This window comes from Scleropages formosus, chromosome 4 (genome assembly GCF_900964775.1).
Source record: "Scleropages formosus chromosome 4, fSclFor1.1, whole genome shotgun sequence".
Classification (NCBI taxonomy): domain Eukaryota; kingdom Metazoa; phylum Chordata; class Actinopteri; order Osteoglossiformes; family Osteoglossidae; genus Scleropages; species Scleropages formosus.
Window position 1 is genome coordinate 30,608,543 of NC_041809.1, and position 288,358 is coordinate 30,896,900.

General features: G+C 42.7%; 9 protein-coding genes across 19 annotated transcripts; 3 read left to right on the top strand and 6 right to left on the bottom strand.

The window, feature by feature from the left end:
* Positions 1–10,554: 10,554 nt before the first annotated feature.
* Positions 10,555–15,322, bottom strand: brcc3 (BRCA1/BRCA2-containing complex, subunit 3). The gene is made up of 8 exons (XM_018752297.2): positions 15,035–15,322; positions 14,787–14,906; positions 13,572–13,659; positions 13,109–13,197; positions 12,651–12,706; positions 12,284–12,415; positions 11,913–11,956; positions 10,555–11,606 (listed from the first exon to the last, which is right to left on the bottom strand). Exons 1-8 carry the CDS (start codon positions 15,137–15,139, stop codon positions 11,458–11,460), a joined length of 783 nt encoding a protein of 260 aa, XP_018607813.1. The 5' UTR covers positions 15,140–15,322; the 3' UTR covers positions 10,555–11,457.
* On the top strand, positions 13,654–17,886 carry cmc4 (C-x(9)-C motif containing 4 homolog (S. cerevisiae)). 2 transcript variants are annotated; one of them, XM_018752302.2, is made up of 4 exons: positions 13,654–14,555; positions 14,691–14,776; positions 15,772–15,836; positions 17,059–17,886. In XM_018752302.2, the coding sequence occupies exons 2-4, from the start codon at positions 14,724–14,726 to the stop codon at positions 17,241–17,243; spliced, it is 303 nt and encodes a 100-aa protein (XP_018607818.1). In that variant the 5' UTR covers positions 13,654–14,555; positions 14,691–14,723; the 3' UTR covers positions 17,244–17,886. The 2 variants fall into 2 exon arrangements, with proteins under 2 accessions (XP_018607818.1, XP_018607815.1); XM_018752299.2 differs by lacking the exons at positions 13,654–14,555; positions 14,691–14,776 and adding an exon at positions 15,324–15,616.
* Positions 17,887–17,967: 81 nt separating this feature from the next.
* Positions 17,968–21,450, bottom strand: fundc2 (fun14 domain containing 2). The gene is made up of 5 exons (XM_018752298.2): positions 21,378–21,450; positions 19,151–19,304; positions 18,936–19,011; positions 18,595–18,723; positions 17,968–18,375 (listed from the first exon to the last, which is right to left on the bottom strand). The coding sequence occupies exons 1-5, from the start codon at positions 21,394–21,396 to the stop codon at positions 18,298–18,300; spliced, it is 456 nt and encodes a 151-aa protein (XP_018607814.1). The 5' UTR covers positions 21,397–21,450; the 3' UTR covers positions 17,968–18,297.
* Positions 21,451–38,056: 16,606 nt separating this feature from the next.
* tmem164 (transmembrane protein 164) lies at positions 38,057–58,666 on the top strand. 2 transcript variants are annotated; one of them, XR_001966129.2, is made up of 7 exons: positions 38,057–39,308; positions 47,570–47,619; positions 51,358–51,424; positions 55,388–55,466; positions 57,084–57,184; positions 57,574–57,837; positions 57,947–58,666. XR_001966129.2 is itself a non-coding variant. In XM_018752126.2 (6 exons), the coding sequence occupies exons 1-6, from the start codon at positions 38,853–38,855 to the stop codon at positions 57,778–57,780; spliced, it is 960 nt and encodes a 319-aa protein (XP_018607642.1). In that variant the 5' UTR covers positions 38,057–38,852; the 3' UTR covers positions 57,781–58,666. The 2 variants fall into 2 exon arrangements, 1 of the variants encoding a protein (XP_018607642.1); XM_018752126.2 differs by having other exon boundaries at positions 57,574–58,666.
* Positions 58,667–62,823: 4,157 nt separating this feature from the next.
* ammecr1 (AMMECR nuclear protein 1) lies at positions 62,824–114,272 on the bottom strand. Of its 3 annotated transcripts, XM_018752094.2 has the most exons (8): positions 114,195–114,262; positions 113,995–114,068; positions 103,321–105,095; positions 87,831–87,941; positions 74,626–74,740; positions 70,729–70,819; positions 70,439–70,535; positions 62,824–65,506 (listed from the first exon to the last, which is right to left on the bottom strand). In XM_018752094.2, the coding sequence occupies exons 3-8, from the start codon at positions 103,764–103,766 to the stop codon at positions 65,392–65,394; spliced, it is 975 nt and encodes a 324-aa protein (XP_018607610.1). In that variant the 5' UTR covers positions 103,767–105,095; positions 113,995–114,068; positions 114,195–114,262; the 3' UTR covers positions 62,824–65,391. The 3 variants fall into 3 exon arrangements, with proteins under 3 accessions (XP_018607610.1, XP_018607609.1, XP_018607611.1); XM_018752093.2 differs by having other exon boundaries at positions 113,995–114,272; XM_018752095.2 differs by lacking the exons at positions 113,995–114,068; positions 114,195–114,262 and adding an exon at positions 105,227–105,255.
* A 4,136-nt stretch (positions 114,273–118,408) lies between these two features.
* Positions 118,409–135,998, bottom strand: kif4 (kinesin family member 4). The gene is made up of 31 exons (XM_018751767.2): positions 135,909–135,998; positions 135,140–135,273; positions 134,916–135,030; positions 132,275–132,465; positions 131,970–132,059; positions 131,673–131,839; positions 130,808–130,902; positions 130,604–130,723; positions 130,136–130,311; positions 129,517–129,578; positions 129,226–129,358; positions 128,556–128,614; positions 128,201–128,306; positions 127,794–127,913; positions 127,456–127,635; positions 127,211–127,314; positions 126,617–126,761; positions 125,019–125,129; positions 124,611–124,694; positions 123,052–123,165; positions 122,445–122,600; positions 122,154–122,251; positions 121,908–122,037; positions 121,240–121,410; positions 120,919–121,032; positions 120,707–120,784; positions 120,511–120,612; positions 120,244–120,417; positions 119,990–120,118; positions 119,754–119,873; positions 118,409–118,941 (listed from the first exon to the last, which is right to left on the bottom strand). The coding sequence occupies exons 2-31, from the start codon at positions 135,260–135,262 to the stop codon at positions 118,753–118,755; spliced, it is 3,756 nt and encodes a 1,251-aa protein (XP_018607283.1). The 5' UTR covers positions 135,263–135,273; positions 135,909–135,998; the 3' UTR covers positions 118,409–118,752.
* A 17,168-nt stretch (positions 135,999–153,166) lies between these two features.
* On the top strand, positions 153,167–197,061 carry LOC108934431 (serine/threonine-protein kinase PAK 3). 7 transcript variants are annotated; one of them, XM_029251265.1, is made up of 18 exons: positions 153,167–153,353; positions 161,031–161,153; positions 162,525–162,657; positions 173,657–173,850; positions 174,065–174,165; positions 176,627–176,780; positions 177,418–177,455; positions 179,956–180,018; positions 185,053–185,190; positions 185,774–185,945; positions 186,610–186,673; positions 189,000–189,048; positions 189,408–189,520; positions 189,940–190,057; positions 191,103–191,202; positions 191,363–191,559; positions 191,887–192,024; positions 192,800–192,889. In XM_029251265.1, exons 4-18 carry the CDS (start codon positions 173,679–173,681, stop codon positions 192,887–192,889), a joined length of 1,707 nt encoding a protein of 568 aa, XP_029107098.1. In that variant the 5' UTR covers positions 153,167–153,353; positions 161,031–161,153; positions 162,525–162,657; positions 173,657–173,678. The 7 variants fall into 7 exon arrangements, with proteins under 7 accessions (XP_029107098.1, XP_029107100.1, XP_029107097.1 ...); XM_029251267.1 differs by lacking the exon at positions 161,031–161,153; XM_029251264.1 differs by lacking the exons at positions 161,031–161,153; positions 162,525–162,657 and having other exon boundaries at positions 192,800–197,061.
* A 395-nt stretch (positions 197,062–197,456) lies between these two features.
* Positions 197,457–207,923, bottom strand: LOC108934214 (calpain-5-like). Its single transcript, XM_018751774.2, has 13 exons — positions 207,794–207,923; positions 206,425–206,627; positions 205,529–205,660; positions 205,140–205,348; positions 204,610–204,802; positions 203,988–204,178; positions 203,767–203,844; positions 203,247–203,442; positions 202,137–202,259; positions 201,469–201,671; positions 200,035–200,156; positions 199,393–199,529; positions 197,457–198,554 (listed from the first exon to the last, which is right to left on the bottom strand). Exons 2-13 carry the CDS (start codon positions 206,584–206,586, stop codon positions 198,372–198,374), a joined length of 1,929 nt encoding a protein of 642 aa, XP_018607290.1. The 5' UTR covers positions 206,587–206,627; positions 207,794–207,923; the 3' UTR covers positions 197,457–198,371.
* An 8,212-nt stretch (positions 207,924–216,135) lies between these two features.
* LOC108934176 (neuronal migration protein doublecortin-like) lies at positions 216,136–271,737 on the bottom strand. Its single transcript, XM_029250761.1, has 7 exons — positions 271,676–271,737; positions 265,528–265,923; positions 254,902–255,245; positions 226,575–226,677; positions 222,001–222,099; positions 219,646–219,743; positions 216,136–218,359 (listed from the first exon to the last, which is right to left on the bottom strand). The coding sequence occupies exons 2-7, from the start codon at positions 265,889–265,891 to the stop codon at positions 218,303–218,305; spliced, it is 1,065 nt and encodes a 354-aa protein (XP_029106594.1). The 5' UTR covers positions 265,892–265,923; positions 271,676–271,737; the 3' UTR covers positions 216,136–218,302.
* Positions 271,738–288,358: the final 16,621 nt, after the last annotated feature.

The window sequence follows — 288,358 nt, forward strand, 5'->3', positions numbered from 1 at the left end:
GCCCTTCCAAGCAGCAGTAGAAATTCAGCAAAGGGACTAGGCATCAAAATCATTTCTGTGATAACCTTGACATGGGAGGGTTTGTGTGAAGCTTCTGATATAAGGATCTTTCTCATGTAACTGGAAAGGGAGTTGCGCTGAGTAAGGTGTGCTGTAATAAGCATACCGTAAGTACGCAAGTGACTGTAATGTCAGAGCATGTCTCGCTAGTGTAGGAGGAGGTGTTCTTTCAGTTTTTGTATTTGTCAGAGAATCCAGGTCTGACCAGCACTGACGTGGTCATGCTCTTATGAGGTAAACTTAATTTAAACATTTTTTTACTGGAGAATTTACCTTGAAGGCCCTCTCCACATATCACTGTCCATGTGGGCACAGCTAACGCTGGACTCTGTTCAGTTTTGCTCCCAACTATTCTCAGTGACAGATCAGGTCATGTCCTTTAACAGCTAAGGTGGTAGACCTACATGAAGACCAAAAATGTGTCAATCATAATTATACTCTGAAAAATACAAATGAGAGGTTCTCAGTTTTTTACTCAATGTGGCGTTCAGTCATGTATCTTGAACCTTGAGTAATTCATTGTTCTTGGTTATAGGATGTATCCTCTAGCTGTCTCAAAGAGTACATGGCCTGGTAAGAAACCCTCATGTTTCACCAGCTCTATTTCGGTAGTAAATCTCTAATTTTCTGGAAAAAAAAAAAAGAAAAATTCTTTATTTGAATCAATCATGAAGTGGTGAAATCAGGTGAAAGGAGAAGAGGAGACACCAGAGATGGAGATGTGGATGCACTGCGCTATATTATTGTAACGAACCTAGGGGCACATGGTGAGTAAGCAGAGTGTTATTCATATTTATCTGTATCGTGAATGAGCTGTTTTGATGATGAGCAGACCTTTTTTCTCAGCCGGGGCTGGCGTCACAAGCGATCCAAATATATGTGTTTGCAACCCTTGCAAACAGATGTGAAGTGCTAAACACTCTCCCAATAAGCAGCCAAGACAGGAGGAATACATTTTAACAACAGGATAATATACAGTATTAGGAGTACTTTTCGCATAAAAAGCAGGAAAGCAATGTAATACAGCTAAGTACCTTATTTAAACCCATTCTTTCATTTATTTATTAATTACGCTAAACCACTTGTCCTACTGCAGGATCACATTGGTCCGGAGCCTATCCCAGCAGCACAGGGTTCAATGCAGGGTACACCAAACACGGGGTACCAGACCATTGCAGGGCATAAATGACCCTAAATGTGTGTGTTGAAAATACTTCCACTCTTACAGGGAATTTAAGGTAAGATCCCAGTAGAGGTATTGTATTACTATAGTTCAACAGCACGAGACAGAACGCAAAGTTTTTCCCAGAAAAATCAAAACCAGATTAAACCTTTAAGAATATCATATCCCGATCAGACATATATTTGCTTTTTGAAAAGGACAAATGAAAGGTGACGGAAGACGTGGCTATTCCGAATGTTCTGCGTAAAAGTAGAGGATTGTTTACAATGAAAAGTATAGTTAATTAAATAGCATTAAAACATCCCTTGGGGACTTCAGATTAAACACTAAAATAAAAAGCCACTTAACATATAACAGACTGAAAATCGTTGAAACCGCTTCGTTTGGGTAGTGTTAACATTTAACCTGTCTGCACTGAGGATAGGAGATCCATCTTTACTTTGTTTATTCCGGATTTAAATTGTGCCACGGCCTATATATTTATATCGTGCTTCCTGTCATTTCTAAGAGCACAGTTTTGACTTCTGTAAAATGGCCAGTGGCTAACCTGCCATGACATTTAGTCACTGTGCCACAAGTTCTGCTCGACAGACGCAGGGCTTTCAGCGTAACAGTGCTCAAAAACAAAATTGGATTGCGTGTCGTGAATTTGGGACAGCGTGGCTCTGTTTCGCTGGGGAGTGAGTGATCTAATGGGATTTGACGCTTCATTGTTCCAGTAATGTCTGCGTTTTCAGTGCACCGGGGTGCTTCTTGTATTTGGGTGTCTCATTACTCGACTCCTGGAGGCAGAGAGGGTATAAAAGAGCTTCATAACAATAAGGGATGCTATAAGGGAATGCAATTCAGAAGGCAAGCGTTATGAGAACCCATTTTTATTATTAACACCTGTTGTTCTGATGTACGGGGGGTGCGGTGGCTCGGCGGGTTGGACCGGGTCCTGCTCTCCGGTGGGTCTGGGGTTCGAGTCCCGCTTGGGGTGCCTTGTGACAGACTGGCGTCCTGTCCTGGGTGTGTCCCCTCCCCCTCTGGCCTTACGCCCTGTGTTGCCGGGTTGGGCTCCGGTTCCCCGTGACCCCGTATGGGACAAGTGGGTCAGAAAGTGTGTGTGTTCTGATGTATAAGTATGTATATATATATATATGTCCTGTATACATGTAAGTATATCGTATGCAAGGTGTCGAGTCAGAGTCCACCCATAGCGACCACTTATGTGGTTTCCAAGGCAAGTCAAGGAACAGAGGTGGGTTGCCAAGTCCTTCCTCTGCATGGCAGGGGATGGCAAACACAGGGGGAAAGACAGAGCTGCTGCATGCTCCAAGCAGGATTTGAACCCCAGACCCACCACACAGCAAGGCATGGGCCAAATCTGCTGCACCACCACACCCCCTGTATACAGTACCTATGTATATAGAGTAAGTTTGATGCTCATGCTCTGGAAACTTGGAAAATGAAAAGAACTTGGGAAAAACTGAACATTATTTAGGTTTTGGTAAGTTCCTCCTAGGTTTTTGAACGTTTAAAGGTTTCGTCAATGTAGTGCACCCAAGAGCACAGTCATGCACCTTCATTTTTGGCTGAAAGGGGCAACGTGCTGCATTCTGCATGGTGGCTGCAACAAACTACGGAGCGCCAGTGTTACCTGGGTAGCGAATTTCCACCTGTTTTCTCCTTGGCGAGTGAACACCGGACATACAGTCTGCATAAAAGACGAGGAGAGGAAAATCCAAGTACAGCAAGCGGGGCTTCGACGGGCATTTCTGAAATGACTATGAGGAGAGAGCAGGGCGTGCGCCGTTGTTGCCAGCGTCGCTGCTGCGCTCACGCTCATTTATCAGAAGAAGCATGGGCTGCAGGAGTTTGTAATTGCAACATTCTGAAAAAAATAATTAGAGCATGATAATTCCCCTGCAAACACTTGTCCGGTTGCTGCCTGAGAGAACCTGAGACGAAAGCACATGGAGGGGAGATTATTGCATGCGCACACTTTTTTAGATGGCATGACTCAGTTGCTGCGATGACGCATAGAGAGACCGATCGCCCAATCAAATTGCAGGTGTTGCCAAGGGTTTTCAACCTGCCTGCCCCCCACTCCAATTTGCTCTCCTACTAGTGATGCAGTTCTTTGTTTCAAGCAGTGATCAATTTCTGACTGCTTCCATTTCTCCCTCTGCTTCTGGAGAGTTCCGCATAAAATATGACAGAGGGTCAAATTAATTGCTATTGATTAAGTGAAGGAGCTCCTCTTCCGAGAGTTCACCTTGAGAATATGGATCATTGTTCACGTCTGACTCACCGTCACGTATATGGGTTTGACCGGAAGTCGAAGAGTTCCGGAACGCAGCCGGGAACTGGTGGAGTGAGTGTTGTGTAATGTCTAACGGACCCTCGGTGCAGATGACCGAGAAGGATTTTCTGCCCATGTTGCACAATGTACCTTTGAGACAATGGGATCTTTTTCACTGCAGTAAACAAAGCGCATCCCCACAGCATGCAGCATCCCCTGCCGTGATCCTGTCCAAAGACTCTCTTATAATTACATAAAGTGTAGGGCATCTCCCTTACTTTACAGCAGCCTCAGTCAATGTACATTCAACCGATGAGTATGTGGTTTCCGTGCTATTGTGGACTCACTAGACCAGGATCTTTGAGACCTTCAGACTTTTTTTTGCACTAGACATCCTGTAACACCAGGATTTTTGAAATTGCAATTTCTTTTCCTCGTTGGCCAGAACACACACATCATCTGAAACCGCTTGTCCCATGCAGGGTCACGGGAAGCTGGAGCCTAACTCGGCAGCACAGGGCATAAGGCTGGAGGAGGAGGGGACACACCCAAGATGGGACACCAGTCCGTCGCAAGGCGCCCCAAGGAGGACTCGAACCTCAGACCCAACAGAGAAGAGGACCCGAGCCAACCTACCGCACCACCGCACCCCCTCTTGACCAGAACTACTTACTTTAAATGATTTGGCTACCCAAAGTCAATCAATTGGAGACATTGGTGTTTAATGCTGTTTATGCATATGATCCATCAGTGAAGCGTTCTAGCAGAGCAGTTTCAGCTAGGTTTGTACGGATGGATACATATCTCACTGGAACAATGTACCGTAAGTTCTTGCTCCAGCGTACGAGAGCAGGGACTGTGATCAGCGACACTCATATTTGAAACCTAGGCCCTTAACCGACATGCTCCTGCCTGATGTCCTACGACAGGTGAGCATTCGACAGGTGAACAGGATGCCGTTCCACCTGTCGTCGCCTCCTCACGCTCTCACAGCCCCACACGTTCTGCACCCAGCTCTGTCCCCAGAAGAACCTCAACAGAACCTCACACTCAGACATGGCAACGTACGCAGACCTCCGAAACTCTCTTTGCTTCGCCGTCACCGGCTGTCACAAGCAATACTGAAGAGGTGTAACTAGGTGCGAATCATCACTTGCTCATCGCAGTCAATATATCGATAAACATTTGGTTTGTAGTCAATATTACCTTCGCTTTTTATCCGAAAATCCGGATCAATTACAGCTAATGCCATTGTCATAGACCTAATGCCTCATCAGTTTCTCATAGACCAGAAATCATCGGTCCAATGAACGCGAAGCTTGTGAAATATGTAGTATCTAATTAATCCTATAAAGGCGATGGTATGAATGTGGAAGTAGCAAGGTTGAAATTCTCAGTGTAATGAGGAAAAACATTTATTGTTCAGAGGCACACTGTTTCAGCGGAAACGTTCAGAGCTCTGAATTAGAATAATTTTTCAGTCCTTCCCATAGTCTTTCTTTACCTATACAACTGCTGCAGTTGGCTGTAAGTGCCACATTCATCTTTTTTTATTCTCATGCATTATATGATTTATGGTATCACGCTATGTTATTAAATTTAAATAAGTAACTAATAAAGGGCGCCAGTGACTGCTGGCAATTGCCTACAGTAAGCAAGAACTGGATCTGCACTTAAAGGCAAATGGAGAACTTTTTTAATGACACAATAAATCAGAAGAAAAGCGAAACGCATAAATACATTTCGGCCGAGCGCTCCGGAATCACGGCGTTGCGAGGTTTTGAAGGATGAAGGCCTTCGATGTAAGAGAGGTGCCAGGTGGAGCTCTTGGAGAGATTTTGCGGACAATTGTCCCGGCAGCTGGGCGAGAGCCTGACAAGTGATACAGTTAAACGCGGTGAGCTGGCTGAGGGTCAGAACGCGCACAGCAAGGTGACATCAGGCCTACATGACGGCACGACGCCCCCCGGGACACGCGTCGCAGCAAGGGGGCTCGAAGGTCCCCCTCCGTCCTCTGATGCATTGCTCTCACAGATGTGATTCTTGTTATTTGCATTAGATCTTAAAATAGCAGCATTGTCTAGACATCGCGCTCGTGCGAGAGAACCGAGAACGTTTTATGACCAATAAAAAGGAGAATTTGCATACACCACCACCCTCCCAGCACCCCCCCGACAACTCAATTCATCCTCCTGTCATCGCTGGCTCCTGTCATCTGCTTTCAGCGGAGGTGCTGAGAAGCAAGCAATGTCCACGCCGTCCACGTCATCCTCGTCCGTGACTTTTGCTCGGAGCAGCACTTTCAATTCGCGATTCTCCGACCGGAGTCCATTGATTGCGGTTGGAATTATTTGATCCATTCCGTCAAAATCCCCATAAGGCTAAATAATCCAGAGGTCCGCGTGAAAGAAAACTGGTGTAGTCTGCCATGGGGTACTTTAGGAGCCCGTATTAAAGATACAATAGCAAACTCTAACAGCCTTTTTGACCCACTATTGCAAACTCAGTTTTGTAATGCGGAAAATTTCATTGCTTTCCCCCCCCCCGCCTCCAGTGACCCAGCCGACCCCTTTTCGCTCAGTTTTTGGAGCACCGGTACTTAGGGTTCTGATCATTCCACATCCGATTTTCAAGTGAGGCGTGCATCCTGGGATGTTCTGTAAATCCACCACCCCGCCAAAAAAAAAAATTGCAACTTTACCGCTTTACCACAGTCTCCACAGCCCACGCATTGCACCGCCTCTCAGGAAGACCTTTCATTTATAGGTGGTTGTGGAGTGCGGAGAGCTTCTTCCCCCGGTCCGGAAAAGTCACTCTTCCATAATAGGTGATGTGCAGCAGACCATCGTGAGAGCAGGGTGCCCTGGACCCCACGCACATCTCCCCCTGTTCTTTTCCCACACACAGGCGCCGATTATTTGTATCTTAAGCAACATTATTACATGCCGCCGAGTGGACGGCGCAGTCTTCCCACGCGCACCGCGTTTCACACCGGCAGATTACTAGAACCCAAACTGTGAACCATTACAAGCTCCCTGGAGCTTCAGTGGAGTTCCTGCCAAACTGTAAGGATGGTCTCACTGAGGGGCCTAAGAGAGGTATCTATTTTGTTGAATTCACTAGAATTTTTTGTATTTTGTTCAATTGCTTTTTTTCTCTTTTGTAATTAAGCTATAAATCTTGCCCACTTTGTATCCTGTGGGATTTGTACAGTTAGAAAATAAGCGCAGGAAATTGTGAAAGTTTTCCTTCTCTCATTAGAGCTTTATTCCTGGTTAAATAAGTAATTTGGTGTGTGAGGAGCAGCATTCGTGTATCATACTGATTCTGCATAGGCCAATGCAGAATACACACACACACACACACACACACATTTTGTGAACCGCTAGTCCCATACAGGGTCGCATGGAACCAGAGCCTAACCCAGCAACACAGGGCATAAGGCCAGAGGGGACACACCCAGGACAGGACGCCAGTCCATTGCAAGGCACCCCAAGCAGGATTCGAACCCCAGACCCACCAGAGAGAGGGACCTGGTCCAACCCACTGCGCCACCACATCCCCCATCCAATGCAGAATATTACACACACACATTTTCTGAACTGCTTGGCTCATACAAGGTCGCGGGGAACCGGAGCCTACCCGGTAACACAGGGCGTAAGGCCGGAAGGGGAGGGGACACACCCAGGACGGGACACCAGTCCATCACAAGGCACCCCAAGCGGGACTTGAACCCCAGACCCACCAGAGAGTAGGACTGTGGTCCAACCCACTGCGCCACCACACCCGTTGCAGAATATTACATTTGAATATTATTTTTCTCTGCTTAACATTATTTAAAAACTCTGTTGCACAGTAAATTAGCCGCACACTCTTGAGCTTCAGTTAAATTAATGAATGGTGTGATTTGTATTTTTAAAAAACCATAATGTGTCTTTAAAAAAAATTAAATGATGAAAAGATGATGTTTTACCGCCCCCTTCTGGGCAAGAATCATATTACACTTTAAAGCCCTTCAGGGTACAACGCACCTTGAACAAGAACTTTTTAACCCTATGTATGTTACACAGGTACCAGGAATTGTCACTTATGATTAAAACATTCTTACAAACAAAAAAACCAAAACAAACTACAGTATAATGTAGATTTTTTAAACCTAGATCAAAACTATGAAGGTTTAGGTTCATGTAAACTCTGCACTGTTTGCCTTCAACCAGCACAATTTCCTTTAATAATTAAGGCATCTCATCTGTATGTCTCTGCCTCACAGCTCATGCTGTTAAATAATTTAAAAGACCCGTTGTATATGTTATATTAATCCGGATATCATAAGACTTGCAATTTTCTTGAATTCCATAAACAGATTCGATAGTTTTTGTTGTTTCTTATATTATCCATCCATGGATGGACGGATGGATGGATGGATGGATGGATGCAACAATCTACTTTGGCTACATAAATGTACTTATAGAAGCGTTCAAAGCACCAAGAGTGTGCTGCTCGCTTTAGGTGGACTATTTGATCAACCCAAAAGTGTATGACACTAAAACATAACAGTTGTGTACTGCATATAAGCCTTGGGGTCTCAGCACTTTCAGCAACATGTGGCTCGACTGTGGGCCGTGGCTACTTCGTTATTTCATCCCTCATGGAATTTTTCTATGCGCTTAAGTCGGAAAACACTTTCAGAGTCCGACAAGCACGATGTGGATTAATTGTGTCCCCCAAGTCTGTTACCTGGTTCATTTAGACTATTTCATCTATTTAAGTGGACAGCGCAGCACAGCACAGTGTGCATTTTGTTCTTAAATTGTCTTTTGCATGTAAGCAATTGCATTTCATATACAAGACTAAAACTAGAGGACAGCTGGTAGCATAGTGGTTAGAGTAATTGCCTTTAACTTGCAAGATTTCAGGTTTGATTCCCCACCTCTGGCTGTAATACCCTTAAGCAAGGTACCTACCCTAAAATTTCTCTAGTAGAATAAGACTAGACCCTTGGGAGAAAATTGTCTGCTAATGTAAAAATTAATGTGTCATTTCCATTGAGAGTGGTAAAACAACCACTCTCCATGACACAAGAAATACAGAAAATACCTGGATGGGTATTAGAATCAAAAGAATAACAATGAAGAGTAATATAGTGGGGCCCTTGGCAAGATCACTTGTGTTCATTTGTACAGTGTGGCTGTTGTTAGAAACACACACGCAATGTCTACAGCCGCGGGGCTGAGGCACACACTGGACAGGACGCTGGTTCACTGCAGGGCACCCCAAGCAGAACCGGAACCCCAGACCCTCCATATAGCCGGTCCCAGACAAGACCGATGCGCTGCCACACCCCCCATTAGAAACAAGCATGTAAAAAAGTTAGGAGGTATGTTGAGAAAACAGTAAAAGGGTAAGTGTTTCATTTGTTTCGCATCACCTAACTGTGCCAAAAACAAAGCCACATTTATGATTGCGTTGTTCTGGTGTGCGACACTAGCACACCGTTCTTTTTCTTTTGTCTAAATAGTGGCCACCGCTTTATGCTTTACATATCTCTCTGGTCTGTCATCTCGAACGTGGTTTTTTTTTTTTTGTATTATTTATCACTCAGTAAATCAGCGACAACATCTTCTGTTTGGTTGTTTAGTATGAAGGAATGAGAAGCCAAGGACAGAACTGCTGCTTCCAGGAGGACGCTGGACCAAAGTTCTGGAGCCCCGTCTCACTTCCATGTCTCGTTTCCGACAATTTCAGCATTCTGGGGTGTAATTCAATAAGGCCCTAATAAGGATCCCTCCCTCACAGGAAACAGCTCCGAATCCCCAGCAATTAAAAGCCGTCCAGTGACTCATACACTTTGAACACAGACTCGAGGGTGAGAGAGCCGCTGTTCCCATGGCAACTGGGAGGCAGACAGCTAGGGATATAATCGTTTTACGGCATAGCCTTTCTTGACCATGCCAAGTGGCTCCGCTCCAGCCGAGCCCAGGTAGGTTCCCCTTCCACACACTTGCTCTTTGCAGATGTTTCTGCAGACATGCTGCATCCTCCAGCCTGACTACCAGCTTTCTGCACCATTTTTCCCCAACATTTAATGCACGTGGTGTTGATCCAAATTTAAAATCAACAGATGCATGAAAAATAACAGAATATTAAAGCTGGCTTAGTGCATTCCTGTTCAAACAGCAGGACACAGCAGCCAGAAAAATCGTTTTACTTTGGTATAAAGCCCTTTTACCTTAGTGCAGGCCACCTCAGTGCTGACCACCACTGCTCCTACCGGGGACATGAACCCACAAGCTTCCAGTACAAAATCCATTTTCTGTTCAAATTCCCAGTTATGGAACCACTTGGGTTTTTTTGCACCACAGCCAATAAAATTATGCAAAAACAGCCCTCATTTCAACTACTAAAGAGATTAACATTTTATTATTTCATGCATAATCCTTCTCTAACACCGACCTGTTGTGTTTTATGGCTCAAAGGTGTCCTTAAACAGGACACTTAGTTGCTTCTCTGTTGAATTAAGGGCCTCTATACTTGTATCTGTTATCAGTTTTAGAGCATTTGTGTACTTTTGAGATCATCTGCGCTTGAATAAAAACAATCCAGTTTGCTCTATAGTAAATACTAAAGTGTTCTTTTAAGCTTTTTGAGCAAAACAGTGTAGTCCACATCTTTATCTGTGACAGTATGACTGAAAGGACAGAATAGTCTGAAAACCTACCTCTGTAAATGCTCTGCGGGTATTAAAAATACAAATTATATGTACCCATCTGCAAAAAGAGGGGGCGTGGTAGCGCAGCAGGTTTGACCAATCCTTGCTCTCTGGTGGGTCTAGGGTTCGAGTCCCGCTTGGGGTGCCTTGCAATGGACTGGCGTCCCATCCAGGGTGTGTCCCCTCCCCCTCCGGCCGTACGCCCTGTGTTGTCGGGTTAGGCTCTGGCTCGCCGCCACCCTGCTTGGGACAAGCAGTTTCAGTCAATATATGTGTGTATTTGCAAAAAGTGATTCAGAAATACGTATTGCCAGATTAGTCACAACATCAGCTGAAGAGTTTTATTTCCTCAGACATCAAGTTATTCAGGAAAACAAGCATTCCCAATGACAAAGTCCTAGCCCATACAAAATAGCTATTATACAGCATCATAAATACCCCATTTCACATCTCCTCTACGTGCAGCAATGTACTGCATGCATGATAGGAACTGACCTGCCACCATTTTGGCAAGTTTGGAACTCCTGTCAAAGTAAGCAAAATACACAGTCCATTTTACATGAAAAAACACACAAAACGCTGACCAACAGGCCATTTGGAGAAAGAGAAAAAAAAACTGCTGTAAATTTTAAGTACTGTGAAGTACAGACTATCTAAATATTATGAGTGTCTGCATATATACACAGGTTTGCCACTTCATTGTCAAGTGAAACTATACACTTGTGCAACGTCAGGACAATCTCAGCTTACGTTTGTCTTCCTATTCTTCTCCAAGCTAGTAAATAAACATAGCCATTCTTAGAAGTATAAAAAGGCCACCAAAGTTTTAATCACACAGGATGGTAAAAGCAGCCAGAGCCTGACTGATCTCACACAAAGTACCTTAGAGACTATGCTAATTTTCAATTGGCCTACTTCACTTAAGATATACTACAGCTGTCCCCTATTCTCTAGGCTGGGAGGAGATATCCAGCTGGGACAGTGTGTACACAGGGGTGGGAAGATGAATGAAGGCTAAACCTTGAGGCAAGCTGGAGTATCCCCATGTGGGGACACAAAGGAAATTCTGCGAAATACAGTTTAGAGGAAAACACAGGTCTCTCCTGAGGAAGACAGGTTCCGAGAGAGGTGAAAACCAACGCTTCTGATCCATGAGACCTTCTTGGCTTATATAAGCGAGTGGCACCAAGTGCACATTTGGAGAAGGCGCAGTCCCCTTCAGAGGGCAGCCAGCTCCTGCATCAGTCGCTCCTTCTCCTGCTGCAGCTCGCTGATGCTCTGCTTGTTCTGCTCCAGCCTGTCCTCCAGCCACTGCAGCAGCGGCCCGCTGACAGCTGACATCTGGCTGCACAGGTTCTTAGTGAACACTGCATCCAGGGGATTAACAAAAACAATGCAGGAAAAACATTGTCAGCACAGCCACCTTCATTTGGAAATATGGACAAAAAGCAAGTGTGCTTTAAGAATCAGTTCTGTATGGCCTTTTTATTGCTGGTTCATTCACTGTCCTACCAACTCATTACTACTGTAAGAAACTAAGTATGGGGAAAATATATTTTCAATCTCTCTGTATATACAACTTGGCAATTACATGAATAAGTATACAGTATTCAATATGTAACAGTCAGTATTATTAAAAATTACAACAATTAAAACTATAAAATGGATGATACCTGAACCATTATGTATTTTTGTTATTGGATCCAGATGAGTTAGACTGTAAAATTAAAAAAAGAAAAAATATGAATTACAGTAATGTCCTTTATAGTTCCATACTGTAATAACCACTCCTGGATTCACAAGCAATGTAATAAAATCTAAGCACTGGACAGAGTTACAAAACCCTCAAAATGACTACCATCCATAATAAAAATACATTGCTTAGTATTTTTCTGTGTTGATAATTTCCTGATTTTCATTTGTCTTTATGGAAGTTAATTGTATTGTATAACATGAAACATGAATACAATATGATGTACACTATTAACACTGGAATCAAACTAAATATTAAATGAGGGAACATAAAGAAAAGCAGGAATGGTACCTATGAATCCTTCTGTATGTGTCCTGCTCCTCCTGGCACAGAATCCTGGGAAGTTCCACTGCAGACTCAAGGCACACTTTGCCAATGGCTTCATGTGGAACCACATGAATGGGGATCTCAATTCTCTCGTACCTTAGCATTGGAGGAAAGCAGTATTATTACCTCAGGCCTGTAACTTTCAGTGCCCAGCTGACTTGAGATATGACACTTTGGGTTTACTTTAAAAACGTGTAACCACTGTAAAACCACCACGTAAAACTACTGTGAAACCAACTATTACCATATTATACAAATAACTGTCAGTATTGAGATACCTCATAAATCATACAGAGATCAAGCTCTAAAAATGTAAACATAGTACACTTACTCAGAGCCCTTCTGAGCTTGTACAGACTGGAAACAAGTGTACAGGACTCGGCCCGTCTGGAAGAGATCATATTAATCCATTTTTAGGGCAACAGGCTACACCTCATACCGCTTTGTAATTGTATTAATAAACAAAGAGAACTTCCTTGGAAAATATCCAGCTATTCTATCATTGTGTTAAAATTTTATCAAATTTCATGAATTTGCCTCACCTACAAAATAAGTTAAAACTACGATGGGTGGAATCAGAGTACATGATCAAGGGTACAACAGCAGAAGCAGAGATTCAAACCCACAACCTTCTAACAGCGTAACAGTCTTATCAACCACAAACTTAGATGGGGGATGTTTAGCTATACTCTTTTTTATCTTCAGAACTTCAATAGCATGCACAGAAAAAAAATGTGTGCTATAAATTCATACTTTTTCCTTTTATCATCTCAGAAGTATAAGACTCACCTTTGTGTTTTTATCTTCAATGAAGCACGAGAATATGAGTCCAACAAAACCCTGGTCCATCATTTGGTACATTGCCTGAGTTCTTACATCTGTGATGAGAAAGTAGATTATAAAAAAGCCACAAACACATTTTTGAGACAAAATCCATAAAATCTATTTTGCTGCCTAGCCAACTATTTTATGCACGTAAGCTCAAAATTTTCTTGTTAGGCAGCTGGATATTCTCATGGGTACAAAATACTGCCAGCCATCAAAATGTATTATTCTTTCTCCATTGCCCTACCTGCTGCTCAAGTATTTTTATACTTGAATTGACAAATTAAGACTAGAACTTCTTCCATGACTTCAGAATTTTTCAACAAGGGTCATGAAATGCACTGAGAGTGCCCTGCATTGAAGCCAGGTCAGAATAATCGTAATCATCAAGTTTTAGCTATTGGAAAACAACAAGGGCAGAACTCACCAACATGGGAGGGCCACACGGTGATGTGGGGATGAGAATGGTACCACCCAACGACTCTCATGGGCCGCCCTGTCATTTCAGCAAGTCTGTGGTTCTAATTAAGGAAACACATCTACAACTACAGTTGGACTTGTATGATTACAGTACTTGAAACACTGCAGTGGATCACACACAGTGAACACCCTCCACTAAGGAACACTGAGCAAAAATGGAAAAAATACCTTGCTGGGTGAGCTTTCCTCACATGGATATAGAATGATTACTCATGGGAATTTGTTGAGAAGTGTAAATACACTGCTCTCAGCTTCTTAGCACAACTGGTACCAAGACACTTTTGTAATCATAACCAATAAAAGCTAATAATACAGATGCCACTTTGTTTATTCAAGGGTTTGATTCAGCAAAAACCTCACATAAGCCTACAATAAAAACAAACACCAACCATGTCTTAGTGATTTTATAAACCTGAAGCAACATTAAAACTAGGACTAATTTAAATTGTGTGAAAATAAAAGTGGGTCTCAATAAACTCATATGCAAGGGATGCTGCTATCCAATTCATCAGACAGTCGCCATTCCTAACAATCTCGCCACTTCCCTTTAGTTCCACTTTGGTTTCCATGGTAACAGCGCGACTCCACTCAATGGCTCTATTTCAATCAGCAAACACCCTACTGCTCAGGTGGGTGGCAGCTGTGATGTCATCATTCCGCGCCAAGTGCAGCCCAGGGCTCCCGACAGGCCTTGCATCTCTGTATTAATCATTAATTTCATGTCTGTTGTTGCTATACCGTATACGTGTCTCTGAATGTTTACCCGTTGGGGATCAGCAGAGCAATAAGTTTTTTTATTATATTTATTAAAGCCAGCTGATTTTTTCTTTAAATCATCAGACACTGCTGTTAATGCAGAAAAGGAGTTGACTTAAGACGGCCCCTCAGTTCGACTCTATTTTGGTACGCTATACTGACACCTATCGGCTTGGTAGGTAACAGGACAAGGTTGCTCCGCTAGACAGAAAAAGAAAGGAATATAATATAACAGAAAGTACGATCTTATGTATAATATTGGGGGGAAGGTAATTTGCATGATCTTGTCAAACCCGTAACTCCACCGTAGGCAGCATGAGGAGCCAGTGTGTGACGTGGGTTCATGGACACAGACGAGCCGAGCCGAGGCAGCAAGCAGCAGGCAGGCGCCGCCAGGTGAGGATATGTCCGCCTCCGTGGAGGCCGCAGACAGCTGCTCCGGCGAGATCTCCACTCGGTCCTTGCGCTTGTCCGAGCGCCGCAGTATGATCACCGAGTGGATGTGCACGATGCGATTCGTGTCCACCTGGCCGCGCGTTCACACACGCACGGCAAAACAATGAATGAATGAATGAACAAGTGTGCCTCTGCCACAGTTACAATTGTCAGATTTAGAGATGTTGTTGGACAGCACAGCAGAGCCACGCAGCTTACCTCTCCGATACAGAGTCCCATCACTTCTTCCTTTTCTGTGCTTAGCGCGTGGTTCATGCAAACGAGGAAGGCGTCCGACTCGAGGTGCACCGCGCTCACCGCCATGTCGCTCTCCGAAGCGCGTGGCCTGGCGCGACGTGGCAAAAACCCGTCACGGAGTACCGGCCGATGAGTAGGGGGGGACTGTGTTGCTGTGCTGATGTTTTATTTTGCTGTGTTGTGAGATCGCTGTTTTCTCCGCGCACTTCCTGGGTACGTAGCACTTCCGGGGGTTACGAGTAAGCAGTTCCGTGTCAAGGTAAACAACTACCTAGTTACCGTAGTTTAGTCGGCAGCTACATGCTTTTTTTGTTGTTTATGTAAAACCTGTGGTGTAGCATGTAAAGACGAGTGTAGGTATCGGTACGTCCAGTAGTGTACGGCAGTCGAGAGCGCGCTTGGGCTCATGCCCGTCGTCACGGTCACCCTGAAACCGGGCTCTCCTCAGCAAATGTCACTCATACTGACTCTCGGGAAAACACGATACTGCCGCTGTAACAGATTGTTTTTGTTTATCGTTCCACTTTTACTGCGGAATTCTGGGTAAGTGACTAGTGCCGCTACCCGGAGATGACGGTTGTAATGCTCGTCTTCGGGTCGTCTCTGTGTTATTGTACGTGCTGCAAGCAGTCTGGCAGATCAGATGCATGTAACGTTCGTGTTTGCAATGGTTTTGCTTTCTTTTCTTCCATCCTCAGACCCGAAATGCCTCAGAAAGACCCGTGTCAGAAACAAGCCTGCGCAATTCAGAAATGTTTGCAAGGTAACAGAATGGTTTTAACGTACAACATAAACTATGCTGTGCTTACTTGATTTTCCGGTACAGTGCTGAGCACATGGTGGTAAGTGCTGTATTTTCTCACGTAGATTATTGAGCCGGCGTTTTACTAAACCGGCGGGATGCGTAAAAACAGGGTGTTAGGACTGGGGGGGTTGACACGGCACCTAAAGATACACGAGCAAACGCTTCTCCGGATCCTCGTGACCCCGGGAAAGTCATTTCCGTCCACTTTAAGCCCAAACAGCGCGTCCTATCGTGCTGAATCTAAGTGCACCTGAGCGCCTAAGAGCTCCGGGTCTCTCCATAGTTCTGTAAGCTTGATGAGCGTTGTGATATTTTGATTGGTTATTCTTACTGTGTCGTCACACGTTCCCTCGCGATGGATTATGGGAAGTTCTTGCGTTATCCTCAACCAGGATGTGGCTTGTATGTTAGGGAATTGCTTTTGCAGGGTTCGAAAGCATTTGTCTTGGTGGGATGGTATGGCTTACTGTGTCTTATTCAAAACTCTTACTATTAGTAGTTGACTGTAGAATGTTAATTTTTGGAGAATTTTTTTTTTTTTTAATTAATTTAGCTGATGACAATTTTTGCAGAATTATTTTATTTGTTTTTATTAATTTAGCTAATGCTTTTGCAAAAGCAACATACAATTATTTACCCATTTTTACAGCTTTATAACTTTTACTCAAGCAAGGGTTAGCACTTGGTACCACAGCTGAAGGTGGGATTCGAACCTACAACCTTTAGTGTGTTTTGTTTGTTTTTGTCTGGTGTTAAATCAAAGATGAGTTTGTATAAAATTTTTTCTGATTATTCATTGTTTTTTAGTCATTCAAGTATAGTGTTAGATACTTTGTGTTAAATACTTTATTTCTTAATAAAGCCATTGAAAATCAACACAAGGAGCGAATATAACTTGAACTGGAATCAGGGTGTGTGAGTCATCCAAGAATGGGATTAATGTTACTGTAGCAAAATTGGCATGTGGAGCATGTGTACAGCTGCTATTCACATGCCAAAAAAAATTGTGTAGGCATGCCCCCCCACGATTTTTTTTACTTTTCGTGTAATCTTCATAAAGCTAAGTCAAAAGGGTGTAAGATGCAGCTGCATGGTAGTTTTTATGTGTCTACTCAGTTGTAAACTTGCTTTTTCCTTAGATGTTCCAAACTGTAAAGTCATTTGTCCTCCATCCACTTAGCTAACAAGTACGTGGAGAGCCAGTGTGAAAAAGAGATCCTGGAAATGCAGCGGTGCTGCGAGGCACTCGCAGGGCGACATTCTGTCTGCTGTTCTGGATTCACAAAAGCACAGAAACCTACTGAGCCACTGAAGAACCAGAGCCACCTGATCACCATCATACCCTCCATTATCCACTTACAGTAAACTAAGTTAAACAGAAAATGTTGTTGAAATTGAAGGCAGCAGTCAAGTAGATGTGTATACCTTTATTTGAAATAAATGGCATACTGTAACAAAATTGTATTGTGATGAAGACCAAATATTTCAATTTTGTATTTGTTTTGCATTTTAAGTCACCCCTCCCCCGGCCAGTATCAGTGACTGAAACTGGAAAAATTGAGTAGTTCTCAGAAGCCTGGAAATATATTAAAATGCTTGACTTTAACATCTAGTGCAAAATGCCGTACGAGGGTCAGATATCTTTTATACCCCACTTAAAGCAGTATCAGTTCACCTCGTCCATGATTTCAAAGGAGATATTTAGGACAGTGTTCTGCTACTTGCAATTGATGTAGATGTACTGCTTTGTGGTACCAGATTAAAAACAGAGATTTTTAGAACCAGGGTGCATTAAAAAATGGTGGATAAGTAGTCCCATAAATTTATCTTTTTTACTTAATTCCAGCATAGTAGAAAAATTGTAATCAGTTCAGAGAGAGTATGAAAATCTGCTGAAATTTCTTTAGATTTAAATAAAGAAAAAATTCATAGTGCTTTGGGAGTAATTTTTTTTTTTTTTTAGGCTCTATCCATTTAATGTATACATGTGAGCCTTAAAGAGTCTTATTTTAATAATTCATGGAGCTTCACTATCCTTTGGTTCCTAGCCCAAACTAATGAAAACAGAATAAAAGCATTGAGGTACATATTTACTTTTTGAAGAGTGCTTTATAAGGAGATGATTCTGTACTACAACAACAGGACCAGTGGCATCCTGAAAAGTATGATACTGTGCAGGGCATATTATGCCACTCACTCCCAATGATTAATACATGTCTACATACAATACTCTGCAATCTTATACCATCATACAACTTTACACCATAGCATAACAAACATTTTAAAATGCCAAAGTCTTACATTAAGCTTTTAAATTACAATTAAATACATGATAGACTGATACTTGTTTTGAACCCTAGTTTTGGCTGAAAAAACAATGCAGCTTTAATATTGGGAGAAGGCGAAAACAGGAATCTTCCTAAGATGCCAAGCCAAGCAGAAAGCCTCCAGCAAAGCCACCAGTAAGGACAATGTTGTTCTTCACAAATGTTTGTACCTATTCAACAGAGAGGACAACCTGGTCAATGTAAGTGGTTAAAAAAAAGAACATAAAGTACAAGGAATAACTTGAAAGATTAGTATCACTCACTGACAAGTGAATACATTTTGTGGTCATCTTTAAATGAGAAAATTACAAATGTATGTAACTATTAATAGTATATAGTAAATGTGTTTTCTATAAATATAATTTTTTAAGCAAAAAACTACCACTTGCCTCATCTATTTTAGTTCGCACTTCTTGAGGGGGTTTCTCTGTGTTTAGCTTCAGCTGTTTCTTAGCTTTATTCACATCTCTCTCCACTCTCTTCCAGTCCACTTTGATGTAACCTGTGTGATTGGCAATCTGAAAAGTGAGGGGGGGAAGAAAAAAAAAAAAAAAAATATGCATTTGGTTCACATTAGCCATTGCAATTTTCTACCAAGACAAAAGTTTATGCCTATAGTAATAATAAGGAAATCATTCATGGTGACATGTAGAAAAATACAGAAAATCACTATGTAATATGAACATGAAAGCATAGGAAACTTGTCTCCCTGGAGGAAGCGGGTTGTTACCTGAAGCAAAAAGAAGCCTCCACCAACTGCTGATGCAGCCAGTTTCCCTACCTTCTGGAACAGGTACCCTGCACACCTGCATCAGGTAGACACAAAGGCACTATCCAGCTGAGACTGCCTTTCTCACACTTGTCACTGTTCATAAAGCACTTCACATTTTTCTGTTCAGTCTATATGCTTAAGGAGTTTCTAGACTTCAGAAGGGATTAACTTACCAGCCTGTCACACCACCAATTGCAAGCTGCGTTGCCACCGAGTACTTTTCTGCAATGGGTCCAGAGTTCTTTTTTCCAAAAACTTTGTTCCACCACCTCTGTTTCTTGGCATACTCTGCCAGGTCCATTACATCAAATGTTTCCTCATTCTTCTCTGGAAAAGAAACCACAATTTTTTTTTTTTTTTTTTTTTTAACAAAACTGTTCACATGATTTACATGAATTCAGCACTGACTCCTCTGGGACACAACACTGTAGTTAAATATGTGAATACAACCGATTTAGTGTGGACCTAAATAATTTTCTCTTTAAAGCATAAAACTAATTCCTTGAGATCTGCACAAGTTGTCTCTTCAATCGACAGGCAAGTGTACTGAACGCCTACGTTTTATGAACAAAATAATACTGAAAAATAATGGAATAATCTCTTTTTTTAATCATTATAATGAATTTAAGTACAGTAGTTAGGTTTTGTGGCTACTGGTTTTCACAGTTACAGAAGTCCTTGACTTAGAACGTGCGACAGGACAATCCAGATTTATGATGTCCGTCCCTTGAACCTTATATTTTTGAGTCCCTACATTTGATCTAATGGCAGCTTCTCCATCTGTTGTACAGTAAAATTGCCTAGTCGCGCTGCCACAAGGCACTCATATCTGTTACTGTTTGGGCATTACAGTGTGTTGACGACTGCAATTCATTTACAAAACTTTTCGTTTGTGATTCCTTTTAAGTTACATTTACATGTATTCATTTAGCTAACGCTTTTCTGCAAAGCAACTTACAAAGCTATGCTAATTACAACTATTTATGCAAAACAGCTGGATAATTTTACTGAAGCAATTTAGGGTAAGTACCTTGCTAAAGGGTTCTACAGCTGGAGGTGGGATTTAAACCTGAAACCTTTAGGTCTAAAAGCAGTAGTTCTAATAACTACGCTACCAGTTGCCCCCAGTTATTTTATTTAAAATGGCTACCAAGCAAAAAAGTGAGTGGTCTGGTGATGCTGAAAAGGAAAAAAGACAATATTTAGAAATAAAAGTGAAAATAATAATGAAGCATGAAATACTGAAATACTGTACTGTAATAAAATACTGTATATTAGTATTAGTATTGTAACAGGAATAAAGTATGAAATTTGTGAAAAATATAACAAAGCCCTATTACACAATTGTATCTGTGCCTGTTAATTGTTTATATATCCTTATGGTTCCTATAATCTGGTATAAGGGGGTTTTCAAGTTACAACAGCATTGGAACAAAATCCTGTCTTAATTTGAAGGCCACCTGTACTGAAGTGGATTAACTTGTACCGCACATTTTCTTTGAATTACAGCACTCGATACAGTCTAGACGATTACGTAACACAATAAAGGGACTAATGAGATTTCCAGAAGGACTTCCACACAGACTCACGCACACCTGAAATGTGACACTGTTAGCTGCTGTGCTTCCAGATTACAGTGAGCATTTGCTCACAGTGGAATGGAGTCCACAGCACCTGGAACACACTTCTGCAATGGAATAAAGCCATTCTGTGCACAAGTCAATGACTGTTGTCAGGAAACTGGTTTCCCACATGAAGGGGAAACAGTGCAGAAGTGTCGCTTACAGACCTTCCCTGCCGTCAGAAGCACATGATATGGAATTTTAATCATGCATACTGTGTTTTGCTCCCTGAAGCTCGCTGTGGACGTACTGACCTTGACTACATGACTTTGTTGTCACTGGACGATTACGAAGAGAGCCAGAATAACTGTCCACACTAAAGCACTGCTAACCAGATTAGGAGCTGGATTGACTGATCTCTTTTACTCTTACCGTGATAACAGACTGCTACTGTTCTCAAACTTTTCGTTAACAAACCCGAGGAGCGTTTGTTTGGTGCCGACGGGGCTGCTGGATCATAAAATCAGTGCAAACGAAACGTCTGCATTGTAATTAAAACAGCATTAACGTTTACAAGATGTTAAAAACATCGCAAGTTGTTTTCGTTCTAACGCAACGACGTGTGCGGCCGCCCGCTGGCAGTGGCTGGCTTGCCTTGTGTTTACGTCCCGCCCGGCTGAGACGTTAGATAAACCTCACAAACTGTCTCCAGCTGTCAGGTAAATAAAGTAATATATCGACATGTAACTACCTGCAAACAGCCCCGTTATGATCTAGTAACTCTGCCCTGTAAAATAATGCGGCAAGGGTAAGTAATAAGTTACAGGAAAGAACTCACCTTTCTTTTTCTCAGCCATTTTTCTTGCGTTGACCCGGACGTGAATCGGAGGTGCACGAGGCTCTACTTCCTGTACGAGTTCTTGTCTTTTAAATTTAACCGTGTGCGCGAGGCTACTGAAATATATCTACCTCCACCTAGCGTTGTGGAATGAGCGGTATCCACTGGTAGTGCTCTATATAAAATCACATGACCGGGGAAAAAAAAAAACAGCTCAAATGAGATTTACACTTTCAGTCTTTTAGCCACAGTTTCAGTGCTTTAGTCATATATCAGTTGAAGAATAATCTGAACCTAACAGTTTTTGTGATCTGAAGACACAGCATAATAAATTTAATCTCAGATAAAGTAGGGTGTAGGCCTATCACCATTTGCTTGTGTTAGGTCCATTACATTTTCCTCTGTAGCTACATACTCCCTTTGGGCCATTTATGTGAAGATATACATTTACATTTCTATGCCAAAGAGGCACCGTTGTAGGTGTCCATGAAACCCAGCAGCACAGTCCCCTTAAATCACCTTTCGCTTTGTTTTTTTGTTTCTGGGACAGTGTAGTGGTTAGAGCTGCTGCCTTTAGCTCCGAACAAAGGTTGTAGATTCACATCTCATCTTCTCTGACTGTAGTGTCCTTGAGCAAGGTACAAATCCTAAATTGCGACAGTAAAATTACCCAGCTGGTTAAACAGGTAAATGACTGTAACCTTAACATTGTAAGTCACTTTGGAGAAAAGCTTCAGTTAAATGAATAAATGTAATGTAAATGTTTTAAGGGCAGTAGGGAGCAATGAGTAGTGCAAAGGATTTTATCTCTAGAATACAATCTACCTGATGCCATATTGCTTAAGCTGATACTGCAGGGCCTAAATTACAGTTCTGCAACATCTGCTAAAAATCTAGGTGTTATTTTTTTTTTTTTAACTTTGGCCTATCATTGAGGCCTCAAATGAACTCAGTCTTGATTATTTGTTTTTACAATTAAAAACAAATATTTCTCAGTCAAACCGCTTCCCCTTTACATCTGACACTGAAAAGTTAGTACACACCTTCATCTCCAACAGGCTTGGACATTGCAAATCAGCGTTATCCAGAAGCCCAACATGTATCATCTCCTCTTTTCAACTTACCCAAAATACAGTAGCTACGATAATCACTGGCTTTAAAAAGTACGGTCATATTACTCCTATCGTTTCTTTTCACTGGCTACCAATCAGTTACAGAAGATGATTTTCATATACTTCTAATAACCTATAAAGTGTTCAGGAAATTAGGAGAGGTTTACATCACCAAGCTAGGAATTATAGTATAGTAGTTGTATTATAATAATAGTTGTATTCATCTCCACTTTATTCTGTCCTCATATTTCTGAGGTGCCATGGCCCACTTGTAGATCACTACCTGAGTCATCTGAGAAGCTTCTGGATGCACCCGCACACTCATTCCTACCAGATCAAGGTACCCAAGATCGCTGGACTATGACTTCTCTTTGCACCATCTCTATTTCTACAGCAACCACTTCTTATTGATTGAAGCACTCCACACAAGCCCTTTGTAACAAAGCAGAATGCCAAGGAGGGCTGAGATTGCACTGCTACTTGGATCCCTAGTGGTTTATTTGTCTCCTATTTCCTTTGCCTGTGTTTTTTTTTTTTTTGTTTTCCTCTCTTCAGTTGCAAGATGTCTTAATTCTGAATAGTACACAAGTTATCTGCCTACTGTCTTTGATTTGTTTTCTTTTATTGACACTTTATACATTTTAGAAACAATGTATTCTCTTGCCAGCACTCTGTGTCATCTTCTTGGGATGATCATTACTTAAAAATAAAGTATATTAAATTTAACTTATGTCACTTCTGGTTGAATAGCCATAAACATCAACCTTTTAATATAGTTAATTTTGTGACTTTAATCATGTATACCAAAATTCATTTAAACTGATTACCTTTATTAAAAGTAATTGAAATTTGTGAAGGACTTCTTCATCGTGACATTAGAAAAAATAAACAGGGCTTTTTATGGATTTAGCTTTTACAGTAAACTCAGACCTCATATAATGGGTCTAGTACAATGATAACCAATGTAACAGCATTTTGCATGTATAAAGTCATTTTACTTCACAGTGGGTATTCTGTTTTTTATAATGGCATGTCTACTTGTATCAGACATTTTGGGAGAGAGATTCATGCTTTGTGTCTCAAACCAAAAAGGTTTTTGTCTCTCAGTGGTGTCAACCTGGCTATTTTCTTGTGTAACCTGTAAATTACCCTACGAACAATGGCTTCTAGTGTACAAGTACGCTTTGAATGGTGGTGGTTGCATTGTCTTTAACTAGAAGTACTGGGTGGGGACAGAAATTCCTTCATGCACTTTATTAGCACGATGACACTGCTTCCACAGCAGATCATAAAACTATGCTGCTTTCTCTCTATCACACTGGCAATCTCATTCATTTACAACCATTTAGTAAGGTACATGTAAATCACAGCTGAAACAGCAGATTCAATACCTTAATTAATTCTTTTATCATTTCTTACTATTTTTTCCATAAGTAATTACCCCCCCCAAGATCAGCAATTTGCCTGGTGACTTCAGGTAATGAATTATGTGAGGGTGTAATTCATGTGTCATTTTGAAATGCTCCGAAATCTTGTGGTATGTATAAATGCTTTGAAATAAAACATGTTCATTGTGGCAGGAGACCATATCTGAAACATGAAATGGCAAACGTGATAAAGTATTTCTTCATATTCTTGGGAGACACTGTCATCCAGAATGATGTGTTCATTTGTCTATTTTTAAGGAGTCATTGTGATATCTTTCAAAGGAGAACAGCAATAAATTAAATGATTTTAACTGCAGTCTGCTGTTTACGTGTTAATTGCATTAACAACGGTGTCACCTGTAGTTGTGTTATTATGTGAGGGTAAGGTTTTTGTATATGGTCTGTTTGCTCCTAATTTTATAAATCAATGTGTGTCCATAATTCATAAAAAAGACACATTTACAGTTAGAGAGACAGACACATTTAAGGTTCAATTTAGGTTTACTTTACTGCACAAAATAAGGTCCATAATCTCAATTCCTTGATTTTTTTCTGTCTTTTAATTCCAAGGGGATTGCTTTTGCAGCTAATGATACCACTACTGACCCAGTAATCAGATGTAGCTGTATATTATTGTCACACAGACCCTACACTGAGTACTGGGTCAACAGCAGGCATCTGAAACACACAGCCAGGTCCACCCCAACCGTAAAATGGAAACTCCTCACATGATTTTTTTTTTTCTAAACAGAATCAGGTCTCAGAAAACTTGTATTACAAAAAAGTATGGGAATTTCCATCTAAGGCATAACCTACTTTCATTACATTCTTGGAAATTTCGCTAAATCCTTAAAAAGCCTTTTTATTTCCCCAGCATGATCTATGGTCACATCAATGTCATATTAACCTCTGCATATGGCAGCCTTCCTGGAAAGTCAGAAAAAGAAAAGAAAACGAAATAACAAATGAAATTCGGAGTCTTCGGAGCTGCTTTGCCCGCGTGGTTGGCACGCTGTATTTTTCTGCTCCACACTGCTGCTGTAGTGTTCTGACAATGAAGGGACTCATTGTGGTAAAAAGTGAAACTGTTCATGTTTCCGTATGTGTAGAAGGGGAATGCCAGCCTCTCATCATCATTCATGCTGCTGAAAGTCTTATTTCTGCAAAAGATCCAAAATGTTGTGGAACAAAAGGCACCATACCTGTCTAACTGTCTGTTTTTCGCTCCTCGGTCTCTCAGTTTAGAAAATGGAAAATGGAGAAGTGTTACACTGTGAAATTGCATTGCACGTTGTTCTTTCCTCTGAATTTATTTGACAGTTAACTGCTCATCATCAACTTCCTTTCTCTCTGGATATTCCTCCATCTTGTTTCACTTTTTAAATTACTCCACTATGAAGATGAACACAAAATTTCTTCACGATTTAAGACTCGGAGGTAATTTATTCATCTATATCTGCTTCATTTAGCCATTAGGTCTTTTTGTGCTCTGCGCAAACGATCCCAACATTAAATATTTACATATATATATATATATATATATATATATATATATTTTAACATCACTATCATTTTACATTAATTCTAATATTTGATATTTTAACTGTTGCTATATAAGCCATTGAAAAGCCAGAATAGAATATTACATTGATAATGGCACATATTGCCAGTATGTTCTACATTAAATCACTTTAATGCAACATGCTTTTTTTTTCTTTTTTTTTTTTTTTTTTTTTAACAAAAACAACTTTTTTGGACAGATTGTTTACATATAGTTAACTTTGCATTAAATAATTGTGCTCATAATATGCTACCCTGACAGAGCTCTATTGCCCTGATGTGAAATAGTTATAGTGAAGAAAAATCTAATTGAAACTATTAAATACTTAGAAATATTGGTTAAAACGTACCTACACATTTGTACCTGTCTTCACTGAAGTTCTTAATGCCGGCTCCACATCCTTCCTGCTACAGTCGAACCCTGAATTCTAAGAATCTGTAGAAGCAACTTCCTCGCTGTGCAAGCCCTGTGTGCGAAAGAGTTGAATTCAAGCTCTCGGGCAGAGGAGACGAGCTCTTCTGGGTCGGTTCTGAGAGTGAGACGCACGAGGACCCGGGCTCGCCATTTAGTACTCTCGAGCTCTCCAAATTCCCCCTGGGCTTCTCCCTACACCTGGATGGGAGTTATGAATGTTAGTCACCTTAGTTAGGGACTGTCCCTCAAGCCCAGCACCCTGCTGCAATACACACAAACAATTCATTCGAATTAGTGTGCCCATTTTCTAACACATTACAGTGTTTCATAGTAACTATTACAGTGCCTTCCCTCAACATTTACTGTCAGTAGAGGCATAATGATAAGACACAATGACAGCAGCGCTGTAATGCAGTAATTAAACGAGTGATGTATGCCAGGTTTAGAAACTGTGTCACACCATAGCCTCACTCAGTAAAAGTAAACTAAAGATTTAAATAGAACGCTACGAAACTCTTCAGTGACTTTTTGTTATTTAACAATTTCTGGTGCACTTTCTCTTTTCTCTGAAAAACTGAGCATCTTTGGTTTCATTAACATTTAACTGATTTGAACTAAATGTTATTTCAGATTATTATAGTCTCAAGCTCTTTTATAATTATTATTCCTATTCTTTCTGCTGCACACAGTTACTTTTCAAATGAGCACAAAATATGAAGCATCAGACAGATAGATGCCCAGCTACTACAAAGGTACAGTTTCTGTCTTTTTTAATTCCATCATCCATATATCATGACAGTTTTTATGTTCAAAAATATCTTCTCTGTTTTACAGTCTTTTCATTTTTTTGAAATGATGCGTCCACTGTAATGTAGAGGGAAAGGATGTCATTACTGAAAAGTGTTACTTCATTCACACCTTATCCAAAGGAATCAACAATAATTAACAAGTTAAAAAAAAACCTGTCCAAATAAACATTCAAAAACTTAAACCCAATCGGTAATTGGTTCGATGGCTTCTTATATTATTATAGTATAAATAATATGGACATGGGGGTGCGGTGGCGCAGTGGGTTGGACTGCAGTCCTACTCTCCGGTGGGTCTGGGGTTCGAGTCCCGCTTGGGGTGCCTTGCGACAGACTGGCGTCCCGTCCTGGGTGTGTCCCCTCTCCCTCCGGCCTTGCGCCCTGTGTTACCGGGTAGGCTCCGGTTCCCCGCAACCCCGTATGGGACAAGCGGTTCTGAAAATGTGTGGGTAATATGGACATTATTTTTAATTATTTCATTAGTTATTATTAGCCTTTAGCTGATGTTTTCAGCAGTTAAGAATGTTAGATAATCAATGATTTACACATTTAGGCAGCAGAGTATTCTTAGTGGAGCAATTCAAGGTACGGACCTTGATCTGGGCACTACAGCAAGAGCAGGGATTTGAAAGAGGACTTTCAGATTGTAAGACTACAGCCCTAACCATTATGCCACCTGCTGCCCTGTATATTTAAATCCCATTTAACATGACAAATAAACAGAGATTGATGAAATCAGAACCAAAATTTTTCATGCTGCTGTGCGCTTGAACGAGGTACTTATCCTTAGCCATGTAAAATTTCCAGACATGAGGTGGTGAAAGTATGATTAAACACTAAAATGTAAGCAAGATGATTTGGATAAAAATTCTCGGTAAGCACCTAAATAATAACAGTAACAAAAGTAATTGCTGTAATAACATCATGTATGCCTTTTCCCCGGAAGTACCAAACCCCGTGTCAGTGCCGGTGCATCCCAGTAACTGAGTGTATTGAGAGGAGGTAGCTACACACCCTCATATGTCTTTATGACCTTTCCTTCCTGTCATATCACCGGTTTCTTCAAAAACACCCAATTTTATCTTGTGTCAGCTTAGATTCTCCCATGTAGCAGTTGTGTGTACGTGTGTGCTTATGTGAGCGCTTGCTCTCGCATGTGTTTTAAGAAAAGAGGTGGGGCATCTTTGGTATTACAAGCATACCACCTTCACACCCTTTGATGCAGCTGACCTTCTCTGCGCAACTTCAGTGATCTCATTTACAGCGGAATTTAAAGACCTGACTTAATTCGAAGCTCCCCATAAGCCATTAATTTGAATAAAAAATTTTAGTGAATCATAGCAATGATGACATCCACAGGAGGGAAAGTTTGCGAAGCCTGCATACAGGAAGCGGGCCGCCTGCCCGTCAGCCCCTAAAGTGGGTGGAGCCTTTTCGGTTCTTACTGGTGTCCTTTTTGATGTTCCTGTCAGGAGAATGAAAAATCTTATTCTACAGATCTGTGTAGACCTCAGTTTCGGTACCTGGAATGTCCTGCCCGTCGACCTCCTTGACACAGAAAAATCTCTCTCCCCACCTGTGGCAAGGTTCTGCCAGTAAAGCTCTCAGTTCAGCGTCTGCCCACTCAGCCAGTCACCGCAAACGCACGTCTGAGGTCATCACACAGCGATGAGGAGATAGTTTGCTCTGTACTCAGCACCCTTACCGATAGAGCATGTCAAACAGCCTAGCATATTATTTCAACGTTAGTGACGGAATTGGGACATCCATGAAAAAATAGAAATAAACCGCACAAAAAAGGGATTGTATCTAAATATTACACGCTAGCATCTTTAATGATGGATGCTAAATTCACTTTTTCCCCCACACTGGACACACACTGTCTGAAACCGCTTGTCCCAAGCAGGGGTTGTGGCGAACCAGAGCTTAACCCGGCAACACAGGGAGAAAGTCGACCCACCACGGACGGGATGCCAGGATGCCCAGGATATACCCTGCCTCACTTGCTGGGTTTTCAGGATGGACTCTGTACCACCACAGCACAATACTGTACAAGTAGTTACTTATAGTGGATGGAGAGGTATTTCCATCACTTTTTGCACTGAAATGAATGAATGAGACACCACATTAAGTGCCAGTCATACTGGGCACAACAATGTCCTCTGGCTGTCCTTGTGTATCCATAGCCATTATACTTCAGCTCAATAAAAATGGAGTCATTCATCACAGATCATTATGATTGCCTAGCTTTCAGTTTCAAGACTTTCAACGTCCTTGAATACAAATGCAGTGCGGTGGGTCAAGCAACAGTGCTTATTTAAAATTCAGAATTGGTGGGAACGAGACACTTAAAAGCACAGCTTAATCCTATAACTTGGGCCCATGGGTGTGTAATTGTTTCTTGTTGCATAAATCATGAGATTGACTCATCTCCCCTCCAGTTTCTGACAGTTTCATTCAAAACTTATAGTACCTAACTCAATTATATAGCTTCATATTCTACTGTAACAGCAGTAACAAAGAAGCAGGAAAGCTGCAGAAAGATATGAGTCCAAGTTCTTAACCACTTCACTACCTGCTACCCTACGAATAATGGGGCTGTGATGGTTTCTAGATGACATAAAAAGATTTAACATCTGACGTTTTCCAGAAAGAATGATAGTGACCAAGCTGTGATGTAGTAAAAAGTTTTGAGGTCAGATGAGACAGAGATCAAGCTTTTTAGCCCAATTTCAAAGTGATATGCACACATATGTGCTGTGAAAACCTAAAAGCAGAATATCTATTCCTTAAGAAACACAATCCCTACAGTATGGTGGTGGCAGCATCATACTATGGGGCTGCTTTTCATCAACAGGGATGGATAATAAAGGAGGGTGAATGGAAGAAAAATACAAGGAAATATTTCTAAAGAAATTGCTTTAGTCTGCTAAAAACCAAAACTTTAATTTAACCAAACTTTAACCAAAACAAAAGTTTAATTTTCAGCAAGACAAGGATCCCAAGCAAAAACCCAATGCAATATTTCAGTGGCTTAAGAACAAAAAAGATAAATATCCTGCTGTGGCTCAGTCAAAGTCCTGATCTCAGTTTCACTGAGAATCTGTGGCACTATTTGAAAATTGTGGTTTATAAGGATCATCCAATCAACAAGAACAACATGAAGCAAAAGAGCCACAGTCACTCCCAAACAGTTCACAAAGTTGGTACATACTTCACCCAACAGACTTAAAGCTGTTATTGTTGCAGTAAAAGGTGGCTCTACCATGCATTAATGTGTGGGATTTGAATGTTTACAGCAGCATTTTACATTTTTCCCTTAAAAATATAACATGAAAGTAACGCCACTTAATTTTGAATTTCAATGTTTTGTTCACATATAAAATGTCAAATTCAACACAACATTTCTGATTTAATCCGAGTAGAGAACTAGTTAAGGGTTTCAGTACCTTTTGCTAGGTACTGAGTATGTTAAGCTGATATGGGGAAAAAAGTATATTGTAAGCAGATGTGCCATAATTATACCAACAAAACAACCACCCACCAACCGCTTGTCCTGAGCAGGGTCACACTGAGCCGGAGCCTATCTGGAAGCACAGGGCCAAAGGAGGAGGGGACATAACCTGAATGGGACGTCAGTCCATGTCAAGGCCTCCTAAGCAGGGCTTGAACCCCAGACCTGCCACACAGCGGGCACTGGCCCGCGCCAATGCACCCCCTTGCCATAATTATACATGGGAAATTATTGTGATGAAACCCAACTGCTTTTTTCCATTTCTGGCAAAAAGTCTGATAATATTTTTTGCACCAATTATTTTGTCACAATAATAAATAGAGTACATACAGTATATATATATATATATATATATATATATATATATTTTTTATGTTTCCATTTCAATTTTGTATATTCCATTTAAAAAATGCCACAAATCTATTATTTCTGCTCAAATATTTGACCCAGATCATGTCACAAAACATTAATGAGGGAAACAATACGAAGAAGACTTTGCGGTGCTACAATCACAGCAAATTAGTAGAAATAAATTTGTATAAGATGAGACCTTTAAAAAAATTGGAAATTTAAAGTTGGTAAAGCTGCTTACTGTCAATAATCCTTGGAAATATTTAATAATATTTCCGCTCAGCTTCCCTTCTATTAGGTGGTAGAAGTGTGACATTTAGCCGGTGTTCCAGGCATCTTTCAGAAGTACCAGTTAAGTTTTATTTATATTTTTTAAACTGTAAACTCCAGGCTGCCACAGACAACATTCGTTTCAGCATTGCCATTTTGTGTGTAGAACAAATGCATCATGTAAGCATTAATGAGTGTCTGATTCCTTTTGCTTGAATATTCTAAGTTGACAGGAGTTTAGTGGCTTCATGGCTTTTCACTGGCTAAACAAATACAGCATTTATGTGCACAAGTAGAGTAGCTTCATGTCAGTGAAAAAGTGACATAAATCAACAAAACTATTTTGTCATCCTACAACAGAGCATTATGTGTCAGGGTTACTGTTATCCACATTTGAAATGCATCAGCGGTTTTAATGCCTGCTGCTGGCTTAGACAGCTTTGGGCTGTGATAACATCCATGGGGACTGCTGTGACCTTTCCTGTCTCGCCATCACCCACCTATGCAAAAGGACGAGCTGCCCAGCCATTTAACCAAGTGTGCTTTTACAGTTAAGCTAGAATCACTTTGACTATCCAGACTATCTGTATCCAGGCGTCTCGTATATATGCAGATTCTGGATTCATCTTCACACCTCACATCTTTTTCAGTGTATCTGACATCAGTACAATTACTGTTTTCTCTCATTAATAAGTTCCAGGAAACACTGAAATTGCTAAAACACTTTTATGCTTTTTTTTAGTTCAGCCAAAGCTTTTATCCAAAACATCTCAGTTTTGGTCATTTAAGTGGTGCACTTAATAAGTGCTAAGACTTGCTGCCTTGCAACCCTGATGGCTTACAACCACAGGACTGCCACACAGTGGCCAATCTTGAAACATAATGACTGTACCATGCATATATTCACCAATGGTTTACATTATTTCCTTTTTGGTCACTGTTTCATGATATAATGACATGGTTGCCATTTCTTTATGGTTTTCCAATTTACTAACATTATTCAGTAAAAAAGCACATTCCAAGAAAAACAGCATTTTGCAGGGTTTTTCCAAAGAATAATCAACTATTTTGCCAGAACTATTATCATAAAGTAATAAGCAGATCTCTGTTTTAAATAATATACACACACACACACACATTTTCAGAACCGCTTGTCCCATACGGGGTCACGGAGCCTACCCGGGAACACAGGGGCGCAAGGCCAGAGGGGGAGGGAACACACCCAGGACGGGACGCCAGTCCGTCGCAAGGCACCCCAAGTAGGACTTGAACCCCAGACCCACCGGACAGCAGGACTGCGGTCCAACCCACTGCGCCACCGCACCCCCGCTAAATAATATACAGTACTTATAATTAGTCAAATAAATGTCAATTTATTATAATACTTCTATATTTTTCCTTCAGTAAACACATCATTTTGTGTCAGCATCAATAACATTATTAACTTAAAAATCTAGTGCTCATTCCATGGGAAATGGTAAACTGACATTATTAATAACCGTTTTTTGGCCGTCACCTTTGTTCTACTTGACTTACAATGTTGGATAACCAGTTTTACACTTATCTAGGTGTTTGTATATCTGTTACTGAATTCAGAGAACCTTAACCAAGAGCACTAGAGGAGTGGGATTCAAACCAAGCACCTTCAGGTAATAAGAGAAAGGTTCTAACCCCTACACTACCTGCTACCCCCTAAGATTGCTTTTGACACTGAAAGTGTAAAACCCGAAACCCCCTGTAAGTGCCTACAAAAAATATCAAAGATGAAAGAACAGTTACTTTGTAGCACATCACTGCCCCCTGCCTCTAGAGGGCCCTCTTACCAAAGCAGCAGCAACGCATGGTTACGCCGTATCAGTCACAGCCATCAGGCTAAGGTTCTTCTAGAAATGTGGTGACAGGTCAACTTGAGCGAAAAATCAATCACCGGCTGGAACAATTGATGCCCTGTCCAAATTAATCTCTTGACAAAAGAGGCTGGCTCAAGCCAGTCCTTTCAGAGCAAACATCCTATTTTGAGAGATTTGATGATATAATGCAATCCTACACCACAGCAACATTTTTCACTGATGACAGCATCCCAGCTAAAATCTAACCATTTCTCATGTACTTTACCTTTACTCATTTTTAGTGTTCACTTCTACAACATGCGGGGGGCTGGGGTGCGAGTCCCACGTGGGGTGCCTTGTGACAGACTGGCGTCCTGTCCAGGGTGTGTCCCCTCCCCCCCAGCCTTGCACCCTGTGTTGTCGGGTTAGGCTTCGGCTCCCCACGACCGTGTATGGGACAAGCGGTTCAGACTTCTACGACATTAAATGTTATGATGGCCTGCCAGAATCACTACCTTTACCCAATGTTTAGTGTATTTTCAATAGAATTACTTTGCACTTGTCATCGTTTCATTGTACTTTCAATTATAATGTATCATCCACTAACATTTTTTTTAATATTTCAAACAATAAAAGAGCTGTCTGAGCTTCAAGTATAAAATTATAAGCAACAGAATAACTACATTTACATTAATTCACTTAGCAGAGACTTTTCTCCAAAGCAACTTACAATGGATACTATGTAGCGTTATCCACCCACACACCTTATTCAGCAAGGTGACTTACACTGCTAGATACACTACTTACAATGGGTCACTCATCCATACATCAGTGAAACACACTCTCTCTGTGTGACACTCACACACTATGGGGGAACCTTGAACAGCATGTCTTTCAACTATGGGAGAAAACCAGAGCACCCAGAGGAAACCCATGCAGACACAGGGAGAACATGCAAACTCCACACAGACTGCACAGGAATCAAACCCATGTCCTCTCATACCACCAAGGCACTGTGAGACAGCAGCTCTACTTGCTGTGCCACCTTGCCACCCAACTAATAAATAATGATTAACATACCATTCAGTGAAAGGAAAAATGTTTCCAATATTTACATAATAAAATTATACAATTTCGCAATTACTGTAGACACCATCGATAGGCAGCTATTTCTGTCTGCTGTATTATTGCCCTTTGCACAGTGTTTGTGTATTAGTGCAGAAACAGAAGCCTACAACCTCAGTGCACATCTGTGTTTTTATTCCTGTCAGTAAACACCTATATGGCACATGCAGGATGTACAGTAGTAACCCTAGCAGTCTCACTGAGAGGCTCTAGTCTGATGGTGATGTCGTCTGGGTCACTGGATGCGGTCTCTGACAACTGGGTTTGTGTATTAATACAAATTGTCCTCAGAAGAATTACAGTGATATACCTGGTCATGAAACACAGTGAAGAAATTTCACATTTTGAATTTTCTATTGTAGGTGGCATAGTGATACAGTAGGGTTGAGTCCAAGCTGGGTTTGAATCTTGCTCAGTTTGTGTTGTTTTTGCACCTCCTCCCTCTGTGTTCACCTGTGTCTGTTGCGGGTGCTCTGGTTTCCTCCTACATTCTAAAGAGAGGTATTTCTGGTGAGCTAGTGCTCAAATTGCCCATTGTGTGTACGTGAGTGTGCTGTGTGTGGAGGTGCTGTAATAGGGGCAGCTGACAGTGTAGTAGTTAGAGATGCTGCTTTTGGATCTGAAGGTTGCTGGTTCAAATCTCACCTACAACTGATCTCAGTGTGTTGTATTACACAGAGATACCTGGTTTATGCATGTTAGCTGTAGCTACCATCGCTGAGCAGTGATCATAGTTTTCATATTATAGAAAGGCAGCTTGTTTTTTCTGTTAGTGGATACTGGAAAGGTGAGGCTATTTAAGGAACAAAGAAGCAATCACAAAGCCTGACTAAATATACACAGGCACTATTTCCAGTCATGGATGATTTAAATCTCTAATTAAAACAGCACAATAAATAAAATGTTCTTTCACTAGAGGACATATAAAAGAAGTGCTTTGTGTTTTGCCTCCTTCCATTTGTCCAGGCTTTCTGAAAATAATTAAGGCAAAGCAATAGTTATTCCTAGTTTGGTGTGCTAAGCACATGTGAAAAACAATATTAATTTAAATTGTGATGATGTGATTTTCTACTGCCAGAAGCAATAGGCACAACTGCACTGCTCTGTGTCAAAGCTTCCCCATGAGTACGTAGATTTTCTGTGAGGTGCAGTAAAATCTAACCCTGGTGGACTCTGGGTCAAGGTTACTGGAAAACTCCATGGGCTTATTCACACCTGTCAAAGAGATGTACATTTTCAGCTGAGAAGCTTCTATCGAGTGACTGTTGCTGCCTTGCACTGCAGCCGGATGGAAAGATCACACTCCGCCTGGCTAAGCTGTGGGTTTTGCCCCACACATACAACACAAAATTAAATGCATTCAATCTCCATGCATGAAGATAGCCTCCCAGACGCAAACATAACATATGACGTCGCTCAGAAAGTAGCACAAGAGTTTATTTCTGTTGGTGACGAGATGACCATCAGGGAGCATTTCATCATGACCACATCTTGTGCAGGAGCTTTGAGGGATTTGTGCAGAAGGGAGTGCAAGCTGGTAAAAACAAGCTTACAGCCTTCTCAGAAAATCATCACTGTATGCTTCTTCCAAAAATGAAGCTATAGGCTGTCCTGGAGAAGGCTGAAAAATTGTTACATCATGATCAGTAGAGGTGACTGCCATGGTTGCAGGTAATTTGTTCAAATTCCAGGAGGTGTCGTGCTGCAAGAAAGTACTTACCAGTTTATATCCATAAATTTGGATTTCTTGCAGCTACATGAGAGAGGCATGTAGAGTTTAACTGTTACCCTCTTCTATCTGGATTGTCTATTTTTGCACCATGTCCTCTTAGTTCCTCCCTTGGCTTCCAAATCTTAGTGTTGAGTGTAGTCTGATATTATGGCATTTACCATTGCTAAACTAAAAATATGTGATGGTTAATGTGAGCTGAGATTTATCAGCAATTTATCCATTTCCAGTAACCACTTATACAGTTGTACAGGCATAAGTTCTCATCTAATTTACCACATCCCATGGAAACATAATACTTAAATCGCAATATTCTGTCAAAATGCTATTTGCTGTCTGATGTTCAATTATCATCTTCCATCCATCCATTGCAAATTCATCTTGGAAAATAGTCATCCATCCATTCATCTTCCTCCGCTTCTGGAAAATAGTCATTTCCAATATAATAACTGAGGTATAATTCTATAAGCATAAGAAGACTATCTCCACACATGACGTTTCTGCTACATGTAAGATGGAAAATATAAATCAGACAACCTTACAGTATATGGTAATTTAATTTTGTAATTAATGTTATCTCATGTTATTTTTTTTGTGTCTATAGTCAGGAATGTACAGAACTTACAACCATCACATTGTAATACAGGCTAGAATACACATATCCTCAAAGATTCTGCAAACATCTACGAGAAATCTTTTGCCCTCCTGAGCTCAAGTCTACATTAGTCTTCCGTTTCTATTTCTAAAGGACTACATTAAAGGATTAATAAAAATGCAACTGACTGAAAAATGCCACTAATTTGCAGCCATTCATTAACTGAACATGTTACAACATCTAAGACACATGTGAGTCACAGTTCAGGAATTCCCTCAGGCTTGTACCTTCTGTGGTGCCTCTTATAGCACTGGCCCCCATTCCTACAGAACAATCATCAACGTGATCTAGAAAGAATAAGCACCTTTCTTCTGTCTTGAAGCCTAACCAAGTTGCTTTGAGGATTATAGGTGCTACTGCTTAATGACAAATGCTTTCAAGTCATTTGTAGTTACTTAATTTACATTTTACTGGTGCTTTCCTCGTGACTCAGAGCGTTGGTCAGCTATTGGCCACTTTCAAATTGCTTTATTATCTTAGAGTCTATAAAAACGTAGAAAACCAAGACATCTCTGGATTCTTTCGCAGGATGTGTTTTCTAAAACTCTTGGATATCACTACAAACACACTGTAAGACCTAAAAAAACCTTTAAGCGGCATCCATCCATCCATCCAATTTCAATAACCACTTGTCCTGGGCAGGGTGGCAGTGAAGTGGACCCTATCCTGGAAGCACTGGGCACAAGGCTGAGGGGTACAACCTGGACAGGACTCCAGTCATTCAAATTCATATCAAAATTTATCAGAAAATTAATTAATTTTATTTAAAAAACTGACAACAAAATTACATTCTCTCTGCAAACTCCTATTCAGTGCTGATTATTGACGGTTTTATACGATAAACACGTGCAGTGTTCTGTGTCTGGTTATTGATCACCATTACAGAGAGACACCAGCCACGAGCTGTGAAATAAACACCATAGAAACCAGTTGAATCAGTCGGGCCCCACATTCCTACCTTGCCTGCGTGAAAACTAAAGGCTGTAGGCCTATGTGTGTGGAAAAGCGGGCCTGGTTTGCTCCACAACAACCAGAAAATTTTGAAAAGTGATTCAAATGAAAATCACAAACATCTTCGGAAACAGCGGTCGTAACACGAGGACCCAGTTCAACGTCATTTCCGTTCAATGATCTGTTCCGAAACACCTCACAAAAAGACAAAATTATGAGGCAAGTACAAAGGAGTCGTTATTGTGCTGTGATGCGACGTAATGAATTTGTACAAATTAATTAGTGTGGGATGAAAACGTTGTCATTTTGATTAATTTCGAGAAAGAATTATACACCCGAGGCTGGAGACCAGTCCAGCCCGACACCGAACAATCACACGCGGGCGTGCGCGCGCACGGACGTCGTGTACCGTTTAAAAATGAACTGAACTGAAATTAATCAAAATTCAGGAGTCCTTTGCCATGCCTAGTCTCCTAAAATAAGCAGAACCTTCTCAGCTGTAAAGACCGACTAAATACGCGTCTATAATATGCTGAAATGCATTTGTTTTACGTGTAAGTCTCGTCAGGTCTGCTACATGCTCTACATAATTATTACATCGCTTACATTATGATACAGCATCGTAAACATGATTGCGCTGTGAAATCATCAAAAATGTTTAAAAATTATATTAGTGTATTATTTTCTTTTTTTGTACCAACTATGGCGATGCTCAGCAGCAGACCCGAGAGAGACTCAATTAATCCACACTGACTGATGCTTTTCATTACTTTGACTGGGGAAAAATACCGCGTCGTTTAGCTATAAAACGCACTTTTCGGTCCAGATTGTCATTGTATGGTCGTATAGCTACGGGGAGAGCCCCGGCCGTAGCACTTTGGTTGCTCTGGGGGAAAAAAAAAAAAAAAAAATTACTCAACAGATACGTAGCGTAAGCGCATGCGTGCACGTGAATAAGTATTTTATATTTGACTTTCCACCATTTTCAGGGGGGGAAGCTTTTTTTGCTCGCCGCACTCTTCGCCAGGACCTGAACTAGAGTTACGCTCCCGTTCTGCTTCAGTGTCGGCGAACCGGCGCGCACCGGGTTAAACGCTGCACCTCGCGGGCTTCTCGCGCGCACCACCCCACCCTCTTCTTCTCCACGACGCCCCGCCCCCGGTGCAGTCCAGCCCGCGTCGCTGCTCCCACGGGGATGCTACTGACGGTGGGCTCGAGAGAAGAAGCGGCTGCGTGAGGAAGCTGCCAGAAGAAAATCGAGGTGTGGACGGACCGGGCCATCGATCGCACTCCCTCTTGTTTCCGAGGGTCTCCACTTCCGGCCGCCGAGCGCGCGAGCTTCTGCGTGGCTGCGAGGCGGTTCGTTCGTCCACGTTTGCGTGCAACCCGCGCGCTCGTCGCTGTGGCTGTCGGCTGGCGTCCGCGGTGCCCCTCCCGCAGAAGAGGAAGGTCCACCATCTCCATCATCATCATCAGCAGCAGCAGCAGCAGCAGCAGCGCATGCATCTCATCACCTGAAGGAGCGAGCTCAGCGAGCCGTTTCCATTTGGTCGGCGATGATGGAGGCGTACCCGTGAGCGAACGAACGCGTTGGATGCTGCGCGCTCTCGCACCGCACCGCGCCGCACCGCTCGGCTGCTCCTTTAGCGCGCGTGCTAACGCGAGCAGCTTCGCCCTCTCTCCCCCTCATTTAAAATACGCGTTGGGCCTTTCCTGAAAACTCCGCAGTTGATGTTTCGCCAGGAAATCAGTGTACTGTCCTTCATCCCGTCGTGTTCGTACCTTTTTCAATACGAGAAGCGGAACATGTCTCGATACAACATATACAGCCTGCTGGACTGGGTGTACGGAGGGGTGGACCCCAAATTCGAGGGCAACGGGGGGCCCGAGTGCGCCGCCTTCATCAGCCCGCGCCAGCGCCTGGGCGAGAGCCTCGTCATGGTGCTCGTGTCCGTGCTGGAGATCGCGCTCGCCTTCAGGAAGATCCGCGTCTCCAAGGAGATGAGGGAGACGCCCAGCAGCAGCAGCAGCGAGGCGGGCAGGAGCAGGAGCAAGCAGGACAGCGTGGGCAAGAACCTGTTGCTCGTGGCCCTGTGCATGACGTTCGGCGTGGAGGTGGGCTTCAAGTTCGCCACCAGGACGGTGATCTACTTGCTGAACCCGTGCCACGTCGTCACCATGGTGCAGGTAACACACCTCCGTGCCCGGCGGTGGCACGCACGACTGCTGGCGCGACTGCTGACGCGACGCCGCGCGGGCGCGCGCCTGTGTGTGTGGAGCGTCCTCAAGTTTCCCTGCGTTGAAATCGTTCCCATTGCTTTTCTGGTCAGACATGGAGCTTAGATTACTTAAAATTAATTACTATTAGATATCATTTACTAGATTATGTTATGGTATGTATGGTAGCGTAGTGGTTAGAGCTGCTGCCTTTTGACCTAAAGGTTGTAGGTTCGAATCCCAGCTGTAGCACCTTAAGCAAGATTCTTACCCTAACTGCTGCTCTAGTAAAATTGTGCAGTCCTCTGAATTAATTGTGAGTAGCCTAATACTATAAGTCACTTTGGAGAACAGCCTCAGCGAAATTAATAGATGCAGTTGTAATGTTAGTATATTGGGCTTGGTTTGTTTGGCTTCCCCACTCGCTAATGCAGCGCAAACTCGTGCGAAACTGTGTGTACAGCAGGGCAGTTTTTCCCCCCCTGAATATAATGTAAAACATGAATGTGTACTGACTGTAAACAACTGATATATAGATACTTTCTTCCTGGGCTGCATTCTGTATATTATGTATTGATTCTGTATAATGTAATATAATAGGAACAGCTGCTGCCTTTGGACCCAAAAGATCGCAGGTTCAAGTCTCACCTCCAGGTGTAGTACCCTTGAGCAAGCTACTTACTATAAAAAAAACTTATTCAGTAAAATTACCCAGCTGTATAACTGGAAATAGCTTAACATGTATTTATAGTGTGTGAGTGAGAGAGAGTGTGTTCCACTGATGTATGGATGAGTGGTCCATTGTAAGTAGTGTATCTAGCAGTGTAAGTCACCGCGGTGAATAAGGTGTGTGGGCTGATAACACTACATAGTATCCATTGTAAGTCGCTTTGGAGAAAAGCGTCTAAGTGAATAAATGGAAATGTAATGTTTAAACAGTATTTGCAAGAAATAAACAGGGACTAGACAAAGCTGGGCTGTATTATTTCAATCTGCACTTTGTAAGCAAAAAAAAAAAAAAAAACCTCCCTGAAAAAAGTAAGATACTGGCAAGAAAGTGTATTGATTCAGTTTTAATTGTGTTAATTTGAACTTCAGGTCCAGCAAAGAATCTACAGGGACAAAGTGTTCTCTTAGTTTTTTGGGCCTCTGTGACAGTGTGTGTCTGTCTTGCTGTAGATTGGCGTCCTGTCCATGGTGTGCTGTACCTCACGTCCTATTCTTCTGGGATAGGGTCCACAGTACAGTGACCCTGCACGGGAGAGATGAGTATTAATAAGGGATGAATGAAATATCCCCCTTGTTGAGCTCATATTGCTTTGAGGGGCCCGTGCTGGTGCATCTTTAGTGACAGCCAGAGAGTACTATGGTAATGTGTGCACATCACGCTACCAAGGTGCTCCCAGGAAGCCAGCAGCCCGCTGGTTGTACAATGGGCTGCTTGTTGCTCAATGGCCTGGCTGCAAGGTGTTGGAACTGCATGCGGAACTGCGGCCAGCCGGGCCGGTCCTCCCCCACGGTGGTGGGGGCAGTGGGATGGGATAGCCGGGGCTGTGCGGTTCCGTGTCTCACTACACCCCAAATAAAGGGAACATTTGTGAAATATTTTCAATAATGTGTTACTTTTTTTTAAAATTTAAAACTAGTGGCAAGGTGGCGCAGCGGGTACCGTAGCTGCCTCACAGCGTCTGGGTGGTGTGAGAGAATGTAGATTCGATCCCTGCTCGGTGCGTGTGCAGTTTTCGTGTTCTCCCCGTGTCTCCATGGGCTTTCTCCTGGTGCTCTGCTTTCCTCCCCCAATCAAAAGACATGTTTCAAGTGGATTACACACACACACACACACACACACACACACACATTTTCAGAACCGCTTGTCCCATACGGGGTCACGGGGAACCGGAGCCTACCCGGCAACACAGGGCGTAAGGCCGGAGGGGGAGGGGACACACCCAGGATGGGACGCCAGTCCGTCGCAAAGCACCCCAAGCAGGACTTGAACCCAAGAGCAGGACTGTGGTCCAACCCACTGCACCACCGCACCCCTCAAGTGGATTAGTGACTCTCAATTTGAGAGAGAGAGAGAGAGAGAGAGAGAGAGAGAGAGAGAGAGAGAGAGAGAGAGAGAGAGAGAGAGAGAGAGAGAGAGAGAGAGAGAGAGAGAGAGAGAGAGAGAGAGAGAGAGAGAGAGAGAGAGAGAGAGAGAGAGAGAGACCAATCCAGGAGGTACCCTGCTTCACGCCCTGTGCTACTAGGATAGACTCTAGACGGCTTCGTCCCTGTGGTGGACGTCTAGTTATTGCTAATTTACATTTATTCATTTAGCAGACGCTTTTGTCCAAAGCGACGTACATCTCGGAAAAAAATACAATTTGTACATTACATTAAGAGAAAGAGACATGGCTGCAGACGTGATTATTAAGTAAACCTAGTTTGTTACTTTCCACTTGATGCACCAATGTTCATCGCTTATAGGTGCATAAAACGCAGGATAGATGAATCCTGATAACCTTCCTACAATTTTTTTAAAATTTTTTTTAAAAAGGTACACAGACATTTACATACAGTACAGGAGGAGCGGCTGCGTAAAGGGTTATCCGGCCACGATCATAAAGTTACGGTGCATGAACGTTTACACCGTACATGAGCTGGAGAGATCTTGGGCGAAGCGAGTCCGGAAAAGGTGAGTTTTCGGACCCCTCTTGAATGTCGACGGAGTTTCAGCAGTTCTGAGCGAGAGGGGAAGGTCATTCCACCAACACAGAGCCAGAACCGAGAACCTCCGTGCTTCATCTTTCGTGCGCTGGACCGCCAATCGAGCAGAAGTAGATGAGCGAAGGGGCCTGGCTGAGCTGTAGCGGTCGATCAAGTCCTGTAAATAGCCGGGAGCAGTTCTATTGATGCACTTGTAGACAGTAACCAGGGTCTCGAATTTGATTCTGGCAGCTATAGGGATAGATAGCCAGAAATGAGTAGAGGAGGTACTTGGGAACGCTTTGGCAAATCAAACACAACTCGTGCAGCATCAGCATTCTGTATCAGCTGTAGAGGTTTGATGGCAGTAGCAGGAAGGCCACACAGGAGAGAGCTGCGGTAGTCCAGACGGGAAGTCACCATGGCCTGGACAAGTATTGGGCGGAGTCAGTTGTGAGGTAAGGACGGATCCTGCGGATATTAATGATAATATAGTAATATTAATAAGGACTGAATCGTCTTTTCGGTTGCTGTCCTTGTTATTGACTTTATGAATCCCTGTAGGTAAATCCACGGAGTTCTACAAACCCGTCCTCCAGTTCCTCGAGCAGAAACCTGGATTTCAATGTGTTTCTGATCAGCCATTAAAGGTTTTTTTTTTTTGGCGCATCCTTTAATATATACACTCTGAGATGCTGAGCTCAGGAGCAGTTTTCTCTATTCCAGCCAGGTCCTAATTTATATCCTGAGTTTAGTGTTGCATGGCAAGATACCTGCTGTCCTCTGATACAGGGAGGCTGCAGGTGATTTTCATTTAACAATATAAAAGTTTTTTTCTAAGGGAAAAAAAAAAATCACTGGTGAGTTGTGTTCAGCTGAACCAGGGAACTGTTGGAGTCATGAGAAGAATACCAAGTGTCTTCGCTGTGGCTTGGTGGTGAGAATCCTGCTTGATCCATGGCTGAGGAGTACTTTCACTGACGGAGGGATGCTTTTACCACATGAGGCACAGAGAAGTAGCTCTCATTTCCCATGTGTGGGGAAAAAAGCCTTTTTTTTTTTTTTTTTTAAAAAAAGAAAAAATTATATATTTTTTTATTCCAGCAGCATCCTGTCCCTAATTCCTTCATTAGGAGATGCATTTGGAAGAAGAGTGGACAGATTAGATCCGTTCTGGAGTCATTGGGATCTGTCATTAATATGTTTCTTCAGAATTTCCCAGTTAGAGGGGTGCTTTGTATTTGTACCATCTACACGTAGTTATGCAAACAGCTGTTGCTCAGTTTTTGTTGTGTGAATTTATCCGACACTTTTCTCTTGCGTTGTTCGCCTACCTGCAGTTACGTACCCATTTATACAGCCGGGTAGTTTTTCCTGCAGCAATTCAGAATCGGTGCCTCGCTCAAAGTTGCTCCAGCAAGAGGTGGGATTCGAGCCTATGCCCTTCTGGGGCTAGGCGACAGCTCCGACCGGAGCTCCGCCTGCTTGCGTCGAGGTCTCCGGCGAAAGGAACAGTCGGCCGCACATTTCGTTGGAGACGGAGCCCGTGAAGCGAGTCGTAGATCTGCAGTTACTCGATTTTACTGGACGTCTGCTGCTGCGTTGCAAACATATTAAATAAGTTATTTTAGCCAGGTAAGTTTGGCAGGGTCGTACTTCTGCTTTGAATATGAGCGTGTGCCCTGTTAATAATAAAGCTGTTATTCAGCATCATCCTTGGTTCCTTTCTGCACATTCTGTGCTGTTCTTGTTAATATTTAGCATCACGATGGCACTTCGACCCTATTTGGTGGTGGAAGACGGAAGGTGCCGCAGAAGGTGGTGAAACGCATAATTGGAACGAGCACTTTGAGTCATCAAAAATATCGGGAAATAAAATGTAGAGTGTTTGTCGCATGAGTTAGCGGGGCCGACGAGTACGTTTCTTTATTTTATATTTCACTTACTTTAAGACGGGAAGCTCCCGTTTCTCACCCTGAAGTTATGGAAAACGAACCTCATTTATAGCTTTTCAGCTCTTGGCGTTTCCATGATTTGTCTCATGACCAAAGGATCTTTATCTTTCTGAAAAAATAATTTGCATGCAACACAAGGAAGTGTCTTTAGCTTCCGGAAAGTTCTTTGGTAAATCCAAAGGTGGCGTCCTGCCGAATTGTTCTGTAGGACCCAAACTCCGCTACCTGACAGAACCTCTCAGTATTACTATTTCGTACACATGCTGGACGTTATTTATTATACACTGAATCTCTAGAGTTGCTCTTGCTAACCCGACTGGGTTCATATACCTCAACAGAAGTGATGCAACATATGGTTAGAAGAATTTATTTGATTCGAGCAGATGTTTTGGAGGAAAGTCGGTTGATCGATGGGGCACATGTCCTGTAGATGTATGCACTGTACACGTAAAGTATGAATTGTATCAGCTTTCACCATTATTTGGCTGATGTCCTGTTTAAGCGACTTACCGTATTATATTACGTTAATTCATTTACCTACAATTATTTACCCATTTATACAGCTGGGTAATTTTACTAGAGCAGTTTATGGTAAATACCTTGCTCAAGGGTACTGCAAAAGGAGTGGAATTCGAACCTGCGACCTTCGGGTCTAAAGGCAGCAGCTGTAACCACTACACTACCAGCTGCCCACGTATTACATTTGTACGTTAAGATACTGACACCGCTGTACCCATTTATACAGCGTGGTCATTTGTGCTGTATCATTTGAGTCTAAGTACTTTGCTCAGGGGGGTGGATTTGAACCCGAGTCTTTCACTAGAAGATGATGGGTCCGTCTGCTATGCCGCTCGCTGCTGCGGGTGGTCAGGGGAACTTGGTTGTGTTATTGCGTGTGGTCGGGGGCCGTCGAGAGCGCGTGACACGCTGCCTCGAGTACCACCGTTGGAAAGGAGCAGACGGTCGAGCGTTAGACAGCTGGTAACGTTGTGGTTAGAGTTACACACTTTGGATCCAGGTACCATTGAGCAAGGTATTTAGCCTAAATTGCTCCAGTAGAAATTACCCTGCTATATAAATGGGCGGGGCGGGGTGGGGTGGCACAGTGGGTTGGACCGGGTCCTGCTCTTCAGTGGGTCTGGGGTTCGAGTCCTGCTTGGGGTGCCTTGCGATGGACTGGCGTCCCGTCCTGGGTGTGTCCCCCTCCGGCCTTACGCCCTCTGTTGCCGGGTAGGTTCCGGTTCCCCGTGACCCTGTATGGGATGAGTGGTTCCGAAAGTGTGTGTGTGTGTAAATGGGTAAAACATTGTAAGCAGCTTTACGTTGTACGTCGCTTTGGACAAAACAAAAAGCATCAGCTAAATGAATAAATGCGATGCAAATGCAAGACGCGCTTGCGATCACGTCGCTCATCGCCGCACACTCGGAACCTCGAAGCGCTTCGGCTCCACGACGTTCCGAACGTCCTGAAGCATCCGGGCTTTTAAGAGTAAAACCGTAACCTGGGTTACGCTGGATGGATCGGGGTTCGTTTCTCGGAGCGTTCGAGGCAAACGCGCCGTCTTTAACGCGTGAGGGTCGGCACGCGGATTGGTATCGCCGGCGGAGGAACCGTATCTGATGAGCGGCAGGAAGCGTAAGCGCCTGCGGTGCTATTTATTACCGTTTCTCTGTCGCAATGAAGACGCTGCGCTGCCACGACATGTGGGTGTCCTCATAATGCCTGCGGGGATCATTCCTCTTTCTGTCTTTCCTTCACGCTGCTATCGTTTTGCCCATCAAATTTATCATTTGTGTGTTTTTTTTTTTTTTTTTCCCCCCTCCCCCGCCAGCACAATCTTTAAAGTCTTTCATTCTCCCCATGTTGGCATCATTTTTATTCTCTCTTTCTGAAGCCCTGCTCTCATCTGCTGCTGTCCAGGAAGGAAGTGGCCCTTTCTCAACATCCTGGAGGAAGCTACTGCTCAGCGGCGGGGTAGCAGGGGAAGTGGCTTTCCTCAGAGTTTTCACACCCTTGTTTACACTTATTCCTTTAGCTGATGCTTTTCTCCAAAACGACAGTCTCCCTACAATTTTTTTTTACCCATTGATACAGCTGGGTAACTTTACTGGAGCAATTTAGAGTAAGTACCTTGCTCAAGGGTACCGCAGCTGGAGGTGAGATTCGAACCTGTGACTTTTGGATCCGAAGGCCGTCGGTCTAACCGTTACGCTACCGGCTGTGGCGGCAGCGGAGATGTTGCTTCGGTTTGTCAGCGTTTGCCGGAACGTGCTCTCCGTACATTGTGAGAGCGGAACCCAAATTGTTCGCCGCCGCCGGGGAGAGATGCGGCACACGATGCAGCGGAGGGAGGTGTCGTGTCAGGCGGAAGAGCGCAGCCCCCTTTGGAGGACGGCCCCTTTCTTTGGCAGACAGCCCGAGAGGTCGGAAAGGTCACTCGGGGAACCCGCCTGGGCCCCCGCATCGTTCTGTCGAGCAAACGCGTCGCTCGTTTGTATCGTTGGCTGGAACCGAGTCCGTGTCCGAGCCCCGAAAGGCCGACCTCTTCCCCTCCGTTTCGCCGTACGCCTTTTAACGCCGCGCTTACGCTTGTGACGAAGCTCTCCGGCTTCGTTAAACTCGCTCGACCGCTGATCTGCGTCGATGCCTTCGATAAACAGCGCGGGTATAAGAAATGAACAGAAAGTTCCTTGCCGCCAATTCTGAGTCGCCCGTCCGAGCGCCACGAGGTTCCGCCGAGTCGAGAAGGAGCCGCTGGCCGTCGGAACACCGAAGTCTCCTTCCCTGAAACTTTTTAATTGCCGCATTTTTGGAGACGGGCCGTCTTAAGAGATGAGCGGAGCGAAGCGGCGAAGCGAAGACCCGAGGCGGAGCCAAAGCCAAAGCGAGGGACCCCCCGCGGGCCTCGGGGCAGCATTCTTGGACCCGGGCCTCTCTGCGGCCTGCTGTCTGCGGCCCCTCGTCACCTCCCTTTCCAGCTGAGCCGCAGCTGTCTCCTTACCCTTGGGTTTTATTTGTTAATATAGAAATAAGAGCTGGCCGTGCGTACGGTATTAAGTATTCTGCCGAAATGCCACGATCGATCTCTGTTTTGAACTTGTAACAAGGTCATAAATAGTTTTTTGCACTTTAATCTATGCTTAGGGATTTTAATCATTGCAGTAAAAAAAAAAGTTACCCTGAGCAACATTACATTTACCTGATGCTTTTTTTTTTCCCCCCCAAAGGGACTTAGAGCGTCAAGCATCTTATTTATGTAGCCATTTGTACAGATGGGTCATTTTACCGGAGCGATTCAGGGTAAGTACCTTCCTCAAGGGGGCTGCAGCCGGAGGTGCGAATCGAGCCTGCGACCTTCGGGTCCGACTACCAACGCTTTCAGCCGATGACACTTTCGAGTTTAGGACTGGACCGAGATGCTGGTGACAGCTGGAACTAAAACGCCCGGTGAACAGACCTTACTGGAGTCGCACAGTATTGAAGCTCTGTGTGTGTGTGAGAGAACCGTTGTGGTGCATTTTCTCCTTTGCCATTGTGTACAAACTGCAGACTTTGCCTAAGAAAGTTCTCCTCTCCTTCTGTAGATCTTCCTCTTGGCCTGCCCACCGTCCAAGACGGCCATGGTCATCTTCAGGTGAGCGGTTCCGCCGCACGGGCCTCCCGCGGCGCGCGGGCCGTCCGGCGCATCTGCCGGCATCTGCTCGCGCCACGACGATATATTTGTCGGCCGACCATCCGGTAACGGCACGGGGGGGTCCGCGATGCGTCCCCGGCTTATGGTGTAAAATATTCAGAGGCTGTCAGATTAGCGACTAAAAATAGACGTTCGTCCTGCCGACGCTTCCGCGGTCCGAGATTCCATACATTTCCGAGTCGTCGACGAGCAAGATAAACGCATGCTGTTCCCTTGATGTAGAGAATTTTTATCACGGCAAATGTACGCGGGCTATAAATAAGTGTCAGCTGGGCTGTGGGCGGGTAATTGCTGACTGAAAGAGTTGCAAAGGAAGCCGCAAACAGGTGGCACTGCAGTAAATTCATGTGCTGCATGTTACGCACATCAGATAAGATTTCTTAATTGTAGATATTTCAGTTAAGTATTTCTTTTTTTAATTACAATAAATTAATTAAGGGGGAGTGCGGTGGCGCGGCGGGTTGGACTGGGTCCTGCTCTCCGGTGGGTCTGGGGTTCAAGTCTCGCTTGGGGTGCCTTGCGATGGACTGGCGTCCCGTCCTGGGTGCGTCCCCTTCAGCCTTACGCCCCGAGTTGCCGGGTTAGGCTCCGGCTCCCCACGACCCCCGAATGGGACAAGCGGTTCAGACAGTGTGTGTGTGAGTGTAAATTAATTAAATTTCAAATTTGAGAGTGTTGGCGCCGGCAACTTTTCTGCGTTCGGAGTCGAAACGCTGTCGGCGTCACACTAAGTAGATGGAGAAATTTCTGTAATGTGTAGTACAGTGATACGCACCTCAGGTGGACCATGGTAACGGAAAGCTTATAGTCCTTCTGCCGGGTCCACTTTCACTAACTAAATGACTGCAGTTCCAAGGCATCTACATTTATTCATTTACCAGATACTTTTCTCTAAAGCGACTTCCGACGAACTCTATGTAGTGTTATGAGCCCACGCACCTTATTCACCACGGTGACTTACACTGCTAGATACACTACTTACACTGGGTCACTCAGCCATACATCAGTGGAACACACACACACACACACACTCTCTGTAACTCGCACACTATGAGCAGCACATCTTTGGACATTGTGTGATCACAGTAGTACCAAAGAAATGCTTATATATATGTACATCCATATTCATAAGAATTGGAGAATAAATAGATTGATGAGTCTGTGTGGGGTGACTCCTAGTGTTAGTCGAGTTTCGTATTTTTAAAGATGCAAACGTTAGTCCAGTTTCTTTATTATGCTTTCTTGTCTGTTGTAGTTTTCATTTATGATTTAATTTTTTTTTGTTTGAAATTTCATTTTATGCTGGAGTTAAGGCAGCCTGTGTTTACGTGCCCTACCAGTAGGTATCGGTAAAAATCACCCTACCAGGAGTGTGGGTTCACCTTGATTCAACTCATGTCTGGTGTCTCTGAGCGATGGCGATCAGTAGCACGTTGCATGTTTATGAGATGAATCGGACAAAAATCTCGACTGAGTAGGTGTTTTGAGGAATGAAGATTTTTTTTATATATATTTAGTCATCTTCCGTAATAAATATTAGGTTATGAAGTCTTACAGTATTTAATTGATTATATCCAGCATGCAGCTTTTAACTCGTTGCGGCTTAATGGTAAAATTGACATTGGATTTACAAATAAATAGAACTATGAATGAACTTGTGCATAAGCTGAGGAGCCAGTGTGTACATTTTTGTTTTCTTACGATGTGTTATTTAGTGGAATGCAAACTGGAGAAGATTTCGGGGTGCGTTCGTGTGAAATGTCAGTTTGGTTCAAGCGCCGAACGACGGATCGAGAGACGGAATAGATAAGCAACGATTAGCTGTGCATTGCATTGCTGCAAGAACTGCAGTGGGTATCAAAGAGGGAAGAAAGGAAAATAAAGTTACAAACCGAGTCCCGAGCAAAAGGCAGATGAGGGAAATGAACCTCATGGGGCCCAAGTGCCCGTGGCTTTGGCTGCAAATATCAAACATGTAGATGAATACACAGCCTGACAGTCGTTCTCACATTTTCTCATTAACGCTGAACTGGAAGAAGAATTATTTTAAAAAAAATTTCTTTATATATATATATATATATATATACAGTTGAAACGCCTCTTGGGCTTTAAAGCAGCCGTGCTAATTCCCCATACAGTCACGCGCACCGAGGAGCTCCTCGCCGGGGCCGTAGACGTCGCTCAAGCGGTGGCCGGAGACTTCCGCTGCGGCGATGGCGCCGTCGCTTAGCGCTCCCGAAGTGCCTCCCTCCGGCCACCCTCGTGGGGGGTACCGCCAAAAACGTCCCTCGTTTCAATACGACGTTCTCGCCGTCTAGGTTCGCGTCGCTTACCTGTAAGAACGGACGGTTAACGGCAAACGCGACGAAACAGGAAATTAGTGAAAGGACTTGGAAGGAAGGACCAGGAAAAACTTTTCCACCACTTATACCAATAAATCCCTTCTGTGTTGCCCTGGAATTAGTGTCTAACAGCAAGAAAAAATGAGAAAAATGTGAGGGGCCCTGTCGACTTAGGAGTGCGGCTGGCTTTTAAAACGAGCGCCCCGCGCCAACTCTTCGTATGGATTAAATCCTCCAAATGCTGACGGTTTCCCGCTTAGGGGGCAGCTTGTAACGGGGGGCTTTGTGCCGCCGGATGGTTTGCTGGTGACGGCGCGTCCTGGTCGTAAATCCATTCAGCGTCGAGATAACGAAGCATGATGAGAAATGCCGATGCGGACGCAAGGCGGAGTAAAGGATGCCTAAGCTGTCCGGCCTCATGAATCACAGCAGGGTCAGCCTGTGTCGGAGTGCCTGGCATCAGGGGTGTTGCCATGGCGATGAGACAGCCTCCCCCCCCCCCCGTGCCCGCAGCCAAGAAAATGCAGCAACCGCATCGGAGCGCAGTCGCATCTCGCGGTGCGGAACGCCAATCACCGGCGGGTTGACGCCAGGACAGCTGCGCCCCACGCGCGTTCGCGGCGTGTCCTTCCAAGCAGGGCGCCGCTCACGTCGGGAAAGATCTGTGTCACCGCTTTGCCGCGACCGGGCCCAGAACCACGTCCGCTCACTTAAGAAGCAAAGTGAGAGTCCTGCTGCGCTGCTGCCTCATTGCGCTGGGTTGCAACCTTGTACCCGGAGTTCTCCCGGGACACGCAGGTGTGTTACTCGACGGGATTCCGGTGGCGTATCGGTGCGTAAAAAGGGCTCCCGATGAGCGCGTCTGCCCTCTGTATGTCCAGTGCAAAAGTCCAAACCTAAAGTCGTGCCTCTGTATGATTTGTCTGAATTTTTCTCACTTTTACAGCTGCGGCTTTTTATTTAAGGAATTGAGTCGCTTTCTCAGGAGCGATGCGGTGGCAAAGCAGGTGTCGTCGGGTTTCAATCCGACTCGATCGTAAACTTCCCGTGGTCCCCCTGTGTTCGTGCGGGCTTTCTACAGGATAGGCTTCGGACCGCGGGCACCCCGTACCGGGCGGTAACGGACGGACGGGCGGGCGCCTTTCTTAAGGGTCGTCTCCCTTGCTCTCCATCAACCTTGCGGTCTTGTCTGCGGAACCCGAATTGCTTCGGCATATCCGGTGCCCCGCTGTGCGTATTCGGAGAGCTCTCGTTAGCATGACCGCCGTGGAGGTGGGATGACCGGTTCTGGCCGCTTTCAAACCAACGCGATGTCCGTCGTGTCTCCGTTGTACAGGCTTCAGGTGCACATGCTCAACGGGGCGCTCCTGGCTCTCCTCTTCCCCGTCGTCAACACGAGGCTGGTAAGTGTGTCTCGGACTCCGCTCGTCGCAACGCGGCAGCTGGGTGCCAGATGTCATGCTGGACATCTGGGCGCGGCTGCGCGTAACACTGCGCAGAATACAGTACGCATTTGTACCGTATATAGAGCACCGGTGGGACGTTGGAGGTGCCCTCATCATTTGGACGCATTTGGGTGACCGGTTTGATCAGGAGATGAGCTGCTATGACTCCTGGCTCTTGTGGAGCACGTCCTGGACACACACACACACACACACACACACACACACACCCCCCCCGCTGCTCTGCGGTCGCTCTTCGATCCACGTTGTCCTGCACAGGTGTCACACAGGTGTCGCACTCCCGCTTTCCACCGGTGCTCTATATAGAGCGAAAGTGGCCTGATGGTCTCGGAAATGTAGGTAAATGAGGAAAAAAACATCAAAGTAGAAATCACTCTGTGTGTGTGTGTGCGCGTGTGCGCGTGTGTGTGTGTGTGTGCGCACTTGTAGCGCAGGACTTCTCATGGCCTATCTGTCGCAGCCCAGGTAACCGCCCAACCCCCCCCCCCCCCCGCATCCTCCGCGAGCATCTAGGTCACTGCAGATCTGCAGGTTCTTGCGGACCCATCTCTCGAGTGCCGATCCAGGGGCTTTTGTTGTTGTAGATGCAGCCGCACATGGAGGATTTCAGCCGGTGCGGGAAAACGAACCGAGTCGTGACTCGGATAACGGCGCGGCCGTACGTCACCCCAAATACCACGTTTCCCCTTCCTCGGTATTTTTACGCCGTCATGTTGTGCTGCTCGTACGGAGCCTCGCTGTTCTCGTGCTTCGTTTACGCACCGTAATGCCGAAAGGCTACGGCGGGACTCCGGTGCCCGCTTCCCCCCCGATCGCCACGGAGACGCCGCCATTCCGGCTCGCCGGCAGCAATGAGGAAACACCGCGGTACCCTTACACTCTGGGGGAGAATGCAGATGTGGAACCTCCTGCTGCGACACGCGGGTTTAAGTGACGAATTTGTTCGAGCAGCGAGAGGAAAACGAGCTCCTTTGCTTTAGACGGAGGCCGGGCCTTTGCGCCACGTCGCCGAACCCGGGTGCGGTAACCATGGCGACAGCGTTTGCGGAAATGAGATCGTTTTTAACCCGTGTTCGTTTGCTGAAGTGTTTGAGCACGACGGTCGAAAAGCCTGACGCGCAACAGCGGTCGGTGACTGAGAACTGAGCTGTGATGAACATCCCGCATCCCCCCCCCCCCACCCCGGCCCTGCGCCCCTCCACCCTCTTACACAACACCCTTTTTGCTAATGTTATGGGCAGGAGCCGTATTTATTTATTTATTTTTCCGCCCCACCTGGGTGCTCAGTGGCAGCTGCAGCAGAAATACCGCGGTCAAGCAAATGAACATCAGTAGGTGTTGGGATGGGGATGGGGATGGGGATGGGGATGGGGATGCGGGGGGGGGGCGGGCTACTCTCGTCCGAGGCGCCGGGCGAAGACGGACTCGTGGGAGCAGAACACGCGCGCGATCCGTGACGCGGATCTGCGGTTCGGGGACCGTGCCGAACACCGTTCCCTCAGCCGCGACCGAGCTCCGGCGTCACCCGGCGCTTCGGACGGCGAACTCGGCCTTTCTTCCCGCCCCTGAGCTGCGAGGCGGACGTGGAAAGACAAGACCGCGGCGTGCTGTCGAGCGCCTGTCGAAAAGCACGCGGCTCAAGTCCCGCTCCGTCCGCGCGGCCCGGACCTGAAAGGGTCGGGTCCGCCGTGTGTGGCAGAGGAGCCTTACAACCCACCTTCGCACTGGTTTCCTTTACTCTCCATCCCGTACCCTGCATTGAACAGAACAGGTTTAAGAAAAGCAGCAGATTGCAGCCTGGAGACTTTTTTTTTTTTTTTTTTTTTTAAACCAGACTAACCAGCCTAAAATAAACGCCCTTGGGGTTTATGTCACTCATACTTTTTGCGTTAGTTCGTGCTATATGTAAGTTTTCAGAAAAACATTCCATATTCTTGAAAATAGCAAATTTTGTTGAGTTTTGGTGCCAGGTTCCAAGCGCTAAATATTCCAGTACCTTTTAGGATGTGATGCTTTCTGGAACTTTCCGGTGCCTTCTCGAATCTTCCGATGGCTGTAAAGTACTAAACTAAAACTTACACCGTAAGAACTAGTGGTATTTTAGTAATCGGTAAAATTTAGCTAATCATGATCAACGCAAAACTCAAACCTTGGAAAATTTTGTTTTGTCGTGTTTTATATAACGTGACAATATCAACAGGTGGCAGGACGGTTAAGGGCACATTCGCGTAAGGTTCGAAGCAAGGCCCTTCCGTTGTACCCTTGGCTCAAGTAAAGTGTCCGCCTTGAGATGAAACTGTCGGCTAACGAACAAAACGTTACGCATTCGTTGCGGAGTCTCATTAATGAAGGTTATCGTTCAACGCTCAAACTGTCGAGTCCCAGGGCAGGTGGTGCACCTTCCTGGCAAGCCGTTACTGCGTTGCTGCCCACGTTTGGTTGCTAGGAGACCGGGGCGAACAGGTGATCGTCGAAGCGGGTATTTTTAAAGCAGTGCACCGATGTGGGACATGGTGCTGCGTCCACAGCCCACAACGGCACAAATAAGGCCGCTCCCCTTTACACGCCGTCCCCTGGGTGGACGAGTCTCCTCCACCTAATTCAGCCCTTCGCCAAATTTCTTCTCCCTGGTCACGAAACACTGTTTGGTCGCCTCCCGAGGCTCGTGTTTCTCTACCGTATTTGAAAGTCGCGCGAGGCCCGGTCGGTGCGGTACAGCGGTACAGCGGTACAGCGGTACAGCGGTACAGCGGTACTGCGGTGAGGTATCGGGGTAGGGGGGGTAGGGGGGCACTATTTTAGAACGGGAATCCCGTGCTGCGGTCGCTACAAACGGTAGGACTTGGGTTCCGGCAAAGGCGCGGAGTCGTGTTTCGAATGCCGACGTCCGCAGTGCGTTCAAGTGAGCGCAAAAGTGCGATTGTACGGAAAGCCTCGAACGGAGACGCCCGGAGGCGGTCGGCGAACGTCACCAATTAACCGACCGGTTCTCCGGTCGGGTTTTTCAACGATCTGCAGCGTAACAATCGCGACGACGGGGAGCGATCGAAGCCGCCGTCCCTGTACGTAGGGGTCTCGGAGCTCACGCGCCGACCTTCTAACCCCGACCCCCGTGCAGCACCGGCAGAACGTCAGTCCGTTCCTATCGCGTGATGGGGGACTGCGAGGCGGCCGCTGTCGGGCCACAGGCGCTCGGTGGGAATGTGGCGTGTGCTGGGACCACGTGGGGACGAGCGCCTTGTGCCGCCCACGTGTTTGGCGTCCGTCGGAAGGAAGAGCGCCCCCTGCAGGCCCAGCAGTGCTCCTGCATTTTCCAGCTCGTTTCTCTCGGAGCTCTTCCTCACGGGTCCGCAGGTTGACGCCCTGCCGCTCATCCGGCGACTGCTGGAATTCGGCGGCGTCGCGCACCGAGCACGGGGGCTCGTCGGCCGTGCGGACGCACCCCTCTAACGCCCCCACCGTTTTTTTTTTTAAAGCACCGCCGATGTGGGCCGTTTGCGAACGTTCGACGTACTCGACCGCATCGGCCGATCAACATAACGACAGCATTAATAACGCATAAGAACAAACGATGTTGGTTTAGTTGAATACAGACAAGCAGGTCACTGAACAGTGTGTACCTCTTGTGAAGTGTGTGTGTGTGTGTGTGTGTGTGTGTGTGTGTGTGTGTGTGTGTGTGTGTGTGTGTGTCTGTGCGCGTCTGTGCGCGGAAAGGGATGTTTCCACACGCAACGGTCACGACATCTTCCTGTGCAGCGAGGGTTCTGTATTAACCATGTCGTACGTTAACCAGCATGAGCTTCATTTCGAACACGATCTTCTAGATATGACGAGAGGAACTGAACTTTAACACGGGGACGCCGTGTGCTCATCGTTTTGTTCGCTCCTCTTCTGTCCCCACAGCTCCCCTTCGAAAAGGAAGTGTATTACATTCAACACTCCATGCTCTACTTAGTCCCCATCTACCTTTTTAGAAAAGGAGGTAAGTCTTGCATCATTTTTCAAGGTAAATTATTTTTGTTGTAGCGTATTGTAGTTAACTTTTCCACAATTAGATAAAAGCCAGACTGACTACTATATTTAGCAGCCTTTGCATAAGACATGTGGTTATTCTGTGCATACCTTGTAGCGACGAGAGGTCCGCAAGGACCCCCCAAGGAGCGAGCGCCTTCCTAATGGCATCCTCTTGAAGATGCTGCCACCTAGTGTTCCAGTTGTGTCATTGTGATGAGTGAAGCCCCTCCCTCACTGATACATATTCATTAATTCATTGAGCTGATTCTTTTCTCCAGAGTGACTTACTGTCAAGCTTGAAATTATTTACCCCTTTATGCAGCTGGGTAATTTTACTGAAGCAATTTAGGGTAAGTACCTTGCTCAAGGGTATTATAGCTAGTGGTGGGATTTGAACCTGTAACCTTTGGGTCAAAAGGCAGTAGTGCCAACCACTACGCTACCAGTTGCCCCATATGTACAGGAGTTACGGATAATTGCTCGTTCATCGTGGGTCACGTGTGAGTTCTCGGTTCTCTCCCCCAATGGGTCTAATGGCGCAAGAGGAACCCTCCGGAAGGTTGTCGTCTCCAGGGACAGAGCAGGGAAGTTTTCGCATTGCAGTGAGGAGGGTGGGATGCTCACGCAGTGTACAGCACAGTATTCATTCCCCACCGGCGTGTGAGTGATCTTGGGTGCCACACATTCCACGGACAAGTGACTGGTGACAACACGTTTCCAGTTTAGCTCATGCAGAAATCCAGATGGCGGCGGCGGGGAAAACCTCGGTTCTCGTGTCAGGAGACTACGGCTGTACCACGTTAACGCCAGCGGGAGGTCACCGCTCTCGATATTCCTTTATTTATTCCCGTGGGGGGTCGAACAGTGGGCCCATGGGCGGGGCATTGGGGCCCCAGGGTTCTGTCCACGGTCTCCCACTGCGCACCGAAAGCAGTTCGCCTATGGAAGCCGCGCTGCGCCGAATGTGTTTGTTCAGAGTGGCTCGGCTCCCCAACCCCCGATTCGGGCCCTCGACCCAAACACCTAATGTAGACACAGTATAAATGAGTTTGACCAAATGTGGCGTCCCAGTGCGAACTCTGCATCGCGAGAAGGACACGGCGCTTCCGAAGTCGGTGGGTATCGACTTCTCACGATGCCGAGCTGCTTCAGATAGCACGTTTACCTCGGTTTTCTCCACAGTGGCGTACGGTGATTTTACCCTTTTGTACGGCAAGCGATTTAGGGAGATGACGTTTCTCGAGGATGAGGTTCAAACCTGCAACCTTGGGTTCAGCTGTACATTGGTGAGCAGCGGTAACCACTTCGCTGCCGGCAGCCCCCGCCGGCTCCTCTGTAAACAAATTGTCGTTACCCGGGAAACGTTAGCTGTGTGAACAGCGTGAACTGGTTTCGCTTGCTAACCTGACCCACCGAAGACGACGGTGTTCGGGGGAACAGTGGAAGCGGTCGTTTCATGGAAGTCTAGATCTGGTTGCTGTGCATGAAATGATTAGCCAGGCTTTGATGTTATATTTCTTAAAAAGTATAAAAAAAAAAAACTTATGCTGTTCTTCCATGGGTGTGTTTCTGCTCACCTCTGTAGGTGTTTATAAGCCAGAGCCACTGACCAACATGTGGTGGGCACTGCTGTCCACCGGGATCCTCTTCCTCTACCACTTTGTCTTCCTGCAAGGCCTGGGCCTGGTGAGTCCCGAGACGAGTGCGCTCGCACACACACTCGCGCACTCACTCTAGTTATGTCCTATATTCCCGCACTCAGTTCTGCATTTGAACGTCATCAAAGGGTGTTAAGGTCACGCTTACGCACACGGCACCTTGTCGCATTAGCATCGTATATTAACTTGCCCATAATGTCTTAGCCATTTGTAAAGCAGGGTCATTTTTACCGAGGGTAAGTGCTGCACTCGAGGGCGCCACGGTGGGAGCGCAGAACCGCTCGGGTTCTTAGGACGGCGGCCAGCGAGATCCTTGCTGAACCGCTGGCCTCGCTCCACGCCGACGCCACGCACGATGCCGGGGTGCGTATCCCAGCGTCCCTCGCAAAAGCGCGTTCCGATTGCAACCCCCTCCAGGTGACCGAGGTGAACCTGAACAACATGCTGTGCCCGGCCGTGTCGGACCCTTTCTACGGACCCTGGTACCGGGTGTGGGCCACGGGCCACCAGACTCTGCTCACGCTGACCCACGGGAAGGTCCTGACGCTGCTCTGCCACAACCTGGGTCCCGCCTGCAGGCACGTAATGGACGCGGCGCGACTGCGCAGCAAGAAGATGGACTGACGGGACGGGACACGACGGGGCTCCGGCCTTTCGCTCCGACGCCTCATGGTTTCTTTGGTATTGTGGTTCTTTGTATGGAATTTGCTCACTTAACAGTGTCATTTGTGACTTACACATTTATTTTAAGAAAAAGGACGGTCGGTAATATTGTTCGTCGTTACGTTAGCGCTCCGGCCAAATGAGACACGCGGGAGAGGCTTCCGATGGGAACCGCGTAGGACCGGCAGTCGGGAAACGACCGGGATGCCTCTTTAGGTTCTTTCCAGACTGCGGCGTGGCGCCCGGAGGAGGCCGTGCAGCGCTGATGTTGCGTGCTATACCGGCGACCCGAATTAAATGTGACCTTTTTGTGATTTTTACCATGGTTTATTACATCTCAGACATGTAAACCACTTTAGGAAACCGTATTAAAGCAGTACTGTTATTTTGGAGAAGAGACTGGACGCAGACAAGTGCTCAGTGGAATTCTTCACCTACGTGTGGCTGTTGGTGGAGGTGGAACCCGAACAGCCCCTTTCGCTGGCTGCACTGGTGGGGGTTGGGGGGGGGGGGAATCGCACATGTCTCCAGCTGCAGTGCCAGCGACTCGGACGAGACTCGGGCATACAGACAGAGCGCCAGCGCGGGGAGGGGGCGACGGCCATCCGGACGCGTGATGCGTGCGGACTGCTGGGTGAAACGGTGACCCTTGAGACCACGGGATAGGTATTTTTAATTTTCTTTTATTATGACTTTGATTTTTGAAAATGTGAAGTAACAACCTATGTCAGATCTGGGATTTTTATAACTGTACTGTGCAGTTTTGAAAATGTTGTCATGCATTTTGTTGTACCCGTTTCCCCCCTATATTAGTACTTTACTGTACTGACAGTATACTGTACTTTCAATAAACGGCTATAATGTGACACATTCTGATCTTTTCACTTGTCCACCCCACCATGAGACCATTCCTGCTATAGTCAGCTCATCTGTTCTATGTGTGTTTGGCACAGCAAGTAGCACTGGTGCCACAGTTCCCGGGCTGTAGATTTTGCACTGTGTTCATATCCAGCTGACATGGGTTTCGGTGACTGATCAGTGTGTGAGTGATACCCTGGAACAGGATAACTTTCGCAATGCAGAGTTAAGAGGAAATGGAATATAAGCCTGATACTGGAAGCTACCACTCAGCATTTGTCCTTTAATGTAATTTGAGTTATATAAATTCATAATTTAAACAAATGACAAAACACAGATAACCTTTCATTTGGACTTTTATTGTTTTGTTGGATAAATGATTTTAAAAGGTAATAACAATAGTGTTTAAAACTACAATATCATTGCCACAGCCATAGCTCACATACCCATTTATAACCCATCTATGTCGTTCCCCCCCCCCCCCCCCCCCCCCCAAAAAAAAAAAAAAACTTTAAAAATTTTTTTTTTCTTGAGGAGCCAAAGTATATTAAATGCCCATTTCAACTTCTCACACTAACAGCAATTAAATGTGGAAAGAAAGAGGATCTAGTTCTAAAGGGGAGGGTTTGGTTTCCCAGGTCTATTTTTGCAATAACATTTTCAAGTTAATAATCAGAGAAAATATAAATGTGAAATAAAAACACGGGGGGGGGGGGCCACACCAGGCAGCCCCACACCACTCATTGTGTCACTGCCATGTAAGCGACCACTTAGTCCTCCGCTGACACAGATCAATTTGATTTTCTCAAACATAGAAAACCACTAAAATAATTTAGAAACTAGATCCAAAATATTTTTTTCTTGAAAAGCATTGATCTTGATGTACAAAACAGTAATTTTTTTTTCTCTTTTTAAAACGTTTTCTTAAAAAAGTTCCACACACAAGTTTATTGTAGTTCTTATTTATTTCATTTCTTATTTATTCTCTGTATAGCTATCAGTGCGATTGTATACCAGTGCAGCTACTGGGTCCAGAGTAAAGAAAAGAGGCTTTTTTAAATTCTTTTTAAACGACAATAAAAAAAGGATAATATGCATCTTTTATATAAAGTATCACTGCTGGTCTTTAGGAAAAACACATTAAGAAACCCATAAATCTAAGAGGCACGCTATGGGGTTTTCTTTAAAAAAATACAGAATAATGAAAAACAACAACAAAAACAAAATGTGCAACCAGTTCCTTGGCCATTTGACACCCAACAAGGTGTACTGGGCGGCCATGAGGAGAATTTGTCGACAAGCGGTTGCCAAACAAAACGAGAATTTAGAAATCGTACAAAATTGCTTCTTACAGGAAAGAAAGAAAGATGGAAACAGAAACCTTCTTTCGCAGGGATGTTTTTTGGAAGGACAGGAAGGTAGGCCTGAAGAGCAGCATCTGGACATGGCTGGAGGCATCTTTGGTTCGGTCGAACACACAAAGGTAATACAAGCCTACACGTTCCAGACACACGGATCACAGGAAAACGAGAAAGGGAACCCCTGTATTTGGGTTGGAACAGAAAGAAATGGGTGTCTTGCATGAACAGTGAAGAACCTTTCTTATAAATGTACACGTTCTCCTTTGAACATTTAAGGTGAGCAAACGCTCAGCAAAACACCTTTCACGTGCCACTGATGATGTAGGGTCACTGCTGTTAAGGAAGCACAGTCAACACGCATCCCTTACTCTTCCAGTTCAGATGTTAAGCCCATCGACATGGTGAACACAACTTCTATTTTGCTTACAAAATAAGAAAAATAGTAAAAAGTCGCTGTATTGGACTTTGTTGAGATGCCAGAAAGTCTTCAGACAAAACAGTGAAAATGCCCAACTGCAACCAGACCACTTGAGTGCAACTGAATGGGGGAAGCTAGAAACCATGCAAGCACAAACCCAAATGTTCCCAAAGTGCATTTGGAGGTGGATTACACCGTGGCTTCCCTAGCGCAATCCTTCAAGTATTAATTACATAAAGATGAGTGGAGAACGAACGAGCGAGGGGGGGGGGGAGGGGGGTGGGGGGTGTCTGCTCTGCAGTAGGAACCTGCAAACCAAACCACGTCGAACACACGCTTCCTCCCAGCAACCACCGCCACGTGTGGGACTGACAGTACTTTATCGTAAGCAGCATTTCCCGTCATTTCTTACGGTGTCTCCCACGGACAAGCTTTTTTTTTTGGTTTGCACATTCCTACTTTAATACTGATTAAGGTCCTTCAAGTGGACATCTCTATATCCTTTTGCATGGCATCTAGCCTGAGAAAACTCCCATTGTTGCAGATTCTTACAGGAATTTCACAAACAGCATTTTAAAGGAAAAAAAAAAAAAGGTGTAACACTTGATTTTCTGTAGGAATAAACCCTTTTAGGATAAGTGAATTCACCTTTTTTGGAAAAAGTATAACATTGCGTACACAGGAAATGAGTAACAAGTTACTATGAAAAGGAAATGGGGGCAAAAAAGCAAACACACACACATCTGTGCTTGGATTAGCACATACAGTCCTGAAGGGCTGGGGACTGAGGCTGGTCTTTGGCCTCGCATCTCACTCACTGCCAAACTCAAAGAGCAGGGTTTGCTGGATACGGGCTTGGCAGTCAGCATCAGTCCAGTATTGCTCATGAGCAAACGTTGCATTTTGAATATAATGCAGGACATTACAGGATTCCTTTGGCTCACTTGTTCAAAGACAGTACACAGGCATCAGTACAAACAAAAACTTATTTTGGGGCACACGTCACTCAGTGAACGTCTCACTTTACGCAGCCCCTCCACTTTTTAAATCAATATTAAAAGGACCATTAACACTAGTTGAGGCCAGTGGACCATGACAGATTTTCCTCCAAAGAAGTTACATGGACTAAAGCAGATCTTGTCAAACCATCATAATAAGTTGTGGGAATCATAAGGGCCATTTCAGGGAAAGTTGGGAAATTAAGAACAGAAAACATACTTAAAAACTACACACCAATATACACACCTTTCATTATTTGCTCGAACTCATCTCAGTTCTCTGATGTATTCACAGGCTGTTAAAGAGGTAAATTAGCATCGCTGCACAAACCACATCTTAGTACTCTTGCAAGTGAGCCAAAAAGAACCGCGACTTTAAGCTTGGGAGATGCTAGAACAAAGACCACAGGGGTGCCCCCTACACTGTGCACTTATACAGTTCCACATAAAGGAGTTCAGCAAGGGAAGGGGAGGACTGGTACCACGGTGTCTGTGTGGCCAGCCGCAGTGTGAATGTGCGCTGTCCGTGCTGCTACCTACTGTACAGCTAGATGGGGTGAAAAACTACTCTCCCTCCTCCAGGCCAGGGGAGGGAGGAATATTCACTGTCCATGTCCTTTCAAACCTGCAGGACTTGAGTTTTCGTTGTTACAATGGTTAAGAAACACCTGTAAAACAGATCTGCATATATCGAAGATAATTCTGATATGGTTGATGTGTCCCGCATGACCAGCCACGTGACTTTGACCGCCCCGACGTGAGGTCCAATAGCACCATTTTATTTTGTCTCATTAATATTTAAAAAAAAAAAAAAAAATGCATGCCAAGGGAAAACGGAAAGTCTAGTTGTTCACATACATGCAAAAAATTAGCTGCATGTACATGTCAAAGAATCATGTATGAAAATCCCACTGACTTATTTTTGCAGCAAAACATCTTCAGCTTGTGCTGTAGTTCAGTTATTACACCAGAAAACGGATGCCAAGACACTCTGCTCTGAAAGATCATTGATTGACATATAAGCAACGGACACATGAGCACCTCATGTGATAAATATTCTGGAGTCTGACCTCCTCCAACTGGGCCAAAGACTCAGTTACAGTGATGGATTTTCTAAATGTTTGCATAATGAACAAAATAAATGCATGCAATATTCCCCTGATTAAATGACACTAATACTTTAAAGTGACACTTCAAAACAAACATTTGAGTATCGTCAGTTGGTCTTATTGGGGACTGAAGATGAGGAGAATCCTACTGAATGTGACTATGACTCATGCTGTGCAAAACTGGCATAACCTCTCCTTGAGATTATATTCATAGTTTTTTATGTAATGACTCCCTAATCATTGCCCTTTGTTAATCTGTATTAATCTCCAATCATAATATTATTTTGATCTAGTGTGCAAGTACATACTAGGAACATCCCTTACAAGGATGATAGGACGATTCTGTCAGACAACCTAAGGCATGCTACGGGTTAAATTTTACCCACCCCACCCTCAGAGGAAAAAAAAAAATGTAGGTCCCAGTGAACATGCTGGTATGAGCTTTTCGCAGCTTTGGGTTTTGTAGCAGCCATAAAGCACTTATTTTTATGTCTTGAATTAAAGCAATGTAGCTGATTTGCCATCCAAACTGACAATCTTTCAATAGCAGAGCACCTGTGGCATTCATCTGCTGGTCCCTGGTTGGTTAAACCACCCAGTAAGGCAACACAACTGAAACAGGTCATTCTCTTTAGGTTCTGGGAACTCTAGGGTTACTGTGGATGGAATCCTAAAGCCCTTCTTGCTTTGCAAAAGGAAACAAAATACTATATATCTACGTATATTCTCTCAGAAGAGTGCATAAGACATCTTAAGACATTCAGTAATGCTCATGATGTTCATGAGATGGAAGTCTTGCAAATGCAAACCAAATACTCCAAAATAAAACCTTCCAAACTTAGGAAACGGTATCCTATAAATGGAGAATGTCATTGTCACTGCTCCCAACACAAAGCATCCATCTCTTACTTGTGAAAATAAAACCCAAATATATCCAAGATGGCTTACTGATCCCTTCCAAGCTCCTCCTGCAGTTATTTCAGACAATCCCAGCTAGGACTCAACACAATACACACAAGTCACCAACCGGAGCAAAACCCTTCCTCTTGACCACATACAAGAAGCATAAAGGTGTCGGTCTGGCAAATGCATGATCAATACGGTCTAGAAGGAAAGACAAGACAGACTTCACCTGAAAGCACCATGTAATGCCACCTACATGCCAACCACTGCTGCTGCTGGTAGCTTACAGTAAACATTTGTGAATGCCTACTTCAAGCATCCCAAAGTGTAACGGAGGCAAAATGCAGCAGTTGCGTAGGCTACATAACGCTTTGTGAGAATACCCGATCAAGTAAAATGTTCATGAAATAACAGTTACCCTCGGTGACATGTGCGAGGCCTAAAAGGTGCCTTGAGGTATTCCCCACCTGCTCAGTGCTAACACCGGGCAAAAGCACAGACCTGAAAATCCTGAAGAACGTGCAGAAAACTACTACGGATCCAAGGTTGCTGGCAGAAGAGATCACTAACACACAGCTCATGCAGCAGAAAGGACCTTGAATCAGCAGGCCAAAAGCAGAACCTGAGCCCTGGCACAATCCTACAATGCCTTATCCAGTTTACTTGGTAAACAGACAAAGACCATGAATAAGGAAGACTACCCGAGCCAGCCAACCACTCTTGACAACAAAGCATCTGAAGAAAATATGGCTTTTAAGAAGGTCGAAGCTTTTTCTTGTCAAACCAACTTAGTCTTCCTAATGTTTCCCTCCAAGCGATGGGGGTTAAGGTCTCAAGAGGAGGTCTTGGAGAAGCACAGTGATCATGCCGTCTTTGAAATTGTTCACTGCCATTCCTGCCCCAGCCACAAGGTCCAGGTGGCAAAGAAGCGTTTGCCCTGAGGACCACACCTAACCACTTGCTGCTAATGAGAAAGTTCCAGGTATAAAATAAGTGAGGTACTGAGAACCTCCACTGAGAAAGAAACTTCCACAAATAATGGCTTGTTCCACCATTTTCTCTAGTGAAAAGAAAGCTGAAAAAGTTACTGTTAACCTGAGCCGATCTAATACAAATCAAAAATTTGCCTATTTTAATTGTAAAACAGTGGACACCAAAGGCACATCAGCCATTTTTGCAACCACAAAAAAATGGTGTTATCCAATCACTAATTTACCTAGTGCTTTTAATTTCAGTCTGGTTGGTCTGCAATTATAACTGTTAGTAAAGAAAGAGTGGGTCTAAGCTGGGGCCTACACGAGAGCACCAAAATCACGCTCTGGGTTATACAAGAACCTACATCAAGATTAATAAAGCTAACTTACAACAATTCACAAAACCGCACCAACCTTCACAAGAGTCAAAAATTCTAGAAAACACACAAAAGCCTTAGGACCGGCGGTTTTCTAACAAGACGCACACCGTTTGGTTAATAGATGATAAAAACAGAAAAAAAAAAAATCTACCTTCCCTATATAAATGCACTGCTAAGCTAAGCATACAGAAACTAAAAATAGCTTTTTGCAAGTTTATCCCATCATCCTTGACATCCTTCCATCCACAGACAAAATAAACCTGATTAAGATTTTTGGGAAAAAATTAAAATCTAGTATTAAAAAATGAACAAGAATTTTATGTATAGGTACATATGCTGCAAAAACTATGTAATAGAAGGATTAAACGAAAAAGTTTTTTTTCCTCTTGTCAGAATCAAATGATGCTCTTGCCACCCGCTGCCATGCTGCCTCTTAAAAGATGGTCAGCATGACAACGGAAACTATCATCATAAAATGGTACAGTAGTAGAGATAGCTAGACCAGGAAGGGGCGGGTTCTCCTGGGAAGAGGTCCGTGGAGAGGTCCAGTGATTGGTCATGCGGCTCGGTGTCAGGAATAATGGTTGTAAGGGGGGAGGGGGTGCCCAATGCCGTTTTGGTAGTGGTGATGCTGGCGGTGGGCGATGTACTCGGCGTAGCTCATCGTCATCTTCTCGCTACGATACCTGCAGAGAAAAAAGGAGTGGTGAATTTTTCATACATCACTGACATCCAAAAGCATAAGCTCCAGAAAATCCTTCTAATGCCACATGTAAATACTTTGTATTAAATTTTTTTGTGTCTGATAAAACCAGTTTTGCACAATTGTCCACTGTGGGCAATTTTGTATTCCTGTGGACTAAAGGCACAGCAAGTGAGGAGCAGATAGAAGCGCTTTAAAACTTATGAGACACTATACGCTGGACGATATATAGTAAGCATGTTCTGTAACAGGGATTCAAACAGATCCCATCCTAATTTTAAAAGGCAATGCCTGAATAAATTAATTTTGCTGCCTAGCATATATAACTGTCTTTTATAAAAAAAATGTTCTCAAAATTAATGTAATACATTTAAACAACTACTTGAAAATAGTGTTTACAACATCACAGTCACCATGAAATTCAAATTTCAAATTCAAAATTCACACTATTTTGAGTCGCTGTTAGAAGCCCTACAGCTAGTCATGCATAAAATCAATTTTCTGTTGCAATATCCTTCCAACAGTGACCTGAATAATAATTTATTACTGTGGCTCAAGTCACAGTTGTCATATAGCCATCCCTGTCTTAGTAGTTTCACCACAAAAAAAGCTATAATGCTAAAGCCAAAACCTGACAAAGTGGTTAACAGAGGACAGTGTTTCCATGTCTCGTAGAGACAGTAACTCTCACGAATTTACCAAAGCTTTCACTGAATTTCTGTACGTTATTTTCGAGTATTGCCCAATATTTATTACGGACATAATATAGAACTATATATACAAAGCCAACTAAGATAGTAAAAGAAAAAAACATTAACATTTAACTTGTTTGTCTTAATGAAACATGAAAAAAAACATTTCAGTGTAAGAAATTCTTAATTCAGATTACCAAATACATTTACATCTATTCACTTAGCAAATGCTGTTCTCCAAAGCAACATGCATTTCAGAGAACACAAAAACTGCATTACATCAACAGAAAAAGAGATCTGGATGGAGAAACGTGATTGAGTACAGTCATTGTCACATACCACCATATGAACCAGTACACATTACACAAGCGTACCAGTGGTAGGAGGTTATGACACGGCTGAGGGTAGACATATATATTGACAAGGGTAGGAGGCCCATTACCAATCCTTGCAGAAGAACAGTTGAGAGAGGCTGAGGGGAGCCCCGACAGACCACTTGGTAGGATATACCTGATAGGTAGAACTAATTCCATTTCAGCACAGTTCCTATGATGCCAAGCTGTCCAAGAGAAGAGAGTAAAATATGGTGGTTGATGGTGTGAAATTCTGAAGACGGGTCAAGGAGGATGAGGACTGAGAAAAAGGAAGCCGCTCTAGTCGACAGGAGAGCTTGCAGCTGTCTTGGTGGAATGTCCAACTCTGAATTCAGATTGGTAGCCCTCAAAGATCATTCTGGATGAGGAATGCAGAGAGCTGACCACAGGGTGCCCATTCAAGAGTTTGGGAGAAAAGGTAAGATGGAGGCTGGCTTGTAGTTCTGGACTGAGTCTGGATCCAGAAATGGTATTTTCAGCAGCAATGGAATGAGGGCAGTTTCGAAGGTGGATGGGAAACAAACAGAGGAGAGCAAGAACTTGATCTTGGAGATAAGAGATCAGGATCATTAGACCAAGGGAGCAGGTGCTGGCTCTGTGTGAAAGCAGGTGGTCAGAGATTTCAGTTTCTGACAGAGGTTGAAATGCAGAGACACTGACTTCGCAGGGAGATCCAGCATGATCGGGGTCACGAGATCATGTGCAGGAAAGATTGGTTTCTCTCTGGATAATGTTTCCCATTTCAATTAACTTTGCACTAAAGGTAGTGCTGTAGGCCTCCTGAGCACTTTGCTAATAACTGTGCCGATATGGATGGTTCTAGGAGTACTATGCATATGGTGGTATCATTTGGGCTGAGCAGCACATTTCCCTTTTTGTTAGTGGACTTAACTGCACTTTGGGAAGGTCCAAATCTTCATCTTTTCAAAGCCTTCTTTCTGCCTGTTAAAATCCATGACTGTCCTGTCTTATCTGCCATTTCAAGCAATTCAACAAAGGCAGAGTACAAATCACAGATTGAAGTCAGTTATGGTTTAAAAAAGGAATACTCCAGACCCAGTTAGGCCTTTAATCCAAAGGTGTGCACAATTTATTAAGTTTGTAATTACACTGAAGTTCTCGTCTTTGGATTTAAACAATTCTGAATACTAAATTTCATTTTAAATTATGAAGATACCATACAGAAGTAAAATATAATTTTGCAGCACAGCCCAATGAGAAGTTCTAATTTGGTGTGCATGCATTCTGGAAACTGTATTTTGTAAAATCTACACAAGTGGGGTGCTTCTATAATTATGTACTGTAATGACTAGCTTGCATTACTGAAAAATTCAAAGTAACAGACTAATTTATAAAGACCAGAGTTTTAAACGAATTTAACCGTTCAAGATTAAGCACTCTTTTAAAGGGTGCAAAACCAAGTTCTTCCCCTGTTATATATCCAACTACCTACTCTAACTGCTGGGAAATAGGAAGCTCCATTTGTTCTCTGTGCTACAAACTGATTCACATTCTTCACATATTCCCCTAATGGAGCAGCACCTGGATTTAACAACAACTGGATTTATTCAATGACAAACAGGCACTAATGACTCTGAAATGATGTCAAAGTAACTTCACGCTATTGTGCTCATAGTCAAGATCCTCACATCTCCAGCATCCTGTGGGTGTGCTTGCTCTGTCCATACCAAAATGGATCATCATTTAACTAATTATCTGCACTCTTACATCAAGGCAGTAAAGTAGCCTAATCACTTAAAGATATAGTGTATGATTTCAAAATGCACCAAGGGACACACGCGAACGAGGACAAGGAACAAAGGACAGAACCTTTGGGTCAGCCTGGTCTACAAATGCTCCACATTGCTTGATTAAGGTACTGCATTGCTTTTCTTCGCTGGCTTTGGTCCACTGCTTCAGCGTCAATGCATAAAACGAACAGGAATCAATAAAAAACCTAATAATTAAAAACAGCCATTTCCTGACAGGATCTTTGATTGTGTTGGCATAGCTGAGCTAACACAAGGTGGATGAATTTGCAAAGCATGGAAAAATCTGCACTTTAAAATAAAAGCTGGTATCCCACCAAAGAGACTCTGTGTTCACACTGAGAACAGGTGGGGGTGCTTTAGCATCCATGCGCCTGCATGCCTCTGACCTCTACCAGTATGGTCCCTCCAGAGAACCCTCTACTTTGCTTGTGGGAATAACCCCACCTGAAGTGGCAGTGGATCGAGACCACATGAGCTTCTTGCAAATGCTCCTGAACAGATGGGAGGATCTCTTGAACGAGATCTTCTGTGTGCCAGCCATCTGTGGAGCTCAGCACGATGCCACAGGCACTAGGAGTCTATTCATCCGTAAGCAACCGTGTTCACAGGCGTTACTCACTCATGAATACTGCCTTTCATTTCCAAGTCTTTATATTCTGTGAGACATAAATGCCTCTGCTGCAAGTGCCTTAAAGTTTTCACTTGTACATAAGTCTTGAAAGATGCAACTCCGGACCAGCAGGCGGCAGTAAGTGTGGCATAGAACTCAAGTTTTTAATTCGTCACTCCAGCTGGAAGCTACACAACAAGAATTATGATTTACAAAGCCTTAATTGGGTGGTCCTGATTCAAGACATGTTGTCATCTCTTATAATAAGTGTTCTCTTAACAGTCAAATTTACAAATACATAAGCACTAACATAAAGAGACATGTCAGAAAACTTCCAGTCCACTAAGTGACATCAGTTCACAACCATGATCGCGTGATAAAATGTAAAAAAGAGCTGTAGATGAGAATGTACCTGTCTGTGCAGTACTGAGTAGGATGAAAACAGAACAGTCTGAGGGGCATTTAATAATTCAAAAGAAGACTATCAACTACATCTCCCTAATGCGGCAATAAATCAGGGTGGCCTTAAAACGCAGCTGCTTGAAGCATATGTTCACTGAGAATTGCAGGGAATATTTTTCATCTTAATATCTCAAAGTTTCATTTTGAGAAGGCAGTTCTAATGACGAAAATGGGTATGGCCCAGATGCTTAAAACTTCTACTCTTGATAGAAATCAGACATGACTTCAGCAGAATGCAAAGCCTTTTCCAAATTGAAAAAGACAAACATTTTTCAAGTCCTCGCCACATGCAAATTCTGGGGGGAGGGGGGGGGGGGATATTAAAATGTGATTTCTGGGACAGGGAGCAATCAAAAACTGTAATGAAGATTCATCTGTGGTGAAGACTGTGGAATAATATCAGGACCCCAGAAAATTTGATGTGTCCTTGTGGAATGGTTTCTGCCAGGGTGAAAAGGGTTGAGAGCATGGCTGAGCAGGAGGAGGGCACTACTGATTCACATCACACTACAAGAGAGAAGATCTGTCCACACACATTACCCATAAGGACCCCCCACTTATCACAACTTTGGTAAGAAAGCCCCCCAAAAACACGACTATATACTGTGTGTGCGTGTAAAATTGGGGACGAGGAGTCAATTTATACCCATTAAATCCGCATACAACAAAAATCGGAGAAGATGGGGAATCCAGCTATTGAAAGCTCAAAAAAAACTACGATAACATTAAAAAAACAAATTCACAAATAAACAAACCTAAAAGATGACAGTTTTGTGGCCGTTCCTAAGGACTGCTGGACCAGAGGAACGTCAGCTGTGTCATTAACAGCGTGAAGGGAGTTTTGTGGCAAGAATGCTGGAGTCCTACCGACTCAAAAACATCTGTAATGAGGCCCTCTGGGCTGCTCCACCAATGCTGAGTTTTCTAACGAAGAAACTACTTCAGACACGACTCAATGGTGCACGCAGGCAAACATTTACGTCACTCAAAAAGTGGCTCGATTACCTGGTCAACTTAATGGTCTTCCTGAAGTCGTTTGTGATGGGGGCTTTATAGCCTCCCTTCCGTAGTAAGGAATCTATGGTCTGAATGTGGTCCCATCCTGTGGACAGAATGCATTGATCAGATCTACCCAACATGGTAAGGCATCAGAGGTTAACACATTAGGTGTTTTTGGGTGTTGTGGGTTAAACTGGTCATTCACTGCGAGCACTGATGTTGTGAACAGAAAATGGAGGGAGAGTTACTTAATGAGTATAAGCAGAACTATGGGATTCTTAGTTCTTAGTACTTGCCTTGCTCCTTTGCAACTTCTGGCAGGTAGGTGGCGGTACGCTTTGATCCTTTTTCATTGAAAAATTCTATCCTAATGCCATGGATGCCCACCTGCAAGAGAGAAGGACATTTAGTTCAGAATGCAGCCTGGACACATCCTTTTATAGCGTAAAGACTGTCTTGTTACCAGGGATTTCAAGGTTTCTCCAATTTCACAATCTGGACATAACCTACTCAATTAAATAGGTATTTCTTTGATAACAAAACATCGCTGCCTTACAAAGAACTGGATATTGTTATATCTGACAGTATACAATAAGAACAGGGGGGCACAACAAAGAGTAAAATATCCTGAATACTGATATGCAACAGCTTGAGTCTGTTGACAGCTGGATTAGAGCCAACTCTGTACCACATGGACTCATTCTCCCCATTACAGAACATTATTTGAACACACGGTGTGGAAATTATCAGCCTTTTGAAGGCACCATTATAAACACCACACTGAAGTCAATACCACTAGAGGATGGACATACAAACAAATCTCTGTAAAGAACAGTTTTAAAAATAAAAAAAAATTAAAAAAAAAAAAAAAAAAAGAGGCTCTTGTCTCAATGTAATGGATCACTTGTGTAATAACACAAGGCCGTTCCACTATCTTCCTTACAATTCTTTCCTGATAAAAACATGTTATCTGCTTTTACTAAAATAGTTAATATGACTTGCTGAATATATAAAAAAAATCTACTTAACAGTATTGCAAAATTCCTAGCAACAAAGAAAAAAAGAGGCAAAAGGGTTAAAGAACAAGCATGTAATATTGGAAATGCTGCAAAAAGGACCCAAACTTTGAACTCACAAAGTCACAGCAGCAGCTACACGGCTCAGTCATAATTTGAACAGAAATCACCAATGTTTCACCTTTAAAAGGGGTGTCACAATCAGTAGTCCATCAGTATGTGAGTTATGAAACCAATATGAGATGGCACAGTTTGAAAGAGGCCAAAGGGCTGGAGCCATAATTAGTTAACATTGGTCATAAAACTCACAAAAGTATTTTGGGTTTCAAGCGAAACAGCAATCAATATAATAGAAAAAATATATATATACCAAAGATGAGAAAATGGCAGTGGAAGAAAAGAAAGGTAGTTTCAAGTAGAAGGCTCAAAGACAAGGATGGATGGATATCTAACAAAACATGAGGGTCTTGAAAATTCCCACTGAATTCATTTGAAACTTCTGCGACCTCAGTCTCTAACAACTCTGCGCAGTGAGAGCTGGTATTTACAGAAAGGCTACCACATTAAATCCACTGTAATTAAAGGCCAAGGAGTAAAAATGAACAGGGAATAATAAGCATAAATCCCAGGGACTGAAGCAAAGGAAGAAAGTCAATGTCTGATGAGTTGTGTCTTACTCTTTTCCCCATACCCCAGTTTATTTGGGAAAACATGCTAGGATGTAGAGAGAGAGAGTAAAACGGGGGTTGTGTCTGGAAGAAGCCCCAAGACTGTCTCAACCCACACTTTCTGTAGCCAGCTACTGTATATCAATGACTGTGTACGCATCCTGTGGGAGTTGTGGGGTCTGAGGACTGTTTTACATAGTCATATCAACAGTCTAGAAGTATGTAATTTTACCTGCAATCCATGTTGTAAACTCTTTCCTCATGACAACCCATCCACAGCACCACACAGACTTCAGCATCATCTCATAAACACCAGGATGAAATCAAATGTTGTTCCATGGCTCACCCGAATCATGTGGAGGTAGAAGGGGACAGTTTGTGACTACAGGTCAGAAGGGGACTAGAGAGGATTTCACAGTGATTCAGACACCATTGCATGTTGTGTATTTTGAAGGGGTGAACATGTCAACAGAAGACCCTGAATTTGTCTTTTACATTTACATTATCCTGATGTTTAATTCACGGTTGGGGGGAACGGAGTATGCCATTCTCTGTCGTTTTAAAAACTGACATATTTGTAGGTATCCTGCTCTGGTTCACTACAACCCGCTTACATTCAAACTGGGGCAGGAGAAATATATTTTGCATTGTCACTGCTGCATACACACATAAAGAAGAAGAGCATGCAGAACTGCAAAGTAAAGAACAGAGATTCTCGGTTCTGGCTCTGTGTTGGTGGAATGACCTTTCCCTCTCACTCAGAACTGCTGAAGCTCTGTCTACATTCAAGAAGGATCTGAAAAGTCACCTTTTCCGGACTCATTTTGCCCAAAGTCTCTCCAGCTCATGTATGGTGTAAATGTCCATGCACCTTAACTTTATGATCATACCCAGATAAGCCATTACGCAGCCGCTACTCCGGCATTGTATGTGATTTTGTGTATCTTATTATTTTTTAAAAAAAAAAAAGATTGGAAGGAGGTTATCAGAATTCATCTATCCTGCATTTTATGCACCTATGAGCGATGAACATCGGTCCATCAAGTGGAAAGTAACAAACTAGGTTTACTTAATAATCACGTCTGCAGCCATGTCTCTTTCTCTTAATGTAATGTACAAATTGTATTTTTTCCGAGATGTACGTCGCTTTGGACAAAAGCGTCTGCTAAATGAATAAAATGTAAATGTAGGAACTGACTGGCTTTGTGAAGCCGGAAGAGAAGATGCAAGAAAGCTGCTCTTTCTAAACATCTGATGAGATGGCAAAGGGAATTTAAGCTCACCACTAAAGAACTTTTGCAACCCTTCATAGTAAACAATATTTACAGCTGCATATATCTGGAAAATCTTTGATGGACAAGCTCGTCTATTCACCCTTTTGTTCACAACACATAGAGAACAATTTACCCAGCTAAATGCCACCAGCTGACAAAACGATTCTTTCTGAGAAACCAGCCTGTTTTCAAGTTACTATTATGGAAATACGGGAGTGTCCAGTGGTTGTCCCAAAAATACAATTTTAGAAAATACCGCCATACTTACTCCAGCTCACGATATGAATTTAGAATTAAATCACTGAAGCTGATCAGCATCTTTAAAATACTCTCTGATCTATTTTTTCTTAAAATCTCTATTAGGTACATAACCTAACTAAACAAAACTGCATGTTGGGATTACTAGTATTGCGCTCGATACACTCTAAAATGATAAATTATAAATTGATCAAATGCAGGGGCAACAGCTGTACTGATTTAATTGTTTTACATGCAACGCCTTGCACACAGCAGCGTTGCTCTAATAGAGTCCCTGCTGAATTTGAGTCACACAAAGCAGCGTCTGGCTCACAGTCGTGGCCCTTGTCTGGGAGGGACTGGACACGTGGCACCTCACATTGGCTGCGTAGCAGGTGCTTTTATCCAAAAATGTCTCATCTAACAGTTTAATTCATTCAGACTGCAAGATGTTTAATACTGAAGCAATTAAAGACTTAGCAATAGAGTTGATCATCAAGGTAAAAAGTTCTATTAAGGGTACAACATCATTACCTATCTCATTTGTACTCTCATTTACAAATTATATTCAATTACTATCATTTGCTGTCCTTGTGATGCTTAATTCAACAATTCATATTTGTTAACAAAAAATACCTTAACTATACAGCACAACAAAGCTTGGTGGGTAGAAGTATTTGGCTGCAAAGTCTTTGTTAATTTACACCATTTCCTATAACTAACAAACACTGAAAACATGGTCCTGAGCCATTCAAACCCTCAGTGACCATCTGGCATTTTTCCTACTGCAGTAAAGTACTAGTACTGATACAGACCATGGAGGAAGATCAGGAAAGACAGCAAATCTGCTTGTTCACCATATAAATCAAAGTGACATACAAGCAAAGCCCAGAGCCAGCATGCTGTAACGTTGTTCTCATGGAGAGTGTGTGTGTGTGTGTGAGAGAGAGAGAGAGAGAGAGACAATCGTCACAATGCGACGACCTCCCCCATCTTACCTCCCAGTCTAGGTAATCACCAACGTCCTCAAAGTTGGTGAGCAGAGACACTGAGCAGAAGAGGCGTGGCAGCTCCTCCCTCGTCATAGGGGGGAAGCGGCTGTCTTTAAGGGCACTGCGGACACAGGGAGACAAGTGTTGCTGAAACATCCCCGCTCCGGCACTGCCTGGCAGATAGCTGTAGCGCGTGGAGGAGCGGAGAGCTGACTACGGCAGCTTTGTAGACGTGCGTTTCAAAAAGCAAACGGGACAAGCCTGTGGGATAGATCTGGCTCTCAGATCACTAAGCCTTAACAGAGTGGCAGCAACTAAAGCTTATCTGATTATCCGTCCCAGGCTGAACCGAGTTAGTCTTTAGAGTCATGTTATGTATTCTGAAGGGGTGAACGTGTCAACAGAAGAGCCTGAATTTGCCGTGACAAGACAGAAGAGCAGGTTAGCAGCCTGAGTAAAGTTACAGCTCAGCGGCACCGAGCAAAAGAACCCGTCTTCCCCATCCCAAAGGGGGATTCTCCAACAGCTCCACACGCTTCTGCTCCGGCAGTTTAATTTTCCTCATCTTGCTGCTGCAACAGCAGGCACTCGTGCACACTAGAAAGCTTGCTATTTTTACCCCTCTGCATTTTAATGACAAATTCCTCAGCTTTGCAGATCTAGTATAATCTCACTGATTTGCAGTGTAAATGGGTAGTGGGGCACTAAGGAGGTGTTCAGGTAGAGCACATTTTCCACATTTCATGAACTGAGGATGACAAAACAGATGCTGCACCGATGTGTTAAAGCAAACAAGCTCTTGAAAGCACTACGTGTAAAAGATGCTGCACAATGCATGCTGAAGTTCAAATGTACGACTGTTATGCCAACTGAACGGAGACAGGCTCTGTTCACCCCATTCAAAAGACACTGCTTTGGAGCAAAACAAAATGAAGTCTGCTGCTCATTACTATGAGGCTCAGCCAACAGTTTTATCCAGAACAGCTCACGATTTTTCCCTTATAAATAGTTGGGAACTGTACTGGAGCAGGGTAGATTAAGGATCTTGCCAGGCCCCTTCTGGGAACAGAACAGCCATACTCAGTTTCAATGTCATGTCCTTAACCGTGTCAGCATGACCATCAACAGTTTTAGCAACAAACAAACAAAAAACTACTCTAAGGCAATGTATGCAGTTAAGGTTTGTTTAAGTTCACATTGCCAATTACAGCACATTTAGCATTTACATACAAAATTTAGCAGGTTGTTCTGAGTAATTTCATCAGTGAATAAATAACATATAAATATGTAAAAACACATCTTATTTATTTACAACACTAATGAGGAAGAACAAGACACAAGATAGAGGCCCCGATCTTGCTGTGGGCCTCATCACATGCCAAAGTGAGCTATGTAGTCATTTTCTCCCATTCTGTTTAAACTGGAATAAGCAGAGCCTGCAGGCCACATTTTAATTGCCTCTGACATTTAGCGTGCAATGACATCACACCCCCACCTGGTCTCGCACCAGCGCTTTGTGGGCTGCCTGGTCTCGCGCCCTGGTCTGGACTGTCCACACGCACTCACACAAACTCAGTAGACACACCGAACCACAAGGGCAGGAGCAAATGCCCTTAAAACAAATGTCATCTTGTTTCCATTAATGAACCTATTCACTGGCTCTTCAACTTAAAAACACAATTAAGCCCATTCATAACTCACTTTGTTCATAAATCAAGTTACTTTTACCTCCAATTTGTACTAAGTTTAGTAATACATATCCTTTGCTTCATTTTTGTTTTTAGTTAATGACAAAACTTGGATATAGATATAAAAAGCATTTTTTTTTTTTTTTTTTTTTTTTTTTTTTTTACAGGCTACAATTTAAAATTACTGCCTAAAGAAACACCTATTCTGGTGCCCATTGATGACCAATTCATCCCATAAACACATGCAGCAGTGATCTTGATCACCACTGCCAAATACATTCTGTAAATGTATGAGACACTAAATCGAGGTGGTCCCAAACTCTCGTTCTGTTTCGATGCACGATACTGCTGCTATCAATTAGATCAGCAGGTATACACCGGCCACATTCGCCCAAACGGAAAAGAAATGTGATTAAACATTTTTAAAAACTAGGAAATGTTCATCTTTTCTAACTCATCTTGTTCCTAAGATAAAGAACCAATGCATCCAAACAAAAGTTTAAAGCATTACAACGAAACATTATTTTATATTGATAGATGTACAAAAATCACTGAATTCACTGAGAAATCCTAACAGAGGCAAGAGTCCCAAGGTGATCATCACATAAGCTTGTTGAATTTTTTTTAAAATTCTTGCTGCCCTTTTAGCATGCCCACATTCACCCCACTGTTACTGGCATCTGTCGGGGCAGCTTTTCCAACTGTGCTGTGGTGCTGTGCCTGTAGTCACCTCTGTCCTTTGCTATCAAATGAAAAAAGCTACACTCCCTCATATTTACAAGAGGAAGAAGAGAAAGAGCAGGAGTACATTTCTGGAACGAAGTGGGGTGGGGAGGAATTACTTGAGAGAACCTGATGACAATGTGCCTGGCATGCTGAAGGATGGGTGGAGGTACAGTTAGTCGTGTGCAGGATTTCATCAACACAGTGTGGGTGACATGATGGCACTGAAGGATCCTATCAATAGCACTAAGATGCATCATTTCTTATTCTTAAATGCACTGGCCCCAACTTATAAACACAAAACTGACCTGAAGTCAGCACCTATTTTTGTTCATAATTCCAAAGTCACTTTTACCAGTCACAGCGAATTTAAAACGAAGATAAAATTCTCCCCACAAACTCCTATTCAATACTACAGCTGTCCTATTTATCCCACAAATGTGCACCAAGCATCTTGGTACTGATCCCCAAAACTCAGACAAAAGATTCAAGCTGTGAACACAGCAGAACACAAGTGAAATAAAAAAGTAAATCCCACACATTACATACTTTACATTTTACTGATTCCATATACTTTTTTCCAACTTTCTGTAGTTGAATCATCAAGCCTGGTGAGAAAACTGAATACCAGTCACCCTCGCTGTAGGGGCTGTCTATCTTGAGAGTCACTACATTGCATTAGACTGAAAATAAGTGCTTTGTGTGTAATGCGACATCATGAGTTTTGGTTGCACACTTTAGAATGTATGCTGCTGTAGTATGACTCTGCATTTTCAAAAAAAACCTCATGTAATTTTCTGCAATGTGTATAACATGGCATGACACAATAATTGTCCTGAAATGAGATAGAATGAAGACATGCTTTGGTTTGATATTGAATAGCTGAGATATGATTTGGCACATGAGGGAAACATTACAGCTATTTATGGGCCTCAAACAGTAATGAACAACGGTGACTAAGCCTGAGAGTAATATATATTCCCAGGTTTGTCTACTACAGGGTTACAATGGACCAGAGCCTCTCTCAGAAACCGTGTACTAGATATGGTACACCCTGTACGAATGGATCTGTTATTAACTTGAAGCAATATTATGTCTACTAAAAAATTACTTAAAATAAAAAGCTTTTATGGCATCTCCATGGCCTGCTAATAAACGCTAAATGACAACACAAAACATGACGTTCATCAGCATCTGGGCACTTTTGGTTTGCTTTATTATCCATACAATTAATAAAAGCTTAAAGTGATATACCCTGATGTATTTGGGGTATAGCTAAAAATCTCAGATACAGCTATACCAAAAATATACTGTAAGACTTATTAATGTTGACCTACATAAAAATTAAAACTAGAATTAAAGGACAAAATTGCACTGTCTCCACAAATCCCTATTTAATGCCACTCGACTAATTTATTCCATAAATATACAACGTTCGTCATCTTCTTAGTGATTACTGACCAAGGAATAAAAACAAGCCACGAACATGGCATGAACAAGCTGAAAGTCCCAAATTCCTACTCTGCCTGAGTGCCTTTCACCACCACCTAACAGCTAGGTGCAGAAATGCAGGTCACGTTTGCTCCACAACAAGCTAATTTGTGAAACAAGACAAGTGAGGAAAAAACACAATTTAAAATAAACTTGTATCTTGAAAATTCATAATCATTTCTGACATGTGGACCCAGTGCATGCAATCAACAATATACAGTGTTTTCCCACTGAGTATCTTCGCATGTTTGTGGTCCCCCATGGGGTCATCCTCTTTTGTCCACGCCTCCTTTACAGTAACATTACTGGTGTGACACTGGACCAGTGGGTCCTCAAATTTATCAGTCCTTACACAGGACTGTATGCTGAAGTCTATTTACTTCTACGCTCCAGCTGAGTCGGAACCTCACAGGAATCCTAATCACTGCACAACTTGCTATGCATCTGGGAAATCCACAGCATCTGGTAGAAGAACAACAAGAGGCAGATATAACCACTATCCATGAACAACTCTGGTGAGCTGACTGGCACCACAAACTGGATGGGAATCCTGCCTTTTTGCTGTTGCAGAATTGAGAGGGGGTTCAAAACAGTGTGCAGCCTATACTTACTGTTCAATTAATCAAAGTTGGTACCGCAACACTGGTTACGATCTTATGCCAAGAATTAAACTTATGGCCTGGTGCAATAAATAACACAATCTGAGCTCTCATTTCTGTCAGCCACATGGCATAGAAAAAACAGGCACCTGTCTGGGAAGCTGTCTGTGGCTCGAACCGCTAAGAGCATGAAACCCCTGTACCTGAAAAACTACAGTGGCCTGAACCCCAGCATCCAGGCTGAGACAACAGACTCGGGCTGTAGTGCCTTGTGACGGCAGAATGTTAAAGGTGGTGGTGACTCACTGTCATCCGCCTTCCACTCTGACTGTGGGGACTATATCGAATGCTTTCCTCTTCTGAACATTTCCATCAGTTCTCATACACACAGCCATTCCCTGCCGTACCATGTGCATGCTGAATGAGAACTAAAGTGTTTATTTTTAACTGTCACAATTAGAGCTTCAAAATTCACATCTTGGAATACAATTTGTATGTAGTGGTTTTGCCAAAATCAGCTCCTAATTAATGTGTTCTTTTCTTCCTTTTTGGAGACAGGAGTACTGGGTTGAAAATAACACCTGTGTAGACACAACCCTCAAGGAATTTGGGGATGATCATGCCATGATGAAATGACAGCTGGAAAGTCTTTAAATATGGCCGTCGCCACCACCACCACCCACTACAGCTGCCTGAAGTGAAATAGAAAAACTTCTGTAATGTGCAGATTGTTCACTTTCTAAAAATATTTTGTTTTTGGCAATGCATGTATAATTATTTCTCTGCATGAGGAGAAACATCTTCTCATTAAGGTGAGTAAATGCACTATCCTATCCCCTAAAAGCTTAGTCTGATCTGCAGAAAATTACACGGCTGATGAACTCGGTAAAACACAATCTCAAAACAAACAAGATGAAGAAACAAACACGCTCCACTCCAAAAGTCCCACATATCAGAATTTCATATATTATGGAAATATGTGTATTTTTGCTCATGTGTCCCACTCACTATTTAGATTTCTGCCGATTTGTGCATCTTTTTTTGTCAGATTCGGTAGAGAAGTGAAAATGTACTGTACATTAGCTGTACTGTGTTAAAATGCAAATAAGTGAGCACGTACTGTGCAACAACTATTCCCTCAAATATGATAAAATACGATGTGATAACTATTTCTTGCTTTGCCTTTTTTGTGCTTCATTTTGGTAAATAACTTCATGGGTCTATGAACACACTTTTTCCAATAAGAAATAATACCACTAATTTATGTGTTTAGCTGCCCCCATCAGATTAGGTTGATGAAACGGATGGAAGGGGGGGCATTAACAATATACAGTCATGCGCCACTTAACGACGTTCCATTTAATGACTCACCGCATATACGACGGTGGTCCCATAAGATTATAATGGAGCTGAAAAATTATCAACTAGCAACGTCGTAGGGTAACGTTACTCACGTGTTCGTGGTGGAGCTGGTGTAAACCTATTGTGCTGCCAATCATATAAAAGTATGGCACATACAATTACTTGATAATGATAAACCCGTGCTACTGTTTGTGTATTTACTATACTGTACTTTATCGTTAGAGTGTACTTTCTATTTAAAAGTTTACTGTAAAACAGTATGCTGTGTTACATTTACATTTATTCATTTAGCAGACGCTTTTCGCCAAAGTGACGTACATTTCATAGAAAATATAGGCAGCAGGCCAGCAGCATCATCAAAAATCTTGTGTTTACCGCGCGTCTTGACTGCATCAAGGCTGTACTACCTAGGTTTGTTTAAGTACACTCTATGATGTTCGCACAACAACGAAATCAGCCAACGACGCATTTCTCAGAACGCATCCCCGTCATTAACTGACACATGTCTGTAATCCTTATGTTTCAATGACAGGCTGGACACCAAATCAAGAACAATTAGAGACCGAGACAACCCTCAGCAGGGCAATCATCAACTCCTCATTGGTCAAAGAGGTGTTTCCAAACAACAGGAGCCAGCAAGACCACTAATAAGACTCCCATTTATGGCTTTTGTTTAAAGAACACCGAGGGCTACACACCGGGTCTTGACATACCCATTTCATAGAACCAGTTGTGAAAAAGGGAAACAACAACAGACAATAAAGCACATGTAGGTCACAATGGAAGAAAGGAGCCTAACAGATTGCAGCAAGAAGGCAGCGGCTGAATGACAGACTCTGTGGACCTACCGTTCTCTGTCACTCACCCAGATTTAGACTCCACTCAACTTCTCTAAAATCTAGGCTCATATTGCCCATTCGCCAATGCCAGGTGACTAGATGTAGTCTCAGTTTCAGTTTCTGACAGGGCACAGACAGTTCGGAGCTTTCAGGCCTCACAGAGGTCACTGAGAACCTGACAAAGGGCAGCCAGGACTGTACCTTGTTTTCCCAGATTAATTCTATATTTTACTTTGCAGCCAGCGAACACACAACCACCTTGTACTTCTCATATAACCAGGGAAATGAAATGATTATTTGACTTCTGCCAATAAAATATCTTGTCTCAAAGTGGAGTATAAAAAATGGCACGTTACAGCAGAGAACTTAAAACTTCTGTTTAAATTAGTACATGTACTATTCATCTAGGACAGTATGACTAACTAGCTCTACCAATTACATTAGCATCCTGTAGAATAATGACAGATCTGTTTAATTACGGTAGGCTTACACCACTGTAACTGACAGAAAAACAGTTGCTGGCAGTAGGAATGAAAAACTACAACCCCAACAAACCATCAATGACAAGCCAATGGCACCAACTACTATGCTCCTGCTGCTCAAGTAATATACACCTGTAACCAAGTACATTATCAGACACCATATTTCATTTTTGTTTTCAGTAATACAGACTGGTAATGTATAAGTGCATTTTTAGTAGCATAATAAAAGGTGTTTTTACTTGTATGCTACACCCAACAGTCTGCAACCATTAAAAAAATCCTTAAATGATTAATAGAGCTGCATAAAAAAATGCCACTGGAAAAAACAGAGGTGTTCCCTGAACGGTAAGTATCATCTGAATTCACTTTCTGAGGAGCGTAACCTTGCCGTTCTTCTCAGGTGTTCCAGTTTACGCAGCAGTCGGTCAGTCAAGCTGGAAATGAAACAGCCCGGCTAAAGCAGAACGATTCTGCTGAGCAAAGAAATATTTTGGAGAAACAAAGAGTTTTCAGGCTGACACACACACACTCCTTAGCAACTGGAGAGGTGATAATGCAACCTTTAATTGGATTTTCTCCTCCTTTTGCTGGCTTGTCTTTCCCACATCTTCTCCCTTTAGAAGCAATTAAGCTGATTAAAGCTCTACTGGATCCCACTTCACTTCTCCACTTGCACACGTTGTGGCCGTTTCACAACACCCTGCAATGAGGGAGCTGATGGAGAGTCAGACTTCAAGTCAAGCCCCATTTCTGGGAGATACTGATGGTAATCCTGGATCGGTGTAGTTTGGTTTCGCCATCTTAAACTGCCTCATCCTTCCCTCCACCAATGAACAACCTTATCAGGGTTACTGGGGAGGAACAAGTGTTGTAGCAGTTAGAAGTGCTGCCTTTGGACTCCCACTACCTTCTGTCATATCCTTGAGCAAAGTACTTACCGTTATTTGCTCCAGTACAAATGTGTCAGCTAAATGAATAAATGGAAATGTTTAGTGCCTTCTGCTGGGCATGAATCTGCACAAATGAGTAAAGTAGGAGAGGGGCTTCCAAACGTTCCAATTTTTGTAAACACTCAGCAGTTCACCGCATTGAGTCACTTGCCGTTTTCTAGTACCACACCAACAATATAACACAGCCCTAAAATCATTCCAGTCAAAAAAATCTGAAACATTACAAAACCAATACGATTGAAGTCTTCTTACGCTCTACATCAGACAACACAGGTGTTTTCTACTATAAATAGTTCTCAGGCAGAAGTACGTAAGTTTAAAAAAGGAAACATACTTTAGAAAAATGAAGTCAAGACCTTGTTCCCTGCATTTTTTGTTTTACAGATACATTTACATTCATTCATTTAGCAGACGCTTTTCTCCAAAGCGACGTACATCTCAAGACGCTATCCAAAAATAGACGGAAAGATTCCTGTCTCATTCTGTTACCAATCTGACCTCAGACCACAATTCCCGAGCAACTCTGATGGCGACACTAAATTCCCCAGCCCCAGTCTCTTATCTCAAAGTAAGAGAAGAAATATTTGCTTTGTGAAAACAGAGGCACTTCTCCAGCCATCTAGCCTGCGAGCCTTGGAAGCTGAGCCTTCACCCTCCCCCACGATCATCATCCTGATTACACTCAGGAATCTCTCTGACAATGAAGACTGCACTGGAAGGAAATGAGAATATTTGAGAATAAAGTACTGCCTGAATTTTCTATAGGCTTATAAAGCCTGCTTTAAAAAGGGAGGGGGGGGGGGGGGGGGGGAACACATTTAAGAAAAGTTTTTTTGAAAATGCTGAAAAGTCAAGCATCAAGAACCTTGACATTCAGTAAATGGTACAACTGGACTCATTCCACAATCACAGTACATTAACTTTAGACACTTTTACACAAGCTTCTCCCTGACAGTATGGAAATAAAACTAAATGGCTGATAAGTGATAGTCAATGAACATAGCCAATGTTCCCCCTGTGGTTACACAACAACCATATACAAACCTGCAGTTCACATGGGGGGAAAAATTCACTCAACAAGCATGGATGTGAGACATGTTTTAAACGGAATGTGTATCTATATCTTTTCACTTCAAACACCAGATGGCAGATCCCTCTCACAGAATTAACCAACCCTCACTAATGAAATTAGTGATTACTGAGAGGATCTGCTAAGTTTGAACGGGTGAACCCTTTTAGACACAGGGTTTCTTTGCTTTACTGGCAAGAACATATAAGAGGTTCAAAGCAGGGTTTCGAAACACCTGAGAAGGCCCTTCAGGTCCATTAAACTGCATAAACTCTTTTAACCTGCATAAGCCATATGTCTGAACAAATGACCAAAGGAAAAGATGACGAAGGCTGATTGATACCAAGCACCAGAATAATAAAACAGAATACCGGGGGACAGGGAGGGGAACTGTGTAAGAAGAATGAGCCAATATTTGAACCACCAATACTGTTCTGAAGTGGTGTTCAAAAGTAATTGAGGAAAATACTCAAATTTGTGCCAGAGCCATAAATGGTTTTTAAACAATACTGTAGTTAACAACATAACATGAGTTGAGCATGTCACTGTCACTTTTTAAGTACACAATGTGCCTGGTAAAAGTCCCGCTGCGTGAACCTATCCTAGCAACAACTTCAGCCAATAGGAAGAGAGCAGGAGTGGAGAGCCAATAGGAAACAGCGCTGGGGAGTGACAGCGCTGGAGAGCTGCACCTCGGATCCTCTCCCGCTCACTTTCTATCCACCTGGGTTGTTGATTATCCTTCGAGAAACAGCCTGGTCCGTTTCTTTCAGTGACCCCCGCTGAACTTCTCTAAAACAAGACGGCACAAACACACAATTCCCAAAAAAAAAAAAAAAAACGCAAACTTATCAGGCGTTGCAGCAAACGACCACAACAACAGATACAACGACAGAGACTTGATAACCATATGGTGGACAAACTGTGGACATTCCTTATTTCGAGATAGAGGGGAACATTAATGTCATTGCTTTCCCGTCCCACTTTCTCCTGGCCCCTCCATCTCAGGCACATTTTTAACAGTGGTTTGACATGTCTCCATGGTGCTCCTTAAAATATGAACCGTCTGACTCTCCAAAATATGAACAAATTCTCTCCGGTGACAGTTGGAGGAGGGCATTTCCAGTGCTTTCTTAGCTTTACTTGTTGCTAAGGCTACGAACAGCAAACTTTGTTAGTTTAAGCACAGTCTGTAGTAATTCCATGAAGATCTGCTCCAGAGTTACTCTTTCACTGTTACACAAGGTTGTTTTTTTTTTTTTAAGCCAAAAAAGTTTAAAAGTTTATGGCCACAACTGTCTTCCTTGGGGAACAACAAGTTTCCAGTATGTGGCCATAAACCACGTTGGGATCAGAATCTGGAATTGTTTCAAGTAATGTGAGTTTTAAAAACTAATTTTTAATAAAACTAAAGAAGCCTAACCATACCTTCAACACACCATGCATCGTTAAGGAGGTATATTGAAATGCACATGGATAACCACAATTTGTAGCTTTCAACCATACGCTGACCGCCCCACTGTAACAATACAGTGCTAGAAATGGCAGTGTCACAAACAAAGTATAATTGCATACTAATTCCTCTTATGAATGCCTGTCTGAAGAGTCAGACAGGACCTGCACGCCAAGTCTGGGTATACTTTCAACTGGGCTCCCATTTAAACCTCTCCACAAAGACATGGCACATTATCATCTCCCCTCAAAGCACCCAGAAGCCCACGTCATGGACATGCACGCTCCTCGTGCCGACTTTGCCTCAGCAATATTAAGCTGTGTTCAGCCACACAGCCACAAAGCTTCCTAGGACTCTGACATTGAAGGCAGCCTGCAGGTTGTAACATTTGCATTTGGCTGATTTTCATCTTGTGTGTTACTATTCGGCCATCTTCATGTCCTGATTATTGCCGGTGCAAAGTGGTATGAAGAACTGATGTCCCCTGTCCTTCCAACAATGCCTTCAAGGCTGACCATTGAAAGAGGGACTCTTCAGTTATCACAGCCAATAACACCTTCTTAGGTGGTGCTGTTGACCATCTAACCATCAGTATAGTCTCCACAGTCTGAGAAATAGAGGTTGGTCAACTACACTGACACCAAAAATATCACTCTCCTGGGGAAAATGCATCTGGCTTCGGAAAAGTTATTAAAAGAGAAAATAAAACTCCCCAAATGCCTTCAACTACACTTTGTTGCATTTTGATAGGCATTTGGCAGTATTCTAACCATAGCGATGGGTGGGGATTTGTTTTCCCACAGAGGAGCTTTGGTTGAGTCCAGTGACATATGAATCCAAGGAGGTAAAACCCCAGCTTCCGAACCCTAATCCACTACCCTTCAAAACCCTCGTAACAGACTCTGCACAACTACTTGTCCAGGCCATAATGATATCCCACTTGGGACTAGTGCAACTCTCTCCTGTCTGGCCTCCCTGTTACTGTCAAACTTCTACAGTTGAAATAGAACGCTGCTGCCTGACTTATGTTTGACTTGTCAAAGGGTTCCCATGCATCTCCTCTACTCATTTCTTTCCATTGGCTTCCTATAGCTGCCCAGATGAAATTTAAGACCCTAGTTATGGCCTACAAATGCATCAACAGAACTGCTCTCAGCTATCTACAAGACTTGATCATTCGCTACACCCCAACCAGACTGCTACACTCTTGTACATCTGCCCGCTTGGTGGTTCCACGCATGAAAGGTAAAGCATGGAGGTTGTCGATTCTGGTTCAGTTGTGGACCTTACCATCTCACTCAGAACTACTGATTCTCTGTCCAGATTTAAGAAGGGTCTTCAAACTCACCTTTTCTAGATTGACTTCACCCATGATCTTTAAAGTTCATTTAAGGTGTAAGTGTTCATGCACTATAACTTTAAGATCATGCCCAGATAAAGCTTTATGCAGCTACTTCTGTAACAAATGTTTATATGCATCTCCAAAAACGTTACTAGGAAGGTGATCAGGAATCATGGATATTCTGATAAAGTCTTATGCAGCTACTCATGCGCTGAACATTGGTTGATATGGTGGAAAGAAACCAACCGTACTTAAGGATTACGCATCTGCATCCAAGTCTCTTCCTGCTAATGTAGTGTACACATATTTTCTTTGAGATGTACGTCGCTTTGGAGAAAAGTGTGAATAAATGTAAAATGAGTAAACCCAGGCCAAATTGAGACAGCAAAAAAAAAAAAAAAAAAAAAAATCAATGATTTTGGCCAGGATGCAAAGCGGTACAACTTACCCAGTAATTGGGGGAAATACTAGCTATCGGTCACCTTGGTAGCGCATGTTCCGTTCAGTGAGAATTGTCAGCTCATGCCAGTGAGGTTTGTCCTCAAACGCAGGAATATTTTATGGCCTAGTCGGGCGCAGAGTAAAGGTCCGTTTTGTCTGGCCTTTCACAAAAGGACATGCAGGACATTCTTTTTGATTTCACACTGAAATTGACCAGTTTCATGACAGCAACAGCTAATGGCATGCAAAAACATCTGCCCGTTTAAGTGGTGCCTGGGTTATCCACACACACACACACACACACACACACACACACACACACACACACACTTTCTGAACCGCTTGTCCCATACGGGGTCACGGGGAACCAGAGCCTACATATTTGGAAAAAATAAAACGGGCCTAAAGTATTCCGCAAAATTAGCGAAATACAGGAAAAATACAAAGCAATGATGACGATCTTGACAAGATTTTTTTTTGAAAAGTACTTTTACAGACACACTCAATAACAGACCAACAATCAGAGACAATAGAGAAGAAAATTTTACTTTTACTATAAAGGGATAACCAAGTGACAAGCCAGACTTTCACTAACATTTTGGCAGACACAAAATTTATAATGCAGAATTTCAGCAAGGTTTAGAAATGATGAACACCCAACCAATTAACATGACATGGTGGTGCACCACCCACGGCAATTTGCAGAGGCAAGCAAGGAGCAGAGCACGAGTGAGAACGTGACTGTTAGGAGGCGATGAAACAGGGGGCTCACCTGGTGAGGGTGTACTCCCTGAGGCCTGAGTGCAGGTTCATGGCAGAAAATGTACCTATACAGCCCCTCAACCGCTTGTCCCGCCCTGTTTTCCAAGTGACGAACAGCGGGCTGGAAACAACAACAAAAAAGAAGTCAAGATACAATTCAAAGCACAAACATTACAAAAAACATCAAAAACAATTCTATATTTAAAAACTACAAACCTCACCACCTTGAAATACCAAATATTTTAATAAAAATTATTTTTTTCCCCCAACGCTAATACCAGCTGGATCTGTGTTCTGCTTGAGTAACTCATAACAGCATCAAAATGTAAGCTTAAATGTAATAACAGACAATAAGTGACCAAGTTTATGGTTAGGAAAACTATAGTTGACCTCCAGTCAGAGATGCAGATCAGTCAGAGGAAAGAAACTGGACAACGGGATCACATAGGGCTGGGTAATGTTTGACCATTAGTCACCATATTGTCATAATTCAGAGTGAAAAATACACCTAACAATAATGACCCTGATTCATGCATGTTTCAGAGGCATTCAGGGCCAATTTTCCCAACCAAAAGAACTAAAGTTTATATTAATGGCATTAGCTGTTCAAAACCCAGAGTGGTTATAAGACATTCCATAATGTTTTTACTTTTATGTGTGCAACCTTTAAAAAAAAATATATTAAAAATAGAGAAGTAAGGCAGACTACACTGTCAGGAGTCTGGGTAAATGTCCAGAGACCAAGCCTTCGCAAGAGACTTTCACAGTATACAGTATGTGACCAAAAAAGTCATAACTTTTTTTTTTTTTTTTTAAGAGAAGGGGGAAAAATCTTAATCCTATGGAACACCACATGGTTATGTGCACAAAAATGTGAACAGACACCTATAGTGCTTTCAGGCCACACAGAAAAACTGTGTGCATCACCAAGATCTGTCTATCTATATTACAAGCAGCATGCCCTTATCGCCACATGGCCTGGAATGGGCCTTAGTGACTCATGGTTACCAAGACGACCAGCCCGGCCTGCTCGGTACTCACTGCTTTAAGGTCTCAGCCAGCAGAAATATCAGGAGTTGACATTAATCACCCCTGTGAGCATTTGGTCAATGGAATTACTGCTCTGCACATCAGAGCAGAATGACCTTACTTCTCCTCAGCTCATGGGATCCATATTTTCAAATTTGTGCATGTACATTTAATAAACATTTACAAACCAATTTCCTGAATGCAACTACCATAACTTCCATTATGCAATCACACAATAATATATCCCTCCTGCTCCAATGGACCGGTCCTACAGAGCTAATGCTAAATCATAGAGATTGACTTTTAGTGAAATGTGCTGATAAAGAAACACTCATGGCCATCTTTGAAAAATATATTAGGACTACAAAATTGACTACTGGATGGCAAGTTTAAATTCTTACATTTTTGTTGCATTTTCAATCAAAGAAAATCACTACTATTTATTTACAATTCAAACAGGCTAAAAAATGCAACACAAAAATCTGTTCAATCAACACATGTGGGGTGCACCTAACATTATATTAATATCCCGGACCTAATAAGGAGTAGGGCCACCCTTTGCCTTCGTAATAGCTTCAGTCCTTCTCGGAATCCTGTTACAGAAATCCTAAATTGTGTGTAGTGGGATATTGTACCATTCTTCAAAAAGGAAAGCCTCTAGTTCCTTTGAGATGTTTTTTTTTCAAAAAATCAATTTCACATTAGTTTTAAAAAAAAAAAAAAAAAACCATTCACATTAACAGGACAAAAATTTAGAATATAGAGTACTGTTTTCAAGCTGTGCTATTAATGTTACTTTAATTTCTTATAGTATTGTAAGGTTAATGCGATAGGTGTCTCAAGCCTGAGCCACAGTAAGTTGTATGTGTTGGAAGCTCAGCACTACCTGTATAAGTTTAATAAGGAATGGAGGATCCCGTAAAAATTAACTGTAATTAATAGCTCTGTACACATCATCAGAAAAGCCTTATTTTGATGTTCTTTAAATGCAAACACCATTCTCCAACCCGGTTCAGCATCTTGTCAGACAAAATGCAGCACTATCCTATTTAGAACACAAACATGTATAATTATAAGGTTAATATGGCATATCTGTTTAATATTTCATATGAGCATATTCCATGAAAGGGGGGAGTGGAACACTGGAGCTGCAGCCAAGGCACACCAGAAGTAGGATATACCTTCACGGGTCAAATCTCAACACCAGTTAAAGAGACAGACTTTGGCCAGAGAACTGTGGCACCCTTTTTTAGGATTAATGGCTTTAAATCTGTTGGTGAGAAACTCATGCAAAAGATGGAGAAAGGAAAAAAAAAAAAAAAAAAAACAGTTTGGGATATATTACACCAGCATTCATAAAAGACAAAGAAGAAGAAATCCTTTTATAAAGAGCTGTCAACAATGCAACTATACTGCTTATGAAAACAAAAGCCAAGGAACCCAGACTGCTTCATCAAACAGTTTAAAAAAACTCATGGAAAAGTGCATACTCATGAGATGGCCAGGCTGGGGTCATGAACGTTGACGAGACAGCGTTGACAAAATGCATACGTAGACATTTTTCATATGGAGGAACTGACACAATGGATTCTGAGGCCTTCAGAAGAATCTAACTGTAGACCATTGTGTCATTCATGAAGTCATGTTTCAAGGCAACAAAAAACTCGAAGGGGGATGTATATCACACACTGTGAGCTTCAAACATTACCTCTAAAAAAACATGAGGCTCACATACATGATTATGTCTACATGTAACCGAGTAACTCCTTCGGACATCATTCATCTCGAGCACTCCATTGACTCTTGCATATTTCGGGTGGAGGCGCTGCAATACCAAGGACTGTATGATGCAAACTCCATAATATCGAAAGAGAAAAAAAGAAAGCTTTCCTCTGAAATATAAATCTTTCACAGGGGATTCCAACATGCAACTCATAACTTCTCTCCTTCATGTTTACTACACTCCAGGGGCATTTAGTGAAAAGGAGGGGGGGGAACTCAAGACACACTAGCTCCTTTGTGGTTGTGCAATTCTTGATATGAAGACAATTTTATTCATTCTCCCATAAGCATGTCAAGACACAGGTTTTGTAGCTTTTATATATAATAAAATTTCTAAAAGTTGTACTCAAATTTCTCTAATGCAACAAATGTCGAAAACATGATTTCACTGCATCACATGCAGACAAACCAGGAGACACACACAATGCAATATTCATTTAATATTTTAAAAAAAGCATTGCAGAGGAAGACAAAACAGCACCTTTTCTAGGTTGATGAGAAGTACGTCAGACACAAAAGTGTGTGTTTTGATGTAGAAGTTCTCAGATTCATCAAGGTTTGGGTGTGACATTAACCCCGACTGACAGGTTTCTCACATCCATATCTCTGCTTTGGTAGATGATGCATGTGTGCACACACCCACCCACCCACCTTTTCCCCTCTGTGAAGGGCAAAAACAAAGTAGATCTATCAGACAAGAAAGAGAAATAGAAAAAGAAGAAAAGATAAAAAGGATTCAGTCAGTTGTGTAAAGTCATGAAGAACCCGTTTTTCAGAAGCCCACCAATGCAGTTGGAAATTCGAACCTCCAGCTTTCTGCATGCTCTGAAACAGCACAGGTCTTTCCAGCTCCTCTCCACAACACTCAAAGACTTCAACAAACCCCCTGCTCAGTGTTGAATTTTAACTTCAGCAATGACATTTTACAGCAATCCGAATTTTACAACTAAGTTTATTCAATTTGCAGATGCTTTTCTCCAAAGGAACTTATGGTTCTGAAAGCACAAAAGTACATTTAACAAGTGAAATGGGTTCAAAAAGACACATGTTCATAGAACAAACACATTCATCTGTACAACTCTTACTTAAATGTAAGCACAAATTTAATTACTAGTCTATGTACAAAAACTCCAGGTAATTGAAGCATGCTCAAAAAGGTGGGTTTCAGGAACTTTGACAACAAAAGTTTTCTGCAGCTTTCAAAAAAAAAATATTTCAACAGCTTCCTTTTATATGAGCAACAAAGCAAATGCTCTGAAAGACCAAAAAAAAAAAAAAAAAAAAAGTGTTCACTCTGGGGAGGGCAGGAATTAGAAATATTAACAGAGAATAACAGCTGGAGAGAGAGCATCACTAAGTAAAATACCAAACCTTTAACCTTGAGACCAACTCTACTACTGACAGTTTCAGAACAAAAGAAAAATGTCTTCCTTTTGAACAAATAAAAAAATTCTATTAAAAAACTGAGGCACAAGCAAACACAAGACACTGGATGTCTGTTCATCAGGTCAGCCAAAGTGACAGCCAGGTGACACTAAAAGCAGACTGCCAGGTACCTGGGAGCTTCTTGTATCTCTAGCTTAAACCTCCTTTTTCTGTTTTTCAGGAGAGGACAGTAAATTCCTCCTGTCAGTTGTTGATGAAAAGGAACATTGGGGGAATCAAAAAAATACTCATTATTAAAAAATTATTTAGCAGAGGTGACGTAAGAGGTGGATTTGTACACTAAGCTACTTACATCAATTTACCTGTTTCCAGATAGAAAATTTATACTGCAGAAATTCAGGATTCGTTCCCTGATCAAGGGTACTGCAGCAGGAATGAGGGACTTGAGCCCACTTTCTTCAATAGAAGGTAACAAGTGTAACCACTACTCTACCTGCCGATTCTGCATATAAATTGACAAGGTCTCTTATTTAGGTTAGACCTGTAATCCCCTGTACCAGGTTAAAGCAAACACCACAACTAAATGTTCAGAATTCAAAGCAAAAAGTGCAATTACCCCCTGGAACATAACTGATGAAAGCCACTGAAAAATAAGAAGACTCAGCCCTTCGTGCACAGGGTCCCATACAGCAAAAAAAAAAAAAAAAAACCTTTACAACACCTTATGAAAATATATACCCTTCTTCATACAATGGGTTTATTATTCAGTACAACATTTTTGACCAGTGATGCAGCAATTTACTTACACAACAGGCACTTTATTTCTTACTATGCTTCTCAAAACTGCAAAACACATGGACAGCATGTTTATTCCATAACAAAACCAACTACTGCGTATACTTTTTACTTTGTATCACAATGATAATTTAAACTAAACGTCAATCCTTGATTAGGTAAATGTAAAATCACAATTGAAAGTGCAGATTTAATATTACGTCTCATTCAGAGGCTTTACAGCAAGGCAACTCACACTGTTATGCTACTAACAATGAGTTTTATTAGGGCAATTAAGGGTAAATACATTGATCAAGGGTACTGCAGCAGGAAAGGGAATTTAAACTTGTCAGTAAAACTACAAAACACCTCTAAAGCCACAGTGTCCATGTGCTTTGAAGAGCGAATGACAGACAGTGATCTTGAGTACATAATTTCTTTATAAACATCCATGATCAAATTATCACAAATAATCACAATGGGTGTCTCACACTATGCATCTTGGAGATTTCATGCATTTCAGAAAAAAGTTCTATAAATAATGCAACGTTCATGTAAATAAAATGCAGTCACTTATAGACACAGAGAGTCAATAAAATCTGGGTCGCTGAGGTCGCCCAGCCAGCCAGCGTCATCGCAGAGTGGATGAAGTGGACATTGTTAGACGTTATGGCCAAACATGAGCACTGAAAAACAACATAATGAAGTGGATGAGACAGCCATCATAAATATTGGTCTCAGTAAGTCGAGGACTACCTGTTAATTGTTTTTTAAATGTGTGCGCCATGACAAATTACAGGACTAAAAAAGAAACTAAGCAAGAACAGTAAGACAAAGGCAGTAAGAATATATACTGGCCTCACAGGAGCTGGTACCCACCCAGCAATTTGAAATGACTGTTACAGTTTTTTTTGATGACTAGATGTGCCGTGAATGTTTTGCTATGTGCACATGGTTAACAAACACTGTACATATATAAAAGTGCAAAGATTATAGACAGAACATTGCTCTAGACCACTTTGACCCTGTACTGGACAAGCGGTTATTAATGAATGAAAATATACTATATATAAAGAGATAAGCAACAAAACTTTTGGTTCAAATATTATAAAATACATCGGTGGTGTTGTCATCCACAAAGACACCTTTTATTTTGGTATTTAAACAAATGTTGGGTGAGTTCTTGTACAGGATTGTGTGTTCTGTAAGGAACAACAATAATTTGAGTGCCTTGCAGGAATTTGCCAAACGGCACAATTTCACAGAAACCAAGCCCAGTATGATAGAAACGGATGTAACTGCTTGTTCATACAAGTTCTTGACATATAACCCTGAGTTATTAATCAAACTTTGATATCAAAATATCAGAGGCAAAATGTCACCGACAAGTGATTTCTGAAACATGTCTCAACACAGCTTGGTTGAATCAGGGTTGACAGTGGAGACTTGGCATGTGGTGGCAATAGAGGACATTGTTGACTACCATATGATTTTTAAAAAAAAAAAACTGGGTGAATTGAGGAAAGGGTCAAGTTATTTAGGTAGATAGGTAGGTAGAACAGGGGGGCACTGATTCAGCCCTGGATCTCCCATCCGCTTCACCACCATGAACCTTCTCCTGACCTCAAACATGGACGGAGTGGTTACATCAAATGGACCGAAGATTAGATTAAACCAAAGCACCGCTGGACTGCCTCTCAGAAGGGTTATCCCCTCCCTGCTGAGGAAAACAAGCGCCAGAGTAAAACCCAAAAGCCAACTTCAGAACTTCAGCTTGCTTTATTAATTTAAAAAAAAAAAAAAATCCTGCACAATCGTGCTGCTCAGCCAACACTTACCAAAAATGATAGTTCTGTTCAAAGCAACAATTTCACCAATTTACACAGCTGGCTATTTGTTTTACTGGACTAAGCCTGGTTATATACACGTTACACAGACGTACAGAAGATCAGCCCTGGAACCTCAACTGACAATAAATAAATCCCCTGCACTCCTTTCATTACCTGCACACAGACTGCAGCTGAAAACACCCAGACGAGGATTTTTAAAAGCTCCCTGAGCAGGACACTGTGTGTGTGAACCTGATTAAAAAACAGGATTCTGAAAGCTAGAGCAGTTTTGGCTTAGACCTCAGGCAGACTAGCATTTCCAGTGGGTAGTAATCTATAAATCGCCTGCTAATTCAAGAAATCCCTATGAGCGGTAAGCCATGAGCCCAGCCCATGTGACTCAGTCTCAGAAATGGACCTCCACCTTTCATCGTTACATGGTATCAAACAGGCCTACAATATATTCACTCATTCCAAAGCCCTTCTATTTACCTCCACTGTTTGTCAGAAGTGAGAATAGAAAGGAGTTTATGGGGCAACATCCACAGCCATTAAACTATTCAGCGATGCCCATGATGGGAGAGTAAAAGTAGTTTTTTTCCCCGTAGCTGAGAAACCTAACACGACCAGCTAATAGGACACTTTAATTAGCTTTTTTAAATAAGGAAAAAAAAAAAAAAAAAAAAGAGCTGCATTCAATGTCTGCAATATCTTTTGGAAAAGGCTGCCATATCTACAATTTAATGATTTTTAAAAATCATGAAAGACCAAAGAAATTGAAGCCCTATCAAAAGACAGAGGTATTTCTGAAATGTAGGCATTTAAGCAGAAAGGGGCAAAATGCCTAATTTTGCTGCACGCCCACATCAGCACACACAACCATTTGGCACACTGGACATTAACCATCCTTAAAAAATTTCAAACAATCCCTTTAAAAATCACTGCTTCAATGCTACTAATCTAAAGATTGCATTCAGTCATTTAAGATGTAAATCTTGCATTACTTAGTTTTTACCAATATATAGTCATTAGTCCATTGTCACTAACTGCCTACCCTAATTAAGGGTTTTGTGGTGATCCAGAGCCTATCCCGGAAGCACAGGGTATGAGGCAGGGTGCAACTTGCAAAGGACCAACAAACACTCAGTGACACAAAACACACAGCCATTTAAAGCAGCCAATTCCCAAAAAAAAAAACTTCTCTGAATTGGGAGAAACGCATGGGGAGAACATGTAAACTCTGCAAAGAACCCATATGCAAACCCACAGCTCAAAAGATGTAGGCCACCAGCATCATCTGCTTGGCCTCTGTGCCAGATCCCCCAATTTTAGCCACACAATAATAATAATAATAATAATAATAATAATAATAATAATAATATTACTCACAACGAAAGCCATTGCCTTTGTGTTTTTAAAAAAAAAAAAAAAAAAAAAAAAAAAAAAAAAAAACCCCAACAGCAACAACATTCTGAAACACTACAGAAATGCCTTCACAAAGAATCCATAGACAAAATAGATGCATAGGCAAATAAAATTTTACATAATTGCACCACTTTGGTTACAAAAGTACATAATCACAAAATTCAGCTCAACTAATGATGCAATGTAGGGCAGAAGTTCAACATTATTCACATTTGGACTCCTAATACTTTGGCAAGTGCAGGAATGATGTGGGTACATATTAAACTACACAACAATCGAAGTTTTACAGACTTATTTCCCCATTTGGAGACCTTTAACAACCCGAAAAGGCCAACTGTATTTTTACATTTAACTTCTTGCTTTATTCAAACAAAAGCAAAACTTTGCTTCTTGGCTCAAAGGACTGGTAGTCTCATAGAAAATGTGCCACTCATTTTGAAACTAGATTTGCCTGAGCAATTTATCCCTGCTTCAAATACAAACGCTCAGATACATACTTTAAACAGGTAGTTAAAAACTGGTTCACCTACACAAAAACCTGAAAAAAGATGATTAATGAAGTGTCCATGTGAATGAACAGCCAACAACGGTAAGAAAAAAAAAAAAAAAAAAAGTTCAACATACACATGGCGGTCAAAACAAGCAAACAAGCACAGATCCGGTGCACAGTTACTTGTTTAAAATCAGCACAGCAAGTCCATTCTTCTGAGCCAAGAGAACTGACTGAAGTTAGGCACAGATGGAGTACACAGATCTCCTGCACCCAATGCGACTGGACTTGCATTTTGGTACGACAGGTTGCTAAAGATCCTTGGACCACCTCCCATCCAATATCCTTAAGGCAAAAACACCACAGAACCAATCCAGTGAACAGAAAACTCCTGTATATCCCCTCAATCCAAAGAATAAGGCTTGATGCTAGAAGTAGCGATGGCAACGTCCCCCTTTCCCTTCAAGATAGAAACATCAGTATCCAGCCTGAGAGAAGACAGAGCACAGACACACCAGACCAGGCGGGCGGGCAGCACGATGCCACAGCAAGCAGCACTGCTGTCTCACAGCGCCTGGATGGTGTGAGAGGATGTGGGTTCGATCCCCGCTCAGTCTGTGTGGAGTTTCCATGTTCTCCATGAGTCTATGTGGATTTCCTCCCACAGTCCAAAGACATGTTAGTCAGAGAGACAATCACTAAGTAAAACTGTTCAGGTTCATCCCTACTGTGTGAGTGATAGTGTGTCCTACTGATGTAGGGATGAGTGATCCGTTGCAAGGAGCATATCTAGCGGTGTAAGTCACCTTGGTGAATAAGGTATGAGCTGATGACACTACCTAGAATACAATGGAAGTCGCTTTGGAGAACAGCATTTGCTGAATAAAGTAAGGCAGTAACAGACAAGAGAGAATATACAAACAAAATACACAAGATGAGATCAGTACTCCCTTGGTCAGACTGATTTCAGTCAGTGTGAAGTCAACAGCCGTGGTCCTCCATCACACTGCCTGTTGAAAGGTGTTGTGCTCCAGCAGACGCTTCCTCTAAAGCCATCTCACTCTGTGAGATTTCAATTTCCCAGCTATCAGGGTGCCATGCACATGAAGAGTCTCTTATCAACCAGTTTTCACCACTGTCCCAGAACCCACCCATACAGAGTGGAACGTGTTGCAAAATGCCAACTTATCTCTCAGCAAAAACTTTTTAGGTGATGCCCCAGTAATGAGCCTCAAAATACTGAGAAATGTGGGTCAAACATTTCCACATTTTATATTAACATTTATTCAGTCATCTGGCACTTTTTGTCAAAGCAACTGACCATGTGACTGTACCGAACGACCAAAAATGAAGTTTATACAGTAGAGCTACACAACACACACAAATACGCAGTACAGACATTGGATTGTAAGAGGAAACTCACTCGAACACAGGAAGAGAGCATCCAAATCCCACGCAGACTGAGCACGGACCAAGCCTAGGTCCAGTTGTGCTGCCCAGGCACTGAGAGGCGCTAGCACTACCCGTGACAACCGTGTATTTAAAGACCTTCCAACAGAAACTTTGTCAATTAACTACTGTGTACAAAGGCTTAGGGTGTGAAACAAAACCAAGATTTATGACTTCAAGGAGTCATCAGGGTCAGAGCAACCAAAAGAGAAGCTTGGCAATAAGACTTTACAGATGCACAGGAAAATGCAAATTGCATCTCTTTAGGCCAACAAACATAGCACCACCTTATTTTTACTTCTGTGCTCAATTCAACTGCAAAAAGCATTTAGATTTTAATTCATTCATTTACCTTATGCTTTTCTCCAAAGCGACTTACAAAGCTACCTACAAGTAGGCAGCAGCTTTAATCACTGTGCTACCAGCTGTCCCTCTATATCTCCCTCCAGCCATCATCCTGTATTTTATTTCAGCAGAGCATAAAAAGTTGTTTACAATCTTTAGTGATTCACCAGGGATTTTTGTACCATGTTCTGATCCATCAATTTTGCATCTTTCAGAAAGGAACAGTTGAACCTTTAAGCTTTTCTGATGGATGCAGAATGGATTGTAACTATCCTTATTTTCTTATTTACTTCTTGAGTATATTGCCGGTGAAGGCGGGGTTGATGGTCAAATAATCCACTTTGCAAGGGAAATGCAGCAGTCAGTCCTGTTCCTCAATTTACCCTTATGATAGGCATTTCCATTTATGAAGATAAAGATCTGTCAGGGAAAATAAATAGCAGTGAAAACCAGGGCAATGCATCATGACTTACAGCTTCTGCAAAACAGATTTTCCCATATCAAGTCAAGCATAATATGGGAGGTCTGGAACTAACAGCCACGAACGGTTTTGCATGACACTGCAAGAAGGAAAGGCTTCTCCAAAGTTATGAAAAAGGCAATGAAGTAATGAATCTTCATTTGCAATGTTCTGAAATCAATTTATAGTGTTCATTTTTAAGGTTTTATTATTGTGTTGAAAAGTTAAGCAAGTCTTGAGGTTGCATAGCATAATCAAGTGAGCGATTTTCCCAAACATTTAAAAAAAAAAAAAAAATCCCATGTCATGGATCACACCATTATAATCAGCAGGTCTTCCAAATGATGAACTTGCTAAAATGACTTCACTTAGCAAATGGCAAATATAAACTGAAATCCAATTGTAATGATGGAAAGAAGTGAAAACTGTTAAAGTAAAAAACATTGCTTGTGCCAGCAACAGGGTGGCACAGCAGATAGGGCTGTAATTTCACAGTACTTGGTCTGTCTGGGTGTAGGTTTGAATCCTCTGTATGGAGTTTGTATGTTCTCCCTCTGTCTGCATGAGCTTCCTGTGGGTGTTCCACTTTCCTCTCACACTCCAGAAACATGCATTTCAGGTGAATTGCAGACACTAAATTGCCTGTTGGTTTTTTTTTTTGTGTGTGTGTGTGTGTGGCTACTCTGCATTGGACTGGCATGCTGTCCACGAGATTGGACAGTCCATGCTGTCCCTTGCCGCGTGCCCAGTGAGAGGTCCTGGACTGACACAACCCTGACCAGAACAAGTGATCAAGTGCCTGTGCACTATCTGTAACTACCTAGATCTTTGTGTTTATATTTAGGGTGGATTTTCCCAAAGCAGAAGAAAATTTTAACTGCTGGCACCAACACTAAGTAACAGATGGGATGTCAGGTAATAGTTTTCATAATGTGAAATTTGAATGTGAAAACCTCTACTAATGATGCACATAGATGTATTTTTAAAGCATTTAATCATGTTGAGATTATTTCAGGAAACAGTTTGGGTGGAAAAGACTTTATAAGCACCCCATCTGGCTACCGTGGACTGTATCTTTCAATAATATACCATTACCCAGCAGCTTCACTTATGATTAGGATGATGGAAAATAATAGCAGTGCTATTAAATCACAACTGTCCAAAAGAACCAAATGAAATTAAGTGGAACCAATAAAGCCATCTTAATGACAGCGAAAGAGGTGGAGATATCCTCTGCCTGTGCCTCTGTGTTTAGTATCCACTGACAGATATTGGGCAGCCATGTGCAACTCACCTAATAAGATGGCCAGTTTTTATCTCATCACTTGAGTACATTTGTCCAATGGAATTTCTACTGTTGTCTAGTATTTTCACACTGTAAGAGTGACTGCTTATCTTGGTAAACTATTTTTTTAAATAAAAAAAGAATCAAAATATTAGTGCAACTATTTGGATTAGCATACAGTGTAACAAGAACTCAGATTCATTAAGATGTTACACTTTCTGCATCAACTAGGAAGCAGCATCTCCTGCTATATCTCCAAACAAACACTTGCATTAATATTGACATGACACTGTACTTCGTAAAGCCAACTATTTACTCTGCTATCCCTTGCTTTTGACATCCATTAACAGAAGAGACACAACTCACCAGTTAGTGAAATATGAACAAAGGGGCATTTGAATAGGTATGTATACATTTATACTGGGTATGTTAATCATATTATTACCTTAAAGACATCAAACCACCCAAATGTGAAGCCTGCCTCTCCCCATATTCATCTGTATGAAAGAAAGTGTACAAGGCCAGACCGCACCAGCTGATGGCACATTTTGGTTTAAAACACAGAAGAAACCACCTCTGTGAAAGGCAGGTACCGATGTGAGTGAACACAATGCATGTAGTTAACACATTTTATCATGGAAGACACTGCACACATTTCAAATGGCAAACTTTCCTTTGTATGCAATTGAAGGGAAGGGGGGGGGGGGGAATCATCGTCATATAGACCATCACTATTTCTACCAAGATATTTAACTTGCACCTAGCAAAATGAAGCAAAAGGAGAGAATGCAACGCTTCATTTCATGTGTGCTGTTTACATTAATTGGAAGGACTATATTTTTGCCACTAGTGCCAAGAAAGCTGTGAAGAAGAGTGCCAGCCAGGGGAATAAATCATACATTTTTACATTTAAATCCCACGCTGATCCCGAGACTGGAACCAAACGTGTGGTTCAGTCACAGCAAAAGGCAAGGCATTTTCTCCGATTTCCTCCAATCGGACCAAACTGGTCATGTCCATTTGCTCACAATAACAAGCCCCACATAATAATTTCAAAAAAGGACTGCTCTTTAAAAAATGACCATATGTCAATTGCGCTTAGAAGTTCATTTGTTTGCCTCTTCTTCAGAACAAAGTTAAGCAAATTTCCCATGATGTGGACACTTGTATCTTGAGACCTGGTGGGGTACCAGATGTGTCAGAGGTCATTATATGTTGGAAAGAGCCCTTTGGTATACGTCTATGTTAAGCAGAACAGTAGAATTGCACAGAAACAGTACAGGCATGACTGCGATCATGAGTGTGTTTCAGCTGTGGAGGGAAAAAAGGCTTTCCAAGGAGCTACAAACCATTGTTATGCAAGTGCATTAAAGGTAGTTTGACAGGAAACACCAGAGTAACGTAGGGCTGTCTAAAGAAATACAAAAATACAAAAACCTGCAAGACACATAACATCTTGCCTACCAGTCGTAAACATTTTTGTAGAACACATGTCCTGTATTCACACTGTTGATGAATGGTAGATAAAACCAGCACAACCAACTGAATTTCCAAAATGTCCTAAGAGTAGTGGCATAACAAAAATGCTGCCTTATTTTTTTTTTTCCCCACAAAGCAAAATTAAAACACCTCATTTAACAAAAATTTGTTCCACATAGCTGGTCATCATAATCTTCAGGTAAATTTGATGGATCCATTCAATTAATATTTCGCAGGGATTAAAATTAAAACGCATATTAAAAACAGAAAGCTGCTGTCCTCCTACAGCTTGATTAAAAAGTGCACATATAACATTAAAACAAAACTTAAACACCACAAATATACTGAACGTGCTGAAAAGAAACAGGAGTCAATTAGGGGGGAAACAAAAATAATTTTTCATTCCCCATAAAAATGAGCGAGAACAGACGTTATTTGCTGAAAGAGCACTAAAGTATTTCTCAACGCACACACGAAGAACCCAACACGTTTCACTTCTAACCGCGTTTACCACGATCTCACCGTGTTCCAGGTATTGTACAAGGTAATGCGGCGCGCGGCAGGAGCGCTCGAGGCGACCCGTCTCGAGAACAATGAACCCGGAGACCCTCCGCCATGAAAGCGCCGTTACGGCGGAGCGAAGACGGCGAACGCGGCATTGTGGGAAACGGCGATACCCGCCACAGCGGCGGGCGTTAAGCGCACAAGTTTCCCGGGCAAGTCCGGCGGAGCGGCGCGAGCCGCATCCACGGCGGGAAGGAGGCTCTTTGTGAGGCCGTGGCGGGAGCGCAGCTGCCGGCCATGTTTACCGGCGGAGAACGGTCACCGCCTTCACGCCGCAACTCGACGACAAGTCAAGAGCCTCCGTCCTTCTACATCCTCTGTCAACCGCTTAACCAAAAATAAAAAACACACTGACCACATGATTCATCAAATCTGACGCTAGAATTTCCGCCCCAACCGATCGGCGACCGTTTCCTCACACAGACACCGTGACTGGAGAAGTTACAAATACAACCGTTTCCTTTCCCCCCCGTTGGTCGCCGATTTACACTCATATCCGCTTTCTGTATCGTATTGTCGCTGCTAAAATAAGTAACAGACGATCGAGTAAAAATCATGGGAAGACGAGTCGAAGGCTGTCTTGCATAGGAATCGAAAGCAGAGAGAAAGTGTCAAGTTTCCAAAAAGTTATTGAGAAAGGTGGAGAAAACGCTACACCGATCATATAAGGACAGAAACACTGACGTTAGACCGTATGTTTCCCACGTTAAGTGAGGATTTCCCTCATTCACTGTCGGGATATTACTTTTGTTAACTGTTACCTCACGCGCCCGTTGGATTGAACACACACTAGCGACATGTCTCTTTTAAAGGGCACTTGTGTTGTTACGCTGCTGCCGAATGGTGGCATTTCACATCTAGAATGAAATGAAACAAAAGCGAACTAGTGTCACCGGTGTCAGTGGCATGATTTTCGTCGATTTGGAGCAGTTTAAGTTTAACAGACGTACTGAGAGAACGGACACGTAGAGCCAACAACTCCGTTCGGCGCTGCTATTTAAATCGGGCAATGAATGTAACACACAGTCAAACTCTCGACGAACAAAACAAATGCAGCGAGACAGAAAAAAACAGAAAAATGCAGCTCAATTATAGACAGGCAGCTTCTAGTGTATATAAGTTGTGCGTTTCACAGGATGTTCCACATGATAAAGGATCGGTTAGTGTAACAGAGACGAGTTTTCTGGTGGTTCTCATACTTACTAAGGGTCGTTTGTAAACCTGGGTGTTCGGGGTGGCTGGTATCCGTACAGATGGCAATAAAGCACGTCGAAACAGAAGCAACACATCTCCGCCGAAACCACCATCTTCCTGCCCCCGCTGCCGGAGCCGGATCCGGGGCTCAGATTCGGGGAGAGGCCGGTGGAGTTGTAGCCTCCGGGAGTTGGGGACAACGCGTTGCTGTTGCTGCTACAACTACCCCCAGGACCCCCAAGGCCATTCACCCGATTCACGCTGCCCGCCGCCGCCACAGTCGACGAAGAACCAATCCCCAAGTCCGAGCCGCAATGTCCCGTCCCGGCTACCCCGCTCCCCACCCCGCCAGGGCCCCCCGACCCAGGGGACCCCGACAGCTTCTGCTTCTTCACCCCACAACACCCCGCCGCCATCTTGGAACAATCTGCACCGACACACCGCTTCCGACCCATCGCCGTCAGCGCGGGAGGGGCGGGGTGAAACGCCGACCAGACGTAGAAATCCCACTGCGTCAGCACGTACGACGTACAGCGCTCCACCTTCTCTCTTTTCCTAAGCCTGACACCCAGCGTACTTTACGTTACTTCCTACACTCCGACCGCCGAGGGCGGGGATGAGAAGAAAAAGACTGCAAAGTCACCCGACCCTCGCCTTTACGCCGAGCGCGTACTTTACGCAATGAGCTTACGCTCTTTTCGCAGAGACTTTGCCAGCTGTGGACTAGCACAAAACGCACTAATTCCAATGGAGCCCAGATTATTCAAAGGTTAGAGAGACCCCCCCCTCACCGAACACGGGTCGCAGCAGGAGCGGCTCGCTCGGCTTTCCCTTGAGTCATTCAGAATCCAAAATAAACTAAGACGAGGACGGCTAAAGTATAGCAAAGCCAAAGGTAACTGGTCTGGCAGACGAGGACCGCGAAGCTAACGCTAACGCTAGCCGCGCTGCGCTGCACTCTTCGACCACGGCAGAGACAGCGATTATTCTGTTGTGTGGGAGTGGGGATCTTGAGCACGCAGGACCCATACGCTTCAGCACGAACCGCACATAAGGTTCCGTGACATGTAGTAGCCCACGCCAGTTGTTTACTTGCATCCGAAACTTCCAGGTCTCCGCGAACGGTCGCTCGCTCGCTCGGTCGCTCCTTCTGTGTTCTGCGCTCCACAGCCGATGCGGAGTCAGATCGGGCGTGAGCAGCAACGCCTCCTATTTTTCTGAGCACATCTGCAGCCTACAACAACAACAAGTCATTTTCCTTCTCAAAATCCGCAGCCGGTTGATTTGCATCTGCCCTTTCCTCCCCCAAAAGTCACCGCTCAGTGCGTAGTTAATGCTTTTTATTGAAACCCCACTGTCTGCAGAAGAGCGGCGAAAGTTTGTTATATATTCGTTTAAATGATGTCATCCGTTTATTTTGAGTCATAATGGCATTTCGTTCTATCCGGCATGAAGGCATTCGCCGGGCGCTCTCTCGCACCTTCTGTCTTCAGCCAAATCGCAGTTAGCCACTCTGCTGCGAAAAAACACCCCCCTCTGCGATCATCCAAATTCGACAGCTCCTTATTCACTTCTTCCACGCAGAGCACGGGATCCAGGACGCACTTTGCGGGCTCCTCTTACGCACAATGCGCTCCTCTCAGCGGCTCCTCCGGCGGGATTCTCGGCGCTGTCTACGCAAAAAGCCGCGTCGGCGACGGAACCGCATGCGTACGCTCCGGGCTTTTTAAGCTCTAAATCGGAGGCATGATGATCGTCTGGCCCCTTTGTCCCCGGTCTCGTTTCTACAAGAGAAAGAAAACAAGAGCGCGTTACAAAACTACATTACAAACGGATTCAGACACATCCCCAGTGAAACCGGCTGCCCGCACTTTTGGAGCCTCGACGGGAGTAGCGGCTCTTCTCTGTCGCTCACCGATTGTACAAACGAAGCACGTTGACGATGCCCGACGTTCATATTCTCGCACAAAAGTTGTTTGGGGAAAAAAAGGGCAAAGCCGGAGCTCCTGGGCAGTGAGCTTCCTTAACAACTGCGCCACATAGCTGTGGGGCGGCACAGAGGCGCTGCTGAAGGAGCGATGGATTTCTGCTGATCTGGGTGATGTTCACCGCTGAGAGTTTGTGACAATGTACCGGAGAGACAGGCGCTCTTATTAAATTGCCTTAACACGTTGAAAGTATCAGTTGTCCCCGTTTGATAGTTTACTGGAACAATATACTGCAGGTTAGGAACCTTAATGAAGAGCCTTCCCCCCAGACTCTGAAACTGATGCACTCTCCTTGTGTCCTTGCCACGTTGCCGCTGCACAAGGATATCTACAATAAAGCAATATTTTTCTTTTCGTTTTGGTACATTACATACACTTCTTTACAAACAACCATTTGTAAATTTGGGAGCTGGATTATATCACAAGTACTTCCACTTACGGTCCAATTCGACACACTTGATTTGGTTTTCATCATAAAGAGAGGAGAACTCTGCCTGCCTGGTGTCAAGATACCAAATGTGGTCGGGAAGACTTGCTTGCTAATGCTCATGTATAAGTTAAATATAAATGTTTGCTCAGATTACATTTATATATTTAGCTGATGCACTTCTCCAAAGCAACTTACAGTGTTAAGGTTAGAATTATTTACCCATTTATACAGCTGGGTAATTTTACTGGAGTAATTGATGGTAAGTACCTGGCTCAAGGGTACTACAGACAGAGGTGGGGATCAAAGCTGCAACCTTTGGATCTAAAGGTAGTAGCTCTAACCACTTTGCTACCAGATTAAAACCAATGGCCACTGAATAGATCAACAGTTCATTTCTGGATCACATGGTGTAACCCTCTGAATGTAATGTATTTGTTTGTCTTCATGAAGTCATAAATGCAGTAAATAAACTAAACAAGGCCCTGAACAAAACTAGGGTTCCCATCACTGATTTATGCTATTCAGATGCGGACAATGTGGACAGGCAGAGAAGACATTATACAGTATATTTGTCAATACTGGAGTTCTTCATAAGAAGAAAAAACCTGGCCCATGTTTACTGTCAAGTCTGTAGATCTAGAGCATACATTCAATGGCACTGATGCACATTTTCTGTAGTATCAAATTCTCTTGTGGTATCATCTGTTGTTCTCACATCAGACTAATAATGTCTCAGTCACCTCATCCTGTTCCATCAAGATCACGACGAAGTCAAGACAGTGTTGGATCTGCTCAGTCATACTTAAAAGTCATATTCTGTACAGCGCTATTGCACAGCAAAATGTCATGTGGAGAAGACAACTACACGGTCGGAGTGATCAGACACAATCACAGCAAAATACTTTTCCTGGACAAAAGTTAGGACCCCTACCTAAAATCCTCAAACAGCAGAATGCGCCGCTCCTCACACCAAAGAAAAAATACTACATAGAAGAAAAGTAAAGAAGTCGTGTCATGGGAAATGATTTAATTGCAATCCTCATGAACATCAAGTGCTTCAAAGTCTTTGCAACTCTTACAAGACTGGAAAAACACACAAATGAGCCCCTTTTAAAGCCAATTAAATACATTTCAAAATGCATGTGTTCAAGTTTTACAGTGGTTATTGCATCTTCAAAGTAAACTGTGGCATGCACAAGGATCTTGCAGCAATCTCTGATGAGTCACCTGGGACTAGAAATTGTTTGCTCTCACTTGTCGCAAGCCATATGGTCTTTCTCATGATTTATAATCTCTTTTTTTCCCTGTCCTGTTCTTGCTCACCATAGTCATATAGGGCTCTCCTCTAAGGAGACCTCAATGATCTCACCACGAAATTGCTGTGCCAAAACCCAGCGGTGTAAAACTGTGTGTAATTTCTCCCAATGCAACCAGCCCCATAAAAGTTAGGCCACAGCATAAGAGCAATTATGAGTTATTTTAACTTTTTTTTAGCTACCCAAGGCATGGAAATTAACCTCACTCACTGTCCTGGCCAGTTTATGGTGGAAGTCACGGTGGCCCTCGGGCACAGAGAGATGCCGCTGTCCTCTGTGCCAGTATACACGACACCAGGTGATGGAGACTCCTTGAAACCTGAAATGGTCCTGAAGTTATTGAGGCCACAAAGTTTTGTCTTCAGTCCCTGTATCAATGTCCTCACTTCATAATACTGTACAGCATTGGTAAACAGACATGGTACCATTCGGAGGTCTATAAAATAAAGACCACAACTATGTCTCATTTTTCTGCCTATTTCATTTTATTGTTGTCACTAGTTTTTAATGTATTGGAATATGTGGTTCACTGGTATTTCCCAAGGGGGTGTGGTGGTGCAGTGGGTTGGACCACAGTCCTGCTCTCCGGTGGGTCTGGGGTTCGAGTCCCGCTTGGGGTGCCTTGCGACGGACTGGCGTCCCGTCCTGGGTGTGTCCCCTCCCCCTCCGGCCTTACGCCCTGTGTTGCCGGGTAGGCTCCGTGACCCCGTATGGGACAAGCGGTTCTGAAAATGTGTGTGTGTGTGTGTGTGGTATTTCCCATATGAAAGGCAACCTACATTTGTGTATAGCATAATAACTGCAAAAAATCTTTACCTAATGTATCCAGCTAACTACCAATGCACCTCACAACAGATCATTGTCAACAGTGTGAATTGTGAAAATTAAAAATTTGAATTTTAATAGAAACATAAGGAGTACTTTTTACAAATATACATGTAAGTACAACGTTTGCTTTAAAAAATCCACATATAATAAAAAGACAACACATTCCCAGTATTGTTCTCTGAACACTAAAGCAGCAGAAGCAATTTACTGGTATAAAAACCTTTTAACTGCGCAGTAAAGCATAGCGATTGGGGACTCGCAACTGTGTGGACTTCATAGTGGTATAAATTAACGACTATGAAAAGAAAAGGCTTCTATGCTGTGTCACCCCACTCTCTAGATATCAGTTTGAGTATTGGTTTCCACCCACTGAAACAGTGTCTATAAGCAGTTAAAGTCATATATAGTCTTTAAATAAAGGTTACTCTGCAACTGTAGTAAACATGAGCAGTATGTCTATATAAAATCTGTGAACTATGGAACTTTAAGGAAAATTCTTCTGAGAAAAGTACAAAAAGCGTACATATGTGTGTATAATGACAAAGAACTGTTTTTCTAACTCTAAATCTGAAATAAGTGCAATGAACTCCGAACTGTATAGGTTTGTTAGAACTTCATTTGTACCGAGGACAAATTCTGTCAAGTCCTCCCCCTCCTCCATCTGTCGTAATGACACATGTATTTTTTGGATATGAACAGGGAATATTTACAGAATTCAACTATTAACTCTTTCTCATACAAAGCGTCAGGTAAAGAAGAAGTGCAGATCACTCTGGATAAGGCTGCTGAATTCAATACAGTAATATAGTGTAAATACAGTATAATGGAAAGTAACACCTTACGCTATTGATTTATTGTAATCACACCGAAAAAAAGATTCAGATGTCCTCCCTAAACATTTTTTCCCACCATGTTATCATACCCTGTGTATCCTTTTCTGTCATTTCCCAATTCTCATCTACAACATAAACAATTTTCAGGTGCATTTGATGTTTCACTTCCATGTTTATTGTGTCACTTTACATTTACATTTTAAAAGCTGGCGCTAAATATATGCCTTGCTATTCCACGTCATCCTTTCACCATCCCTCTTCCCCCATTCACCCACCCCCGGCACCAAAAATGTGACCGATCAGCAGACTTTCCGCATGGTAGGGCCGATTTCCACATAACTTGCTGCATTACAATATCCTGAGAGGACAAGTAAGCAAGAAGTCTCTTTGTGTGTACTTGTGAAATAGGATTGTGCGACATAATATTTGGAATCAAATTCTATTTTCTGTTTTTAAATAACAAGGGTTGTGTAGTGCATTCTAGGAAGTGATTGTGGCTGCGGTGACATCGGCCGAGGACAGGTTTTTTGCCTTTGTGGTAAAGCGTATGGGTATGAACACCGGTGCCTCATATGGGAAAAAATGTAATAACCACCTGGTGTGTCTGCAGGCAACTTAAGGAACAGCAAAGATTTATGGCGCAGAAGCCAGAAAAATTTCAATCTCTTTTCAAGTCATAATCACTGTCATTCATATTGTTTCATTTTTATATACTAAATTTCCATAGCATCAAGGTGTTATGATTATGTTTTGCACTTTTATGTTGATAGTATATTAAATAAAATCAAAGGGTCACAAAAATAGGGCTATACATTGTGCTATGTACAAATGTTCTATAAATCAATACATATGTGATAACACAAGTTAACTTTAATTAAAAAGGGACACCAGAACCTTACATAAAAATGAGCAGTAATTAATATTGTAAATAACCAGAGGTTTACAGCTCTATGTACCCTCTTGCTTATTTTTCCAGCGTGAGGAAGCAGGGGAAATACCCTCACAACACATTTCATCCATTGCAGCCCATGAAATGGGTCAAACACTGAATGTTACTGAGCTGATGTGTAGAACCATGTATCAGGCTGTGTCCCTGATTATACATGTAAACCATTAAAGGAACTCCAATAAAGCCATGTATTTGGGGGGTTCCATGCTTTTGCTGTTGATGGACATGCAGATGTGGTTGAGAATTACAGCAACTATTCCACTTTTGTGTATCACTTGACAACACGGTACCACGTTGTGACATCGGGATCACAGTGTGAACCTTCGTTCCCCACGCCTGATTTCAGAGGCATTCATGTGAACACAGTAGGACCAGCTGCCATTGCTACACATTCTGTCATGGTGAAATCAAGGTACAAAAATGAAGCAGAACCAAGATCCATTAAATATAGGTTTCCACTACCTCTGAAGATCCCTGGGATTGTAGTCAAGTCTCCCCCCACCTCCCACTGAAAACCTGGATTCTTAATCCTTTCTCCTCCATCAGACAGACACCTCCACAAGCATGAGTTACCTCCTGCAACATTAGCAGCACTGGGGCCTGCAATGTACAGTATTCCTGTACCCATGAACGTCATCACCATGTTGACCCACCAGTCACATGAGCTTCATTGTAAAAGGTATGAGAGCATCCAAATGTATTTTGACTACAGAATAGCAAGAGGTGAACCACTATTTAGTCAAGAAAAGATGCAAGCGCCACCTACAACTCTGACAGCCTACAAAACTTGATTTTTTTAGCAAGGCTTTATTCCGACACCATGGTGTTTCACGTTTTTTAAAATTTATTTTTAGATAGCGTGGAAATTGGATTGCTCTATCCTTTTATCCACACAAAATGCTAAAAATATTAATCAAAGCCAGAATGAACCAAAATATTCAACGCTGAATTAAAAAAAGTGTCTAAGGTGATATCTTTCATGCAACAACTACAGCGTATTAAATTACAGCCATTATAGCCATCTGAATGATGGATAATAAATTTAATCATTATCAATTAAATTGTACTGCAAATAAATACAGAATACACAGATGTCAAACAAAAATATAAATACTGAACATGAGGTGACCTTCATTTTTCATACCAGTACCATCGATAAGCATGGTCAGCTTAATTGTAGCAACATAAGCAAGGTAATAACACATATTAATAAACTATGGGAATAAGACAGCCTTCTCTGCTTTTCTAAAAGAAATATACATGCTTAATTTACATGATTCAAATCATTTCCTCCCTGATAAAGGATTACAGAGGCTTCAAGAAGAATGAAAACTGAGAGTGAAATGCTAAAAAAAAAAACCACATTGCATCTGCAATAATTACTTAATCTTCATAAGAGAAGGAAGATAATAATGTAATATGGCTTCAAATATCTTAGTCACTGTATCACTGTGCAGAGCAGTCATGAGGCCTGTTAACTCCCACAACATGACTGCCATAAAGTTTCAGGTCCACCATCATACTTAACAGTTGACAACATTCTGTATGCATGTTAAAGGTATCCTTTGGCTTTCTCACCTGTCAGCATATCAAAACAGTGTAAAGGAAACTCAGTAGAGCACAATAATTTTACTACTCAGGGTTTTAAGGTTTTGTGCTCATTGCTCCAGGTTGAGTTTTTTTTGTCTGCACTATTCCTAAATACAGCTTTGTGAAGCTCACAGTAACATAAGTTCAGATTGTTTTGATTTCTGTGTTGATTTTTTAAGGCTGTTGTTTTGTACTATTTAGCAACTAAGCACCTGTAACTGTCCATCCATCCTGGTCAGTGAGCTCAAACTCTTTACTACTGCTCTTTTCTGAGTTTATTTTTCCTTGTTTGGCATGTGCTGTGATTTTCAACATTTTCCCCTTTTGCCACATTAAATCATTTTACAGATATTGCGACCAATGCATCTAAAAGGGGGCATATTGCCTGCATTCCAGAACAGATTGCAATAAATCCCAGAAAATCCATAGCCAGACTACAATTGTGCAATGAGTCCCTGTGAAGCACTGCTTCTTTGCTGGATAATGCGATGTAGAGAACACATAAAGAACAGCTTCAGATGTGACTAGTCTAGAAACAAAGACCTGCAGGGTGTGTGGTAACAATCTGCATTAATATCAGCCTTTAATGTGCTCTGAATGCGGATCCAATGCACCAGTTGAGTCCCTTTATGAAACAGGTTGATGCGCTTTGAATGCAGGATATTTCTGATGTGTCACACCGATCTGTAAAAAGGTAAAAGCCAGTGTCATATTTTGTAAAATAATGTTGTTCTTCACTATTTAAGTTATACAACTGCTTTTCAATTTCATGTGTATTAAATAATTTTTTATTTTGCTGGGTGGTATTTCATATAACAGTGCAGGTTACTGTCCAATTCCATTATCTGTTAGCAAGATAGTACAATTAGTTATCAAACAATAAAATTAATAGTAAGCTGATTTGTTCTGAATTCATAAATACAAATAGTTTAGTTAATATAATGTAGAAAAACAAACTGCTGTATTTAAAACCATAGGGATCTGGGCAGCTTCAACAGCATATATACTTCAGGTAAATGGAGAACAGCTGTTCAAATTTTTCTAGCAGAAACGTATAGTTACTTAACAGTGGTTTACGCTTACTAGAAATATTTGATTGTGTTTATAAAAACACAGTGGCATTGCGAGTAGCGCTGCCTTTCCACAGCGTCCGACTGAACCCAATTTCTCCGGCTCCGTCTGTGTGGAGTTTGCATGTTCTCCCCGTTTCTGTGTGGGTTTCCTCCAGGTGCTCTGGTTTCCTCCCAGTGCCCAAAGACATGCAGTTCAGGTGGACTGGTGATGCTGAATTGTCCGTACTGTATAACTGTGTGAGTGAGTGTGCGTGTGTGGCAACCCTGCAATGGTCTGGCATGCCACCCAGGGTGTACCCCCCCCTCAGCCTTGCAGCCAGTGGCCCCGGGATAGGCTCTGGACCCCCACGACCCTGACCAGGACAAACAGTTAATGAAAACGGATGGATGGATGTAAAGATGAAGTCTATACCCCTATTTCATTATAGTGGTGAAAGAAAGACTATGATTTTATTACACCTCAATACCAACAATGGTTTTATAACTCTTGCCTCTGTACATCTGTATAAATTATTGGGCTAAAATGACAATAGATTTTAATATTCAACCAAGAGCACACAACATGTGAAGGCACACACTACTGGAATGTAAAGGGAATTTCTCAAAATCTCACTTCAGATTTTGGGATCCAGTTCCTGTATTTCTTGGACCTAATAGGGTCAAGTAAAAATATAATGAATATAAACACAAATGTACCGAGAAAACAAGGCCCTGGTTGAGTAAAAATGTAGTAAATTAAGTAATTAAAGAAATATATATATATATATATATATATACACACACACACACACACACACACACACACACACACACACACACACATAGATATATAGAGATTAAAATTAATTCAACCCAATACAGAATTGTATTAAATTCAACTTTTATGCAGCGTGATCTGGAAACACAACTTGAACTCCACATTTCAAGGAGAAAACTGCCACAGTACCTTCAAATATCAACACTTGTTTTTTACAATATTAAATATAAAGAGACATAGATACATGTGAAAATCATGCTTGATTTTTTTAATAACTTATCTGACACCTTAGGCTTAGTCCAGGTTGACTTACAGTGTTAGATGAACTTTACAATGATTTAAACATTTATACACCATGGTATTTTTACTGTATCAGGGTAAAAGTGTCTGAACTCTAACCTTCGAGAATGTAAGACAACAATCACGAACTCTACAGTAGTACACAATACTGCCGCAGGATGTTCAGTAAGGGATTGTTAACCAACTATTATCATCTTACTATAATTATCTATCATCATCATCATCATTACAGATAATGTAAAGAAACATTCAATCAGAAATGAGAAATAAATACGATGCAAAACCTCTCTGGCACTCCTGTGTGTCAGAAGTTTAAGGCTTAAGAGAAAAACGGTAGGAAATCAGTTATGACACAATAACAGTTACATTTAGTTCAGAAAAAAATGCCAATTTGCCCATGATGAATTTTAAAGAACAAGCTCGTGCTTCATCTGAACGCGCGGGGCACACACGCGCACAGCTCCATATTATTCGCGCCACTTCCCCTCCGACAAGAATCGGAAACGATGGAGCGGGAAGCCGGTGGCTCGCGGCCCCTGTATCCTGTCAGGAGACTTTTACTCTGTTCTAATGGCCTGTGACTCAGTGTGAGGCGAAGGACGCTTAGTCCACTTCTTACCGTGTGACACTGAGTGGACACACAGGCGACACTCCCCCCGTCCAACACTCTTCTCCGGCCGCCCCCGGCCCGGGCTACGGTGAAACGCAGGAATAAAACACTAAATATTTATTGAGCCATTCAAAAAAAAGCGCCATTTTGCGTTTTCGTCAATCCCCATTAGAAGAACACGAACAGTGTCCTAAAAACTGCGCTACAACCTGAGAAAAAAACGTGGACATCAGGCTTTGCCAAAGGTGTCTTAGGGGATAGAATCAGCGGGACGGCACGGCGCGTGGGCTCGAGCGTGGAGCGGAGCCACGTGCCTCAAAGCAAGACGACCCCCCCCACCCCCGAGGTTTACCCGATTAACCCTTTCGTCTCATCTTGAAATACCGCCAAATAATCAGAGGACTGATTGGAGGGGAGGAGGTGCTCCTTTAAATAGATGCGTTCTCATTTAAAAATATTGTGGCGCGCAGCGCCGTGGGTTTGGATGGGGCGAAGGAGGACGCGGAGGCAGCGTTCATAACGAACGGTTTATTTGAACACCAACACAAAGGGAATAATGCTCTCGGTCCGAAGACCCCTTTTCCTCCAAGACCTGCGCTTACAGCCAGTCTGCCTTAGCGCCCCTAAGCTCTCCTTAACACAATGGCAGCCAGTCAACCCACCATTTCCCCCCGACGTAACCCCAGCGGTTACGGACATTATTTACAGATTTCCCATAATGCAACTATTTACATTAAAGCAGTAACGTGGGTCGTTACAATATTTTTAAAAAGTGTCTGTAGGCTGCAACAGTAATACAGCATAGGACTTTCTGAGCTTGTAAAAACTGTTTAAAAGGCATTTACTATTTAAGTAACAAAAAACACTTCCAATTCATGTGGTGAAATTGCAGCCATGCAAACGCCACACATACTCAGTGGGTACCAAACCCACGTCTTCTCACACCACCCACCCAGGCACCGCTGGGAGACAGCAGCGCTACTCACTGTGCCACCATGTTTAAGGGACCCAGCTGTAAAAATAATCTTGCATGGGGACATTAACCACTTTTGAGCATCTCACTACAGCGAACTGGATTCTGATGTGTAAATGCAAACGACCTTGAGGACAGGAGTTATTAATGACCAAACCATTGAGGTCTTTCCACGTCCCCCTGGTTTCTTCTGTGTGCTCCGGTTTTCTCCCACAGATATGCTGTTCAGGTTCCCCCCATAGTGTGTGTGACAGAGAGAGTGTGTTCCACTGATGTATGGATGAGTAACCCAGTGTAAGTAGTGTATCTAGAAGTGTAAGTCCTTGGGTGCTCTGGTTTCCTCCCACAGCTGAAAGCCATGCTGTTCAGGTTCACCCGTAGTGTGTAAGTGACAGAGAGAGTGTGTGTGTTCCACTGATGTAGGGATGAGTGGTCCATTGTAAGTAGTGTATCTAGCAGTGTAAGTCACCACGGTGAATAAGGTGTGTGGGCTGATAACACTACGTAGAGTTCATTGGAAGTCATTTTGGAGAAAAGTGTCTGATAAATGAAGTAACATAAATGTCTTGGACTTGAAATTTTACAAAACAATGTGTGTGTGTGGGGGGGGGGGGGGGGGGATGCCATCCTACACAACATGTCATTGACTTCTAAAGCAGTAATGAGCAAAAGGCCACTTAAAATGCAGGTGCCTAAAACTGGAGAGGCCTCTTGGTCCGATAAGGGAAGAGGCAGAGAAACACGTCATCTGAAAATATCTCTACCTGCCAGGTGCAGCTCTGGCTGTTTGTGTGCGTGTGGATCAGGGATTACGAACAGGTTGCTTTCGCTAGCAGCTCCCTGAAGAGCGAAGGATATAGAGTATATAAACGCAGAGGCTCCGTTAACTCCAAGGCCAGGCCCTGCACTAGCCAGCAAACTTTAGGGGGAAAGAAGGACTAATCGTCTTCAGCGGTGCTTTGAATTTGCGATGACTCAACATCCATTTTTTTTTTCCCGCTCTAATCGTTTCCAAATATAAAGCTACATGTACTGAATGACGCCTGAAATTCGGTTAAGGACATTCGTATAGGAAATGTCAGCATGAAATCAAGCGCTTAAGGAACGCTCCTGAATTAAAATCACTCCAAGGTACAGTACATTCAAGTGTATCCTGAAGGATTTCTTTGAAACGATTCATTTTCTTTCATTAATGTTTCTTTGCTTTACCGTTCGGTACTTAACAGATTAGTCGATTGTACCGAGTCCAGTAATCACTTCATTTCAAATAAACTGTGAGGGGTGCCAACAATGCTCTAGTCTTTTTCTTCTCAGTGTATATGAAAATACAATCAGATTTCCTCTAAAAATTCAGCATGATTGCTCTCCTGGAAAGAGACTTCACATTAATTTATCTAGCAAACACTTTTACATTTACATTTATTCATTTAGCAGATGCTTTTTTCCAAAGCGACTTACATTTCAACGAAAATACAAATTTGTACACTACATTAGGAGAAAGAGACAGTTGCAGACATGTGATTCTTAAGTAAACCTAGTTTATTACTTTCCACTTGATGCACCGATGTTCATCGCTCAAGTAGGTGCATAAAACGCAGGATAGATGAATCCTGATAACCTCCTACCAAAATTTTTAAAAATTTATTTATACATATATATATTTTAATAAGATACACAAACAATGATATACAATGCCAGAGTAGCAGCTGTGTAAAGGCTTATCTGGTGATGCTCATGAAGTTACGGTGCATGAACATTTACACTGTACATGAGCTGGAGAGATCTTGGGCGAAATGAGTCTGGAAAAGGTGACTTTTCAGAACCTTCTTGAATGTAGACAGAGTTTCAGCAGTTCTGAGTGAGAAGGGAAGGTTTCTCCACCACAATGGAGCCATAACCGAGAACCTCCATGCTTTACCTTTCATGCGCAGGACCACCAATCGAGCAGAGGTAGACGAGCGAAGGGGTCTGGCGGTTGTCCAACTCAGCTTATGACATTAATCTACCGACAGTTATTGACGCATTTGTACAGCTGGGTGCTGTTATTAGAGCAATTTAGGTAAGTACCTTACTCAAGGGTACTACAGCTGGATGTGAGACTCAAGCCTGTGACCTTTGGATCTAAAGGCAGCAGCTCCAACCACTACTCTCCCAGCCATCCTCTTTACAACTCACTTTTGGAAAGACAGTCACTTGCTTAGTAATGGTGTGATTTGTATTTTCCATTATGCAAACCACCCTGGGATAGTCATTTGCAATTACAGATCAAGCACCAGTGACCTCCAGCAATATTGGAAGGAGTACTTTCTACCCTGTCAACAAAAATCTGATGGGTGGTTGAAAAGCTCCTTTTTATTCATTTATTCAGAAAGGGCAAAATTAATCACAAATGGCATTGGAAGCTGTCGAACGCGGTGGGGACGGCGAAATCCTCATGGCCTCCTTCAGTTCCACACTTCCCTCCCGAATTTCCTTTTCTTGCATGGGGGGCACACACATATTTACAAAACCGTTGTGTATCAGTAATGCTCAAGGCAAAATTAAGCATTCAATGCAACAGCAGTTATGCTCTGGATATCTTTACTTGCATTCATTAAACTAACAGATCAAGAAGGCTTGATTGAAAAAAGCATTAAAGTTCACAGTAAATTAACTGCTATGGAATATTAATGATCCACTGCATGCTGAAAAAGGTTGTGTATGATCATACCTGTGCTAAAATGGAACAGCAGGAGTAAAGACAACATGAATGGCTAGGTTTGTTACATTTTTCACACTCCAGATGCTGACAAAATATTAAGAAAGTGCCTGCCATACTAAAAGCTGCATCTGAAATCATACTTATCTACAAAAGACTAATTTATAATTTCATTTACAGGGCAGTGTTCTGGCAAACTCTTGGCCGAATTCTAAAAAATAACTCCTCATGATTGAATTTAGCCTTACACATCTGACAAGTAGATATGAAGTCGTAGATTTGTGTTTAAATTTTTAATTGCAATAAAACATGGCCAGGTCCGTTTCCCCAAAGCTGTCAGAATTGGCAAAACAGTTTTAATTTTTTCAAGCCTCAGGTACTGTCTCATCTTGTCCCGACAGCGCAATGCCTCCTCATTCCTGAATTTATACATCTGTTAGTATAATCATCTGTCACCCCCTCACTGTATCCAGTTCAAAACAGTATTATGTTTCGAAGCTAAAATAGTGAGGTCAGTAATAGAAAGCTACTTTCGAGCTAGGAGTAGGGAGGCTCTGCACTCACGCTCAGCTATAAAAGTAGAAGTAATCAAAATATAGAATGTGTTGAATTACAGTAGGCTATGCAGTAAAAGGAAATGAAGGTATGCCAGACTGACACTACAGAGCTACAAGCCAGAAAAACTGATTACAGTATATCCAGCAAAAGTAGCTAAATATCTACACAGATTAATACAGAATGACTGGGGCGCAAAAATCACTTGTTTTTTTATTGAATGGCTTCAAAACCTATCACCATGAATACACATTCTAAATAACTTTTTTAAAAGAAATATTTACTTAATGGATTACATTACAGCTTGTGGGGAAGTAAATTAATGTGCATGCTGGCTAATGTATCCTTCAGTATGTCACAGATTGATAACTGGACCACAATGAAAGAGTAAAAAGGAAAACATCTATCTAATATTTATTCTTTATTGTTACATTGAAATCTAGACACTGACACTTAAAAGATAATTGTACAACATGTAAATTTAAAGGACGGGGGGGAAGACTATTGCCCCTAGGGGACTGAGCAGCTAAAGCCAGCTAGATTATGCCTCCTCGCGAATGGGTGTGCAGCCTGAGAAAAAACTGTTGTGGCTACTGGTGAGAACTCGCTTTTTCTTTTTGAGAAAGCTGGTAGTGCTCCGCTCCTCCTCATCCTCCTCTAGTGCAGACGGCTTCCTCTCCAGTTTCAGATCTGAAGGGAGCTGGCTGATATCTCCAATTTCTTTTAGCACCTGTGGGACAGAACCAACTTCCTCAGCAACTGAACAACATGTGTTACAACACGAGTTTCCTGTCACCCTAATGAAAGCCTCCCATCTCATTTTTGCAGTCTTATCCATACATTTAGGGGACACAACCTACTTTACTCTCTCACACTCCCATGATGTCCGTGTGCCAGCTTGGCCACATTTCACAAACACGAATGAGCAATATTGTGCAAACCAAACATTGATACGAGTGAAAATGTGGCTTAGAATCATTCATTTTCAGGCATTCAATACTTTTATTTGATGCAACTAACGTTAAGATTCCTACAATTATTCACCCATTCATACAGCTTGGTATTTTTTTTTTTTTTACTGAAGTAATTCAGGGAAAGTACCTTTCTGTAAAGTACTACAGCCGGAGGTAGGATTCCAACCTGCGACCACCTAGTTCCAAGGCCAGTGCTCAAACCACTGCGTTTCCTGCCTGATTAGAATGCCAATAAAACTACTGTTCAGTCAACAATTCTGAAGTGAAGTAACAGTAGCATGGCAGTGTGCCCATATGGGGCAGCTGGTAGTGTAGTGGTTAGAAGTGCTTCCTTTGGACTCAAAGGTTCCAGGTTTGAATCCTCCATTTCCAGCTGCAGTACCCTTGAGCAAGGTACTTGCCTTAAATGGCTCCAGTAAAAATTACACACCTAATACACTGGAGGGAGGAAAAGGAAAAAAAAAAAAAAAAAAAATTGTCGGTAGCGTGACATTGTAAGTTGCTTTGGAGAAAAGCATCAGCTAAATGAATACATGTAAATGTAAGTGTGCGCGGCAGTTAATACAACCTTCATGGTGGGAGTGACGCAGGGAGGTTTGAAAAAGGTGGAGTCTCCAGGGCTTACGGCAGTAGGATCTTGAGGTGTGAAGACTAAGTCCCTGGACCCATCATCCATCTCAGTTGTATCCTGTATTTTGATGGGATGGAGAGGCAGAAGCAGTGTTCACTGCATTATAAACTACTACACTGAAAGTGGATGGCTGCAGGCATCTGTATGGCTTTCATGGATTTCGCCTCACTCACCACGCTGGATGACCCTGGAGTTTCCACATTACGGCACTTCTCATGGTCACACTGGCAGTTCTCTCCACAGGTCATTTTGGCTTTGCGGCAGCGGCACAACTTGTTGCTGCAGCGACCCTTACAGCCACACTGCAGCAGTGACAAAGGGACAGAAAAAGCACTGGTTTTAGACTTCTTGTGTTACCTTTCAGCAATACCCATGTTTGCATTATGAAAACAAAGTGATTTTTCCCATTCAGCACTGCTGAACTTACCCCTAGTATTTTATATTTCTTTCGCGAATTTCTCTGACCACCTCTTCCATTCTTCTCAGGGACCCATTCATCTATATCCTCATCTTCTTCCGATGAAGAGGAAGACGCCAATTCGTCAATGTCAATTGTGGTGGCAAGTGTTGCTCTTGCAGTTGTGAAGCGGCGACCTTTGGGCTTCAGGTAAGAAAACAAAGATACAAATGAGAACAGCTCACGGGGGATAGTCTACATCGAAACAATTCTTGCATCGAAACGCAGTGGACTCACCTTCGGAGGAATGTACTCAAAAGAAGAGTCTGGCGACTGGCTAGACGCTGCCAAAAGGCTAGTCATTTTCTTTCCACTTGCCACCTGGAGTAATGTTAATTTCTGTACAAAAAAAGGTTATGGGTAACAACAGTTAAAACACAAAAGAACAAATTGTCTTAAAAACAGAGAATACAATGTGCACTTTAGCATTTACCTGCTTGTACTGTTCATTCTCCTCCATGAGCTTCTGATTCTGTTCACTGAGCTCCCTCATATTTTCTATCTCTTTCTCCTAAAAAGCCAAAGCCAAGATCATACCAGGAAAAGTACGACCAAATTTCTCCAAGGATTCCAAAGCAAGCGTTGTTAGAACAGTTCCTCTGAAATGGAATCCATGAGTAGTCTCACAAAGTACAGTGTACTTACCTGGAACTTCAAACGTTGAAGGAGCTCCCGCTCCCTCTTTGACATTTCCATTTCCTCCTCTTTGCCCTCTGCAGCTACAGGCTTATTCTGTAACTGGCTCAGGAGATACAGGACCTACAGAAACAAACCCAGGACTTCTGAAGCTCAATTACATCACCCTCAAACAGCAAGTAACTGCTGTCAGATGTTCTCAATCTAGAGAAGCAGCTTTTTCCAAGTAAACCCTACAGATTAAATTCAGCTGGTGACTGGGTTATAGGCAACCAGAGCAAATGGCCTACATCATTCCAATAAGGGTTGAAAACAAAGGCAGTGCATCACCTTCTCCTGATGTCTCTGCTCAAGCTCCACCAAGCAGCTCTGGTGCTCCATGTCCATGATGGACATCAGTTTCCTCTCATCACACAGCACCCGCTGCAAATCCATGTAATTGGCCTTCTCCTGCTTCAACTCACTCTCCAACTTGGCATTCCCAACCTTTGCTGCCACAAGCTGCACAAGGGGGGAAAGAAAAAAAAAAAAAAAAAAAAAAAAAAAAAAAAAAATTAATGCATTGGCAAACTATTTGTTAGCATTAATCTTGGTTTTCCTCTCAATACATTTGATAAACTACTGACATTGTTATAGAATCTGACTTCTTCCTCTATAATTTACAGGCAGAAAATAAGCATGATTAGAGTAATTTTGATTTTTTTGGTCAAAAATACCAGTTTTACTATATTCTGTGCGTAGCTCAGTCTTCATCTTCAAATGCCATGTTAATATTTGAGACTTTGATCATAGCGAACAAAGCTAATGGAGTATTTGGTGGAATCAAGATGTTTATATTGCAAAGTGGAAAACTAATATTCTGTAAAAATGGAGCATTGTGTAAATTTGTCTTGTTTTGCCACAGAATATAAATAAATATATATATAAAAACTGACAACTGAAGCAGAAAGGGTGTTAATTTAGCTTCTAATTTAAATTCTTCATTCCTGCACTCTGACCTCTGACATGAGGAACTTGAGGGCACACTTGGCCTCCACGATGGTGGTGATGTTGTCCCAGCGCTGCTTGACCCTCCCTTCATTGTCAGCATCCAGAACTTTCTGCTGCAGGTCAGCAATCTGGGCACTCCTGATAGGAGTTTGCAAAGAAAGAGGGTGGTAAATAAAACTGCAGCATCTTAATAAATTTGTGGAGAGAATGTTCCAGCAAGTTCTTGCAGTCTTCAGAGACAGGAGTAAGCTTACCTGAGGTCCATCTCTGTCTGCAAGTTCTCCACTTGCTTTCCCAAAGAGGCCTCCAGCTCTCCCTGACTTTCCAGCTCTGCAATAGTGAATGTACGGCGCTACAAGTTTCAGTGAAACAGAGAAAAAGTGATCACAGACAAGAAGTCCAAATTGGCAAGGTGCTGCATTAATTGCATAAAATAGACAAACATTGAAATGGTTACCCATGCAGACATTCCTCTCAAAACTGAAAAGATACCCCAAAGTGCAGCAATTTTGATAGACTATGTAGGGGTGTATGTAGAAACTCACTCGAACTTTGGCAGTGGGTTGTTCGCCAGCCTCCATCTTCTGCTTGAGCTGAGATATCTCCTCTGCAAGAAGTTTTCTGTCCTCCAACAGGTCGCTTAGGTGGCGCCGTGCCTCTTCTGTGCTTACCAGCAACTCCACCTCATTCAGCAGCCAGCTCTATGGAGTACAGGAGGGAGTTGCATGAAAAGACCCAGGAAGCTTCATAAAACTGAGATAAGTTTCATATCAAATTTTCTTGATACAAAGCAATGCAAAAAAGTTTCATTGAAGAACTACTATACAAATAATGTAAGAAACAAAGGGGTTTACATACAACTGTACCAAAGGTAACAGCAACAAAGGAAATACATAAAAAAAAAAAAAAAAAAACTTGGGTCAAACTAAAATTGTTAAACTCAGTGAAGATGAGGGTAATCAGAGTATTCAGACATAGGTGTGAAACGTTAACAGATTATCTCATCCAGAACACCACACATCATTAACAGGAAAATGAAAATCCTCAGAAAGAAAAGAATCAGTCGTAAGGGGTGCTATAACCTTTCCATATAGCTGAATGACTGTGTAAGATAACCCAGCAGCAGCGCAAATATTGAAATTTGCACAGCACCTTCACTCTTCCAGCTGCCCCCTCCATCCCACGGTTCTGGGCATCCTTGCGCTTCTCTGCTGCTTCACTCCTTTTCTGCAGAGCATCCTTCAGGCGCTTGTTGGCTGCTGCAGCCTATCACGACATGGTATTTTAACCCATACTCCTCACATATTAGGTACAGAATATGATGCAAAGATGAGGACAGCATCAAATCAAACAGGGTCTTAATCAGACAAACAGATCTTTTCAATAAAATATATACAGCAGTAGCTCAGATTGTCCAAGCTGATGAATTGTGAAAAAAAAAAGTTATGCTTATTTTTCATTTTACTTCCCAAACCCCAGTTTCTCAACATAACGTAATGAGTTATACAGCTTTTAGGAGGTAATCTGTATATCCAAGGACACCATGTAATACCACTGTTAAATGTTTCAGCACAAGCATCTTCAGCTCAAATACACTTCTTTGAACCTAGAAGCATTCATGTTTATTCATAAATTGTTGTAGTATTACTTTAAGAATCTTTTTCAGCTACTCAACTTACTACAGTGGGTCTCCTACTTAAAACAATTGGGACACAAAGTCTTCACTCAAAAAGTAACTGAGGTGCTCATCAGTTCTATATCAAGCTATACATGTAATATAAGGGGACCAATTTACTGAAGTTTTGAGAATCACATGCCTATCTGTATGTCAGATAGTGAAATGCACCTTGTCGACTGGGAGCTGTATTTATGGCACACTACAAATAAGGAAGGACAATAAACTATGGCTAGAGGAAGGTCCTGAAAAACCAAAAGCAGCATTTACTGTCTGCATTGCTATCAGTCAGCACATGAAGTGAAGCTTCGGCAGGCAATTTGTATTGTATTCTATATCTTTATGGAAAAATACTAAAAGTATATAATTGCAACAAACTTATTACTTGAAAAGTTTAAGTCAGGGGACCAAAATGCATTTCCTTTCCATGGAAAACTCAGACAGGTCACAGAATTTTGCTTCTACTTTTCCACCTCCCCATTCAGTCAACATGGGTTACCTCTGGATCCCAAAACATTCCTTTTTTAAAATTCATTTCTCTGTATTCATAGAGAAACAGCCAGTTCAAATTTGCACTAGCTGAAATATAAAAATTCAAACTGCACATTATTTCAGTTGGTGAAATACATTAACAGGCTACAACTTTAAAAACTGGAAGAATTTCAGTCTGAGCTGTAGTTTCTTCATTAAGGAGAAGTTTTGTCACACTACTGGTGAGAAATTAAAATTGTTGACAAAAATTTTTGAGGATTATATGCACTTCTGTTCAGTAGGTCACTTATAGTTTGCTTTGGTACACTTCCCTTTCATACAGATTGATTATACATTCAGCAAACTGCTGTCCAAAAAAATTTTGCCTACATCCAAATGTTACAGATTTAAGCTTACATTACATTTTAATCTTTAAGACTGAGAGCATCACCACCATAGTAACTAACCATGGAAACATTTCTATAGTATTAATTTTGACTAAGCTAGTGAACCAAAAACAACTCACGCCATTTGTAAACGGAAGACAGGGGAACAGGGATCTCACCTCCTCGGTTTTACGGCGCAGGACACTGGCCTGTTTCTGGAAGTCCCTCTCTAGCTTCAGCATCTCATACTGCCGCTTGCGGTCCTGTAGCCAGCAGCAACAAACAGTTTTACAAGTCTTACAGTAGCAACTGGTCTTGCATTTTACACTCCCCAATAATTTAATAACCAGCCCTTAACTTTTATAAAACCAAAAAAAAAAAAATTAAGGCTTAACCAAGTCTATCTTCTGCTCTACAACTTCAGTAAATTGAATAAAATTAAGATCTGCCAATAATCTTAAATTCTTAGTTGCAATATCTTTAATAAATCAGAGGTCTATCAACTAAGTGTGTGTGTGTGTGTGTGTGGGGAGAATTGACAAAATGCTTTTGCACACAGAGCCCAGCAGTGCCTCCATAACACTCACCTTTTCTTTGAGCTGCAGCACTTCCTTGTCCTTCTTCTGCTTCCACTGTCGGAACTTCTCAGAGTCCTCCTTCATCTGCCTCATTAGCTGTACACGCTGCATTTTCATGGCCTATTACACAGTGAAGAAATACACAACTCAGACAGCAAGAGCACGCAAGGGCACATACCACCATGGGTATGTATCTCTCACACACACACACACACACACACACACACACACACACACACACATTTTCTGAACCACTTATCCCATACGGGGTCGCGGGGAACCGGAGCCTAACCTGGCAACGCAGGGCGTAAGGCTGGAGGGGGACACACCCAGGACGGGACGTCAGTCCGTCGCAAGGCACCCAAAGCGGGATTCCAACCCCAGACCCACCAGAGAGCAGTACCCGGTCCAACCCACTGCGCCACCGCGATGTATCTCACAATATAGCCAATTATGTGGTGCCCATTATATAGTTTATCATACAGTATTATGCCATTTTAACCATGAATCCTTGTAAGTGGGTTTATTGCATAAATGTTACAAGTTAAAAGATTTTTATATAATCTAAGCATTAACAAAGCTAGATACTATGTTTCATTGCTTTTTAATTTGCATATGTTAGACATTCTAGCAATAGCAATTTGCGATTGATTTATTCAGTAAATTCTATGAAAGTCTCAATTATAACTAAAAATTCATAATGAACAATCGAAGGATATCATGTATGGCTTTCAGCCTTTCACAGAACCTAACTTGTAAATAAAGCGAATGTCAGTTGATTTAATGTCAATTTCATAGCTTTAATCTTTCAACAGAACCTAACGGGCAAATATATTGAGACATCTGTATTTCTAAGTTTTTGATTGTAAAAAATGAGTGGCAAAATAGACTGGATTTACAATGGATTTCCGAGCTTAACTGTTCAAAAGTCGAGTCAATATATACCTATACATTTACCACGTCGCACAAAAAACGGTAGAAATAGCTGCATTACATGTACTTTTTACAAGATAATGCCACCATAAAATGATTTCATTGTAACTATATGATAAACAGATGCTACATATCTATGCCTTCACTGTACAAATGTTACTTAAGTCACCTATAGTGTAATCAGAATGAGTATTTTGAGCAAAACTTCTTGTTTTGCTCAAAATACACACACACACACACACACACACACACACACACACACACTTTCGGAACCGCTCGTCCCACACGAGGTCACGGGGAACCAGAGCCTACCCGGCAACACAAGGCGTAGGGCCAGAGGGGGAGGGGACACACCCAGGACGGGACGCCAGTCCGTCGCAAGGCACCCCAGGCGGAACTCGAACCCCAGACCTACTGAAGAGCAGGACCTGGTCCAACCCACTGCGCCCCCTGTTTGCTCAAAATACTCATTCTAATTACACTATAGGGGTTCTTTTACTGGGTCAGTCAAATTCAAAACAAATCACTTAAATGTACTTGGAGATGGAGTGTTTTTAGGGGAAAAAACACTGATCTCAAAATGCAGAAAAAGCAGGCTAGCAAGTGAGAGAATAAAGTGTTTAATACCCACATCCTAAATAAAAAGCAGAGATGGTCATCTGGCCCTTGGCTACCTGAATCTCCTGGTTCAGCTTGGCAACATTGCGCAGTGACGTCTCCTTGAGCTTCAACAGCTTTGACTGCTCCATCAGCTTCTTCTTCAGGTCTGTGATTTGGCCCTCCAGCTCCTGCAGTCGCTTCCTGCGCTGCTCACTGAGCCTGGATGTGTGTGGGGGGGTGCCTTTCAGAATAGGAATGAGGCAACACCAGCCTCCATGTTGTGGAAGTTTGGCAAAATCCTTTAACTACCTGGCCTGTGTACTGATGCAATTTGCTACAACATCCAGCTCCAATTTGACAGCTCAAAGGATGGGAATGCAATGTTTTTCTTGGAAAACCTTGTCCAACAAAAAACAGCTTTCACATTCATTTTTTAATGAATTTTAAAAGTATCAGCCTAATCCAATTTAATAGTAACATTATATGGTGAATAGCTAAAGACCTTCCACTTAGTTCTCTTCTCATTAAGACAAACGTCTGTTGAGCTTAAAAAGTGGTCTCAGTCTTCATCTTCCCTCCGAGCTGAGCCTTCTAGAAAACTACTGGAGGAGCATAATGAACTGAATCAATTTTCAAATGCTGACTAAAAATACACCATAAGGGATTACTTGGCCTGATTGGAGTCCTTCTTTGCAGAGTGAAGAGCCAAAATGAGCTCCTCCTTCTCCTTTTGCAGGGAGTTGACAGCTGCTTGCAGGCCTTTCATGTTCTCCTGGTGAGGAGCAGGTGAGACACACATTGTTAACACAGAAATAAGTTTGAGCTTTTTTAGGAAACCAAAACACCACATGGGGTTCAAAACTCCTAGTCTTGATTGCTTTCTAATACCAACCCCCTGACTCAAGCCTCTTACCTGGTGCTCAGTTTGCATGGGCTCCAAGTGACTGTCATTCTGGCACATTTTCCTGACAAAGGCTTCCTTCAGGGCCAGGACTTTGTTTAGTTCAATCAGCTCCTTTGACATCTGAGCTTGGCGCAGGGCATGTTGGGTTGTAAATGCCTCAGCTGAGCATTTTTCTGCAGCTTCATCCGACTGTTGCACAAACGTAACAGCAGCAAGAGAAAAATAACCAATTTAAGATAATCAAAAGGAACAAAAAAAAAGAATAAAAAGGAAAAGGCATGGAATGAGAATACAAAAACAGGAATATATTCAATGCCAGTTCATGCAGAAAGGACTGCAGTACTCACATCTTTGGGACTACCAGCCTCTACCTCACCAGTGGGGCTATTCTCTGCTTCACCCTCCAGGACCCTGTCTTCCTGAGAGGTCAGGGCTTCTATAGAGACAGCTATTCCTGCACTCTCCTCCTGAAGGCAAGTGGTCAAACAAGTTTTGCATAACTACACAAGAAAGATGTGCAAGGTCACAGGTATTTAAAAAAAAAAAAAAAAAAAAGCAAGCTGTTCCAACTTGCAACTAAGATTCAGAAACATCTGAGTAACTTGTAAGTAGCCAGTGAGCTCAAGATCTGATAGTTAATGGGTCACACAGTGTGTGACTAGGATATTTTGTTTCACTTTAAATTTCAGTTCAATCGGTGTGAATGTACAGACATAAGACATGCAAAGACAGAGAGACTAATTCCAGGTTGTACCTGAAGCTGCACAATGACTTGCTGCAGATTACGGATCACCTCCACATTCTCTTTGAGCTCCTGGTCCTCCAAAGATTCCACCAACCTCTGCAGGTCAACCTTACAGCTGCACACATTAATCAGGATATTGGTTACTGCCATCCAGTCTGCACAGCAGGAAAGGTCAAACTGACTCATAATCCAAATGTTCATTGAGCACATTCCATAACCCATTAATAGTGCACAAATGTGTGATTTTTACAATGGCAAGATATAAGACCAGCATATCATGTTAAATCACAATGTAGATAAATATGTGTGTGTTGTTCATGCAGGCATCTAGAATGAGGGCAAGTTACTGAAGAAAAATGCTTACGCTGCATGCTGCTTCAGCTCCTCCAGTTTGCTTTGTAGCTTGTTATTAACCTGCTCTGTCTACAGAGGAAAAAAGTCAAATCACAAAACAGGCCTCCTCCTTGCTTTAAGTGTCTCCATTTTGGTAGGATCAATACAAAGCATATTTTAAAATGGTTTTGTTTAGCTATATTAATTTGAGAATAGTCATTTCTTAATCTTTAACTGGATTAATCACCAAGTAAAATGCTTTATAAACAATACAAATTAAAAAAAAAAGTATTGCATGCAAAACTGATAACATGCACCATTAATATCAGTGGAATATACCAAAGATGCCACATGACATTTAGGCAATCAGCATGCAAAATACATGATACTGCAATCCCCTACTGTACAAGGAGAGACTACAACTGGGAAAAGAAAAAAAATCTACAACTTAAAACAGAATATGTACAGGCAAACTGACAGAAGGAAATTTATTGGACTTGGTCAATCTGTAGTTCACAAGTAGGGCATCATCATGGCAACAAAATATCCAGAGGGAAAGTCCCCCTCCCATGTCATCAGCAACATTTAAGTGCATTTAGGTGCACACTGGAGTAATTTTCACCATAGTGCTACTGGAGAATTAGTGTGCTAAGGAAGGGTGGGAAAGACTTCAGGAACATAAAGTCACCGGCAAGGCTTACCATGATGATCCTCTCAAACATCTGGGCTGTCTGACCTACAGCCTCGCTCAGTTCACGGCTCAGCTTGCTGTTCTCATCCTGCAGGGAGCGATTCTTCTCAAGGATGTCAGACACGTTGCCTGCCGGCTCCAATCTGAGTGAGAGGGGAAACCTTTACCAGGATACATTAACTAACAGCCAAACTGCCTACAATGTTTGCATACCTTGGATACACCTCTAAAATGCAGCAATACTTTGTACAATTACAATTCACAATATCATTTCTTGTTTCAGATTTAAATGTAGACATACCCAGACAGCACAGGGGCCACACCACCACGTGCATGAAGCAACATCACCTGAAGCTCCTGGACCTGCAAAACAAAACATCTATTAGAACTAGAACCTGACATTTAGATCTACAAACACTAAAGCCCAAGACACTCAGATGTTTAAAGCCCGAGGATGAGAGGCCTATCTCTTACAAAGGCTGTATTTGCATCATATCATCCTATGACACTGCCTCTCATAACCCTGTTCTCCTCAGTAAACAGGAGGGGCTAACCAGAGGTTATGCATTCAATTTAAAGCTCAGAAAAGTTTAAAAAAGTTGCAGTGATACACGTGACCCTTACCATACATGCAGGAGGTAAGAACAGCAATAATGCTGTTATTTCTGCAAATACAAGAATACTACTTGCTTTGCTAAAACTGCACTAGCAGAAGTGCTTCACCAACAATGTTCTCCAGACATTCAAATATCATCAGTTATGAAATCATTAGTGTTAAACTGGCATTAAAAAAGGTGATATTATTCAATGGACCATAATAATCCAATCACACCACTGAGACAGAAAATTTACACCTGTGGTGACTTGGCCAGGATCTTGAAGTATATGTTCAGAGTGAGAACATACCAACATTCTCATACCTGTTGTTTCAAGTGTTTTAACTCAGCAGAGCGGGGGTCCACATTCACAACTGGTTTGTTTTTGATTTTGCGGGCACGGTCGGCATAGCGCAGTGTGTTAATGGTTTCTTCAACATTGGAGTCAGCTGGGCTGACACATGCAATCATGAGGGTGTGACTGTTGCCCCCTAAGGAATCTGATCAACACAAGATGAGACAAATATCCATGTTACACATTCCACACCAATTACAGATATAACCTATTTGTAATGGTCAATGTGAATATGACTATTGCATTTGATTCCTGCCTGTAAGGAAGCTGTGCACAGAAACACATTATAAAAGTACAATATGGCCTCAAGGTACAAAGAAAATGAAACTATTTGTGTTGCTCTGTATAGCACTGTAATTCAAGAGAATTAAAAATGATTGACAATTTCCAGTTTGTGTTTTGCTGTAAAAATACAACTCAAGGAAAGATTAACTTACCCTGGAGCAGGCGAGTCAGTTTAGAGTCCCTGTATGGAACAAATGTCCCCTTCTTGCTTTCCTCCCCCAGTGCGCTGATCACATTCCCTAGTGACAGCAAACCTCGATTGATGCTGATACCTGGAAAGGAGACAGTGCAAGGCTTTCTGCCAGGTTTCGCAGTAAGGCAGAACATTGTATCCTTGGTGAAACATGCCAGCTCACCTTCCTTCAAGCGGTCACCCTCTGCCTTTGTTTTCTTTTGCCTCTCTGAGCCAGCAAGATCCACCAAGTGCAATTTTGAGACTACAGAGTCACTCCTTTGTTAGGGGAAAACAACATCAAATACAAAGTTAGGTGAGGGCTGAGGGATTCAGCATCACAAACACAGAGAATTCCTTTTTGTCAAACTGTGCAGGTTTTAAAGTTCAAATATTATGGGTTTCTCAAAATGACTCAAAAAATGTTATTTGAGTGTACTGCTTTTATTAGATGTCTTTTAAGTCATGTGTTCCATATAATACACACCAAACTCATTCAAAGTGAGTTTCAACTCTAAGCGCTACAGTGGACTAACACCAAAAACAAATGAACTTTTATCCACTATGAGTTGTATGCTGCTTTGCAGAAAAACTGTTAGAGGAATACAAATGCAAACCCCTTTATTGTACTTCCCTAATTGCAATACTAATTATGATTTACATGTAATTTACATGTTAACTACATGTGCAATGAAGGCAAGCTGTCCCCCATTTAGCCAGACTACAGATGAGGTAAAGAAAACGATATGGATTTTCCTGCAAGTCATTTTAATGCAATTGCTATTGCTCTCCAACATATATATGTGCTCATATTTAGTAGGAAATTGGACTATAATTTAAAACCTGAAGACAGAGCAATTTGACTAAATAGAAGAGAGATCATACAGACCACCTAAAGACAAGCTGAACAATTAATTATACTACTTCAACTAATTCAGTCTTTCCTCCCAAAACTAAAATGACCAAAGCCCAAATGCTACCAGAACTACAGGAACCAGGTGAAACCATATAGTCCTGTGAAAAGTAGCTGTGAAATGTGAACAGCTTACTTGTCATTACTGCGACGCTGCTCAAGTGTGACAGTGAAGATGGCGTGAGAACGGGATGATGCGGCATTCATGGCAGTGGAGCCCACTGTGCGCGCAGAGTTCCCGAGCTCCAGGCAGCCAACCATCTCCTGAGCAGTTAACACCTCCTTCTCTGTCAGTCCGATGATCTGAAAGGTACCACCAGGAAAAAACCGGAAAAAAAAAGTAAATAGCACTGAAGATGTACACCCAACCAACGTCAGTAGTAATTAACCACAAAATAGACGAAGGTAACCCTTAACATAGATTTCACAATACCTTTATGCCTTCTTTGGGATCTTCACGAATATTGATAGCTGGTTTGTCTTTAGATACACATAAGAGGTCAAGAATATCTTCGTTATATATCTGTTAAAAAAAAAAAAAACCCAAAAAAAAACGACAATCAAAATAGAACAGTGATCTTGATTTTAATAAAGAAATAGATGTTTAAGACAAAATGGAGATTGAAGTTAATCAGAATAACAGCGATGTTCGCCAAAAGAATCTTCATGAATTTTGGGTTCAAAGAAGAAAATATAAGAAATGGATGGGGACACAAAGGGCTCTTCTTTTACACATACCTCCAGGTAAGATACAGCAAGCAAAAACTCGCAGTCTGTCCTCTTAAACTTTTCCTGGAAGATCTTTTTAATAACTCTGGGGATGACTCCAACAGTAGGATCATCCTCCTGGGCTGAACTGTAGGTGCCTCCCATGGAATAAGTCTTACCAGAGCCTGTTTGTCCATATGCCAGGACAGTGGCATTGTAACCTGTGCAGAAAACAAATATATTGCCTGAGTTGAAACTGGGGAAATAAGAATAACAGGTTCATAAGAATATTGGCATTAGGTAAAATAGTTGTCTCTCCATGATTTTCAGTGATTGTACAGCTAAATCAGTCTTTAATCAGAATCAGAACGAGCTTTATTGCCAAGTATGTTCACACATACAAGAAATTTGTATTGGTGACAGGAACTTCCACAGCACAGACAGAATAGAACTTTTAATAGTACTTTCCAACACATTAAATGTGAAAATTACAAGTCACCCATTCTCCATGTTCCCCAAGTTGTCCCATGGTTTTAACCTTTGTTTAAATCTCAAAATGATAAAAGTTCTAAATAGCATCTCAGAATAGCCCTCCAATTTCATTTAAATCAAACAAAATTAAATATTAAAAACAATGACAGGTTATTGCTATTACCTGTGCAAAAAGCTTAAATTAAAAGTATTAGTTCAAATGTAATAGATTAAAAACAAAGCTATGGATGGTGGGTTAACAGATCCATTTAATTCTTAACACTTCAGTTTTCTATCAAAATATACCGCACTACTACTACTACAGCTACTTAAGTGAGCAAGAGTAAGAAAATGTTTTTGTAAAAAACTGACAGCATCATTCTTATACAAGTACAAAACAATTTTGCAGCTATTTTGTAAACTGTATTAACTGTGCATTATGCATCAAAAGTGCACTTAGGCTCACATACAGCAAGCAAGCGGAAAACTCTACAGGATCTTTACAGATGCTTCCTGTAACAACACTAACTCCAGAAGGATATCTGTTCAGTTGAATACCTATGCCTTGAAGCAGTCATTTTAAATAGACAACAAAATGTTATTTTAAACAAAGTTTTTGTTTATTCATTTAGCAGATGATTTTTTCCAAAGCGACTTCCAACACTGTGTAGTGTTATCAGCCCAGACCTTATTCACCCAAGGTGACTGACATTTCTAGATACACTACTTAGAATGAGCCATTTATCCAAACATGGGAGAAACACACTCTCTGCCACTGACAGACATACTATGGGAGACTTCACAGTCACTAATCCACCTGAACAGCACGTCTTCAAACTGTGGGATGAAACCGGAGCATCCGGAGAAAATCCTTGCAGACACAGGAGAACATGCAAACGACACAAACTGAGCAGGGATCGAACCGACATCCTCTCACACCACCCAGGCATGGTGAAACAGCAGCGCTACTCATTGTGCCACTATGCCATCCAATGACCAATTCTTATTAGATGTCATTTGAAGAAGAAGAAGAAAAAAAACCATCCTTATTCATCATTCATCCATTTATACAGTACAGCAATGGAACACACACACACACACACACACACACACACACACACACACACACACACACACACACCAATTTAAAACTCCCCAGTTCACCTGAAACATCTTTGGACTGTGGGTGAAAACTCCAGGACCCAGAGAAAAGCCACATGAACACAAGGACTGCATGCAAACACCGCACAGACTGAGTTGGATTCAAACCCTGAGGGCCTGTAACTTCTGTTCACAGAGAAGTAAGACAGTAACTCGAATAACAGTTGCAATTGTCTAGCGTAGACATCATTTGTAAAAGTCAATATTTCTTATTTATGGATGTGGTTGGGTAGAACTGTTTATCTTGTGTTACATTTATGTGTAAAGCTTGTGTATAAGTTGGGGGGGGGGGGGGGGGGGGGGGGGTGTGTGTCACAGCAGGCTTGGCCGGGTCCTGCTCTCTGCTGGGTGTGGGGTTCGAGTCCTGCTTGGGGTGCCCTGCAACGGAGCGTCCCATCCTGGGTGTGTCCCCTCCCCCTCCAGCCTTGTGCCCTGTGTTGCCAGGTAAGGCTTCGGTTTGCTGCGACCCTACTCGGCACAAGCGGTTTCAGTCAGCGTGTCTGTGGGTGCTTGTGGGTAAGTTTCCTTGCAGAACTTAATAAAGGAGCACCCTATCCCATCCACTGTACCACTTTGATACACAAACATTTTGTATTAAGCCCACGTGGAATGAAACAAAAGACCCTTCTATTTATAGTCCTTCATTTTACAAGTATGTAATGTCAAAAATGCATAGAAAGTAAGTCATGAATTCATTCACTATCAAGAACAGCTTGTCCAATGCAATTTTGTAGTGGTCCAGAGCCTAACCTAGAGAAACAGAGCTCGAAGCAGGGTATGTCCTGGCAATCTCTCTCTCTCTCACTCTCTCTCACACACACACACACACACACACACACACACACACACACACACACGAGTGTTACCAATACACCCAAATCAACTTGGGACGGTGGGAGAAAACCCTCATCATCACAGAAAGAATATGCAAATTCTCAGCTGAATTTAAACCCTCTTCTAAACCCACAGCCTTGCTACTCTGTGGCAAATGCAACACAATATTGTCAATCAGCTGAAAATGTCTGAATATTTGCAATACCTTTGAAAAATCCAGACAGCAGAGGTGAAACTGCAGTGTTGAAGACTTCCTCTTGCTCAGTCAGAGGATCAAAAACATAGTCATATGTGAAGGCCTTATCATTGCCAACAATAACCTGCAACAAGAAAAACCACCACTGTATCCGGGGTACTGTAGGACACAAAGTGTGACGTCTAACATTTATTGCCTTCACAGCAGCTGGAGAAGAAGCCTCCAGTGCATACCTGCGGCTCTCCTGGCACAAAAGTGAGACAGTTCTGGCATCCCTCACTGATCTCCTTGACAACGAGAGGTCGGCACCGCAGGGCAACACGGACGGGAATGACCTTCTCGTCCTCTTTTGTCATGATGGAGGATCCTGTGAAAAGGCAGACACAAGGTCTGGGACTGGTGCATCAAAAACATTAAAAATTGCTCCAGTAAAAATAGCCGGATATAGAAATCAATGGATGAATAATTGCTAGTACTAGCTTAACACTGTAAGACAATCTCTAGGGAGAAAAGTGTCAGCTAACCAAACGTAAATGTAATGCAGAGACTCGAGAAAGAGTATGGGCGTGCGTGTCGTGTGTGTGTAAAACTGTACACGAACGATGCTTGATGATGATGATGATGTCGATGATGATGATCTGACGCCTCTCCTCATAAAATGCCTAAGAGTGGGTGTTAACGCCTTTAAAAGTGGCCTCCGGCGATGCCGAAGGACATACCCAACTAGAGACCCATTGATTAAACTGGAAACAGGAGACATGTCAGTTCTGCAGTTTCAAAAAGTAACGACGCTTAAATGAGTGACGTCACAACCCAACCAGCTAGTCTCATCCGACAACAGGCAAGCTCGTCTCCAGCGAGCAATGAATGAAAAGTTACTTTATTCAGCATTTCATTGTTAAGCTACTTATGCTGTTTAGAGTTCCGTGAGTTAAATTCTTAAAAGCATAAAAGTAACAATGAACAATAAGAACCTTCCTTTTCCAGTACTCGTCGACGTACCTGCTCGTAGTGCCGCGCTTCAGTTTTCCTTCCTGACGTGACGACTCTCTATCTCTAAATAAAACGGAACAGAAAAAAGTCCTGCTGCTCTACCCGTCCCGAGCACTCTCAAGTTTTGATTTAACCAATATATCTTTTCTGGAAGAGAGAGTGGTGGTGATGATTATTTTCAATTATTTTTTTTTTTTTGTTCCGTGTGTTTCTGAATAACGCCTTTGGTCTTCTACCAATGGCGAGCCCGCGACTTTCAAATCGGCCTCAGCTGGAACGTCATTACGTTTACGTGCGCGTAACTGACGCATGAACGCGCCGCCTCCACTTAGCGGAAGTTTAAAAAAAGACAGGTCAGACGTGAACAAAAATCTAAAAGCGCACCGCTAGAAACATTTTGAGGGGAGTTGTGGTTGTACTGGCTGTTTTCGTGGCTTACAAAGAATATATTTTTTAAATGCTCGTTCTGAAATATATTAATAGCAGTTTCAGAGTTACGCACGCGTACACACTTAGAATGGCTTAGTCATTTTGTGTAATTTTTTTATGTGAAAGCTGCAGTTAAACAAAATGAAAATATCCCTTCACCAAACACACAAGTAAGACACAATTATTAGAAGATAGAATATATATTGTTAGTAACTTATACATTTTTAAATTATCTGTAAGAAAACACGTTCAAGATTCAAAAGTGTTACCCTTTATCCCGTCCAGTTAAACAGGGAGATATTAAAAACTAGATACCCTTTGGTTTTAGTGTTATAATTCCAAAAATAAAAAAGAGAACATTCATGAAAATGAATTTTCGAGCAGAACTCAGGACCTTAAGCTTTTTTTGCCAGTATACAGCATAGCAGAACTGGTTGTGGTTCGGTGCCAAAAGTTTAGTGAAACACAAGACAATAAGAGTATACAGAAAAGAAAACGGGCAGAAATGACCTACGTTTGATACTAAATAGTTCTGACTAAAAATTGTGAAAACAGTAAAATAGCGGTAGTTGTTACATGTAATAACCTACGGGGGGCGACATTAACCGGTATGAGGGAACTTTAGTCACTCGGAAGAGAACTAAAGCAGGTTTCCAGTGCAGCTACAAAAAAAAAAGAAACCTCACGTTCTGATTCATTCATTCAAGAGCTGGCAAACTGTGTTTAATTCATCACCAAAACTTGTAATAGGTATATATATATATATATATATATATATATATATATATATATAGCTATTACACACACACACACACACACATATTTCAAGTATACTTGTGTGTAAATATATATATACATACAAGTATACAACTGTCTTTATATATATGGATTGTAATAAACCATATATATGGCTTATTACAATCCATATATACATTCATAAACTTACAGTATACACTTGTATGTATAATATATATATGGTTTAATACAATCCATATCATGTGTGTATATATATATATAGTTTTGGTGATCAGTTAAAAACAGCTTACTGGCTCTTATAATAACTTCTAATAAACTCTTTGTTTAATTTGCAGAATTCTGCAATGAGGCTGATTGTATATTGGTACTGTGAATGGGACCCTGCAATCCTGTACAGTACTTAATGGTATTTGTCACATGTAGGGTATATCTTTTAATACTCTGCACCATACTCTGTGTATGAAAAGTTATAAATATTGAATATAATTAGAAGCATTGCATATATTAGTACCATATTAGTACCTTTGTGACTTGTGTTCATGGACATTACATCACATTTCTGCCAAAGTGGCACCTTGTGTCAAAGTAGCAGTGTCTTTAAACAATATTAAGGTAAAATAAAAAAAAGGAAAAAAACAAAGGAGACAGAATAGACTGTTACAGGGCTATTCCCAAATAAAAAAAGATGTAGCGTTTGAAAAGTTATCTGATGAGACTCATTATTAAATATCGAGCCTGACATTACTGTTCTGTAATTTTGTCCATGATAAATGTGTAAATGTTTTTGTTTAATAATTCTGTGGTTAGAAACTGTTGAATAATGGAGAAATCTTTATGCAGCTATTCAAGTGATGTACACTGGTTCATATGGTGGAATGTGACAAATTATCCGTACTTTAGAATCACGTGTCTGCATCCAAATCTCTTCTTCTGTGGATGTAATGCGTTCTTTGTATTTTTCTTTGAGATGTACGTCGCCCTGGAGAAAAGCATCTGCTAAATGAATAGATATGAATGAAAAATGTAAAATAGTGCAAAACTGCTAGAATTTCAGTTTAATATTTTGGCAGAAAACTAATTAATGTCATATGCCCAGTATATATTATACATATATACCCATGAATACTTGTATACAATATAAATCTACGTAGCTTCTTACAAAGTTTTAAAATGTATTTAAAATAATACATTGTTGAAAGAGAAGGAAAGAATATGTCAAATATCAACAGTACAGTTTTATAAGTTGAAAGGAACAGAAATTTGTAAATTATTGCTACACATATTTTTTTACGTACCCTTGTAAATGCAGCAAGTTCCCTAACTGTTATATTTCAGAACAGATATTTAAAGGGGCCGTTAAAGTCAGCTTGTTCAAGTTTCTGACAGTTTTTTTTTTCCCAATACAGCAGCTAAACAAAAGCTAGGACAGTTTTTTTCTCTTACATTGAGATCGTAAGTTATAGTCTGACTGACATGCCAGGTAATAAACTAAACAAAATTGTACTGTCCGTATATATAATTCTATGATTAAGCAGTACGGGACCCAGACGAATGTTGATATGGTTCTTTGGACATTACTATTAAATATCTTCAGCCATACCTAGACATTCATAAAAATCTTTCGGTCAACAAAATCTCATCACCTTCTTTTTTTGGCCTGAACTGGATAAATTGCTCATCTCTTGTCCGAGCGAACGTATCTGCTTGCTGTGCTTTCAGAAGGTGGGTGGGGTCTTTGGGCTCCTTTGTTGCCTTGTGTTTTCTAAGGAATCATGTGTATGCCACACGTGTCAACAGATTGACACCGTGTCCCTCATTGTGGTTCAATTTACTGCAGGCAACAGATTCTGTTGCGGTAAGAGGGGGCCTCATTTGGTGCGTGGAAGGCAAGATATATAATTGGGGAGAAACGGTACTTATGACCACCACCACCCCGTGCATCCACCCCAGCTCCCTATTCTCATGTTAATGTGGACCTCTCCTCCGGGCGCCATCTGCCCTCCCAAAGGCTCAGGGCTCCAATGCTCCAGACGGCCCTCTTTTGTTGGTGTTATTCCAGGCAGAACTCCCGGACCCACACAGCTTCCTGTGGACCAACAGCCTGGGTCTTCAATTAACAGCATGGATTTGTAAATAATTGGCATGAGCTTCTGGCTCAGAGGCAGGAGACACGAGCGTTGCTCACTGATCCATGTCCCATAGTTGACTCATTTACATTTTTAGAATGTCTTTGGTCCAGAGAAGGACAGGCCTGTTAATCAGTTCGTTTTACTGCGTTTTTCCATTTTTTAAATACATTTAATACCTTTCGCTGTTTCACAATAGCATTTTTATAGTGGGACATAAATGTGACGTTCACCGCCGGGTTCACTACGTTTTATCTTACGGCTTATGAATAAAGAAACGGAGCTCTCCACCTGTACTGTATTGTTAAGCAGGACTTTATAGTGCGGAAATTCTTTGTCTTTTCTGCACAATGGAGAATTAATTGAAAGGAGGCACAACAAATAAAAGAATATGTATTTATGCAATTCCCAGTTCAAGAAGTACAACTGCTCTCAGTTTGATAAAGGCTTAGTCAAACAAAAATTTATGTCGGAAAGCAGGTGGTGTCAAAAAATTTCCTTCGAAAAGTTTAGATAGAAGTCCATTGGTAACGTACTGGAAAATCTGCTTCCAGTACAGTCTTTCTTGATAATGATAATTTTCTCATTGCTATTTCTACTACATCTGCTTTACAGCGACATGTTGCCATTACTTTTCGGTGTTTTTGTAATTTTCTTGTGCATTTTTGCCATCATGGTTGTAGTATCTTATTTATTGTTCGAAAAATGCTGGAAAACAGCTAAAAAGAATATACATGATGCCAGCACTCAAAAAAGGGTGGTTGTGGATATGAGACCAACTTGTCATTAACCTTCATTTTCTCTTAGCTGAACTTTCAGAACAGAAAAAAACTACTTGGTGGAACATTGTCTTTTAAAGTTGACTTCAATCAGTGCTGTTATTGAAAATATATATAAAATAAAATGTCCAGATTTTTTTGTGAACAACTCCTTTCAGAAGGAATAAACATAGGATTAATTGTCTCAGTAATGAATCCTAGAACAAGGATATATCTGTGTGCTTCATATGTTATGTACTTAGTTATTAAGAAGTTGTTTATTGCTTTATTGTGTTTCTTAATTCTTCCCAAATTCGTTTTCAAATAACTAGGGTTTGCTGATGAAAGGCGCATATCCAACAGAAATATCAATAAACAGGTGTAACATAGTGCAGGGTTCCTTAAGAGGACACATTTTACTGTATAATAACTATATACAGTGTTGTTCCTCATCCGGTGGTTATCCTTTATTGTCCATATTCCTGGCTTTTTGTTCATCCTCCTTTCATTGCACAACTAAATCACTAGTTCTTCAAATTAATTTAGGATGCTGCAGTTAATGCAAATACACACACACACACATTTTCAGAACCGCTTGTCCCATACGGGGTCACGGGGAACCGGAGCCTACCCGGCAACACAGGGCGTAAGGCCGGAGGGGGAGGGGACACACCCAGGACGGGACGCCAGTCCGTCGCAAGGCACCCCAAGCGAGACTCGAACCCCAGACCCACCGGACAGCAGGACCGTGGTCCAACCCACTGCGCCACCGCACCCCCTTGTTAATGCAAATACTTTATTAAAACATAACATTAAAATAATAAGCAGCAATATTTGATCAAACTATACATTTCATAGCCCTAACAAAATTTTAAAACATTTCCCATTAATTGAGAGCAACTAAAATAAATCAACACACAATTCTTAGTTGTTTTAATGTTTCGCTCAATTGACAAAGTGTTTAAAGCATTTTTTTTTCTAATGGTTTTCAAAACTGGAAAAAAGTATATGTTATGTTAATTAATTATATAGGCCGTTAAATTTCTGGTAGCACCATGAGAATTAGATGGAGCATCTGGAGTTCAGCCTTAATGCCCTTTTTCTTGTTGTGACATGTTCAGAATAGGGGCTATGAGATGAATTCAGATCAGTTATTGAACTGACTTGGGGAGGAAAATAAGGCGTCTGTGAGACCTATTACAATAGGCCAGCTGTCGGGGGTGGACCTCGCTTGGGTGAGGAGCAGCAAGTAGATTGGCCTTTTGTGTCATCGCTGCCTGTGCTGATTGGTGCATCTTTTGAATCTATGAGCTTTACACTTAACAGACATAACAGATACTGATAAATATTGACAGAGGGTTCGATGGAGTGGGTAGGATGAGAGACACACATGCACATCCAATAAGAAGCAGAGATCTAATAAAGAGCTCCTACAGTTCAGTGTCTTATCGCTGTGTGAAGCGCTGGAGGACAGTAGAAAAAGTTTTTAACTGACACAATATCCTCTGTAGCTGACATGCGTCCATAATTTTTAAAAATCAGAAATCCATAAATCACAGAAAAATCTGAATTGTTTCCAAGCAAGGTGAGTTTGTTACTAAATCCAAGTGTTAGTGTCACATTGTACAGTATATTCTTAGTTTTGCCCTATATGAAATGGAGCTACAAAGTCCTGGTGTATGCAAATGTGCTGAACTGATGGATCTGGCATAATTCGGTATTATTTCGAAAAGGATTTTACTGGCTGATTCCTCAGAGAGCTGCGTCTTTGATTTTCTGTAGAAACATTTAACAAATATCAGCCTGAATGACCGTAGCATCAGTGGTGGAAGAAGACATATGAAATGCTGGTATTTGTTTTCATTCAGAGTGAATTCTCTATATTTGCATTTACGTTTATTTATTTAGCAGACGCTTTTCTCCAAAGTGACTTCCAACAAACTCTATGTAGTGTTATCAGCCCACACACCTTATTCACCGCAGTGACTTACACTGCTAGATACACTACTTACACTGGGTCACTCATCCATACATCAGTGGAACACACACATACTCTCTCTGTCACTTACACACTACTGGTGAACCTAAACAGATTGGCTTTCAACTGTGGGAGGAAACCAGAGCACCCAAAGACTTACACTGCTAGATACACTACATACACTGGGTCACTCATCCATACATCGGTGGAACACACACACTCTTTCTGTCACTCACACACTATGGGGGAACGTGAACAGCATGTCTTTGGACTTATTTAAGTGGACACACCTAAAATATTACCCATTATGTAAGCCATGGAAAATCTTAATGACACTAAAGGGGGTTTAACAGACAAATGCTCAATGCTTTCAGGTCACCAACTGAATAAGAAGTAAATAAGTCATTTTCTTACCTTATCTTTACAATATAAAAATGCATTACATGATAAACATGTACCAGGAATGACGTGCTCAGGGAGCCTGATAATTTTGCGCTCACTTAGGTCCAGTGATGCCATAAAAACCGTGCTATTGACGTGTCTTTCACTGCTTGCTCCCGTTGTTCATATAGGGCCCACCCCCTATTGACACCCCCTGTTCTGCTTAATTAGTATGTATGAGGGGTTGCATCTGCTTTCATTTGCTTTGCAAGTGAGGAGTTTATAGCAATGCACCTGGCAATGTTCTTCACATGTTGATTTTACGTTGAAGTGTTGATGCTTGCAAGTGAGCTTTGGTGGTAAAACGTATATTTTCACCTCGAAGGATGTGGGCACCATCTATGAAATAATGGATGTTATTGCTTTTTTGTTTAGATGTTAAGTGGACTGTCATCATCAGACTTCCCATGGAAGGTTGTACAGCAATCTGAGAGCTTTCTTGTCTCCCACTACTATATTTGCAGTTATCAAGACCTTGTTGTAAATTTGAGCGAATCTCTCAGCGGACTGTTATAATTATGATCATCGGCAACATCAATATTAGGATCCAATGTTTCATACTTCAAAATGACTTTAGATCAAAGCACAAACTCTGGCTTTCATATGAGAAAATATTATGAAAGAAATCAATAATAATTTGTGTGGTTAGTGGTTTGGAAACATTGGATGTAATTTGTCTTTCTATGCCCTTTGTTTTATACCATGTGATGTTGGTTTTACATCACTATAACAATACAGCACTGTGTACTTGTTTTCCTTTATGAGTTTTGATTTTGCTCTCTATACAGTGTAGCTGGTTAATGAATATGTATGATTTCAGTATTGTTAATTAAACCTATAAAAGGTCAATTGTTTTGCGGTGGTTATATTGCTTAAAATCATGCCTTTAACTTAATGCTTTCTCTTTGTTATTTACGTTCAGCTGTCAACAGTTTCCTGCAGACTGATTATTTATTTCTCTGTCAAGCTGCTTTATTTATTTTCACTGTCTGCTTACTTAAATCTGTATGATTAGGCTGAATTTATTTTGTCAGTTAGATTTTTGTTGTTATTATTACTGCACTTTGGAAAAGACTATTGAGTAAAAAATTCACTTAATTTAAAAAAAAGCATATATTTTATTCTGTCATGCAAAGCCAGGCAACTTAATTAAGTTCTATATAGTAAGATATGATAAACACAGTAGTTTATAAACAGGAAAACCCATGGTTTGAAAAAATACAGTATAAATTCAGAGTATGTGATAAGCTTGACTGAGGAGACACTGGAAACACTAAAAAAATATTAAAAGTCCATTTTGGATAAAGCTGTTCATATAAACAGCTGTTCTTACAGTTTACTGATCTGTGTACTTCATAGGAATTGCAATGTAAACCTGAGATTCTTTCCTTCGCAGTTGTTCCTGAAGCCGGCCACAGCCCAGAATTTACCGCGGTTCTTTTTGTTAAGAGCTCATGGTGTCTCCAAATGGAAATTATGTTTCTAGTTCTCATTTATTATGTAAAATATGCTTTCGTGCTTGGTTTCACATATGTTATTAGATATTATTTAAAGAAACTGACAGAGTGGCTGCTGATCACCTACCTTATAGCAATTAATGTGATCACCTCTTTGTAAATTGATCTTTGTGAGCGAGAGCGGCTCAGTGGAGCTCAAAGCCCTCAGTGTCGACGTCCAGATGCTTCTGTACATTTAATAGAGGCCTTCATCTTGAAGGTCTCTCTAAGCTTCATTTGGACTCGTTGGATGGAACAGATAATGAATGAATGCGAGAAAAGTATTAGACCAAACGTCTGGCTATGTGCAGCTGTCAATCATACACAATGCATATAAACGCCCAGAAACCTTCATGCCCCCAGGCACTGTTTTCCGCAAAGTGGTGCTTCCTGCGCAAACTAATGCTTCCACTTCCTCCCTAGTGTTCTCGCCGGTCGTGGTTTGCCCACCCCCTGGTTCAGGCAGCCCTCGCTTGCCCCGGTCTCGGCGCCGTCCTCTCTGCGCTTTTTCCCAAGCGATCCTGCCCCCCGGAGCCTCCCGACCTGGTTTTCTGTTGTGCCGCCAATGACGCTGCCCTGCTAACCCTGCAGGACTTGCCGACCCTGCCTATGGCTTGCCCAATGCTCCGGTCTTGTTCCCCAGAGTCCTACACCAAGGTTCCTTCCCCATGTTTTTGACTTGCCTACTTCCGAGTGCCTATCATGCCCTTTCTTCCACGTTCTTTAGTTGTATTACTTTTATAACTGTGTGAGTGACAGAGAGAGTGTGTTCCACTGATGTATGGATGAGTGACCCAGTGTAAGTAGTGTATCTAGCAGTGTAAGTCACTGCGGTGAATAAGGTGTATGGGCTGGTAACACTACATAGAGTTTGTTGGAAGTCGCTTTGGAGAAAAGTATCTGCTAAATAAATAAATGTAAATCTAATGTAAATGTTTGCAAGGGATGGGAAGCAGTTGGTTCGTGGACCTGTGTGGTTTTATATTGTCCTGGTTCCTCACAATGGTTGCTCTTCTGTCCTCCTTTGCTGAATGGTGTTATTGTGTATTTTATTCCAGCTGCTTCTCCATTATTTTCGCTTTTCTTTTATATGTATGTGCTTACATGAAGGGGTGCGGTGGCGCAGTGGGTTGGACCACAGTCCTGCTCTCGAGTGGGTCTGGGGTTCGAGTCCCGCTTGGGGTGCCTTGCGACGGGCTGGCGTCCCGTCCTGGGTGTGTCCCCTCCCCCTCTGGCCTTACGCCCTGTGTTACCGGGTAGGCTCCGGTTCCCCGTGACCCCGTATGGGACAAGCGGTTCTGAAAATGTGTGTGTATGTGCTTATTTCAGTGCTCTGGTATAGATGGGTGAACAAATGATTGTAGGGAGTTTATTATGGTATTCCTTGCATTGAAAGTTACCTTGGATAAAGGTGTTGGCTAAATACCACACAGTAGTCATTGATATCGCCGAGGAAAAAGCACCTTTGAAACGAAAAAAATAGAAATGTACTGTAGTTACTCACCTGCACCATGGTATTTTGGGTCACTCATTGATATTACTGAGTCACAATTTGTGAGTCAGCATCCTCTAGTTGTGGCATCTCTTTGATTTTGATCAGTTTGTGTGTGGCTTGCTACTGACGTGGCTGTTTCTACCGTTCACCTTGCTCTCCCTTTCAACACTGCTGCATGGCTCCCGTCATCTCTGGTCTCTGAGTGTATTGCCGCTGTTTGCCTCGCAGTGTCTTTCCATGTCTTCATCTGCCTCCTGTCACCATTCTACATGATCATTAATGTCTATACCACTCCCCAGCACCGCTAATTCAACAGTTTTTTGCTGTCTTCATTTTACAACCGCACACAACAACCCACTTGGCCAATTCACTATCCAGCCACCCACCCATCCATCCATCCATCCATCCAGTGTTAACAACCACTTGTCTCGAGTGGGGTCGTGGCAAGCCGGAGCCTTACCTGGCAACACAGGGCGCAAGGCCAAAGCGGGGGGCGGGGGGTGACACACACACACACACACACACACAGGACGGGACGCCAATCCGTCGCAAGGCACCCCAAGCAGGGCTCGAACCCCAGAGCCACCACACAACAGAGTCAAATCATGCCAAGCAACCCATAAACCAAAACACCAAATTAGATCTAGGAGTGAATGCCCACTATATGCCCAAGATCGTCTTTTGACTATAATCACAATGTGTGTCCACTCTTAAAACATCATATTGCCTTCTCATTGTTTTGATGTAACACCTTTGTTGTACCCAAAAAAAACCCCCCAAAAAAAGGCCCTTTTCATTCCCCCAACCTGTACAGATGTATCTGTTGTGTTTTCCTTTCTCAGGTTAAATGAATAAAATTAAGCTGATTCTTTCAGCACATGCCTCAAAGCTCCATGTGTACAAGAGGAATGTTGTTTTGAGGAACACAATATGGATGCAGGACTGAATATTATCCCTTCCAAAGTATTGTCTAGAGCACATGCTTTCCTTTGGGAAACAGAAACATAATAAGCACTTTGCACAGAATGCTTTAATTCTCATTTCGATCCATAAAGCCTTGCTTATTTTCAAGGAACGACTGTTTCATGTCATTGACTTAAAAAAAAATTAGGATTAGTAGTCTAACAGAGTCACTTTTCTCAACTATTTTCATTGCAGAAAAGATAACAATAATAATAATAATAATACTCTTGTTTTGCCCTAATGCAGAGAAAATTTGGTTGTATATTGTATAAAGAAACATTCTGGGGCATATACAAAGGTATTAATTCTGGCAAAAAGGAGAGGATGAATCTATTTCTTATCAGTACTCTCTTGAGCATCATTCACACATTGATCATCAGCCTAGATGCAAAGTACCTGCTACATGGTGCCTACATGCAAATGATGCAAATTTAGCATTTCCGAGTCCCTCGCACAGCTGCCGGACAGAGAGAAGCTTTTCTTTACACTGACCTGCCCTGCTTTCCCATGGAGGGCTTAAACATATCCGAGTGTCACTAATGGAAAATAAACTCATGGTTAAAACATGGTGTACTTGCCTCGGGGCTGCACACTGGAAAGCAGCTGTTTCATGTGAGGGTTTGTAACCTCTTGGTTTTGGGGATCCAGCAGTAATCCACCACCTTGTAAAGGACCTCTCATGTTACAAAGTGTACTGGCAAATGGAAAAACTCAGTAATTTTATTGTTTCATCCTTTATTTAAACTCAAGTTTTATGATGACATTTTGAAGAATTATTTTTCAAAATACCTTATAATTATTAAAGGCCAAACTTAGCAAATTTTTGTAGCTTGCTGTTGCTTTTAGAAGTAATTAATATATTACTCAGGTAAGGAATGCTACCAAAATGATATTTTTAGACAAACAAACTGTGCTTCAGTATTTATGCGTTTGTGTCTAAAGCTTTATGTCTGTTGTCAAAATACAATTTTTTTACTGTGATTTGTACATTTGGAGAAAAATGTCTCCCAAATGCAGAAATGGGAAAAATAAATGTACCGGAAAGACAGCAAATATATTATACAGGGAAATAAGAGATAATGGAACAAATCATGATTGTCTCACAGCATGGAAGACAATCATATGGTTTCCCTTTGCGTTCCCCCAGATTTCTCTGTACTTTTTAGTACATTGTGGATAATCCATGAGTAAGCAATAGGAGTTCTTAATTTTTCAATACCAGTCATGTTCATCCACTAAATAGCTGCCTGATTTCACATCATGGAGAGCTGTTCAATCCGGCTGAATCGAGTGTACAGCTTACCTTCTTAGAACATTGTTACAATCACTCAGAAACTCTGCAAGGAGGTTAGTCCCCCAACAAACCATCGTAATCACCTTCGGTTGCATGCCTCCCTGGGCATGAGCTCGCTCATCTGGCAGAATACAATCTGATGCCGATACGGCCGTCTGGTGGGTGGAAACGGTGGAAGGTTTCCATAGCAACCTGGAGGGATGTCCACACGGCACGGGGGGGACTGGTGGTACCGCCTGCGGGGGTGGAGTATTTGAGGGGTGGGGTGCATTTGTCAGGCAACATCGCGTTAGCTTCAGTTCAAGTTATAGTGCCCCTTTGCATGGAGGACCCCTGTTGATGCTTCCACCGGTCCTCCTGACTGCTACCGCTGTGCTGCACGGCCATCGCCCAGCCCTCTGATCAGGCCTGTGGACCTGCCTTAATGAACAAAGTTCTGCATTAAACATCCACGCAAACTACACTTACACATTCATTCATTCTGCGGACTCTTTTCTCCAAAGCAACGTACATCTCGCAGTAAAATACAATGAGTGCATTACATCAAGAGAAAGAGAGACCGGGATGCAGACGCGTCTTTCTAAAGCACAGTTAATTTGTTTCTTTCCACCATACGCACCAGTGTACATCACAAGTAGCTGCATAAGGGTTTACTGAAATAGTCAACAATTCCTTACGTTTAGATGAAATAATTTGTTTTAGTAACATTACAATCCGATTGCCAAGAGGGAGGCAGGGAATATCTTCAAGAAACAGGAAACCGTGACTGCAGGTTGTTTTATATAAGGATTGTAATTACTCGTACAATATTCCTATAACTCATAAATGAAGTGCAGTGACCAAGTATGGAAAAGCAAAGGTAGTGGAGTTGTAAAAAAACTGCTGCTGCTGAAAGATTATAGTTATTTACCCATTTATACATCTGGGTAATTTTACTGGAGCAAAGCAAGGTAAGCACCTTAGCCAAGGGTACTACAACCAGAGGTGGGGAATTGAACCTGCAACCTTTGGATCAAAAGGCACTGTTACTCACCAGTACACTACCAGCTGTCCTTCGCAATGAGTACATCTAATAGTTGACATTAGTTATAATAGAACAAGGCAGTTGCCCTTCAGTGGTTACTCTATAATATTGCACGGCTGTCTACCTGCCCAGCTTAAGCTCCTTCATTGCTCTTGTGTAACGTACACAATAAACAGATCGTGCTCAGTGTTTATGTTTTCAACTTTTAATGCAAAAATCAGTTCAGGGGAGTGACGTCAATGGGAGCAATGCAAATGAATTTGTACTCATTGAAGAAGCTGAGGGGGTGCGGTGGCGCAGTGGGTTGGACCACAGTCCTGCTGTCCGGTGGGTCTGGGGTTCGAGTCCCGCTTGGGGTACCTTGCGACGGACTGGCGTCCCGTCCTGGGTGTGTCCCCTTCCCCCTCGGGCCTTACGCCCTGTGTTGCCGGGTAGGCTCCGGTTCCCCGTGACCCCGTACGGGACAAGCGGTTCTGAAAATGTGTGTGTGTGTGTGTGTGTGTGTGAAGAAGCTGACATGCTGCCTCGCTGCACTTGGGCTGTACGATTAGGTCTGAGAAGTTTAAGTGTCCTCCTCATATTCGCCTGGGTTTCCTACCACAGTCCAAAGATGTGTTTCAGACGGATCGGTGACTCTAAGCTGAACATAATGTGTCTGTATATAGTACGCGTGTGTGTTGCATTACTGTGTTGTATAGGCATGTGAGTGATAGTAGGGAGTTTGGTTCAGTGTATCTAGAATTCTAAGTCACCGTGGACAAAGGGGTTGTCTAAATACTAGTTAATAATCTTTGTAAAGTCCTTTTAAAAAAAAAAAAAAATTAAAAATGTCATGTGCAGTGCAGCTGTGGAAGGTCATGAGTACAAATAAATGCCAAAGTAGTATTATTAAATGAAACTCCTTGAAAAGTTGAATTTTTGTAACTCGAATGGGGTGATCACTATATATTTTAGCATAGCGGGCTGCCTGGGCAACTTGTGGTTTTACATGTTACACATTATGACTAATATTTCTCATTAATATTTTTTCTGCTGATGTTGAGTTCCGTTCTAAATTGAATTACGCGATGATGTCTTGCCACCAGTGAAAAACACACACACACTGGCCAAAATCACTTGTCCTGAGTGGGGTCACGGCGAGCCGGAGCCTAACCCGGTAACACAGGGCGCAAAGATGGAAGCGGAGGGGACACACCCAGGACGGGATGCCAGTCCATTGCAAGGCACCCCAAGCAGGGCTCGACCCACCAGAGAGCGGTACCCTGCCAAACCGGCTGCGCTGCTGCGCCGCTGCGCCCCCTTGATTTCCACCCGTGAAAAACATACAAACTGAATTCTGGTTATTTCTATAGAAGAGGACTGGACAAATTAGAGTGCGGTTGTGCTCATCAGACTTTGAGAGGGAACTAACATTCTAGTGAAGAAGAGGAATAATATAATGTGCTTATATTTTTTCGATGGTTTTCTCCAAAACCAGGGGGTGTGGTGGCGCAGTGGGTTGGACCGCAGTCCTCCTCTCCGGTGGGTCTGGGGTTCGAGTCCCGCTTGGGGTGCCTTGCGGCGGACTGGCGTCCCGTCCTGGGTGTGTCCCCTTCCCCCTCCGGCCTTACGCCCTGTGTTACCGGGTAGGCTCCGGTTCCCCGTGACCCCGTAAGGGACAAGCGGTTCTGAAGATGTGTGTGTGTGTCTTCTTAAACTTTTTGATACAGTGTTTTCGGAAATGAGACGTGAGAAGATGTGAAAAGACTTTGTATTACTTGTAAAGGTGTTTAAAGCACACTGGGCTACAAATCTCTAACTCTGAGTTTTTCTCAGTTAGTGGAGAGTCGGAAGGGTACCTTTAGGTCCTGCGCAAGAACACGGAAAAGTGACAGCCGGGCATTTGCGGTGCATGAACAACGATTCCTGCGTGTGATATGGCCACTTTATCTCTTTGTCTCTTACAGAAACTCCATTCCTTTGCCCTGGAATAGAGGTTGTGCATTCCTTTTCTTATCTACGGGGCTGTGCTCTCTTGTTGAACTCTTCACCCTGACAGAAAATCACACTTTCTCTGCTTCAGCATACAAAATATAAACATCAGCTGACCAGATTTAAACAGTGTGAGGTATGGTGACACAGCGAGTAGCGCTCTTGTCTCACAGCACCTGCGTGGTGTGAGAGGAAGTGGGTTCGATCCCCACTCAGCCTGTGTGGCGTTTGCATGTTCTCCCTGTGTCTGTGTGGGTTTCCTCAGGATGCTCTGGTTTCCTCCCACACTCCAAAGACATGCTGTTCAGCACCCATAGTGTGTGAATGACAGAGAGAGTGTGTTCCACTGATGTATGGATGAGTGACGCAGTGTAAGTAGTGTATCTAGCAGTGTAAGTCTTTGGGTGCTCTGGTTTCCTCCCACAGTCCAAAGATATGCTGTTCAGGTTCCCCAATAGTGTGTGAGTGACAGAAAGAGTCTGTTCCACTGATGTATGGATGAGTGACCCAGTGGAAGTAGTGTATCTAGCAGTGTAAGTCACCGTGGTGAATAAGGTGTGTGGGCTGATAACACTACATAGAGTTCACTGGAATTGCTTTGCAGAAAAGCACCTGCTTAATAAATAAATTTAAATAAGAACCGCTGGAAGAAATATGTCAGGGATATGAGTATTTAGCATTCCCTTTTATCCTGACGTTGCTCATGTTTGTACAGATCTACAAGATGTATGGCACTCCATTGTGCTCTGTCATGCAAAGTGTGAACTGTAATGCTCCAGAACTTCATAGCGAGATGTGGATATAGGAAACAAATCTGATGTGGAGAAAAACAGGCATACACTCATACACTCACACACACACAATGTTTACAGCTGCCTGTTCCAAGTGGGGTCGCAGCGGGCCGGGGCCTGGCGTGGCAGCGCGGGGTGCAGGGCCGAGGGGGGAGGGGACACACCGGTCCGCCACAGGGCACCCCAAGCAGAGCTCAAACCCTAACCCACCACAGAGGAGGCCCCGGCCGAGCCCCCCCCCCCCCCCCCCCCCTTCCATGTTGTTACTTTAAGCTTAAATATATTATTCATATATTCATAGGGTAGGGATGTGGGTTTGAGATTAGAGAAATACATCAGTTTTTCTGCAGAAAATGTCAGTGTGGACAGCGAAAGGGTAAGAGCAATAGTGACAGTGACACTGATGATGGTGACTCTCCCTGCCACCACCATCACCAGTATTTGGAAAATTTCTTCCGTGATTCAAGTAAGATTCCTCCACAGGGCTCTTCTTCTTTAGGATGGCTGATTTACAAACAAGTAGGCCTCGTTGCTGTGTATTGTGTTTGCGGGATGCTCTTGCTAGGTGTAACACCGATGTGGTTAGTTACCGTAAGGGATGTCAGGCGAACAGGAACATGTGCGAAGATCTGCAGAGTGCCAGCGAAAACAAAGCAAGGATGCTAAGGGTCCGGCGCTCCGCTGAAGTGCACACCACTGCCGAACAAGCAGGTTAGTCTCCGAAGAGGAATTGACATTACATGGGTTGTCACGACAACCGGCCATGATTAAGAGCAGCTCTGATAGGTCTCCACCTCAGGCAAGAAGCACTAGCCTTGAGATGTGAGCAGATGCTGCGTTGTCTGGCCAATCGCAGGTGAGCAGGGGAAAAGATGACATCATAGGCAAATTAGGGCAAGCCGAATCAGAGCTCGGTTTTCCGGTGCCGCCTGCTTCGTTTTCCGTGGGACCTGTGAGGCCTACTGCAGAGGGAGACAGAGGACATTTTCAACATGGGCTCTTTCTCAGTAGACTGGATTCGATCTTAAATAACTGCAATAACTGGTCCAACATAATAGCAATGTATAAAAACGTATGGTTACAGCAACATGAACGTAGGCCTGACATACCTGAAGATATCTTTGTCAAATTACCTCTCTGTCACACGTAGCCTACGCTGTTACTGCATTGTTTTACATGTGGATCATGCGTGCAGTCGGAGAATTATCGCGTTTATTTAATCCTTTACGCTTAGAGGACATAATTCGCGTTAATGGTACTGCAGTCCGATCGCCAAGCGGCAGGGAGGGACTTTCGTCAAGAAACAGGAGAGCTAAAACATTTTTGGAGAGACTGAATTTGGCTACAGCCCGTTCTGTACAAAGGCTGTGATTACTTGTAAAATATTCCCAGAACTCATCAACCAAGTGTGCGAAAGTTAAAGTAGTGGGGCGTTCACGTTTTAAAAATGATTGAAGTTAATATGGCAGTTTTGAGGGACAAAATCTAAAGAAGAGGAAAATTATATAGCAATGATTTATGCTAGTGAAAAGAAGGAGGGGGGAAAAAGTAAAATAAAGAGAGCAAGAGACAGTGGAAATATAATCCGCCCTCCCACGTCGCGTTCCCCCTCAGCAGCTGTGACCGTGAAACAGAAGGACGATTCTGTCTGGCTCTTCCCCCCGAGCCATTGGCAGTATTGTCATGTCTTCTGCGGACCAATGGGCTGCTTCGAGAGGATGACATCACGGGCTAGGGAACAGCGAGCAGCCAGTGAAGCATCCAGCCTGCCGAGCGAGCCAGGGTTCGGGGTCAGGAACCGGTCTGACAACACAATGGCAATCCTGCCCCCGCACTGTCAGTAGGAGTCCGCACTTTCGGGGATGAACCCGCCAGCGCGCTGGATCCGAAAGCTCCGTGCAGAGAGGGAAAGAATGTCAAGGCGATTTTCAGGTAATCCCCCCTCGCTTCTTGCTGGCAAGTTAAATATGGATGGAAATAGAAGATGGGAGGGTGGAGGTGGGGGAGTGAGTGAGTGGAGGGGGGGGGGTGCTACTGTAGCCTTTTCTCCAGCTGCCTGCATTGATGATCCCGTCCTGTTCTGCGAAAAAAGGGGCAGCTGCTCTGACGTGCGCTCCCTCCCCTCGCCCCTGGCAGCCGGGAGATAGACGCTCGCCTCACCACCACCACCACCAGCAGCCTCGCGGAGCTGCCCAAGCGCCGCCTTGGCTTGGGTTCTTCTTCTCGCTCTCCCGTCCCCCGCTCCGCTCCACACACACACGCACACACACACAGCGCATCTTTGTTTATTATGTGCGTGCGGGCTGAATAGGTGCCGTGTGCCGGAGCGGAGCGTCTCCGACTCCGTCCGTCCGTGCGCGAGCCGTCCGAGCGCGCCGCTCAGCTGCAGCTGCAGTGCCGGCGCGCGGACAAAAAGACGCGCTGCTGTCTCGGGAGCCGCCGGGGGCCGAAGCGCCGGCGTTTGTTCCGCGGGCCGCTTTTTCAGCTCCCGATGAATCAATCGAAGCGAAAGGATGCTGGCATGCCGGGATGCTGGGATGCCGGGATGCTGAATGCCCGCTGCGCGCCGAGCCCAGGCGCAGATCTTTGTTTTCCCGGCCACATCTGAGTGGGTGTTAAGGTGAGGATGGTTACTTTGATTTTTTTTTTCTCGACTACATACCTGCAATCTGTGCCATCCATGTCTCCCAGTTCGGAGCCAGGGCTGGTTCTGCTGGAAATTAAAATGGAGCACCTACTCATTTGTGTGCGAGGATGCTGACGGTGGAGGGGGTCGGCGATCGTTCCCCCGTCCCCAACCGGAAGCTTCCGAGGACCCCCCGAGCTATCCGGTTGCCGGGTCACCCGGAGCGGTCCCCGCGCACCCCGTCATCGCAGAACTTCAGGCGTGAGCCACCTTTGGCCAGGCGCCGATGTTATGCGGTGCCGCACGGAGCCGTGGACGCCGGTTCGGTCGGACCCTTGATGGCACACCGCTTCCTGAAAGCGTGGCCCTCTTCATCCGAGCATGTGGGAGCGCCACCGGGGGTCGGGGAATAGGAGGGCATGTTTCGGTGGCCTTTCGGACAGGTGCCGGGCCATCGTTGTCGTCATCGTGCCGATAGAAAGGCCCGAGTGACAATCCGCCAGTGGACGGGAGGTCCCCTCCCCACTCTAGCGTCTTCTTTCCAAACCTGCGACCCCTTCCTTCAGCCGAACGAGGCCCTTCGGTTTAATAACACGGATGTCTCCTGGATATCTCCTGTCCGCGTGCGGCAGCTGATGGGAGAAAAAGAATTTTCTTCTTTTTCTTTCCTTTCTAGAATCACTGTTTTCATATCCTTGAAACAGACAAGTTGGGAAACGGGAAATGATGTTGGAAAATTACACTTGGCTGACTTGCTAGACCTACCTCTGGTTGGCACGAGGGCGATGGCGTTGGGGATTTGTAGCCACATGGGCTATTTGTAGTGATCCACGGCGACTCGATTCACAGTCGCAGTTGCCGATCACATCCCAGGCTGGTAAATCAATGGATCCAAGGTCAAAGGTGGTGGGGGACAATAAAATGTCCTTGTTGGGAGTCGTGCACGTTCTGCTCGAAACGATTAGAAGAATGATGGGCCCTCCAGCTGGCAAACGTATATGGGAGAGAAGTGTAGCTGTCGGTAACTATTTGGACTCAGCTAGTCCCCAGGTAGGCTCAAGTTCTCTTATCAGAGGACATAGTGTAGTAACCCCAGTGCTCTGTTGGCTCACATCATTCAGCTTCTCCCTTCTTAAGTGATGCAGAATAGTCGTAGCAGAAGACGCATTTTCACTTTGCATATCTGCAATCAGATTTGGATGGGAGGAAGGGTACAAAGCTTTTATCGTGGAGGGGGGACTAGGGAGCTAATGTAGTATCAAGGCTACCTAAGGGGCGAAAGATAAATGGCTCAGCAGAGGTTTGCAGCAGCCGTTAGGTCTCTGTGGTCTGGCAGACTAAGAACTCGTTCTGGGCCTCAAGTTCCTTCCATATTGTGGTTGACCCTTTATTGAGGCTGTTACATTTTTGCGGGTTTTCTGGACATCAGGATCATCTCAGCGTGCAGTACAGAATGAGCTTAAGTCATGCAAAGAAACGGTTGGTGTGAGGGAATGTGGAGGTGTGGCAAAAACAGATTTGTGCATGTGTGAGGAATGGTCATTTGTGTAAGTACTTTACCTTAATTTCAATATACTGGTGCGTCTCGAGTGACCTTGAGCGTAATTAATTCAGCAGCCCCTGTGCACCGCAATACATATTCATGTGACCAAAGTAATAATTGAGTTGATCGAAACAGGAAGCATGCATGGTTACCATGGAGAAAAAGAAAGAAAAAAAAAAGGAGGGCAGCACGTTCTTTTTGGCTGATGTGTTGATTCAGGAACGACGACGCCGACGCCGTGGTCTCAACGCACGAAGCCCGGGTGCTCAGGTGTGTCGTGTAACCCAACGCAGCTGGGTTGCTTTACGGCCGTTTCGCCGAGCGTTAACAATACCGGGGTGACACCGCTTCAAAAAAAAGGTACGCTTACAGAACGTTGCCTGGATGGAAACTTCAGCAGCGCACAGCCGCCGCTGCGAATTTTATAATCTATATTAATGAGTAACGTGGGGCAACTCCACGTGTGTGCCCCCGCCCCCCCCCGCCCCCGTGTGTAAGGACAATGCAGATAATGTGCCGAGTACCCTGGTCAGGTGCTGTGGGGGGGCATGGTCTGAGGGCAGGATTAGCATCAGGGATTGAGAGCCATCTGGCCATTTTGCTACAGAGAGAATTTCCTCACACGGCCGTGCCAAATGCGCCTGCTCGCCGTCTGTGTCTCCTTGCAGCGTTTGCGCGCGGGGGTGTGCGAGCACGGGTGCGTTGGGGAAGGAGGGATCCCCGCCACCGTGCACCGGGTGACCCGTTTTTCAGTCTGCCGCTTTGCGCGCGGGGGACCCCGATGTACAGCTACGGCGCGGTCGCGGTTGGACGCCGAGCGGAGCAGAAGGCCCGCGGTAGCCAGTTTGCGTTTCCAGTCTGCTGCGGTCATCTGCGGTCGCGCGAGGTGTGTCGCGGAGCCAGGAACAACACCTGACGGCGCGAAGTGATATCCGGCTCGCTCTCTAGGTAGCTGCGCAGCCGTTCACAGACCGCGGTCCTCTGGACTGCGGGCTGCCAGGGTGACATCTACTGCGGACTCAATGTGCGATAGCAAGGCTGATATATCGCTAATATTAAAATTATTGGGAAAATATTAACTCGCAGAGGGGTTGCGGTGGCGCAGTGGGTTGGGCCGGGACCTGCTCTCCGGTGGGTCTGGGGTTCGAGTCCCGCTTGGGGTGCCTTGCGACGGACTGGCATCCCGTCCTGGGTGTGTCCCCTCCCCCTCCGGCCTTACGCCCTGTGTTGCCGGGTAGGTTGCCCGCAACCCCATATGGGACAAGCGGTTCAGAAAATGTGTGTGTGTGTCTGTGTGTGTGTGTATTAACTCACAGAGCAAACCAGCGTTAAAATGATTGGACTTCAAGCGTTTCGCAACAAATTTGCTTCTTCCCCTGTTCGATATACAGGCGGTCCCCGATTTACGACGGGCCACGTTCCGTGAGACCCGTCGTAAGTCGAAAATATCGTAAGTCGAAAATGCATTTAATACACCTAATACACAGCTCTGCGTGACGGACTGGGAGATGCGGATCGCTGCCGCTGCCCAGCATCGCGAGATCGAAAGTCGTAAAGTCGAAAAAAAATCGTACGTCGAACCGTCGTAAATAGGAGACCACCTGCGAAATAAAGCGCGTTTAAGGAAAACGCTGTCGATTTTGAGCCCTGACTTTGTAGTTCCGCGAAAGCGTGGTGGAAACTGTTGGCCTTGAGATGTTTACAGACGAGCAACGTGGGCCAAAGATGCTGTAAGGTTAATGAAGGATCAAATTCCATCTGGTACTGCAGCGATGTGTATCTTTCACTGGTGACCGACTACTGTGACCGCCAGCGGAAAACAGAAAGAAACTACTTCTAGGACTATCCAACAAATTCTGTTCTTTTAAATACCTGTTTCGGTAATAATACCTTGCAGGTGTAGTTTAAGTCATGAGTACCTACAGCGTGTCTTTGCTGTAAGAATCGTAGCCTATGGATAGTCCTTTACAGTACGGCTGCCTTGCTTAAAGTTTACGGCGAAAATGTCACGTTTCTGCACATTTGATTGTCCTTCGTTTCCCTGATTTTATTCTTCTTGCTTTACTAAAAATAATTCAGATTAAAAATTCGTACAAGTCCATATATGTCTGATGACTTATTGGCTCGCTCCTGCTAAATCAGTAGCGGCGTGGATGAGATGCACCGATCGGCCCTTTTTCCCCCCCATCAGAAGTGTGCGGAACGATCGGTCATCTGAAGCGGAAAAAAATCGATAACCTGTAAATGGCTGAGATTTAAATGTAGCGGCGCTTCGGTCCGTGAAGGCGTGAAAGGACTGTGTTTATGCGGTTGCCGCTTTCAGGTTTTTGGAGAGGATAACCACGAATGAATTTATTGTTTATTATCATTTATCGTCTAACTTACCGTAAGATGTCCGTAGTAACGTAGTGCTGCCGTCGCACATACGTGATAATAAACGTCTGGAGAATTGGCTCGGATCACAAATATCCCAGAGCAACTTTGTCTCTATTTCAAAGCGCATTCAAGTGCGTGTATCCGTGATCCTCGAGAGCTGAAGCTGTATCCGTTCTCATGTCAGTGGATCTAGATTGTTCATGCAGATCCCCAACTTTCCATCAGAATGGGTTCTTCTGAACAGCTAAAGAGAGGGAAAAATATTTTATAACTATAGCGGGTAGTGGCTCTGCTCCACAGTACCTGGGCTTTTTCGGTGTGGGTTCAAATATGTTCAGCCTGTATGGACTTTGCACGTCCTTCCCGTGCTCAAATGAGTTTTCTCTACGTGCTCTGGTTTCCTCCCACTGTCCGGAGACATGCATTTCAGGTCAGTTGGTGACCCTAAGTTGCCTGTTATGTATGAGTATATGTGTGTACTTGTGTACTCTGTGATGGAGTGTCCTGTCCTGGGTGAACCCCCCCCCCCCACCTACTGTTCCAAAACTTGGAAAGACACTGAACACAAATCCACAGGTTTCACAGCTCCCCCACCTTCCTGGATTAAGGTTCTGAATGGCAGCGTCTGTCTGCTAATCGCAGTGTTTGTGGGGAAGAGTGTGTAAACGTTGTACTGGGGATGAAGTGATATGTTTATGAGCCCGTGTGCCTCTTTTACCGAGCCTGTGTATATTGCCAGAACAGAATACCCACAGCAAGGAAATCCTACATCTAAAACTTGTGAAAAGCTGCATAAACGAGAATGCGAAGTAAACTACGACTTTGAATTTATTGTCACACCCTATTAACACTGAAGGTGCATTGCAAATGCATTCCAAAATTCAGTAGTTTTTTTTTTTTTTTTTTTTTTTTTTTATCATACTTTAATCACGGAAGCTTTGGGAGGCTTCTTAGTTTCTCTAAAGATAGTGTAGGAGGAGTAATAGGAGTAGAGTTTTTAAAAATTCACTTTAAATATGGGTAAAGTGAGAATACAGGTACATTAAAAAAGTTTCACAGCATTTTTATGATGTAATGCATGGTGGCGGAGTTGCCAATCGTTTAATCCTAGAATTACAGCCTAAAGGGCGGCACGGTGACACGGTAAGCAGCGCTGCCCCCTCACAGTGCCTGGGTGGTGCAACAGATGTGGGTTCAACCCCTGCTTAGTCTGTGTGGAGTTTGTCTTGGTGCTCTGGTTTCCTCCCACAGTCCAAAGACATGCAGTTCAGGTGAATGGATGACTCTAAATTGCTCCTCGTCTGTGCAGCTACCCTGCGATGCACTGGGGTCCCGTCCGGGGTATATCCTCCGTCCCTCTGCCTTCCGCCCGGTGATTCCGGGATAGGCTCTGGATCCCCGTGACCCTGCTTGGAACAAGCAGTTATTGAAAATGGATAGATTGAAGTGTAACGACAAACTAACGCAACTAATGTGCGTCACTATTAGTGTTCACAGCATTAAAAATTACAGTGGCTGACGTTGTAATATGTTTTAGCAATATTAATAAAAAGTGTTCTGCTGATAAAATAAGGTGAGAAACTATATTTTTAAATGTTTTAGTCATGTTTTCTACATCCATAGCAAACATTAGTGGGAACACAGTGTTATAAGACAGTTGAAACTTTCGATGAAAGCTATTAGATGCTGGCTAACAGCTGACCAAACTAAATATATTATATTATTATCTAAAACCAAATGTACTGTATAACATTAGACTCTTCCAGCACAAAGGCACGTAGAGTAAATGGTGGTAAAAACACAAACGTTTACATTACATTTACATTTATTCATTTAGCAGAAAACAGCAGAGGCCATAAACAGTCCGTTAGTAAAATAACGTGCGACTAAGGTGTAACGTCTCCCCACTACGCAACAGTGCCAGGTACTTGAGGGAATGGCACTGTGGCGCTGGATTGGTTTTGCGCACATTCCGCTTCATAAAAAGATTGCAGCTCTTGTGACTAGTACCACTGTGTATACGGATTTTACAACACACCAGTTGGTTATTCTTTCGTGTCCCGGAAAGTCGAAATAAATGATAAAATTGCGAACGAAAGGATCAATGCATTTGTTTTCAAGCTGCAATTCGTTTGAACGCATCTGTTGCAAATGTCCATATCTTCACTTAACTGTACATGCGCTTAACAGTGCATAAAATTCATTCCACCTTTTCAGAAAATTTTGAACGTTTTTTCTGCAAAGTACCAATTACCTTACTGCTAATGTAGCATTTTTATAATTGATGAAAATAGACCATAACGTTCCTAAAGGGAACTAACTGTGTAAATAAAGTTATCCAGTACTGTACATACACAGCGCAAAATACTTTTAATTAATGCTTTAAACCACATGTAAACTATTTGTAAATTGAAATTCAGTTTTTTTAACCTTCCAATTTAATGGTTAAATACACATATCGTTACACAGCTTTTACAACGTAGCGAGTGAGGCAGAGCATATGTATATGGTTTCTGGAGTGCAAGTAAAATGTTTTGAAAAGGTGCACTTGTCTCCAGTGTCATTGATTTTCCCCGCAGTCGCTGGTCTAAATGAAGTGACCTTGGTTTCCATAACAGGTTGAAGGAAGAATGCTGCTATTATAATTATCGCTGACAGCTGTGAGGCCCCATTAATTCTGTGCACTTTGAAGCCATAAATCATCATCTCTCCCTACTTATAATTACAATATCATTATTATTTTGCTTATCTGATGTTTTACCCACAGCACATCTAATTTTTACCTACAAAGCTGGACACTTCACTGGAGCCAGTCAGGTTCCACTATCTATCTTGCAGGGTATCCCAGGAGAACTCCTTCTAGGGCTTGAACCAGCAACCCTTGACTTAGAAGGGTATGTCCCTGGGGACCTCCTGTCTTTTTCATTCTGCTGACTGTCATTCTTCTGCTGTATGCCAGCTGCCATTACAGAAAAAAAGAACACCGATAGCCAGCCTGTATTGGTGAGAAACCACATCACAAACATTGTACTTATTGTATTGGTTCCATCATTTTTGTCACAAGGTGTCTGCGAAAAACTGGACCTGTCCTTGAAAGGTTCACGACTCAAGTCCCGGGAGAGGCTCTTGTATGTAGCTACAAAAGATTTGCAAATTCTGGAAAATGCGGAATGTGTCAGCCAGCACAGTAAGTTTTACTGCAGTAGAGCTCCTTGAGCAAGGTACTGCTCCAGAATCTTTGACACGGTCCTTCATATGTATTGTCCTTTCCGGAATAAAAAATGTCAGCCAGGTAATCACGATCACACGTACTGTTACGCTTTAGGAAATGTTAATATAATTAATGTATTCATTTATAAATGATAATGTAACTCATAACGCAAAAATAACTTTTTTTGCTGTCAGCATTTGTGCCCTGGAAAATTCAGTGGCGTTTGTCTAGGCCTTCGCGGTACGTTCTTGCACATTTTGCCCCGCAGCGCCGCGGCAGCCGAAAGCACGTGACGAATGGTTGCTGTCCAATGACGCGGGAACTGGAAGGGTGGAAAAAAGAATTTACTGTGACGGCAGGGGGCAGGACCATCTGGACATGCTTTAAGTGTGCACATGTACGGTTGCTTAATGATAATTAGTATGTAGCTGAAACAAAAAAAAAATCCTCCTGCTGGATTCTAAGTGCGGCAAGTCACGTCCAGCTTCTGCACCCGTCAATCCGAACCTTGAACCCAACCCCCTCAAGCATCGGCACAGATTCGACGTCAACTCAACGGCGAATCTTCACTGAGCAATTGTACAAACGAAATGAATCTTGACCTTTTCAAATTTTTCAAAAGACGAAACTTTGACGAGCAAGGTTTACAAGGAAACGAATTACTGTCGAATCGTGGACTGCCGGTACTATAGAGAAGTCTATAGTATTCGGGACACGTTACCAAGCAAGTGGCGGATAGGCCTGGGTGCAACGTGCTGTGTGATTTGTTAGTTTGTGATTCAAATTCCTTTTCTTTATTTATTTGTTTATTTTTGGAAGGCTCAACAGAGCTCGAATTGCCACTAGACGCAAGAAATTTGAAAAACTAAAATAAAATAACAGTAACACTAATTTGATTTCTTTATAAATGTTATTATATTTTAATTAATTTTATTTTTTCTTTATTATTTTTTATAAATCTTTTTTTTCCGTTAATTAAGATGTTAATTAATTTCTATTTAATTTATTTTAAATTATAAAATGAATATTCTATTTTTAGTAATTCAGTCATTTCCTTTTAAATTATTAACAGTAAACTTTCTATTTCTCTTCTTTTTTTATTAATTATTTATTTTAATTATCAAGTTAAACTTTTGTTATTTGTTTTCTAATTAATTTATTTCACATTATTAAGACAGAAATTTCTGATATTAAATAATTTCTTACTTCTTGTTCTTTTAAAATTACTTAAAAATTTTTCTTTGATTATTTTGTATTTTTTAATTTCAGTAGGCCTATTAATTTATTTCATTAATTGAAAATTTAATGTGTTTGTTAATTTATTATTTCATTTTTGTGTATTTTTAGAAAAGATGCAAGGATGGCCACTGAGAGAAGGACAACTTTAAAAGTACGTGAATGTTGACCTAACATATTTAGTGGATTGGTGAATAACCGATGACTCTTCACCTAATTTTGAAGGAGGACGGATGAATAGAAGGTGAATCTTGAATTTATTTAACTTTTTTCCCCACAAAAGTGAATCCAGGCGAATGCTTCGGGGTGGGGTTTGGTACAGTTTACGGAATCAGTCACCATTTCTTTTCCTACTGTAATTATTTATTTGCTTAGTAGACAAAGATACTTCTTGCTCTACTTACTGTTTGTGATTTATACTGTTGGAAAATTTCTAAGGCAGTTTAATGCAACTACTTTGTTGAATTTTTTTTATTTTTTTACTTTTTATAATTCACTTTAGCCCTGTACGGATTTTAGCGCTTATCTTTAGCTACCACAGCTAATTTTAGCCAATACGATTTTCCCCCCTCTTTTTTCTTACACGTAGTCTTGTACGGGTTCACCGTTGATCCCAGGGCTTCTGTAGAACTGCCGTAGAACACACACGCACACACACACACACACACACGCACAGAGAGCTGGTGCTAAACGTTAATGAAAGACTCGTTTCATCCGAGAATGTCCTCGATGTTCCGCGTGAACCGATTACAGCTAACCTTTCTTATCCGACGTTGGGCCGGGGAACTCCGGTCCTCGTGATTACGGTCGGCCCCGAGTTAACTTCGCCTAAAACGTTGGCTCGGGGAATTTCCAATCTCAACAACCTCTTCCGCTGAAGACGTGTAGCGTAGGCCGAAAACAACCTTTATGTTATTCACTTTTGGCATAATGTCCATCCATCCATCTTCCTCCGCTTTTATCCGGGGCCGGGTCGCGGGGGCAGCAGTCCGAGCAGAGTACTCCAGACCTCCCTCTCCCCGCACACCTCCTCCAGTTCCTCTGGGGGAACCCCAAGGCGTTCCCAGGCCAGCCGGGAGACATAGTCTCTCCAACGTGTCCTGGGTCTGCCCCGAGGCCTCCTCCCAGTGGGACAAGCCCGGAGCACCTCCCCAGGGAGGCGTCCAGGAGGCATCCGGAACAGATGCCCAAGCCACCTCAACTGGCTCCTCTCGATGCGGAGGAGCAGCGGCTCTACTCCGAGCTCCTCCCGGGTGACTGAGCTCCTCACCCTATCCCTAAGGGTGCGCCCAGCCACTCTGCGGAGGAAACTCATTTCTGCCGCTTGTATCCGCGATCTCATTCTTTCGGTCATGATCCAGAGTTCATGACCATAGGTGAGGGTAGGAACGTAGATCGACCGGTAAATTGAGAGCTTCGCCTTACGACTCAGCTCCCTCTTCACCACAACAGACCGGTACAATGACCGCATTACTGCAGACGCCGCACCGATCCGTCTGTCGACCTGCCGCTCCATTTTTCCCTCACTCGTGAACAAGACCCCAAGATACTTAAACTCCTCCACTTGAGGGAGCAACTCCCCCCTAACCCGGAGGGAGCAATCCACCTTTTTCCGACTTGGCATAATGTAAAAAAAAAATCATATGGTTCTTCTCCGTGAACCGCCACCTTATCGTGGTGGAGGGGTTTGAGTGCCTGAATGAGTCCAGGAGCTATGTTGTCTGGGGCTACATGCCCCTGGTAGGGTCTCCCATGGCAGACAGGTCCTGGATGACAGACGAGACAAAGCGCGGTTCAAAAACCCCTTATGACAAAAAAATCAAGGCGTCCGTTTACCCCGCCCGGTATGGGGTCACCGGGGCCCCACCCTGGAGCCAGGCCTGGGGGGGGGGGCTCGCATGCGAGCGCCTGGTGGCCAGGTCTATGCCCACGGGGCCTGGCCGGGCTCAGCCCGAAGCCACAACGTGGAGCCGCTCTTCGGTGGGCTCACCACCTGCCGGAGAAACCGTAAGGGGCCGGTGCATTGTGATTTGGGCGGTGGTCGGGGCCGAGTGCCCGGCCGACCCAAACCTCGGGCGCCAACTCTGGTTTTTGGGACTTGGCATAATGTAAAAAACTAATTTATTATCAACCCTGTCACTGGAGATAGTAGAGCTGCAACATTTTGCTGTTGTTGCTGCTGAAAAATAACGCGAGGTTAAGTTTGAGCAGCTCACCCTAACCCTAACCACATGCACACACTTCTCCCACCATTATTTCTAGTGCTGCTGCTACTATCATTATCCATGTAGCCATACTATACATTTTTCAACTGCTACCATTTTTTTCCTCCTGCTGGTTTCTTTATAAATAAACTAAATATTGCACATGCAACAAAATTTGGAAAGAAAAAGTCTTTGGCAAAAGACTTGAAAGTAATTCTGGCATTCATTAATTTTAATTAAGCCCGTTTATAGTAAAAGGCAAAAAAAAAAGACATAGAATTGCTGTTTAGATGTTTGGAGCTGATACTTTATACTTTGAAAGCCTGTGTTTTCTGTTACTGGTACCTGTAATATGCATCATTCGGTCTTATGGTGACTTACAGTGTAATGACATAAAAATCTGTGATATGGATATGTTTATTAATTTATTCATTGTCTGAATGCAGTGTTATGGTGGTCCAGAGCCTATCCTAGCAGCATGGGGTGTAAAGTGGAGTACATCTCGGACAGGACACACATCCATTGTAGAACAGTCTCACACACACACACACACAAGAGACAATTTAGAGTCATTGGACGTAAATCTTTGGACTGTGGGAGCAAACTGGAGCACAGAGGAAAGCCACATGAACAGAGGGAGTACATGAACCTGCAGAAGTTTATATACAGTCAAATGAACTCTGAATATTTTTATATGGCATCACAAATTGCTCATATGGATCTCAGTACTGAAACACATTACAGAACTACCATACATCACAACGCTGTGACCATGCTGACTTTATACTTAATGTTTTTTCTCAGCCTGTTTTATGATTTGTCACTTCAACCTAATTCAGGTTCAGAATGCCTTCCTTAATGGCCTTTCCCTGAAAGGAGGACGGAAAAAAAATCTCACACAGTCTGAAACCACTTGTCCCAACCAGGGATCACGGCAAACCAGAGCCTAACCCAGCAACAAAGGGCACAAGGCTGGAGGGGGAGGGGACACACCCAGGACGGGACACCAGTCCATCACAAGGCACCCCAAGCAGGACTCGAACCCTGGACCCACCAGAGAGCAGGACCTTGCCAAACCTGCTGCTCTGCTGTACCGCCGCCCCACCGCGCCCCCCTAGTGGAAACAATAATGTTTTTAATTCTCTTGACATCTGCAAGTCAAAGAGATCTCCATCTCTACAATACTTCAGCCATAAAAGGGAGCCAAAAGTCAAGGGATCATGCTTGTCATGGTCACTCGTTACATTAGAGTTGTTACGTGACATGTTTCATGGGATGAAAAGTGCTTTTCCGAAATGTAAATTACGGGATTAATGTTACAGACTTAGTTTACCCATTTAACCACTCATCTTTTACTGAGGTGATTCAGCTGACACATCTCACTCCAGGGTCCAACGGCAGGGTTCTTGTTATCACAGGTCTGCTTCTCAAACCCGAGCTGTACAGCCTTTTCCTAGTACTGCTGGAGTCCATAGGATGCAGTTCTCTGTAGAAAAGGCTACGGTGAATTATACCAGTTATTCATAGAAAAAGCACACTAGGAAAGCGAAAAGGGTTAAACATTTTTGAACAAGAGCGATTCGGAGTTCGTTGTGCCATTGCATGCGCTTACCAGTCTTGCTCAAATTCTCCACCGAGGAATTCCAGTGTTTCCAACTCCTTCTGGCAGCACGGCCTCCAAGTCTTCGGGCAGTCTGGCGACTTTCACTTCTTGCCCCGACGATGTTCCCTTGGACCCCTTGAGTCTTCTTTTTGGCTTTTGCTTTGCTGCCGAGGCCGACATCGTGATGTTCCTCTGACAGGCGTTGAAAGTTCTACATAAACTCAACTAGTCCGTTTTTATGCACGGACACCGGGCCCTAAAATTCCACGCAAGTATGCAAACGCTGGTCAGATTTCTTTTCAGACGTCTGGCCTTTCTGGCCAAGCTCCCAGTTTCAAGTCTAGCTGCACATCCCCCTGTGTTTGTTTACATTTCTCTGCATATTTGAATCTCTTCAGAAGAGCAGACAGCTCTGATAGATCTTTGAATATATAATCATTCACGACTTTGTGCCGCCACCCTAGGATCGAATCCCGTCGAGGGCGTGCTTTGCTTTACGGCCGTGCTCAGAATGCCAAGTATGCTATCGAGTAAGTAATAACTGAGGATTCGTGGCTAGACTGATGCCTGCACTTATCTGCGTCGTCTAGAATAGCGTGCGAAGGATAAACACTGGTGTATTGAAACCGGGCTACTTTTTATTTGAATTTGACTTCAGACTCTTTGTGTCAAATATGGCAATTTTCATTTATTTTGTAATATGAATATATATGTCATTATCCATTTTGTATTATTTGCTTAGCAGAAGACTTAATTTATTTGGTAAAATGAATACAGGCGGTCCCCGATTTACGATGGGGTTACATTCTGCGAAATCCATCGGAAGCCGAAAATATTGCAAGTTGAAAATGCATTTAATACACCTAATACACTCCTCTGTGTGACAAACTGGGAGATGTGGATCGCTGCTGCTGCCCAGCATTGTGAGAGAGTATCGCTCCGCATATCGCTTTCCCTGGAAAAAATCAAAAATTCAAAATTCGAAAAAAAAATCGTAAGTCGAACCATCGTAAATCGAGGACCGCCTGTACGTATGTCTATCCATTACGTATTTTTTGCTTAGCAGAAGACTAATGACCCGTGTAGCTTATCACTTTACGTTTTCAACTGTTTATGCAGATGGATATTTGGATATTGAATGAATGAGATATTACTATTTTGTTGCTTAATTAATGGTTTTATTTGAGGACTTACAGTTTAAACCATTTAAACAACTGTATATTTAAGTGGAGTACATCAGTAGTAGGGCAGCATGGTGGCGCAGCATGTAGTGCTGCTGTCTCATGGTACTCAAGTGGCACAAAAGTACGTGGGTTTGATCCTCCCTCCCACTGTGTGGAGTCTGCATGTTTTCTCTGCGTGGGTTTCCTACCACAGTCTAAAAGCATACAGTTGAAAGGGATTGATGAAGCTTAATTAGCCATAGTGTGTGAATGGGCGAGTGGGTGTGCGCGGTGTGGCTACCCTGCGATAGGATGGTGTCCTGTCCAGGGTGTCCCCCCTAGCCTTGCTTCCAGTTCTTCCACAATAGGCTTTGGATTAACGGCAACTCTGCTCAGGGTGAGATGTCATTGAAATTGGATGGATGGATATCAGTAGTAGTCGTAGGCGCTACCCCAACCCGCGAGACCCCTTCTGGGAACGGAACCGCCAGGGTGTCGTTAACCACATTTGTGGCTGCTGCCCAAATTTAAGCCAAGCGTTCATCTCAGCATATGTTTGGCAGGACCTGAAGTTGGAAGCGTTTGGTAACATCTTTGACTACTACACCTCAACTCACTCTAAGGCAGCTTTGCATCAGCTTGCCTTACACTAATGGCCTGGTGATGGCCCATCACCACTTGTCCCGGAGATGTGGGCTCCAGATTACGAGTCTTTCATGGATTTGCTTGCATTAGATATTTATATTCTGCCAGGGGTTGCCTTCGGTGACTGAGTATCTTAAGAGGGAAATGGACAGGCACGTGTTATTGATGTGCATAAATTGTCTTTAGCAGGAAACTGGAGCATCACTTGAGGGACACCTTGGTGCCTCAGCCACCTTCAGCCGCTCAGTCTTGAGATATATTGCTGCAATACGATAAGCCTCTGGACTGAACCGCTTCGATACAAGTCTGCCTATCAGAAAGTAGGCATTTACATAATCACGTTAAGTGCGACGAGTACAATTTGGTATTTCTGCTAAATATTAATCAGTAGCGGGCTGCTTTAAGTTTTACCCAGACACCTGAAACGTGCACCATGTTGATCGTTGGTAACACGGATCGAATCAATATGCTGTAATCCTGCCCTTGAGTCAGAAATTTTAAAATGCCTTTGAGATGAGGGACAGTCGGGAGCCTTGGTGAAATATTTGAGGCATGCGTTCTACAGTAGAGGAGACCGAGGTTCTGGGGCGTGTCGGGAGGGGCAGTGTGAGGAAGCATTGCGAGAAGGCAGAGCACTAAGGCCTGGTCTGGAGTTTGGGTGTCCGTGTGCTGCAGGGAACGATGAGGGATTGCCCTAGTGGCCATGGTGCGGCCACACTTGCTAGCGGTGGAGGGACCTGAACCACTCAGCACGCTTTCAGCAGCAATTAATCAGGCTGCTGCAGGTAACATGGGGCTGCCAGACATTGAGGGCAAGGTGGTGATGGGACAGAGTCTTCCTGACCTGCTATCACAGCCAACTGACACAGATCAACAGAAGCACAACCAGTTCCCTGTGGCACAGCTTACAAGGTGGGAATCTTATGGAAAGCATTGGATTACAGTCTTCTTTCCTTTCTTGTACCAAATTGGATGCTTTTGTAACGTAACTTAGAGTTTCCCTTGAAATTCCCCTGTGGGTACAACGTCCTTATTGTTATACAGCCACATTTCAGTCAGTTGCACCACTTTTTTTAAATGTTCTTGGTCTATTTATCCATGACATTGGACAGATTACACACACGACAGATGCACAATGTGCTGTTCAAAAAGCATGGCCACAAACTATGCCCTGCGAGCGTTTGACGGATTCGCTGAATTCTAATAAAATCCTTTCCTAAGCCTCCCATAGCCTTATTGCTATACATAGAAAAACCGGTCATTTTTCACTTTGGATCCTGGAGAAAACGGGGGAAGGGAATCATCGCAGTACATCGAGGTGGGATGTAAAGATGACCCATTCAGAATGAATTACAGAAGCCTAGATCCCAAGCCTGATTCTTTCACTGGAAAGTCACCTTATCAATACCTCTCAATACTGTATATTCATTGCCACGTATAGATGACAAGGTCCTTTTGAGCCCATGACTGACAATAGATCGCAAGGCACCCTAAGGGGCATCTGACAGAGTCCAGGTAATGATTAGATTCCAGGGTATATCCACCTAGTTACCGTTGCTCTGTCTTTCTATCCAGCGGCATGAAAGATTCCAGATGGAATTTGCTTTATGGTTACATCCAGGTTTTTGAAGTCTGCTGATTTAGATCAATTTAGTTAACATACATAACACTAAAGAATCCAATTTAAAATCCAATTTTAGAGTATCTTTTATCATGCAGCGCAGTTGGGATGCCTGCATTCAAAAGACTTTAATTTAGAAGGACATGCTAGCAGACGACATGGCAGGATGCCCAGAGAGCTACTTCGGCAACACGGGAGAATAGATGAACAGAGCAGTTGTGAGTAGTGGAAGATGGTTTCATGTATTAGACACCAGGGAACATCAGGCCACTTTAGTGGTATATTTTGGGACAGTCTGCCACAGTCATGAAGTGTGACCTCCTGGGAATTATTTTTTTGACTCTACACATGGAGCTATAAAAGTAAAAAAAAAAAAAAAAAATCTAATTTTCGAACCCTCTTGTACATTCTTAAATTTAAAAAAAAATAACATGATTTCAATAACTTCTCTTTATTATTTGGTGGCTTCTTCTAGACCTTTTGTTCAAGGCTGCCTACCGCTTCTTCTTGGAGATTCATGCTACATGCCAAGTCCCTCTTCCAGAGTAGAACTTAAGAGCCCCTACTGGGACCAGCCACAACTATTTCCTTGATGACCTTCTTCTCCTTTTATTAATTCTTTAAGAAATTATAATCCATTGTATCTTCAAGGATTGGTGCGATATGATGGCGCAAGGCCGACGCGAGTTTTTCATTCCTAACAGTTTCCGAGAGGGAACAGACTTAGACTTGTCTGCCTCTCATCTGATAGAGTCCAGGGCCACAATTTTTACCACTTCCTTAAAAGGCAATGCTTGAGGAACAGGAAGGGAGCGTTAACTTGAAACAGAGGGGATTCCCTCTGAAATTCAGGTTTGTCCAGAAAACCGCTGCCGTTAGCTTCAGATGCAGATGCTAAGGCATGACCAAAATAGGCCAGGGATAAATAGAGGCTGTGGGAGGGTAAATCAGTTTGTTGCAGGGAGGTTGCCTTCTCATGCATATCCCCACATGGGATACCACGGTGAAAAATTTCCCACCTTGTCGAGTATCATCTGCTCTGTAGTGGATGGCATGTCCTGGGGAGAAAGACCATTCGTGAATTACATACATTCATTAAAATGTCAACTGAAGGTTCAAAATCTGATTCCCCACAAGCAGCTCAAGATTATACCTCTTCTTAGTCCATACCTATAGTACTGGATGGTCCTGATGCCTTACGATCTCTTTCTATTGGACCCTACTGCTGTATTAAATAGCCCTTGTTTATCTTAGATAACTGAAATAATTGCACATAGGATCAAAGCCATTTTATGACATCACATACCTAAAAGGGTGTACGTTTACACTGTTGCCATAGCACATGGGTTTATGTAACTGCCCAAAACCTTTTTTTTTTTTTTTTTACTATATTGGCTGGTCATACCTAATTTTGGAAAGAGAGCTTAATTTGTTCTTGGAAACTGGATAGTGCCTAGAGGATCGTCTGAAAAAGTTGATATTCATGTCTATGTGTGAAGTTAAAATAACACATTATCAAATACATCAAGATTTAAGTTTTTTTCTGGAAAACAGTTTACAAGCATATTTTAGTTAGTGTGTAGTGAATCATTTTGCTCAGCCCAGCACTGAAAACGTAGACCACTTTACTGATCCAAAATCCTCTTGTATACTGTCACACATAAATCACAGCATCTCCATCACTTCTCGCCTTGCTCTAATCCCCTTCGGCGAGCATTTAATGTATATGTGCATTAAGAAATACTGAAAAATAGGAATAAAACTGAATGTTAAATAAAAACGACGGGGCACTGCCAAATTATCGCAACAGTTGCCTCTTTCACAACGCAGACAACATTTTGGGTCTAGCAGTAGGGCGCCGTAAGAACCGTTAACGTGACAAAGAGAATTTACACCGTATTTCACAAGGAGCAGTTTCTTTTCTCGCCAGCTCTGCACTGAGAGCTGCTCAAATCAGAACGTGTGTTACCTCCAATTCTCTGTCAAGCTCCATGAAAGAGGATGGAACGATCAGGGACGCCCTCTGGGAACCAGGAAGCAAATGGAGGAAAAAAGAGAGATGAGGGTCCAGCCAGAGTGTTAATCTCATGAACCATCATCTTTACGGAAGTGACCCCAATGAAGAAACATGAGACTTAATGCTTGTGCCAAAGCCCTACGGGAAGGAATTTTTCATACACTCATTTATCTGTGATACCTACAGATACATTTATTTATTTAGCAGATGCTTTTCTCCAAAGCACCTTCCAATGAACTCTATGTAGTGTTATCTGCCCACACACCTTATTCACCGCGGTGATTTACACTGCTAAGTACACTAATTACACTGGGTCACTCACCCATACATCAGTGGAACACACTCGCTCTGTCACTCACACACTATTGGGGTACCTGAACAGCATGTCTTTGGACTGTGGGAGGAAACCAGAGTACCCAGAGTAAAGAAACACAGATACGGGGAGAACATTCAAACGCCACACAGACTGAGCGGGGATCGAACCCATGTCCTCTCGCAGCATTTGCTGTGCTGCTGTGCCACCGTGCTGCCATACCTAAAAAACAGAATTTCTATTTGTAATAGCAGAATAAATGAACCGCTGTACATTACTTCCTGCTGTGTGCCAGCCGCTCGATTGGATGTTTGGTCCGAGTCCTGAACAGGGTGATTCGTAAGACAGTCCTTAATAACAATGGTGTCCAATTCAGTCCATACCCATGGACCAGGGGATCTTCACATGGGAGCCATGGAACTTGCATGAGGCCTTGGAGGGTCTTCAGAGGGTCTGTAAGATGCAGACTTGCTTTGATAATAACGCTGCCTAAATTAAAAATGTCTCATATAATTGTGAAAGTTCAATAATGTCTCCAAGTAAAAAATAGAGCTCATTAATTTTGAATAATTTATTTCTGGATATTTTTCTGGGAGAGTCTTTCAGCCAGTTTGTACAGAGGTCAGTGGCCTTGAAAAGGTTAAGAACGTCTGTTCTATGTAGCATTGCTGCAGCCGGCTGAGGGGCTCCTGTGTTTACCGCAGCTCCTACACGATGTGGCTGCTGCAGGATACACACACACACTGTGTATTCATGGGATAATGCAGCAGGTATCTGACTTCTTTACAGACCCATGGAATACACACACACACACACACACACACACACACACACACACACACACACACACACACACACACACACCATCTGAAACTGCTCGTTCCACGCGGGGTCACAGGCAGTCGGAGCCTAACCCGGCAGCACAGGGCGCAAGGCTGGAGGGGGAGGGGACACACCCAGGGTGGGACGCCAGTCCATCGCAAGGCACCCCAAGCAGGACTCGAACCCCAGACCCACCAGTGAGGAGGACCCGGCCAAACCCGCTGCACCACCGTGCCCCCAATAAGAGAGTTATAATGAAATATATTTTTTGTTACAAGTAGATTTAGACTGACATAGCATTTTTTGAATTTGGTTAGCTGCTGCCTAATTTCTCTTCTTTAGTTAATGCAGTACAGAACTTTATATTTGATACATTTTGACATGTGTTTACTGTGCACTCCATTGCGTGACTGCATAAAACCTGAGATCTACTTTTTTTGTAGTTACTGGTTTTTTGGCTGAAATAACTTCTAAAACCCCATTCTTGAAAGAGCTTTAAACTCAAGATAGAAACACACTATTAGCCATAAAGTAAAGAGAAAAAGCATGTTAAGTTATTTTTTCTTCTGTGTTTATTAATTTCCCTGAACATGTTCATATTCAGGGCTGCACGGTGGTGCACAGGGTTTGGCTGGGTCCTGCTCTCTAGTGGGTCTGGGGTTCGAGTCCTGCTTGGGGTACCTTTTGATGGACTGGTGTCCCATCCTGGGTGCGTCCCCTCCAGCCCTGTGCCCTGTGTTGCCGGATAAGGCTCCGGTTCGCCGCAACCCCTCTTGGAATGAGCGATTTCACACTGTGTGTGTTCATATTCACTGGCATTAATGTGACAACAATCTGCTCTTTTTCATTTCCCAGGACGTAGTGAGTGTGCCTAAAAATGTCCGATAGTATCGATATTGAAGAGAAACCACCAGCCCCCCCCTTGAGAATGAACAGTAACAACAGAGATTCTTCCACGGTAAATCACGGCTCCAAACCGCTCCCGATGGCTCCAGAAGAGAAGAACAAGAAGGCGCGACTGCGCTCCATCTTTCCTGGGGGAGACAAAAGTAAGCACGCAACCATCTTCCCACCCATCTGCTTACCTTCTCCCCCAGGCCTCAAGACATGAACTCTGAAAATACATTGCCTTTCTTTTGGCACATGAAAGTGAAATCTGGAAATGCTTTTTACTGTCTAGCTCTATTTGAAATATGCTTTAATGCTGATGTTATGCCTATGTATTACTTACACGTTCTTATGCATTATTGTTTCGTGCTGTAGCCAACAAGAAGAAGGAGAAAGAGCGTCCTGAAATATCCCTGCCCTCTGACTTCGAGCACACAATACATGTAGGCTTTGATGCTGTGACGGGGGAATTCACCGTAAGTAAATACACCTGCAAGAGAACATGAAAGCGCTCCCACTCTTGTGCATCTATCACGAAGATGATGTAGGACACTCCCATCACATACGAAAATGAGCCTGTCGTTGTCAGGAAATCCATCACAGTGAAGAAAGAAACGCCCGCTGCAGCCTCTTGGTACGGATCCGTGGATATATTTCCAGTCTCGTCCATTGATCTCGACACAATTATACAGGACCGGCGAATGGGGGGTTCGATTTCTGAATTGTCTGAGTAGCAACCCTTGCAGCCACACACACAAGTTCTACAACCGCTTGTCCCAAGCGGGGGGCGCGGCGAACCGGAGCCTAACCCGGCAACACAGGGCGCAAGGCTGGAGGGGGAGGGGACACACCCAGGACAGGATGCCAGTCCGTCGCAAGGCACCCCAAGCGGGACTCGAACCCCAGACCATCCGGCCAAACCCGCTGCGCTGCCCCGCCCCCTCTTATGTAGTCTTCTGTATAAAACAATCTCTTGATCACTCTGAGCAGTTAGGATGCTGGAATAGTCTTTTGTGAAAATAGATTTTTGGATCTTATCTTTGGCACACTGGGATAAGGTATAAATGTGGTCTGAGTATCAAAATGAAAAGCCGTTGCTTAAACTGGTTATTTTACTACAGTACACTGTGAACCTTTTCTGGGTTACTAGAGAGCATTTGATCTCAGTGTTGAGAGAATAAATAGACAAGTGTTCCTGCTGGCTTACAGCAATCAAAACTATACATTATTCATACATCTGCCTGCACCTTCATGCATAATTACAGGGTAAATAACCACTTTTGGAATATAATTCCAATGTTCTACTTACTGGTGTGTACAATGCATAAAAAATAAAAATATACTTAGTGATAAAAATTGGTTAGCAAAATCATATAAAATTATGTTCAGAGATAAATGTGTTAATGGAAGGAAATTTTTACAACGTTACGGAATTATTACAGTAGAATATAAATTGCAAGTTTGTGCCTACAGAGGAAAATGACTCAGACATTAAATTTGCTCGTCTCCTCTCAACAATCCTCCCATTCGGCCATAGCCAGGTGATGCAGAGAGGTCCATAAAGTGTGTTTAACTTTTGCTTTTTGCAGCACATCACTTGAAAGGCATTGTAAATTGTCACAAAGGGCACTGTGAGCTTAGGCCGGAAAAAGGGCAAAGACCACCTGATAGGAAATCAAAAAGGATGAATGACGTGAAGCCTGAAAGGCGGTGTGTGCTGTCGAACAGGATGACGTGAAGGGAAAGCAGTCTGTTTGCAGGCAGATCGGCTCAGAACAGGTCCGCAAACGCTCTGGGGAAGCATCCTTTGCAGAGAACACCAAAAGCGCACGACAAATAGCCTCAAACACATTTGCACTTGCATTCGATATTGTTCCGAAGAGTTGATCAAGTGTGTTTACTAGTCTGAGCCCTGTAACAAATTGTACACATAATATTGCTCTTTAACTACATACAGGTCGTGATGTTCCGCTGCTGTATCGTTACTGGCTCACCACAAATCTTGCGAGAAATCTTTTTTCATGATGCTTAGAAGTCCTAATACGTTGGCATGCTCCATACTAATAGACACTATAAATAAAGACTGAATTATTCACTCCATTTTATTTATAGTTTTTCATGTCTTCACAACACAAACTGTCTGTGTCTGTTTCCAATGGTTTAGTTGTAAATAAATATATTAACGCAAATGTATAAATGGAAAATCGCTTATGAACGCGGACTGACAGCCAGAAGCCTATAAAAACTGTTTGTTAGCCAGCGTCTGGCAAACAGTATATAAATAATGTACAGTTTACTGTTTTTTCATGACAACAGGACATCATCTCACTGTCCTTAAGATGCACTTTAATCATCTTGTTTTTTCAACAGTATATTGGAGATATTGTATCATACAGTACCAAGTGGTTCAGAGTGCTTCAGTTTTTCTAGAAAAATGTTCTTAAAATATAGTTGATAAACAAAATGTGTGGCAAAATATGAAATGTACAATATTAAGGTAATAATAATATAATAAGGTAAATGCATCAGTAGCTCAATATTCAAAGTATAACTTGGAATTTGATGAGTTGTAAATTAGACTCCATCACCTACTAAATTAAACTGTAATTTTAAGATGCTAGAATAGTCCAATAATAGGAAGTGGTTCTCAAGGATCAAAAGTCATACTGGTTTTTATTTAATCTTAGTGCTCTGCGGTGTGATTGATTTCAATAGGTGGACAGTAAAATGTGGTGTTTCAATTGCCAAGTTTGCAGAACTCTGCAGAACTGAATCCCAGTGGGGCCACCCTTACAGTCTGTAGACATATCACCTCATAGAAATGTCTGTTCACTAACAACAGAGGGGGTTACAGATTATTTTCCCTGTGGGCTGGAGGGGAACTGTCAAGGGGAAGATGCCTGATGTTCGGCTTCTATGCTCTCACCAACTATCTAGGGGATCCCGGAGCAATGGGCGCGGCTCCTCCAGACATCCAACATCACCAAACTGGAGCAGAAGAAGAACCCACAGGCCGTGCTTGACGTGCTCAAGTTCTACGACTCTAAAGAGACGGTCAATAACCAGAAGTACATGAGCTTCACATCTGGAGGTGCGTTACCGGTGATTTGCTGAGCAGCTCATGGAGGCAGCTGTAATATAAATATGCAATATCTAATTTCATGTATATTCAAGAAGTCTTTAATGCAATGCAAAATGGTTCATTTAGACTTAGTATGTACAATGTACAAACTAAGTCCTAGTTTTAGTAGCATGAAGATATTGTAGGCACTTAATAGTTTCGTATTTTTTCATCTGATCAAGCTGCACAGCACTCAAAGAATGTGGTAGTTCAGTAGCAAATGATACTTGGGAACAAGGTATTTGTTTCAATGTTTTAGTTAAACAATTTCAAAATCTTGGAAAAATTAAATTTTTAAGTATTGTGAATCTTTTACATTCTTATTTTCCTAGTATAAAAAACCACGTGAATGGTTTTGCACATTTTTCATGTGATGTGTACAAGCACCAGATAATGGTGTGGGCCACAGCTCTCACCGGTATTTGGCATTTGAGACACTTTCTCTTCATTTTCTTTTAAACAATGTTGTCTCTACTTGAATTGACCGGCATTTTTTGTGTTACCCTGTAAACTGTCCCGCCTTCCTACCAAATATACACTGTCATACCAGAAATTGTCCTGAAGAAAAAGAAGATTAAATTATCTTTTCTTCACATTTACTTTATAGACAAATCGGCACATGGCTACATGGCAGCCAACACTCTGGTAAGTGTTCATTTGCATTAGAAGTGTTTTTTGTCCACGTTTACATATCAGTGAATAAAAAAGTACATTTTTTCTGATTCATTTGGAAGAATTTGTGGTTAAAAAGTGTAATTTGAAGAAAAGTAGTAAAATCAACTTGCTATTGTCTTATTTCAATTTAAGGCAGCTAGACAGCTGGTTAAATATGAAGCATTCAGTTTGTTTTTAAATAATTGTGTAACAGTTTTGAAACAAATATGGATTTAATGCCACTTTTTAGGCCGTAGTTCAGCACAATTAACCTAGGGGAGACCTTAATCCTTAAATTTAGCCAAAATAATTCCAGATATCTCCAGTATGGTGTGTGTCCATACAACCCTAAGGTAGCTTTTGTGAGGGAAATTGGTCAGTTTAAGTTAAATTACACATTTGAAGACATTCAAAGTAAAGGTCAAGTTCTACATTGTCATATAACAATTGAAAAGAACCTTGTTACACTGGCTACTAAAAAAGGAATTGATTGTAAGCAGTATATAATTTCTGTCATGGTGATATTTCTAGCTCATAAAAATCTGACGAATTACCATTCGTTCCTCATAATCCCAATTATTTACAATTTGCTGTAAAGTCGGTGTCAGTTTATCTTTTTAAAACTTTTCATCAGTCATCTATTTGGAACTCAACTTAGTGTGGCCCAATTTTGCCTATAATGTCAAAGGCCAACATGTAAATAGAGTTCTTTTCATTTATTGTAAAAGAAAAGATAATGAAAGTGCATCCTTTGGATTAACAGCACTATTTCCATATGTTTGATTATTTGGGTAAGTCAACGATTGAAGTGAAATTCCACAAATTCATCATAACTACATTAGCTAAAGGAAAAATGCTGAATGCTGCTGAACAAAGAAACAATCGGTAAATATTCATGACCCATTGCTTCTCCCGCTACACCCCCAGTGTGAGGTAAGTGACACTGGTCCACATTAACCTCCTGAATAATTTTCAGCTCTTGGCAATCACTCTTAAATGTCATCAAATCAGGCCACAGAATTCAGAATTCAAGTTTGACATAAGACACAACCATGATTGACTATTAGAGAATAATTTCAGCCCATCATTACCTCTGGGTCTTGCTGGCTAAATGGCAACGAACTAGTGCCATTTTGAAGCACATCTCCATAATCATCCACCGCAGTAGCCATAGACATCAACCGCTGATAGTCATCTGCTCTGCATTCATGCATTCTGTTGGTCTCTCTTTTCTGTCGCACATCTACGGCCCCCATTTCGACTTGGTTGAGGAAGTTAGTGACACAAAGCTATTAGACTTGTCTGAGGCTAGAATAGGCCATTGAGACTTGGACGCGTGTTTCGAATTGTTGCCGAACCAGTTGTGACACAGGATCTCTTGTGAGGCTCTTTGTGAAGAAGGTTGCTTTTCATTACGAGTAATTTTTCGGCCTGGCGGGACATTTTCTCATAATTTTGTTTCTTACGTATTGCCGGTAGACTGTGAGTAAATATCTAAGACGTGGTCATCTGAGTCTCTGAACGTATTTAATTTCTAAAGGCGCAGACACGGATCCTTTAAATATGTAGTATTTCGATGAGTCTTGGAAGTTACCTCAACCTTCCTTCTAGATCTCAATGTTTCTTACAGTGGTTTAACGTGAACCTTTCCATTACCGCGGTATTAAGACGCTGTGCCCTGAAACATAGCGTGTTAAGCGGAGCGAGGTTGTTTAAGTTGTGCTTAAGAGCAGTAGAAAAGTGCAACTTCTTCTGTGAAACACATGTAGTCAGCGGTGAATTTATAACAAACGGTGAACGTAGCACAAAGGCGTAAATTTTGCACGGGGGACGTGATTTAGTTCGATGTCGGTTAGCTTGTGGGGGAATCAGAGGAAAAATATTTAGGAGCTGTGGGGTTTTTCCTGGTTATGAACATAGAATGCATTCTGTGGTGGGAGACTGAAAGATTGACAACAGTTGCTGTTAAAACTATATGTGCTTTCAGGCCACTGAAGAAATTGCCACAAACACACACTTATGTGACGGAAGACCCACTTAGAAGACAAACAAAGCAATAAATCAGTGAACTAGTACTGGAATATTAAACCATGCTTTCAGGTCATGCCCTGCTTAACCCCCCTGCTTAACAATCTTCTACATGCGCCACATTTTATAACAGACAAACTCCTTATTTGGCTTCTCAGAAAGATTCCATGCTGACATCATTAACCCTATATACTTCACAACATAGATGCTTTTCCCACGACGATCGGCCGTAGGGGATCCGTTTTGAATGGGGAGGAGAACTGACCTTGGAGAAAAATGTCCTTGGTGTCCATGACATGGATGGGCCACCACTTAAACATGCTGTCATTGTGAAAGTCTCTTTTTCAGGGAGAACAGAGATACGTACGAGTGCTTGATAAGATGCCCACAGTTCAATTTGCCTGCGTATGTTGCTGTCGGTCTGGGTTGAGTAAATCCTGCCATTTTCGACCTTCACATTCAGAACCGACTCCTGTCCTCCGGGCCTCCAGTCAGCCTTAGAACCTGCAGCGCTTTATTTGACAAGGTAATACCACACAAACTTTATACACCTCTCTATGGAAATTTAGTTAAAATACTTTACTATCCAGTTATTCCCAGGCGTGCTGACCTTTATCCCAGCTGAGCCTTACTGGAATTCCGACTGTGGGTTCAGCAGTGTTCAATATTTATTTGTGCTGTTTTTTTTTTTTTTCCCTTTCTCCAAATGCTGAATGGTAGTGGTATGAAAACAGATGATTATCTGTTAGATAAAAGATTCATTTTCCTTGTTAAAGTATCCTTCTTTTCAAACTCATCAAATCACAAATATCGAGAAGTGTGACTGCAGCGAGTGCATTTCCAAAATGAACATGAGGGACATCCCTTCATTACCTTTTTCCAAAACTCATCCATTGTCGACAACCCCTTGTCCCGAGCAACACAGGGCGTAGGGCCAAAGGGGGGAGGGGGGACACACCCAGGACAGGCTACCAGTCCACCACAAGGTACCCCCAAGCAGGGCTTGAACCCCAGACCCGCCACACAGCAGGCACTGGCTGAACCTGCCACACCGCCATCCATCTTTTTCCACAAATTTCGAGAAATTTCCAGTAAGGATGATCAGACCACAAGGATAAGAAATACTTGAGAGTACATTCTTTAACAAACGTGAACTGTAGTAAACGCCCTTTCCTCATACAAGGAGATATTGCAATCTTCTGAAAACAATATTCCTTCAAGTAGGAGTATAAGATTTTACAATAGATTCTAGTCTGAAAGTCATTCTACAGCACATGTTATTAATTGATGGATGGATGTTAATTAATTTAGCTAATTCTGGTAGCTGGAGCAGCATGAAACAAAATTCTAAACTAAAGAAAACCTTTAATTGAGAGATTTTTCAACCCCAGCTATGGAGAGCAGTACTGTGCATTCTACAGAATGTTAATCAACTGACTCATCATTTGCTTGGTGCACTTTTCAAACAAGCACTATAGTTCTCTTAGCTGATTGGTTGCTTTGCTTCACATCGCAGTCCTTCACTTCTACTGATGAACATCTTGAGGTCTGAAGTGTTGAGACGAGGTTCATCATCTCCTGTGATCTCAGCCACGGCTACCATCTGGTCTGGCTCGTAGCGGAGGAGGCGACAAGAGTTTGTAAAAAAAAATCTGGTTTAACAATGCTCCTTGTGAAAAACTGTACTTCCCTTTAAGGCATGCGACGCTTGTATGAGCTCGGTCCGTTTATGTTGCGTTCATTCGTTTTTTGTTTGGAAAATTAAAAACAAATTATGAATTAACCATGTTTAAAAACCATTTTTTTGCTCAAAATGTAAAATATTTAAAATATGCCTCATTTATAGTTTCTTGCCGTTTTGTTTTTTTGACTTTGAGTTATTTTGTTTTACATTTACATTTATTTATTTATTGATTTCGCAGACGCTTTTCCCCAAAATGACTTCCACCACTTTCTGGTTTTCTTGAACAACCCGCATGTAAACTAACTGAAACCGCACGTAATCCATCAGCCCTGGATGCCCATGCGGAGAGCAGCAGCAAACTACAAAACATTTGCTGAATCACTGCCTCACGTACACGCCCGAACCAGTGGATCTGACGAACATCGACAAAATGTTAAACTTTGGCTACATGAAGCCAGTTTTACAGCTTAAAGCTTGGCCTATGTTGTTCAACATCTGTTTTTGGTCATACGATAAATAAATGAATAAATCCATCAGTGGCTTCATCGAACATGCTGGCTTCGCTCCGAGTTATTCATAAGTTAATACGGATCACGACGTGCTTTTCAAAAGCAGCTAGAGAAACGAAAAAGGAAAATTAATAAACAAGTCCTTTTCTTTTTGTGTATGTGCTCAGAAACAAAAAAAAAAGTAGATTTTCTTATTTTCCTACTTTTCAGTATTAAATCAAAAGACCCACGAAGGCATCGTAATTCGAATTTTGTTTTTCAGTTTCGAATCAAAAAACGAATGAACGCAACGTACACGGACCGAGCTCATCTTTCCGCATTTAAGCCGTGAACTTTAGTTCGGACTAAAACAAGGAACCGACAGCTATGCGTTAATGCTGAGGGTGTTGTTTTTGCGTCAAAGGACCGGCAAAGTCTAACGTTAAATTATTACTCATATTTTATACATTCTAGTTAAGCAGTTCCTATCTTTAAGAACTGCGGTGATGCTCTAAGTGCTGTCGCCCTCCAGGATTTCAGCTGAGGAGTTTTGATCTAAGACAATTCATCTGCAAATGGCAGCTGAGGGAAAAATATAAAGTTATTGTCTGTCGGGACGCAGTGCGTTCTGGGTTTCTTGTGAACTCCAGTGCCATTGTCAGGTGTTTCTTCTCCAGTGCAGTGTTCACTGGCTGCACTGGATCAGTTGCATTAATTAGTGATGGCAGTCATGCAGGCGCTGTGTTCCAGGAGGCCAGGGTGTTGACAGTGTGGTAAAGGCAAAGTGTAGAGATGTACTGTGGGAATAAAGCTGAGTGAAAACTTAAAGGGTCCAGCGAGTGAGGTCTGTACTACTGTATTCACTAAGCATTTTCAGCAATCACTTGTTTATATATAGTTTATGCCCATTCATATTTACATTTACATTTACATTTATTCATTTAGCGACGCTTTTCTCCAAAGCAACGTACATCTCTTGGAAAATACAATGTGTGCATTACATCAGAAGAAAGAGACTTAGTTGCAGAAGTGTGATTTTAAAGTACAGTTCATTTGTTTCATTCCACCATACGAACCAATGTTCATCACACGAGTAGCCGCATAAAACTCAGAATATCGACGATTCCTGATCACCTTCCTAGTATTTTTTTTTTTTTGTGCGTTAGTACAGTGCAATGTTCATCACACGAGTAGCCGCATAAAACGTTATGATTTATAAAACTTTATATTTCATGAGAGTCTTAATGAAGTCCTTCATGTGGTGTTTTTCCCAAACCCACCACCACCCCATCCCCTCCTCCCCCTCTCTTTTTGTAGAAGGGTGTCCTAAATGGGGGGGTTCAACAACCTCGTTCGACGGTAGGTTTGAGCCCTCCATTGGACTCTAAACCTAGGTGGAAAGTACACCAAGCATCTGCTCAAAATGTACAACTAGTCTGCTAAGTCCTGAAATAGCTAGAACATTCTGGAACATAGAATAAAATTAGAGAGATCTGTGAGATACTACAACTGAATCATAAAATTTAAACAATGCGAAACAAACATCGTTCTAACTTGGCTGACGTATTTACTTAGGGCAGCTTATCAAGATAAGATGAATATATTAAAGTCAAAGGGTGCTTTTAGTACAAAAGTGTATAGGATATATATATATAATATAAAATTAAACAACTCAATTGTCAATTATAATTATCTAATTATTATATTATTATCTATATGATTACATTTTTAAATATAATTTTTGAATGATATTCAGCAGTGACATATAATGTAAATGGAGTTTATGTTATTTTTTCTGTGCCAAGTTTCCAATATGAGGGGTGTATAGTTCAAAGGTGAATGATCTGTATTAAAATATTAGCATCTCATGGAGAACAACTGATCCTCAACTGCTCTTTCTTAGTGTGTGACTTTTAATTTCAACGTTTGGCTTTACTTGTGGAAAAATGATGTCATACCTACCCTAGAAGGGTTGGGTGAAGCGAGAGAATTCATCTCAGATCTTTTTTTTCTGAATAGAGCAGCTGTTATAATGTATCTGGTTAGATCATATTACAGATTGAATTACAAGACTAATTAGGCTATTCATATAAATGCTCCCAAGGTGCATTGGTGAGTCTGAAAACCAGCCAAAGGACCAATGTCTGAATGATGGTTTGTGTCAGATAATCAAAATTACAATTACAGTAGTGAGAAAAGGGAAAACACCTTTTTTAATAGTATGTTAATAAAGCAAATTTAACCTAAAGTTTACGTCCTCAAACATCAGATAGGATCTGTTTAATCCCTGAATTATATATGGGGAGCAATTAGATGTAAGGGTTTGAGTTTCCATTGTTTGTGCTCCCCACTGTCACATACTCAGCTTGTGGTGTCACTTACGGTTGTGACAAAGGCGAAGGTTCCCTAACAGGGATGCAAATAGCGACACATCCTGCTTTTGCTGAAGTTCGATTCCACATCGCAATACATAGAGACATTTCAAGAGTAATACATATTTCAAAGCCTGGCTAATTTTTTTATTTCACCTCCCGCTTTCTCATTGGACGATTCTAAAATTGAGGTTCCTTTCCTATGCCGCGTCCCTTTCGATGGCCCAAAAAGTGAGAAGATGAGTCACATGAGCTACTGCGAGTACGGATGTCTGGGAAGACGTTTTCTCTAGTTTCAGTAATCCTGAAACAGTTTGTTTGTGGCGTTACTATTTTATTTGCATACCGTGAAAATAAAAACTGGTTATCCGGTATGCAGCTGGATTTGTTCACGCAAGAGCGAAGAAGACAAGAGCACAGCTATTGTTTAAATGCTGTGCAATTTTTTTTTTGGAACAAATGTACGAGCAAATGAAGCACAGAGGTGCATGCATTTAATGACTTAATGGTCCTAAAAGCCTTGTTAGTAAGTCTTGGCTTGTTGATTCTTAGGTTAGTGTCACTACCTTCATTGTAGGGATTGACCGACAACCAACGGCGATGCTGTGCAGCAAAAAACAGGGCACTTGCAAAGCAGCTTACTAAGAAAAAATGTGGTTTGGCTTAGTAGGATCTTTCTGAAGTGGTATTTCTTTTTTTTTAAAACATAGTTTGTGGCAGTTTATTCTCTTGGTGCTTTTGTTCTTTAATCCCACCAACCTCATACATCGACATGTAGAAAACCTTCACGATCATAATGGCTTTTTGGCAACAATTTTTTTGGTAAAAGTACCAAACGTGGGGAACGTTATTTTGTTGTTTATCTCAGCCCAATTTCTGTTTTACTTATTATACATGTATTTTTATGCGTGCTTTTGAGGAACTTTCTCAAATACGAGTAAAGGGACAACTATTACGATAAATGTTATCGTGCTACATAAGGCGTAACAATGGATTTGTCGACTTGTGTACCGCAGGGCACGAAGACCGCATCCGAGCCCCCGCTGGCTCCGCCCGTGTCAGAGGAGGAAGACGAAGAAGAGGAAGAGGAGGAGGAGGACGATGACAATGAACTACCTCCGGTTATTGCCCCTCGGCCCGAGCACACAAAATCAGTAAGGAGCACCAATGAGTTCACTTGTTCCTATTTCCATGGCAACCGTGTTTGTGTTCAGACCCACTGAGCAAAATACATAAAACCTAATGAACAGAGATGTTTTGGCAGAGGTGGTGGCGATTTGCATGCCAGAGCACAATCCGAAAGGAATGCCTGACAAGAATTTAAGATAATCTTCTCTGTCTCCATGTCTGTATTCGGCACCACTTTCACAATGCCAAGTATGCGGTGCGGAAGACATTCAGATGTAATTTAAAGAACGGCAAAAATGAATTTCACAAGGCTATTTGAGAAAATGGGTCTGATTTGGTTTCTAATTTATGACAGAACAAAAATGGGATCTTCCCAAATTACTTTGTTGCATTTGTAAAGCTAATTGGATTCACAAAGCTTAACATGGGATCACCTATCTTTCCCAAGAGTACAGTAGCAGTTGTCACTTTGAGATTTGACCTTTAGATCATGATTACAGTCCTTTACAAACTGGACAGCTTCAGGCAAGTGTCACCATCCTTGGTGATGACCCCATGAATCCGATGCTTTTGCATCTGGTATGATCGCTCCCTCGTCTCTCCTTTCAGATCTACACACGCTCGGTTTTAGAGCCGGCCGCACCCCCTGCCCCGGTGAAGGAGATCACTACCCCACCTGAGTCACAGGTCCCGGAGAACACCTCCAGTAGCCTGTACAGACACACAGACCGCCAGAGGAAGAAATCCAAGATGACAGATGAGGAGATTCTGGAACGACTGAGTATGATTCCTGTCACTCTGCCATCTTCTGCTGCGATACCAACCCCGTCACACCCCCCTGTGATCGCGGCTTATTCCATCCCTCCGTCGTGTATTCTAAAATACAGAAATTAAAAGACTGAAGAGTTTTTACTTGTTCTGGCAGCTCTGCAGTCTTGTTCACAGCAGAAAACATGTTCTTTTGTAATTCAGCATAACCTTACCAGAGCTCAGTGGCTGAGAATTAGAAGTTAGAAGCATGTCTTTTACCAGGATTGCATCTCCAAATTACATTCATTTTCCAGATGGCCAAAAGGGCTCTTCATAATGAATTCATAGCTTTACATTATGATGTCATGCCAGATTGTGTGACTTCAGTCTGCCACCATTGGGGGTGTGCAAATGTCACTGGTATGTTAGATTTATCACGCCAGTGCGCCTCCTCTGGCACCCAGCAGTGTCCACTAAATGAGCGTGTTGATGACATGTTGCCGGGCATTGTCAAACCCTTCCATGACGGCGCTGCCAGAACCATCTCAGCGGGGTTTCCCGGCAACCAAACAATTGCTACGGGCACACAGCAGTAGAAGCAGGGGGGCACAACATGGTAGGCTTGCCTCCCTCTTAATTGGCATGCATAGGCCTCCACTCTAATACTCTTGCACGGTCTCCCTACTCCGTTCCAGGAAGCATTGTGAGCGTGGGGGACCCAAAGAAGAAGTACACACGCTTTGAGAAAATAGGCCAAGGGTAAGTGTGCGTCTGCCGGAGCGTCCAGCGGCTCCCTACTATTGGACTCAACGGGTCGCTCTTGATCTTAACCGTTGTACGAGAAGAAAGAGTCCCTTGGCTCTCGGAAAGAACAAGAGGAGAGTGATGGGGAGGGAGATGGAGAGAGACCCAAGGGCAGAGAAAAACAACCCCTTATCCAAGTATGACGTGAAGCTGGAATAAATCAACCCCGCTTTTCATGTTCGAGCCAGGTCTGGTTTGAGTTTGGCTCTGACATCATGGTTGCCCTTCAGATCTCATTTATCAGACCTTTGTCCAGTCTGCTGCTGAAGTACTCAGCCATACTCTTTATAATTACGTTTCAAATTTGGCATCATTTACTGTGTATTCCCAGAATGACAGTGCTACACTCGAAATGTTTTTATTGCATCTTTTTCTTCAGGTTATTCAGCTGTCAGCACTGTTTATATTGTTCTGCCGAGAAGACAGCATGTCACTGTGATACACTTACGTACAGTATGTCATAACTGTTGCCAGACAAACATAGACGCTGTAAAACGGGTTTCGGTAATAGTTCTGCAGGCTGTATAAGAAACACAGCGGGAGCCCCTGCGCCACCGTACGAGTCTTCGGGATCACATAACACCACTCCAGTCCATCTGAACAGCTTCCAGGCTGCTCACTTTGCATGGATCACCATGGATCATTTGAACACTACAGTATGGTCCAAATGGCTTTTCAGCTCCTTTTTTGGGGAACTGATCCTATCAGTCAGGCCTGTTTTATTATTCATGAAGACTACTGCTGCTGTGGTGCAGCTGAACCTGATCTGGTGGCTCAACCTGAACTGAAACAAAGTGAGCTACATATAGCTTTATGTATATCAGACAGCTGGTAGTGTAGTGGTTAGTGCTACTGTCTTTGGCTCTAAAGGTTGCAGGTTTGATTCCCCCCTCTGGTTATAGTACCCTTAAGCGAGGTATTTATCCTCAATTGTTCCAGTGAAATTACTAGGTAGCTAAGTGATAATGGGTAAGTTGCTTTGGTGAGAAGTGTCAGATAAATGTATAGGTACAGTGATGAGCTCTGATACTAAACCGCCAGAGCTTTTTTTTTTTTTTTACTCTGTGGTCGACCACTCCGACACGATCCATCCCTCAGGAAAAAAACGACTGTTCATTTAACTGTGCCCCTCCTTTAATTCTGAGGAATGTTAACAAATTTATGGCAATTTTTCCCATGCACGGTGTAAATAATTAAACTTGATTTAGATGTTCAAAGAAGGTGTCGCATGGTTCTAATGAAGATGAGTGGAATGCAGTTCAGACAAAAACCAGTATACACTGTGGGTGGCCATCATCAGTACTGACAACTGCTGGATTCTATGATAAAGATTTTTGTTTGTGAATCAAATAAGGCATTTTTACGGGGCGTGAGTAAGACTAGGGTGTACCAGATTCTGGGCATTGGACTGTGTAAGTTTTGCAGTAAAAGTCAAGCAAGTCCAATGTAGAAGGGAAACAGTACGGTAGCAAAAGAAATCAAGAATTTATTGGTTGCTCCCAAAAGTCAGGGCCATCATGGTAACAGCCAAGAAGGGAAACGGTATCCTGTTGCCAACTAGGGAAACTAGGCTGAAGTTCAGCGAGCAAACCAAACACCGATCCAGGCTGCCGGGAACGATGAGCGCTGGCCAATGCCTTGGGGTGACTCAGAGGTTTACAATGACAGCTAGGAAAGACGCTCCACACTGTGAGGTTTCGGGTTGGGGGGTGGGTTCAAGATAAAGCTTTTGGAAAGATTGCCTCCATCTGCACTCTGGAGGTGAAGAAGAATGGGCAGGATGACTCAAGCACACGTCCTGTCACCTAGGGATCTGCCAGAGAGACACTGTTTTTGTTATTATAATAATAATAATAATAAAAAGAGTGAGGTCTTGGCCCTGTGACCAGGAGCTGAGCTACAGGGCTAGAAAGCCAACAGCTGTCTCTGTTCCATTTGTCACATTAGTTTATGGGGACTGGTTTCTTGAAGGAAGCATCGGTCACCAACATGAAGCCAGGACCCCTGCCAGACAACACTGCCACCTTGTGACAGCTTTTCATTCCATTGCTATTGTTGTATTGGACCCCCAGCATAGCCTCATAAATAAACGGCATCTCAAGTGGCCATAAGCAACATTCCAGATGGTAAATGCAGTTTAAATTAATGTGAAAATCTGCCTCGGAAGGATGAACGAGGAAGTACTTGCTTACAATTTTTTTTTTAAAGGTTTCTGATTTTTGGATAGATACTGTAACTCACATGTAAGATAAAAACTCAGTGTGTTTCTTCTCTCCCACAGAGCATCAGGGACTGTATACACGGCCATCGACGTTGCCACGGGGCAAGAGGTAAGCTTGCCCTCCAGAAATAAGCAAAATAAATCCCAAGCTGAAACAATGGAGTTCTGTGATAAAGAAGGACATAGCATGTTATAAGGATGTCATAAAATACACCACAAAGTGGCAGATATCTGTATGAAAAGATTTCGCAGATAAGATATAATATGATCTTCTGCATGCATTAGAAATAGACTCTAGTGCATATTTTAAAGTTTTAATAAATACACAGGGAGGCAGTAAGATCCTGCTGGATAAAATCTTGTGTATTCAGTTGACAGGGGAGAGGTGGTGGGCACCAGGTTCTTCTGGTGTCAACTCCAGGTATGGCTCTTACCCTTCCTCACAGCAATGCGATTATTTCCGCTCAGGTGGCCATTAAGCAAATGAACCTGCAGCAACAGCCGAAGAAGGAGCTTATTATCAACGAGATCCTGGTGATGAGGGAAAACAAAAACCCCAACATTGTCAATTACCTGGACAGGTATGAATATAAGAAGGATTATCTGAAGCCTTTGCCATATGCTTGAGCCAGTCAGTTAAGGTTAATGTTGAAGGTCTGTTCATTGAATCAAGCACCCAGATGAAGGGCTGAGATCCTGAAGGGTAGAGTAGAGTCAACATCGCCGAGAGCTTATAGGCAGCGTTCAATCACTCCAGGTGACGAGAGCAATGTAATTCTATTGCCCTACCCTAAGGCATTGTTGTGTCAGTGGAAATGTTTTCTGCTGTAATAGAATCCCCCCTAAGCGAGACCACACAAGTTGTCAGCGTTTGCCATCGTCACGGTAGTAAGGATGACTGTAGAGCATGTGCTAAATTTAACTAATGAAGATGGGAACCTTCCTTTACCTTGGACTGCTGTTAGTAAATGACTCTGCCCCCTCTTCTCCTGGTCCAAAGCTACCTGGTGGGTGATGAGCTTTGGGTGGTCATGGAGTACCTGGCTGGAGGGTCCCTAACTGATGTGGTGACCGAGACTTGCATGGACGAGGGGCAGATCGCTGCTGTGTGTCGAGAGGTAAGGTCCAGGTGGACGGTGCTCTCTATTCAAGCATTCTTTGCGTCTTCTCCAGCACCATGCAGACATTCCGTCTCTCTTTCTTCAGATTTTTATTTTGAGAAATTTTATTATGTCTGTTTTCTGCATTTTCCATTCAGTTTTGTTAGATTAAATATATTCTTTGGCATTAGTTCATACTAGGGGGGCATGGTCGTGCAGTGGGTTTGACCGAGTCCTGCTCTCCGGTGGGTTTGGGGTTCGAGTCCCGTTGGGGGTGCCTTGCGACAGACTGGCGTCCCGTCCTGAGTGTGTCCCCTCCCCCTCCGGCCTTACGCCCTGTGTTGCCGGGTAGGCTCTGGTTCCCCGCGACCCCGTATGGGACAAGCGGTTTCAGATTATGTATATGTGATGTGTAGCTCGTACTATATGCCAGTTTTTAGAAAAGTATTCCACATTCTTGAAATTAGCCAATTTTGGCAAATTTTGGCACTGGGTTCCAAGCACCGAATATTCCAGTACCTTTTTGGATCTGACGCTTTCTAGAATCTTCCAATGGCTTTAAAGTACCAAACTAAAACTGACACTCTAGAAGAACTAGTGGTATTTTTGTAATCGGTAAACTTTAACAAATCATGATCAATGCAAAAATCAACATGACTAAGAATTTCGAAAAATTTTCTTGCGTTGTGTAATTTGTTGTAGATCAATTCTCGGTAGGCGCAAACCTTCCAAATTTTATTACTATTAATAACTATCATTCTGTTCTTTTTTGTTTTACTTAAATCGACAAACAGTTTAAGCCACTTGTTCAAGTGGACGTTTTACTGGAGCCATTCACAGTAAAGTACCTTGCTGAAGGGTACTAAATGCAGGCCCTTGGTGGGAGTGAATCGGCAATGTACTTACTGTCCCATATTTACCTGTAGCATTCTCCATCTGACCACTTGATACCTCTCATGTACGATGAGCTTTGGACTGGTTGCACAGGCTAGCTCCCATTTGATGCTGTTATCTTAATGAACCTGAGGGATGGTTTTACCATTGTGTGCTGATGTTCCCGCAGTGCTTGCAGGCGCTGGACTTCCTGCACTCCAACCAGGTCATTCACAGAGACATCAAGAGCGATAACATCCTGCTGGGTATGGATGGCTCTGTGAAACTAAGTAAGTAGCCATCACAAAAAGTGAAGCATCTACGTACTGTGAACTTGCAGATCTTCTGTATCTGTGGCTGCACGTCAGCTGCGAGATATGCATTCAGATTTTTTCAGATGCTGTTGATCCGCTTTGGTTTGATTCAACGAGACTTTTTCTCCTCCCGCAGCCGATTTTGGCTTTTGCGCCCAGATCACTCCAGAGCAAAACAAGCGCAGCACCATGGTGGGCACGCCTTACTGGATGGCCCCTGAGGTTGTAACCCGGAAGGCATATGGCCCCAAGGTGGATATCTGGTCCCTGGGCATCATGGCCATTGAAATGGTGGAAGGGGAGCCACCATACCTGAATGAGAACCCACTCAGGGTAAGGATACTCCCCTGTGATATCCCATGGTTCTAGGATGTCTACCAAACTTGTTCAAACTGCTTATGTTCAAAAGAACATCAAGGGCTCCTCTTCTGGAATGTGAACCTAGAAGCTTCTCAACAAAAGATTTTTGAACACTGCAGTTCTTCTCCTGGTCAGATATTCACATATTAGCCATATAAATTGTACAAGTGAGGTATCTGTAGAGAAAATGCAACATAACGGGTTGTTTAAGAAAAAGCCCAAAATTTGGACTAACAGAACCAGAGCAGTGATTGTGCTGAAGAGGTTTTCGATCCCATTAACAAAGCCTGGTGTTTACAGGCCTTGTACCTGATTGCTACCAATGGAACACCAGAGCTGCAGAACCCAGAGAGGCTATCCTCCGTGTTCCGTGACTTCCTCAATCGATGCCTAGAGATGGACGTGGACAGGAGAGGCTCGGCCAAGGACCTCCTGCAGGTGCGTCCTACGTCTTTCGCTCCCCCGACATTCCCTCTCAATAATTACTCCTACTCATTTAAGTTCATGTTAAGTTCTTCATGTAGGTGATGGAGAGACAAGTGGCTTCGGCAAATGAATGACCTGACCTCGTTGGCACAAGCAAACCAATATGTGCTAGGATCAATAGTTATCGGAACCCTTTACCATTTCATCCCCTTATGGTTTCTCTCAACCCCAACTCAGGACTTGTGGAAATTTGCTTATAAAAATGACATTTATGTTCATGAGATGTGACTCTGTGCTAGAGTATAAATGAAATACTGAGGAAAATGTAATGCTGGCTTTAGGTGTGCATGTTTAAAGCTATTGCAAAATACAGAGTAAATGTAAGAAAAATGATTTTTTGTGCATTTTTAAATTTTTTTTTCTTTTCCTCTTTACCCATTTGTTCAGCTGGTTATATCCGTGAAACAATTTAACTTCCTTTTCCACTTAATATAACAACGGAGCCTCTCTTGGCTGATAACATGAAGGCTATAAATTTGACCGCTATGTGTTTGGCGGATAAAGTCTCATTGGAGCATCCATTTAAATCAAAGAGGCAGAAAAGTTGCCTTTGTCTGTTTGGATATTCGGAGCTGAAACAGTGTTGGTGGGAAAAGCTTTGTTACGTTGAGCATTGTATACGTCAGAGAGATGAATGTGGTATTTTACAAAGTTGAGGGAAACCAAAGATGTGGGATTCCTCAGGAGGGTGCAGTTAATTGCTGTTGATTTAACATTTCTTTGGCAGCACTCATTCCTGAAGCTGGCCAAGCCTCTCTCCAGCCTGACGCCCCTGATTGTAGCAGCGAAGGACGCTATAAAGAACAGCAGCCGCTAGTCCTGTCCGCCTACCGAGAGCTTTTCCAATTCTCCTTGTTTGTGGGGGCTGGAGTTGTGGAACTCCTACGGAGCAGAACACGGACAAAACCCACCCCCTACAGGAGTGGGACCTTTGTGCTTTGGCCCTTTAAGGCTTGGAAATGAAAAGCCTGGCTCTCATCCGTGCTCCCAAGCGCTCTTTCGATGTTTGAACTTTCGAATCTGTCGGAAGCCCTCGCGTCTGCTGAGGGGGTCCGGATTTGCAGATGTCATTCTGGGAAAACTTAAGCTCCTTCTCTGGATTCAGCAAGGGATCTGAGTCAAGAAACTGAAAAGAAAAGCCAAGGGGGAAAGAAAGGAAGAAAAAAAAAAAAAAACATTTCCGGAAAACATAGCAAAGATCCCTTGATTTGTATCCTCTCAAGCTATGGTCGGCGGTTTCCTTGTATGCTGGGTTTCCCCAGCCCTGTCGAGTGGACCATCAAGTGGCTTCACTCAGGAGAAATGTGTACCATGAACACTCCCAGAATCCCCCACACAGCTGCATGAACACATCCCTTGTGGCAGGATGTAACACGTCCATTCATACAGTATCCTCTGCCCTGATTGTATAAAATTGTGTGTGTGTGTGTGTGTGTGTGTGTGTGTGTGTGTGTGTGTGTGGGAGTCCACTTGCGTGTGCGAGAAAGTAGCTTCCTTCTTTTGGAAAATCAATTTTTACATTATCGAGCGGCATCATTCAACCAGGGCATCGTAGCGTCATCAACACATTCTGTGCACATTGCTTGTTGTCCAGTAGTATGTTATTTCAAATAAATTTGCCAGGGACTGTGAAACTAGTTCATATCTATGTATACAGTCACAAATAAGAGCAAAAAAAAAAATATATATTTAACTAAGAATAATTTCGATGATCTCAACAAAACAAAAACCTCTGAAATTTCTCTGTCGATGAAGAAACGCAGCAAGGGTTGGATTCACGAGAGGGCAAAAAATTTGCGAAGATGTTACGAGTCCAGCGGATCTCGTATGCCATCATATTTGCAAATTGTGTCTGCGGACAAATAAGTAAAAGGCTTGACCTCTGAACTCTCTTGTCCTCCCTATAATTTAAGTGGAATAACATACAGACCTTATCTTGTCATCTACGTATGTCGTAGTCTTGTTCACAAGAGCCAGCCAGACTGCATGCACCCTATGCCTGCATGCAGACATATATTTATGTACTTTTGCATTCATACCTTAAAGATTTTATTCACACCCATTTGTGCGCAAAACAAAGTGGACGTCGTTTCTTACTGAGTCGTGACAGCCATAGATGAAGCAGATTGACTGGAACCTTCTGAAATGCAGCACACGAAAATACAGCGAGAAGCCTATTCCCATGCCAGTTTGTATTTTAAATCTGTGCTTCGTGTTCGAGGAGGAACCTTAACCTCGCCGAATATGCAGTTTTAAGACTTTGACTGACACACATTTTGACAGCATGTGGAACTGGTGCAGAAATAGGAAAGGTTGCATTCCAATAAAGTGGCTGCATTATCAAAGCCTTTTTACTATGCATTTATGAATAATTACCGTGCAGCGTTATTGTGAGACACAGCTGGCCCTTACCCACTGTTATTGCAATACAACCAACATGGTGCTTGCAGTTTTCTTTCATGCTGACTTAGCGCACGCACTGGAATTTTAATAGTATGAATTAGTTATCGGCGCAGAAACTGGGTTTTTTTTTTCTTTTTCTTTTTTAAATCGAGTAATTAGAATTGACTGGTGTAAAGGGATATCTCAAAATTAAGTGGGAAAAAATGGAAATAACATTGGCATGAGCTTGTGCGAACTGCTGAAAAGGGAACGTCGTTTCTTTTTTTAAGTCGTAGTGGAAATCGCACGGGTCTGCATCGAACGTCTCGTGCGACGCTTCCAACAAACCGCGTGTTCTCGTGCCTCCTTAAATACGGTGATGATTTACCAACGTTAATTTGCACAAGAAAGCTGCTTGGAGAAAAATGCGTTTTCTACATCATCTCTTTAAGACGTTAGGTCTATACAAATGAAACATTTTCTCTGCATGAAAAGCCAGCCACCACCCCGTTGTGAATCAACCCCTAGTCTCTATTAATGATTCCATGTACAGTATGACAAGCCATTTGTACAAATTAGTGGAGCCCCATAATGGGTTATGGATGCACACCTGGGTGTGTGTCAGTCTGTTCATCAAACGTGTAAATACTTTCTAACAAGGGGTGCTATTTTTAAGCCTTTCTCTGAGCTTAAGTAACCATTCTATGTGCTGGGGTCTTCTTGTTACTCAAAACAATGTTCGGAAAAGTAAAAAAAAATTGTGTGTGGGTGTATGTGTGCATTTGTTGGGGGTCGGGTCGGGGAGGGCAATCGCACACTGTTTTTTGTGTTCTAAGGGTGATTTTGTGTGCCATTTTATTATGATACCTTAATTCTGAAACATCGGTGATGACCTCTAAATACACAAAACAAAAAGTAAAGTACCCTGTTGTCTGCGACTGCATATCGTATTAGTCCCGTTACGCTCGCCAGCCGCAGACCCAAGTGAAACATCAACGGAACGTCGATATCGATCAGAGTTCGAGGATTAGAGGAAACCGTCCCAGGAAGTTTCAGTAGCACAGGCAGATCAGAGCTGTGTGCTGCAGAGCTGAAAGGTTCATATGTAAAGCGTTGGATGACTTGAGTACAATCCATCGCTCACACTAATAGGGTTCAGTCCTTCTGGAATTGGATCCTTTTCCACGTAGTGCTGCCGTGAACCGAAAGAGGCTTTGCGAGCGCGGTCCATAATAAGAAATTATCCAAGGCTACAAAGATCACGTGGACATTGAAGGAAACATGACAGTTCCATCTAGAAGACAGAAGTCTGTATGGAAGCTGCCAACGGTTTTGGAAAATTCGGAGAAAACGGCTGGAACAAGGGTTTGCTTCAAGTCTGAAGAGACGGAGCGCTTCGCTAGCATCACTCTCTCACACACACACACTCACTGTACTCCTTTTTTCAATCTCTCCCACAATTACTGAAATAATGCGAGAAGATCCACAAAATGGTCCAGTCCCTAGTGTTCCCGTATGCCAATGACATTCGATGCTCCTTGCCGTGCTCTGCTGCCGAGCTTGCAATACACACAGTAAAATGAACGGCGTTGATGGAACGAAGTACAATTTTCAATAAGCGTAAGATTTAAGCGAACTGCGCCATTTTACTGTACGCTCCTGACAGATGGCCGCACAGATCTGTTAGGATGGAACTACCTCGATCTGCCCTGGATGCCACTGCTCCCACTCAGCAACACTGTGAGCTGTTAGGGGCCTCGGGGGGGGGGAGGGGGAGGCGGAGGTGGCTTCGGCGTGGATCTCCTCTCTCCCGTCGATCCGAAACCCAAGGCTGGGGTTATGCGCAGCCGCCCGGTTACCAGTTTCCAAGGTGGAACACAGTAGTTTCCCATCAGTTGCTTCATGAGGTTCCAACTGCCGTGCGTACGACAACGCAGCCGCTGATCTTCACAAGAACAAGCCCCTTGCGAACTGGACATTCAAGCTCAGGAATCTAAATCCACTCTGCTCTGTGGCGTACTCCGAAATTATTCGGTCCATCCTCAAAATTGAACGCACGAACGCAAACGCCTATGAAACACGGCATCGTCACGCCTCTACGGAAGGCGTCCGAATACGACGACGCAGATCGTCACGGCTTTTCGTTTATCGTGGTACCTGCACCCTGCAAGACATTGTTTAGCAGTTGGTTTGCTTTTTTGTTCGTCCTGCTTCGATCCTTTCAAAAGCCTTTAAGGGTCTTAAAAGAAAAGGCACTAAAATACCTCCCGGACAGTGGACATCAAACTCTGGCTTCAGCTTTTTTTGTCCGTTGCTTCTATACATTCCTATTATTTTTCCGAATGTGTAAATCTGTACATGTGGTGAATACTATAAATGTGTATCAAGAGACAGAGAGTAAAGGAATAATATTTCTTTATAGATGATTACCTTTGTTAACCACCGAGCTCATCGTTCTGCCTCGCCGTAGTCTTTCTGTAATCTTTTCGGATGAAATGAGGAAGCGTGAGCGCGAGGGAGGGCAGTGTGGGGAAAAATGATCGTTTTCAATAAGGTATTTTTAAATGTGTTTGAAGCAATAGACTTTTTGAACTCTGAATTTGTGCATGGCTGTGTCTTGAGTGTAAAACAAACAAACAAAAAAAAAAAAAATCTTACAGTTTAGGAACTGGATGAAATAAAATGAATAAAACATTTCTGAACAACAAACCTTTTGAAATGAGGAATTTATAAGTTATGTTCTGCTACATTGAGCGTCTTCCTTGCGGTAGTTGTCGGCATACGCGTTAACTTTATAAGGTTTAATTTGTCTTTTTGAAACACTTATTCCAGAAAAAGGAAACGCATTTATCCTGTTATTCAAGGTTCATGAGTGTCCTTTTATTTTTTAATTTCTACAGATGAAGGAACTTGAATAAATACTACTTCAGATGTTTAAGAGAGTTTACATTAACTTATTTATTAAAAAAAAAGAAAAACACATTTCATTCCCAAAAACTGTGAAAGAAACTTCTGCCCTATAAGCAAGTACAACTGAACAATGACAAAGTATACTGGTGTAGCTTCTTGTCCTTCTTATTACCCGAAACATTACAGTACATAGTCTCCCTAACTGGAACATTTCCTTTACAGTATTTTGCTCGGGATTTTTCACACCTATTTCCCTCTGGACACATCACAGTGACCATTACTGAGTCTGTCATCTCTGCCAGAGTTTTCTTAACATTATTTTAGTGGTTTTCACCCATAATTACAGGTTTCAATTGTATCAAAAAAAAGTTAAGTGCTTCGCAAAAAAGTTAAAATTGAAAAAAAATCTGTCAATTCCTGCGACTGAAACTACAGATGTCTTCCCACGTTACTGCCTTACCTGTGATCCAGGTTGTAACTGATATTGGAAGTCAGTGCTCTTACTTGAACTGCTATTCTATTTTTAATGATATTTAAGTGGATATGTGTGTCTTCTTGTTGGTCTGGGTACACATTTATAATTTTCCTCATTTCAACTGATGGAAGAGGATTTCTGCTTGAAAGAGGTATGTAGTATTCAGATAAACACACGTTACAACATAAATTGTTGACCATATATATAATTGGTGGCTTCTGACTTACACTCTGTAAACCTGTCGTCTGATTTCAGGGTAAAGTTACAGCTCACAGGCTTGTCTAGGAAGATGTAAAACTGGATCTGGGGTGAGATGGCAGTTTGGTAGACAGGTATCAAGGTGAAGTTTCAGGTAATATGTCAGCAAGCTGGATGGAAAGGGTGAAGGGCCACACAAACCAGTTGGATGGGTGTTTATGCCACTTAGATTCACAGTCAATGAAAATGTGTGGGAGATGGTGAGGGCAACAGTTAAAAATGTCAGTTAACTGGTTCAGGAGCTAAGGGCTGCTGTCATTCTGCTGGTTTACATTCACATGCTGGTCAGCTGTGCAGAGGTGATCACTCTCAAGGTAATGGTCCCAGGCGTCTCATCCCCAGCATCCTGACCCCTGTTCTGCAACCGTATGTTCCGCCGTTCTGCGGAGTCCTGCACCGAAGCCGTCAGAACTACCTGGCCCATGAACTCATCTTGCAAGGCGTTACTGTTCCACACCTGGAGGAGCACAGTGCACTTCAGCAACACATCCACTTCCAAAGCGCACCGAAGGGCTGTGATCATGACCATCCTTGAATAGTCAGCCTGTAATACTCTATAGTTTGTGCTGTTTAAGGAGCAGCATGACCTATGGCAAAGGTATCAAACCACAGTTTTTAAAATGAGCTCATTCCCTTCCATTAAGCACTTGTCCCTCTCAGTGTCATGACACCCAGAACCTATCCAAGAATCAATGAGTTTAGAGGCTTAGAGGGTTACACCTTGGATGGGATGCCGGTCCATTGCAGCCACACATGCACACATCACGGCAATTAAGAGTCACCAATTAACTTGCAACAGGTCTGATCGCGGGAGGAAAGCCATACAGACGAGGGGAGGATATGCAAACTGTACACAGAGTAAGCTGGACTCAAAGGTATACCTGACCAACCCATCCTACTGTGCCACTACAGCTAATTCAGTTTTACTTCCTTGCTTCCCCCCTGCCCATGTACTTCTACCATTGTATTAGAAGGCTAAATGCATTACATAAGGATATAGCTGAGTCCACAGTACTGTGAAGTCTATGCCAATTTCTGGATACATTAACATTTATTACTTTAGCTGATGCTTTTCTCCAAAGCAGCTAACAATGTTAATCTACCTAATCCAAGTATTTACCTATTCATCTAGGTGGGTAACTTCAGTGACGTAATTAAGGGTAAGTACCTTGCTCTTACCTGCCCCCACATGTGTAAAAGATGTCCAAGGGTCAGGTCGACCCAATTTGAACTCAAAAGTTTCCAATGCATTACCATGTTAATGAAGTCCTCTGAAATGTTATGAGGTATCTCACCTCAACAATAATTGGTTTTCTGGGTTTCTTCCTGTAGAAGATAGCTCTCATGTCGAAGATTGGATCTAAAGTGTCTTTCTGGACTGCACTCTGAACCGATTTTCCCTCACAGTGGATGACTACATAGGGATCAGCTCCTGTAGTGCCAGAGAGTCAGAGAAATGAAAACAGTCCTTTAGGGATTGAGAAAGCAAAATACTATGACCTTCTTCATGGGGTTATATGCTAGAATTCCATGCAACATGACATTTTTATCACACCTTGTGTGGAGTCTTGGATAACACACACACACACATTTTCTGAACCGCTTGTCCCATATGGAGTCGCGGGGAACCGGAGCCTAACCCGGCAACACAGGGCGTAGGGCCGGAGGGGGAGGGGACACACACCCAGGACGGGACGCCAGTCCGCCGCAAGCGGGACTCGAACCCCAGACCCACCGGAGAGCAGGACCCGGTCCAACCCACTGCGCCACCGCACCCCCTCAAATGGTACCACTTGTACATAAAGTACAGTCTAATGCACATTTTCTTGTCTCATGTCACCAGGACACTTTCTTTAGTTTTATTATTTGCCTGAGCTGAAGGCCTGAAAAATTCATCCTTCTACTGGGAAGCCCACACCCCACCTGGCTAGACTCACCCCCACTGCTATCCTGATTTTCAAGCCCTTCTGCTCCATGGATATGGATCTGCGTGACAACCCTAGGGTACCCCAGATATGCACTCCAGCAGTTCACTCTGGGCTTGTCCTCAGTCAGCACCCTGCAGCATGTAAGACAGTCAAGAATAGAAGGAAAAGAAGTGTACAACTCTAAGGTTAACCATAGCTGCTGATTCTGTATAATGTACAGTGCATTGCTAGTCTTTCAATCCATACTACTGCACAGCCTGCAGCAGTATGGATTGAAAGATGAGCAATGCACTGTGCAGTTTGAGTTATCTTGCTGTAACTTTTGTTGAAACTTCATTGGATGAAAGAACCCACCCTCCCCCTGAGGTACTGATCATCCTACAACACCTACATTGTTATGAGCCTAGAGAAAGAGGATTGTTCATGTCGTAGGATTGTACGTGAACAAGGATTGTATGGTATCCTACTATGTACTAACTCTTAGGTACATGTAGACTTTAACCAATACCTAAGTCTCAATGTCAACTTAAAAAACCAAACTAACCATGTCACACCAGCATTTCTCAGTGAGGGTTGTGTTACCAGAAAGAGTGTTGGATCCACTGACTTCTTAAATGGCAAAGTCACAAAAGGGCAGCACCAGCAAAAAGGTGCTAACATTCTTATGCAAACCACACACTATTCACAAATTCAAATCTATATCATAACACAGTAAACAGATGCTGTATAACTACTAACTTTCCACATCAATACCACATCACTCTTCTTACCTAGTGCTCAGGGCAGCCTTGACACAATCCCCACCCCTTCTTAAACCATACCATATTTAAAACAAGACTACATATCCTGGCCTTAGAAAACACAGAATAACATAAAATACACAGTAAAAAATACAGACCATGTAGGAATTCATTTGACACATCTAATGTATGTAAAAACAGATACATAACTCTACATTTCACTCTCCTAATTGCACTCAACAGTTTCCAACATATCTGAACACCCCTTCTATGATGGTATGTTCCCCAAGGAGGGCGGGCACTTCCCACGATGCCCTATAAAGCCAGTCCAAACATAATTTTTCTGTTTGGCAGTGTGAAAACAAAATCTAGTAGCCCCAAAGGGTAGTTTTGCATAACAGCAGAAACAACAAAACAAAGGTAAGTGTTGTAATTTAACAGTTGTAACAGTAATTTAACTTTTATCTGGCACAGTAATGGAATAATTTAATCTATTAACAGTAGAGTTGGAACATGCCCTAAACACTGTTTGAGCGTACCCACAAACTCAATGTTGTGATCTTGTTGCTAATCATGTGATGAAAATGGTTGTTTCTAGAAGTATCTAAGGGGTTATACTGGAGCTTAGTCTGTCACAATCACTTGTTGCTGGCAAAGTCATCTAAGCAAATTTCATACATGAGAGAATTTGTCACATAATTACCTCAAGCCAGAATCCACGTCGGTGTAGACGGAGATCATGAAGTCCCCCAACACCTCTGGTGTGAACGTGGAAGGTACGATGATATAACACCCTTTAGGAAGTATTTTATGCATGAACACAGAACGCGAATTTATATAGGTTGATGTGGCCACAACCTCCTGTGTCAGTATGTCATGCATACGATACTTCCTGTTTAGCTCTACCTGAAATTGAAACAAATCAAAGCTTAGTCTTTGACATTTAGTTGCTTTAATTACAAATGTGTACAATATGTTTAATAGTAGAACTGCACTGAAATTAGTGACTATCAACAAATAATTTAGCAGTGTGTATTTTTGTATTTACATTTTGAAAGAAATACAAAATTTATTCTGCTTTTCCTAAATGTTCTTATAATTTAAAAAAATCTGATACTCTAACAAAGTTCTATGAATTGTCCTCTGTTTGAAAAAACTGATGTTTAACCTCATCTTAAGGCAACACGGTAAAGAAATGAAGGAAACCGTATTTGTCTATGTGGCCACGCCGCTTTGCTGGAACATGGCTGAAAGGTTGCACCTCATCTCGGACGTCTGCGGCATGTAAACGGACCGCACGCCGTGGCACCGAAGACCTTGCGGTGGTAGAAAAGGCATTCATCTCAACATAAGCGTTCCGTGTGACTTTACCTTAAGAATTACAAAGCCAATTGTGAGATTCTCCCCCTGGCCAGGTGGTCTGTGAATTTTCATGTCTTGTTGCTGCAGGGAAACAAGGATCTCTTCCTCCTCTTTTGTCATGTTAAACAAGTACTGCAAAGGACAAGAAAAGAATGTCATTGAGGCACTAGTTTTGAGTCGCCCTTCATGTAATTGTTGGCAGATGCTTTCATTCAGCGTGTTGTATGTACAATAGCATCTAACGTGATGCCCTCCATTTACACGTTGGATATTGCTACCAAACTAAGTAGTTCAGACCTGGTACCTTGTAGAGAAACATGGCTTTGTGTACTTATTTGGCCAACGTTTTGAACCAGGTCTCCAACTACCACTACTCCTGCTGCCTTGGTGTTGCTCATACTTAATGAGCACTGGTGATTTAATCATTAATTCCTTTCCTCAGGAAAGGAAGAATAGGAGGTGATGTAAATGCATTTACTGGAATTTTTCTGCTGCCTTTACCTAATGTTGATTGTTACACGTGAAGCAGGATGAATGTGTGCTGTTCGAGAAACGGCATTTTTAGATTCCCTCAGGGTGGAAAGAAACGACAACGTGCTGTAGCCAAAACGTGCAGAGTTATTGTGAGCCGGTGGGAAGCTGCCCAACGGGACATGGCTGGAATTGAGTAGGAACCTCTTGCACTCTTTAGGGTGGTTTATAACTTTTGGGAAGTTTTAGTTACATATTCAGTTATGGGTTTAATGATTCATGATCGGTTTTGGTTGGTATCTTAAAATGAAGTCCATATATATAAATATGAAGCCCACATGTTTTACACCACCATTGTCCTGTCCCTCTTCCACACTTTGTCACCTGTCTCATAACCTACCACAGGATGGTTCATTTTAAAGAACTGTCTAAAATATAACGAAAAAACATCTGAATTCCCTTTACTAGTGATGAGACTGCCTTGGTTCAGGCTATCCAGGATGAGTATTTTAGTCTTTGAAATGGATGGCATATTGAAAGGCTTTCAACTACTGGCTTCGATGAACACACCGATCAGAGTGCCTGGCAGTTTCGATGCCTCTTTGACAGAAAAGGAGAGAACGAGTGGGGTGGTGGTGTGAGAAATACCTGTGGGTTCTGTAAGAATGTCTCCTTGTCATTCATGCAGCCCCCACAACGGTTCAGTATGGGCACAGGATGCTTGGTCCAGCTGCCGTAGTGCACAACTTTGTTCCATGTCTTTCCAGCTTCCGCCAATGAGGTGTTGATCACGTGGCACACGTCCGCACTCGTGAAGTACTTACACCAGTCATCGAAAGCCATCCTTCAAGAGGTTTGACACACCATTAGGTTTAGTACACCTTCAGAGCAGTCATACTCATGACTGTACGGATCACTCCGTATGAGTTGAAGTAAACAAAAAATTGGAAAGACAATGCATTTCTTTTGCTTTAACCAATGAAATTTCAGCCTACAGATTTTATCACGAGCTAATGCTGTAAGCATATAACCACAGTAGATCACTGTGCCACATGTGCTGTCCATTGCGCTTGCTATCTTTAGGTACCATAGAAGGGACATCACAAGGACCATCAGTTTTACTGAAACTGACTGTTGGGGGTGAGTGATGGTAAATGTATATACTCACCAGAACTCTCCATCATCCTCTACCGTGAGCCCTATGGATTCTCTCTCTGTACTCCCCACTCTCTGCCACTCCTCAGAGCTGAATGGGGTAAAGTGAGACAATGTGTCACAGGTGTTAGATATTACAAGGAAGTGGTTAAGGATGAGGAACTTCAAAGTTTCTGGTTCAGGTGCCACAAACAGGCCTGCCATTGTGAACAAGTGCAGTTTATCTATTCCTACCCGTCACTCCATGGCCCCTTCCACTCAATCTTCCCCCATGGGTTCCGCATGCGGATCATAGGAATCTTCTCCACCTTAAAGTGGGCCTGCATGGACTGTCCCAACCGTATCTTCCTGACAGCTGTCACTGAGTAGGCGTGGCCTTTGACCAAGCCGCAGTCCATACGTGCCTCCCTCTCAGTTTGGGATGCCTAGGCAAGAGAGTCAGTGTTTTCAAATTTCATGCTGATCTCCACGTTGGTGCTTCTATTGAACATGCCCACAGATGTGTCCTTGTGATAAATGAATTTGTCAGTGGGGCAGAAATAGTGAAGAAATGTGGAACTTTAGAGGCTCACATTCTTTGCAGAGAATATGTTGTATCCTTATGGTGCTCAACAAAAAAGCCCATTGCATCCATAGACCGCCCTTGGGATGATGGCCCATCAATCGTATTTGTCAAATTTGGACAAAGATTTAAATGGGTCATTCATTCTGGTTAAAAATATTTGGAACTGTGGCATTAATGGGATTTATGATGTATTTATGCATTTTTACATTTGCAAAAAATTATGTAAAAAACTGAAACTTAAATGTTTTTCAAGTTAACACCAGACTGGTAAAATGAGACCCCACAACCAACCTTGATGGAGCAGCTGATCATGCCATTCCTCTCATATACCTTGAGCAGCTTCTTAAAGAGCCCTGCTTGCGCAGATGGGTCGGAGGCATAGTGCCCTTTTTCCAAGTTTATGTGCTCTGCTATACCCCCGCTGAAGTCCACCAGTGCACACACTGCATCCCCTCCATCTAGGGACTCATAACATGTAGACAACCTAGGAGGCAGAGGGCAGGTGGCATAGTGGTTAAGGAGGACCAGGGACCAGACTGGGTACTGAAAAAGTGCTGACTGAAATCTAAGGAAGGAAAATGCTCTTCTGAAACTGTTAGCTGGTTAACCTGATTGTTTCAGTGCTCATTCACCTGTTGAAATCAGCAAAGTGAAAATGTTACCCTGGATAGTGAGAATTATGCTCCATCAGTTTTATACTGACTGCTTACCAAATGGAGCATGGGACAGGGAGTATTTCACATTTAGCCTTTTTATGATTAGGTGTATTTTGATCACTTTTGCCTTTCTCTCACTGCTCTCTGAAATCGTGCAACACTTACTTGGCGTAGGCCTTCTCTAGCAAGGCACTCCAGAACTCATTTTTTTCCTTCGAGTGGCAGTAGACAAGTTTCCCGCTGATGGTGGGCAGCCGGTCATCTATTACCACGTCGATCCATTCACCAAAGATCCAGAAGCAGAAGTGAAAAATGCCAGCATAGCTCTCTGGGTGTTTAGGGTCCCACTCCTGCTCCTTCCAGTTGGGGATTACCTGTCCGGTTAGAGCAGAGCAGAGGAATATATGTGCAACTGTTTCCATGACAAAAAGCAATCAGCTTCACAGCAAGCAAAGTTCAGGTGGAATCCTGATTTTGTGCAACTGCTATAAATGACTGAATGTGTCAAAACGGCTGTGGTTAAATGGCAAGTAGGTGACATGATCGGAACCCACCTTCTTCCATAAATCTGGTTGGAGTGCCAGACAGGAACATGCTGCCACAAACCAGCAGTTTCCCAGCATACCTTGGTTGATGTCATGAGAGCTGATTCCCTCGACAAAAAAGTGAGGGTCATCGCAGATTTCCTTTTAAAGGATTGGATAAAAACATCTGGTTATTCCTCTCCACAAGCCTCATGCAGAACTTCAACCAAACCTTGAAAATCCTAATGGATGCTTCCAAAATGTCAGTTAAAATAAGACAAGTGTGATGAACACAGGAGGACTGGAGAACAAACTCTGTAGATTCTTTATGAAGGTTTCATTGAAGACAGTGTGAAAATAGCAGGTTTGGGAAACAATCATTTCATACAAACAAGAAATGCACCACTGAGGAGCTCATGGAAGCATGTTGTATGTGCAAGTTTCACTCAACTGTTCATGAAAAAGGAAGATATCTGTTGCCGAATCTTACACGAAAATTCAAATTTTATCTAAAAACATTCTTTTGTACCTGACAAAGTCACTGAATTGAAGACACGGCAGGAACATGGACCCTCATGTCTTATTTTAGTGCTGGATCTTTATTCTCTCATGTGAATCAGGTTCTTTAAACAATCCTGTTAAATGGTTTAATTTTACGAAAATAAGGACTGGAGTGAAGTGTTTCTTTGCACAAATGTGACATCTACACAGAGGCATCATGGTTTCAGTTACTGCGGTATTTAACATCCATTTTTTGTTTGATCTTCATTGCTTTATCCACCCTATGTAACTTGTAGAAATAGTGTATGGGGAGCTGCCAGACAAACTGCAAATAATTCAGTTCAAGGCCACGTGTCAAATGATCCAATGACAGAAGTGCATGTCGGGGTAAAGTTAAAAGTTAACGTTCTGTTGCTCCAGCTTACCCCCGGCCGCTTCCACTCCACCCTTCCAGGAGGTGAGCGCTGATAGAACAGGGATTTGTCTACAGTGGGAAATTCTGGATCCTCAAATAGCTTATTGGCCTCCCAGCATGATTTCTTCAGAACTGAATACTTCTGGCCTTTGTAGGGGGTGACTGAAGACATTGTTCAGATGAGGCTCTCACACTCTGAAGAAATAGATAATCCTGGGAGACCAAAGGCAACGGTAGATATGCTTAGTCTATTGTACAAATGATTTCATTAACACTCCTAAGAACTGGAATCATAATTACTGTTGAGTCTGGGATTCGAGTCCCGCTTGGGGTGCCTTGCGATGGACTGGCGTCCCGTCCCGGGTGCGTCCCCTCCCCCTCCAGCCTTGCGCCCTCTGTTGCCGGGTTAGGCTCCGGCAAGCGGTTTGACTGTGTGTGTGTGTTCAATGTATTAATTTTTGGCTTGAGGTCAGCAGTGGCATTTTAGTTCATTTGTGTCTCCAGCGGTTTGCTCCTGCTCTGTATAATTTCTGATTTATGCAATTCTTCCAGTAGATCTCCTGTTGTATTGATTAATAAAGGTCTCACAGGCCTCATATTTACTTCAGTATGATCTGTCAGGCTGATAATCGCTAATACTGATCCAGAATTATAACTGCTTTGTAATTAAACTTTTGCACTCAGATGTTTTGTTTACTCTTCCACAAAGTATTTCTGAAACTGGAAATAGTTACACTCAAAGTAAAATCACCATTTCGTTCTTAGGTTTTTTTTCCAGGAATGAGATTTGTGAATAGTTCTTTTGAAAAGTATTGATCACGAGTATGATTGAAATTATTTTCCAGCTATTTAACCTAAAGAAGCCACACATCTATTTTACTTAAGTACTGCAGACATTACTGTGTGATAGTATGAGAAAAGCACTCCATGAAAATAAATTGAATTAAATTTAGTGAAAAAGCAGACCATAACACTTTTTTGGTTATGACAGGATCCCGCCTGAGTTTCAAACTAGTAGTCTGTGCGTAAAATTCATAACCAATATACTTCTGCCTCTTACAGTCTGAATTCAAAACTAAGCAGTAACTTGCCTAACCTGCCAAACTCGCCAGCAGCACAGGGCTACGGGACACACCCAGGATGGGACGCCGGTCCATTGCAAGGCACCTCAAGCGGGACTTGAACCCCAGACCTACCCGAGAGCAGGACCTGGTCAAACCCGCTGCGCCACCACACCCTCTTTAACAGAACATGGGGTGCTGAATACCAGGACCCTGGAAATGTGACATTTCAGAGAAATGCATGATTCATACATGGGTAATTACAGAATCATAGTATTCTATGGTATGTTTCTTGTAATATAGGTGAATTTTTCCTACCTTAGCATATAAAACTGTTGAGCCTGAGAGTCTGGAGGGTGGTCTGGTCACTGTGGGGAAGTCACACCTGGGCTGACGGTACGGCAGAGATGGGCTGACAGATTGGCGTCACCTTTAGTTGTGCCTTTTGTTTCCCATGCAAACACACACACACACACACACAGAGAGAGGAAAGCCTCCCAAACAGGTTCACCCAGTCCTTCAGTACGGCACAAAGGACACGTTATGTAAAGCCCTCATTTGCATGTCGGCCGTTCTTCTTCCCGCAGCTAGATGAACGCAAAGCCATCGCACTTAAAACTTTGCTCTGCGCAGCGGCGATTCCGCACGTAAAGGTCAAAGGATTGTTTCACACAGCATGGTGTGATTCAAGGGGATAAAAACCCTCAGTCGTCCCAACCCCTGAGGCAGAGTACACACACAGGTGTTCGCACATGCCCAGGTGTGTCACGTCGCTCCAAACACCCGCCCACGAACTTCACGTTGCGACAGCTACTGTGGACAAGGAGGGAAACGGTACGGTATGGGGTCACCGCGGCGACAGGGGCCTGTTAGCGATAAACGAGCAGTGGCGCCTCGGTGACATCATAAATAACAGGTAATGTACCGTGAGATACTACAATTAAGCATAACGCCATCTTCAGATTTATTCTGAGCGACACACAGTATAGCTGCTCCAGTTACAATTTACTTGCAGGTTTTCAGATGCATTTTTCTTGATTCTTCCTTCAGAAACTGCATTTGACTCAAAGCCAACAAACCACAAATTTTTTTTCCAGTATTTACTTTTATTCATTTAGCAGACACTTCTCTCCAAAGCAGCTCAACATCAATACTTAAGTGTTTTGCTCCTTTAGTCAGCTGTGTTATTTTACCAGAGCAATTCAGGGTAAGTACCTTCAGCAAATGTCCTGCAGCAGGAGGTGGGATTTGAACCCGGGCTCCTGAGGGGCAGGTTGGCAGCGCTAACCGGTATGCTCCCTGTCATCCTTCAGTTTAACTGCTGCTTTGACTTCACTAGTAAACATCACCGATGAGCGATAGAGCCATGTGCGCCCGTTGTGTCTCCTTATAGATTGTGACTGAGGGGTTTAGAACAAGTTACGAAGAGCCCTTCTGTCCCAGGTGGGTTCGTACATTGAGGGGCCTTTGCATTGAGCCCTTGAATCCACACGCACACAAATGCCTCTCAATTGTGCTCAGTGTGTCATTTAGTCATGTTGAAATGACTAATTTTATTTTTCATTTGTGCTTCACGTCTAACAGGCGTCCACTCACCACATGTATAAAATCTTATTTATATTTCTATGAAAATGTCAAAGGGGGATGCGGTGGTGCAGCGGGTTTGGCCGGGTCCTGCTCTTCGGTCGGTCTGGGGTTCGAGTTTCGCTTGGGGTGCCTTGCGATGGACTGGCATCCCGTCCCGGGTGTGTCCCCCTCCCCCTCCAGCCTTATGCTCCGCGATGCCAGGTTAGCTTCGGTTCGATGTGACCCTGCTCAGGACAAGTGGTTTCAGCCTGTGCGAGCGAGAAAATGTCAATTAGCGATACGTTACAACCATCGCGCGAGATGTTCAGGTCTTCAGTTTATTTTCCGAATGTGGAACACGCGCAGCCACCTTTGCGCGGCAGCCACCGGCCCTTCCCTCCGTTCGCTGGAACTCGCCGTAATTTCTCATACTTGCTACCAAGAGTGTCACAAAGCCGGACACCTTCTGTATTTATGTTCGCGCGAGGTTTGGAAAAAGCAGCAGCTTTTAAATATTCACTACTAGTTTGATTTATTGCTGTTGTAGATGTATTCCACCAGCCGAGTTTCATAAATTGATAGGATCTTTTTTCCCCGCAAAGCGGTGCGTCTCCAGGCACTTTTTAGGGCTCACATGGTCCCATAAAATATCCAGCTATATTAGTAAAGTGCACAAAACATGAACATTTTGAGCATTTTGGTTAATGTCTGCAGAACAATAAATTGTAGAACTTAGAAGAAAGGGAGAATAAATGACTGATTATCGTCTCCTGCACCATCCCACATACCTCACATACCTTCTGCTTTTATAGCAGTAAATGGACCATAATAATCAATATGCACGCGAATCGGTTAAATATGATGTAAGATGGAAATGAACGCAGAAATGATCGGAACGCTCAAGAAGGATTTACCGCGACTAGAGGCCTTGGCATGTCCGGTAATTTGAGGGGTTCTAGAATATGGGTGACAAACGGGCAACAAAAAAAGTGCTTCTGACTTTGCATCTCAATGACTGGCCAGGTGGATATATTTAACATGAAATAACATTGCTTACGTTTACTGTTACGTTATGGACTCTACAAGTGGTGTAAGAAAGAGTTTTCTTATGTTACGCTTATTATAGTTATTATGAATACTACTTTATTGCTAAAACTAATGCTAAATATTAGTAATGCTAATAGTAACTATAGTTTATATAAACTGCTTGTGCTACTTTGGTGGGAAAGCACTGTCCCTGACCGTGTGCCAGCCAACTAGCAAATACCATTAATAAATGTAAAACTTGGATTTTAAATCATTTCAATTCCCTGGCATGCTCTGGTGATGCAGTAAACTTATAAAAAAAAACATTTTCTGCAAGATTGAGGCAGGCAGTGTTCTAGTTACTTCTGCACACAACCACTAGATGGAAATCTGTCATCGTGCAGCACATGTCTTGGGGACCAGATCAGAGCAGCGCCTGATTTAAATATTGAACTTTCCTTTTTTGAGGAGAAGCCATGTAAGTGTGCTATGCTATGCTATGTAAAGAGACCGACTACCTGGGCCAAGTCATCACATGATGCTGATTATATCCAGACCCTTTTGAAAGCACCTGTTACTCCCCATATTCCTGTGTTCCCGTCATGGTTTAGATTAGAGAGCTTTCCAAAGGGACCCCCGTTACTGCTGATGTATGTTTGTTTCCTCTTTGTAGTCCAGGCTCGCTGTCCATCGGTCGTCTCCAAAGACAAGGAAACGGAACACAATGACCTTCTCGCCCCAAAAGACATCTGGATTCATCCCACATCACATTTCACCGAATGACTGCATGCTTTAGTGGTGCGGTAAACGGATGTTTGTTTACCAAATGCTGCGATTTCCTGAAAGGAGTCGCAATGGATCTTCAGCATATTTTCCGTAAATTAGGTTTTGCTTTTTAAGGCCATTTGCTGATTCCAAGCATCATTGTTGTGGTTTGTAACAAATACTGACAAACTGGCAACAACACATTCTCAGAAGAATTCTAAAATACATCTTCCAGAAATCTTTCAGAGTTTATGTATGATATACTGGGCCAGTAGTGGTCAGAATGCGTGAAATAATTTAAAAGATAAAAATTGTTACACAATTTCTAATTTGAAGCCATTTAGAGCTGCGCACAGCGGTAAGTGCTGCGACCGCCACTAGAGGGCGACCTACCACAGCGCCACTTGCGAAAGGCGACTTCGGCCGAACGGGACACTTTTTTTCTGCCCGAAGCTGAAACGTGTGTTGAAGCGGTGAGGTGTGTACAGGCGGCCCCCGATTTACGACGGTTCGACTTACGACGTTTTCGACTTTCGACCCATCGTAAATTTGGGACCACCTGTAATACAGAACTACGTAATCTGCCCATCCAGGGTCCGACAATAGTGTTTTTATTTAGTTGTGAGTGTGTTACCTCAGGTAAACTTGTGATCCTAAGTCCTCAGGTCAAAGCACTCTTGATCTCACAATATATAACAAAAATGCCCGAATTCATGAATGAATCATACACTCATGATTAACTTTTATTAAGCTATCTTTTAAATTAGTTTTAAAGATTTTGCTGGTCATAGTAATTAATGATACAATGACCTTTTATTGGTAATTAATACTGTATGTGTAATGCACAGGAGGCGCAGTGGGTTGGACCACAGTCCTGCTCTCCGGTGGGTCTGGGGTTCGAGTCCCGCTTGGGGTGCCTTGCGACGGACTGGCGTCCCGTCCTGGGTGTGTCCCCTCCCCCTCCGGCCTTATGCCCTGTGTTACCGGGTAGGCTCCGGTTCCCCATGACCCTCTATGGGACAAGCGGTTCTGAAAGTGTGTGTGTGTCTCTTCTAAGATGAAGTAGGGGTATTAAACGAAACACTTCGTAAACTGGAATTCTCAAAACGCGAATGTGCTCCATCCAGCACATGAGGATAATGGTGGGGCAGTTGGTGGCATAGTGGAGAGTGGTTAGGGCTGTTGCCTTAAGGTGTGAAGGTTGCAGGTTTGAACCCCCCTACTGCTGTAGTACCCCTGAACAATGTACTTACCTAAATTGTCAAAGTAAAAAGTTATCGAGCTCTACAAAAGGGTAATAATTACAGGTTACACAACACTGTAAGCTGCCTTGAAATGTCAGATAAATGCAAATGCAATGTTTGCATTACCAGAATTAGTTTGTTATCCAGTGGTGAACCACATAATGATAATGGAAAACTCCTTTGTTGTAACAGGTCATTTTGCCCCATAACATCCCACATTTGCATTTTTTGGCTCCAGAGATGTATCTGGGCTATATTGCTTCAGAGCACGATAAAGGAGCAGATTTACTGAAGACTTGTGGTGGTGCAAACAGCGTTGGGAGGTACTGGTTTGTGTGGAATTAACTACAAAAGTGCTGTAGACAAACTGTATCTTGAAGCTTTGGACCTGCCAAAAAAGCAAATGGCTAACAAAACTGCACAGAACATGGCTCCAATGAGGTCACCCAACATCTACGTTGTACCCAGAGATGGCAGTAACCTCAGATCACTTTCTCCCAGCCCGACCCCCCTGCTGGGCTGACGCACCCAATGTACCCAGAGTAAGACCATATGTCGGTTCCTCAGAACTCTAGGAGAGTAGAGCCAACAACAGAGACTCCAAATCTCTTACTTCTGCACTTCCACTTGCCTCTATGTCTTGAATTATTTAAAATACAGATCATGCTTCTCTACTTATGATGGTTCGACATACGATTTTTCAGAGTTACAGTAGCGATACGCGTCCGGTAGAATCCATACTTCGAATTTTGAATTTCGATCAAAATTCGATTTCGATTTCCTACCCGTGATGGGTTTATCGGAACGTAATCCCATCGTTAGTCGAGGAGCATCTGTACGTACTTCTGGGGTTTTCATTTACAAGGTGACATGAAAATCCTATGACATGTAACCTGTGCTACAGGCATCTCTAATTTTAAAACGTAACTGTTGCGTGAAACCAGGGACTCGTTTCCCAGAAAAGATCACGGAACCACCGCTGACTACGATGTGCTCTGTTAACACTCTTTGTTCCAAAATCTTGTAAAACTTGTACATTGTTTTATCAGAATCCTGTTACAGTTCTTTTAAAATAGAGTCTAAGACTGGCCATTGTAATGTGGAGCGTAGGGCCCACGAAGAGCGGTTTTGTTTTATTCCAGCAGTAGTCAGTGTCCCCATGAGGAGCGCTGCAAAAGAAAAACAAAAAGCACACAACGCAACACCTGAGTTTGTAGGCAAATTTATTGGTTTCGATATTACAACACACCCTGCCAACGTACAATGAGATGAATACAGTTCTCGATGAGCAATTCTACATGGCCACAGGTTCAAGTTTCTCTCTTCATTTCGCTTTCATGCAAAAAACTGTAACATGTTGAATAACAGACTGTTCGTTGACAGCGATGAGCAAAAGTACAGTAGTTCACACAGGACCCCCGAGTTCCGGAACAGACCCGAAGCAGCTGCCGTGTTCGTGAATGTGTAAGTTACCGCTGTCACCTTCACAAAGTGGTACTTGATCAAACCCTTGGTAACCTGACCCTAACTATGACCATGCAGCCATGAGATACAGAATAGGCAACTGTATGCTTTCAAAAGGTTTTGTTTTTAAAAAAGAGAAAACTGAGAAAGGAGACTATAAATTGAGAAAAAAGTTTTCCACGACACATTCCTACTCTATGAACCATCTACTTCCTAGCTTACAGTAAATACCTACGAAGACTACGTACTATGATTATGTTCGCTTGCTTTAAAAAGTCAATAGTAAAAATGTCTATGTACAAACTGAATGGCACAATGGCAATATGAAAAAAATAGCATATGAATTTTTTTTTTCCTTTTTCTGTTTTTTAAATCACACACAGCAGGAGGAGCTAAAACAAATGAGTACTCAGACACCCGATCACGAATGAATTTCACGTGGCGGAATCATGGCAGCTATAAAAGACGATCATCCCCAACGACGGAGCCATGACTCGGTGTTACACTGAATTTTGACACTGTCTTTCAATTTGATATAAAAAGCACCGTTTTACAAAATTAAGAACTGACAGAAAGTTGTCGTACAAAACGAGCTCAAGCATCGGTCACGTTGTGGAACATATTCCTAAATCAGAAAAGTATCAAAACGTCTTATTTTTGGGACTTTCCGGAGTATCATACAATCTCTCGGTTGACAGAAGGTACTGATGTTTTGCATCCTCTTTAAACACAAAGTAGCAGAAAAGAAGAAAACTAATCCTGGTCTAATGAAACAGAATCCTGTTTTGTGCTTACATTAGCATGCCAATAACATGATGTACTTTGGTATGAATTTCTAAAGATTTAAAGAGCTGGTAAAATTTCAGAGTGAGATTATTATATCATCCTAAAATATGTCAGATATTTCTTGATTATTCTAGACAATAAAGTTCAATAGTAAAGCTGTTAATCAATCTGTTAATCAATAAGCATCTTCTTCATTTAAAAAAATCACTGTATATTTCCAGATATACACTAGGTCATATAGATATTTTCTAGCAAAGAAGAAAAAAATGTGTATTCGACATTTTATTCACTGCACTAATCTGCTGAAAGAAATTTATTTCTGGAACGGGTCCTTATGGCACGTCAAAAGACAGGTAGGTGTCGGAGAGAGACGATTTAACACATCAGCTCGTTCTTCCAAATCCGTTATTCCTATATGTGTCCACACAGGTAAAAATTCATATTCGCTGCTATTTTTTTCCGCTTGCGTAATGGAATGCAAATATGCATGCGGAAGGAAAAAAAAAAAAAAAAAAAAAGGCCACCGACTCCCGCGTGAGGTGTGCGGAGAAGAAGGTGTCCTGGAGTGCGATGGAAGGAGAAATGTCGATTATTTACAAGTTCATCTCACTACCCTGTTAGCTTTTCGTTGCGTTGCTAAGAGCGTCACGTCCCCGTGTTTCCCAGCGTGCTACGGTGTGTGTGGGACTGTCATGCTTCGGGACCTGGGCTTCTAAACGGGTAACGTCACGTTGACGGTGCGAAATGAGAGCGGAGAGAAACACCCAGCTGCTCGAATGGAAAAGATGTGATTTGCTTTGGACAAAGCGAAGGCGTTGGCTTTGCAGCGCGCGGAGACGTTATCCGAACGCGGCTCGGCTGCCGCCGGACGGCGCGATCCGTCGTGTCGCCTCGCGCGACCTCCCTGAAATGCCGCATCACGCGTGTCGCACGTCTGCCTAGTCCTTTTTCCTCTCGCCCTATAAAACTATTTTGCACGTCGCTTGGGAGAAGAGCGCCGTCTATCAAACGGAACGAATGAAAATGTAAACGTAAGACTGGCGGGCGTGTGCACGTGCGCCGTATGCCATGCGATCACAGCAGGACCCACCGAGCACATCGCCGGGGTCTGGAACACGAACGAAATATGCATGTAAGATGGGAAGCATATTCACGAGCATGTGTGCGTTTTTATTTTTCCATGGGATGTGTAAGTTTCATTGGCAATACTGGGTTTGGACAGCTCAAAGCTGCTGCGCTGTGCGTGTCCGTTCCTGTGTACTGCAGGTGGTGTGGTGCCAACATGGGAAAGAGCCAGTTGTAATTCTGGAGAGGCAATTAATTAATGGCGGAACTGGGAACCACGGATACTAGGTTGGGAAATGCTAAATGAAACTTGCCTGCCGGTCTTACGGCTCCCCGCATCGGCATTGCGAACGACCTGCCGAGTCAGCTACATTTTTCATACTGTCTGCTGCACCCAACCCCTCGGGGAGGAGCACGCGAGGATTTCCTCATTAAAATGTCTGGCAATATCGAGCAAAAAGTGTACCGTTTCCGGAGGTACGCTAACCATAGCCAGGGAGGAGCAACACGGTTTTGATGCAGTCAACAGAATTAGTTTGACTGCTGCTAAATGGAAGCACTTTAGAATCCTTTTTTTTTTTTTTTTTTTTTTTTTCCCCTTTTTCAAATTCAGATTTTTGTTCTGCGTGTTTCTTGAGTTAATGAAATCACATCCTTCTAGTAATAGTTTCAAACTGCTATTCTAAGAGCCGGGAACAAGGCCGTTCCGCAGGAGTCTTCGGTATCCAGTTTTTTTTTTTTTTTTTTTTTTTTTTAAATACCTTCCTTTCCTTGCCTTTAGCACCACCAAATAACAAAGGAGCTGCAGCAGTTACCTGACAGTGCAATTAATTCCTCAGCAGATCCTGTTTATACTGGAGATTAATGTTTACCATCGAGGCAGATGCCTGTGTTGCCATGGAGAACTAAATGGTGATGAGCTCATGGATAGAATAGTAATACTAGCTTTTTTATGCTGCGTCTGCTCTTTCTATCCGGCTTTTTTTTTTTTTTTTTAAATTCTTTCTAGTGAAATGCTCTGCATATCCCTACACATCTCACGTTTCGCTGAAGAGCATGTCGGGATAGGTAGAGAGGTGCTTTTAGTCTATTGCCATAGCAACTACAACGCGAGCGTTGAAGGAACTGCTTTTTTCTTTTCGCTTTTTGAAACAGACGCTGTGGTCCCTTCCTTTTTCACATTGCTTCAAAATCCAAGGTCACATCTCCCACATTGCTGTAATGCGAAATCGAGCCGGTTGTATCTCGGGCGATGATGTCTGACCGACACGGTGTAAATGAACGGACGCTGCCTGTAGCGTTTTAACTGTAATAAAGCTGTTAACGCTATTCAGTTTCACATGGCACGAGAACGATTTGCAGTGACACGAGCGTTTGAACGCATGCAAATTAACCGAGCACGGAGCCGGATGGGAAAAAAATATGTCTGCAAGTTGTCTTGAACATCCCCACATTTTATCCGAATGGCAACCAATATATAGATTCATATACTGTATTAGGTTTCGATTCAGCTCAGGTTAAAGATGACAGTACTCTGCTCTGTTAATTTTAATAGGGTTCATACACAAGACAAAGCACCGAACAAGCAACTGTAACAAAGCCAGGACCGCTGAAGAGGATTTCCGAGTTGAATCGCCAAAGGAAGTGCGTACTGCAAACTGTGTAATGCAATTGTTTTCTTAGAAACTCCTACACAAGAGAAAAGTGACTGCTTGCAACGCGTTAGTTAGTTCAAAGTCCCAGACATAAAAAACACCTAGAAAGTGTTCGTCAAAAAAGAAGGGCTTGTGTTCCTGTTAATTTCTATCAAAAGACGGCGGTCTAAAAAAGGCACCACTGGAGGAGAAGTACTCCCACCCTCCATTTTGCATGGTGGCAATAAGCTTGAAGCGAACAAAAGATGTTTATTGTATGTCTCGGGTGATTAGGAGAACGCAGGGGCAGATGTGAGACAATTTGTGGAAAGAGAAAAAAACTGAAAGAAGTACCAGCTGATGAGTTCTACACGTTAAAAGGGGGGCAAGTTCTATAATGCGGTCTGCAGACATCGCAGTGCTCCAAGTTCATCTGTAGGTGGTGTAGTCATAAAGCAGGCAGGTGTGCGGCTGTTGCGCAGAGCAAAGGAAACCATACGACGTCCGACAGAACGGGGACAACGTGAGGTTGTACGGTATCCTTCTCCTTTTAAAATGTACAGGATGTAGTTTTGCTGCAAACTGCAGATCCAATTCTTCACGTAAACAATTGATTTTCCAAACTTCATTTTCCAAATGCTCATACCAGAAAAGGCAAGTGTTAATGTTTAAGGCTAATGGTCTTTTAGCACATCTGGAGTTGATAAAACAACTCGTGCCTAATTTAGACTACTACACCCCACAAATAATACTCATTTGCTGCTGGAATCATACAGCTGTAAACTGTCCACTCTTAACTGACATTAAAATAAAGATATTTAAATTCATGATTTGCACGTTTATTGAAGTGTACAGTAGAATTTTTCTCTAATGTGCTTTAATGTATTTTTTAGCCTTGGTTTATCTGCAGTCTGTGTTTCAACGTGTAGAACAAACAGGTAAGTTTGGTTATCTTACTGTCATCAGAGTATATGCTTGGCATATACAAATATTGTCTTCCTTTTGCACAAAATAAAATGTGGAGATAAGAAAGGAGGTAAAGGCTTTTAAAGTGAATTGTCAAGTGTAATAAGTGTCAAGCGGCATGCGCCGCTGAGGCCAGGTAGTCATAGCGTGCCGCACGGGGCCATGATGGGAGACGGGATGAGACGGAGGAGCTCCAACGGATGCTAGGACGCCAGGAGGGCTAAAGGGGACGGTGAGCACCAAAGATACCTCTGTGACTGGCAGGTGGTGTTGAAACAGGACGAATCGGCGTCAATGGCTGAGGAATGACTCTACATAGAGTCCCCCAGGGAGTCGTCATCATCCAGGGAGAGGGGTAGGTATAGGTCCTGTCAAAGCGGGGGAAAAAAAAGTAGGAGACAGGCAGTGGGTGCTGTGACTGACATCTATCCTCTTTAGATCCATGTGCAGTATTACAGTTGCCATGTAATGATCTGCTCATTATTCTCATCTTCCCATCAGTCTTTAGTATTAGACTTGTCAGTGGATTAGAAACTCAAGATGATTTGTTTTAAGTATTAGCAAGTAAATTGAATGATGACTCAGCATCGATTTTACAAGGAATGTCTCAGTACCGATCATGAGCGTAGTCGCTTCAAACTTATACCGGGTGACATTTTCTCCACTGCTTCAGAGATGCATCTTTATATACTAAAAATCCACAGAACTCTTCAGATATGCAGTAACATTCTCATTCCAGCTGGGTCCTGTTTGCTACATCTGGAGCTGGAGTTGGTCTAAGGGAATGGCAGAGCTTTGAGGAATGGCAGCAGGACGGATACTGCAAGGGGACCTCTACTTTAACACATTTCTAGAACGTCTTAGACTTGCCCAAAAGCTTGAAGCAGCAGAAATGGGAAATCTTGTCTCTCCAAAAAACTATTTGGAGGGGGGGGTGATGAATTATAACAGCAGGTTCAAGCTGACAAGTTTCACAAGAAAAGAGGCCCAAAGTGCAAGGATAAGTTATGTATTAATAGTGTGCCTTATAATAAAATATTCATATTAGTAATTTAAAAGTACATAAATGAAAATACATCATTTATGATCCAAGTGGCAGTTTTTAAATTTTAAAAGTAAAATTGATTATTGATTCTAGTTCATCTATTTATTTACCCTTCACAAAACCTTGAATGAGAACTGTTGGGTAACCACTCATTTGCAATGATGACCTGGGAAGACAAGGAGGGATCACAAATGGAATTTCTAAACCACCAGCTTAAAATTAATGAAAACACAGAAACGCACACAATGATCAAAATTTAAGACATGGACACATTTTCATGACTGCAATTAAACAGACTACGTAGAGCAGTGTTTATAGACGTTGACTTCTGTCTTGAAGTTTGTATGTGAAAATACACACGTCAAAGAGGTGCTTCACCAGAATATTTTGTGAAAAGTACCCAGCTTTATGAATGGAGCAACGTTGAACTATTAAGTGTGGGTGGGTGCATTGCCCTTGAGCCCCCAAAACCAAGAGCCCCTTCTTGTGACGAATCTGCAACCACGGTTCAGGCAGGTGTCGCAAAACAGGATCAGGACTGCAGGTGGTCGGAATAGATTTGTCCTCTACTGTCGTCAGAACGTGGAAACGGAGGCCCTCAGGAGTTACCTTGTGCTTGCGAAGGCTGCCAGGGCTGGTTGGTGTGGAAATGGGGGACTGCTTGGAGATAGGGGTGGAGAGTTGGCTGCTGGACCCTGTTCCGTTGGCTGCTCAGACAGCGAGAGAGGGAGGGAGAGAAACGGCAGCGTTTGGCTTGTTAGACTATGTCTGACATTGACACCTTGAGTGCCAGCAACAGTCCTTCATGCCTTCTACTCCACCCTCCCTGGAAGATGGGCGTTTACAGGCATTATATGGCCTTAGCTATAATGTGAGCCCCTTCATACAACTCGGGGGACACGGTGTTTGTAAGCTTTTGTCCTTCCTGTATTAAAGGGTCCTCAGATGCTACTTCTTGGCACTGGCGGGTTGCTAGGAGACCACAGAAGACTGTTTAAATCTGAAAGTGCTGTGATGTGTGGCGTGGTAGCCTTCGTGCAGTTTCTCGTGTAAGTGTTTCTGAAAAGGCTCTTGAGACAAAAAAAAAAAAAAACCCTCACCAAAGACTAAACCAGATGGAGGCAACTATCCTCCAAGTCTGCTGAATAAACAAAGCCTTTCCAGTGTACACCAACCCCAGTCCCTGAGTCACTTCCAAAAAAATGACTTTTTTTTCTATACAGGTACTGTATTTGACCCATCCAAAGAATAACATAAGAATTAAAAACATACTAAACAATGTAAATAAATATTTAAAGTTAAGCAGTTTAGTGTTACAACCTAAAGGCTAATATCTATAGCAGTGAAACTCAATGGGTGCCTTTTTGTACCCAGCCTACAGTTTCCCCACGGGTTTTGTTATCACTGCAAGAGGCACCGATGTGGACGGACGTATTATGGCTTGTGCGCATGGGGGCTTTGCTGACTGGCAGATTCCGTGTTTTGCTTACAGTCGCAGTGAAGCCGTGCCAGGCGTAACGTCTCTCCTCGGGCGCGGACTGCGCAGCCCGTCAGACACCACCAACTGTTGGCTGTCTGGGTTTGGTTATCCAAAAACTCACTCTATATATATATATATATATATATATATATATATATATATCTCACAGATTTCTTGTGGAAACACTTAAAACAGCAACAATAACAAAGTGAGGAGATAAAAAAATCATGACTGAAATTTGAAAGAAAAATATTTCTGCAATGTAGGAAGAAATCTTACGTGATTAAGGTAACTAACAAAAATAAGTTCAAGCATGCAATATTAAACCAAGTGAGAACTGTATGAAACAGTGATTGCTAGTGTTTACAGGGCAGCTGGTAGTAAAGTGGTCAGTTACCTTTTGATACAAAGGGCACAGGTTTAAATCCCATCTACTGCTCTAGTACCCTTGTGCAAGGTATTTACCCTACAACTGCTCAAGAAAATCAGTTCAACATGGTATATAATTGTAAGCTGCTCAGGAAAAAAGCATCAACCAAATGAGTAAATGTAGATGTGCGTCGGATAAGACCAACTATGCGTTAAAATTTATCATCCGTGTTTTATAAGTGGTCTTCGTCAAGTGCGCCAAAGCCGACCTGCTCTCGGCACGGAGGGACATTCCTGTGACCTCTGTGACCCCTGTGACACTCGACTTAGTGCAGCCAAGCAGAAGATGGCACCACCGCCATCTGCTGCCAAGCGGACTGCTCTCTTCCCTTCCGCTTAACCGCCAATCGTTCGAAAATGGGGCGTTACCATGGCCTGGGGAAGGGAGGTGGGGGCGCTAAAGAATCCTCTGCTCCAAAAACACGGACCTTGAGAGCGTGGCCTTCTCGAAAATGTGAAGACGCCAAAACTTTTTTTCTTTAATAAAACTTTTTGCTCTTATTGACTTTGAGGTTTTGTTGCGCTGAGGACAGGCAAACTCAGAGTATGCATGGCAACAGGTAAATGAATGTGTGTGTGTGTGTGTGTGTGTGTGTGTGTGTGAGAGAGAGAGAGAGAGAGAGAGAGGGAAGTGTCTGCTAAATGAATAAATGTAAATATGTGAATAGAACAGCCCCAAGCAGGAAGTCGGTAAGCGCCAACAGTAACGGCATCTCCTCCTCATACTTCAGCGACTTCACACACCGCAAAGGTCGAAGCAGGAGGAACACCGTTCTGGCGTTTATGCAAAACAGCTGAGGGCACCAGTCATTATGTGTCATTCTGTAATTTGAGCAAATTTCCCTCATCGAGGCTCCGTGAAAAAGCGTTTCGCTGTATTTCGCCGTGTTGCAGTGAGCTGCTATTGGTGCATTTATTCAGAGAAGAGTGCTCGCCTGCCTCAATACACTCTACAGCTGAGGCTAACGCTACAAAAAAAAAAAGCACACGTTCTTTCAAAAAGAGGCTCGCTAAAATCAAACAATTTCATCAAAATCAGAGCAGAGTCATCTCACTCGATTCAGCAGGTGACTTGCTGCGGCGGACTGGTCCCGGGCTCTTTGCGGAGTTCCGCTGAGCGCTCCCTTTGGGGGCCCCCTTCATCACTCTGCATTCTGGAGACACACACACACACGCACAAATGCAAATAAAAGGAGAGAAACAGTCTAACAAGGCAGCTTTCAGACATTTTCCATAAAAACAAATAAAATGGCTGATTTACTTATTTTTCTACAGCAGCTTATCCATTTATTGGATAATAAAACCAGCATTTAAATTTCCCTGCATCCCCTGCAAAACCCCTTTTCTTTTTCCACCCTGAATGAAGATACCTCCGGTTATCTGCGAAGTACACCTCCATTTCCACCCGGAGACAATGCGGACAGAAAGTGTGTAACCTTCCGATATGCGCTCCCGTGAGTCCTGGGCTATTTGCCATACTGTGAGCTATACACCTTCTTAAGACCACGAGAAGAGTAGCTCCATGCCAGATAACTAGCACATGCAAACCATGTGCCTTCCACCACAAAGGAGCTCCTTGTCACAATGGGCACAAGATGCTTGAACGCTGTCGGACGAATCCGATCCGTGTCTTCCGCCGATTGTGACAAGGACTTCCTTGTGGTTTGAGGGAGAGAACTCATTCCGCACTCTGAACCGCTCGCGATCCGCTGTTTCGCTCTTTATTGCCCTCGGAAATGTCCACCCTTCACTGAATGACTGCTTGATTATTAGTAATACGCGGTATCTGGTCCAATGCGCACAGTAACCACGTTTCCCAGGAGGCAAAGGGCAGCCGAGGGTCACAGATCCCTGCCTATTAAACATCCGTACCTACTTCGCGCTCTTTTCACATCGTACATAAATCATGGGATCCGTGTAGGAGGGCTAAACCCTGATGGGTGCCTCACCGACTTCATGAGGCCTTTAACTGTGGGGAAATGGAGGAGTGAAAACAAGCCATTTTTGGGTTTTCTCTCGAGCAGAACATTTCACAACCGATTTTGCCTTCTACGGACTTGCGGCAATAATAATCACAAGACGACGCGGTCCACATTTGTTCGGTGACCTTGACTGCAGAGATCCTTCTTAGGGTAAGGTATCAGTGTTTTCTCATAAAAAGACACTGTACATTTACATTACTGGAAATGTTTATTTCCGTGTTTACGGCTGTTTTGCACATGCTGAACGTTGCAGCGTACGCTAGGCCACATTGCAGAACGTGCCATTAAACGTTACGCGGTGCGTGATTCAGTCGGCTCGCGTAGCCTTCCAGACGCCGTCTGCCTCCTCTACTCGACCGCTCACGGCGCTGATCCTGCAGCACAACCTTCGTATCCTCGCCCTTCGCACAACGGAAGCTGCAAACAGACGTCCGTATGCTAAACGCCTCTGCGAACACTGGCAAGCGGCAAACTCGCTCCTGAGGTTCAAAGACCACCCCTGGGTCGCGTTTTCAGCAAGACGCTTACGGCAAGGTCCCTGGCAGCTTTATTTTGTCTATGCTGCTCCGTTTAGCAAGCACCTGCTCTCCTTCCCCCACTTTAGGATGACTATGTATCCCAGGGGAGCAAACCGTCCAGTTTGCTACTGAAACACTAGAAGGTACAATTCCAGCAGATGTCATACTGGAAAACAGATCTTCTGTGTAGCAGTCAGGGGAATGTGTTAATTGAATCAGTATACAGAGCCATAGCGATCAGGAAAGTGCTCATTATTCCTTATTTTTACCCTTATCCTTTGTACATAGTAATTATAAGTTATCTTGTAAAGGAGGGGTGAAAATGATTGCATTTTTTAACTGAATCTGCAAGTTATAAAAGCATATTATTCTTTTGTCTTCGTGCCGTTACAAAACACTGCATTTTGTAAAATGCATGCGGAATTTCATCATCAAAGGCACAGGTAATCAAAGCAAATATGTTCACAAATAAAAAAAAAAAAAAAAAAAGCATTCCCCCGAAACACTTTCACGTGGAATGAATGACCTGCAAGAGAGACACAAAAAGATTCTGACTATCAGACAGTTGTGTCTCTTTACAGGCATTGCAGTGTAGTATTAGAAGCTACTGTATATATCACTTGCATGTTGTCAGTTGAGACAAACAGTTTAAAACAGAGTGGAGAAAAGATGGCAGAAACAATCATCGGCGGACACTCCCTAATATTTTTGCTCTTCATAGTTTCTGAGGAAGTAAATTTGCTAGTAAAAACTCCCAACCAACTACATAGTAACAATATTATCTGTATCATTCTGCAACGGACTCGGAGTGAAACGTGATAATTATTTCATATATCTTTTCATTTATTGACCTTTGTGTTATTATATTAATTATATTTGTTAAGTGGGTCAGTCAATGTGTGTGTTTATCATCTCACAACAGATGTAAAACTACTCAGCACTGGTTTTTTGGGTGGATCTGATGTCCTTGACAGATGCTTACCGTCTGTCCAAAACCAAGTATGTGAGAACTGGCATTTTTTTAATCTATCTGCACAATTTACAACATGTAAGATTACTATACAATTTGTGTACAGCTTTGGGTATTACAAAGTGAAAAAATGCTATTTTTTCAGAACTTTCAAGTTGAAATATACTGGCTAAAATATCCTCTGAGACCTTCGATTGACTTTTCTCTCCATAGGTGATTCTTACTGGTAGGATGTCAGCATGTGGGTGATTATAACTGTCCCTGATCACAATTACATTTTGTTCTGCTATGAATGTGCGTTGATGGACTGGGGCAAGGTCATTTCGGTGCTTCCTCCCCATGGAAACAAGTCACAGATTGCGGATGGCAAAACAGTGAAAGAGTCACACATCCACGAAAGCACTGTCCCTCCAGTGACTAAACTGTACTGCATTTTCAGCAATGAACCCAGAGCAAAAGATTTTTTTTTTTTTTTTTTTTTCCCAGGAATCTGCAAGGAGATTAGAGAGCAGGACAGACTTATTTGCGGAAGCCAGTTTACCCGCACATGGTCTCTGAGTCCAACAGGAGAAAAGCGTGCATTGGAAGGAGATTTTTCTTGTTGCTCACACCTAGCGATAATGCCACAGTGCAAACCTAACCCAAACCTGTTACCATGGAGATTAATTACATGGTTGCCCCCCCAACCGACCCCCCATCACCACACCACCTCATTCCAATCTCCTTTTTCGAAATAGACCTCTACTGCCTCACACACCATCATACTGTACACACTGTAGAAATGCAAGCAATCTGTGCTGAGTGGATAACACAAATTGTAGACTTTCTCTTTAGCACATAGCTGTTCTAATCTCTGTCTGACATGCCTCTGTGCAAAGAGGGCTCCTTCCTATGAATATTAAATTATAATGATATAAACAGGCATAAATTCAAGGTAGGAAAAATGTATAAATGAATAAAACTGCAATATGTTTTGTTAGAAAGCACTTAATATACTGGATGTCAAATTGTGATGAATAAAAATGCACCAGAATGGCAACTCTTCGGTGAGGGAGCTGGTACAATGTAAATGAATTATACCCCTTTGAGCCATGTGCCTGCCACTTTATTTGCAGAAATTGAAAATTCAATTAAATTAATGATCGAGTCTGTTGACTGAATGCTACACACCCTGAATAGTGAAAGTAGCTAAAAAAAAAAAAAAAAAAAAGTCTGCTGAAAGTCTCTTCTAATTAGAAAGCACTGCTTCCTTGTTGCACATTACAACATTATTTTATGACAGGAGAAAACTTTCAGCCCTTGTTATGGTGACGCCTTTTGAAGAAAACCTACCTATGTGCAAAAGAAGGTATGTTTTGTCTTATAAAAGTTGAAAAACCACCACAAAAGTTCTATGTATCGAAATCAAGGGCGGTGGAGAAGGGTAGCACTGGCACCTCACCGCTCCTGGGCAGTGTGTTTAGACATGGGTTTAAATCAGGATCATTATGTGCAGAATTTGCATGTTTTCACCATGTATGTGTGGGCTTCCTCCAGGTGCTCTGGTTTTCTCCTACAGTTCAAAGACCTGTCACATGAACAGGTGACTAAATTACCCAGTGTGTGTATGTGTGAATGACTGAGGCCATATTCGCTGACAATATTTTCAAGGTCAACACTATATAGAGTGTATAAATGAAATATAAACATGGGCCCAGATACATTCATACACATATTTCAAGTATGGTATCTATTCTGAGAAAAATCTGTCATTCATTCCAACTATTATACCCTGGTGCAGTAATGCCTTGATTAGCACTCTAAATCCGTTATTGAGAAAACGGAGCTCTAAATACAGCAGCACTGTAAGAGGCCATTCATTCATCCATTTCTAAATAATTTTTGAAAATTAAAAAAAAAAATATATGGTAAATTACTATGATAAAGTACTCAAAGGGCTAAAATTAAAGCACAGTCATAAAACATGGCTGTGGGGGTTAGCGATAATTGAGGCAGTACTGTACTAACCTATTACTAACCTTTGGTCTCTGTTTAACCTTCATATTATGATGTATTTGACCTATCAACATATTTGAAATTGATATTACACCCCTGGAAGGATGTAAAAGCAAGAGAGTGAATATCAAGGATCTTGCTGCAAGGAGGTCTACCGGTCTCACCATTCTCATCCAATGAGAAGTCATCTTGGGCATAGCGAAACTTCTCTGGTCCACAAGCGATGAAGACGTCATCATCTCCGAAAAAGTCCTGCAGGCACGTAACCTAGAGATTGGAGACATCAGCATCATTTGTGAGCTCAGATACAGTCTGTCACTTTGCAGCTGGTAAAGTGTATGATCAGTAACCACTTAGCCCCATTTGGCTTTAAACTATGAATTATAGTATTCAGCCACTTACAAAGTCCACCATTAAATGTATACATTTAGCAGATTCTTTTCTCTGAAGCAACATAAAATGATTACTAACAAGTATTTAGATGAAACCTGTGTCCGAGGCAACTTCTGATGATGGATTCACTGTGCTAAACTCCCTCATTCACCCCTCTACACATCCGAGCAATGTAACACACTCGCGCGCACACACACACACACACACACACACACACACACACACACACACACACACACACACACACACACACACACACACTAGAGGTGCTTTAGAGTCACCAGTTCACCTGAAACCCACACAAACAGAGAATATGCAAACCTCAGACAAACAAAGTTGGAACCAATATCCAAATGCACAGCTCAGGCATTGCAAAGCATCGGCACTACCTGCTAAACCACCTTTCGGTCACTGCAAAGAGGGTGTAGAGAGACACGTATCCCGCCACTCCTACGAGTAACATCTTCCTGACATGAGACCTTAACGGTTGCGTGATGGTCTTCAACATACTGTGCTGTTGTGTTAATACAGGAGGGATTGCTAATTAGTAATTTAATTTCTGGCTTCATGTATATTAAAACATCTCGTGACTTTTGAAAAATTATTAGGTCCCGTCAAACTACAACGGCTGTTCAATGTGTTGAAAAGGGTGGGAGCGATTGCCTCATTTCTGGGCTGTGGAAGGTAGCTAATTCTATCTCGGCCAGTCGAACAGCTGTGCGGAGCTGATGGTGCGAGTGGCACGAATGAACCGACAGCTTGGCGTCGGCCAACTGGGCGCAGCATTCGTGCCCTAAAATTCCACAGAGGTGGACAAATTCACCCTCGACAGGAAACGCACGTTAACAGGTAACAGTAACATCTGCAAGAACCGTGATATCTTTTTTTGTGAGAATGCTACCGAAACGTAACCTTTTGAGAGGAAAAATAAGGAAAAAAAAAAAAAGCACTTCTGTTTCAGCAGGGGAATTTTTTAAGGAAAGATTTTGCGTGGTTGGGAGAAAGTATTTTCTTTTTCAGTTTACTAATAGTAATAATAATGACAGTGTTGAGCAGTGACAATTTACTGACAATACTAAACATTCATATAGTTGGTAACACGGATATTGGCCAGTGAAGGCACTGAATTTGTAAATACAAGGTTTCAGGTTACAGAAAAATCCAGATCAGTACAGTTCTTATTCTCATGAGTAAGATGCTTGCCTCAGTAAATATCTAGCAGCATAAATATGCATGACTTGAAAAGCTATTTAAGGCCTGGGTAACAGACTGCTGAGCCGGACTTTTAAAAGAAGATTCCCGGTCTATTAGCGGCATGTTCACAGGACCCAGTTTACTAGCCCTCCTCCGCTAAAGAGGCCTTCCCCACAGATGATATGCTAATGGTTTTTTGGGGTGGCTCCCCACGTCGGCGCGGCCTATTAAAAACGCCTCGTCAAAACCCGCAGGGGTTCACCGATCTGCAATGGAAATGCAATCAAGCTCATGAGCCGGGAATGAGAGGAACGGCAGAACTATCGCCACCGGCAACCCCAACCCCCATCATCCTCTCCTCGAGGGCCACGCCGCATCTAAAGGTCTTGGAATAATAGCTCGGCGAGCAATTTAGCAATGTGATGCTAACAATCAACAGCTGCTTCTGGAGTCATTTCTCGAGTTCCCCACAATGTGTGAAGGGTCACAGGAGTAGAATGTGAACAGAGGCTAGAGGGGTTGTTTGTAACTTTACTATACTGTATAAATTCATTCTTTCAATTGAAGGTTTATTTCTTTCTTCTATGCGAGGTATGTTTGGATGTTTATTAATCTCACTAGATGGTCATTTTTTACTTCTTATATTTATCCTGTTTTCAAGGTGACTTTACAATAACAAAGTTTCTAATGGTACCCACCATGATTCACCCAGAGAGGTAACCCACAAAAAAAGGCCATTTTCAGACTAACAGCAACATTACTGACTTTTTAAAAAGAGTATTCTGCATTTTAAAGGCGTTTTCTGCAAGAAGTGGTGTTTTGCGATTCCATGATGCCTGTGGTACGGGAAACAAATGACTTTCGATTCCCTCTAAGCTCCTGACAGAATCAATATTTCCTCTGCCCTAGTTATAGCCAAGATAGGACAGTCTAATAATCCCCCAAGCACAGAGAGCATCTGCCACTAATATTCCACTCTAGGCTATCTTTGGATCACATTTGTTTCCCCCAACGCCAGGCAGGATCCTACATGTCACACATTTTTATGCAAATGTTCTTGTTCCAGGTAAAACAAAGGTTAAACAGTACAATGATGCCAAATGGCTCTTTAATATATTAGTATGCCCGTGCTTTCAAACGTGAATAACCTTGTATCTCAACCGACAAACAAAACTGGGACTCGAAAGTCTGTAACTAAAAATTGTTTGTAAGCCCATTCACTATGTCACAATCAATAAAACTTAATAATCCAATGTAACCCCTTGATTTATTCACAGGTTAGGTTATGTTAAAAACATCAGATGGAGCTATAATGAATTTTTTAAAAATTACTGTTGGACTTCTATTAATTCCCTCTATTTTCATCAAGAGTTTGTACATTGGAAGGTTTCAGTGTCAATTTGAACTGGAAACATTGGGGGTGAGACAAGATACAACGTCGTTTGGACGCCAATCTTCTATGAACCTGAAGCTACATTAACGTTAAGTCTACTTTAAAATAAAAGAAAATAAAAATATGTTGTTTACACAACTTCCCATGCAGTGTACTGAGTTCTGCTTTACACATGTTAGACAGTGCCGTGTTACTTCACATGTTAGTGCAACACTTCAGGTGCCACAGGAAAATGAAAAAGGGGAGTAAAGAAATTACAGTGAATACGAGAACATATTAAAAAGTGTTTCGCTCTAAAACCCTGACTGTACTTTACTGGCTACATGAAAGCACCCAATAATCACATAAACACGTGTCCCGCACTATCCCAGGCTTTGCGCTGCTCTTTCTTCTTCCTTCTCTCCCCACTTACCCTCCTCTGTCCCTTCTAAGTGCATTTTACTGCCAAGTAGTGGTGGAAATCAGAAACCCAGGCCAGTATTGCTCAAAAAAGTTAAGAAAATACTATTAAAAATAAATTTGGACGTACAAATTTATAATTTGAAAGTTCACAACTCCGGGTGATCATCACAGGAGGTACAAGTGTAATTAGCTGGAATGCATTTGGGAAGATTTGGGTACGGGACAGGAGGATCTACGCCTGGGGGCTTGCCTCTAGGTCTGGCACTAAGGCAAAGGGTGACAGGGTGCATGCTGATACAGCACACCGGTACAGGACACCTCTATTACCATGTCTGGGTTACCAGCAGAGACAAGACCAAATTGGGTGGTGCAAGCACCAAATCCCTGACCTTCATCTGTCAGCTCACATCACATCTCAACACAGGCACCGGTTTGACTTGAGCATGCTCCTGAGACGTGTCACCCTCGCTGAAGGAGTGTCGGGTTACATTAAGGTGTCCGTAAAAAGGTTCTGCTTCACCGTTAAAAATGCCATTTACAAATGGACTCATTATCCTTTACGTGATTAGCGTAACGAGGGGGCAAAACATTCTGCCAAGCTCCTGGACGTTATGGGCTCTCCCCTGAGAAGAGCTGACACACAGCTGTAGACATGAAGGCTCCAATCAACTGCTTAAGTTTATTTTAATAGAGCAGAGTTTTAAGGAATAATTGCAGTTGAGCATTAAATGAATTAAAAAGGTCTGAGTTTAATTTACAGACCATTCGACTAATCGATTCTACCTTTCTTCCTCCCTTGGACAATCGGTGATGCTGAGAGGCTGACAACAACACTGGCCTATCTATTGAGATAAATATTGCTTTAAGATAATAGACTACAGATCCATAGTCTATGTGCTACAGTCAAGAAGTTGACTGTAGACTGGTTACCGTGTGCTGCTGTTGTGCCGCATGTGCCAATGGCTTACAATCACAGTACTGTCACACAGCAGCCAGCCTCAGAATGTACTGTACAATAGATATGCTCTAGACAAAGTTATGAAGGTGGCTTTTCAAAGCACACACACACACACACACACACACACACACACATCCTCTGAAACCGCTTGTCCCGTACGGCGTCGCAGGGAGCTGGAGCCTAACCCGGCAACACAGGGCAAAAGGCTGGAGAGGGAGGGGACACACCCAGAAGGAGACGCCAGTCTGTCACAAGGCACCCCAAGCGGGATTCCCAGACCCACCGGAGAGCAGTACCCAGTCCAACCCACTGCGCCACCGTACCCCGACACCTTTTTGAAGCAATAAATACAAAAATATTTGTTCATGTACCAACAAATCATATTTGACAAAATTTAAGGGATCACAGCATCCCCTTGTGATGTCATACCTGCAGCATTATACAATGACAACATAATGGTCATGATGTGAATGTGACATCTGTGGGTACAGGTCTGGGAAGTGACAAGGTGTGGGATAGCAACACATGGATTTATTACTGGACTTTACACAACTGCAGCAACTTAGTCACTTAACTAAAATACAAAAAATGGTCTTTGGTTTAAAGCTATGGGAGCAAAGTGGGGAAAAAGGAGGTTTCATGAAACTAAACAGAATCCCCTGCCAAACCATAAACTCTAAATCAAGTCTCATATTCACAACCATATTTCATAATAGCGTAGACTCTCAAAATGAAACTTTTAGCACCCACACTTTCAACATTGTCAAGTTATTGTATCTGTTTTAATAGTCTTCAATAAGTTCAACTGGCTACATGCGATCCTTATTTTTGTTCAATGAGTTTCTCCTCGGGGGGCGTAGCGGGTTTGACCGAGTCCTGCTCTCCAGTGGGTCTAGGGTTTGAGTCCCGCTTGAGGTGCCTTGTGATGGACTGGCATCCCGTCCTTGGTGTGTCCACTCCCCCTCCAGCCTTGCGCTCTGTGTTGCCGGGTTAGGCTCCGGTTCCCCGCGACCCCGTATGGGACAAGCGGTTCAGATGAGGGGTCGTGTGTGTGAGTTTTTCCTCAGGTACGGTCACTGGGCTTGGAGATTGTGTGGTGTTAAACCTGAAAGAAAATATCCTACTGCATGAAAAAGACAGCCAAACAACAAAGTAACTGTCATATAACTGGAACAGAATGCTAGTCTGCCATTTAACTATACCTGGCATAACAAGGATATAAACTCAAAAACATGTATGTTGAAAATTCAGCTCCTGGGATTGACCAAAACTAACATTTAAACTGACAATAACTCTTCGGGGTGGTTTTCTTTCACCGAACTCTTCATTAATCATGATACTGCTCCTTATTACTCCTTATACAGTGTGGAAATTGGGGGCAATGTCTTTTTGCAGCTCTCTACAAGACAAAGTCATGCTAATAAATAAGACACTACTTCCTTTATGATCTTAAAAAATTGTTTAGACTAAGGGAACACATTATACTATATAGAAAAATGAGTCCACTGCAACCTGCCAAAGATAAAATACTAAATACAGAGTAAAACTAATATTTATTGATAAAATTTAATGGATTGCTCAATAGGTTTTGTTCATGAAGAAAGTCAAGTAACCAAACTTGTTAACACTGAAAGACTGTAGATCTGTGAAGAAAGAGCTGAATAGCTTGTGTAACCTTGAGAAAGCTGGTGAACCCCTAGAGGATTCTGTAAATATTCAGATGTACTGCTGCATGAAATTGCACCGCATGTAAGGAGTACAGGTCCCCCCTAACTGGGCAAAACAGGTCTCATTCAAATGCTGCCCATGTCGAACACCTCCTGGGTTTTGGAGCACACAGATTACCGCTGGAGCATTTCCCAGATTCCGTGGTCTATCTTTCAATATGGGCTACACATGAGCTCTTTGGGTGTGCTCCTTTGTCAACAGTTGTTTTAGTTCCTACTCATACTCAATACATGTAGGCAGTCTTTCATGGTGTCCCTGGACATTCCTCAGCTGAGCCATCAATTTTCCGACATCCTGTAGCTTCCCGTCACCAGAAACACTTGTGGCATAGAGTGTACATAATGCCCCTGCCCACCCCATATTGGCTATTTCTCCATTCCATGCAAATACCATGTCTACATAATCCTGTTATGGGTAATCCCAGATACATGTTCTCATGCATCATGGCATGTTGCTCTATTCTTTTCCACTGGTTTAGCTAGTCATGTTTCAGGAGACCTAAAGTTGGGTTACCATTACCCCAGATGGGGTTTATGCTAGGGTGAAAAGAGTATGAATAGCACAATATAGTTCTATTGACACCTTTATGCCATGCACACTCATTGTACAACATACCCCTTTTCAGCCACACCATTGTGTGTAATCTTAACATTATCCCTTATTATCATCATTCCCCCCTCCAAAAATGTTCTTTTTTAGCTAATCGCATTACAGCATGAACGGGGGAAGTTTCCACTTATTCACAAGGCAGTGGGGGCTGTCTTCCATCTGGTGCAGCCACAGTTCCATTGTTTCTTCATTCAGCTCACAAGAGCCATTTTAAAGGCAATTACTTACAATAAAATAACATGGTTACATGTATGGACAGGCTGGGTGGCCATACCGGTTAAGAATAATGTGAGTCTTTGTTCCAGTTAATTGTGAAATTTTGTACAGCTCCATTCTTTTTTATTTTGTCATATGTGAAAATAGAATGAAATTGATGACTGTGACACAAGGGTGTGTCTAACCTGGAAACCGACCTGGTGCGCGGCAACGCTACGTGGACTTCCGGGACTTTTTTATTATTACAAGCTCTCTTGCCCAAACAAATTTCAACAGCTGTACAGTCCGGTTAACCAAGTCATCTTTTCGGTCTGTTTAAAAAAAGTCACCAAAGGGGATTCATTGGCATTAGGGAGAAACAAGCTCTCACCATCTGTGGCCACCAGTGTGGAAGGTATGTGTGGGACCGGGGTTTTTTTGCTTGCCACAGTAACCCATTTAGAATTGAAGTTACTCTCTCATTGATAGTCTTATTAGTCGGTATAAGGACAAATTCGGCTTTATGCAAATCTTGGACATACAAATCAGTATTCTTATGTGTTTTCGTACTGCCATTGTGTCTCAGACAGTCACCATAAACGAAAGAGGAGAATTAATAATTTGATTACTGCAGTTCCTGACAAGAACTACTGAGCTTTTAACATGTGAAGTGACAGTATTTTTGCAGACATAATTCTTATTGATATGGTGCGATGGACTGGTATTCTGTCCAGTATGCACCCTGCCTAGTCTATCGCCCTATGCTTCCGAGATAAGCTCTGGACCACCACGATCCTGAATTAGGACAAATGGTTATCAATAATGAGTCAGTAATAATAATTGTGTAAAACAAGATGTCTAATTAACACTGGGAAGGTGGGCTTTTCTGTTGTTCCGCTTCACTGCTCAAATATCCACGTGATTAACCTCACCTTCCCTGTACCACTCATGCAAAAATGACAGTAAACTCCCATCCTTGTGCCCCACTCCTCTAGGGCGCTGCTTTTAATCAGTGGGGGGGGGGGTCTCCCAAACTAGAATGCAAGTGCTTACATCGTCCAGCTCCACCATGCGCGTCTACCCACTGAAATGGCAAACATGAGCACGGAGTTGAGCAGAAGACAATGTAGCCAAAGGCTGAATTTTACAGATGCTTTGGCACAGCCCTCCATCGACAACGGGGTAACTATATATATATATATATATATATATATATATATATATATATATATATATATGCCAGACACGTCAGGCTGAATGTTTTAAAAGTCCTCTACACAGTTCCCTTAATGATTTAATTAGCTCTGTCCTTCTGATTTTTTAACATTAAGAAAATATATAAAGAGATAAAATATATATTTTATGGGAATATTACTGCTAATTCAGAATAGATTTAATGCTTAATTTTTCAGGGTAAAGTCTTGATATAAATAGTACAGGTAATTAAAGACCAATTGATCAAGACAAAGGCGCTGGAGTGAAGACAAGAAGACACGGCTCCCCCAAGATCTGAGCTTGACACCCCTGTTTTTACACAAAGCCTCTGCTTTTACACAGAAACAACACAATCGCCACTTCCGCTTCTTCCTGACGTCTTTGGCATTCAAATAAAGGCAAACGTCTTCAGCAAAAAGAATCAATGTCAATATATTTTCTAAGCAATTATCAAGCAATTGTAGCAAAAACAACATACAATTATGCAGGGACCATCAAACAGGGCCTTTTAGTTCCTCATCTAAGAGGGGCAACCCACTGAGTCACCTAGCAACAGCACTTCTGTGATACCAGCAAAGATGGCAAGATGCTGAAGCATTTTCTACTGCTTTTACGTCTTTCAAGGAGGGACACAACCACTGCCTGTGACCTGCAGATAGCACGTACCCCCTCATATTGCCCCATTAGCCCCAGCCTAATTCACCTTGGGCTGCAGAGAGTACACCCTAATCCTTACCTCGCCAGCTGTTAAAGAACCTCCTAACCCTAAGTAAACAGCCACACAACATGAAGGACCCAATGAATTAGACGCTGAATAATTTAAGGATTCTTCCTATAGACCATTTCTAAGCAACGGTTTACTAGTGCAAATGCGGTGGACAAGAATCAATTAATAAATAAGGTATTTGTCTCATGTTAGTTGATGAAGAAGTCATATTTTTTTATTTGCAACATTTGTAACATTTTTATTCAAAGTCTATCAGTATGTCTATATTTTCACTACTGCTATACATTCACAAAATGTTATCCTTTAGGAATATCCTGAATCTTTTAGGACACATTCCTGTCTCAAGTCCAACCAATGACAACAACCACTTGCCCCAAGCAGGGTCGCAGTGAGCCGGAGCCTATCTCGGAAACATAGGGCGCAAGGCTTAAGGCGGAGGGGACACACCCTGGATGGGACACAAGTCCATTGCAAGGCACCACAAGCAGGACTCAAACCCCGGACCCGCCACACAGCAGGCAGCGGCCAAACCCGCTGTACCACCCCCCCCCCCCCGTCTCAAGCCCTGAACGGCAAATTTCTTTTCTCACCCCAATATCCAAAGTCACACAGTTCAAACCATATGCGAGGTTTTAAAATGCTGTGTATCTCTTGCTTAAATGAGATAGAAAAGGTGTTGGTGGGGAGGGGGGAGGTGTTACAGTGTCAGTAACTCATTTAAAACTGTAAATCCCTTAACGCACAGAACCCACCACAATGTTAAGGGACACAGTTCACCCATTCATCAATCCTTTCTCAGCTACCACTTTTCCAGTCGAGGGTCATGCTGGTCCAGAGCCTATCCTAAGGACTGTGCCGTTGCAACCTCGATTACGTATCCCAGCAATTCAAGGCTTTTACAGGCCCTCCATTGCACAATGTTTGTGTTATTATCATTTACATTCTCTCCACAATACAGATGTGGCTGTGCTGCACACTTCCATAACCTTCTAACTGCCTAATCCCGAAGCAGCGCGGGTCATTTTGAATCCATTTTTACTGAAGTAGCCAACTAAAGAATGTGCTACTCATCCATCATCATTACTCGTAATCTGTGATAAAAATTCTATTCTTAATCACGTTCAGCAGTGCAGTGCGTTTCCGTGGAAACAGCTGCGTTTGAGATGGGAAAGATACCCAGTGAGAAGAAAGGTAGTATTGCTGCAGATTAGCTGTAGGGATAAAACAGAGCAAATCTGTATTTCTTTCTATATTCCTTGTGTGTATAGTCAGCATATTGGTATAAAAATCAGTTTCTGGTAGCCAGTGAAAATATTTTCTTATACACATCTCTCAAATCACTTATGCATGTGAGATTAAAAAATCCTGGTCAGTAAAAACTGGTAAAACTTCTTTTTTTTTTTTTTTTTTTTTTTTACTTTTCCAGTCATATTAACTGTTGTTTTTTACTTACTTTTTGATCTTCTTCGCTCTTTATACAAAAACCTAATGTGTCAGTTTAAGCAGCTGGATGCACGTACATTTTGTACATACAAAAGCCAAACGTACGAGAGTAGGGGTCTATTAAGAGACGAGTCAAAAATGTTTTACACAAAAGTTCCCTGCTGCCATTCTGTAAACGTTAACAGTTTTTGGTAAACAGTAGCCTTTCTGAAGTTCCTGATATTGAAATAGTTAAGACAAATATCAAATATTCTTATCAGAGTGGCCACAAGGCAAAGTGTCTTTAGGACAGCATTTATTCAAAAATTAATCTGGGCAGAAAATGAATAAACAAAAACGAAAGCTCATGGCCATTAGCATCTCATTTTATTCTCCGCGTCTCACACTAGCAGCCAGCTATAACGTCGCCCTGGGCCACTAAGCTAATTAATATCCATGCGTTGTTTAAGCAGAGCAATTACCACACTTTTCAGGGGTGGAATTCATTAATGTAATCATGCTGCAGTCTGTTTGTGGGGAAAGAAAACAGGGTTATTTAGCCAGGAGACAACATGCACCCAAATAAAAAGAGAAGTGAGATCAGGATGTATGATAGAATCTTCAAAGATCGCAGAATATGTCTCACAATGTTAATATGACTTAACTGTTTGCTGATCGCCTTTGTTTTTTCAATGTGAGGTGCAAATTTTACCAAGGGACAATTAAACGTCTCTAACAAATAAACCATAATGAAAAGACGAATTTGTCATTGGAAACAGTTTTGGCTGCCTGCACCTTAGAGGCCACTTTATAGTGCAATAATGAAGCTATAAATACATATTCTGAAGTTATAGCTGTAGTCACCCCAAGCGGTGTCAAAGGAATCCATCGCCCACTATGGTGCTCATGTTATATAAGTATGTAAACTATCTACCCTCTCAGCACCACCATGAGTGAGTCTGTTTTATACAGTTTTGTCAGCTTGATGCAGAACTGTTTCTTGACAATGGGACCATTTCATCCTTGCAAAACTGTACCTCTATTGATTACCATAATACAATTCCAATGTTTATTTGTTTTGTTGTAATTTGAACACGTTGCACCTTACCATGACAACGACTGTACCCCTTGAAAAGAGCATTGGAGAAAGGAATAAATGCAAAGGTAATGCAATACTCCACTTTAAAATTGAACATTGCGGCTAGTAGGGTTCGAAAAAAGCGTGCAGATTTCTGAGCCTCTAGGTTTACTGTGACACCGTACACATCTTCTCTGTCTCAGATTTTATGTAGCTGCTCTGGATATATAATCCAAGGGCATGGAATAGTGAGGCCATGTAGCAGTATAGTTAAATATGCAAACCCCCACAGTGTACTCAAGCAAAAGAATTTCAGCAACATATTTCTATGTACATTTTTAATTTTTCATGCTTTGATGCTGGTTTGACACTCAGTTACAGTTAAATTGCGATTATACATTTGCCTCAAAAGGGCTGCAAGGATTTCAAAATCGTACACTTTGAAGCCCAAACCCATGCACAATGAACATCAATAAATCTGGTGACATGTGCACAGTTAAAATTTATGAATGTAGGTACACAGGTAATGATCATGAAGTGCCCTACATGTAAAAATAAAAATGGTACAGTTAAAAATGACCGCAATTCCATTAGCATTTCAGTAAGAGTGACACTTGTCCAACATTTCAACAACTTATCTTAAGTTAGTCTTTGTGTGGAGCGTTTCATTGTTTTAATATAGGCCATATATTGAAAGTACATGATAAGCATGGTAAGGATCATGGTTTGTCTAAGTAGTGAAATATGTTTTACTAAACACCTTATGATTGAGTGATAAATATCCAATACCTACAGTATATTGTAAACCCTCCATCTTCTGATGTTCTTCTTTGGTAATTTTTTTTGGCATAGCTGAAGCTCCTTTCCAAAATGATTCAAAAGTTTTTTCTTTTATTTTTAAAAACCTAAAGCTATATAAAGAACCATTTTAGAATAGGCTTAATGGTTCCAAGGACATAATCACAGTGCCTCGCCAGTCATTTCAAAACCTGCAGTCTCGTGACACGACTGGTTTCCTAGCAACTGTATACAGCTGTTCCTGATACCATGTCTACAGTGGTAGGAGGATCATAAAGGAGAGCAACACATTCTCAGTGAAAAACCCTTATATACACATATTGAAACAACTAAGGAAAGCTGTAACAAGAGACATAAAGAATTATTCAACTCTTAAAGAAGTTGTTCACAGTTTAGCAGGGCAGTTTTCTCATTCATCCTGATGCATTGCATTTCTGAATTAATAACCCATAATGGCTTCTTCATGATTAATTCTGAGGTTATTAAAGGCTGCTGTCCAAAATCATATTTCAGCACACCACATAGGGCTTAGAATTACATTAGAATTAATTTGCTCAGACAAGTCGATATCCAAAGCAATTTACCCAGCTTACACTTCTAACACTTGTTACACAGCTGGCTACTGAAGAATTTACTGAAGCTTCATGGGATCATTATACTGCTCCAGGGGTCAACAGCTCAACCATTAACCTGTTACTTCTCAGTTTTACTTAGACCTTCTTTTAGGGGAAGCAGAGTGGCACAGGTGGTAGCGCTGGTCTCTCACAGCTCCTACAGATGTGAGTTCCAGCTCAGTCTCTCTAAAGTTCGCAAAGGTTTCCTCACACAGTCCAAAGACATGCATTTCAGGTGAATTGGTTCCTCTAAATTACCCTTAGTGTATGTTGTGTTGTTACACTATCAGTTAAAAAAAAAGAAATAAAATAATGTGGAATAATGGGCACCGTCATTACAAATGAAGATTCTTGCATTTACTGTGTTCCGACAACGCACATACTTCTATTCTTGTCTGATGTGTAATTCACTGCGTATAACTACTCTACGAGATTCCGTTCTCAAAATAATCTCTTTTCTTATTATTGAATCAACTGTTTATCTTAACATGCATAACACTGTGAGTGAATGAGTGTGTGTGATTATTCTATAATGGACTGGCATCCCATCCAGTGTGTACCTTGTCTCACATACTATGCCTCCAGGATGGGCTCCAGAGAACCACCACCCTGCACTGGACAAGTAGTTATTTATAATGGATGAAACACTTTTATGAGCAGACCTTTAGCAACAAGGGTTTAATATAATCCAATAAATTTAAATAATATTTCAGTTTTATTGATTTATATAAAGAAGGGGGTGCGGTGGCGCAGTGGGTTGGACCGCAGTCCTGCTCTCCGGTGGGTCTGGGGTTCGGGTCCCGCTTGGGGTGCCTTGTGACGGACTGGCGTCCCGTCCTGGGTGTGTCCCCTCCCCCTCCGGCCTTACGCCCTGTGTTGCCGGGTAGGCTCCGGTTCCCCGTGACCCCGTATGGGACAAGCGGTTCTGAAAATGTGTGTGTGTGTGTGATTTATATAAATAAATATTTATACAGTGCACTATTAACATGCCTGTCATTGGTAGTTCCAAATTTTATGTCCTTTCTGCAATACTGACCATAGTGGGTATCAAACTTGTCTTAATTATAGTACTCAGTCTATATAGGAGGGAAAAAAAAAATCTTGCATTACTTAGTTCAGTTCTTACAGTAGCACAAGATGGATGGAACGTAAACCATTTCTCACACCATTTTAACTGTTAGACTCTGAGAGGTAGTTTTAATTGTTAAATGATAATTTATTCCTTGGTTTATTTGACATTAGTTGAAAGACAAGGTAGGCTGTCACAAAGACCGTCAATGGCTCGTTGTTATTTAGTGACCTTGTAAGCACTGTTTTGCCTTGTATTAACCTATCCGTGAAAGTGACACAGGACAAAGACATCAGCTAAATAAATTAAGTGCACACATTGATCCCTATGCTCATATGCGCTCTGCTTTAAAGTCAAGAGCTCACAGCATCAATAACCTACGAGGCGAACCTCACCCATTGTCAACACCTGCTTTCAAGACTATAATTGGTGCCAAATTTAAAATGTTTGGTAGACACGAAGAGGCAGTAAGGTGTTCATCTGAACTACTGCTCACATTTTACCTCACAGTTTTAGAAAGCTGTGCAGAGAAAGTCACGTTTAGTAATTTTCCCCTTTTGCCTTTATTGCTTTCACGTGTAATGGGGGTGCGGTGGCGCAGCGGGTTTGGCCGGGTCCTGCTGTCGGGTGGGTCTGGGGTTCCAGTCACACTTGGGGTGCCTTGTGATGGACTGGCATCCTGTCCTGGGTGTGTTGCCGGGTTAGGCTCCGGTTTGCCGTGACCCCGCTTGGGACAAGCGGTTTAGGACAGTGTGCGTGTGGCTTTCATACGTAGGCAGAATCTGTGACCGGCAAGATTACGGTCAGCCTTCACAAGCATAGAAAATAATTCCTTTTCATAGATTATCAAGTCCATACACAAGGAAACCCCCTAGTATTAACCTTTCCACTTTTTTTTGCTGACTCCATAATGAATCTTTAAGTGGACCCTGAGCTGAAAAAGGCATCAGTTCAGTATACTGGACTGTCCAGTAATCACAGAAAACCATGGAATCCCAACTTGGAAATATAAGAAAACCTCACACTTTCCAAAGAAGCTGTTTGCAAGCATGTAGTTCTTTTTTTTAGTGAAACCACCAGACCCATTTCCACAGTAAGTGGGTGTCAATTGTTTCAATTTACCTGCACACAGAATTTAAGCTTTGTACAGAAATTAGATTGCAGAGCTTTGCTCAAAGAGGCAGCTTACATATGTGCTGCAATTATCCAGAAAGAAAAAAATTCTATATTTTTTCCCCTCTTCCTAGTGAGAGGTACACTTTACTGATATCTCACATATGCTACTTTCCATTTCTGGACATTTTCCATGTCAGAGAAATTTCTCTTATACTTGAGAGGATTCCTGTCAGCATGACCTCCTTCCAGCTCTAAACTCCTGTTTATTCCTGCTCCTTCTTCTGCTTGCATTTATCTCACAGTGTCGCTTTTTAAGCCTTACAGCTTCCATCCTTTGCTGTTTTTTGAACTACAGACGTGTCTCTACACTCATTCTTCCTTTTCTCTGAAAGGTCTTATCTTTGGTCTAAGTTTCACTTCTCCTTACTTTTCATGGGCTTTATCCCTCTTTGCCGGAATTATATACCTTAGGTCCTGGTTAGTGCAATTTTTTTGTCTTGTGTCTTACATTGACTTTCACATAAAACACTGACAGTCATCTGCTCTGAAGGCCCACAGACTCGATTTCTCAGCTGAAATGCAAACATAGACAAAAAATCTTATCTTACAGTAACAAATTACAATAAGGATATAATAATATTAATTATAGCATATTTACAATTTACATGCTATTTTATTCATAGAACACTTGTCAATTTTTCTTTAATTCCTAGAAGCACTGTTGCATTTACTAATACAATTACTCATTTATTCACATTCGCTGCCAGTCAGCAACCAGTGACTGTTATTTTTATTTGCGTTGCACCTTGCCCAAGGGCACCAAAACTGAATCCCAGGCTAAAACCGAAGACATAAACCCTGTTTTATGAACAAAGTTCTCTAATCGCTGGTCCATACTCCTGCTTTCATATAACTTACAAGAAAAAAACCAAATGTCCTTATCTGTCCTTTCAGGCTCTAATCTCCCTTTTGTTGATACAGGAACCAGGCTGTCATGATATTTCAGTGCTCCTACTGCTTTGATTAAAGTAGGAGGATGCAAAAAAAGTGTCTTTTTGGCAAGCTGAAAGATGAGCTACAGCCATGAAAGAAAGGATTAAAAGGATTTAAAGTCATCATCTTGGAAAATGCAGAAGCCACATAATATGTCATTTCTGTCTTTTCCATTCTAATTCATTAATATTTGAAAATTCAAACTACAGTATGTCGACCACCCTCCATGCTAGCAGACACTGCATTTTTTTCAGCGATGTGTTACAATGGCTATGTATAGTTAATATAATGAATGCACTTTTCTGTTGCCTACGGTGCATTATGGTTTATGAGACACATTTGACTTTGAAAGCAATTCTTGAACCTTGATGTTATTGAGATCTATCCATTCAAGCAAGCTCATTTGTCTCTCCAGCTGGTAGTATTGCTGTTCATGTGGTCAGCAGCGGAAATGCCACTGAAAAGGATGGGCCATTCAAGGGGTAAACTGCATTAGTGAATTCAGAGGAGTTCAAATGCAACACAATGACTAACACACAAGGGGAGGCTCAAGGCTGCGGCATATTGACTCAGGGATTACAGGCAACCAGACAAGACACCTGAAAGTCACAAATACCAGTAAAAACAACACAGACTGGGAAGAGGACACCTGCACATGAGGCTATGCGCACTTCACTACATTTGTTATTTTGTGCCTGTTTACTTTATGAATTCCTTGGATTGGGTTAGTATTGTAAGCAATGCCTTTTCATGTCTTTTGTGGTTTATTCTCAGTTCAGTACAAGCACTTTCCTTGCTTGACAGTTCCTTGTCAGACTTGGTTGTACTGTGCAGGATTATATTGCAATATTTTTGGATTTTCCACATAAAACACAAAGATAGCACTTTATTCTCAAACCAAAAAAATGCCAGTTGTAAAGAGTAGCAAGTATAGAAATAAGTACAGAAAATAACGGGTCATATCCTTTGTTATCATTTTTAGTCCGTAGTTTTAGTCTGGGTGTCAGATCTAGAATGTAAAAAATAACATGACAAAAAGCACAATATGAAATTTCTACAGCTGTAAGGGATGCAGTACTTTGGGGGAGGGGGTCATGACCAAGGACAGCATGCACAGATCTCCCTCTCAGCTGACATCTCTTTGTTTCCATGGTTATACTCCCTACCCTGGCCTTCTTATGTATTTTAAACCCTACCGATAATAGACTTAGCCTTCTGCATCAGTAAGAACAATGCGGAATCAGATAAAAAGACTTTAGAACGCACTATCACATTATTTCAAGGCAACACTTCATTGCCCAATTAATACATTACTTGAGTGCTTAAATGGCCATTCACATGATACACAGTAACTCATGTGCTTTCAGTAATTTAAACTGAATGTTTCAGCTTGTCTAGTGAAATCTTTTTTTTTTTTCCCCCCCCAAAATCATCAAAACTGGGCATTAAAATATGGATAGCATTGGGATTTCTATAGACCTTGAGTGGAATCAAAAAGAAAGTTTCTTCAGGAATCAAGTCATCTGCAGATTTATCATAAAAACCTAACAATATGAAAGTTTAATAAGAAGACAACGTTTTTTAAGAGCAACAGTCATATATTTCCAATACTAACTCAAATTGCAGATTAATGCCACTGACTCTTATTTATAATCATTTCCCTTCAGAGCCATAAGTCAATGGTAGGGATTTAATTCACATCCACCTTACAACCTAATTCAGACCACCCTGGGGTGTCAGCAAGGCCAGCTGAGGCTCACTTTTTAAAAGCCCTAAAGGCCAATCTAAGAGGCTGCTGTGAGTAACACAGACACCATAGTTCACAGCTGTTAGATGGACAATGTAGATGGATCTGGGCTCATATCTTCAAGGAGACGGATGTCTAACATTAATCTGACTCATTGTCTAACTACGGATACAGTCTTCCTCCCAGAAAGGCTCATGTCCACTGCTAACACATTTCAGATTGGAGACTGGGCAAAAATCCTATATAATGAAATTCATGCTACTTGTAAGTTTAGTAGATGATGCATCCTCCTGTTGTGAAGTGTTACGGAATAAATAAAAAAGTGAACATGATGGACCCTGTATTATGGCAAAACTGCTACGTGAGATAGTTCATTTAATTTTATTGAATTTGGATCCGCTGCTGAAATCTCCCTCAAAATGTTTACTTCTACATATTGTTTTAGAATTTAGAATTATTTTAGCATTTTAATGTGATAATGTAGTGTGGCACACAGGAGCGTGGGACACAGGCACCTCTGGGATTAATGGCTACACCTCATTAAGTGATGAAGGTCAGGCGCATCCAAAAGGACTTTAGTAGAGGAGATCACTGCACTGTGTATATGTGTATAACAGCAGGGACACTTAGCAGAAAAAGCTTCTCTTTTTTTGGGCTTTTTCAAGTATTTTTTCTACTGCTTGTTTTGTTGTAAGCCCACTCCATGCTCCCTCATACCTCTTTCTGCCACATATAAATCATTACCTTATCCTGTATTTCCAGTAAGTGGAAGGATCGTCTTTTCTCATGTTACTTTATTATTACCAACAAAATGTTGGATTTACATTTGACACATATTTATCCACTTGGCTAAGCAACAGAAAATGTAGTAAAGGAGAGGGAAATAAGAACAAAGAAGATGGTGAGGTAAAAATATTTTCAGAGTAAAACTTTCAACCTAAAAATATGTATGAAATGCTGATTTTACATGTATTCAAGCAAGACTTCTTCATTTAATATATATAGTATTTAGATATTAATAGGTATTATAACACACAACTACGGAAGATGTCCATTTGACATCAGAGGTCTGAGATCATCAGGTGATGATTTATGGGTAATGTACAGTATATGAAGATTAGCCATTAGAAATATACTGTACTGAGTGCCAAAGGGTTAGCTGAAGAGCAGACAATTATAAAAAAAAAATTATCTGATAATAGTCATCTCATGTATATTTTCTTTTTACCATTGAGCCCTGGAGATTTTGCCTCATTCCTTGATATGCACCTGGCTTGCAAACTTTTATAGTGGATCATATTATTATAGTTTATCTAAATGAATATTATATAGTATTTAATTACCCAAAAAATGTGAAAATATTCAATGGACATAGCATGTTATTCTCTGAATTGTGTCATCAGGCTCATATTTAATAAGAATAGCAGAGCCACAATAGCACGCTGTTCAAGGGTAGGACTGGATGTTTTCGTACACAGTGTGGGACAGCGTGAGAGGGACACAACACATGAACACACATCCCGACTCTCTTTTATGCACCAGGCTGAATTCCTGAATACAAATGCCAACAAAAAAAACCCTTCTAACAGTGAACTCAGCCACACTTCAGATTAACTGTATGTATTAGGCTTGGTTACCTGAGATAAGGAAAAGTAGAAAATTCCCTAAATGATAGATTCTTGTAGAACTTTCATTTTGTATTTGAAAAAAAAAATTCATTTGTCATTTATTGATTGTTATCCTTTAATGTTTTTTCTGTTACATCTTTATCGGCATTCTTGTGAAGCAGTGTACACATATGCATCATAAACTTTTCTTCTAGTCTTAATAAATAAAATGAACTTTTATTTCAGTATTGAAGAGATAGGCATCCCTTTGTCCATTTATAAACCGAGGAGCTTTCCTACAGTCTCTTATTATCTTCATCAGACACTTCTAATTGCACTTAATTGTAGGTCTTACTGATGTCAGTTTCACCCTCCTTTGGAGGCATAACGGGTAACAAGGACTTAAAAAGTCCATTTTTTTGAAAGCACGGCCTACAATGAAAAATGAGATCTGTATGCACAGTGAACAATTGCTGACAGACACGAACAGGGTGAGAGGGCATTTGGACAAGACAGAGATTTTCCATTAAATTAGACCCTTAAATGCACATGACTATTTTCTCTAAAACTCATTTGCATTACATCTACCTCCTGTATTGTCATTAAACTAAATAAAACTAAATAATTGGGTGATTTGCATATTAGAGCATAGGATAGAGCAAAAACAAATATATATCAGCTTTGTCTTCACCTCCTTCCACGGTAGGAGGCTTAACTGCAGGAAGAGGACACCTATCATGGCCATTCAGCAAACACCACTCTTAACTGAAGGTGGGAGCAAAGTCTGTCTGCTACCTTTGCCTAGAGAACCCCTATTGAGGAGTGGACCTAATTAACGACACCTCTGGATGCTGGAAATAATGCAAGACAGTCCACAATCAATGGCACAGCCATGAAGGAAACCAACTCTGTTGCAGATCTCATTGCCATGGCAACCCATGTCTCTACATGCTGGGTGAGGCCTCTGCAAACTGCTCAAATGATGGGTGAAACATTTTCAAAAATCCCTAGACATCTTCATTTTATTAAAAAATTTAAGTATTTTGTCTTGTTATTGAACTGACCCATTTCTAATTTGCTTTGTACATTTTCTGTATATAAGACAGGCCTTTTCAGATTTACATATACACTGTATGTTGACTGATACAGCATTAGTCACTACAAAGCATTTGGTAACATAACAGTCCGGGATAGGAGGTTCAGAAGCGAAAAATAAAGGGATGAAGTGTACGGTATGTTTTTAAAAAAACAGAAAATACTGATAAATGAGGCTGCTGACAGATAACTTACAATCAGTTAAGCTACTGGCCAGCACACCTAAGACATGTTATTGTGTCCACCAGTACTCCTTCTAGCAGTTAACGGTGACCTTTTTCGCACCCTGACAGTGAGAGAAATCCTGAATACTGGCTCCTTTCATGTGCTGCTGTCTATCATAAAGCAAGGAATAAAGACACGAAATGGCTGCTGTAGAGATTTTTTCCAGTTTTCTTGTTTGCCCAGTAGGGTATTCAAGGTGACACAAAAGAAATGGTCTGATTTAAAATGGCCTGGGAATTAAACCATTTCTTTCCCTTTCTCTAAGTACACAAGGGGTTAAAAAGAAAAAGCCACTTCACTGAGGAACCAACAGCAAGTATCTGAGCTAATTTCCTGCAAACACAAGGAGGATAAACGAACTGGGCACAAAGGGATATAATGCACACTGAGACATTATAAGTAATAAACAATTTATTCAGTTGGACCAGTATTGTCGGACATATGTTGGAAATTAATCTTCTTACTAAAAATCACAGCCCTTATTATGGGGTTAAGTCAAAAATATGTTTTATGAAAATCACTGAAGATACATTTACTCATTTAGCTGACACTTTTCTCCAAAGTGAAGGCACTTACACTTATTTAACCATTTACAGAGTTGGGTAATTTTTACTAGAGCAATTTAGGGCAAGAACCTTACTCAAGGGTACTACAGGCAGAGGTAGGAATGAAACCTACAACCTTTGGATCCAAAGGCAGCAGCTCTAACCACTACACTACCAGCTGCCCCTCATTCTTGGCTTACCCTCATATTATTAGCTTTTAGTTAGTTTACACCTTTGCTCACAATGACAAACAATGCTTGGTTTGTAAAACAATGAGCACCTCACAATTAAGTACCTGTTTATTCGACATATTGTTACTGAAATAATTCAGATTATATACCTCGATCAACGAACACCAGTTAATGTAATGGTTAGAGCTGCTACCTTACACTCCATGGACCCAGGTTTGAATCCCACCTCCTGCTGTACTACTCTTGAGCAAGGTAACATACTTACCCTGAATTGGTCCAGTAAAATTACCCAGCTATATAAATGTGTTAATTATTGTAAGTAGCTTAAGACTGCAAATCGTCCTGGAGAAAAGCATCAGTAAATAAATAAATAGAAAGATATTAACGCAAGAGGGAGATTTGGACCGGTAACCTTCAGCTTCTACGGCAATGGCCTAACCATTACTCTCTACAATATTAAAAGACTACTGAAAACAATGTAGTACCTTAGAAACATATACACACCTATCAAGAAGACAAGCATATATACACAGACACAGAAACACACACACACACCAGGATATGGCAACTACCAGACCGGTCCATTGCAGTCTCTTTGTGCTGTGGATGCAGTCTCCTAGCAACCAGTCACACCAGCTGTCAGAGCAGAATAGGCATAAGAGTGGTGCAGAATCAGGGAGTGTTAGGCAGTACATTAAGACCCACACTGCCATCACAAACATTACACCGTAATAACTGGCAGTACAAAAGCAGTCCAAAGCATAACATTTGTTTTAGAATTTTTATTTAGCTAACCACTATGATACCTGCTCCCCCCCCCCCAAAAAAAAAACATGTAATGCCTAAAACGCATATTTAACCTGAATTTCACCATTAAAATATTACCCTGTATGAAACAGTACCACTTTATGCCCCTTAGGTGATGTGTTTTTTTTGCATTACAAAAATGAGGTGCTGAATTTTCTTTTAAAAACAATTTTTTTTTAAATCATAGAAAATAAAATGATATGAGATTTGGATGTAGGGGGTGTGGTGGCACAGCAGCCTTGGCCAGGTTCCGCTCTCTGGTGGGTCTGGGGTTCGAGTACCACTTGGGGTGCCTTGCGATGGACTGATGTCCTGTCCTGGGTGTGTCCCCTCCCCCTTCGGCCCTACGCCCTGTGTTGCTGGGTTAGGCTCCGGCTCGCCACGAGCCTGCTTGGGACAAGTGGTTTCAGACAGTGTGTGTGAGATTTGGATGTAAACAAAAATAGTAGTGCAATAATACATTCCCAATTCCAAAAAAGTTGGGACAATATGGAAAATGCTAATAAAAACAAAAAAGAGTGATTTGTAAATTTACTGGGGGTGTGGTGGTGAAGCAGGCTTGGCTAGGTCCTGTTCTCTGGTGGGTCTGGGGTTCAAGTCCTGCTTGGGGTGCCTTGCAATGGACTGGTTAGCCATCCTGGGTGTGTCCTCTCCCCTTCCAACCTTACACCCTGTGTTGTCGGGTTAGGCTCCGGCTTGCCGTGTCTCCACTTGGGACAAGCTGCTTCAGCTAATGTGTGTGTGTGTGTGTGTGTGTGTAAATGTACTTTGACTTGCAATCAAACCAAAACAGTATTTTGGCATTTTCATGTTTTACCTAATCAGCTGCATTGTTCTTTGAAGATTTACATTTGTTCTGAAACTGATGTCTGCAACATGTTCCAAAAAAGTTGGGACCGGGGTAGTTTAGGACTAATAACAACATGACAAATTGAAATAACAGGTGATGTTAAGCAGATGAGGCAATTGTGTTACAGTATATAAGGAGCCTCCAAAAAAGTCCTAGTCCTTCAAGAGCAAGGATAGGTCAGAGCTCACCAATTTGTCAACAGATGCATCAGTGAATAATCCAGCATTAAATTTACAAATCACCCCTTTTTGTTTTTATTAGCATTATCCATACTTTCTCACCCTTTTTCGGAATTGGGGTTGTAATATAATAATAATAATAATAATAATAATAATAATAATAATAATAATGCTGGTATTGTTGTGTGCTGCAGGCAACGGAGCTGGAGCAGGAAGCCAGACAATTAAAAAGAGACAGTCTGGGTCCTTTGAACCTTGGCTGAACCCTCAACACATGGCCATACTGAAGGAAAAAGCCACCTTTCTTTTCTTTTGTTGCTCATCTATTCCGCTGGCAGTCCTCCTCAGGACTCTGCCTCGTTGTGCAGAAAGGGCACATGCAGCCATGAGGGGACCGAGGAAGGACACGTGAGACCCGGTGCGTTTTTCCCCTTAGCTGCAAAGCAGCAGAACCAGCCCATTCATCAAAGGACCACTCGCCTTAGCATCGACCTGCCCAGTAATGTATACACCGATTATCTCCGATTTTATCACGGTTTAGCAGGCACAGGATTACATGCCATTCATCCATAATAAAAGAACATGTGTATGTCCAACCACCTCAGGAGATCATCTTGTGCTCGTACCGAATATTCCCCTCACTTGCACAAGAAAGGCCTGAGTCGAATGAGGGAAACCAAGGGTTGCAACCAAAGGGTAGGAGGGCAACAATGTTGCTTGTTTCATTTCCTTTGTGGAAATTTGATCTCGGTAACCCTTTCGCACTGGTAATATCCTACATCTGTTGGACATTACTTGATCTGAGCTGCACGAGGCCCAGTAACAGCTCTGCGACTGGTTCAATTTTGTTTTAATACAACAGCATATCCGACTTACAATTACTATGCAGCCATGTTGCTGACCTGCCTGACTCTTATTCATCCCTCCCCCAACAAGCACATGTTGCAGTCTTTAATAAACATAACCAATTCAGAGTCAACGTGCACGGTAGTTTGGGGTCGTGACCTGAAACCTTTTTCACAACTTAACTGCAGAATTTGAAAGACAGATCCCATGGGCATGAATAGAGTGTTGCACATGCAGTTTACTGCTGCATTTTGTTTACCATACCAGGAATGGAGGAAAGGAATATATGGCAAATATGTCAGAATTGGTCATATGCCAAAGTAAATAAATACTGAATAAAGACCAACGATCCTACTATGAAAGCACTTCTTTTTCATTTTTATATTTGCGTACACAAAAATATCCAATTTGCTTCGATGGTTTGCACTGTTCTTTCAGATTTGTGAAGTCTAAAGAAAGGGTTTTCAAGATCAAGATTTTCAAGCTTCTGTATAACGTTGCTGATAGTGTCATTTTCATCATCCTTAAATGAAATATGAGGGACAGCTGGAAGCGTACTGGTTAGAGCTACTATCTATGGACCCCAAGGTCGCAGGTTCAATTCCCATCTCGGGCTGTATTACCCTTGACCAAGATACTTACCCTAAATTACCCAGCTGTATAAATGGATAAATAATTTTAAGCACAGCACACTGTAATCCATGTCACTCTGTGTAAAAGTCTCTTCAAAGCAAGAATATTAACGTTAGATTTTTTTAACAGCCATATTTGCTCATGTTATTCTCTTTGTGTTGGCAAGATGTGTGTCTTTGTCACCAACTAGAGATGACATCATCTCTCCTTACTCCATCAGTATAATTTGGAGGATTCTCATCTATCAAGTGAGCCTTGTGTACTATTTCATAGCAAACACCTACATAAAACAGATTATAGATTACAGTACCTGTTAGAGTCTGTTTTCTGATTCTTCATTCTTGAGTGAACTGGATCCTTTCTGTCTTTAATAATGGTTCAACATCCTACTACACAAAGTTCAAGACTTCTATGACACATTTTTGAGACGGACTGAAGTTCTGAAAGCAATTCATTCCCTGACTCCTCATTAAAACAATTTTTTTTTTGATAATACAATATTTACAATTTTACATCCTGTATATCTATAAAAGTGAACATTTTGCAGCTGCCACATATATTGCACTTGGTTTCTGAATTCAGTTTTCTTTTTGTTGGGTGCTCTTATGTAAAGAAATAAAGTTTTAAACAATCATGCAGGTAGTTATGTAATACAACAATAATCATTAAATACTGTAGTCATAAACAGTTCTTTTCCTTTGAAATATTTTATCCATCTGGTCAAGGTACTTAACATGTAGACCACCCACACCAAAACAAAAGATCTCTTTCAAGTCTGGTCCTTACCTAAAGTGCACAGATAGCCAGCACAGTGAGACTTTTCAAAAGTAGAGCAACGAAATGGGACAGCATTGCCCTATATACGACTGGAAGACCATCAGTGTTGCAAACACACAGCTGCAGAAAATAAGCTCAAGGACCCATGTCCTCCAAGAAACAGAAAAAAATATCAAATTTAAGGCATAACTTCAGAAAGCTTCTTATGAAATCTTTAGGCTTCACTTTTATATAGTAGCTTGACTGATGTTGTCATGCGGACCATCAAAATATTGTAACGACCCAGGTTACCGCGAGTCGGAGCGGGAAATCTGTTTATTGTAAATAGTTTTTTTTCTGGGAAATTATGGGAAATATGTGAATAAAGTGCGCAACCACTGGAGGGACTTATGAAGAATATAATGGGGTGACTGTGTTTGCCAGTGGTAAGGGGACAAAGCATGCAGGGCACTGAGCAGGCTGGGAAGGCTGCCTTGAAGTAAAGGACCTTGAGGAAAAGTGATCCTTGGACCGAGAGCATTATTTCCCTGTGTGCTAGTGATTCAATAAACGTTCACAATGAATGCTGCCTGTGTGTCCTTCTTCACCCACTCCGAACCCAGAGCGCTGTGTGCCGCAATATGTTGTATGAATTTCTTAATATGATTCATAAGGTCAGTACCACACAAGAATAATAACTTAAATTCCATATTTTACTACAATGTTTATTAAATGGAATTTACAGTATTTGACCCATTTAAACCCCATCGAGTGATAGTGTCATCTTACATTTCATTTATCCATTTAGCAGATGCTGTTCTCCAAATCATCTTCCAATGAACACTATGGAGTAGTATTAAGCCAACACCTTTTCACCCAAGGTAACTGACAATGTTAGATACACTACTTTATAATGAGCCACACATCGGTACAGTGAACTCTCTCAAACGCACACGCTATAGGCAATTTCTTTAGAGTCACCAATTCACTTGAAAGCATTGCTTTGGACTGTGGAAGGAAACCCACACAAGCATGGGGAGAACATGTAAACTCCACATAGACTGAACCCACGTACTCTCGCGCCACCCACAAGCTGTGAGACAACAGTGCTACTTGCTGCATTGCCATGCCACCCATCTTGGAGAAAAGATTGTAGTACACACACACACACACATTTTCAGAACCGCTTGTCCCTCACGGGGTCACGGGAAACCGGAGCCTACCCGGCAACACAGGGCGTAAGGCCGGAGGGGGAAGGGGACACACCCAGGATGGGACGCCAGTCCGTCGCAAGGCACCCCAAGCGGGACTCGAACCCCAGACCCACCAAAGAGCAGGACTGCGGTCCAACCCACTGCGCCACCGCATCCCCAAGATTGTAGTAATACATAAAAATTAATAATTATGCAAATTCTTGGGCAGCAAGGACCGTAAGCAGCTCTTTAAGACTGCCGAGTGTCATAAATGGAACAAAATTAAGGGCACGTTCATTAGAACAAACGCCTTACAAACAACAAACAGTTATCAAATCTGAAATTTTAATTCAGTAATGAAACACAGACAACTGCTGGTTTGGATGGGGAAGCAACACACCCTAGCAACTGACTGACAGCTGCTTGCTTTATGCAGCGCTGAACACAGCTGCAGCTGCTGGGTCATGTAACCACACTGTCATGATGGATGCTCTAAGGCACTGCCTTAGTCTGCCGGGCTAAAAGTTTCATGGCCGTCAACTGACCAGTGCCAGCTACAACTGCTGCCAACAGGTCTATCAAGTCTCATTTGCCATTGTCATTTAGCTAAAACAAAAGGGAAAACACAGTTTTGACAAGTTTTTTCTTGTAGTTCTCAAGATTTCCAATCCGCAACAGCGTTGTCATGTCATAATACATAAACATTCATCTAAAGTTATTGCTTCGCTTACAAAGTAAATGCACTGTTTACATACTAAGTCCATTAGTCTCATGGATGGTTTTTAGTACCCATAAATTGACTACATACATTTATGAAATTGATATTAGCCTAAGTCTTCTGGCTGTCTTTTGGCTTCTAGTAACACCAAATGTTAACTTCTTGCAGAGATGTTGCATGGTCTAGTTACATTGTCATTCTGTCAGTGGGAAGTACTCTTAAGGTGAATTATGTTTTGCGGGTGGTTTCCCTTATAATTTTCATACATTTTCATCATACAAATCTGGAATAATTAGGAATGTAAGGGTTGTAATAATACACTTTGCCCTCATTGCAACTTTGTATTTTGATTTACATACACTGTATATATAGGCAGTTTTGCATACATACAGCATGATACTGTCCGTTTAGAAATGAGGAAATGTGTTAAAATTTGAAAATGTGTAGGCTTCATGATGCTTTACGGAGCATTTTCACTGGCCTTTCAATTCATGATAATATATAATTTATTTGTGATTCCAGAAACACCAGATTAAATCTGGATTTTAACACTTACCTTTATCTGCAGCATCTGTTACATTTCTGCTTGAGAAACAGTACAGGACACTGGCTGGAACTATAGCTTATACTATTGCTGTTGTGCCCAACTATTGCTCCATGTCCAGTGCTTTCATAAATCAGACTGACAGTGACACATCAGCCCAAACCAGGAACATTTACACTCAGACCAGTAATCTGTCAATATCTGCTTGTTTGCTTCTTTTCATGGAGAAATACTGTAAAGGGTCTGTAATTATTACTGCACATTTAGCTGTGAATAAAATTATTGATTAGCACTGATCAATAACTTACTTTTTCAAACAATGATATGAAGGGTTAATTCATTAGAGCTAGCAATATATGTATATACTTAATATTTAAACTTAACATATTTGTTATATCTTCTACTAGACACTATAAATTATAAGCATCAGTCTAATTCAAAAACCAATGACTTTGAATCTTTCCTTACTTACATATTTGAACTCGCATATAATCCTACAATTATAGGAAATAGATTAGAGTACAATTAGAGTATGCAGGGCTTCATGAGTAGTGTAGCACACTGTGAACTCATTGCAAGATACTCTTAAGAACAATGGTCCAGAGTGGCAGCAATATGGAAGATGTGTTATGGGTTCACAGAATGGGCTACCTGCTTGCCATCCAGTGTGTAGATGCGCTTCACCACACCACTCTCCAGCTTGATGGCCTCAGTGATGTCGGTCAGCACCTGCTCGAAGGAGTGCGCCGTCTTCTTGTTAAGCAGCACCCGCACGGCCTTGCGGGGCTTCACACCGCTGCGCATCACGGTCACCAGCTTGGGACGAACAAAATCCTTGCTCTCTTTGGACTCGCTTGTAGTCTTGACACCAGCGAGCGACTGCAGGTTCTTCTGGCTTGCGGAGGCTTTGACATTTACCGACCAGTTGGGGTTGACATTTTTGGTGTAGTCCACCTTCTTGTAGTAGTTCTCCGATGCACAGACATAACTCTCGCCTGCAAAAACCAACAAGAACAGAGCAATGAAATCAGCGGGATGTGCAGAACCCTCTGAGGGCAGTAAAAACCCATTCCCCTTACACATATTGGATTTCTTAGGGTTCACCAGGGCTTGTGTAGTGGATATCGCACAGGTTGATGGATTGATGCGGTAAGTGAAATACATAAATCATACAGACGTTTCCGAGGGTCACAGAACATATACAATACACACAAATACCAGCCTACACAAAAACACTCATGTCCATTTTTTTTTCCACAGTTCACTATACTCGTGGAGGCATTATGTTTAAAAATGACCCTATAAGGTTAGGAACATATGTCCACACTTGCACAAACATGGTCAAAATCTCACACGTGTGCTGTGATCTGTCAAAATCTCAAACTCTCTCTCTCTCTCTCTCTCTGTCACAGCTGGGATTATCTATCATCAATCTTGGTGGAACATTTTTCTCCCTTAAGCACAAGTGTAATCGATTAACTGCCCCACACACACACACCACTGTGTCCCCACAGCGAAATAGGTGGTGATACACAACGAAGGTGTGAAATAGCCCCTACGGCAGTGACGAGTTTAAATTCAGCACTGAGCACAAACCGTAAAAAAACATGAGACATGCTTCTCGCTTGTACTTCAGCGCTGTCTTTCCATGTTGTGCATGTTTCCCTCCGTGTTTTCAGGTACAAACACACAGAACTCAGACTTTCTACATGAAAATGCCTCTTTTTCATGCACCACGGGAAATTAAATAATTCTGATACTGAAACATTTTCAGCGTCAAAATATCCATGTCTGAGAAGACGGACAGATTACATCTGTTAACTCAGCAAGTTCAGGTGACATTCTTCTGCTGTTTAAGGGCTAGAGTTAATATCCACGACATTTTGATTTTTTTCATGCATGTAGGTTTAACTACGGTGTGCTAGTTTCGGGAATTATAAGAAACATTATTTCAAAACCAGTTAAATCAATTAAAATTTTCAAAGGGTGACCTCTGAGACTGCTGCCATCAAATCTGCTCAGCAGAAGTATGGAAAAAGGGGATAAGACTAATACTGGCTGATGAGAATTTAAATAATATATAAATAAATAACCTGGAAGTGATATTTATGTAATGTAAATAATAAATGCAAACGATCTAATATACATAATCTTGAGAGAATTTCCTGTCTGAAACTGTTTATACAGGCATGTTGTTATCAGCATGGAATAAAAGGTGCTGGGAAATATATAATATGTAAATTACAAAGGATGTTCTGATAAGGCCTGCAGGTTTTTGAACTTCTCTCGAATATCAGCATTGAGTGTAGAGTGTAGTTTGGAGACACATTATCCCCCTGAGGCTTCTGTCAAAGCCCTGACTTCCAGCTATCATGCCATAGTCCCCCTGGGTAGATCCAGCTTCAGTGCGGCATCAGTCACAATGATTGCTCCTGACAAAGCTTGAGAGAGGAAGCTTAACCCACTGAAGCACAGTGCTCTGCTAATGCTGCTCTACTCCACTTGCATTTTTCCTCGTACGTACTGAACGTTGAAAAAAAGCACAGCAAAGTACCATTCTTATTAAGAAGAAGAGAAAACCAAAAGTATCGAACAGAAATTTAATGAGGGAGATGGAAGGTAATAGCAAAAAGGCAAGGAAGAGTAAGGATATTCAGGAAAAAAATAGCTGTATTTCTACTAGTGAGAAAAACTGATTATTTCTGTCTGTCTCTCTCTGTTAAGGGGAATTAGTAGAATGCTTAAATATTACTGCAGTTCTGTTGATATCAGTGTGTGCCACCACATATAATGCTTTCCACATAGAATACTTGAGCACTTCAGTGAATGATCCCATATAAAGGGCTTTAACACAGCATTTTGATCAGTCTAATGGGAAAAAGATGCTTTTCCAGTTGTAAAGCCCTGGCACTGATGGTGAAGCTCGGTTTTCACGTGCTTCGCTAGGTTAAAAACATTTAATCATCCAGCTTCCTGAAAATCATATATACACATAGCAACAGTGATCATTATAAGACAATCAGAAAAGGTCCAGTCCTACACTCTATATGTAGGCAACAGGAGGCACAGTGGACAATACCAGGTTCAAATCTGAAGCAGAGAAGCGTAACAAAAAAAGAGCATGAAAAGAAGTAAGATACTTGTAAAGTGTATGACAGCTATGTATGGTTATGATATTACTGTAACGGTGTACACTGGGCCCTTGTGTTACTAATGTTCAAGACAAATACTTTTCTGAAGATGCAAACATTTTTAGTTAATTTATTTAATAAAAATAAGTTTAACATTTATTTATTTTTAAATCATATTTCATTCATTTCTCCGTTTTCAAAAAATCTTTGTAAAGAAAAAGTGACAGAGGCAGTGGGTCGATGGCAGCGAACACAAAAAAACCTGTAAATGATGATTTTTGTGAATCAGTTTAAAGTAAAATTGTTGTTTCCAGCTAAAAAAAAAGATAAAATGTCCCACCCAAGGTGTACCTTACCTCATGCTCTACCTATCCAGGAAAAGCTCTGGAATACAGCAATCCTGCATAAGGCAAGTAGTTGATGACTGAATAAATTAAGTCTTACAAAAAATTATTAAACCCACTTTTTCATTGTTTTGTGAAGTTATAGGAAGTATTTGGTTGCATTCATTACAGCTAAATGTGAATCAACCACTTATTAAGTGTTAGAAGTATAGAGGACAGTTACTTTTCCCACACAGTTAAAGTTAGTGCTGGATAATATTGTTCAATAAAAAAAAAATGAAGTTAATGAAATGTATTATTTTGTTCAGTAAGGTGCAATTTATGGAATATAAGATTTTTGTTGAAGACCTGAAAACTTCCATTGTCAAAAATTCAAAGTAACACACGAAATTGGCAAGTGGGCAACTACATGTTCATTGCACTGTAGCTATGAATAGCAGGAGAGTACCAAAAAAAGTGTTTCAGTGGTCACTCTTTGAATGAACTTGTGCATGATTTACATTTATTTATTTAGCAGATGCTTTTCTCCAAAGCAACTTCCAGTGAACTCTAGGTAGCATTCAACACACACACACACTGTACCCACCACAGTGACTTACACTGCTAGATACACTACTTACAATGGGTCACTCATCCATACATCAGTGGAACACACTTCCTCTGTCACTCACACACTATGGGGAACCTGAACAGCATGTCTTTGGGAGGAAACCAGAGCACCTGGAGAGAACATGTAAACTCCACACAGACTGAGCAGGGATCAAACCCATGTCCTCTCACACTACCAAGGCAGTAAGAGGCAGCAGTGCTACTCGCTGTGCCACCATGTCACTGCAGTTGTGCTGATGACGAGAAAGAAGTAAGACTGATGTTATGAAACCCTAGGGTCAGGAACATGTTACCAAATTCAATGCACAAAATTGTTCAGTAGGAAACACATAAATACAAGATAGTAAATTGTGGAGGATGTAAGCTAGTGGGAAGCAGTCAAGGCATGAGATAGGGTTAAACTGACGGACAGCTCCCCCACAACCCGGCCCTCAATGGAATAAAGACGACCAGCTGCTGGCACTCGAGGTGAAATCAGCACAGGCATTTAAAGCAGCTGGTCTCATAGAGTAGAGAGATATTTGTTGAGCAGAAAGGCTCCTACGGTTGGGCGTAGGTGTGTGACGTGTAGACTTTTTTTTTTTTTTTTTTTTTTTTTTTTAACACTTTTGCGATTGTTTTATTTGCTTTATGCCTGTTTGAGTAATTGGGCAGGAAAGGCCAGGAAAATAGTAAAAGACCTCAGCCATCCGAGCAACTGACTCTTCTCTCTGTTGCGGACAGGGAAGCGTTTCCGCTCCCTAAAGGCCAATACAGAGAGGATGAAGAGGAGCTTCTTCCCTCAGACTGTTTGGGCCCTCAACCAATACAACACCTAGGACTAAATACCAGTCACCTCCAGGAATGACTCCACCTCTGCTATTCCATTTCATATACAAACTCAAACTGAACTACCCGCGTGATCTTGCACATTACATTGCACTGTTGCACACCATATTGCACTACAACTTATGCCGCACAAATTTTTATAATTAGATATTTGTATGGGGGGGGCGTGGTGGCGCAGTGGGTTGGACCGGGTCCTGCTCTCCAGGGGGTCTGGGGTTCGAGTCCCGCTTGGGGTGCCTTGCGATGGACTGATTTCCCATCCTGGGTGTGTCCCCTCCAGCCCTACACCCTGTGCTTGCCGGGTTAGGCTCCGGCTCCCTGCAACCCTGTATGGGACAAGCGGTTCAGATGGTTTGTGTGTATTTGTATATTTTGTTCTTACATATGCATAAATAGATTGTGTATATTTTGTTTTCTCTAGATTTTAGTACCTGTTATTTGTCTTTCTAGATTGTTATGTCGGACAGCTGTATAAAAGCATTTCACTGCACATCGTACTGTGTATGGTTGTGTATGAGACAAAAAAAATTTGAATTTGAATTGCTTATTTGTTTGGAATAAGGGATCATTTTACCCACTTTGGGCTTTGGGTTGGGACTAAAACCTTTTTGTTTGTAAAACCTACTTTCCTCTGGCTACCTCTGCCCCCAGAGCATGTCACAAGAGGAGCAAAAACACTGAGAACGCACTAACATTCCCAACCTGTCATAAAAACTCAGAAGGGTGCAGGTACACCCATGTAATTCAACAAATTTTCTCTCAATTTCCACAAAATGAAAATGTGAAAAGATACGGAGGAAACGCATCACTCTTATATAATCTTAATAATGACCAGCATTTAAATAACAGTAAAGCCCTCCCTTGTATACTTGCAGTCTAATATTAGCCTATCCTAATTTTGAAGGCTGGCCTTCAAAGGGGATGAATTTGCAAGGTATCTCAGTCAAGTATGCGCTAAGTCTAAACTTGGATTGGACTCACGGTGTATACACATTACCTAAAGTGGCTTTCAGGTCTCAAATAACATATCCACAAGATATCGCATAAAGTGGCTGATATCGTAAGTGGTTTTCTCTGCCCTTCCTGACTTTCGCATAACCAACCCACCCGCCTGTTCCATCAGCCGCTGCCCCTCCAGTTTCCGGCTCTTCAATAACAGAGGCGTCAGAGGCTGAATGAACTAGAAGACATGAATCAGCTCACCCCTCTGTTTGCCACCCCAAACACAAAGAATGGGGTTATAATAGAGTGATGAGTTAATTATTCCCTGTGAAGAGGAAAAGCAGCAGAGAGTTGCAAACCCCTCTAGCTGCCATCTTTTGTTGCCCCTTTTGTTTTGAAAAGGACTCAAGTCCAGGATACACACACACACACACACACATTTTCAGAACCGCTTGTCCCTGACAGGGTCACGGGGAACCGGAGCCTACGCGGCAACACAGGGCGTTAGGCCGGAGGGGGAAGGGGACACACCCAGGACGGGACGCCAGTCCGCCGCAAGGCACCCCAAGCGGGACTCGAACCCCAGACCCACCGGAGAGCAGGACTGCGGTCCAACCCACTGCGCCACTGCGCCACCGCACCCCCTGCTAAGTCCAGGATATTAATACCTTATTTTCAGAAAACCAGACCTTCATTTTACCTCTTTGGTTTTACTCCTGTCCTGACTTAATACGGGCCAAGGTCCTTAAAGCTTTGACAATTTGTAGCTTATGCTAATGTGTTTTGGTTTTGTTTTTCATACTTTGATGACAAGATGCAGCCACAAAACCATCAAACCAAGAACACAGCCGACAGAGAAATGATGTCAGAGAGCAGGAACATCTGACAGGGAGTGAAAGCTCACTTAAGAGGGATGTCTTGTGCTATTGAAAAACAAAGACTAGAGGGACAGATGGTTCAGTGGGGGACTCAACAAATACAGACATGGGTCACACAAGTCAAGAGGAAGAGGCAAATAAAAGCTCCACACAGTGGTATCAGTCCCATTGTTAAGTATTCCCATTGTGCAGGGTGTGGCTTCTTTGTTGTCTTTCGAAAGGATGCACTGTTGAGTTATCGGACTGTAGTGAAATCATTTTGCCACAAGAATGCTTTCATATTGCAGAACTGACTCTTTTCACAATCCCTTGATTGTTGTTTCCTTTTTCCTTTTGTTCGGTCCTTATTTCTTTTCCTCCTTCTTCATTTTGCAGCCTTTCATCATTTTTGATTCTTGACAAACATAGAACAGAGATGGCAGGGGTATGTGTAGCTTTTGCTCAAAATTGATTTATTGCTATATTTCTTCCAGCTATTGCATTGATTTAACATATATACTTATAAATCCAGCCTCTGTTTGCACAAAATTCAAAATATTCCTAAAATTAAATTTTTGTTCTTATGAATTAAAAGTTAAGAGGCGGTATGGTGGCACAGCGAGTAGCGTTGTTGTCTCTCAGCGCCTCGGTGGAGTGAGAGGAGGTGGGTTCAATGCCTGCTCAGTCTGTGTGGAGTTTGCATGTTCTCCCTGTGTCTCTGGTTTCCTCCCAGTCCAAAGACATGCTGTTCAAGTTCCCCCATAGTGTATGAGTGACAGAGAGAGTGTGTTCCACTGATGTAAAGATGAGTGACCCAGTGTAAGTAGTGTATCTAGCAGTGTAAGTCACCACGGTGAATAAGGTGTGTGGGTTGATAACAGAGTTCATTGAAAGTTGCTTTGCAGAAAAGCATCTGCTAAATAAATAAATGTAAATTAGAAAGACAACAAACAACCTTCTAGACACACTGGTAGGAAGCAGTCATTTAGCTGGGGCTTTTCTGCAAAATAACTTGCAATGTAAGGTCTGTACACTAAGCTATTTAAAATTACTGCATTTACCCATTAATACAAGTGGGTAATTTTTACAGAAACAATTCAGAATAAGAGGCTTGCTTAAGGGCAAGAACTCAAGCCTGGGTATTTTGCTGGTAAGGTGACAGCTCTATCCACTGTTCTACCTGCTGACCCAGTACCGTTGCTAATACTGTAATTTATACATTATGGCAGAACCAAATTCCTTATGAACTGTTTGATGCTGGTGACTGATGAAATATGAGGGATTGAATTATGCTTCATTATTTAAAGAATATACCATAAATTTTAAGCTTGAAGTTATAACACCAGACATATATATATATATATATGTATATATATGTATGTAAGTAACAGTCCAAGCTACTAATGTGTGTGTGTGTGTATTAATTAGGACTAATGGTGTCTGATAATCAAGTATGTGCGTCAGATAAATAAAATAATAGATAGCAATCTAATATGTGGCTCATTAACAAACCTGGTTACCATATTGTAATAGAATTCTGCAGGAATGTGAGCCCATTATGTGCAACAGTTGTACAGAATATCTCCTGGTCATCCAAAAGTAATTGAACTGTGGACAAAACTGTTTTTCTGCAACTGCATCTTGCTCATCTGTGACAGAATGAAGAAGGTGCAGTTTGTGCTGCTCATCCCTTACTAGGGCATTTGGCTCATGGATGATGTTTGCCATGCCGATGCATTTTGCGCTCAGAGCACAATGACTGAACCGGAAGAGGCAACGACCTGCAGACAGGTGAAATGTAATGCATAATGGTAGAGTGGGGGAAACTAGATTCACAAACACCACCATTGCACCCCTCCATCCCAGGCCTCAAGAGCCTGATGTTATATCCTGACAACCATGTATTGCTGCAAACTACACATATCCTGCACGTCAGCTGGCCTGGTAGTCCTCGTGTTCTGAAAACAAGGTGTCGTGAATGGCAAGTGCATGTGAGAAGCTTTGGTGATTTTCAACACCTACAGTATATTATGTTGAAAAAATGGGTGGGATTAAGCCATTGTATACATCCAAAGTAAAACATCTGCGATTCAGAGATTTCTTTCCATTGAGATGATGGAAGCATTTAGGCCTCCATTTTGTCATCACTGCCGGTGATTAAGTGATTAGGCGCTATTTTCATTGCCAGCCATGCTTTCAATGATTGGCTTGCGCTTGTACTGGATCTCTTCCAGATCTAAGCCTGGCAGAGGGTGGCAGCAACATAAAAGGTCCAGCAGCCGGAACACTGGTCCTGTCTTTTTTATTTATACAGCTGCGGTGCTCCAATCACAGCACTGACTTGTTTTCACCTAAACCACCAGAAAAAAAATGACTACAGGTAAAACTACATAGGGATAGAAGTAAAAGATCCATTAGACAACAGTCTTATACGATTTGCATCCAATTTTATACTTGTACGGGCCAGCTAACCATTAAAAATGTGGCAATGCTCTCTCATAATAAAAAGTCTCGGGCCTACAGCGCTACAGGACTGAGGATGGTCGAAGCAAAGGGCTACATTTGAACCTGTATATCTGTGCAAAATCTGTTAAGGCAGATCGGAAAAGTCTAGAAAACGTGGACAGTTTTTAAAAACAGTTTTCTTGATTCTGAGCCAACAGAGTATAATTTTATGCCCTCTAACCAGATTTTTGACTTGGAATTTTCACTGCCCACACTTGCAAAATCATAAAATCATCTGGCTGTGAAGTTTGGGTAGAACAATATTCTCAAAGGGCTGAGATAACGTTCTAAAAATGTCATCATAGCTGTGCAAACAACAAGCTGTTATGCATCAGCTCACCCAGTTCGGGAGACACTAGTCTTCAGTATCATTTATATAACAGTCTTTAGCAGGCTACACACAAGCAGACAAGTTATCGCACAGACCAAAAGTTCTGTATAAAGCACTGCAGCTGTTCCTCTAATCATCATGAAGAGTCTGAAAATGATCCACCTGAGGTAGCAAGGGAATGGCTGACTCAGGTGGGTGAGGGAACCACTGACATAGGAAGAAAAAGGGATAAGCAAAACATCTAGGGGTGGTTAAACTATCTAAAGCTTACGTGAAGAAGATAAGGGAATGTTGTGTTGACTGAAGACACTTGACAAACCTACAGAAGATGGCAAAATGCAGAGATGATTTAGGGAGTGTAAGAGATACAGCAAATTTAGACAGGGTATAAGAATGTAGCGATGGCTTAGGAAAGACAAGTGAATGAAGAATACAGCTCAGGAGGGACAGAGAATATCAACCCAATTTAGAGAATGGAAGAGACTGTAGAGTGAACTTGACGAGATAAGATTTCAGGAAGACTTAAAGAAGAGAAGTGAATGAAACATACAGCTGAGGAGGAAGAGTAAATATAGAGCTCACCTAGGGGGTTACAGGAAAAAGATGTCACATAGGAATAGCAATAAATGTTCAGATAACTTAAGAGGATGACAGAATCTGCATTTAGACATAACATAGATATATGGTAATAGATGTATGGAGATGTTCAAATGAAGAGCTGACACAGGCAGGCAGGAGAATGAAGAGTTGTACTAGGGATGGTAAGAGGACCCAGAACTCACATAATTTACAGAAAAGCTTTAAAAAGTCACAGACGGAAAATAGAGCTGAACCTTTGCAGAGGACCCTGCTGGCCAATCACTGTTTGCATTAGCAGGGCGTGAGGTTTAAACCACTAAACCCCAGCATATGCTGGTGAAGAGCAGCAGTTTGGCGTGTGCTACAATTAAATCACAGGCCTTTGTGTTGCTAAAGAAAAGCAAACTATTTAAATGTCCAGACACATTTATTCCCCAGTGAGCTGAATGTTCTAGGGATGTCCTGGTACTCTTTGGTGAAGGCAAGCAAAATCAAAATTCAAAAGGAAGCTGACGAACAATAAACATGCAGCACATGCCAAAAAAGCATGTGCCTGCTGGGAACTTTATAACCTTAGTTACTGTGGCTCCAGAAAATTCAACAAACAGACCCTTTTATTGCAGATTTGATAATCCTAATACAAGATAAAACTTACTGAACATTTTAAAAGAACAATAATTCCTAGGCATGTGTAAGCACTGAAACCTTTCTATATCATGTTACCTTGTTAAAGTCATTTTTTAAACAATTGCTAGACATTGACAAAGCAATTTTTCTCAACACATCTGAGGTTACAGCAGTAGAGTGAAAGCAATAGACTGCAAATGTGTATGAACTTGCTGGGAGCTACTGTACATGTACACAGTAGATGTAGCTGCTTGTGTATGGTGAGTATGGGGCTCTTGAGAGTTACAGGAGATGTTTTCAGGGAGGATGACCTTTCTAAGAGCAACCACAGATGTGTAAGAAGAGCATGGATTGTCTAAGAACTGCAGGGGATGCATTTATACTGTGCGTGGAGTTTCTGCAAGTATGCTGACATGAAAACACGGTTGAGCGTTTGGGAATATGCTGTATTTCTCCATAAGTGTAGCAGTGCAGTGGGTGACCTCAAGTTTGGCACTCACGCCCACTCAGGACATCTGACTCACCCTCCTCCAGCTCATCCAGGGTGGTGATCTTGCGGGACCCATCGATGGTGAAGATGAAGCGCACACCCTGCGGCAAGTTGATGTGGTCAGACAGCGAGCGCGTCAGGTCGGCCAGTAGCGCATCAAAGGTGCGGAAGCGGTCGGCGGCCACAGCGTACACGATGCCCTTGAAGTAGCGATCACCATTGCGGTAGAAGCGTACTTTCTTGGCCTTCTTCTCATTGGTGAGCGCCTGCAGCGTGCGTGTGCGGTAGAAGCTACAGTGGGCGCTGTGGGTGGGACTGGGCAGCCCATTCATGCGGGAGCCCCGTGGTGTACGGGACGCCTTGTCTCGCTCATCAAAATGGCCAAAGTCCAGCTCCATGGCGGTTGCAGTACAGGAGGGTTCAGGGAGACCTGCAAGATAGAGAAAAAGGAAAAATCATCCTATTGTGAAAGGATAAACACATGATGGACTTCTGCTGTACTCTATTGATTCTGGATGGTGGTCTGTTTTTCACCACTGTGGCTTAGTCTCAGGGATGATGAGAGTGATTTCTGAACTTAGAAAAGGTTCGTGAGTTACGAGGAACTGCAGTACTGCTTATAAATTAAACTCTTAAATTGCTTTATTAAGTGTACAATGTGACAGACAATTGTGACCATTAATTAGCATAAACTGAGAAGTCTTGTTATCGTTACCTAAAACGTGATCAATCAGATCACATCAGAAGCATTTCCTGCATTTCTTGCAAGGAAAAGTTCATCGTTTTATTAGGAATATAGGCTTTTACTTGCCTTAACAAGTAGGAGACCATCTGCTTGTCCTCCTTGATGTCAGGGTACAACCTGAAGCCTGGTGCAAATATCTGAGTGCTTTAATGAAGAATGTAAGAACCTCCTCTATGAGGAACTTACTGCCCAGTGTTATTTATTTCAAATCTTATCAAATGTGCCCTACTTTACAGTACAATAAAGACCTAACTTGCCCACTCTACGGTTACAGCATATCAGAATTATAGAGAAATATCAGCCAAAAGACTACTGCTTCTATGGCACTGAGTAGGGCACTTTTTACTTGTTGAGCAGTACATTTGTAGATGTTAGTGGGTCTGGCGCTTGGCTTGCGTCTGGTTTGCAACTGCCCTACATTTGAAGCACCCTTGAGAAAGACACTTGTAAGCATTGTATGGCTATTATTAAAATAGCCCACATTAATCTCCGGGTCAAAAATTTATTTTTACAAAAATCAAATGCTATCTTTTTCGTCTCCCTCTTACGACTCTCCCAGCTCTGAGCAAAAGACCCATGTTGTCTATTAAAGAGGAGTAATTTAAAGCCAGCATAAAAACAGAGGTGTGTTTTACAGCATGAACCTCAGAACTGCAGACAAGAGGTAAGAAGAGATAAAAGTAAACTAAACTGAACATAGTATACATGAGATATAGAGTAAAAAAGAATTATGACTGGCACATGGCTGTCTGAACCCACAATAAGTAAGGAAGGGATGTAAAATCAAACTCCCAGGTTAAATTACATTACAATCCTTCCGTCTCTTGTGTTTTTTCACTTTGTGGAGTGAGCTCCCTCTATGCTCGAATTTTCTCCCACAATCCTAAGACATATGTTTCAGGTTAACTGATGATTCTAAATTGCCTTTAATGTGTGAACACGGGAGTGAATGGACATGTGTGTATTTGCCCTGTGACGGACCATTGCCCTATCCAGGGCGTACCCTGCATCACACCCTGTGCATCCAGGATAGGCTACGGACCATCACAACCTTGTCATTAGGACATCTGGTTATTGATGGCGAATAGATGCATGGATGGGGGATGCGGTGGCGGAGCAGGTTTGCCCGAGTCCTGCTCTCTGGTGGGTCTGGGGTTCGAGCACTGCTTGGAATGCCCTGCGATGGACTGGCGTCCCGTCCCGGGTGTGTCCCCTCCCCTCCGGCCTCACGCCCTGTGTTGCCGGGTTAGGCTCCGGTTCGCCGCGACCCCACTTGGGACAAGCAGTTTCAGACAACGTGTGTGTGACGATGGATGCTTGTTTTAAATGCACACAACAAACTTTTCAGGATGTTTGCATGTAGTTGATTCATATAGTACAACCAATTGCTGGAAGTAAATAGCAACTATTCACAGTTTTTCTCGCTGACATCCTAACAGTATGCTCGACACCTATGCGGATCCACACTGGGGATGGATTACATCTTTAGAAAAGCAGACTCTCTGAAGGGGAAGCTAGACAACTGAGACAGTGCGAGCTGAACACACACGAATCCTGAGGTCTTGGGGCAAATTTGCATTCCATTTGCACATCTAAAAACAATACCAGACAAAAAGATGCAGGAAAAATAGGCATCGCGTAAAAATGAAAGACGATGACTTGTATGTATGCGTGTGTCTCCTGCTGCTACTGACATGTCTGGATCATGTTTGCAAATCTAAAAAAAAAAATTCACACGAGGACAAACTAAAAATGCACTGGAAAAATATGCCCTGCCCAGGCAAACCCAAGTTTTTAAATCTGATTTCGATTTATCACCAGGTTAGTTTAATAATGTACTTCTAAAAAGGAGGATACTATGCACTATCAGTTTTTTTTTTTCCTCCTGTTGTTACATGAATGTAAAAAGGACTTTTTTTCTTCAAAGCACAAACCGAGTTAAGCATTCAGTGAGAGACACGGCGTGGGGTGAAAAATACCATTCGCCCAATGCCAAGCTCTCCCCTGCACAAACATCTGCTCCTTTTAAACACAAGCAGATCTTTTCTCACTTCCAAAATGCGTCCGGAGGGCCGGGAGGGTGGGGGCTTTGGACACAAGCTTGAGTTGTCTGCCACCCAAGTCCAACACTGTAACTTTGCCCTGGCGGTTTGAGTCATCAAAGGATGAGGCACACAAAATAGACTGAAAGCACACACAGCCATCCTTGAAAAGCTTTTACTTCGTTTGTTTAGGTTTGAGTTTCACCGGTTTCTTGTCACTTTTTGTCATCAAAAAATTGAATTGCATTAAAAATTTCATTTTAAAATAACGCTAATATTAATCTGACCCCCGTCAGAGCTGAAGTTGAGACTCCATTTAAAGTCTTTAAAACGAGACAAGAAGTTTGAAAATTAGATTTACATCACTTTGAAGAAAAGCATCTGCTAAATGAATAAAAGTAAATGTAAATGTAAATGAAAACCCTCAAGAAGCCAGACTTCTCTACACCTTGTTCTCCAGACCTCATGTTCTGTAGCAGCTGCGGATGGCAGGTACGGCACATTGGTAGGTTGGAAAGGGTTTCGGATTAGATCTGAGAAGGATGGGCGAGTGTCATCCCTCTTTCGCAGCCTAAAATTTTTTGGACCAGTCCATATGTCAACTGAATCCAGTCATGGATTGCACCATGGACCCACCCTAAACATGTCTGATATCACACCTTTCGACAGTTCCTCACTGACGCACAGGTACCGTGTTGTGCAGGACACAGGAGACGACGACTGTGGTCAATTTACTCGTCTTCGGAAGCTGGTAAGACGATGCCACGTGGTCGAGGTATCACAGTATGATTCATCAGCGGGGAGAGAAGACCATGGGCCTGCAGCAGTGATTACACCTTGAGTAATGCACCAAACAGCTGAATACCAAAGGGGAACAAACCGCATAATCCACCCTTTCCAAATGAACACGGGCCTGTCAGAGGATAAACCTTTCAGCATGGCCCTCAAACGGCCCCCACCCAGCTATCCTCCAGGAAACATGTGACCCTGGGGAGTGCACCGCAGGAATGGCCCGAAGCACTTTGGTATCGTGTAGCTAATGTGATTTGTCTCTTGAATAGTTAATGCGAAATTTGCATCGAAGGCCAACCCACAAAAACGCTCAGTAAGGAGCGACATCAGGACGATACAAAAAAGGATTAAAAATAAAAGAGCAGCAAATTAACCCACTAAAGTAGTCAGGAGAATTTGACATGTGTTGATCTCCACGGTTCGCTTTTCCACACATTCAATAAATAAAATAGCCGTGCCTTACAAAGCCCTGTTGGACTATGGATCACTAGAAAGTTAATATTTTTACCGGATTCAGCTAAACAAAATTCCAGATAGTTCTGTTTGTGCTGTTGGCCCCTTCAGGAAACAAAACCAAACTATTTGCAAATCAAATCAATTACTGGATAATAGGATATCATTTTTACTATGATTTTCATACAGGTGGTTAAATCGGAGCTTCGGCGTGGGGGCTGTAAGTACTGCTCTCAAGAGAAAAAGAAAATCAGCAATTTATGGCACACATCCCGATACACTCCACGTGAAATGGTTTACAAAATGTAAACACGGATAAATCAATCAACCTATATCTAGAAGACAAGACAATAATGGGATTTCAAGGTGTTAGTCCTTGGTTCATGACAGCAATCATAAACAGCAAAAATTCTTTAATACAAACACACCACCCAAAGAACAACAGCATTTACATTCCAGCTAGTGGACCATGTCAAGTTTCCGTAAACAAAGAGCAGAGAAAGAGTGGAAGGGTTGATTCATCTGGGGTCATCACAATGTATTAGGAACACATCATAAGCTCAACATTAAATAAATAAGAGCTTTAGCCAATGTGTAAAGCCTTTTTTGATGCTCAACAAGCAGCGCATTATTTTGGCCATGCGGTATTTTCCTCACATGTGACAAATACGTTTTCTCAGCTCGTTGCCAGTTGGCTGCTGTCTGTGGCAGTTAAACTGCCTGAAAGGAGGCAGGGACAAAGTCCAGAACTCGAGCTGTAGATTGGAGCGGCCCGCCAGCTTAAACCCTGCAGCTTATCCCCGAAAATCCACTCGCAGTCCTGACCTGTGCTGTCCTGTAGCGTGAAACCGACACAATTTGGTCAATTTCAGAAGCCCCAAAGGCCCCACCGCTGACCACCCAGTAGTTCGAATGGAACGGGAGGGTTAAGAAGACTTTCGATGTCGGACCTGCCTCAATACACAGGGACAGACTGGCGCTCCTTAAGCTTTCACTTCAGCCAAAGTGACCTCACCTGCTACGGGTACGCCCCGGCACGTCCACTGATGGAATACATCAGCTGTCTGCTGCCCCAGAAAATATATTTCTCCTTATTATAAGACTCAGCCCCTCCCCCTCGGGGAGCCGACCCACACCGGAACCAGTGTCGGAGATGGAGATGAAGTGTGAAGGAGAAGGCAGTTGCCATTGTGCATCCCCCATCGTGCTACAGGGCTCTGGGTGTCCCGCTGGAGAGGTGCGTGTTGAGGCCTGCGCCCTTGAGACCTGGAGCAGTGCGTGGAGCAGGATTCCCCCACTGACAAGACCTGTCCCCGGCCCTTCCGCTCCTCCAAGGGCCAAGGTAAATCGGCGACCCTGGCCAGCGACGGCGGTTGGGGGACTGGGGGCTGGGGGCTGGGGACTGAGGGGGCATCTCATTGTTTCAGCCACCGATCAGCCTATCGAGAAAACACGAGAACCCAGAAGCAACAAGCAATGACCGACGTCCACCTGGTAACGTCGACCTTCGGAAGGAAGCTGGCGCCAGCGTCGAAGTGCTCTCCTTTGTGTCACACCGACACCTTCGTGCGTGCGCCCCAGCGTGATTTTTCCTCGCGAGCGAGCGGGGGGTCCGCGGCGTCGTCCACGCGGCACAATGGACGCCCACTCCTCACATCCAGCAGACAGCCTGCGCCTCAAAGCAGGAGATCAGAGATGCCTTCCTCTCTGGAGTCTCAGCTGTCACACTCATCACCATCATCATGACCCTACATCGCGCCTTCCTTCCTTTGTCTAATAAAGAAAAAAAAAAAGTTTCATAGAAAGAACTCTTCTGGTAAGTGAAGAGCAAGGTAAGGTGGCACTGAGGGAGGCAGGCAGGGGGGCCAGAGGAGCGGGCACAGCAGAGCCCCCACACAGCAGCGCAAGTTCAGCACGCGCTGCCAGCGCCGCCGCGCGCGCCCACCCAGCAACCACCTGCTCCAGCAGCAGCAGGCTCTCCTGCCCGCGCGCCGCAGCACACAACAAGGCGAACTCTTAATTTTTTAACATTTTCTACCAACTGACACCGCTTGCCGTTCAGAACCATGCCCTCTCTCCTTGAGAAGAAGCGCGTCTTTCCTGCCCCCCGCCCCCCTGTCACGTTCGCTGCTCGCGCCGTCGCTACTCACCGGTGCCAGCGCGCTCTGAGGAGGTGGGTGTGGATGCTGCAGGAGCGCGAGACCCAACTCTGACTGCCTTTGTCTGAGCCACGGTCCGCGAGCCGAGCCTACCCCACCGGGCCCGCCCGCAGGGTCCTAAAGCCGACGGTGTTCCGGCAACGCGCCTCACGGGAGAGTGCGACTGCAGTGATCGTACAGGTTGACGTCATGTTAATGCATCTCTTTTCGTTCGCTGCACAACCGTAAACTCAAAACTGTATAGGGATACAATCACAATGTATGCGTTACAATTGCTGGAAGTGCTACGTAAGCTGGAGGTAAATTTTTTTCCATAAGAGGTCCGTTCATGATTTTCAAACGCTTATTTCAAACTATTATTTATCATTTATGTCGGAACGTTCAACGTGATTATGATTCTTGTTGTGACCTGAAATTATTTATTTGCTAATAATATTGTGTTTATGGAACAGTTTACTAGAACTACAGATGTGGAGTATGAAGTAAATATGACTGATGACTAAACATTTAGTTAAAATATAAGTTGCTTCAGAGAACTGTGTCAGTCAATTGAGTAAATGTAAATGTAAAACTGAAAACAATAGGCAAAAATGACTAGAGTATTTTATTTTATTTATTGTTATACAAATCCATAGCTTAATCATTTTGTAGTTATCATTTATTCAGCTGACACCTTTGTCCAATGTTACATTGTCAACATTACACATTTGATCACATTTCATTCATACAGCAGGATGTTCGTAACATTTCCACTCATGGTCAGCATTTTGATCAAGGGGTTCGAACCAGAAGCCTTCAGATGTAAAGGCAGCAGCGCTAACCAGAACCCTACCTGATGCCTCCTAAAGAACTGAGAACGATGAAGGTTCACATTAATGCCGAGTGCTAGCTTTCAGGAGGTCTGTTCTACTGTGTTAAAATACAAAGGATAAAAGTGCGGTAGTTGGCATCTCTGATCACACACCCAGTGACGTGCACATGTCCTCTGGTGTAAATATTGGTTTTGTGCGTTTCATTCAAAGCAAAGACTTTGCCATCTGTTTTGTGGGAACCTGAAGGGCCAAGCTTTTGAAACAGCTGATGTCATCCCTGTCTGGGTCAGTCACCCATTTGTGTGTGACCGAGAACTGGCAGACACTCTCCCACGACTGGTCAGCTCAGGGTCACTTCTATCTAAATGCAGCCCACCTCTTACCTGAGTGTGTTTGATGTCCTGCTTCTAGTTTCTGAAGAGCGAACAACACAATAGAACGTGTACTCTTTTTTAAAAAAAACGAAAGAGGCGGCCTGAAGCCGTTCAACCACATCACAGCCAACTGTGCCGCTTTTAAGAGCTCCGGTTAAGTCGTGATCTCAGCACATTTTGAGAATGAGATAAAAGGATTACCAGTTCTACTGGTGGAGTCCTCCCCCAAAACATGGAAAATTCAAGGATTTGCATTGAAGATGAACCGTCTGCGTGTAGAAGTCGTCGATGTCAAATGATACAAACAAAGTTTAAAAGACGAAGAAAGTGTATTTATATATATTTGCGGGGGAGCACTGGTGGTGCACCAGGCTTGGCCGGGTCCCGCTCTCTAGCAGGTCTGGGGTTCGAGTCCTGCTTGGGGTGCCTTGTGATGGACTGGCATCCCGTCCTGGGCGTGTCCCCCTCCCCAGCCTCACGCCCTGCGTTGCCGGGTTAGGCTCCATCTCGCCGCGACCCCACTCTGGACAAGCGACTTCAGCCAACGTGTATATATACCTGGGGTTCACATATTTTTGCACCTGCATTACTTCAGTTTTTCTACAACATGCATAATTTCCTCTAAAACAACATTTGGAATTGTTCATTACAAGCTTATTATGTCAAATGACAAAGACTGGATAAATAATGATTTTGTGGTGAAACTAAACGCCCCAAAAAGTTCACATACTTTCAAGCTGCACTGTACATAGCATTGCCAGAGCTCCTGCTGACATTATGTGAAATGTGGTAATTCAGTTCATCTGGTCTTGTTAACACCTGGAGAATCACAGACCCTACTAATTGTTTTGGAGGACTCAGAATAGGGCAGCTGGATGACAAGAAAATGTCTTGGAGGACACAGTGGCCAAAGATGACTCATAACCACAATACATGTATACTAGTAACAGACTCAGCCCCGTGGTCTAGTTAATTCAGGTAGAGCTTTGGAAAATTCACTGTACAAAAAAAAAGAGAAAAAACATGCAGCTGTCCCCAAAAATTTATTTGTAGATCTGTTTCTCATCCCACTTACTAACAGGGATCACATATGGGGCATTCAGCGTGCCTTGTGGACTAAATCCCCAGCTATGTCTCCATTTAGTCACGATCTGAAGGTCTCTGGAACTGTTTTATAAAAGAATGCATTCTAATGCTTATCCAAAATCAAGGACATGTGGTAGTTCATTCCAGGGTGTCTTGAGGATGTAGAGGGCTGGTTCCTTCTTGGGAGGGTGGAAAGGTGGCCCTTACAGTGTGTGCGTATTTGGCATCCATTGTGAGGTTCATTTTACCCACTTCTGCTTTTCCCTGTTACCCATTGAGAGCTGAAAAGCTTTCATAGCAAGTTCCTTCTGAGATCTAGGTTGGAGTTACCTCTGTCTGAGATCTGCAAGATGGTGGTAAGTTCTCAAAGGAAGGGGATTAAAACTGGTTAAATGGTTGTCATTTTGAAATATGGAGGGAATATCAGCTTCGGGCGGTGGAGTGGAGACTCTGGTTCAGGGCTCAGCTGTTGCAGCATTCCCCGTTGTGCATATTAGACATAATTCTAATTCATACTGACCACCGTCTTGTCAAAGGGTTCCTCAGCTGTCAGGCCTGGCATAAGCAGCACAGAGGGCAGGGCCCTGGCATATGAAAGAGGAGAGGGTGGGTGTGGGTGGGTGTGGGTGCAATAGGAAGTGCTCCCTCAGACAACGCTTGGTATTTTTCTTTGCGCCACACCTTGCAATTTCCACTCAGTTTACCTGACCACTGTTCGCTGAGAAACTATTCTAATATCCATTTCATGTCTACTTCTGTATGATGGTAGTAAAATATTAGAAATAAAAAAATATGTGGAAACAGTCCAAACTTTTCAGCTAAAACAATTTCTGAGTCAGAGGTACATCTATTTTTAATGGTGCATCCAATTCTGTAGCATGGCATGCCAACAGTAAATCCTCAGTACACGTCCTCAAAAACATACTCCGGTACTAAAATGATTTTATAAAATGCTCAGAAATGTGAATAAGTTCTGTCAAAATATGGTACAATCCTGTACTCTCCTGACCTGACCCATTAATAAAATTTTGGGTACACTTGAAAAATGTCTAGGATTTAGAAATGTGAATTAAATCAATACCATATATGACAGTCAAAATCACAGCTAAGCCACAAAAAAAATATATCCCAGTTTTTTCAACACATTTTACACTGAAACCTGGTTTGGAAAGAAACCTACCTTGATGGCATCTTGTAAAAAACTTGCATCATACTTTTAGAAAATTACGTACTATTGCCTAATTAGGATTATCACAAAGAAAATCTTTCTATTATGTCTATACTTCTGCCAGTCTTTACAGTCTGAGATCTGTAAAGCGTGTTTTTTAGATGAACAAAAGACTGATACAGTTACGTTGAATAAATTACCATACATAAAGTCATGGCAAATTACAACATGTTTAATGACATATTTAAACTACTGCTTATTGAAGTATGATTGTAAGAGGATTTATATTTAACGTGGAATTAACTGTTTGTTTAAAAAAATATTCATACTGACTTTACCAAAATTTAACATTTCCATTATCATTTGTTAGCCTGCAACTTCATTTCAGGTGTATTTTCCAAATCATTTAATGGACAAAATACACCAAACTAATTGAATGAAATGAACTCCACCAAGGACAGTCCCAAGCCTGGCTGCGAAAGGAGGAGGGTTGGCCATGGGACTAACAACCCTACCCCATAGAAATTTTATCGCTACGGAAACCAAGGCCCTATGCTCCGACTGGAGCGAAGAGGATTAAATAAGAGTTGAATGAAATTAAATTGTAATATTTTTATTTTAATGTTTGTGTGAACAGTATACAGGATAGACAAAATAATGGAAACAGCACTCATAACTGTGATTTTGGGAGGATAACCTCCAGTTCTTATGGGGATTAAGGGGGGTGGAAACCTCCAAGTATTTACCGAGGAATGAAGCAAACAATCAGCAGCAATTTTGATGAGTAGTCCAACTGAGAAAGAACAGCAGCCCGAACAAAGATTTGAGTAGCACAGGGAATGAAGAAGATAAGAAACGAAGAGAGACTTTACAGATGTTGTGCAGGATGATGCGACAGGTCTGGGTCAGTGAAGAGATGTGATGATTGTAAATGAGAAAGTCACCCCAGGACAAACAAAGGCTCTTTACAGTGGCTGAACATTAGAAAATGATGCTTGCCAGAGCTTTTTTAGAAGGAAGATTTGTGGAGGGATCAACAAGGAGTAGATTAAGGATGTCAGACTTTGAGAGGCAGCGGTTACAGCGATGGTCCTTCACCCATAAAGAGGCAAGTTCATTATGGTGTTCATGAATCAGCTCTTACATTGACATTTATACATTTAGCAGAAGCTTTTCTCCGAAGCAACATAGATCTCAGAGAAAAATACAATGAATGCATTACATCAACAGAAGGAGACATTTGGATGCACATACATAATCCTGGAGTATGGTTAATTTGTCACATAGCACCACATGAACAGTATACATTGCACTAGCAGCTGCATGGAGGTTTACTCGTTATTCTAGAATTTCTGATCACAAAAATGACCACGTAAAGCAAACATCAGTCCAATGACTCCCATGTCATGGCTACCCATTCCATTATAGTCCCACGGATGTGCAAAGACCGATGGAATCATTTGGCCTTTTCAAAACACTTTCATATTGGAAAAAGGGGTTCCAGGTTGCAGGTTTTACACTTATATGTGCTTTTGTGCATTGTTCCTGGATACAGTTTTTGAACTGTTATTGTACTGTAAAAACCAGCTTTGTGAGTTTTACGAGATATAGCTTCTGTTGGATCGGGGGACAGAATTGCGGGTTCATTTTGAAGTTCATTGTTTATTGATTAAACAGCTATCCTCAGCATATATCTGTCTCTGTTGGGTGACTGAAGAATATAAATAGAATCAGTGGTGCTCATGTGGGAGGAGAGGTTAGAGAGCTTAGAAGGTGGAAACCGTGTTTTCTGGGAGGGAAGCGATTTTTGGACATCAGTTAAATAACGGGGGGTGTGCAAAGAAAGTTCAAAATATTATGAAATTTAGAATCACTCTTGCCTAGGAATAAGGGGGTGCGGTGGCGCAGTGGGTTGGACCGCAGTCCTGCTCTCCTGTGGGTCTGGGGTTCGAGTCCCGCTGGGGGTGCCTTGCGATGGACTGGCGTCCCGTCCTGGGTATATCCCTTACGCCCTGTGTTACCGGGTTGGCTCCGGTTCCCTGTGACCCCGTATGGGACAAGCGGTTCTGAAAATGTGTGTGTGTGTGCCTTGCCTAGGAAACTCCAGGGTAAATAGGGTAAAGAACTGCTCAACGTACAAAGCGGTAAACAGACTTGCGCAGACATGCTTGAAGATTCAATTTTAGGTAACCCTGCAAGATCTCTAAACTGAAAGATATTCAAGGCAAAAACATTCCGGCTTGTTTTTGAAAAAACTTGCATGATCAAAATAGGCAGTAGCACGTTTTCCAGGATAGCTCAAACCCAGTTTAGATCATTTTTATATTTGTGCAACAGATGCTTCAAAATGAAATTTTTATTTGTATATTTATACAAATGAGGGGGGCGCAGTGGCACAGCGCATTGAACCGCATCCTGCTTTCCGGTGGGTCTGGGGTTCGAGTCCCGCTTGGGGTGCCTTGCGACGGACTGGCGTCCCGTCCTGGGTGTGTCCCCTCCCCCTCCGGCCTTACGCCCTGTGTTGCCAGGTTAGGTTCTGGCTCCCCACGACCCCGTATGGGACAAGCGGTTCAGACAATGTGTGTGGGTGGGTGTGTGTATTTATACAAATGTGAAGGTTCGTGGTTTCAGTCTGCTTTCATCAGTTTATGCTTCGGTCTGGTAGAGCAATAATGAGTCATTTACTTCCTTGTCTTGCCTGTTCTGTGTGTTATACAGAGCGTTCACAGTTCTGTTGTGATGGGCCTTCATCGAATGGAGTCTGATTGGAGAGGGAAAAAAGCACTGAAGTGAATTACAGCTTCTGCGCAGCGATGTTGCCATAACGACACCTAGATGGGGATGTAAACAGAGGCTTCAGAATGGTGACAAGTGCTGGCAGGGCAATAGAGCGCTGAGGGGCCGGGGCTGGTGTGTGTGAGTGTGTGTCGTTGGTGGGGGGGGGGGGGAAGGGGTGACAGGAGGCGAGCCAGCTGCCGAGCAGGAGCCTGTGTCGAATGAGGACATGGAGGGATGCAGTGGTGTCCATGCTGAGCCCGGCTGGTGGGCTGTCAGCGTAAATCTGTCATGTTTGAAGTGAGCTGATTCACTTCCCAAAATGGCAAGGAGGGGGGCTCCTGCAATCAAAGTGGCTCATGTTGTGTGCTTAAAGGGTGAAATCTTGGTGTGTGACTCAGCTGTTTATACCCGTTTATTGTAGGGAATGTTTGATAGAATCTTTATTTTCCTTCAGTGAATCAAGTCATGAATTCAGTCACTAGTATTAAAACTGCGACTGAATGGCCTTTAAATAATGGAAGTAGCACCTCGTTTCTGCACTCAGCAATGTAACCAAGGGGCGAGACAGATTCCTGAAAACCACCAAGCTGCGCAGAAAAAGAAAAAAATATTAAATGGAGACTGCTGTTTAAGATATGTGGGGGCACGGTTGTGCCTGCTCTCTGGTGGGTCTGAGGTTCGAGTCCTGCTTGGGGTGCCTTGTGATGGACGGGCGTCCCGTCCTGGGTGTGTCCCCTCCCCCCCTCGCCCCCGCGCCCCTCGCTGCCGCACTCCCGCTCAGGACAAGTGCCTTCAGACAGCGTGTGTGTGCATCATCTGCAGCTCTAATTATTTACAAAGATAAAGAGGTTCATATCCTGATTTAATAAAAGATGCTCTAATCAATAACTTAATCATGACCCAACCTGAAAAAGGTGGCTTTTAATGATATTATCTTGTGCTTCTGTTTCTGAAATGCCAGATACACAGAATGTCTTGAATCTGGCTAATCTTGTTTGATAGATATCTTCAAAACCAGATTCTTAATATTGGTACATATAAGCACAAAGTAAAAGCATAGCTAAACTGAGGTTGTCGTACCACTTAATTCATCATTAGCAATGCGAATAAACTAATCTAATTATAAGCACAACAAATTATTACGGGACTTCTGTCTGTCACGGACTCTCCATACCAAACATCAGGTCCGATTTCCGGTTCTGGTTTCCTCCCACGGTCCAAAGACGTGCAATTATAATTAGCGACACTAAATTGCTCAGAGTGTGAGAATGGATTAGTGATTGTCTGCTCGTGTAGCCATCCTGTGATGGACTGGCGTCCCGTCCACAGTGTAGCCCTCAGCCATGTGCCCAGAAACTCTAGGGTGGGCTCCAGATCACCGTGACCATGGCCAAGACGAAAGGTTAGTCACCGTTAATGGAAGAATAATTACTAAAATAAGACACAGATGAAAAAAAAATCGGGGGGTGCGGTGGCGCAGCGGATTTGGCCAGATGCTGCTCTCTGGTGGGTCTGGGGTTTGAGTCCCGCTTGGAGTCCCTTGTGACAGACTGGCGTCTCGTCCCGGGTGTGTCCCCTCCCCCTCCGGCCCCATGTCCTACGATGCCAGGTTAGGCTCCGGCCTGCCGCGACCCTGCTTCTGGGCAGCGGCCTCAGCCTGTGTGCGTGTGGGGAAAAAAAAAAATTAATTTAAGTGATGGAAACTGGCTAAACTGCACAAATTGTTAAGCCAAAATGAAGTCTAAATTAACTCTGTTCACTAAGTGTCTGTGCAACTAATGTTAGCAAAATTTTTTTCTGAGTTATACGAAGAATCAAAACAAATCAGCCTGTGTGCGCACGTCTTTGTCTACGCCTGTGTGCGTCTGTGCCGAAATAATTTAGCCACTTCAGCGAATCCTCACATGACTTACTGCAGCCAGCGTGCCGATTCACATCACCGCCAGGATGTCTGGACGGGCCCCGGCTCTCAGCTCTCGTTCTCCCCCTGCTGATGATCGCAGGGCCCCTGCAGTCTCTCCGACATGGGGCGAAAAAAACCTTTTTTGTGCATCAGTCTCGTTTTTCTTCTTTATTTCTTTATACAGTAAACAAATTCGAGGAATGTAAGTGTGATTTGTAAGGCTCGCCACGAAGAGGCACAGCATAGGAGCATGGCACTAACTGGGACATAGAGTAAAACGAGGTATTAATGGGGCATCAGGGTTTCTCTTGTCTTTAACTGATTGTGAAGCAGTGTCTTTACGCATAAAGCGCGGAGGAAGTCCCCCTCATTACAGGCCTTGTTTTGATGCGATGCACGTTGACTGGACCGGCGGGGGTTGGGGGGGGGCAGTGTAGGCGTGTCCTCCTTCGCCCTTTTGGGTTCATTGCAGGTTCACGTTCCATCTTCTCAACGAATCTCGCATGGAAGCACACTCCTCCCACAGCTACTTCTACGTTTTCTCTTCCTTTTCCATCAGATTTCCAACATCTCGGTTTCTGTGTTTTTCACGTCACCCGGCCCATTGTTTTTCGGCCTTTCGGAAACCCCTCGCTCTTGCTCGTCCACGTCCCAGATAAAGATAATAGTCATAGTTAGGCAGGCATAGCGGGGCAGCTGCTAGTGTAGGGTTAGAGCTGCTGTCTTCGGGTCCAAGGGTTGCAGGTTTGAATACCACCTCCAGCTGTAGTAGCCTCGAGCAAGGTACTTACCCTAAACTACTCTAGTAAAATTACCTAGCTACGTAAACAGGTCAGTCATCATAAGTTACTTTCGAGAAAACTATCAGCTAAATGAATAAAGGTAATGTAGCCATAGATATCAAGCATCTGAGGTCAAGATGAGTGAAGTGATTTGTTCTCGACTTACAATTATAATTTCATAGATTTTGTTCCTAAAATTTAACGAATGCAACATATCAGTTTTCATCAAATGAGAAAGTTTTGTTAAAAGGACACATGGCGGTGACCTTACTAATAGTCATTTTAAACACACAGTATGTGGGGACTGAAGCTAAAGGAGGAAACAAATACATATGTACATAGACACTAGCGTGGATAAATAGAAAGTAAGTCAAAAAGTACTCGCAATATTGAACCTCTGATCAAAAAGAAATCGTTATGGATACTTTTTGACACTCATACATACATATACATATTTTTGGATATACACTGCAGATAAACATAAATATAAATATATGTGTCTGTCTGAACATGCATGTGAGAAAGAGACCATATATAACGTATGAGAGAATATATATAATAATATACATATACAAATACGTCGTGTGAGCGTGTGTGACCGTATGTGACCTGGATTTAGGTTTCCTTTTTCGCCTTTCTCCCATCACTATGGTTACCGCAGTGAGTTACCTTTTGTGCCGAGTCGATGCAGCCCTGTTTCCTTCATTGTCTGTAATGAGTGTGGCTGCAGAGGGATGACAGAACACGCCCCTCGAGTGCAGGGCAGCGGCGGCTGTGTCTGTGTCTCCATCTGCGGGAGCGGCTCCACCGTCACGCTGACAGCTTGGCACCACTGCAGCAGCTGAAGTCTCCTTCTTTTCCCCTTCCAGAGGACCACCCCGTTGAAAGCCTGCAATTCATAGGCAAACAGATTCCCGCGGTATTACCCCTAAATTAACCTGTCTACATAAACATGTAAATAAATGCAATTCTTCAGTCAGCGTTAGTCTTGTAGAGCCTTTACGGCCCACGTACTGCAGCTTGATAGTGTTGTTATTCCACCGTTTAATGCCAGAGAAGGCGAGGGAGGGAAACCGACAGTTTGTTGTGTTTTTCTTCGAAAGCAGCTTCCTTTTGAAGACGGGTTAAACACGGCACGCCATATGGTCGTGTAATCTGGTCATATTGTATGTTATTGTATCTTTCATTTTTCCAGCCATCATATCATCATATATTGTTTGCTGTATGATGCTGTAGCCATGTGTGGTTTCTCTGTGGCATTAATAGTTTCATTCATTCATTCATTCACTCATTATTAAATACTTCTGCTACTACTACTACTACAACTAGTACTACTACTACTACTATTACTAATAATAATAATAATAATAACAATGGTAATGTCAAAGTCTCACACCCCCTGGCCTACGGCATATGAGTTCGAGTTCAGCTTAGTCTGTGTGAAGTTTGTATTTTCTTCCAGTGTTCATGCGGGTTTCATCTGAGTGCTCTGGTTTCCTCTCACAGTCCAAGGACAGGTTTTTTTAAGGTCATTTGAGGAATTTATATTCCTTGCTGTTGTGTAAGTACATGTCTGGTTACACTGTGATGGACCGGTCTCCTGTTTGGTGTGTACCCTCACTTGCAGGGCCCTGTAATTCTGGGAAAGGCTCCAGACCACCGCAACCCTGACTTCCACAAGAAGTTACTGTTACAGAGTGTCTAACGCCACCAGAAGCTTTGGATCCAGGAAGGGAAAAGCTATGGCCAGAGTCCTCAATTATCCTGTTAGTGTCTTACATCTGAAAGTTTTAAAACCTGTGGGGTTCACAGACATTTATGGCATAAAATGTTGTCACCGGGACTTCTGAACAAAAGGAGGTGTCAGGGTTAAGAGAATAGGAGCCCTGTTATTAGTACTATTAGACCTGTTATCCCAAAAATTACAGTGTTTGTGCCAAAATGTTTTTTTTCTTTTTTTTTTTTTTTGCCTATTTGCTGGCTTTCTTGTTTTTAAAGAACTTGACTTACAGTTTGCTGTGCATGGTGTGGGATGGTATTCAGGTGCCATTCACTAAAATGGGCTTAAGCCAATTATTATCTTAATATATAATTTTAAAACCAAGAAGCACAGAAGTAAAATGTATATGCTCAAATATGATTTTAACAAGTTCAAATACAAGGTGAAAATATCTAGCTGTTTTATTTTCAAAGAATCTTTCTCCATGTCATAAATACATTTGGAATTAAAGGGTCGAAAAAAGACTGAAAAATCTGCCTCCAGTATGCAAATAGGGGACAAATGGTGGAAACATGAAACGAAGACGGACTTGAAATCTAAGGCAACCAAATAGAGGAGAGACAACACAGGTTAGTCCTGTAAGCCAAGACCAATTAACACTATGCAGGGGATATAAAAGTGGTCTGACAAGCAGCATACAAGTAATCATAAGTTGTGTTACTGTCTTATGGCACCTAGGTGGTGCGGGTTCGATCCCTGCTCAGTCTGCGTGGAGTCCGCGTGTTCTTCCTGTGTCTGTGTGGGTTTCCTTCGGGTGCTCTGGTTTCCTCCTACAGTTCATAGACATGTTTAGGTGTATTGGTGACTAAAAAAAAAAGAAATCGCCCAGTGTGCGTAAGTTACAGAGAGTGTGTTTTACTGCTATATGGATGAATGACTCATTATTATTAAGCCAGCTTGGGTGAATAAGTTGTGGGCTGATATTACTACACAGTGTCCATTGGAAGTTGCTTTGGAGAAAAGCACCTGTTAAATGAATTAATGTAGATCCAGGCAGCTGCTTTTCGAAGCACGTCCGATTTGTCCGAGACCACTGTTTCAGCCAACACACATTTCGTGAGTAACTCCTACAGCATGGAGTCTAATACTGAAAACAAAAGTGATATTAGCAGGTGATGGGATGAAAATATGTACGTGGCAGAGGGTCAGGAGTGAACTGGACTGAGAGAGATGTGCTTTGAGACCCTTGAATCCTGAAAGAGGCGCGGCAGTTTTGGGCGAGAAACACCTCAGCATCTTTTTCATAATAAACTGTAATAAGCATTTAATGCATTGAAGAAAGCAAATGTTATACACACAGGTGTTACTGCAATGCTGTAAAGCGTCACCTCCACAACAGAGATACAAATATAACTGCTGTAAAAATGCGTGGCATTGTATCTTGACACAAATGGTGTTTTAACACAGTAGCTATCAAAATAAAGCACTTCTCAAACCACAGTCTGTTTGGACATAACTCTTCCCATAAACGGCGGTGCAGGGGGCTTGACCGGGTCCTGCTCTCAGTGCGTCTGGGGTTCGAGTCCCGCTTGGGGTGCCTTGCGATGGACTGGCGTCCTGTCCTGGGTGTGTCCCTCTCCTTCCAGTCTTACGCCCTGTGTTGCCGGATTAGGCTCCGGTTCGCCGCGACCCACTTGAGACGAGCGGTTTCAGATAGTGTGTGTGTGTGTGTGTGTGTGTGTGTGTGTTCCCACAAACGTCACCGGAGTCACCGGCGAACTGTGGAAGTTGGGGGAAAAAAAAAGTATGACGTCAGCGTCGATAGAACTGCGTCTTTGCGCAGCACGAGGTCGCCTCGTGCTGCTTGTAACAATGTGACGGCTGCGCCATCTCGCGGGCAGGATCAAAACCCGCGTTGCCGCTCTAAAATACTCTGGTCGCCGTAATAAACTAAAACGGAGCAGAAGGAAGCTTATGTCGTTCAGGGCGGAGGGCTGCAGGGGTTCAGTTTGGACAAATTTCCTAATTTGGGCAGCGGAAGAGACTTTCAGCCTGAAACTGGGATGTGACCCCATACCCACTTAATGAAGGAGTCTCCCTTTCTTTGTCTCAGTGTTGCTATTATAAGCTAATATCACTGACACCAGAGTAGCCTTGGCTACATTGTCTTTGCCTCCTCTTCCTAAGTGACAGAGGTGGTGAAACAGCTTCTTAATCTGTCCTTAAAGGCACTTTTGAGCAACGCCACCCCCCCCCCCCTCCCCAACCCCCACACCCCACGCATGATGCACAGTCTCAGGGTTTGACATTTCACATGTTGAGCTCACAAATCTGCCCATTGCCTGGGCTGTAAAACCCGCGTGGTGACGGTGCATCCGAGCACAAAGAGTTGCAACAGTCAATTTTGGGACTCGTTTTTTCTGAATCATCTCCACATTGTCGAAATGAAAGAGCTGGATGCTATTCCTTAGCACAGTGTGAACACACCAGTCGCCTCGGAGAGAAACGGATGGCGAGATGCAGATCTTCACATCCCGTCCTGTCTTTTCGCAAGTGGCAGACGCTTCCCCGGTGACTCCTTGACAACGGCGACTGGTGTGTTAGACTGAAAACTGACGTGGCGTTGCGATGGCGATGGATCTCCAGCATGTCCCAGCACAGCGTTGTCCTCTCAGTCATCATCTGGTAACGCCACGCCATTCCAGAGCCATCGGCAAGACCATCGACGAGACCGTCGACATGGCGCCTCCTCCACCTCTTCCTGTTGACAGTCTCCGGGGAAAACAGCCAGGCAACCATGGCAGGAAAGGAAACATTTAAAAGTGTATCATATCATTTTAGAGACTGAAACCGTAGCGGGGGCCCGATTGCCGCGGAAAAACAAAGTCCAATTCTGTAGTGACTGTGTCACACCTAACATGACAATTACACCTGTAACATTGCATTATGAATTTGTTTTTAAGTGTGTTGCAGGTGTGTTCACTGCCTGCTGGGTAACTGACAGGGGCTATTCTAGAGTACAATAAGAGTCAACAAAAGCCAGTGTTTATTTGAGGGCTTTGCCTCTGAGTCTGGGATCTTTTTTCTCAAATACATTTCCATACTAATTCAATCCGTAACCTGTAATTAATTTATGCCGTAATGCCCAGTATCTGTGCGTTTCCCTAGAATTTTTCATTTTTACGTGGCAAGTGTGGTCAAAGCTGATGGGGGGAACGGTGGCTTGCAGGCCATGTGACTGACCTGGAGGAGCCAAGGGCATAAATGATGGGGGACCAGCTTTATTTCAGGGAGCTCTCAGAAGAAGAGGGCGGCCTGCATCGAGCCAGATGCACTTTCCCTCAATCAGCTTTCATGTGCTTCAGCGCACTGAGACCAGAGACCAGGTCCATTAGTTACCTTCCACTTCTTCCACAATGCAACAAACTCAAGTGGCTTTAACAGCGCTGCAAACACATCTTAATTTTAATTTGGCATCCCTGCGTTTAATCAAGCATCTCATTAAAAGCTGCAAAAATTAGATCTTTATCTGAGGTTGAAAAGATTAACCCTTAATATGAAAAAAAAATCCAGCAGGTCAGCCCTGTGAACCTTGAGGTGTGGAATTACAGCACAAATTTTCTGTATGTATTTTTTTTTTTTTATCTTGTATACTTCTTGCTCCTATACTTATATATTGTATTACCAAGGATTTATTATTTCACGATACGTCACTTGTTTTTGCAGACACCTGTGTTCTGCAGCAGTTTTACAGTAGTTACAGTTGTGGTATATAAGAATGTATGTGTAGCACATAGTAAGACATCAAAATGAAAAAGATTCTTCACAAGTAAGTTACACGGTTCACAAGAAACACGAAACACACTAAACCAATAACGTAACTGGACTCTATGATGGACTTCCTGACATCTCGAAGAAAAAAATTCTCAGAACGATTGGATGGAAATTGTTCTCTGCTGGAAAAAAAAGTGCCTTGGGATCAGAAATGTGCAAAAAAATTGCCTGCCCATATCCATCATATAAAGGCTGCAACAGTGATACCCCAGGTCAACAACAACATGAAGTGAGGAGGGAAATAAAGGTGTGTTGTCCCACACAGACATTGCCCAGGTGTCAAACTACATAATAATAATAATAATAATAATAATAATAATAATAATAATAATAATAAAACCTGCAGTGAAATGCATCAGCAGGTCACAGAAAGCTGTCCGAAAGCAACATATTATTGGCAACACACACTGCCTTATTTTTACCCATTTTTACTTGCTAAGGGCTGCAGCGATAAACACCGGAGCTTTACTAAACGCCGCCGGTGTGTACGGGGAACCGAAGTGTGTCGCTGGAAGTACAGCGGACGCTTTTGCCCCGGAGACCAGCGCTTCAGCAGCCCCGCCGCTCACGCATCCTCGCGAGCGAAAGCGCGCGGCGGCCCTCGGCTCGAGCCCGAGCGCCTAACAATGAATGAATCGGCCGCGCCGTGACCGTGCGCTTCGCGCGGCGCCCTCGCGCGCCGTCCTCGCCGCGCGCCTCCTCACCTGTTTCTCCCCGAAACTGACTACTTTCCTGAGCGCGTTTTCTCGAACAATAAAAGACGCACCCCAGCGCGTTCTCGTAACCACCACTTTTTTTTTTTTAATGCAACTAATCGTGGCGCGGGTATATTAATTAAAAGTGCTACGGCGCGCGAAGGAGCGGGCGCCGCGGAGCCGCTACAACTACAAGGTGCAAAGTTCCAGCTCCGGGAACATCTCCGCGTGGCCCGCGCTCTCCGCGTCCGAAGGCAGCGGCGCGATCGTGTGCTTCATGCGGTACAGCATGACGATGACGAGCGCCAGCAGGAAGAGCAGCAGGCACACGAAGAGTCCCAGGTACGCCGAGAAGCTGGGCAGCCGGGCGTCGGGCCGTCCCAGCAGCGCCACGGTGGTGCTGAGCAGGTGCTCGTCGGCGCCCGGCGTCGCGGTCGTGCTGTTCGCGGGGACCTTCGCGAGCAGCTCAGCCGTGGGAGTGGGGAAGTTCCTCCAGATGATCCTCTCGTTCAGCATGTCCGGGTCTCCTCATTGATTGCGCTGGGAGCGGCGGTGGCGGTGGCGGTGGCGGCGGCGGCGGCGGCGGGCGGCGGCGGGCGGGGGCGGTGGATGGAGCGGTCGAGCGTCCGGGCGCTTCGCCGTCAGCTCTCGCAGGCAAAGTTTGAGCGGAAACCGCGCGGTCGCCAGCGGAAGGCGGGAGGGCGGGAGCGCGGACGCGGCTGCCGCGTGTCGTCTGAGCGCCGATCCGCAGGCGTCTCTATTTAACGATGTCGTCTGGCAGAAGCCAGGACGCCGACGGCGACGCGCGCGTCTCCGATGTGAACGCGGCGCAGTTCGGCCAAGTTCTGTGGTCGGAGCACCGGGAACCCGCACTGACTGAGCTGAGTCGACCCTGCCCTGGTGCTGCAGTGGTGGTCGCCCCCCGCCCCATGTCTGTAACTGTACCCCCCCGCCCCCACACGCGCATGAACTGCTACCCATCACGGAAAACACTGCACTTTCCCCACCTATCTGCACACATACATCAGTCACCCCCACTCCCACTTGTGTCCCCATCACATGTGACCCCTTTACAACTTCTGCGGTTTCTTTCCTCTCGCTGCTGTAGGGCTTCATCAAGACAAGCTCCGCACTTATCATCTAAACACAACAATTAATTTAAGGGTCACCAGTTTCACACACGACTCCACGTGTTTCATTCCCATCTTGTACATCATCATCTGCGCTGTGTGTGTGTCCGGTCGATCTGGCCTGCCGCAGAAATCACTGCTCCACACTGTAATAACCAGACAGCAAAGAGCCTCGGATGACACGCTCAGAGTTCACACACACACGTGGTGTATCACTTCAGGTAAACGAGGTCTGCAGACCATGTTTCAAGAAGAAGTGTAACGACCAGGAATGAAGTTGGTTAAAAGGTGATAATCTGTGCTTTATAATTACTAGAGTATTATAATAGGCTGCCCAGTGAGGGAACATCAAGAATAGAATGCTGTCTTAAACACAGTATGAGGGTTAAAAT

Bases quoted from the DNA above. Each gene is read 5' to 3' on its own strand.
- cmc4 (XM_018752299.2), top strand. From the start codon at position 15,480: ATGCCCGTCGTCACGGTCACCCTGAAACCGGGCTCTCCTCAGCAAATG. The intron at 15,617-15,771 runs GTAAGTGACTAG...TTCCATCCTCAG, and splicing joins CTTTTACTGCGGAATTCTGG to ACCCGAAATGCCTCAGAAAG. The intron at 15,837-17,058 runs GTAACAGAATGG...CCATCCACTTAG, and splicing joins AATTCAGAAATGTTTGCAAG to CTAACAAGTACGTGGAGAGC.
- fundc2 (XM_018752298.2), bottom strand. The intron at 19,012-19,150 runs GTAAGTTAATCC...TACCTGATGCAG, and splicing joins ATTGGTGGTGTGACAGGCTG to GTGTGCAGGGTACCTGTTCC. The intron at 18,376-18,594 runs GCAAGTGGTAGT...TCTGTTGAATAG, and splicing joins TGCGAACTAAAATAGATGAG to GTACAAACATTTGTGAAGAA.
- tmem164 (XM_018752126.2), top strand. From the start codon at position 38,853: ATGTTTCGCCAGGAAATCAGTGTACTGTCCTTCATCCCGTCGTGTTCG. The intron at 55,467-57,083 runs GTAAGTCTTGCA...TCACCTCTGTAG, and splicing joins CTACCTTTTTAGAAAAGGAG to GTGTTTATAAGCCAGAGCCA. The intron at 57,185-57,573 runs GTGAGTCCCGAG...AACCCCCTCCAG, and splicing joins TCCTGCAAGGCCTGGGCCTG to GTGACCGAGGTGAACCTGAA.
- LOC108934214 (XM_018751774.2), bottom strand. From the start codon at position 206,586: ATGTCTTCAGTCACCCCCTACAAAGGCCAGAAGTATTCAGTTCTGAAG. The intron at 205,661-206,424 runs GTAAGCTGGAGC...ATCCTTTAAAAG, and splicing joins TGGAGTGGAAGCGGCCGGGG to GAAATCTGCGATGACCCTCA. The intron at 203,845-203,987 runs GTAGGAATAGAT...TACCCCATTCAG, and splicing joins AAGGGGCCATGGAGTGACGG to CTCTGAGGAGTGGCAGAGAG.
- LOC108934176 (XM_029250761.1), bottom strand. From the start codon at position 265,891: ATGGAGCTGGACTTTGGCCATTTTGATGAGCGAGACAAGGCGTCCCGT. The intron at 226,678-254,901 runs GTAGCCCATTCT...TCCAATCTCTAG, and splicing joins ACACACTGGATGGCAAGCAG to GTTACGTGCCTGCAGGACTT. The intron at 222,100-226,574 runs GTGAGACCGGTA...GTGTGTCTCCAG, and splicing joins CTTCTCATTGGATGAGAATG to AATGCAGAGTGATGAAGGGG.
- kif4 (XM_018751767.2), bottom strand. From the start codon at position 135,262: ATGACAAAAGAGGACGAGAAGGTCATTCCCGTCCGTGTTGCCCTGCGG. The intron at 128,307-128,555 runs GTAAGCATTTTT...TAATGTGTGCAG, and splicing joins GAGCTGAAGCAGCATGCAGC to CTGTAAGGTTGACCTGCAGA. The intron at 122,038-122,153 runs GTAAGCTTACTC...AACTCCTATCAG, and splicing joins CAGACAGAGATGGACCTCAG to GAGTGCCCAGATTGCTGACC.
- LOC108934431 (XM_029251264.1), top strand. From the start codon at position 173,679: ATGTCCGATAGTATCGATATTGAAGAGAAACCACCAGCCCCCCCCTTG. The intron at 177,456-179,955 runs GTAAGTGTTCAT...CTTCACATTCAG, and splicing joins ACATGGCAGCCAACACTCTG to AACCGACTCCTGTCCTCCGG. The intron at 190,058-191,102 runs GTAAGGTCCAGG...ATGTTCCCGCAG, and splicing joins TCGCTGCTGTGTGTCGAGAG to TGCTTGCAGGCGCTGGACTT.
- brcc3 (XM_018752297.2), bottom strand. From the start codon at position 15,139: ATGGCGGTGAGCGCGGTGCACCTCGAGTCGGACGCCTTCCTCGTTTGC. The intron at 14,907-15,034 runs GTAAGCTGCGTG...ACGCGCGGCCAG, and splicing joins TGGGACTCTGTATCGGAGAG to GTGGACACGAATCGCATCGT. The intron at 12,416-12,650 runs GTAAGTGTACTA...TCCAATGCTAAG, and splicing joins CAAGCTCAGAAGGGCTCTGA to GTACGAGAGAATTGAGATCC.
- ammecr1 (XM_018752093.2), bottom strand. From the start codon at position 103,766: ATGGGTCGGAAGCGGTGTGTCGGTGCAGATTGTTCCAAGATGGCGGCG. The intron at 87,942-103,320 runs GTAAGTATGAGA...TGTTGTTTCCAG, and splicing joins AGGTTTACAAACGACCCTTA to CCCGCTGTTCGTCACTTGGA. The intron at 65,507-70,438 runs GTAATCGAGCCA...TTTTCTCTGCAG, and splicing joins AAGACCATTAAGTTGACCAG to GTATCGTAGCGAGAAGATGA.